We start from the raw sequence: 285,475 nt of genomic DNA on the forward strand, positions 1-285,475 counted from the left end.
GGCAAGAATGTATCTATCCCTGGTAGTTTTTTGTTTGTTTTTTGTTGTTGTTTTTTTGGGTGTGTTTGTTTGTTTCTCTGTAGCTTTGGAAACTGTCGTGGAACTAGCTCTTGTAGACCAGGCTGGCCTTGAACTCACAGAGATCCGCCTGTCTCTGCCTCCCCAGTGCTGGGATTAAAGGCACGCGCCACCACTACCCAGTTTATCTGTGGTAGTCCTAAGAATTCCGTGAGGCAATACTCCCTGGATTCTTCCCATGTAGACATATGATGAATGCCTCACAGAGTCCCACAGATCCTCAGCGTGGACAGCACCGACAGTTAATAAGAGTTCTAATAAGATAAAGACAGCTCTCAGAGCACCACCCCTCCCCCCGATCCTTCAGGCTCACAGGGTTCTTGGCTGAGAAGACAGGAGATTGACTCCTGGCCTGGGGTAAATTCTTTGAGTGTTCAATGTTTATTTACTTGAGTTCCCATCCATGCTTCTCATCACTCAACCCAAGAGCCTTTGGAAATTTTAGGAGCTTTACCCGCACAGACCCTCAATGTCTCTTGCCTTGAGTCCCAATGCAGACTGCCACGTCCAGGGACATTAGGGACAAGAGAGTGTGGTGTCTATTTCGCAGGTCAAACCTCAGAAAAGTGAGAAGCCCAGGGTTGGTCCTTTCACTGGGCAGGGACCAGGACAACTGCGTGAGATCGCTGATGTTGTCATCAATTTAAACTTTTAAAACACTGTTTATATTTGCAGATGATTACAGTAACAGAAAGAGTCCCTTTGCCCTTCTGCCAGCTTCCCTGGGGTTAACACTTATGTAACCTCAGTACAGGGAGACAGGTGAGGAGTGACAGACACAGATGTCCTGTACACAGACTCTGCAGACAGAGAGGACTTCAGGGGGCTCCCAGGATCCTTTGGTGGCCTTTGAGGCTGCTTCACACTGGTTCTTCATCCATTGCTTATTCCTCCTAGGGAACTGGCCTTGCCTCCCTCCACGGATGCAGAAGGGACGGAAGTACCCTAGGACCTTTTCCAGGAAGGGCCTAAACGTCTCATTCTGTTCTCATATCACAACACTGCCTTTTCTAGGGGTGATAGGAATAGGCAGACCAGAATCCCAGGGGGCTCACAGAGACGAGGAATGGCAAATTCCACAACTACTCTGACTTCTTGTGTCGAACAACAGAGATGAGCAAAGAAACCTCTGGGCTCAGAGCCTCCATTTCCTCACCCACAGATTAGGCACCATGATAAACAATAAGGTGCAAGTCGGAGCCAAAGAAGATACTGGGCATGAAGTGTTGACAACAGCGGATGCCCAGCAGACACCGTCACAGGCGGTAACAGTGTTGTCTTTCTGATGCCCAGCAGACACCGTCACAGGCGGTAACAGTGTTGTCTTTCTGATGCCCAGCAGACACCGTCACAGGCAATAACAGTGTTGTATTTCTTTTGCAGAGTTCTCCTCCCTGGTGGCTGAAAGCTAAGTGGCGCTGACTGCCCAGGTCTCCCGCCCCTCCACCCCCAACGCCCCATCTCAGCCCTTCTTGCGGCCCTCCTGAGTTTCTGTTCGGTTTGTTTATGTTATTTTTTACTCCCCCGATCCTCTATGGCCCTTGAATGAACACCATTCTTCTGGAAAATGCTGGAGAAACAATAAAGGCTGTTACCAATCGGACATCACCTGTAGGGAGGACCCAGGCCTGGTAGGGTGTTGGTTTGGCAAGTTTTCCGAAGGCGGTGGGTAGTCTAGAAAAGGTGTGAGAGACGGAATGGGTGTGTCCTGATATTTCCTCCCTGTTTGATACTGAGTGTTCACACGGGCCACCTCCTTCAATCCTTGCACCTGTCCCACAGCAGGGGGGAGCAGGGGGGTAATGGAACGTCCATCTTAAAGACAAAGAAACTGCATTTTAAAGGGGGGAAGTGAAGCATTTGAGCCCACACGCAATTACTGTATGTACCTGGATGGTCACCTTCAGGAAGAGCTGGATCGAAGGACTCTAATGATGCTCTATGAATAGCTTTGGGCACTGCTGTGGTGCAAACCTGGTGAGGGCAGTTAAGGAAAGAAGAGTTTACTTTGGTACACTCTGAGGGTGCCATCTGTCACAGGGAAGTCAAGGAGACAGGAAGAAGTGGTCGCGGGCCACATTGATCTCGTCATATGTACAAGTCAGGAAGGAGAGAGATAAATGCTGGTACCCAGGGGCTTTCTCCTTATTCACCATTAGGTGATGCTGCCCACATTCAAGGTGGATCTTCCTACTTCAGGCTAATCTACAAACTTCCTAATGGATACACCCATAGATTTATTTCCTAGAACAGTGGTTCTCAACCTTCCTATTGCTGCGACCCTTGAATACAGCTCCTCATGTTGTGGTGACCCCAACCATGAAATTATCTTTGTTGCTACTTCATAACTGCAGTTTTTGCTACTGTCACAGATCATAATGTAAATATCTGGTTTTTTCTGATGGTCTTAGTGACCCCTGCTAAAGGGTCGTTCAGCCCCCAATGGGTTTGTGACCCCAGGTTGAGAATTGCTGTCCTAGATGACTCTAGATTCCACCAAGTTGACAAGATGAGCCGTCACAAGTCTCCACAAAAGTGAGCCCTTCGTCACTTATCTCTAAGAACTGCCTCCCTTCCTGCTAAAGTAGCGTTGGGGTCAGGCCCTCCTACAACAGGCAGACCTCCCCAGAGACTCACGCGCACAGCAAGGCCAGCAGAAATGGGCTCCCCCTTCCTGTCACCCACCCTAAAGACCCAGACCCAGCTGCTCTGTTAGTCTAACTAATGTTTCAGGAGCATGCGCTTGCAGAGACTTTTTGCAGGAGGCCATCTGCAGCAGCCCTGCAAGGTGTCTACTGCCACAATAGCCCTGGAGACTTAAGATCCAGGGGCGTTCAGTGTTTTCTTAAGGTCACACAGCACACGAGCAATAGAACCAGGACCCCATGCTCCAAGACACCCCCAAATCCTGCGCCCCTCGACAAATACGTCCCAAAAGCCAGAAGGGTTCAGAAATGAGGTTCAGCTACTCAGGTCATTCTTGTTAGAGAGGAGGTAAGGACCCCTTTAGGAATCTGAAGCTAGGGTAGAAAGAAGCTTAACCAGCAGATGCAGAAACACAGCAGCCCTCAATAATGGTAGGCGGCCCTGAGAGAGGTTCCTTTAAGTGTCCTGTGTCTTTCTCTACGCTTTGTGGGATGGGACTGAGCAGGCTGCAGAGCAGCATCCAGGCAGAGCAAACAGAACAAGACCTGGAAGGAGACCCAGCACCATCCTGTGCAGATGTGCCATGGTCCAGTCCTGCCCCAGTACAGATGTGCCCAGGCCCAGTCCTACCTCAATGACCAGCAAGTAAACCAGAGGCAGAGTGAATAGGAGTGCCACAGAGCGCATGGCAGTACCAGACAGTGGGGTGTGGACCAGGGAGTGTGAGCAACAGGCACACGTGGGGATAACTGGGGCAACGTTCGGTCCAGGGCGGACCCAGGTTTCCATGATGTTCTCAGAGTTCTCTACCTTGAACACTGAGGTAGAAGTAAGGATGAAGACAAGGAGTCACCCTGTGCTAGACCACAAGGAATGCAGGGAACTCCCCACAAGGACGTTGTCACCCCAAAGCTGTGCCCCCAGGCATTGCTGCAACTTTAGGTTAACATTTTCATCTGCTGGCAACTTTGCCCTGTGGAGGTGGGCTGGCTGCTCCCAGGCTCTGAGAGGCACTGGTAGGACGCTGGCAGTCCCTGGACCACTGCAGTGGCCTGGCTTGTCCCCTGCCTTTCCTCTCCTTCCCCTACAGCTGCACACTTAGAGTAGAAGGCATTTTCCATAATAAAGCTTTGGTCACAGTGTTCATCTGGATGCCGAGGGATTGCTCCGACTGTTGAAGAAACTGCAGCTTCTGGTCTCTGGGTGGCCCAGCCTCCCCTGTACCTCCCTCTGTCATCAGGGGCTCTACCTGACACTTCAGTTAGTCTAGATGGTTCCCTCATTGGACCCCTTTGCTCCTGCTGATACCCACTCCCCAACCACCCGTCCTGGCTCAAAACAACCACCCTGACTGCTGCTCCAGCCAGAGTCAGAATATAGACCTCCCCCCTCCGGTGAAATGGGGGTAAGAGAGTGTGTCCTCTCCCTTCCTGACAGAGGCCATGCAATGCCTGTGGGCTCCCCAGTAGAGCCCAAGACTAAGCCTGTTCGGATGCTGAGAGTCGCTCACTGGGGTATGGGGGTGCCTCGAGGGCTCCCTGGCCTCTGTGACTGCGTCAACCAGAAGAGGCCAAGGGCTTGCCTAATGTAACTATCCAGATTACATGCACACAGTTTTAAAGGTAGAGAGCCTACCAGGGAGCTGGCCTCTTGTTGTCTCTCCTCCCATGGGGCCTCATCCTCAGAGATCTACTGACTCAGCAAGGAAAGGGGACTGGAGATGGAGCCTTGCACTTGGCACTGTCCTTTGTAGAGACTGTAACTGGGCTCTGAGGTTACCCAGTCACCCAGCTAGGACCCCTCTGTCACCACCATTTGCACTGTCTCTGCATCCGCCCCACCCCCACCCCCGGCCAGATGGACAGGACCTAATTTCCTTTTCCTATGATCAGGGGAGCCTCCTAGTCCCCTCCACCCACTTCCATCAAGACTGAGCTGGGAGCAGGTAGGAGGCTACTGGGCTGGGAGGAGTCACCAAGCCAAGTGGCTTTTGCAGAATCACACTACACATGGATAGTAAGGAGTGACTCAGGCACCTGGCACACAGTGGCCCAGGACAGGAGGCAGTTGGTGGGGACAGAGAAGTGAGGGTGGTCAGGAAGAAGAGCGGAGGTGGACAAGAAGGGCTGGCCGAGGTAGCCGAGGCTCCCCAGCACCGTGGGCTTGGAGATGCGACTGCAGCTGCACTGTTGAGGGTGGAGAGGTTGACTTCCAAACCTGCCTCTTCCTCCACACACCGACCATGCCTCAAGAGGCTTTGTGTTGCCATCCATCATGATCTGTGTGCCACATCCCTCCAGAGTTCCTGTGGAAATCTAATCAGCAGCTCAGTAGATTAAGAGATGGAGCCCTGGGAGCCCTCCCTTATAAATAGGTTCAAAGGACAGAGTCTAGGGGAGATGGTTGTTGACAAAATACTCAGTGTGCAAGCATGAGGCCCTGAGTTTGATTCCCAGCACCTATATAAAAATGTCAGGTGTCGCGGCCCCCCTCGTCCAGCAAGGATGACGCGACCACCGGAGCTCTTCTCACTGCAGTTTTATTTCAGGACCTTTTGACAATTGTAAAATATCTCTCTCTCTCCTCCTCCTCTCTCTCTTTTCCTCTCTCTCCCCGGGCAAACCTCTCCCAGCCCTTAAGTAGGCCTGGGCTTCCAATCCTGGATTGCCAGGTGGGCACTGCTCATAGGTCCACACATATGCAAGCAGCTGACAATTATTGCATGATAATAGCATAAGTCAAGCTTTAGCCATAGGAGTTGATTATCACAGAGAGCACTCGCTTTCGGGATCGCGGAGGGCGGGAGCCAGCACCATCAGGTGCGACTCCACGCAGCTCTCTACATTGCTATCAGGTGTGACTCCACGCAGCTCTCTACATTGCTATCAGGTGTGACTCCACGCAGCTCTCTACATTGCTATCAGGTGTGACTCCACGCAGCTCTCTACATTGCTATCAGGTGTGACTCCACACGGCTCTCTACAGTCAGGTGTGATCCTACTGCACGTACTGGCTTTGTGGGAGCCTAGCCTGTTTGGATGCTCACCTTCCTAGATCTGGATGGAGGGGGGAGGACCTTGGACTTCACACAGGGCAGGGAACCCTGACTGCTCTTTGGACTGGAGAGGGAGGGGGAGGGGGAGGGAAAAGGGAGGTGGGGAGGAGGCAGAAATTTTTAATAAAAAAAGAAAGAAAACAGATTTTCAGATCAAAAAAAAAAAAGTCAGGTGTGCTGTCATACCAGCAACCCCAGCGCTGGAGAGGCGGGTACAGGAGGATCTCTGCAGCTGGTTCAATGGCTGTCCAGAAGTCAAATGAGCTCCCCCTTCAGAGAGAGGCTATCTCAAAAAAATAAGAAAGAAAAGGGCTGGAGTGATGCTGCTCTGTGCTTAAGAGCTTAAGAGCACTGGTTGCTCTTCCAGAGGACCTGGGCTGGATTCGAACACATAAACTGTGCCACTCAGTCACCTGTAACCCCAGTTGCAGGGGATCTGATGTCTTCTTCTGACCTCTGAAGGCACCAGACAAGCAAGTAGTGCACAGATATACATGAGGGCAAAACACCCAAACACATAACATAAAAATAATAAGGTAGAAAGCAATAAGAAGACACAGAGAATCAACATCTGGCCTCCCCCAGCATACATATACACACATACAGATGTGCCTACACACATACATGCACACAGGAGCCCATTAACATAACACAACATAGCAGAACATGGTTGGCATGATGGCTCAGTGGGTAAAGGCACTTGCTGTCAAGCCTGACAACCTGAGTCTAATCCCCAGGACCCGCATGGTGAAAGGAGAGAACTGAGTCCCAAAAGTTGCCCTCTGACCTCCACATGTGCACCATGCCACATGCAAATACACTTGCACACACCTGAATAGGTAAATGTAAAATCAAACTTAAGAGATGTCCAGGAGCCTGTCTGTCCCTTCTCCACATGGAAGGGACCTCGTGCATGGAGCAGAGGCCTCAGCCGACTCCCAGTCGACCAGAATCTTGACCTTGGATTTTCAGCCATGAGGACAGTGAGCAGCCCATCTCTGCCATGCCCAAGCTGCCAAGTGTAGAGTGTTTGCCGAAGCAGCTGAGATGGACCAAGACGTCACCTCGCAAGCCATGCTGCAGGCGCCCAAGGGCGAGTCTATTTTTCACATGAGTAAGGGAAGATTCCAGGAAGTTGGGTAACTTCCCCAAACCACACAGCTAATACAACTGAAAATAGCAAGGCTTTTTTCTGTCATTCAACCACTGAATAGAAAAACACGACAGAGGAGAACCCAGATGGACACAGTCTTTGCAAGGCTGCCCTGGGAGCACACAGCCACAGCGAGGTGGGTGTGGACTCACAGGGATGAGGGGAGCTTAGGGGACACTTTGAAAGGCAAAAGTGAGAAGAATCACATAGATCTTCTGAAACAGTAACCATCGGCCACTGTGATTGCAGATGAGGACAATGTCAGGTAGAGGGTGAAGACAGCTATAGACAGATGTCCTTTGAAAGGTCAAAGGACAACTTCAAGCTGTTGGTTCTCTTTCCACCATGTGGTGGTTTCTGGGAATTGAACTCAGGTCATCCAGCTGGAGCAGCCCGTCCTTCTACCCACTGAGGCACTTCACCAGCTGGTAGAGATGACCGCCACAGCCCTTCAAATTTGGAGAAAAGCCTGGCACTCTGCCCACTTGCATGTCTATGCACTGCCTGGCAGAGGCCAGTTTGGGAACCTGCTGGACCACGAACAGCATCAGAAAGTATAATATGTGAAGCATACATACACTGTGTCTGTTGGCTTTACATTGCATAACAGAGAATCCGAGAGAAATCGGCTTAATGCCACATCCCTCCAGAGTTCCGGTGAGATCTAATCAGCAGCTCAGTAGATTAAGAGATAGGGTCCTGGGAGCCCTGCCTTATAAACAGGCTGGGGACAGAGTCTGGGGAGGGGGTTGTTGATAAAGTACTCAGTGTGTAAGTGTGTGGACCTGAGTTTGATCGCTGGCACCTATATATAAAAAAGACTAGTTTTGACTCATGGTTTTAGAGAATCTAGTGGTGTTTCCGTGGCTTCATTGCTTTGTGCCCAAAGTGCCTGGCAGGGGAGGAGTATTTGAGGAGGCTGCTCACCCAAGCAGGCAGTGGATGCTGAAGATGAGGTGTGCCTTCAAGGGCACAGCGTCAATAGTGCATGTCCTCCAACTGGGCCCCACCTTGTCAGGGTCTGTTGAGCTAGAAGCCCATCAAGGAGGAAGTTCCTGCCCTCACACTGCAACCATGTCTCAATAGTGCCACCACCTGGAGACCAAGAACTCGACACGGGAGCCTTGGATGATGCTTTACATCCAAACCGTGACATTGCACAATTCCTTTTCTATGAAGTGTCAGATTACAACAGACAGACTGCAGGCCAACGAGGGAAGAGAAGGGAAAGTGGCGACTTGGAGCAGAGTGCTTTGTGGGGGCACATGAAGCTTCGAAACTAGAGAGACGCTTAGGTCACACGTGAGTATGAATACACTAGACGCCACTTGCATATGGTTAGCTGACTGTCACCTGACTTCACCTCGGCCATCAGCCTCTTATGTTTGGTGGTTAGGTCCCCAGACAGTGAGACTCATTTGTCACTGGTGCCCAAGCACCAAAGACGCTCACTACTGCCAAGGAAGTATCTAGTTGGTCTTTTTTGAGAAAACAACTCTTAGAACAAAGACATCACTCACAGACCAGCAAGGATAGCGTGTTAAACCTTTCTCATAATTTTGGACAGAGGTGTGGTCTGCAAGCGTGCTTTGTGTAATTCCGCAAGAACCTAATCAGAACTAGTGATAAAGTTTATAGGCTGTAACCCTTAATCAGGCTTGAGAAGCCCTGTCCACCCTGGGTTGCTGACCTGGAAGCCTGGCTGTCTCTCAAGGTTGTGAGCGTCCTATCAGGAGAGGCGTGCACTCATGGAGATGTGGACACTCGTTGAAGGGACTTAGCCCCAGGTGAGCTGTCACAAGAGCCCGCTCCTCCTGGCCCCATGATGCTGTATCTGAGCTGGCTTGGAGACCTTAAACCTCCAGTTCACCTCCTGCTGACTGCCGCGTCTACTGATCCATTGGGTACTCATCACACAACACAGCATCACATGGAGGGACCCAAAGAAGACACTTCATGCTAAGGAGACAGTGCCCAGGCCCTCCTTGGGATTTTTCCCTTCCTGGCTTGACACAGTGAGGACAGCACCAGCCAGGAAAGGCTCTGGTGTTCTGATGTCATCAAAGTAAGAGGACAGAGTCTGTGTATGATGCCCTTCCTGGGCTCTCTCTGTCAGGGCAGCTGGTTCCATGTGTGCTTGTCCTCTGTCCCTGGGCCCTGTGGTGGCTTCACTGCCAACTAGTGCTTCCAATGGCATCTGGTAAGCTTCCCCAGTGAGGGGACCCCACAGGGCCAGGCTCAGGTGGAAGAAAGATAACTCCTAGACCGCTGCATCCTGAGAAGGGAAGAAATAGCATAGGTGCATGGCGTGACCTTCAGAAGGTCACAGGTTCATTAACGGGAAGTGTGCATCTATGAGTTTAATGTTTTCTTCCCCTGCAGTTATGAGAATCAAAGACAGTTTATAGGTGGCAATGCTGTTCTCGTCTACTATCTATTACAGCTTCCAGCTTATTATAATTTCAATTTTCTTTTTTTATTTATTTTTGTTTTGTTTGAGACGAAGTCTAGCTACATGGTCCAGGTTGACCTGGAACTTGAGAGCTTCCCGTTTCTGCTCCCAACTGCTGGAACATGACTGTGTACCCCATACCCAGGTCCCCCACCCCCACCACTGACACATCCTGCTCCCTCCTGTCTTTCTATAAGAACTCTGCTTTGATACAGGGCAGCGGTGTGCCCTGGGGGTAGGGGAGACTACACTCCTGAGTAGACACAGTTTTATCCATGAGAGCAAACAAGTCCTTAGTGGAGTGCAAAAGGCTTTTTGGACTTGGCCTTCCTCCTGCCCCACCCCACCCGACCGCAAGGATGCAGCCTCAGGACCCAGAAGTGAAGCTGCCCTTCTCACTGTGAGGGACTGAAGGTATGGCTACCATAGTTATGTTAGAAAGATTTTAGATCTCTGGTGTCTTCTGGAAGCTGCTGACCTTGATGGTTAGTGAAACAGAGGGCGCAGATTCTGGTTAAGTGGCTGTGGTTAACACCGGAAGCAAACTCGAGTCTAGCCAATACCACAACAATTAAAGAGAATGTACAAGGACTGGAGAGATGACCCTGCTGGTAAAATGCTTGCCACACAAGCGCGATGCTCTGAGGTCAGGGGCCAGGACCCACATCCAAAGCCAAATGTGGTGTCTTACGTCTGCAGTCCTGATGCTGGGAGAGGCAGAGGCAGGGGAACCCGGAGAGCTAAACTAGCAGGTAATCTAGGTTCAAGAGATACTCTGTCTCAAAAATAAATAGAAAGGTATGCTGGATAGTGTTGTGTCAACTTGATACAAACTAATTCATTATAGGAGGAGAAGAAGAAACCAAAGCCACAATTTAGGAAATGCCTCCATAAGACTGACTTGTAGGCAAGCCTGTGGGAGGCATTTTCTTAACTAGTGATTGATTGTGGGTGGTGCCATCCCTAGGCAGGTGTTCCTGGGTTCTGTAAGCAGGAGTCCTCCATGGCCTCGGCTTCAGTTTCTGCCTCCAGGTTCAGTTTCTGCCTTGACTTCCCTGTATGCTAGACTACAAGCTGTAAGATGAAATAAACCCTTTCCTCCCCTGCTCGCTTTTGGTAATGGTATTTGTCATGGCAACCAGAGCCCTGACTAAGACAAAGCGGGTAGTGGGATGGTTCAGGGGTTAAGAGCACTGGATGCTCTTGCAGAGCACCGGATTCAGTCCCAGTGTCTACATAGAAGCTCACAAACATCTGAAACTCCAGCCCCAGAGTATACAATTGGCTCTTCTGACCTTCATGGGCACTGCAAGCACGTGGTACACTTATGTACTCCCAGGCAAAAAAAAAAGTCCATATATGTAAAATAAAAATTAAAGATCTTTAGTAAGATGGATAACAATTGAGGAAGATACATGATGTCAACCTCTGATCTCCACAGGTGCATACCTAGCTACCTACACACACACACACACACAGAGAGAGAGAGAGAGAGAGAGAGAGAGAGAGAGAGAGAGAGAGAGAGAGAGAGAGTAATGGGCTAAACAATGTTCCCCAAACCGGCATGTCCCCCAGAACAGGACTGTGACCACAACAGGAACAAGACTAAGTAAATTGCAGGTGGCATCCAGGTAAGGGCTTTGGGGTGAAGGCATCTGGATCAGGGTGGGCCCTGAATCCAACCTCCTAACAAAGAGTCAAAAATGCAAGCCACATGGGAGAGGGCTATGTGCATACGGAGTCAGAGTCAAAGGGACCCAACCATGAGCCAAGGACGGCCAGCAGTCACAAGAAGCTGGCAGAGGAAAGCCGAGGCTCCCTGGGAGCCTTCTAAAGGAACATGGTCCCAATGTCTTGATATCAGACATCTAAATTCCAGAACCTGGAACTTCAATTTCTATCATTTAAGGGACCACATTTATGGTCATCTGTCAGAAAAACCCTGAGAAACTGACAGCTAAGGGGAAAGGTGCTGTGCAAGCCACAGCATCCTCACTGGATGTGGAAGGATGAAGAGTTCTTTGGCTACAAAGAGGAACCTTCCAGACAGACTGGTGGCAGTAACAGTCACATTCTCCTTGCTCCTTAGTGGAGGACTTTCTGTCCCCTCTGTCCCAATCCCAGAGGGAGATAGAGGTGACACAGCAGAGGCAGAGATGGTACTCCCTCACCTCCCATCCTGAAGACCCAAGCCTGCTGTCCAAAGGCTCTTGATCTCTAGCTGTGAAGCCCTCTCAGGCCAACAAAGATCCAGGGCGCGCCGTGGAGGAGACGCCTGCAGCAGGTACTGGGCAGGGACCTGGATCAGAATGCTTTAGCTTCCTCCCAGCTCTCTCCGGGTCCCAGTGCCTGCTCCTGAGCAAATGCCACCAGCATGGAGGTGGACTGGAGAGTCCCCTTCTGCCTCCTTCCTCTCTCCAGCTTATTGGCCCACTCCCTAGGGAGTGCTATGGTGTAACGGGAGCTAAGGGTGCAAAGGAACCCCTTACAAGAAACATGAGTCCTTGCTGAGGGTGAACTTAGGGAGACAGGTCAAGATAATGTTGACCTCAGGACTCACCCCATTGCCCAAGCTAAAGGGGTCTGGTCCATGAGGTTGGGTGCATCTCAGCCCAGATGTGCACTTAGGTCCAGCGTCCTTGCAGGAAAGCAGCTAGCTCTTTGCAGCTGCTACCAGACAGGAGGGACCCAGCAGCCGACATACTAGCATGGCATCAGTTCTGATTCTGCAGGCTCTTGACAGTCATGCTGGGAAACAGAGAATATTCTATCACATTCTGTATTCAGCGCAACACCCGTCGTGCTGATTTGGCCGCTCTCCAGCAAGAAGCCCACTCCCCTCTCTTATTGCTCTGGCTTCTCCAGGTCTCAAGCCACTTGTCACTCTCTCTGCTAAGGCTCACATCTGTGCCTCACTCTCAAGGAATGAGCAGAGGGCGATCAGCTTGGTAGATCGCTGTGATGAAAGTTGTCTGGTGAGCTGCTGCTGGGTGAGAATTGGCTATGCCCCTGCAGCTTTGCAGAATCCCACACTGGAGCAGGGGTCAGCTGGAGAAGGGCTGTTGCCCAATTGTCACCCAATCGTCACAAGCCTCGACTTTGTCAACCAGACTAGAGAGATCATTGTCATGGTGTGGGGCCAGTCTTAGAGGGATCCTTTCAGAATGTAGGTCTACAGAGACACCCAGTTCTACTAAATGACTTCCTTTGGTACTTTATTTCAGCTTAAAAGACATTGCCTATGGGTCATGAGATTCTTGCAAAGGAAGCTCCCTGTCTTTGGAGAGGAGAGAGCATTCAGGTTATCAATTTACCCGTTCGCTTATTCATTATTTTAAAAACAGAGCCCTCTAGAGTCATGGTCACAGCTGGCACCAGTCTGGAGTCAACTGTGTTACTGTGACAAGTGGTTTCTGTGCAGTTAGACATGCATCTCTCCAGGGTAGGCCCTGTGATCGCTTCCTTCCTACAGAGAAGGAGAAGGAGGCTCTCCAAGTGCTGCCCAGTCTGGAGCTGAGAGAGTCAGGCTTGGGGGCAGTTCTGAACACTAACGTCTGTCCTCTGGTTTGTGTGTCAGCTGACAAGTGTCTCAGAACCTCCTCGTACTCTGTCAAATGGCTGTGCCTATCTATAGCAGGAACTCAAATGAGGCCAAGATGTCACCCCGTTTGGCACCTGCTCATTAGCTTTGCAGGAGCCCAAATGTTTTATTTCTACCAAGTCAGATCTTAGGAGTTTTTAAACCTCCTAACAAGGCAGATGGGTACGTGAAGGGTAAGAGAATGGGAGAGCCAGAGCCATCCCTTTGGGGCACTTCACTCAGAAGGTGTAAGCTGGGAGGTTTGAAGGGCCTCTGTCTCACTAGTTCCTTGTACAGAACGGGGCAGATGTTATCGTAGGATCTCATAGATGAAGAGCTCTGGAATTTTCTGGAGGCTCCAGTCATCCCCCTACCTCACTCAACTCCAGGCCAGAGGGGGTAAAGGCCCTGGAGCAGCACAGGCACAGTCGAGTCTGCTGGTCCCAGGAAGCTGAAAGCCGACAAGGCCAGACGGAGTGAAACACTGAGATGTGTACCACAAGACACCTGCAGAGAGGACAGAGGACAGTCTGTGGAGGAAGGTGGTTCTCTCCTCCCACCATATGGATTCCAGAGATCAAACCCAATATCACCAGGCTTGGCAGCAACTGCCTTTACCTTCCCAGCCATCTCGCCGGACCTAAAAATGTCTAAGGATGGCACTGGCCACTGAGTGGAAACGGGACAGAAGAAGTCAACAGCAGAGCTAAAGAAAGTTTGAGAGAATGGGGAACGGGGGTTTGTGCTGTTTTTAGGGTACAGAAGAACAGGCTAAGATAGCGTCCAAGTAGTTGTAGGCAATGGGCAATGGCCAGTCTGGGCAGGGTGGTGGGTCCTCCATTCCCAAGGCATTATGGGAGGTGAGGGTATCACAAAGGTAGATAGGGGAAAGCACTAAAGAGCAGCTTACCTTGTTCTTGTGGAGTTTGGTCTCTGTCAAACCAAGCCGTCTGTGCTATTTGAACCCTCTGAACACAGCGACACAAGCTTTATGTATAGAGCACAGAAAGAGCGCAAGCTCTGGGGTGTGCTCTAAGCCATGAGCCTCCAGGGAGAACCAATTGAGTTATCCACCCATCACCAGCCTCCTAGTGCCTCATCCACCCAGGAAAGTACAAGACACACTGAAGATAGACCGTTCTGGAAGAGCACCTCTTGGCGTTCACAGATGAGCTGCCAAAGGGCCGTTAAAAGAGGCCTTGAGTGACTCTGGAGCGGTGATTTGCTCAACTTTGAATAAAAGAATCCCTGAAGTCCATGAAAAGTCAAGAGCGCTTGGCACCTGCCTGTGGCTGGCATTTTCCCCAGCGACTGTCGCCCCCTGCTGACCAAATCAGCACATGGCAGCCTGCCTGGCCGGAACAGCACACAGTTCTGGGCTCTTCCACTCTGCATTCAGACACAGGGGAGGTGAGTCAGTCCCGCAGTTTCTGCCCTTTATTGAGATGTCCACAAGCCAAGCATTGCAGCAGCAGAGACACAAACAAGCAGGCCCGCTCGAGTGGCAGGCACACAAACCTCAAAGGTCATGGCCACAGGAAGTTTCACGCCAGGTGTGGAGCCTTGCCTTACAGCCAATTGTAAAGCGGGGCATGGCCGCAGCCTCATGTAACACCCCAGGGGACTCACCACGTCCCAGGCTGTGTGTCCGTGCTAGTGCTTACGAGCTTCCCTGTTGTATGTATTGTCGTGGGAGCAGGTAGGATAACAACTGAGCTGCCAAGACTTGAGGGGCAAGCAGAGAGAAATCAAAGCCGGGCAGTCTGGTCCCAAGACCTTGGATTTCCATTTTAAGCCCTAAGTCTGTGGTTCCTGTTTATGGAAGAGCTTGACCCCAAGGGGGATATTTGGCCATATCTAGGGACCTTTTGCTGCTGTCTGCAGAGAGTGATGATTGGATAGCTAGTGGGCCAGAGATGCTGGGGAAAGAAAAAAAAAATCTCACAAAGTGCATGGTAGCTCCCCATGCCAAACAAAAATTGTCCATATTAAAATGTCAGCTGTGCCCAGGAGAAGCCCCGATCTACACCCACAAGACACACAGAGTCCTGGCGCTCTCTGCTCAGCACTACCCTAGACATGCATGCATCAGAGTAAAAGAGAAGTCATTCTTGCCAGGGCCCAGTCTAAATTGTACAAGGTACCCCTCCATACGCATCCCCTCCCCACAAGGGTCTGTCTGGTACCCAACAATTTTGCTACTGCATTATGTATTCGATGGGGCTCCAGTGTCATCCAGACTGAGGGAGGACCCGGGGCTGTTCACAGTGTGTTGATGGAGGAGCCTGGACTGTGCAGCGGGCCTGATCAGCCCATGCCTTTTGCACAGAGTGTGGCAGCTGTCACCGACTGGCTTTATGCTGCAGCTCATGCATGTTGCTGTCTAGGCTGTCAGGAGTTCAGTGACACCAGAATGATCCGAAGGTCCCTGGGAACAAAGTGCCAGCGGCTGCCTCTATGATCCACTCTCAAGAAGGGCCCTCCATGCAAAGCCCCCACTTCAGCAGCAGCAGCCGGCCTTGGAAGCAGCACTGTTAACCCTTCCTGTTTAGCAGAGAATACTCAGCTCCAGCTTAGAGCTCAGTCAGGGGAGAGGGAGGAACCAGGACCAAACTACCCCCGTGGGAGTGATTGCTGTACCCTCCCCAGTGGCAACATTACCTGGGTGAGAACTGGTGCCTACAGATGGGGGCTTGTTAGCTAGGGCTGTGGCTCAGTGGTGGAGCCCTTTTAGTGGGCACGAAGTCCTGGATTCAAATCCCAGTATCACAAACAATAAAGAAATAAAATAAACAACCAGTGCTCATCAAATTACCAGAAGGGTAAATCCTATGAGATCTGTCTCCTTAAAAACACCCACTGAAACCAGGTGGTGGTGGCACACACCTTTGGTCCCAGCACTCAGGAGGCAGAGGCAGGGGCATCTCTGTGAGGTCTAGGCCAGGCTGGTCTACAGAGTGAGTTCCAGGGCAGGCTCCAAAGATACAGAGAAACTCTGTCTCAACCCCCCCCCAAAAAAAAAAACCCTACTGAGTATCTCACCATGCTGGAGACTGTCCTAGGGGCAAGAGCCCAAACATATTTTGTCTTTTTTCAGGATGCTGGCCTTCAAGTGCAGAATTCTATAAAGCCCCATGGCATCTCCTTCCCACCGTGGCCAGTGCCAGGAAGACAGTACAGTAAAGAGGGAGAGAGGCAGCCAGATGGGAGGAGAGCCTTTCAAGTGGATGCCTAGGTATAGACCCCTAGGGACATGCCACTGGGACAGCAATCTGAAGGTCGCTGAGGGACAGAGTCCTACAACCGTGCTAGGAATATTAAGCACAAAGACCCTGAGGTAGGAATGTTCTCGAGGCATTGGAGGAACAGTACAATGCCCAAACAAAAATAAAGCAACCCTGGCACTGCCTAAGAGTGGGAGCTCAAATAGAAATATACATTGAAATCACCCTGTGGTCACATGGGTCACAGCATGGGGGCACCTGCTGGTCCTCCCCCAAATCCCCCCCTTACCCAACACTGATTCCAAATAGCTATGGATTATCTCCTTAATTGCCTGCCTCCCAGCTGGGCTAAGTGGCTGGGCCCCACTCCCTACTCTGTGCTTCATAAGTATTCTCTAAATATCTGTAGGATGAATTCCTCAAAGAAGGTGCTACATGACTTTTCCAGGAGACATGCCTCTCCACCAGACAGGACAGACAGACCAGGAAACAACCCTACCCACAGCCAGCACGACAAACCAATGAGTTTATAGGAGTTTCATACGGGAGCCTGGATAGCTCTCCAAGAGTTCCTCATGGCACAGGCACCTTTCCAGAGAGACAGATCTTCCCCTTTTAAGTATTAGCCATCACGACGGGACCCAGCAAAAATGAGAAAGCAGTGGGGTGCAGAGCCACGATGGGGTGGGTGGGTGGATGCACGCCTCTCCCACCACTACCACCACAAAGACTTGTGTGTTGAGAGCCTAGTGATGGAAACTAAGGCTTTTAGGAACTAAGGCTTTTAGGGGAAGTGACTAGATGACCCAAGCTCTGACTTCATCAGGGATCTATCCATTGGTGGGTACCTTATGTGATGGGCCACTGGGTGGTGAGTGGGTCCTGGAAAATGGAATAGTTGAAAGAGAGCATGTCTTTGGGGTGCATCGTTGGAGCACTTTCTCCCTCTCTCAACATGAGGGGCTATATGCTTATATGCTACCCTGGTTATGATGTTCAACAAAACAACCAGGCTAAACCTTTCCTGGCGTAAATTGTTTCTCTCTGGTGTTTTGTCCTAGCAACAAAAGCCCAATACACGGACACTTGCTTGTTTCTTGGTTTCTATCTACTTCTGAGGTCTGGAGGTGAGGTGACTTGCCCAGTCATACCCTACCTCTTGGTGACAAAGCAAGAGAGGCTCCCAGGAAAACCAGATGGCGTTTACCAATCCTCCCCTCATGAGGGGCAACATCGGGATGGCATCCTTTTATCCACAACAGAGGAAGCAAGCAGACTGAGAAGTACAAATCCGCTCAGTAAAGTTGGCAATTTCTCCCATCCGTTCAAATCGCGCCTGATTTAGATTTTATATTTTAATTTAGTTTAGCTGATACATTATAACAAATCTGTATTTACATATGTATACATTGTATGCCTTTCCATCGGGGCAAATGTCTCTATCCAAACATTTATCATTTCTTTGTGAACATTCCTCCTCCTGTCCGGCTTCTGGAAGGTGAAAGGCAACGGTGCTGTCCGCAGTCGCCCCGTTTAAAGCACGGCGGGCCTTCCTCTCTTACCCTCACTGTAACTTCTTTCTCAACATTCCGCATCCTGCCCTTCCCGCTATTTCGGGTTTTAAGGCGCATAACACACTTGGGCTTCAAAGATGACATTTTGTTTCTGGACATAAGACAGGGGCTAGATCTGTGGATGCTCCGTTGAACCTGGGGTCGGAGGTAGGAATCATCAAGCCCGGGCTCTCGAGACTGCGGCTTCCTCCACTGCTCAGGCGCCGCTAATGCCCCGCCCCACGTGGGAGAACCCATTCCCAGGAAGACAGGGGTAAAAGAGAACCTGAACTCTTCGTGATGGTTCAAGCCATGCTCTGGCCAATCAGAAAGCTTCACTAATACCCGCCTCCAGCTGCATCCTCGGAGGCGTGCAGCGGTGATTGACATCATCTGAAGCCATTGGCCAAGCTTAGAGCAGTTAAAGGCAGAAACCTCTGCCGGCACCGTCCGGCGAAGGAAGACGGCTTTCTCCACCTCCTTCTTCTATTGGGTCTCTGAAGCCGCCGAGCGTTTAACAGCAACCAATCGGAGGACCACATGGAGGGAGGAGGCGGATTGGTATTGGTTGCCAGGAGCCTGTTGGCGCGACTATTGGGACCAGAGGGGCTAGTCGTTTGTGTCCCAACTCTACGGCAGGGGCCTGGACTGGAAGGCTGGGTTCCGCTCCACCCTGCCCCGCTAGCACGTCTGCAGGCTGCCTGGGATCTTGAGGCCCAATGTCCACCCAACCCTAGCGCCCGTGCCTCCAACCATCGCGGTCTCAGGCCCTGGGATCAGCTGCCCCTAATCCAAACCCCTTTTCACCCCCAACTCCATCCCTGCTAGTGCCTGGTTACCATGGTGAAGCTAGCAGCCAAATGCATCCTGGCAGGTGAGTAGTAAATACCTCGAACGTGTGTTCCTGGGGGCCTGAGCCGTCCTGACTCGGGCAGTTTTGGTTCACGATTGCCAATGTCTGTCTCCCATAGGAATGCCTGCAGTGACCAACAGACAGATTTCAGAAAGCGCGCGCGAGGGGGGGTATTATTCCCTTTCCCCTCCGACACACTTGTAGCTGTTGTGTTCCCTGTCTCCCTCTCATTTTGAGGCCACTATCACCAAGTAGACTTATAGTACAAACACAGACTGTACTCCAAAGCTAGGCGTCAGTGACGCTGGCCCCACAAAGTTCCCGTCATTTACGCTGACCCCTCCCCCCATAACCAGGAAGACGGGGGTCGGGTGGAGTGAAGTGGGTTACAGTGTTGCCCAGCTGAGAGTATGTGGACTTGGAGTTTCCCCAGAAGTAAGGAAAGTAAGAATCTTGTTATTATTGACCGGCATGGAAATAGCCTGCGCGTTGCCTCGAGGAGGATGAGTATTAACTAGATCCGTGCAGAGTGAGCCGGTTCGTGGTACCCACCCCTGTGGGTTTGCCTCGGGTCAGTTCGAACATTGAGAAAACCATTTGCTTCTCTTGTAGACTGGTTAACAGCAACCGCATAGGCACCTGTATTTCATTCACTATCACAGCACAGCAGGGTAGTTTCCGTGTGGTCCTGATATGACCACTGAGTGGTGTTAGGGTTACTGGGGTGAACCCCTAGTGAAGGTCATACACAGAATTCCCAGATCCGCCTGACTCCAGATCTCTGTTCTTGGGTTGGTCGGGTTGGCTACTTTTCTTGTTTTGACAATAAACTTGACAGGCAGCATCTTAAAGGATGAAGGGCTTATTGGGGCTCACGGTTCCAGGGGACAGCCCATCATGGTGGGGGAAGACACAGTGGCAAGGGCCAGTGGCTGGCTGGTCGCATTGCGTCCAGTCAGGAAGCAGAGTCGTGAGCACTGCTGCTCAGTACACTGTCTGCTTTTTCTCCAGTCGGGGGCTCCAGCGTGTAAAATGGTGCCACCTACCTTTAGGGGTGGCCTCCCCCTTAATTAACCTGACACACCCAGCCCATGATTATTCTCCGTAATCAAGAAGTTAACATGGGGGTGGGGGAGTGTCTTTGGATCTTTATCCTACAGACTGAGAGTAGGGCATAGTTCCCTTGATGACTTTCCTAATTTGAAAATAAAAAGGGTCACACAGAAAGATGAGTGACAGCCCTGACTCAGGCCCTTTGCAGCAGAAGGAACCCTGACTCTCCAGAGCACCTCTAGTTCTCAGAGAGCCAGAGGAGGCAGTGTTGTGTAATAAAAGGATGTTGGTCAGTCCTCTCCCCAGCTCTTTGCCTTGGACAGTGTTCAGCTTCTGCACGGGTAAGTTGGGGACATCTTCGTTTTTCTAAAGTTAACTTTCTTTTTTTAAGTGGGGGCGGCTCAGCCTGCTGTTCTTTGCTCATTTCTCTTTAGCTGGTGAGCTCTCAAAAACCAAGAAGCTCTTGTCATAAGCCACTCTCCTGAGATTTGCTATGTGCTGACCCCATGTCACACTCTTGGTGCAAGTCTCTTGCGAGTCCTCACAGCCACCAGCAAACCCTCAGTCATCCTCATGTAAGATAAGGCAGGCAAGACCCGTACTATGAAGATGCTTGCCCTGGGTCCAGACCCAGGCACTGTGCCCAGCCAAAGTCAGCAATGGCTCCTGGCCTCTACTCCAACCTGGTCCCCAGTCTACAGCTTCTGTGGCTTGAGACGGCGGGAGATAAAATGGCACAGTGGCCATGCACCTGTGTCTCATCTGTTTAACAAACAGCACTGTGTACCAGACAGGGGACACACACTGCTCATTAACGCTGTAGCAATTCTATGAAGTAGGTACCGTTCGTCGTTAGCCTATTTTACAGATGTAACAAAGGGGGCACAGAGAGCATAACTACCTGACCTGATATCACACAGTTAGTGTGGAGCTGGGGTCTGGCCCCACATCTTTGCGCCTTTGGTGATGAACCTCTTGGGATGTGGGACAATAGTCATGCTTCCCTGGAGTGTAGCCCTGGCATCCGCTCCATTGCTACAAATCTGATAGGTTAACCACCCTGGTAAAGACAGCAGAGGGACAGATGACCTCAGAGGCCACACAAGAAGCCAATTGAGATCTGCCTAGAAAGGACAGGATTTTGGACTTGGATTGGAGAGGGGACTGGAACATGTCCAGGGAACAAAAGGACAAGCATTGTACGTACGTCCAGATTTCCTATAAGGGACCATTGGAGATGGTTGGATGGGCAGCTAGAAGTTGACTGAAGAGAGCTGTGGATGCCTGCAGTGGGTGAAGGCAGGGACTCGGGGCTGCTCTGTTCTGTGACCCTGATGGGCTTGGGATGCAGTTGGCGGCAAGGAGAGTCAGGGAACGGTAATGGCAGAATCAGCTCTGGACATGTGAAGACCGCCAGCCACCAGAAGCTCTGCGACACCCAGCGGTGGTGCAGAGTTCGAAGGACCCCGCAGAGCTAGGTTCAGGCCTCTGGGGAGGGACACTGCCTGGCTGGCACTGTTCCGTCAACCCTAGGGCAACACCACCACATGCCACATTGTCACCAGGACCTGTTTCCCCTGGCAGGGGACTCAGCTCAGCTTCAGAGTCAGGTGCCCCCAGCCCATTTCTGTGTTTTGAGACCTCGCAGCAGGTTCAAGCCAAATGTGGGGCCTGTGTCCTGGTGACCATCACGTAGGTGGCAAAGCAGCATATCTGAGGCAAGGACACTGGGGTAGTCAGGTGCGGGGATCATCGTCTCCAGGGCTGAGCAGAGAAAAGCTCAAAGAGGGAGCTCCCAGTCCTACAGATGATGTGTGAGCTCCTGGGATGGCTGTAGGTGGTGGGGGTAGGCTTGAGAGACAGCCCAGAATAGAAGAACCAGGAAGAAGACAGTGGGATGCAGGAGGTAGTGGGACAAGGAGGCTGGATACGTGGTGGTGTGGTGAGCAGGAAGACTAGCGTAGACGGAGAGGTCACTCAGGTCTGTGGTGAGATGTGGGCTTGGCTGTGGGCAAGCAAAATGCAGAAGACAGTGGAAGCCCCACAATGGCCATGGCTTCAGGGAACCCTGCACCCTGCAGCCACATGGGCTCACAGGCTCTCGAGGTTTCTCGTGTTCCTTCCCTCGGATGCCCTGCTTCTCAGCTGCGTTGTCTGCCTTTTCACTTGTCATCCTGTTGCTCTGAGAATGTGTTTATCAGCTCCCCCACCTCCCCATGCTCGGATCCCTCCTAGCCCACACAGGAACTTCGCTGCCAGCCCTGGTGACTGGCAGTCAGCAGAAAGACTCACGAAATCAACCAAAACCAATCTGTGGGGGAATTTCCCAGGGAGAAAGAGCCAATTTCCTCCCAGGTTTAGAAACAGAATGGGAGTCAGGCTAGTGACTGACTACCTTCTGGGCTATCAACGAGGCATGGGGAAGATTGCTAGGCTATCTGCCCTGGGGTAGGTGGGACCCACAGACCCTGAGAGGCCATGGTGCAAAGAGCCTCGAGGTGGCATTTGGGATGCTCAGCTAGACCAGCCTAGTAAAGCAAGGCAGCATAAAAACCCTAGAGGGGTACCTCGCTTCTACGAGCTGTTTTCACCCGTGACTTCAGTAGGGGGTGCAACACAGGAGGGAAGGCATGAGAGGGAAGGACTACCCGTAGCAGGAAATCAAGTCCTGAACAGCTCACTCGGCCCTAGCAGAAGTCTCTACCTCGAGACACCAGTTGTCATGTAGTTGTCTCACGAGAGAAAATGACAGATGGGAGGAGTCAAAGGGGACCTGTGTCCGGAGCTGCAGGCTGGAGAAGGCAGACAGAGGAAGCCACTGTGAAAGGGACTGAAGCCAGAGATTGTCCCAAATGCTGGGATGGGTGCTGGTGATGTCCCTGAGGGTCAGGGACATGAGCACGCAGAAAACAGGTGCCCGGTAACACCTGGGCAATGGGAATGATAACCCTGCACGTGTAAAACAGCCAGATCAGCAGGGGTCAAGGCTACAGGTGGAAGAGTGGAGGGGGCAAGGCACCCTGAGCCATCCCTATGACAGCACCGGAAGAACTCGCTATGAAACCGCTCCCGTCGTGCAAAAGACTCAGACCTAGGCCTGAAAACTGACATGGAACCTTTATGATGTGTGAGTTCCTGGAGCTGCTTGAACAAAGACTGAGAAGGGCTCAGCCCAGCTGGGCCAGGTGGCTATAGGATATGACTGCGGATGCGGGGTGGCGGTGGCAGGGGATGCTCCTAAGTCCATGGCTCAGCATTCACCTAGCACAATGAAATGAAGTACATCACTTGAAAATGGGTTTTTGCTGGGTGATGATGGTGCACGCCTTTAATGTCAGTACTTGGGAGGCAGAGACAGGCAGATCTCACTGAGTTCGAGGCCAGCCTGGCTTACAAAGTGAGTTCCAGGGCAGCCAGGACTACACAGAGAAAACCTGTCTTGGAAAAAAAAAATTAGTTTTCACCAAGTCATGATGGAGGAGGCAACAGAGACAGCTGACCTAAGATTGTGGGAGCACATGGACTCTGGACCAACAGTTAGGGAGCCTGCATGGGGCCGACCTAGACCCTTTGCATGCGTGTGACAGTTGTGTAGCTTGGTCTGTTTGTCAGGCTCCTAGAAGGGAGATCAGGGCCTGTCCCTGGCGCTTAGCAGGATTTTAGGAACCTGTCCTCCATGCTGGATCACCTTGTGGGAGGAGCTCGGTCCTACCTCACCGTGATGTGTCATGCTGTGCTCAAGCCCATGGGAGGCCTGCTCCTTTCTGAGTGGAGACAGAGGAGAAGTTGGTAGATAGGGAGGGGGTAGATGAGAGTGGGGGGGAGGAAGGAGGGGAAACTGATCAGTATATAAAATAAAAGAAGAAATGTTAATAAAAAATGAGCAGAAGAAAATGAGTTTTCGCAGAGTGAAGGCAACCTCTGGACATCTTTACCGTCAGCGTAGATGAGAACGCAGGCAGTGGCTCAGCCAGGTGAGGTCACGAGTTGGCTTCTCATTCCTTTTTGCTGGCCAGACTCTAGAGCAAATTGGAGTTTGAAAGTGACAGGTTTTCCCATGGGGTGTGCTTTGGTGGAAGAGTGTCACTTCTGTTGCCAGGGCTCAGGAGCCCTCCTTAAACCCTGTTACCTGCTAGGTCATTCTGGTTGACAGGGCTGTGAGGTGTACAGAGATGTAGTATGGCCTTGGTAAGCTCTCAAGATGGGTCTCCTGGACCAGTTACCCCGCTGGCTACCTCCCTGCTTATCGCAAGAGCTGCAGATACACGCTCTGAAAACTCAGCGAAGTTTCTGGTTTCGTGTCAAGCCCTCTGGAGTAGGAGGAGGCTCTCGTGCCTGATGGGACCCGAGTGATATCTGTCCCTCTGCTCTGGCTTCAGGAGATCCAGCCGTAGGCAAGACAGCCCTGGTGCAGATGTTCCGCAGCGACGGGACCCATTTCCAGAAGAACTACACTCTGGTAAGCTGGGGCTGGAGAGTCCCCACCTGGTCACAATGTAAAGAAACATGACCGTTAGCCGTGAGAGAATGACTTAGCAAAATCCCCAAGCAATGTCCTCAGAGGCCTAAGAAAAGACGGGGAAATGGTGACATGGAGATCCAGTTTCCACCGGCCACCAGTAAAGGACTGTGTCCTGAGGGGACTGGCCAGGATGCCACAGTTGCCAGGAGCAGTAGAGGTCTGGGAGTGGAAGGTTGTTAGGGCCTCTGACTTCTGCTTGGCTGGGATTCTCTGCAGGGAGGTGGGGTCTTGCCTTGTTCTGGGCCACCCCACTGTCGGGCCCTCTAATGCCCATGATCTTGTTGTCCCCTGCAGACGACAGGTGTGGATTTGGTGGTGAAGACAGTGCCAGTTCTTGACACAAATGACAGTGTGGTGAGTGGTGGCCTGAAGCCAGGGTGCTTGGGGCTGCTTCTGTGGGCCAGGGGGCCCTCCCTGCAAGGGACATGGAGCAATGACACAGGGCATCTTTGAAGGAGGGCCTGAGGAGGGAGAGGAGGACTGGGATGTAGGCCTTACCAAAAGAACTTGGTATCTTTTGTCTGAGTTCTTAACAGGATCCCTACAGAGACCCCACAACTCTTGAGGGTGAATGGCACAATGCCATGTTTGTGTAGCTGCTCCCAGAGAGAGGGTATGTAGCACTCACTGGGTCCTTAAGGAGAACCTTGAGCAAATGAAAGACACGGGCATCCCTGATACCACAAGGAAGCCTGAGACTGGAGCCACTGTACAGGGCAGGCCATGGAGCAGACAGCACTGCCTGCCGGGGGTTCAGAGCCAGGCAGAGGGGACTGCACCAGGAGGGAGCTCAGGGAGCTCCGGGGACTCGGCTGGCTCAAGCAGCTGCATTGTGGACAGTCTCTGCCTGGGCTGGGAAGGCTGGGTGCCTTGTGTCCAGAGTACACGTTCACCATCGCAGAGCGGTGACAGGCTGCCCTACTTTACGCACCGTCCCCAGGCTTCCTCCGTGACCTCCTTTATCAAGAATCCTTATGTGATCTGAGAATCCATTTGGTTAACGGAGTACAGAGTGGCCTTCTGGACACCGGCACACTTGTCAGCCTGCTTAGTGTTCTGGGCCGCCAGGTGGGCAGTCAGGCTGCTCCTGCGATGTTTGTGCTTGGGGTTGGGAAAGGTGAGCCAGGTCACGATGCCAGGTGGGTGGAAGCTATGCCTCTGCCCTTCAGGCACTCTGGACTGTGCTCGCTGTCTCTCTGGGACTCGGAGGAGGCAGAGCATGTGTAAAAGCCCCCATGCGCATGGCATGTTTGCTCTGTCTGCTGTTGAGCCACGTCCACAGAGAGCTGGTGGGAAACCTTGACTTGACTCTTGCCGTGTCCCCTTCTGAGATGCACTTTTCTGGTCTCAGGAACTCTTCATTTTTGACTCTGCCGGCAAGGAGCTGTTCTCTGAAATGCTGGATAAATTGGCAAGTAGTGTGTTGTTTCTTCCTGCCCACCTCCACCACCCCCTTCTCCCCAACCCTTCCTCCAGTGGCACTCCCCAAAGGGATACTCTGGGCCTTCCGAAGTAGCCAGGCAGGATCCTCTGAGGGCATCCCTCCCAGCTGGGGCTTTGGGCCCTGACAAGTAGGTGCTCCTGCTTGCTCAATATGGCCACGCACTGCTCTGGAATGTGCCAGAAACTAATCTGTCTCTCCAGCCTGCTATTTCTGAACAGTCCCTTCTGGGGGGTCTTACAGCCCTCCCTGACCTCCCACTACAGTACCACCGATTCCTTCCCCTCTAGGGACGCCTACATCCAGAAAAGAGGCTCTGCCCCACACACACACCAAGAAGGGTTATCCCATTGGCCTTGTTCTGCCAAGCTCTCCAGAACATAGGACTCTGCAGGCCCACAAGGTCAGAGCAGGGCCTAATTGTATAGGGAGGTGGTACCAGAGCCTGTGCACCAGAGGGAGAGCCCACAGTCAGGCAGGGGTATCTCGTGACCCCATCGTGGGCTGGCAGCAGGATATTTTAAGGACTTCTAGGCTGACAGTTCATGTGGAACCCCGGCTCTTCACTGGGTGACAGAGCCCCCTCCAGGTGTTAGTGTAGGGTGATTAGGGCTGATGGCAACACCCTGGGAGAAGCCAGAAGTGGTCCCAAGTTTTCACTAGTCCCCAAGTGAAAAGACCACCGTTATGAAGATGTGGGCAGACACATCCAGGGACTAGACTGTGAGGGAACCAGCATCACCCTTCGCGGCCCGCAGTGTGGGAGAACACCATAGCCTTGTAGTGGCGGCTCTCATAGAACTATGATATGTGAGCTAGTAGAACCGTAGTGGACAAGAGTGGGCTTCTGGGTGGAAAACAGCCCTGTCCCCCTCTCCTGGCCACCCCTTGAGCCTGTCATCCAAGGCCAGTTATCATCCCTCTGAGCTGTTTTCTTCAGCTGCAAAGACTCTCCCAGACAGCCCTACCCTGGGCAGTGCAGTGATGCACTTGTGGCCCCGGTGAGAGGTGCCTGGCAGTCACTGCTCCCCCAGGTTCCAGCTCGCCTCTCCCACATGAGTGCCACTGAGCCTGGCCTCCATTCGTTCTCTGCTGAACGGTGGCTGTCTGTGAGTGTGACAGTTTCCCAGCTCACAGCCCTCTCTCATCCACCTCCCTGAATGCCGGGTTTCCCCGCACCCGAGCGTCCCTGTTACACCCCTGAAGTGCTCTTCTCCTGTCCCCCGCTTAGTGGGAGAGCCCCAACGTCCTGTGTCTCGTCTACGATGTGACCAATGAGCAGTCCTTCAACAGCTGCACCAAGTGGCTGGAGAAGGTGCGGGCCCAGACTCCGGGTACCTTCCTCCCAGGTAGGAACTGTGGATAGCCCCCTGCCCAGCAGTGCCTCTGTCCTTCAGTTCAAGGGCTTCAGGTCACTGCACACGACACTGTGGGAGTAGGACTGGGGCCTGAATCTCTAAATCTTTGACCTCAATGTCCTTCACTGTGCCCTTGCTCTGCCTCCCTAAGCCTGGGGTGGGGAGACAGTGCCACCCACCAGGAAGTGTTGTGAGAGTCTGGATAATAAGAAGGAAGGGTGCTGCATTCTGAATTGATGTTTCCAGAACGCGAACTCCGGGGAGGAATCTCTCATTTTGCCCAGGACGCAGGGCACAAGTTACATTCCAGCTCTGTTGTCACTTCTGCATGCCTTAAATCAGTTTCTTTCTCATCCCTGTGTGAGATCAACAAATTCTCCTCATTAGAGGCCGGGGAAAGCAGCCTCCAGAGACGGGCTGAGAAATTAGCGCAGCTGAGGCAGCTGGGAACGGAGCTCAATTACCTGAGTCCCTGACTCCGAGCCCAGGCCCAAGATTAGCATTAATGACCATGTCTGATGTTGGTTCCATGTGCTGGGAATTGTCACAAATGCTCTTCTAAACTTGGTCCAGGCCTGCCTGGCGCTTACAGCCCCAAGGAGATGAGAAACGTAGATATAGTTGAAGCCACGAGAGAACTCTGAGCTGCTTGTGCACAGCAAAGCCAACCTGTCCTCTGTGGCCCTTGGGGACATCCCTGCTGGTACATGCCACCTCAAGTGGTCAGCTCTGTCACCTGATGTGTCACACGCCCCTCTCTGCAGCTGGCCTCCCATCCTGTCCCTTCAAAACACAATATTGTGGTTATTCCTTTTGAGCAGGTGTTTTAGTGGGGACTAAGACAGACCTGGCTGGCCGACGAACAGTAGATACTACGCAGGCCCAGGCATGGGCACTGGGTCAAGGCCTGGAATTCTTTGAAACGTCTGTGGTGAGTACCCCCACCCTCTGAGCCACTAATCTGGGGGAGCTCTGTGCTGGCGATTTGTTCATGACCCCAGGTGCGTGTAGTGGTTCTGCTCCCAGATACAAATCTAAATCTTGCATTCCACCCAAAATGCTGCCATTCCACCCAGAATAGTCAGTGTGTATCGTGAGAGTCTTCTGCGTGGCACCAGGAAGCAGGGCAGACAGCCCACCCTAGGCAAGGCTGTGTGCATTTCAGAAAGACTTTGGAATGGAAGGTGTTCCATCTCCCTGACCTTTGAACTGTGTGAGAGCTGCTGAAGGACACAGCGCTGTTGGCTCTCGGTTTCAGTGCAGCCTTCCTGATAACTCTGTGAGGCAGGAGTTGGCCTGCCCCCAGTTCAGCACTGCAGTGAAAATTGACTAGCCCAGACCAACGTGACCAGGGTATACCCAACCCCCAGACCCCCAGATTCCCATTCTACAGGAACATCTAGCGTCTTCTCTGATGCGAGAGCCCTCCTGCAGTGAGAGATGGTTCCCTGGCATCATCAGGGCTGTCCAGCACAGTGGCATACCTTTTTACGTTTGGAACGTTAAAAGTTATGGCTTCCGGACACATGATTCTGGCCACACCACATACCTGTTCTGAGCCTCCCACCACAGGCATGCAGATGGCCCGGACACCAGTGTCTCGTCAGAAGCCACAGCCGTCCCTCAGGAGCATCATTGAAGAGTCCTGTTAGACCTGCAGTGGCTCCGTTGTGTGAGGCCTAACTTTGAGGTCTCTAGGCCCAATGCTTTTACTTTCCAAAGAAGTCAGTGGAGGAGTGCATACCCTGGTGTCACCTCCTCCAGCCACAGGCTCTGTCACACCTGCAGAACAGCCTGTGCCTCTAGTGTCCCCCACTGGCACACTTGCCCAGCCAAAGCGTAGCCTTCAGGGCATGTGTTGGAGCTGAACAGGCTCTGCACGCCCCCCCGCCCCAGGAATGGGATGTCCACCGTGGGCCTCAGGCTCCTCACCTGTAAAATGGGGATAGAACCTGCCCTTTGCTGATTGTCACATGCCGGAATGTAAGACACTCAACACAATGTTCAGTCTAACTGAGTAGATACTCAGCGTGCTTGCTAGCTTTTTAAAACAGAAATGATTCCTTAAAATGGTGTTTTTGCTATTACTCCTTACGAAACCCTAGAGCCAGTGGCTGGTACAGAGATGGATGTTACCCCTGCCTTGAGTCCAGTTATCACAATCCCAGATTAATGACGTTCAAATGAGAGCTCGCACTGCACAGGTCTCCCTGGCTATGCCGTGTCATGCACCTTTAAGTGAGCAGTGAGCTGCATACCCACAACTCCCCGTTCCCTCCCCCTCTTCCTTCATCAGTCACCATCTCCTCCCCCAACACCCATATTTCCCAGAAATTAAAACCTGTCCGAACACATCAGTCACCCAAGGCTACTGGTCAGCTCTGTGCAGGTGTCAGAAGGATGCGTATAAATCCTGCTTGAAGAGGCTGCGCTTGAGCACTCGGTATTAACTGTGCGAGTTAACTAGTCCCCCTGAGTTGCTGCTAACCGGAGCGCCACTGGCTGGTCGGTTAAGAAAGCTGTAATTAAAAAGGGAACATAACCCAATGTGGTTTGAGATGCTGCCAAGCCCATCTCCTCGCTTCTCCCGAAGTGCAGCAGCCTCGAGGAGGAACTTCCATGGCCCTTTGGCTCTTAAACACCCCTCCATGTCTGGCATTTCAGGCCCCCCAAAAAAGAACTTCTTTGAACAAAGATTAAAGAATTTTCTAGACCGAAATCAAACCGGTTGTTTATCGCTGAGGCGAGATTATGCATAGAATGCAAGGGCAAGGCCAAGTTCACGGCTCTATTGGGGGGAGCACCCTCCCAGGCAGCTGAGGGCCTGCCTGCCATTTGATTGTGTAAATTACCTTTTGTGTTCTGGAGGTGCCCAACAAAGGCAGCTGCTCCTGTCTCTGTTGCTCAGTTAGCAGACAGACCAGAGAGGTTGTGTTTCTCTCCCCGTTGCACAGCTAAGGAAGAATAGCACTAAGACCAGGACGCAGCCCTGTCCAGGGAGACGTGAGCGCTTCAGGTCTTCCAGGAGTATGCACCCTTCACCTCCTCACGGTACCGGCTTGTGGGCTCTTGGTGACAATTCTAAGTAAACCAAGGGCTAGTGTGGGCCTACCCCAGATGTCATCGCTCAACAGCCTGCTCTGTCAGTGTCCAAAGTGAGCAGGATGATAATCAGTCATTGGCTAACAGGGCTTCTGTTGCTGGCAGCCCCCTTAATGCATTTGGAAAATAGTTCAATTTCCATCTACTTCCAAGCACTCCATGGTGTCTGCCGAGGCTCCTGGGCATTGAATTCCTTAAGTTTTATGATGGGTTCTCCTGGCTTGTGCTATGGAGAGCTTCTGACTTCGGCTAGAAGCCCTCCCTTAAGATTTCCTAGCTCCCCCCTTCCCTCCACTCAGCGCTTAAGGACACTTTGGGGGTGTTATTCAGTGACATTGACTGCCTGGGACATGATGGCCACACAGGCAGAGGTGAGGCTGGCTCGACTCTCATGCCTGGGGGTTGGGGGCCTTAGCAGGTGCTCGCTGGGCTCCCAGCACACTCTTGGCATTGAGCCCTGTTTTTTCTCGGCCAGCAGCTCCTGATTGCACTTGCTTCTCCCTCGCTGTGGGGTCCAGGCAGCTCTCTCCCCAGGACTGGTACGGTTCTCTCCAGCCTGAGATCAGGACACACTGTCCAGCTGGGCCACTCCACCCTCTCGTTTCATCACTCCTCTGTAAAGTGCAGACACGCCAGCTTCTGTGATATTCCTCCCATTCCATCAGGGACACTTCAGGGCCTCATATTACGCTCTGCTGTGCCTTTGACAGCCACGGAAAAGCTTTCCAACAAGCCCTTGTACGCTCTTGGCTGCATCTCCTGTCTGCAGTGTGGTGGGTTCTCTCTGCCACTTTGTTTTTAAAAATACCTAGATGGTGTGGCGGTGTGTACCTGTAATTCTACCGCTCAGGAGACTGAAGTGGGAAGATAAAGTATTTAAGGCCAGCATGGACTACATAGCAAGACCCTATCTTAAACTGATGATAATGCCGATGGTGATGCTGGTGGTGGTGATGGTGGTGATGATGGTGATGATGATCATGGTGATGGTGATGATTATAGTGATGATAGTGATGATGATGGTGGTGATGATGCTAGTGGTGGTGATGGTGGTGATGATGATGATGATGATGATGATGGTGGTGATGATAGTGATGATAATGGTGACGATGGTGGTGATGATAGTGATGGTGGTGGTGATTGTGATGGTAGTAGTGATGATGATGATGATGGTGATGATGATGGTGGTGGTGGTGGTGGTGATGATGGTGGTGATGATAGTAATGGTGGTGATGGTGGTGATGATAGTAATGATGGTGACGGTGGTGATGGTGGTGATGATGGTGATGGTGGTGGTGATTGTGATGGTAGTAGTGATGATGATGATGGTGGTGGTGATGATGGTGGTGATGTTGGTGATGATAGTGATGATGGTGACATTGGTGGTGATGATAGTGATGGTGGTGGAGATTGTGATGGTAGTAGTGATGATGATGGTGATGATGGTGGTGATGATGATGGTGGTGGTAGGTGATGAGGGATGTAACTCAGGAAAGTGCTTATCTAGTGCATGGCACTCTGAATTAGCACTGTTGAACACCCTATAATCCCAAAACTCCAGAGGTAGAAACAGGGAGATCAGAAATACAAATTCAGCCTTAGCTATAGTGAGTTTGAGGCCAGCCAAAGTTACAGGAGACTTTATCTCACAAAACATATAAAACTTATCTGAGAGACAGGTTCCTGTGTTGGGTCCCCTGGTGTTGCAATGTTAGGCCCAGTTTAAAAAACAAAAAAACAAAACAAAACAAAAAGACACCAACTTGGAAGACAGGAAAGACAAAAGCAAGCAAGCAAACAAACAAACAGGCACCCACATTGCAGGTGGTTGGTGGCCATGGTGTCTGGACAGTGCCCTTCCTTCTGATGGCCCCTCTGACCTCCCCTTGGAGGGCCTGTCACTGTAACCTAAGGCAAGCGCCTTCGTTTCTCCACTCCTCTGGAGAATAGACATGTCTTCTGGTCACCTTTAGTCACAAAAAGCGAGCATTCATTTCCCACTTAGTCAACACTACCCAGGGCTCAGGGGTGAGGAAAAGTGCTGACCCTCCAGCCTAGAGCCATCTCTGCGCCTTCCGTGGTGTCAGAGCTGCCCTCCCCATCCCCGGGGGAGGAGCCGTGTGTTCTTGTTGGGATCTGGCACCATCCCAAAAGTCCCAGCGTATTCCTTAAAAATAAACCTGATCCCATTCGGACACACGTCCCCATCACGTCCTCTTTCTCCCCGATGGCCCTACTGGTCCCTGGAGTAGAAGGTTCCTGTTGCAGCCTGGTATCTCGGGGAGGGGTTTGTGTGTGCTGTGCCTCTCCTGGCTGGGCTGTGCCCTGTGGCCTTTGTATTCCTCCTCTTCCCACCTGGAGCGGCTGTGGGCAGACTCTCTTCCAGAGCACATCTGTCTGCTGTTTTGCCTTGGCCTTTGAACCTCTGTCAGAGCTAAGTAAGTGGATTCACCTTCTTGTCCTCCACACAGAACGTAGTGGCCACAAGGATGGCTCTATAGATAGACCTCAGCCCCAACCCTGGCTCCACGGCTCACGTGCCACGCAGCTGTCACTGTGTTCCTTTTAGCTTTGTTTCCCCATAAATCTTCACTGTGACGACAGCTGTCCTCGACACCAGGTGTCGGGAGCCTGAAGGGAGAGATACCTCGAGTAGGGGCCAGCTTCCCCAGACTAAACTCACACTCCTCTCAATTCTTACAGAAGGAGATGGACAATTATGAGGCCCCATTCCACTGTCTGGCCAAGCAGTTCCACCAGCTGTACCGGGAGAAGGTGGACATGTTCCATACCCTGGTGTGAGGGTAGAGTGGACTGTCCCACAGGAATGGCTGGGCTGCGCTGCTGTGAGCCCAGCAAACCTTCATCTCTCCAGAACATAGAAGATGGACTTGCCTGGTACAGCTTTCAATAAAATGAGGAAAATGAATAGCGGCTGCTTCTGTTCTTAGTTGGGGCTACGCCTTTAACCACTGCTGCACTGGCCAGTGATAGGGCATCCCTGGCCCGTTTCTGCCCTCCGTGTATAGGGCCTCCCTGCTCTGCAGGTCCCCTATAAGCCGTCAGTAGAGAAGGCAAACCCTAGGCTGGTTTGGCAGGACCTGTGAGCTACCGTAGCACCAGGACACAGAAGCACCCGACTGGAGGATCTCCAGGTACCACGCCTCCTTGGGAGGACTACTGTTCCAAGGAAAGCAGTGACCCCTCCTCATGCCCACTGCTCAGCTTGGAGTTCAGCCACCTCTCCCAGTTATGCTGCTGGGAACCGAGTACACAGACACCTGAGAGCTGGCCACTTCCTGTAATGGCCACCTCTCCACTCAGAAGCTGGGCAGCTGTGCCTCCCTCTGCATTGTGCTGGACCACTTTCCACGCCGTTAGTGTCCACATTCATTCTTCTGAAATACCACTTCACCCTTTCACTCCCCGATGAAGGCCTGTCCACACAGGGCTATGGCTACAGTCTGACCCCTGAGGCCTCCTAGAATTGTCACTCTTTCTTGGGGACTCCCACTTCCTCAGTGACCCCCTGGCCCACAGGACTTTGTTACCCCCTGTCTCCAGATCTCTACATTTTGGGAGAGCATCATATCAACTAGGGGCGTACAGCCCCTGCTGTGTCCTTGTGGAAATGGCCATGATGGAATAGCTCTGGTTACGGCTGGTGACCCACCACGTCTTTCCAGGGCTAAGTGCATTACATGTAGCCACCAATTCTGTCCTTACAGCATGGAGTCTGTTAATGACAAGCTGGAAGGAGAAAACTAAGCTCAGCCAAGGGGCAGCAGAGCCAGAAAGCTCAACTCCAGAGCCAGCAGCTCCCCCACTCCCCTCCTCCCTCCCCCTGGGCTTGGCAGGAACTTTGGAGGCCACACTGCCTGCAGAGGGTGAAGGTCAGGCTGCTTGCCAAGGTCACAGGAAGGAGAGAGAACTGTGTGCAGGGCATCCAGGCACAGAGCAGCAGCCAGCACCAAACCCTCACATCTCCATTCCTCATGTCCTGACTCCTTAGCGTTCACCAGCTATGACCACTACAGGCTGGCAACTAACTGTGTCTCTTCAAAACACCACCACTGAGGGTCGACTGTAGGCCAGGCACATGTCTAGACACTAGCAATCCAGGCTATGGCCGGTCCTCAGTGTACAACCAAAAAAAGAACAGGAAGCATTTTCCATCATCCTAAAACTGGTTCGTGGGGCCCCTGGATCTATCCCTGAGATCCTGTGCCACAGAAACCATGTCCTAAAGGTCACTTGTCTCAGTGGCTGCCCTCAGCCACCTCTGACCCCTCTGCTCCCTGCTCTACCCTTCCGTGAGATCAAGGTGACTAAAGTAGAATTAATGATGCCACCTCTCTCCATCCTCGGAACCTAGTGAGGGAAGTCCCCAGAGAGTGCTGCAGCTAAAGGCACTGCCAGTAAGAGGTACTGGCACTGGGCTCCCCAGCTGGAGGCCAGAGAGGCTGCAGAGCTGGTGCCAACTGAAGGCTAGGTGCTGGTGCCCTTGCAGGAGCCCAAGAAGTGTCCCTGCAGTTGGTTTGCCTCTCTGGGGACCCATGGGGAGGCATCTGCTTCCAAGAGCACCAGGGACTTGCAGAGAGCCCTGATGGAGACATTTGGAAAGAGGCTATGTGTAAGCCAGGTGGCCCTGAGAAAAAGCTGTGTCCTGCCTGGAAAGGGGCAGGGGGACTGTTCAGCTGACAGCTGGAAGGGGCATGGCTGCCTCCCACCACTGAAGGGCACAGATGCATCAAATCCACAGAGAATACAGCAGACAAAACCAAACTGAGAGGGGACCTTGGGGAGTGTGCCACTCCTTCCATGGCACCCCAGAGAGAGAAAGAAAGAGTGCACGTTTCCTTCCCCTTCCTGGGAAGAGATTTGAACAGACTCACAAGCTTCAAATTGGCTGATCTAAGGCATAATGAGTGAGCGTGCCTGACCACGCGGAGGAGCCTTGGCGAACGCAGCAGGAAGGGAGAGCAGGCTGGCTTTAATGGACAGAGAAGGCTCGGAGCTTGGGTATTGAGCCCATGGGGCTAGATTCCCTGGCAAACTGGTTCTACCGGTAAATAAGACCTTTTCAGACAGTACAGATGGAAACATGAAAAACTAGAAATATGGAAACTATGGTAGCTGGAAATTAGGGGAGTGGGCCAGGCTAGATGGGACCCTAAGGAGAGGAGCTTTAGAACTGAGGTCAATCTGCACAAGCCTATCTTGGGGTACAGTCATGGGCAGTGGAGGATGGAAGCTGCAAAGGCTCTGAAGCCTTCCAGTGGGGAAGTACCCCGGGCCAGTGAAGACTAGTCTAGGGGTGCTGAGGAAGTGAGGGGGGCGGGTTGGCAGGGGCTTGTGGTGAGAGGAATACAGGACCAGCTCTAGAGTAACAAGAGTCAGCGAGAAGAAACAGTGTGGCAAGTCTACCTTCCCGGTGCCTGGCAAGTGGTTTATCCCCTTTGAAGACTCGTTCTCTGTGGAAAGACATTCACACTGTAACTGTGGGCATAGGGTGTATTTAGGGGCATGGGGGGGCAGACGTCCTTGTCCGCCTTATTTTGGGATGGGGTCTCTCACTGAACCTGGAGCTCACAGATTAAGCCAGACTGCCCAGCCAGCAAGCTTGGATACCCGCCTGTCTCACTTGTCTCACCTCCCCCCGCCCCAGCAGCACTGTGGTCACAGATGTGTGCATCCATACCTGGTCTTTACGTCAGTTCTGGGATATGAACTCAGGTCCTCATACTTGCACAGTAAGCATTTTGCTGAGTGGACTGTCCCCCAGCTCCAGGAATTGTGTCCTGAGCATGTGTGAGCACCTACTGCATACCAGCCCGTTCCAGTGAGTGACGCCTGTGCTCAGGGCTTATGTTCCGGTGGGATGGGAGAGGGGTTGGATGAAGTAGGTTGACAGTACCTGCTGTCAGAGCCCAGGAGAGCAAGGGAGAACAGAGGCCATGCAGAGCCAGGGTGAGGGTTGTAATATGAAATGTGCAGGTCAGAGAAGACCTCACCGTCAAGGTGACATTGAAGCTGTATTTAAAAGTGGATAAAGCCACTGGCATCCTTGAAACATAAGTCCTGGGCCACCCACAGAGATGGAGCCTTCCTGCTGCAGTGGTCAGGACAGGGACTCAGTCAGGTGAGCCGGAGCCGTGTGCATGGGCACAGTTTCTGCCCTACAGTCGCCAGCAGGCCGTAGAGTCAGGGCTTCTAACTTCTGAGGGATGCATGGAGTACCCAGCTGGAGTTTCCTAAGACAGCCCCAGGAACACGCAACAGCCCAGGGACTGAGGAGAGGATTCTGCCTATGGCCCTCCTGTTCTATGGCACATGGCCTGAGGCTCCATGAAGCTGGCCAGCAACAATGCCCTTGGCTACCCCTTATGTTATTGTTGAGACAAGATTTCATGTAGCCCAAGCTGGCCTCGAACTTGCTATGTAGTTGAAGATGACTCTGAATTTGATTCTTCTGCGTTGACTTCCAGGGTGCTGGGATTACAGATGTATGCCAATATGTCCAGTCTATTAGGTCAAACTCAAGGCTGTGTACATGCTAAGTAAGCACTCAACCAGCTGGGCTAAATTCCAAGACTTTCAGCTATTTCTTTTCCTCCACAGAGAGGGCTTGGGAGGTCATACAAGTGGGAGTCATGTCTTGGAGCCAATGTTCAAAAGCATAAAACTTTTTCCCTGTATAAAAATCCTTGACACAGTGAAGTAACCCAGACATAGAAAGACAATTATCACATGTACTCACTCATAGGTGGTTTTTAAACATAAAGCAAAGAAAGCCAGCATACAAACCACAATCCCAGAGAACTTAGACAACAATGAGGACACTAAGAGAGACTCACATAGATCTAATCTACATGGGAAGTAGAAAGTAGAAAAAGACAAAATCTCCTGAGTAAATTGGGAGCATGGGGACCTTGGGGGAGGCTTGAAGGGGGGAGAGGAGAGGCAGGGAGGGGAGCAGAGAAAAATGTAGAGCTCAATAAAAATCAATTTAAAAAAATCGTTGACACTCCCACCACCCCCAGAAACTGTCCTGCTCCTTTCAGGTGGAGACTCCCAAGACCCGGGTCTCAGTATGACCCCCCCCCCATTCCGTGCTGGGGAGCAACCTGGGTTCTGTGGCTTGGGTGAGGTACCTAGTTTACATGGTCTTCTGCAAGGAGGTCAGTACTTCCTGGCCCCACTATGGACATCAGCACAGACTGAGCTGTTTCCAGGATGAGACATGCTGAACGAGCGGAATCACATCTGTGGGGGGATTTCCACCCATAGTATGGAGAGAAGCCTTCAGCTCGCACATGTCCCCATGTCCCCATGTTTTGTCTCTGAGTAGACACTTTCACATGGTGGGGGATCAGGAACAACCAAGACTGGTCTTGAAGGAGCTCGAAGTCTGGAGGGCAGAAAATCGCTGATACTAGACACACTGCAGCACGGGCAAAGGCCCTAGGGTGTGAGACCAGGGCCTGCCTGTAGCGTGGACTTTGGGGGAGGATAAAACAGGAACACGGAGCTCGTTTTGTCCAAAACAGAAACCTTGGATCTTTCTGGAATTAGGCTTCAACAGAAATGACTCACCTGGACATGCCTTGGAACACCAGCCCAGGAGAGCAGACAGAGGCGCTTGGAGGTAAGATGGGAGGTGTCACTACAGAGCTAGCAGGTGAGGCGGAGCAGGGTGCCCTGTAGGGCTGGCAGAGGAGATAGGACAGTCTCCCTGTCTCCAGCATCACCAGAACAGAGGGAGTACATGTGGATCTAACACAGAACTGCCACCCCTGCCCGCACACATCCTTTTTCTTCAGAACACCGATTGATTTCTTTTCTTAAGCATGTTACCCTCTATTTACTTTAGAGACAGAGAAAACAGAGGGAGAGTGACTTCTTCAGATTCTAAGTTGTTAGTGACGGAGGTGGGATTAAGCGCTCTGCCTGCCGCCCTCGGTGGATTTCATGATATTTATGTATAACGCTGCTCCTTCCCTCTGCCACCCCGCAGGTAAACAGAGTTGATAGATATGAGGGTGACAGAGGCAGAGAGCTTGCCTCCATCCTAAAAGGCGACAGGAGTGCGGAGACTCATTAGAAGAAAATATTGAACAGGCAATTTTCACCTCCCGCCTGTGATTGGAGAGCAAAGCCCGTTCTCACCAAAGCCATTACTCAAGTGGCTGCGGGTGACGGTGTGGGGAGATTGGAGAGGAACTTGGGGCCAGAGACCAGGACAGCACAGCCTGTGGAAGTCTGCTCTGCCGGGACTCTGTCCTTGTGGTAGAAGCCACTGAGGATTGATGAACAAACAAAGCATCCACTTTTCCTACAGAGAGGTTAGGATTGTGTCTGGGTGTCCTTAGACAAGGTACTTACCCTCTCTGATCCTTAGCTTCCCCGTCGATCAAACAAGAGTATCATCAGCTTCACCAATGTTTGTGAGTTTATTTGGATATATACAGCCTCCATTTAGATAGTACAATCTTAGAGGAAACGCTAAAATTTTCAGTGATAATTTATTGCTTGTTTATAAGCATGAATGCACATGTAACTAGAAAAAGGAGAAAAGAAGCCAGCTGTGACAGTGTATTCTGTAATCCTAGGACTCAGGAGGCTGAGACAGGAGAACTGCTGTAAGTTTGAAGCCAGCCTGAGCTACATAGGGACTACCAGGCCATAGCAAGACTCTGTAAGAAGTAAAAAGAGAGACAGAAGCTACTGAAGGTATAGATGAAAAAAACTGGAAGCTCTTCAAACCCCACCACTCAGAGACAGACACACACAGGCCAGCGGTTGTGTAAAATGTACAGATCTGGAACCGCAGCAATTTAAAAAGAAGCGGTGTCACTGCTATGTGTGCTTTGGGAACTTGGCTCTTTTCACTAAGCAGTATCTTTCATTTGTTTTCTTCTCTGTGTAGCCCAGGTTGGCCTTGCATTTAAGGTCTTTTTGCCTCAACCTCCCAAATTCTAGGACTACAGATCTGTGGTACCATACCCAGTTGACTTAAGAGTATCTCATAGGCATAATTTCAGGTCAGAAGATGGAAGTTGAAAGATGGCTCCGTCAGTAGAGTGCTTACAAGCATGAGGACCTGAGTTCAGACCCCCAGCACCCATGTAAACAGCCAGGAGCAATTGTGCACCCAGAAACAAGAGAATGCAGAGTGGTAGAGACAGATGGATCCCTGAGGCTCATTGTCCAACCAATGAGTTCACTGGCCAATCAGTTGTGTTCTAATCAATGAACAAGAGACCCTGTCCCAAATCTAAGGTGGAGAATCAACTACTGAGAAAGGTACCTGAAAGCAACCTGTGGCGCACATGCATGTATGCACACATACACGGATTTCATGTTTGCTCTCTCACTTGATCACTCACTTGCTAGATAGATGGATAGATAGATAAACATTAGATAGATAAATAGACAGATAGACAATAGATAGAGAGTTAGAGAGATAGATGATAGATGGATGGATAGATAGATAGATAGACATAGATAAACAGACAGATGATAGATAGATAAATAGATAGATAGATAATAGATAGATAGATAGATAGATAGATAGATAGATAGATAGATAGAAGATAGATGATAGATAGATAGATAGATAGATAGATAGATAGATAGATAGATGATCGATAGATAGACAGAAGATAGATATATGGATAGACAGACAGACAGACAGACAATGGATAAACAATAGATAGATAGATAGATAGATAGATAGATAGATAGATAGATAGATAGAAGATAGATAGATAGACAGAAGATAGATAGATCGATAGACAGACAGATAGACAGATAGAAGATAGATAGATAGACAGACAATAGATAGATGATAGATAGATAGATAGATAGATAGATAGATAGATAGATAGATAGATAGATAGATAGATGGATTTCTCCAGTACTAAGATTTGAACCCAGGGCCTGGTACACACTAGAAGGCACTATACTCCTGAGAGTTATGTCCCCTGGCCCTTTTGCAGTCATACACACACACATACACACACACACACACACACGTTTACACACACAGCAAGAGGACACGCTGAGTGGGCACTCCTAGTCCTCGCCTGCAGCTCTGGACTACCTTGCTCCTCTTGTTACAAGGTTTCAGCGGAATACCAACCCTGCCAGCACATGGTCATTAACATCGCCAGTGAAGTCAGCCGTGATTCCTTGAGTGCATCTGCCCAAAGTCCGCATTCCCTGTGACCTCCAAGGTTCCCTTCAACTTTGCTCTTAACTTGACCTTTTCCAGTAATCCTCCACTTACATCACTAGATTGCCGCTTTTACAACGCACACAGGCAATGTCCATACATTGCCCATAGCAGCAAGACCCCTGTCCGGTGATGTCTACAGGACGGATTCCTAGAAGGGGACTTTCCAGGTCAAAGCCTGCCTGCTTTTTAAGCTCTTAATAGCACGTGACAAGCTGTCCTCCAGGGGACCAGCACTGATTCACACTCCCAGCAGCAGGGAGCAGCACCCTGGACAGCGTGCACTTGTTAATGACAATCGAAGGGAAGGAAGGAACAGGCAGAGAAAGAGGGGCCTGGGCTGAGTAGCCCAGGGAGTCCCCAGACAGAAGCCAACCTGACCAGGCAGCAGCGTGCAGGGACAGCCCCGGGGCACAGCCCCCTGGCAACAGTGACTGATGAAATCCTAATGCGAAGGTTCAGCGGAGAATGAGGACGAAGCCTGAGTGGAGGAGACTCTCCGCTCCGTTCCAATTAGCTCCTTCTCCAGAACGGAGAACAGTCGGCCACAGATGCCATGGTCGAAACCCGAACTGCCACAGCCCTGCCCTGGTTGCTACCCAGTTCCCTTGCACTGCCCCACAGCCTAGAAGGTGGTTCTGAGAGCTGAGGGAGCTGACCACAGAGAACCCCAGAGCCCAGGCCAGGTCTCTCTGATCTGAAACACAATGAAGGGCAGAGAAATGTCAGGTGCCCACTAGGGACATACCTGCCTTTCCTCACTGCCTCTGCATGCCTGTCTGCCATTGCTGCCACCTTCTCCTAGCCTTCCTCCTCCTTTTTCCTTTCCTCCTGCCCCTCCTCCTTTTCTCTCCAGCTTTAAAAACCAAACTCTATTTCAAGCATGAAGGAAGATATATTTGAGGCCTTGCTTCACACACAGAAAATGGAGAGCGGGTTGTCTCTGGTGCTGCAGTTCAAGGGTAGAAAACTTGCCTAGTGTGTGCAAGACCCAGGGCTCCACCCCCAGCACTGCAACGAGTGCACAAAGAAGCATGAGTTAAAAAGCATGCAGTGCCCAGATCATGGGAACTTCATACTGGTACAAAAGGAAGGTTCCAAGCCTACAATGCTGGCACATGCCTATAATCCCAGCACGTATGCTGCTAGCCTGGGCTACGTACTGAGACCCAGGTTTTTTTTTTTTTAATAAAAGGGAGGGGGTGTTATGCAGAGGCCAAGTTTCATGAACAAGGATCCAGTTAAACAAAAGCTGGCTGGATATTCACATCCCAGATCTCAATTTTAAAACAGTAACCCTTTGAGGTTAGAGAGATTAGGACTGATAAGCAAGAGGGTTGTCTGCCTGGCTCCTTGCACCCACCCTGTGGGTGTTTTACACCCAGCTTCATAGAATAAAGCATGTGCCAGGTAGATACCTCACCAAAGGGATCTCAGTTACTTCCTGACCCAAGGCCCCCAGATCACCTGCCTCACAATGAAGCGGTCCCTACAGAATGCTCAGCCCCAGTGGCAGGGCCACTTTAGCATGGTTGCTCTTATTCTCTTATAAGTAACACAAGGGGCTATCTCTGAAGCCCCCACCTTTACCCAGAGCAAGGGGGCCCAGAGCCCTGCAAATGATCTAGGGGAAGAGTAGTCCGCACAGTCCCAGAAGGCTGGACCAGACTCGGGGCTTGGAGTCTGGAGTTGAGTCAGTCCCTGCCAATATTGGCAAAATTGGCCAAGCTCCCTCAGAGCCCTTAGAATTTAACAGCCTCTGATTCTTCATGAATATAGGCAGATAGGCAGAGTCCGATAAACTGCCTGTGGGGGTCCAGCACTGGGGTCTATCTACATGGGCTTCTGGGCACACAGGATAAGCATAACTATATATATATATATAGATATAGATAGATAGATAGATAGATAGATAGATAGATATCCAGTGGTAGAAATGTCTAGAAAGAAAATGCCAGACTCTTAGAGGGGCCCCAGATCTCTTGTGTGGGTTCTTCAAGAGACATTCCCCTTGGAAACTCCCAGCCCAGGTTTTTCTAAGGAAAGGTACAGGAGAAGGTTTTGTTGGGCTCAGACAGAGGGAATAATGCATTCAAAGGTCCTGGGCTAGAGAAGAGCTTACCCTTATGAAAAGCCGGTGTCCCTGGTGAAGACAGAAGAGAAATCTCATCTCCAGCGTGGGCTTCTGCATAACTGCAGCGGGAGCCACAGAGGAGCTGGAGCTGGAGCACACAATGGGGTGTTCTGGCTGCAACTGGGGGAGGGGGCTGATACTTTGCAGCCCTGCCCACATCTCACAGCAGATACCTTCACTTTCCACTCATCTTTCAGACATCCAATGGGGCTGTCGCCTTTCAGATCAGCAGCCACTCCGTCTACAGTGGTCAGCCATTGCGGCCTGCAGTCTGCTGCCACACAGAGCTCTAGAACCAACATTCCCCCACCCTGGGTTGCAGGGATGTGCCACAGCATGCCCGATCAGACCTCGCCGCCTAGCCAGCTGAACCCAACCAGGATGGCAGACAAGGACGGTGGAGCCCAGTGGAGGCGGAAGAGGAGAAGGTGGAGCCGGCGGACCCTCCTGACCCTGTTCACATAGTGCTCACTTACAAGACTATCTGATCAGGCGGAGCAGGCAGCACAGGGCACTGGGGCAGAAACGGCAGCACCTGGCCAGCCACGTGCTGCCTCCAGGGCCTGCAAGGGAGTCAGAGGCCCAGCTGACTGCCCGCTGAAGCTGTTGACCCTGACCAGGCTGCAGGGATGCCAGCTCCTGGCCCAGACCTTCCCCCCCCAAAAAAAAACTGAGGTGGAGTGAAGGAGGCAAGTGGGAACAGGGTATGGAGAGGTGTGAAGAGAACCAGGTGTGTACCCTCCTTAGTGAGAAGCACTCCTGGGTGGAGGTAGGAACAGAACTTCTGAAAGCCAGACAGGGTTTCCAACATGAATTAGGTGATCCCTACACCCTGATGACCCCTTAAATGATCACCCAAGCCTTCTTAACTGGTCATAGTGACCCTGTCCCTACAGTTCAGACATCAACTGCTCTACTTAAAGTCTTTCAAAGCCTCTTGTGACCTTGACTTAGTGGCCTAAACACCAACCATGGCCTTTTCCCATCCTGTCTACACACACACACACACATACACACATACACACATACGCGCGCACACACACACGCACACACAATGTTTTGGTTTCAAAGACCATTTGCTGTCATTTTCTTCAATACCTTATGTTAATTTCTTCATGCCTCAGTTTCCCTGCCTAGTTAATATACAGTCGGCAGTGTGTCCTGGGAGGTGACCTCAGAGCAGTGTGGCAGTGCGAGATGGAGAAGGGAAGCAGTGAGTCTGAGCCACCAGAGGACACCAGAATGAGTCACCAAGGGGCAAGGGGTCAGCAGAATTTGTCACCAAACTCTGACAGTCCACTACAAGAGAACTGGGGAAGCACGAGCCCCTCCCCCACCAACACTCTAGACTGGGCCTTGCCGGTGGGTGGGATGTAACAATTTTCATCTCCCCTTACATAGACAAGAGAAGAAAGGTGCAGGAAGGGCTGTATGGAGACACTAGGCTGTGCACCAGGCTGACCTGCTCCCTGATCCACCAGGGAAAGACTACATTTCCCAACATCCTTGCGATATGTTAGGGATGTGTGACCAGCCATGGCCAATGGGCTAGGAGAGGAAGTTAGGAACAGCACATCCTGTCCAACCCATAGGCCCCTCCCCACAGTTTTCCACACTTTCTCTTCAGTGGCCAGCAGGGTCAGCAAATGTTTTCTTTAAGCTTTCTAAAGCACACAGTCTCTGTCACAGACAGCCAACTTGGCTGCGCCATGATAAAGCAGTTGCTGACAAAATGGAATGGAATGATGTGACTGTGTCTCAGTAAAACTTTATTTACAAAAAAATAATCACAGGTTACAAACTTCCATCATAGAAGCTGTCAGAACCAAGGGTGGGAGGAACCCGGGGGCCACACGGCTTCTTTGAGTGATACTCACCAGCCTCAACCTAGCGAGCTTCCCCTCACTTGTGCTCTGAGAAAATCCTGTTCAGCCCCTCCCAAGCAGGGGTAGTAACTGGTAAGGAAGGCTTCACAGAGGAGGTGGCATTCACATTCAACCTCAACAAATGCATCACCGTGCTGGTGGGGAAGATGAGGAAGGGCATCCTAAGGGAAGACAGAAGTGTGTGCTCCAGCTGGCAGGGAAATAGGGTGTCGGGTTTGCCCTTCATAGGGAACATAAAAAGTGGCCCCCAGGAAATGGAAACTAGAAACTAAATGCTGAATGACAGAGCAAGGGAGAAGGGTGGGACACAGTGGGCTGGTGCTTCTAATACCTGGTATTCCCCTCCATTTCTGGACCTCCAGCCAGGTGTCAACCTGGTGCCCCTGCTTAAACCCCACCCTTCCTTCAGGAATGAAGAAAACTCCTGCTTGCTCTGTGATGCAGAGACCATAGGCCTTTCAGCCAGAGTGCAAGCTTTGAGATGACGGTCTCGAATTCAGATCCTGGCTCTGTCAATAAGAGAAGCCAGTGAACAAATCAGTGACTATACACAAACCTAATGAACTGGGTTTGGACATCTCCCCTTCTAGACTCTAGTTGACAATGGTTCTCAAAATGAGAAGTGACTTCTGGGCAAAGCTCAAGGCCAGGGTCACTACCAGGAAGATGGTTTAACCAAGGGTGTGCCTAGGAAACCTTTTGTCAAGACCTCACCAAGACTCAAGGCAGCGCCTTCTAGACGCTTCCAAAGAGACAGAGAACTGTCTAAGCATGTATTAAAGGCCCCTTCTGTTAGACAATAGAACTGTCCCTTGTCTACCCAGGAACTCTTCCCCGGTGGCGTGAACATGCCTACACCTGACTTAGATGACAAGATAAAGACAGACCTGGGGGAAGAGATGTGTGCATTTCACGTGCGGGACTGATGGCAGTGTGTGAGGGCAACCACAAGAAACTCCACAGCCTGCCAGGCTTCAGAACAGGGGTTCCTTCCCTTGCAGTCTTGGGGTTCAGAAGTCAGGTTTGTGTGAACTCAGGATCGTTTCTCCTGAGTCTCTCTCCCTGACTTGCAGCGGCGTCCTCTTCCTACATCTTTGCATGACCTCCCTCCATGCAGACCTATGTCCTAGTCTTCTCTGTGTGTTTCTGTGCCTACACACGTGCATGCACGAGCTAACACGTGACGGTCAGAGGACAGCCTTGAGTGTCAGTTTTCGGCTTCTACTTGATTTGAAAGCCACATTGGAACCAGGCCTCCACTCTTATCCTGTCAGCTGTATCCCCCACCTAACTCTTCTCTAGGACACTAGCCCCCACACCCACCCAAAAAAAACTAGTCATATTAGCTGTGGGTCCTTCCATCTGCTCTCATGGGGGGTCTGTGACTTCCCATGCCTCCGTTTCCAGCGTATTCTCTGCAGGATTTTCGCTTCTCTGTCTTCATTCTCCATAAGGCTGCGGCTGTCTTTTCTAGCACTTTTCTTCCTTCCCTGGTGATCCACCCCCAGGAGAGCCTTCATTAATTTCTCTCCTTCCCTTGTTGCCCGTTCCTTGGCCCCTAGTTCATCACATCCATCAGCTCCCAGCACCTGTTTTAGCTTCTCCCTCCTTCTCATCCCCTCCCAGGAGGGTGGCATCCCTTCCTCAAACTGGGCTGTGATCGTTGTCCCCTTGACTCTGAGCCGCAGCACCAGAGGGCGGAGGCTCCCAGAGGGCTAGGTTCAGATCATTTTATTTTTACAACGTCCTTGGGCTGATCAGCGTGTTTGTGAGTTTGTACGGGGTAGGGTTATGTGCTGGGTGGGAAGGGACCAAGACTGCAAATAGCACTTGAAATTAATTTAGGTCAGTTTCTGTGTGGTGTCCCCCAAGGGTGCTGGTGTGGGAAAGCCTGTCGTCTGGGGCTCAGCTCTGTAGAGGCAGTTGCTGTTGCCCTTGGGTAAGATGCTCACAGAAGACTAGGCGGAAGCATTGGGCAGGAGAAATGGACCAACAACTCTTCCGGTGCCAGGGGTAGGGACTCCCTTATCCTGACCCATGGGTCTGAGGACCCTGATGCACAGCTGATAGGTGGAAAAGACAATCTCATTCCTTATAAAATTCAAGACTCTCATCTTGTACCCAGCTCTGCTCTGTGTTCTTAGATAAACTGCTTGACTTCTTTGGTCCTCTGTAGTCCTTGTTTTAAAAAGGGAGGAGGGGCACGATTGCCCAAAGAGAGAAGGGTCAAAGGCATCTGTAAAAGAGAAAGGAACAGCTGCGCTAATCTCTTCCAACTTCCTAGTGTTAGGAATTCCCATCTCATAGCAGAGGAAATGGAGGCTTAAATGTCACAAGGGTTAAATGAACCTTGGGATATGAACAGAGCCCAACAGCTATAGCCCAGCACTGTACCGGAAGGTGGGGGAGAGTCCCAGATGCTGTCTAGCTCAGGACCGACCTGGGGCTGTATACAACAACAAAGAGCAGCAAGCACCACTATTACTCAGCTGAAGGTGCTGAGAACAGTCTTTGTGCCAGGCTCAGAGCTTGAAGGAGCAGAAAGAACAGAGCAGATGTGGCACCCGTGTCTGTGGAACATGGGACACGAAGAAACAAACCAGAGAAAACACAAGGACGAACTGGACAGAGTGAAGAAAACAGGCCTGCCGCCTGCTGGGGAGAATGAAACCAGGGAACCCAGTTTAAATCCTGGGGGTCCAGGAGACAGGAAAATGCATCTCTGGAAGGATGGCTTCTCTGTGGCACCCATGGAGGAAAACAGACACCGCCCGGGAAAAGGCAAGATAAGAGTGTTTGGGCTCCATGTAGAAGACAGAGCTTACACAAAGGCCCTGGGGCAGGAAAACACATGGGCTCATTTCAGAGAGCGGAAGAGAGAGTGCTAAAGGCCCAGGGCTAAGATGGTCTGATCTAGGCCACCCAGGGTACCAAGCATGTAAACCCCAAAGTGTTTTTACAAAGAAAGGGTTGTGATGTGATTTTTGTGTTGAACCACATCCTTGCAGTTGCTGTCAAGAGGCGGATGTGAACAGGAGGAGACCCCAGAAGAGTGTCTCGGCTAAGGATGACGGCAACCAAAATGGAGACAACACTGGCTTCCCCCATTTTCATGGCCTTCTAACTTGTCTGGTCCTGAGAGACCTTGCCCATTTAACTGGGTGAAGGGTGTCCTCCAGAAACAGAAGGGCATTGTGCAAGACTCAAACAGTGAGGGTTGGCTCTGTTTGAGGTTCCTGCCTCACTTATTGCTCATCACGTGACCCTTAGGGGAGGTGAGGACATGGGTCAAGCGGTCGCTCGGACACAGAATGGACTGCAAGAGTTCGCTGTCTTTGGACTTTTCTCCTTGTGTCCTCAAGGAATCATCAACCTCAAGTTTCATGAATTCTTGGTTTCTGTTTGTTTTATGATACAGGGTTGCATGTAGCCCAGGCTGGCCTTAGCCCACAGTGTAGGGTGTAGTGATCACTCTTTAGTCTAAGGTGGGTGAGCAGGGAGTCCAGCTCCTTCTGCGTCCACCTTCCAAGCACTGGGCTTACAATCACATGCCCCTTGCCTAGCTTTGTGTTCGTGTGTGCATGTATATGTGTAGAAGCCATGGACTGACATTAGGGGTATTTCTCAATCACTCTCCACTTTATTCTTTGAGACGAGATCTCTCACTGAACTGGTAACTCACTCTTCTGGTGATCAAACTGGCCAGTGAGCTCCAGAACCCTGCCTGTCTCTATCCCTCACAGTGTTGGGGTGACAGACACAATGCTGCCACATCTGACTTTTTTGCATGGGTGCTGGGGACCTGAGCTTCGGTTCTCAAGCTTACATGGCAAGAACTTTTAAGGCTGAGCTGCCCCCCAGCTCCAGTGCCCAGATTCTTAATCATGAGCTCTAGGGAGTGAATGAAGCTCCTCATGTTTGCAAGGCAAAACACTTTACCAACTAAGGCATCTCCCCAAGTCTGGCCTTTTAACCAAGAGAGAGAACAGCACCAGCCACCCTCTAGGAAATGAGAGACCTGTGACCACAAGGCTGGAGGGAGACTCTCTGGCACACAGTAGACATGTTCTAGTTCTAATTCCTGTGATCCCTGATCAAAAGTGGCTTAGAAGGAAAAGGATTTGACTTAGCTCACAGTGCCAGGTTGCAGTCAACCCTAATAGGAAACCAAGGCAGTGACTTGCTGTGGGACAATGGTCTGTACCCTGTCCGTTGTATTTTAATAAAATGCTGATTAGCCAGTAGCCAGGCAGAAAGTATAGGCGGGGCAACCAGGCAGGAAGTAGAGGTGAGGAAATGAGAACAGGAGAATTCTGGGAAGAGGAAAGACTCAGTCTGCAGTCGTCACCCAGATGCAGAGGATGCAAAATGTGACTGCCTCACCAAAAAAAGTACCAAGCCACGTGGCTAACACAAACAAGAATAAGGAGTTAATGTAAGATGTAAGAATTAATTAATAAGAAGCCTGAGCTACTAGGCCAATCAGTTTATGATTAATGTAGACCTCTGTGTTCTGGGACTAAATGGCTGTGGGACCTGGTGGGACAGAAACATCAGTCAACAGTGACTCTAAACAGTTGCTTCACATCCACAGTCAAGAGCATAGAGAAACAGATGCACACAGGTTTGCTTGCTTGTGCTCAGCCTGACTTCTCTACTCTTATACAGTCCAGAACCCAAGCCTAGGGAATGGTGCTACCCACAGTGAACTGGATCTCACCACACTGATTTAAGGCAGTCTTCCTCAGACATGCCCATAGACCAGCCCAACATGGACAGTCCCTCACTATCTTCCCAGGTGATTCTGGGTTATGTCATGTTGACATTAAAGCTAACTATCACAAGGTGGTTGGTGACTTCAGTGTCTTGCTTGTCTTTGAGGAAGGGGACTCCAAAGAAGTAATCAGTTAGCACACAGTATTTATATGAATAAAATCAGAGGGGACTTCCCATGCTAGCACAATGCCCACTATCTCACAGTTGGAAGAGGTGACAGGTTTGATAGACACATGCTGCACTCTGTTTTGGTTTCCAGGAGAGGAGACAGAAAGTAAGAGATTCTCGGGATGAGAAGGATCTAGCCCTGTCTGATACGGCTATTGTCCAGTGCCCAACATCAAGGCCCTTAAGAATATGGCTAGCAATGGGACCTAGGAGAGGTTCCCATCTCCTTCCAGTTTCACTCCACCTCCTGCTTTAGCCAACCAACAGCGGGTGCATCCTGAACCCTCTAAAAATATGAGAGGAGAAAGACTGTATGCCAACCTGTGCCATGGGTGTCCAGGCTGCATAACTCTTAACATGATCAAACAGCCCTTATTATAGTGTGATCCCCTGGAATCAGATGATGCTCTGAGGTGCCCTGAGATGTAGGGTGGTGTGCCCTGGTGGGTTGGGAAGTGGTCAAAGCATATCAAGGCCTCTGGATGGCCTGGTTCTGACTCCCTAAGCAGAGGTGATTAGATCCGAGAGACACATCATACCTCCTGATCCAAGCATAGCCAGGACCCTGGCTACTGTTGTGAGATGGAGAGACATAGGTCAGAAGCTTGGACTTGGGGGGAGTGTTCTGGTCTCATGGAGGCCCACATGGGAGGCACAGCTGCATGGAGGATGGAACCACAGGGAGACCCCAACACCTTGACTCAGAAGACAGACCCGAGCAGGCTTTCAGGGCTCAAGGAAGCGCTGGGAGGAGGTGACAGAGTTTAAGACATGAGCTTTTGTTTCCACTGTTTCTCTGCCTTTCATCTCAGGTGCCTCGAGTCCTGCTTGAGAATAGAGTATAAATAAATGATCAAACAATATGACAGTGCTCATTCCCTGCCAGCTGGCGACCTTGAAAGGGTCTTCAGAATGCCTTTGTTCTCTTCTGGCTCTTGTCACTCTTGTTCCACTCAACAACACAGTCTGGGCCAGCTCAGCACACAGGCAGGAGCCCTGCCTCTACCCTCAAACAGCTTCACAGTCCAATGGCACAGTGGGCACCAAGCAGAGCCCCAGCATGCCAGCATCCCAAGTCTGGAGGCCACAGGAGGCCACTGTGATTCCGGGGCTCTCAACCTGAGTGATGTAGGAGCCATAGACTGAGCTGGATGTCCTTTGTCCGCTCAGATCTTACAGGCTCTGCATGCATTAGCCCAAGTGTGTGGGATCATGCGGTAGAGTCAGGGGGTCTTCCAGTCACTGGAACATACAAAGGATGCTGGAGGTGCCGATCTGTGTGATACAGTCAGGGAAGTCTGCAGTTTGGAATTTGGCGTTGTTAATATATGACTAGCGTTCACGTGGCTATCCCAATTGTCTCCAAGGGTCCTGGCATGACCTAGGAAGGGGATGAAGACCTCACAGGTGTGGTCTTCCCACAGAGCAAGAGCAAAGCCGTATCAACATGAGGGTGCAGCCCCTGTGTAGATCACACAGTCCTGAGGCATCCGATCGTTCTGTGTCTGCCTGCAATGACCCAGGAGAAATGCCTGGGCTGTTCTTGAAGGGCAGGTACCAAGCAGAGTCCAAGCCCCTTCTGTATTTTCCCAGCTACATCTCTGCTTCAATTTCTTGGTCCTGAAAACAAGCACATGCCTCCTCTCAGAGCACTGAGACCAATGAGTTATGACAATAGATGCCACCATGACTTTCACTTAAGGCCTAGGTGCCACTAACCAGCCCAGCCTGCACCACTGCTTTGTGACTGGCTCACACTAGTGTTGAGCATGCTCTGACTGAACTTAAGTATCTGTCAGGTAAGAATGGGAGCCTTTTTGTGGATAGCACAGGTCTCCCAGCCTCAGGCTACCCTTCCTGGATGCCACAGGACTTTCCCCTAGAGGACAGGCATTGAAGACAAAGGGCCACCTGCTGCTGCATGAGACCTGTTCTCAGCGTCTGTCATAGCACACCACATGCAGGGAACATAGGAGTCTCATTGCAGAGAACGAATGCCCAGGTAGGGCATTAGATCATGAGCCAGGGGTGGCCATAGGGGCTGGCTAGGGCAGGGTATTTACAAGAAGATGCTGTTGAGGGTGCAGAATGAGAGACTGGGGTATAGCATAGGGCAGAGGTACCCAGCTACTTATGTGGGATGTCCTTCTGTCCTTCCGTATGCTGTGAATATGTGTTGTGTTTATTGGTTGATAAAGTTGTTTCAGTCAATGGCTTAGCAGAGTAAAGCCAGGCAGGAAATCTGAAGAGAGAGAGAGAGACGGGGGCAGAGAACGTGGAGTCAAGGAGATCCCATGTTTCTGCCAAAGGAGAAAGAGGACCAAACATTACCAGCATGCCAGGAGCTTCATGGTAAAATAAAAACTATTAGAAATGGATTAATTTGTAGTTAGAACTAGTCAGTAAGAGGCCTAAGCTACTGGCCAAACAACTGTAACTCAGCATGGCTAGTCGGGAACTGGTGGGTGGACAGAAAGCCACCAACTTCCTACAATCTACCTTCCCGGGCCGGGTGATAGTCCTGTTACTGCTCCCTCTTTTAAGGAAGCAAATTTGTTCTCTTTCTGCTCCAGACTTGAGGTCCAAGAAGACAGAGACCCTTGTAAGTGGGGTTTAGATCATGTACCTCAGAGCAGGCGTGTCCCCTCAAATAACAGTGTTGAGAGACTGGATCCAAAGAGGGAAAGTGTTTCCTGTGAGATTGCCATTTAAGAATGTGAAGTGATCAGGGTGGATCTGGTGGTGTGGCTCAATGGCAGGCCCCTCGTGTAGCACACTCCAGGCCCTTGGTTCCACCCCCAACACCACCAAACCAAACCAAACAGGTTTTGTGTGTATGTGACTCTACCCCCACCTCTATGTGGGGAGATAGCAAAGGACCTAATGGGAAAGGTCCTGTGATTGGTCGCCCTAAGCAGGTGATCTGTCATCTTGGGAAGCACTGTCGGGGACCCCATGACGCCCCATATTAAAGCCTCTGCTGCCACTGGCACCCCTCCTCTTTTGGACCATGTAGACGGCGGCAGGATCAGGACCCCTCCCTGAGAGACAGGAAAAGCTTCACTCTGCCCTTTGGAGGAAGCATCAGCTCTTTTCTGAGCATCTACTTTGTGCCCAGCCCTTGCCAATTTTGCTCCAGGGAACCCTGAGATAACAAGTCCATTACCCAGCGCTCCTCAGTGGGGATTAAACAAGGGGGCACTGCTGGAATCTAGCCTCGGCCTGTCCTGAAGCTGGAATACCCTCACTTCCAGATGCCACAGAGTAGGCTGAGCTCTCATTCATCCTGCCCTTCCAAGAGGGCTGGGCTCATCTCCAGGACGCACCTCTCAGCATCTTCTGTGATCATCATTCACTGAGCCTCCTGCCCATGAGTCTCCAGTTTCATCGTTAGCTCACTGAGCAGTGGCAGCATTCCCAACCTCATTCAGGAATCTCCATCTTTTGCCTGACACTAGGGACAGCCCAGAGGTGGGGGTGGGGCCAGGTGACCCAAGTGCCTTCCAGTTAGCACTTTTTTCTTGGCCACCCACAGGCAGGGCTTTTGGTCCAGTGGGCTCCTTCCACCCTGGTGCAACTTTGCTGAGTCCTGAATCTGTGTTCACAAACCATAGCAGAGGTGTAACAGAAGCCTGGGACACACACACGGCTTATGAGGGTCGGACAGCATGGGTGTGATAAGGACACTATAAGCTGAGATGTGCTGGCGGCAAGGGACCTGCTGCGAAGAGCAACAAACCTAGTTACTTCCATGGCACCAAGAGAGGACTCATGAGTAGAACTGAGCCACTGGGTCCCAGCTGAGAAAGGCGCGGTGTGACTACCCTCCCTTGATGGTTAAAGGCATTGAGGGTTAGTGTGGGGCCTGTTGAAACGTCCATTTTAGAGGCTGTTGTTAAATGAGATCATGATGATATTGGTAGTCACAGTCCTGATCACTCCTGTAAAGGTCCCTAAGCTTTATCTCAGTCCATTCCTGTCACGCCTCCCCAGTGAAACACCATTGTCTCTTCTACTGGACAGAGGAACACCAGAGGCCCAGGGGGCGAGGTGACGCTCCCATGGTCACACAACTAGTGGGTAATGAATGCCAGCTGCAACATTTTAGAGTTCCTTCCAAGCTCCAGCTGGGATGTGGGCCACTCGGGTACACGGGTAGGGTACGGCCCACAGAGGCCCTGAGAGCTCAACTTCTCCCCACTCCCTCTCACGTGAGCCACATGGAGCAAGCTCAGGGATCCAACAGGTTTCCACCCTAGAGTGAGCCAGGGCCAGCAGCCCAGCCACCTGCAGCTAGAGGCCAGAGTCCCTCACACCTTCAACCACAGGCAAAATATGGTGAGAAACACCTGATGTGTTAGAAATAATTACTTGACTGTTCAAATTAAGAAAAAAATGTTAACCTTGTAACCAATACCCCTAGACCCCTCCATGAATCAAGAAAAGCCCTGCTGTCCTCTGTCCCCATGGGTGGTCTGAATTTTCCCTTTTACCTATGGGTTCTGGGCATCAAACACAGGTCATTAGGCTTGGCAGTAAGTTCTTTTGCCCACTGATCCATCTTTCTGGCCCTCAGTCCCTTTTCTTTCCAATGAAAATGTTCACCTGATAGCTCGTTGACAAATACGTTATTTGGTAACTGAAAAGCAAAGCCTATTAGTGTCACCATACACCGTGGGACATCCACTCTTGATACCTGGGTGTGCATGTTGACAGTCCCCTCAGGCGTTCCAAGCTGACCAAGATGTCCAGGGGCTTGCTGAGAAGCTGCAAACTCCCAGATAGAGAGCTGGAAAATCAATAGGAACCTGGGCCTCCTAGCTATGAACTCTTGGGTAAACCCTGGCCCTCTCCGGGTCCCAATTTTCTCATTTCGAAGCTCGTCTATGCCTCCAGGAGTCTGGCCACTCTGGACTGAGGGCACTCAGTGAGTCTCAGACCCAGATCTATGAGCTGAGGGCAAGGCTCATATGCTCAGTGCTTGAGTTGCCTCCTGAGTCCACACAGCTTCAGACTGAGGGCAGCCCAAGCCTCCAATGCAGAACCATCATATCCCATCTTGTAGTGCAGGAAGCTGAGATGCCAAGGGATGAGCCCATCCCCTATTCCCCTCTCAACCTGGCTCTGGGCTGAGCGGTTCCCTGGCCTTGCCTCCTTCCCTTTAAGTTGTAGAGGGAGGAGCAAAGGCTACTACTTCCCCACTGTGGTTGGTACCCATGAGGGCCACCATTGTTATCCCCATGTCGCAGGAGGACAGAGACACAGACTCATTGTATAAGCCCAGTGGTCTGACTAGTGTTTATGTGGTTCCTGTCCACTGCATAGGTCCCCACCTTCTGCACATAACAGATAGCAGTTATGTAGAAGACAGGAACATGGCAGGGCCAGGAGTGCCCAAGACAGGTCCCAGTCACAGAGTGGGTAGTAGAAGGCTGGAGGAACAGAGACAGGAAGAGGAGGGGGATGTCTCCAGAAACTCTATACACTGTGGGGAGTAGGGGTGGGGAACAGGGTGTGGATCAACCGAGGGACACAAATTTGGGGTGCTCATTCTACCCCCTAGGAAGGGACTGTGGGGTCAACAAGGCAGGAGGTGGTACCTGTGGCAAAAAGCTGCCTGGGACAGGTGAATGATGGTGCCCCCTGCAGACCCAACAACCTCCACCCTTGAGGGTCCTGTGGTAACCAAATCTGGACTCCTGACCTCTGTGTCCTTCTCTCAATGGCCCTGAGTTTTATAAGGCTAAAGATCCCACAGTCAAGGGATTTATGGGTGCCGAGTAAGGTGGGTTCTTCATTTTTGTGTTCATGAGACACCTAACAGCCAAGGGAACTCATCACAAATGACGTGGAATGGTTTGACTGAGCAGAGCAAGGGGTTGGCTCTGTCTGTACCAGCACATAGTAGGTATTCAGAGGATTTATAGGATAAACATAGCGCTAAAGTCAGGGCCTCTGCAGGCGAGTGAGGTTCAGGACCTCAAGAGGGGCTTTTTCCAGCCCATATCACTCCAGATCTTGTTCACCAGGGACGTTTATCAGACCTACCATGCTCCAGGCACTTTCCCCCTTAACTATCTTCTCAAAGGCACACAGTGGTTCTGTGAGGTGTGGCAGGGTAAGAATCAGCCATACACTCCAGGAGAAAATACAGAGCTGGAATTTTGACTAAAATTTAATTAACTCCAGAATCCTCTTTCTTAGTCATTCCTTTACTGATTCTCAAAACTCCAATCTTGTGATCTTGCGTCTTTAGTTTAACCATCTGTTGTTCAATATTTGAGGTCTGTGTTATGGTATTTCATCAGACATTTACACTGTAGTATGAATGTATATTTTGATGAGAGCATCTGGGTTATGCATATGTTAATCAAATGTCCACATTAATATTATTACTGCGTTAATGTCATCACTCGAGCGTCTACTACTTGTCAAGACCATTATGAGCCCTTTAAAATCATTAAACCATTTCGCCTTCATAACCCTCTGGGACAGTGAAAATGACATTTCAACACCCCCCCCGGCCTTCCCCTGCCCTCTTGCCCTTATATGAAGCTTCCCTCTTGCCTTTCCATGAAGGCATGCCCTACAGACCCGGCTGTCCCAGGAGGCGGAAACTCTGTGACCTTGAACGTCCCTGCTGAGCAAATAGTCACCAGGTAAGAGGGATGCTGCTTCGCCAGATAAAGTACCTGAGTGATTTCCTGAGTCACTCAGAGCCTACGGAGGTGGCCCTGGGGTGGAGGGATCCCTAGCAGATGCAAGGAGACAGTTTCCATATCCCACAGGGAAACAAACAAACAAAAGAACTCAGGTTTCCAGTGTCCTAACAAGCATCGCTAAAGGATATCAGGAGACACCCAGACAAAGGAGCAAGACTGACCTGTAGATCCCGGGGTTCAAGTTCAGAACAATGAGGAAACGGGATGCTGGATGGACCATCACTAGCCAAGTCAGATGAAAAAGGCCAGCTCTTCACTCTCCCACTAAGACCAACCCAGAATCTCACTTCTAGGCATCTGATCCCAGTTGCTTGGGAGGCTGAGGTGGGAGGATCACAAGTTAAAGGCCAGCTTGGGAAACATAGTGAGACCTTGTCTCAGAATAAAAAGCAAAAAGATGCCTGGGAATGGGTGAGCACTTGCTTAACCTGAGTCAATACGATTCTAGATTCAGTCACCGGTCGCAAAACGAAGAGAGAAGTTCCCGGACCACCCTGTGTGGTAGGGTGCTCCCAGCCTCATTGACAATCAGGAAGAACAGCTGTACCCTGAACACAAGCAGCGAGGAAATAGTCACGTGGGATTTTAACCAGAATGCCCTAGATTTGAGGCCCACTGAATTGTTCTCTGCCACAGACCACTCTTTGGGTTTTAAGCCTCTGTGTGTCTCCACATCCCACAGCCTCTCCTTGTCCCGGACCCTGTAGTTCTCCACGCCAATTTCATCAGTGCGACACAGTAAGACATTTTGAGGGAGGGAGGGAAAGGCATGTTCCCATAACTTTTATTAGACGCCATTGTCTCTTCTATTATTAGTTGTTAATCTCTTATGTGCCCAACACATAAACTGAGCTTTATTACAGATTTGCATGCATAAGGAAGCCACAGAATCTAAGGTTCCGGATGACAGGTGCTTTCAAGCTTCTGTTGTCACTCACAGAAAGAGCCACCTCTGCCCCCAATGCCCTCCCTTCCATTTTCTGTCCCCACACAAAAATGATCCAGAGAGGTGGACAAGTGACCTTTAGAATTCTGGCATCTAGCTCAGACCTAATACATCCAATGAAGGAATGAAGGAAGGAGCCAGGCCAAATGGCTCTAATACTGATCACTTCTGACCTTTTACCTAAGACTTAAACCAAAAACAAACGAACAAACAAACAAAAACAAAGCAACAAAACATATTTTCTTTTCTTTTTAAAGGCATTGTCTCATGTAGCTCAGGCTATCCCTTAAGTCCCTCTGCAAAGATGGTCATGAACTTCTTGTTGTCCTACCTCAGTCTCTTGAGTGCTGGGATCACAGGCAGGCACTATCATGCTTGGTTGATGGAGTGTTGGGGGTTGAACCCAAGACTTCATGCATGCTAGGCATGTGCTCTATCAACCGAGCTGCATTGCCGGCACCCCAAAGACAAGTTCTTACATCTAAATTATTGACTTTTCACTAAGTCTTTAGCCAATCTACCAGCTTATCCAAACAGTGCACCCAGCCTCCAGCTCCTCTGTCCCCTGACCCAGGTAACCCAGGCCAAAGAGAGGGACGGTCACTCAGGAATCAGTCTAGTAGCCTTTGGGTCCCAAACAACTCAGGCTGCATAGCCACACTCCCCAAATGCCATCTGCCCCTGTGCTACTTATAAAACACCTTTCTGTCCCTCCACCTCCCACAGCACCCTCAGGGCCCCCCAACACCCCAAGACTCCTCCTGAGCCCGAAGCAGGGGCTCTTGTCCATTTCTTTCTCCTCCTCTCATTCTGAACTGTGTCCCCAAAGCTTGCCCAACACTGTCAACAAGTAGGAGAAAAGCAGCTGACAAAGAGGCCAAAGATGCTCGATCACACACAGCCTGTCCTTCCCGGGTGGTTGCTGGAACACACTGTATTTCATTGATTCGCCTTTGAGTCCATTGAATGTTCTGACCTCATCTTTCTTTATTCCAACATGCAGGTTCGGAGCCAATTCTTCCTTAAGTGAACTCAATAACTGCTTCTGCCCAAGCCTCACTCATCCTCAGTGACCATTCCAAGTGGCAGGCTAAGCGCATTGCCACCTTTCCAGGTTTGCGGCACTTGGGGCAGCCTTCCTGCAAGGCATCTTCATAGCTTGTATGTAGAGGATCTATCCGTGCAACCATTGAGCTCAACACCAGCAGAATCAAACTTATGATAGCTACAGAGTATCAGGAACTGTGTCACATGTTAAGCACACAGAGTTTGAGGCAAGCGGTTGACCAGGCCAGTGACCTTGACAATCCGCCTCCTGATGTTTCTCTGAAGCCTGGCTACAGGTCACTGCAGCCCCGAGGTCAGCGTCTCTCTTCACAGTCGTGTCTCCACCAGCTCTCAGAACTTGCTGACCCTCCTGCCATCACTGCCTGCGGGGCGGGAGTTTTAAAGCGGCATACATCAATTGGAAAAGTGGATTATCCCCAGTTAGTGACTAATAATAAGATAATAATGCTATAACCGCCCTCAAAAGTGCGTAGGAGCTGAAGAAAATGTGGCAAGAGCCGAAAAATTGAATTAAGTTATGCAAAAAAAGAAAGGAAAACCAAAAGCGTGTGGTCTTGCGAAGAGGCAAAGAGCAGTTAATTTAGTGTCGGAATTAAATTACTCCCTGTTGTAGATGAATTTAGCATGGCAAAATGAAGAGGAATGTATTTAAACAATCCTGAGCTTATAAATCCAATCAATCGTCAGCATCTTACTAAGATGTCTTGGTTCACATTTTTAACCTGTGACATCTTCCCACGGTTCTCAGCGTGGCCGGGGCTGTGTAACACTCCTCAGCACTCTATGCAGCTCTGCCCCACAAACTCACTGCTTCCTGCTTCCAAGTCTGCACCTGGGATTCACACACACACCTGAGCATCGCCCCAGGCCCCCACACTGCCTCCTCATCCTCTCTCCAATCTCTGCTAGACGGCCTTCTCACCTTCCCCTCCTTCTACTTCATACATGATGCAGTCCACTTGCCGGCTACTGTGGCAGATTATAAGAGGTGAGATCATTTACAAAGGATAGAGGTCTTGTTTAGGGTTGGGCTGCTTGGAAGCCAATATCCCACATGGGAGGCATCAGAAAAGCCAATCAGTGCAGGAGTGGCAGAAGAAACAAGGGCCAGACTCTCAAGAGAGCTTCCCCACTCCTGTGAGAAAAACATTGTCTCATACCTTCCGATGCCTTCCTCTGGGCTCCACCTTTTTTTTTTTTTTTTTTTTTTTTTTTTTTTTTTTTTTGCATGTTGTTTCCAGCCTATGGACATCAGGGAGTCCGTTCCCACTCCAGCATCCGGCTCTCATCCCAGCACCACCCTGCAATCAGAGATGACCCAGGACAGGCAGTGCTGCAGTTCCAGGCTCGGGGATAGGATGGGGTGGTGGTGAGTGGTGGTGGTGAGGGCTGAGGCACCAGAAAGCTGTGCCATTCACTCACCATGGCCCAGAGCGGGAACCAGACCCCATAGGCCTAGCTCTTCTCATCTGTGAAATTGCCCTCAGGGGCCGATTTTGAGGATCTGATAAATGACTGGAAGTAAGACAAGTTCAACAAAGCCTAGAAATATTGCAGTCCTATGTATGTGTGTGTGTGTGTGTGTGTGTGTGCCACACCCTATTTGTGAAGGTCAGAAGAAGTGTGGAGGAATCAGCTCTTTCCTTCCACCGTGTGGGCTCCAGGGAGATTGAACTCAGGTTCACAGGCTCGACACCAAGCATCTTTAGAGCTGCCGAGTCATTTCACTGGCCCCTGTGTGCACATGTCAACTTTTTTGTTTGCTTTTGTGACAGGGCCTCATGTAGCCCAGGCTGGCCTCCTGTGTAGCCAAGGATGACCTTGAACTCTTAATCCTCCGGCCTCCACCCAGAGCTAAGATTGCAGGTGTGTTTTACCACACGTGGTTTACACGCTGCTAGGGATTGAACCTGGAGCTTTGTGCATAGTAGGCGAGCACTCTATCAACTGAGCTACATCTCCAGCCCTAAAGCTTTTTAAATATGGGCTATCTCTGGCTGCACTAAGATAGGGAAGGCACAATAGACCCCTGCTAACTCACCACCAAGTCCCCAGGATGATATTCATCTGGACTTTCACCCATTTTTTTTTTGTCACTCAGGTGATCTAGAAGCAGATTTCAAGTATCATAATCACATCTTTTTGTTTGTTTTGTTTTTGTTGTTTTTTAAGACAGGGTTTCTCTGTGGTTTTGGAGCCTGTCCTAGAACTAGCTCTTGTAGACCAGGCTGGTCTCAAACTCACAGAGATCCACCTGCCTCTGCCTCCCCAAGTTTTGGAATCAAAGGTGTGCGCCAGCACCGCCTGGCCATAATTGTATCTTTATACATTCTGCTAAGTTTCCCTAAAATAAAGAGAGGGATTTTGTCTGTCGGCTTAGTTCGCTTTGGATTTTGGGAGAAGAATCTCATTTAGCCCAAGCTAGCCTAGAACTTGAGATCCTCCTGCCTCAGCCTCATCAGTACTGGGATCACAGGTGTGTACAACCATGCCCAACTGGGGGCTCTTTTTAAAACATAACCACAATACTCACACCAAAAATAAATAAATAAATAAAAATAAGGAACACAGTACCATCATCATAACCTGAACCTGACCTATGTCTGCCTGAGTCATCTCTGTATCTAAGGACCTTAGGGACAGGTTAGCCCATGTGGGGAGTTCGAAGCTCCGGAGCGACATGCTTCCAGCTCTTAACACCTCAGACGTCTCTGTTTTGTAGGCTGGTCCACCCTGTGCCCATTTACCCACTGGCTACTTTGGGCTGCTGTTTCATACCGTGGCACTCAACTTGTGGGTCGCGACCCTTTGGGGTCATATATTGGATAATTACAACTCATCAGATATTTGTGATTCCTAACAGTAGCAAAATTACAGTTATGAAGTGGCAATGAAATAATTTTATGCTTGGGGGTTCCCACAACATGAGGAGCTGTATTAATGGGTTGCAGCATTAGGAAGGGTGAGAAGTACTGACTGAACAGCTACAGCTCTGGGGTGGAGGATGAGAGAAACTGAGGAGAGGACCAAGCAGCAAGAACATTCCAAACACCTTTGCTCCCTGACGGAAAGCTTGATCCATCTTAGACACCAGGAGACCGTGAGAACTCAGACACAGCTGAATATGATCACTGCAGGTTTGTGTCAAAGAAGGAATAACCAGGTGCATCTAGACCCCACGGAAAATAAATATCCATGGGCGGCGTGGCGTGCTGGCCGCCAGGACAAATGAAGTCCTGTTGTATCCAGCCTGAGGGGTGTGAAGAGGAAGCGGCCCACAGAGCAGGACAGAGACAGCCCAGAGCTAGAGCTGAGTGCTCAGGAGCCTCAGACACACAGCAGAGCCACTGCTCCGATCCAGTGGGAAAGGAGACATTGTTTATTAATGATGCCTGTGCAAGCCGCTGTCTTTTGGAAGCGAGTTAAACCTCATGTTACATTATACACGCAAGCCCCAAGAGGACTGGAGAGTTAACAGCCAAAAACATTTTTAAAAAAGCAATAGATATCTTGAAAGAAAATGTAGGAGATGGCAAAAAAATATAGTCTCGGGTATCAAAAAAAGTCATGTTTTAAAAGAAAGACACAGGGCTGGGGAGCTGACTCAGTAGGTAAGAGCGCTTACTGTGCAAGCATGAGAACCGGAGTTAAATTCCCAGCTCCCACATAAGAGCCAGCTGTGGCCATGCATGTTCCTAATCCCAGAGGTGGCAGTCAGAGCTAGGAGGATCCCTGGAGCTGAATGACCACCCAGCCTAGCCCAAAATGTCGAGTTTCTGACTCAGTGCAGAACCTGTCTCATGTCAGTAAGATGGAAAGCTATAGAGCAGGTGCCCCCACGCCCTCCTCTGCCCCTCGTCACCGCCCCCAATAAATTATTTTCAAAGTAAAAAGATTTCATTACACAAGCATTATTTTTATGACAACAGATGTCACCTGTAAAGTCAGTACAAAAACAAGCACTTTGCGCCTAAAACTATTTACAACTCAGTTGTCACACAGAAAGTTAATGCCTAGGCGTGTAAAAAGCAGCTACGCGCTCACGGCGGACAAGGAGGGTTAAAGCTGGGCATAGACAAGGCTAGGCGGGACGTGGCACGTGGCTAAGTGGCCAGCCAACCTATTAAAGATGAACAAGTTTTTACCAGAAATTGGAATTTTAGGGATTCTCACGTGGTCTGCCTCACTCAGGAGAAATCCTAAATGATGGTAACACCTGCTGCTGGAGAGGCTGAAGGAGAACAGGTGGCCCTGAAATTGCTGGAGAGAGCAGGGAGGTGTTACAAGGTTTTCTAGCGAGCAGTCTGACAACATGGTCTAACATGAGAATATGTATGTATGTATGTGTGTGTGTGACCTTCCATTGAGTAACCCCACTACTGGAACTGTATTCGGTAGGGATGAAAGCTCTCGTTGGAGAAAACGTGTACAAGAATATTTAGAGCAGCTGGAGATAAAGCGAATGGCTGTTGGTGAGAAAAGATTCAATGGAGAAGTCAGAGCACTCATCCCTGGGAAAGGCGAAGTACTGCCATCTTAAGACCGGGCCTGAGTGTGCTGAGGGCCTGGAGAGGGGTCCCCTGGAGAGGGGCCCCCTGGTGTGGCTGTGTGAATGTGGGGAGAGAGATGAAGCCCCATTGACAAGTGTGGGTCTGTGAGGTTGGCTCCACGGCTGCCGCTCTGAAGTGCGCTTTGTGACTGTGCACGCGTAGAAACACAAAGTCGCCAGAAGGGACATGAAAGAGACATGAGAGAGATGTGACTGCAGGGAGGAGGTGATGAGCAGGAAGAGAGGGCAGCAGAGGGTGGAGAGGGACACGCCTGCAGGCTTGAGCCAGTTGGTGGACCAAGGGGGCTGTGAAAGGTTCCTGACACAGAGGAAGCGGGGTGTGCCTGACCTCTGTTGGGGGCTGGCTTCTGAGAAGAGCAGGTTGGGCGTGATGGCATGAGATCAGAATCTACAGCTACGTCTAAAGAGCTGTGGGGAGGAGGGGAACACTGCAGCCTCTGTCCTCCCTGGAGCACCCTCTCAATATCACAGTTCTGGAGCTTTCTGTAATTAACCCCTACTGAACCAGACAGTAGTACCTTTCTATTGCCCCGATGAAGAAAGTGGCACTCTTGGATGGAGAAGTACTTTCCCACAAGCCTTTGGGGCTCAGTCCCAAAGTAGTTCCATCCACTACCCGCCCCATCAAGGTTGACAGAATGCCCTTAGAATAGGGCCAGCCTTGGCTAAGCACCAGAGCCCAGCCCAGGGAGGAAGGCATGGGCTTAGTTCACAGGGCAGAAGAGGAAGGGCAGGTGACTCACACAGCCTCTCCGCACTCTGGAACCCTGTGTAGCGGTCAACACTTCCAGACAGGCGGAGAACAATATGCAGACTAGAGATCTAACATTTTCTGGTTATTTGGCTTGGTATCTTACTTCCCCTGAGCCTCAATCCCCTCCCATCCCAAAGTTTTCATAGCAGGAGATAAGAACATACCCAGGATGCAATAGGTGATTCCCAAATATGGAGTCCCACAGCAGGAGAAACTCCAGGCTGGAATCTCCACACCACCACCCCTAAGCAAGATTTCTCTTTGTAACTCTGACTGTCCTGGAACTCTCTCTGTAGACCAAGCTGGCCTCAAACTCACAAAGATCCACCTGCCTCTACTTCTTCCTGAGTGCTGCAATTAAAGGCACCACCTGGCTCAGGGCTGGAATCTTAACTCTCTCATCCTAGCTGTGTGACCTAGGGCACACTGCCTAACATCTCTGTGCTTTGACCTGTGCGTCTGCAAAGTGAACAACATGACAGAACTTCCCAGAATGGTTTGGTGGTGAAGTTTAAAGATGCTCACGCATTGCGAAGGGTGCAGTCCTGGCGCACAGGCCGTGCTCAGCAAGTGATCTGCTAAGAACTGTCAACAGGCTCTGTCTGGAAGAGGGTTTGCTGTGACCTGCCTTTCTGCTCCTCCTCCTGCCCTGCCTTTTGAAAACCAGTGCTGTCTCTATGGAGGTCTGCTCTGCTGAAGTCCTGAAAGACTCCAAGACCAGGGGTGAGGATGTGTCTCCGGCAGAGTGCTTGCCCAGTGTACATAAAGCTCTGGGTTTTACTCCCAGCACCTCCAAAAATTGGGTGTGGTGGTGCATGCCTATAATCCCAGTCCTTGGGAGATGAAGGCAGGAGAATTAGAATTATAAATTCAATGTTAAGAGGCTGGAGAGATGGCTCAGTGTTTAAGAGCACTGGCTGCTCTTCCAGAGGAACTGGGTTCAATTCCTAGCACCCACATGGCAGCTCACAACTGTCTGTAACTCCAATCCCAAGAGCTCTAAACCCTCTTCAGGACTTTACACACATGGGGTGCACAGACAGACATACATACAGACAGAACACCTATACATATAAAATAAATTCTGAGTGTGTGTGTGTGTGTGTGTGTGTGAACGTTATCCTTGGCTGTATAGCAACTTTGAGGCTAGCCTAGGCTACATGAGATCCTGTTTTAAAAAACTACAAAGATCATAAGATGATACCAGATGATACCAGAAACAAGGACTCGGTATCTAGGAGCCTGAGCTGGGTCACCTAGGATGCAAGGAGAAGAGAAAGTGGTAGAACGAGCCTAGGTGTGTCCCAAGCGCCCCTTGGTCTGAGACCTGGGGTCACAGCAGAGGGAGTTGTTTGCAGGAAGCGACATTCTGACAGGCCATTCATTGACCTTGACCTGGGGGATATAAGAACCTGCACTAGGCCATGAGGTACTCCAAAGCCCTCAGGGACCTCGGTCACACGTCTAAAAAGCTGTGTCAGCCGCGTACATGAGATTAACCCTCCGCATGAGCCAGCACACAGCAGGGAGAAGCCGTGAATGCCTCCCCTATGATCCGCATTCATTATTCTCTCTTCACGGTATCCAAATGACCCAAAACAGCCGAAGGGGAGAAAGGTTTGTTTGCTCACAGTTTCAGTTCATCAAGGAGGAAAGATGTGACCACTGAACCTCTCCATCCTGGTCGTAAGAGGTGAAGCAACGGCTTGTTCACATGCCAAGGATCAGGAAGTAGGGAAAGAAGGAGGTCGGTCCCCGCCTTGTCTTTCCTGGCTTCCCTCTCATTCTATCCAAGCCCTCAGCCCGTGGGATGCAGCTGCCCACATTCACGGTGGGCCCCTCCCCCCTCAGGCGCTCGCAGTCATGCTCACAGGTTTGCCTCGACCTCGCCGATTCTAACTCTGACCAAGCTGACAGTGAAGACTGACTCTCACAGAGCCTGTGTCTAGGCCTCCCATGGCTGAGGAGCGCACAAGCAGCAGGGATTCGGGAAGCGCTCAACCCTAGAGATGCAGCCTGATGCAGATCTATATCTCTGTGTGATATCAGTACCTCGGTCCCTGGTGCCCACGCCCGCGGAAGGATCTCTGCCTCACTCAGAACCCTCTGAGCCTCATCAGCCCCACATGTGAAGTAGGCCCTTTAAGCCTGCAGAGTCGGGAAAGCTGGCTTCCGAGAGGCAGAACAAGGCTGTACATTTTCCATTCGTTTGGAAGTGGGGTAAAGGACACCTCTTCCAGGAAGCCTTCCCCACTGTGCCCCGAGGACCTCAGTCTTGTTCCTCCTTAGGCTTCTTTGAGCTTGGCACACAGTAGATACCAGGCTGCATCCACAGCCTCTCTTGCCTGTTCTCCCCTCCTCCTACCCCCAGTCCCTCCTGGCACATTGGGGAAATAAAATGATCTGTAGCTCCCACCCACTCGCCACGCTCACAGCTGCTGGGTGTGTGGTCGACTGCTTAACATCCGCCTCTGGGAAGGTCTGTCCAGGAGGCAGACACCCACTGCCTTGTGTACGGATGTGCTCCACCAACTTTGTTTTTTTTTTTTTCGTCCCGTTATCACTTCACCTCAGGTCCCTTTGCCTAAAAATCCTTCTGGTAGGGGCCCCTTCGGCTTCCTACAGCATCATCTGGCTTGTGGTTACCAGTTCCTCAAAATCCTTTCTGGATAGAGCCCCGAGTGGAGTTTCACACCCTCTGAGAGGATGCGGGGCCAGGCCTCCCTCCTCTTTCCCTCACCCACATCCTGTCTCCCACATTATGCCGAGTGACGCTTGACTGTGCGCCTCCTGAGCAGGGACCACATCTTTCCCACTTTTGCGTTTTATTCAAAGCGCACACTGCCAATGGGAGCTTAACATGAAGCTAATATTTATTCAGGGCTTACCACGGGAGGACTGTGAGTGCGTTTGCGCTATATTTTATTTAATTATCAGAACAAGTACCTCCAGGCAGGCGTTGCTGCCTCACTTTTCAGGCAGGGTGAGAAGTTGTCACCTTCCTGGGCTCTCATTGCTAGCAGACATCAAGACCGGGAGCTGATTCTTAGGGACCTCTCCCCAGCCCATGTGATATCCAGCCCTGCCTCCCCAGAAGTCACCATCTTCATGATTTGAGATTCATTGGCAAGGTCATCTCTTCCTTGCCCCTAGCAAAGCCCCACACTGCTTCGATACTGCTGAAGCCTTCCTGATAGTTCCAGAGACACCTTCCTCAAGCAGACCTACCGGCCCCGCCTCTGTCCTGGTGGGTTTCCCAACCAGTCATCATCGCTTCCTTCTCCCATGATGTTCAAGCCTCCATTTCCCTCCCTATAGACCCTTGGGCTTTACCACTGATTCCGTGTGTGTTTATTGAGCACCTACTGTGTACCAGACACTTTATAAAAGGCAGAGATCCTAACAGTCGCACAGCTCAGCTCTGAAGCGAACACCAGAACTAAGGAAATAAACACTTGTGGGAAGTGAGGGGCTTCAAAGGGCTGAAGTCGAGTGGGGATGAGGAGCCAGTGGGATCAGCCTTTGCTGTGTGGTTGTTCTCTGTACCTGTAGGAACTAGGGAAAAAGCCAACTCCTGAAGATGAAACTCCCTGGCAGAGGATGCTGATGCAAGGCTCTGAGGTTGGCATGGGATCTAGAAACCTCCAGAAGGAAGGATAAAGAATTCAATCTGTGAGGTGGGCGACTGGTCAGTAGATCATTCAGGACCAGCCCTGTCTTCCCCCCCCCACAACCCTGTCTGCTCACCCAGATTCATCTCCTGTGGGGGTCAGTTTTCTCTTTCCCCTATGTGGATCCTGGGGATCAAACTCAGGTGGTCAAGTGTGGCGGCAGCTGCCTTTTCATACTTAGCGGCCACTCTCCTATGCAGCGTCTTCTTTGCTCACCATGGCTCCTCCTTCTCCCTCATGCTTCCGCTCAGACAGTCCTTCACTCTCCCTGCCATGCTCTGCCCTTTTGATTTGAAATTTTCTCCTCTGTAACCATGCTATTAATTTTCTTTCATGATTTTCATGGGTGGCTCAGCTCGTGGGGAATCCCACACCCGCCCTCGGGCTGTGATTCATAGCTCTGGCTGGGGGTGGCATTCCCCGGGAGAGAAGCAACTTCCCTACAGAGATTCTTGTCATGGACACCTCCATAGAGCTCGGCTTCCTGCTGTCCGCCGACTCAGAACAAATCACACCCCCAGTGTATAAGCTCAGTAGCCCATTGCCCCAGCGCCCCAAGGCTTGCTGGGGAGAACTCCCTCTCTCCAGGCATCTCCTTCTCCCAGGCCTTGAATAACTGCTCTACTTGGGCCTTCCCACCTCAGAAGCCCCACGAATGACACCTTTCCCAGCTACCCCCAACACACCCCAGTAACCAAAGCCAGGCCCTTCATCTCTTGACTTCTGAATGCCTCATACTCCCTGCTCAGTGGCCACAACCCACTGCAGGCATCCAAAAAGTTGTCACCCAGCAACTCTATACTCTGGCAAGTTCTAGGTGCTGGGGCTTTTGCAACAGATAAGAGACAGGATTTGACACCCAAAGAAGAAAGGTGGGGTGGGGGGCAGATACCTCAGATCATTAGTAAGAATGTGTCAGGCTGCAAAACCTCATGGCAGTGGAGACAAAACAGGTCTCTTTATCAGTGGCCACTTGTGTATGTGAGTGGCCATATCTTCCTGGAGGTGAGAGTGAGCAATACCAAGCCCTGAACTGCACATTCAGGAGGAAATGGCAAGAACAAAGGATGGGGTGGCACGATTCCCGTACTCACAGATGAGGCTGAGCCCAGAAAGGTTAAATCCCTGCATGGGGCCACACAGCAAACAGCAGAGCTGGATTCCAGGCCAGATGCAGTTGGTTCCACAACCTCTTGTGCCCCACCTCCCAGCTTCTTCCTGAGCAAGAACAATAAATCCAGTGGCTACCTGTAACCAAGGGCACCTCACTTTCTACTGGTTTGTCCTCTGTGATGTCTGCTCATATTGCCTTGCTTGAAGATTCCCCCTCCCCCCCTTGACCACTTACAACCTTTTCTTCTGGCCTTCTGGTCACCAAGAAGCCTTCTGAGCCCTGTTAAGATAAAACTAAATGCTTGCTCCCCTGGGCTTGCAATGTCTTTTGTTTATTCACTCATCAAACCCTTATTGCAGACCTAACATGTGCCAGGCAATCTTGGTCATCAGTCTGAAATTCCAGATACAAAATTAAGTGCCACAAGAATATGCCCACAGTAGGAAAACACAGCATGTTATGTCAGACTCTGATGACTGTCCCGAGCGAACATACTGTTCTGGATTACCAGGCCACTTGTCAAGTTCTTTGATTTGATCTTTATCTCCGCGTTATCCCTAGCCCCTCAGCATATTGTGTAACCCAGAGACAGCACACACTGGATTTTTACATCAGCAAAAGAATTCCCTTTTAGTGTATACCTACTATGTGCTAGACTGTGTTCTATGGGTTGGAAATATAGCATGAACACAGTGGATAAAAATCTCTGCCTTCGTGAGATTTGCGTTCTGCTGGGAATAGAATGGAATCAAATGAATGATTTGCATCCCTAATTAATTAATTAGCATGCAGAGAAGAGAGAAAATGAGAGCGTGGAGTGGAGAGGTCTCAGAACATGGCAACCAGCTCTGTGACGGAGGCAGAGGTCTCATCTTTCCACTCCCCACACCTGCATGTATACCTGCTCCTTCCTCATGCTCGCCCACCTCAGTGTGGGTCCCTGTGCTCACCTGACCCTCCCCCCAGATGCTCCTGACCACCACACTCCCGTCCAGAGTCCCCTATGCTGGCCCAGGCTGCCTCATCACCAGCATGGGGACCAACCACATTAGCCTTCCTGTCCCTTGCCCCAGGCTTGATTGGTGCCTTTATTTCTTCTGCTCTGACCTCTTCTCCAAGTCCCATTATTGTGTCAGCATCAGCCATACATTGTTGTTGTTCTGTTTCCTTGTAACTGTCCAGTCATCCCTTCTCACACATCCAAAGCATTTCCCCAGCCTGGAATCTTCTCTCTTCTCAGTTCCCCACACACTCCCTTCTTGGCCTAACTACTTCTGACCCTGTTCTCTCTCTCTCTCTCTCTCTCTCTCTCTCTCTCTCTCTCTCTCTCTCTCTCTCTGTGTGTGTGTGTGTGCCTGTCTGTCTCTCTCTGTCTATGCTCATATCTAACTCTAGCTGGCTTCAAAATCACCATGATCCTCCTGCCTCTGCCTCCCGAGTGCTGGGATCACAAGCATGTGCTGCCGTGCCTGACCCCTTCCTTTACCTTTGCAGAGACTGCCCCACTTGCCCTGAGTCAGCACAGTCGCTGACCCACAGTAGATGCTTGAGTTCAGATAAAACAACAAATAAGCCGAGCAGCGGTGGCACACGCCTTTAATCCCAGCACTCGGGAGGCAGAGGCAGGCGGATCCTGTGAGTTCGTGGCCAGCCTGCTCTATGAGACAGTTTCAGGAGAGGCTCCAGAGCTACAGAGAAACCCTGTCTCAAAAAAAAAAAAAACGAATGAATCAGCTTTGAACTTGTTAGTGGCAGTCAGTCATTTCAAAGTGTCCGAGTCTCTGCTGACCCACTTACTTGACATATGACCTTGGGCTTGGGATGTGACCTTGCCTATGTGCCTTGGTCACATAGTTGAGAATTACTTGACCTGAGTGTGGTATCAGCGTGAACACACTGGGCACCCAGAAGTTTCTCTGTAAACTGCAGCTGAGAAGCAGACACTCCTGATTCAAGGCCCTTCCTCAGAGCGCTCAGAAATGGACTAGACTCCAGGGTCTGTTGTGCCCTGAGTCTGAAAAAACGATACTAGATACTTGCATCCTTGGGCGGTTCTATTTCCTCACCTGTAAATTGGAGTGAGGTGATGCCCCTTCCTAGGAGGTTTGTGGGATTCAGCATGGGTCAGTATCCAATAAATGTCAGCCTTTGTCATAGCTGTTAGCATATAACTCTGGTGACCACAGCATAAGCTTGCGCCCCCAGTTCTTGATCAATGAAAACACAAGTTTCCAGGGAGATTAAGTAACTGTCCAAGGTCAAACAGCGAGGAAACAGCAGCCTTGCACTTCAAGGCCAGGTCTGCTGCGCCCAAATCCCATGTTGTTTCCACTCCATCAAAGAGGCAGCTCAAAATAGGCCCGTGGCATTTCAGCTAATTTCCTCTAAGCCCTTCCCAAGTAACAAACTGCAGGCACACAAAGCTGCTCCCTAGACATCCACTCAGCGGCCACTAAGTGCAGGTGCCTGGTGCGTCCCAAGCAGCAAATAGGGCCCAAGCAGGGCCAGCTCTCCCAGGTGGCCTTTCCTGGCCTAGAGAAGGACCCTATGGCATATAACTCATTTGTAAAGACGGGGAGGCTGTGAGACAAGAAGGATGCAGAAGATGAAGACAGAGTGCTTTGGGTGTAAAATGGGGCAGGGAAATGAGAGGCCTCTCATTTCTCTTTCCGCCTCTCTTCTGCCATAGGAAGTCCACACTGTAGCTGCTTGGGCATCCTTCACCAAGTGTCTGCTATGGATCTAGAACTTCCTTGGATTCTGAAGCCTTAACTGTGACCCACGACTCGAGAGCTTATGAAGCCATGAGAGATCACAGCACAGTTAAGTTTGATCAGTGTGACCAAAGTCATAGCGGTATGGCAAGTAGCAAAAAGCAGAGAATAGCTGGGACACTTCTGAAAAGAGTGGATGGGTACCAAGATACCCATTTTCCAGACACCAAAACTACATCCTTAGGAAGCCAACTTGGACAGAATATGACAAATGCCCAAGTCCTAGTGAAGCTGTGTACCCAGACCCATTCTGGCTGAAGCAGTCTCTGCTATCTCCATGCTGGCTGTGAAGATTGCTTCCCTTCCCCCTCTCTACCCCTGTTGTTTTCCTGGTGACAATCTGGCCAGAAGATGAATCAAGTGCTGTGAATGTTACAACCACTGTCAGCAGTTCTGAGGTTAGCAGTCTGCAGACAAACAGGCTTCAGAGCTTCTGCTGTGGGTACCTTTTGAGCAGGAACTCAGGGGTTGGTTATGAAGAGGGCAATGGATGAGTGTTTTGTCCCCCCCATGCATGGGCAGGTCAAAGGCAGTCAAGGTGACAGGCACCAATGAAGGGAAACTTCTCAAACACATATAAGGACACCCAAGCATCTCTCCCCAGCTGCTCTCCTCAAAAGACGTAGGTGATCTCAGGAGCCTTGACACCTGTGTTTCACATTTTTCTTAAGGATAACATACCAGTGGGGCTGGAGGATGGCTCAGCCATTAAAGGTTAGGCTCACAATCAGGAAGTATAAGGATAGCAGCCCAAGAAAAACATCCACACAAGCCACGACTAAACTGCCCCTGGGATGAGCAGACCATCCCTCCCTCTTTCCCACTGCTAATCTTACCCTCCTAGAACAGGAAACCAAGCCGAGAACCCTTCCCCTGCAAGCCAGCTTCAGCTTTCACTAAAACCCTTAGTACAGTTTCAGAGCTCTGAGTCCTGTTCTCCAGATGCCAAGACCCTTGCCCCGAACCAGAAAGGCAGCTATCAGTCCTCAGAAGGGTCCTTCTGGTCTAAAAGGGAGCAGAAACTGGGAGAAAAGGAAGTTTTATGCAGGGCAGCAAAGCAGACAGTTTCTACCTGTGACTTGGAAAGTGCAAGGAAGAAGGCAGTGGGCTTCACACCTCAAGAAACTATTTCAACTTCAACCCTCTCCTGTGTACACCCCTAATTTCTGGATCACTGATAAATTATCGAGCAAATCCTCTCAATACGAAATGGGGAGGGGTGGCATTAGCAAATTGTGAAATCAAAGCGTCTCTCTACGCCCTTCAACTGACTCATTCGAGAAACAGCTTTCTCTAGCCCCTCCCCCAAAGGAAAGACACACCCTCGAGCCTGCCTTATATGTTCTCCTTTTACTTAGTCACAAAACTGGCTAGAGAAAACATGTCATCCTCAGCTGGGAGCATTGCTGAAGTGTTTCAATTTCCAGGGTTGCATTAAAAGTTGCACACACAGTCTGGTGGAGAGGTGGCCCAGGAATTAACCCAAGCTCACAGTTCTGGTGAGCAAGAGGAGGCTTCTGTCTTTCCCTGTTCATAGCAGAAATGATTTTAAAACATCTCTTCAATCTCATTTATGAATGGCGGGCGGGGGGGGGGACTTGGAAGATCCACACTCACCTACTTCTCCTGAAAACATTTTTATCCTTGGGAAGAGAATCATAGCCCGAGCCCCAGTTACCAGTCACCCTTCCCTCGTTCTTTCACATAAATAATCTTTCCAAAATGTCTACTTGTAGAAGTAAGATGTAGAATTTCACGGAAAACTACAGAGTAACAGATAGAGCTATGCACACCCCCGTTAGCCAGAAAGACACAGAGATCAAGAAGGGAATGAGGAAAGAGATATATCTATCCAACCAATAAAATAAAACAACCTCCCCTCCCCTTCCCAAAAAGCACTGTGCAACCCATGATTGGAGGGAAAAAAGAACATAGAGATTATGTTTGTAATTACCCATCTAGGTTCTATGTCCATCTCTTCCAGGCGGAAAAGCAGCTGATTGAAGTTTTGTGGCAGTCTGACTGGGAGGGCTGTATTTGAAGCTCTGGGCACGTAGAGATGGAACGAGAAGGAAGCTGATCTGGAAGAAACACCGAGGGGGGGGAGGGAAGAGGAGAGAAAGGGAGAGAGAGCAAGAGAGAGGAGAGAGGAGAGAGAGAGAGAGAGAGAGAGAGAGAGAGAGAGAGAGAGAGAGAGAGAGAGATCGCCAGCTACGCCTTCCTCTCAGCTCCAGGAGGCCCCGGCCAGCGCTCATTCCGGAACTGTGGAACAGGAGTCGGGGGGAGGCCAGGCAGCCCTGCGCTCAGCCCTGGCCTGGCCCATCCCTGGAGGACAGAGGCCCCTTGGCCGAGGCCCCACTCCTGGCGGGCTACAGAGCTCGGGGAGCGCACAGAGTGGGGAGCTGTCCAGTTCAGCACCACGGCGACGCAGTAGGTGGGCGCTCCTGCTCTGAGAGCTGTCCAGTCCAGCACCGCGGCGATGCTGTAGGTGAGAGCGCCCGGTCGCGGGGAGCTGTCCAGTTCAGCACCACGGAGATGCAGTAGGTGGGAGCGCCCGACCGGGGAGAGCTGTCCGTTTCAGCAGCTCGGCGATGCTGTAGCTAGGAGCGCCTGGCCCGGGGCTGCGCGGCGGCGAGCGGGGGAGGCGGGCGGGCCTGCCTGCTGCAAGACGCCGGCTCGCGCGCCCCATCGCTCGCTCACTCGCTGGCTTCCAAGGAGCTTTGCGGATCGGGGGAGGGAACCCCGCCTCGATTCTCCGGGAGAAACCCCCTCCCTCCCCCACTTCGCCGACACTACCCCCGCCGCCAACAACAATAACCGCGGCTGCTCGTCCTGCCGCCGCCGCCGCGCCCGCCAGCCCTGCTGCCGCCGCCGCCTCCGCCGCCGCTGCCGCCGGGGCACAACCATGGGAGGCGAGACCCCTGCACCGGTGCAGCTGAGCTCGAGGGCTTGCAGAAGACTGGGCAGTCTCCTCTGAAACGGAGGCACCCCGAGAACCCCCTCCCTCCCCAAGGAAGAGAACTGGCGAAGCCACGGATTTTCATGGCGCAGGCCGCAGAGCCGCGAACGAAGACCGAAGGTTGCTTCCCGGCTCTCCCAGTCTCTAACTGTCTTGGTCCGGACCATGAGAGATGGTGTTGAGAATTCGACTGTTTCCTGGCGCGCTGTGGAAGCCATCTCCAAATTAGGGATCACATATGGAAACTGGAGACCAGAATTTTAGGAAAAGAGATTAAGGCATCTCACTTGGGGGGGTGGGGGGTGTCTTTTTATTTATTTTCCTTTTTTTAAAAAAATCGCTGCAACTGGAACAGTTTTTTGATCTCAAAAGGCAAGCCTCTCTTCCCGTGTGATCTTTATAATTTACACACTTTTCCGTGAGCTTTCTTATCTCCCTTTTTTTATATCTCTCCATATTCTCTATTCACACATATATCCATTATATTAGTAGTGGAATTACCATTCGCACCCTCACACACACGCTCCTGAGAACCAGAAGTCGGTTGGGTGTTTATATAATGAAGAATTATGGGGCTGTTTGATCGAGGTGTTCAAATGCTTTTAACCACCGTTGGTGCTTTCGCTGCCTTCAGCTTGATGACCATCGCTGTGGGAACCGACTATTGGCTGTACTCCAGAGGGGTTTGCAAGACCAAAAGTGTCAGTGAGAATGAAACCAGCAAAAAGAACGAGGAAGTTATGACCCATTCCGGATTATGGAGAACCTGCTGCCTCGAAGGTATTTGATTTCTTACCTCCTCCCCCTTTCCGCGCCGCCCCTCCCCTCCCCACTCCCCCTCCCCACCCGACTCCAAATAAGTCCCCTCCACGTTCCACCATTTTCCCACTTCACTCCCTCCGCCGCTGCCGCTGCAGATCAAGGTTGGCTGGGTTAGTTTCAGAGGAAAGAAAATCAATAAGCAAAACCCACACTATCTACTCTTTGGCTTCCCCCCCATCCTCCCAAACCTCCTCGTTGGAATGATCTATGCAACCGTGAAAACAAGAGATTGTCTGTAGAGTCAGATGTGCTCCGGCTGCTTTGGAGTCATTAAGGTTTGCCTTTGGGTCTAGCTTTGCCACCTATGAGGAGGGAAAACAATTCCTTCCCCGTGTGCCGCTCGGCTTTTTGCGATTAAGGATTTGGGAAAGGCTCTTCCTCTTCCCCTCACTCCTCAAAAGTTACAGACCCATCACCAACTGCAAATCTTTTTTATTTTTTTTTTTTGAAAAGAAATTAGTTGTTTCTAAGAATCCTGATTTGGTAGGTTCTAATTATTCCAGGAGCTCAAGCCGAGTTCAAGAGCATTTCGTAATGTCTATGAGTCCCACGTATCATTCGAGGTGGCTGGCTCTGTGTGTGTATGTGTGTGTTTAACATTTACGAAGTCTATAAATGCATGCGTCTCTCCCAGGAAACAAGCCCAAGTTCTAATAAACAGCGGTCACTTGCGGGTTAGGCTGAGCGCCGATTTGCTTCCACAGAGTGACATGTCTGTCATCCGAAAGCAAGTCGAGTCAGCACTGTGCAGGCAGGAGGCGAGGGCATGGAGAGGTTGAGAGGGAATGGGAAAGCGTGGGGTGGGGGTGCCAGCTGTTGGCCTTGATCTTGCAGAGTCATTGGGGCATGTGTGCTGCATGTGCCATGGACCAAGGGGCTCCCGTGGTGTAAAGGCTGGGAGTCTCGGGCATGAGGGAGGAGGCATGTGCTTCTGGGACACATTAATAAACACAAGAGGAGGGAGGGAAACTCTGCAGGTCATACAAGCTGAATTTAGCCACAGACTTTAATATGAAGGAGTGCATTTGCATAGCTATATCTGTCTGTGTGCACAAGCCACCTATAGGAAGACAAGCAGAGAGACACATATGCCCCTGTGTGGAAGGAGGCTCGCGTGTGTGTTCCACTGATGTGGATCAAGACTGGAGGCCCTTGGAGGCAGCGTCGGGAAGTGAGCACTGCAGGGTTGTTTGTTAAGCTCAACGTGGGATGGTGCTGCAGGGAGTTGGGGCCAGCAAATGGGGGAGAGGGTAAAACTAACGCGGTCCTGGGGACCTAAGCCATACTGAGCCAAACACCAGCCTGAGAATGAGCTCACATCACATGCCCCCTCCCAGTGTTCTTGGTGCAAACGGTTGAGTGATGGCTGAACATGTTTTGAATAGCTAAGTGACTTCATTGAGCGATGGTCTGTTTGACGCATACTGCATTTGGTACCCTTTCTTAGTCCAAGCCCTGCCTTTAACATTCTGCAGAGACGCTCTCTGCCGAACACTCCATGCTCGTCCCCAGCCAGAGAGTCAATATCAGGAAATTAATAGGGACCATTTTACACACACGCATTCCGCCTCTCTTAAAAAATGAAAAGCCTTTCACAGCGCCAGTCATTTGCAGTGGAAAGGCAGCTTCCATGTAATTAAACATTTATGGCAAGCTTTGATGCCGAAAGAGAAAGAAAGCGAAGTGAATGAGGACTGCTTTGGGGACACGATCCTGGCAGTTGTTTGCATTCCTTGGATTTTGGTTAGAGGGATAAGAGATCTGCAGCCAAGAAAAATTAGAGAACAATCTGTGTCTTTATTTTAGGGCAAGTGTAATCAGATATTGGTGACTTGGTATAAATATACTTTTTTAATCAGGGGTTTATTGACGGATCCTTAATACTATGATCTGTTAAACATCTTATAATTCACAGTAGACATGCAGACTTGCGGCGGCTTTGGGTCACTTGTGCATCAGAAGGCTTAAGTATTTTCATTAGAAGCCCATCTGTTCGGTGTCCGCAGCTATGCACCCCTCTTTAGCTTTCTCTCCCAACTGCATTCTCTTCCTCCTCAATTGACTATAAAGGGTTAGAATTGCAACACTCCCCTAGAGTTGTGTGATGCGCACAGGAACTGTGGGTTTGGCACTGTCCCCAGCGGCCTCCCCGGGTGCCCAGACCAGGCACTTGCCTCCAGGCAGTGATGGGAGGGCTGGGTTAATAGAACCTTTTTCCCACGTGGAGTCAAGACACACGTCTTTGGAAGAGCTAGGGAGTTTTGGGGCCTTGTCTGGCCTGGCTTTCTCTTTCTGGAGTTTTTTTCCTAGGACTTTGCAGACCTAGAACTACCTCAGGAAGCCAGAGCTTGGCCACTCAGGAAGTGGATGGAGGTGCTGATTTTCAAACTGCATGTACTTTCAAAAACTGAGGTTCTCAGGTTCCTGTGAATTGGCGTGCATGGCTCGTATGGTATTGACAAGTTTGTGCCTCTGAGTGGTCAGAACTGAGTCAGCTTCAATGAGGAGTGGGCCGTCAGCACTTCTGTTTCTTCAAATCAGGACCCAGGGTAGGAAAGTAGACTCTTCAAAAAGGTTTCCCCGTCCCATCTTGAACTGTGCTGTGTGCCCACATGGGAGACCTGGCAAACAGGTTTTCCGTTCCTCCCCGAGAGGCTGCCGATAACCGCAGCTGCTAAGCGGGTCTGGTTTCCTCTCATCTCTTTCGCTTTCTACTTTCCATTAGGAGTTTTGTATGTGGTCTCCTGGGCTGGTTATTTTCTTTTACCTCTTCATGAAAAGAATTGGGAAATAGTTCCTTGCCTCTGTGGCTGCTTTTGAAATTAATGAGTCTGCGGAGGGATGAGAAGGGACATGGCCACCTGTTAGGGCACACTCTGGGGAAGGAGGGAGATCAAGGAAACACCTCAGGCCTTATTTTCCCCTCAGCAGATAACTGAAAACTCTCTCTGTGTGAACTTGAACTCTCTGGCAGGTGGGTGTCCTTACCGGGATTCAAGTCTGTGGTGGGAAAGAGAGCGGGCTGTGTGTGATATTGGCATATACAGAGTGCTGGGTGCAAGCCTTCAAATTGTTCAGAAAGCTTTCTTAGGAGTCCTGGAGTGGGGAACTAAACTGACTCTTTCAGGGGAAAAAAACTTAGTCGAATCTGCAAAAGGTCATAAGAATGGTTTACTCCAAGTACAGCATCTCTGGACCACAGTGGTTTACCTCTTGGAGAATCAGTCTCAGCTGTAACCCCAGAGGAAGCATCATCTCCAGGGACAAGAGACTCACCATGTTGGTCCTTTCTAGCTCCTGTCTCCGTTTTGTCCCCACTCCAGTCTCCCCCAGAGGACTTCCATCCCTGCAAAGGAGGAGCCAGGAGCTGGTGCAGAAACCACCCCCACCCCAGTCCCTCTTTTCTTGTCCCTTACCTCACTGCAAGGAACAACAAAATTATTGCCCTCTGTCCAAATTGGTGCCTTCCTCCTGCTGAACCTCCCAGCTCCTGTAGCATCAGTAGTGCCCCCATCTGCTTGTGCATGGCACCTCTGCTGTCTCTTTAGCACCTTCACTCTCTTGGAATGACTAGCACCTCCACTGTCCCTAACTGTTTTTTCTAAGTTCAGAACCGCATAGTCCTCGGCTGGCCTTAAAGGTGGCAAAATGTTCCAGGCCTCTCAGCATGCACTCCTGTTTCTACAGAGGGAAAGAATAGAGCTTTTGGTGTAAGGGAGGCCACCTGCCTTTCCGGACACTCTTGTCTTTAACTGAGCCTTCTTGGTGTGTGTACATTGCTCCCTATTAATGTATTATTTCTGGGATAACCTGACTTTCTCTAGCTCCTAGAGTCTAGGAACTTTGCCCCCAGTGGGTGCACAAGAATCTTTATCAGCATCTTGATTCAGAGATTCCTAATATGATTAAAATGAATGCAAGCATTATTAGAATAGAGAGAGTGCAAGAGAGATCAGAATGATTTGGTTTTTCTTCCTGGAATTCTTTTTAAAAAAATAATAATGAGTCATGAGTCTATTATAAAATAAAAGAAGCCAAAGGACTCTGTTACGGGGCTGTGCAGTTTCTAATTGGCCAAAGTGAGGGCCAAGGGAAGTCAAGGGAAGGGGGAGATCGCCCACACAATGTCTACAGGAAAGGGAAAGGGAGCAGCAGGTTTTCTTCCATTTCCATGATCGCAATCCAAGTGTCTCTTGGCAATTTCAAGTGCAAGGACCTCTGGGCAGACCATGGCATGACAATATACTGTCCCTACCCAGCACCTTCAGAGTCTTCTGTTCTTTGGGGAAAACTCCCATGTAGTTCATCTAAAGGCCCTGCAACAACACCACCACCCACTGCACCAAAGGCCTTGCTAGAGAGGAGCCCCAGTGGTTTAGCATCCTTAGCACTAGCCAAGCCTGACTCTGTTGGCTGCACGTCACAGCTCCCTGCCCCCATGCTCTCTGACTTGCTTCTGCTTCCCAGGTGAGTGGGAGAAGGGGACCATGTACCAGGGTCACATGGCAGAAAGTGGCTGAGCCAGAACTTGCATTCAGGCCCCTGTGACCCGTAGGACTCTCCTCTTTTCTATGCTTCATACACTTGTGAGACCCACGTAAAGCTCTGGGCACAGCACTTTGGCTACGGTGCATGGTCACTGCCTGTAACACGCTCTATTTTATCTGCATCAGATGGAGACTCGTTGAGCCAGCACGAGTAGTCAGGAGGCCTAAGGTCTGACAATTTAACTCTCTGCCAATGTGCTACCCTGCCCCTTTCAGGAGGACATAACTGTAATCCACCCCCTCTTTCTTAAAGGCTAGACTGAGCCTAGGGGGTTGCAGTGACCAATTCCCAACAGAGGACTCCAAGCCTGATCAACCGGGAATCTTCTTTGGGACCTTTCACTTCGGGGGTGTCCTTGGCATGGCCATTCCGTGGGTTTATGGCAAGCTGCAGGAAATATCCAACTCTACAGTCCCTGTATGTCACAGGGTTTTCAGAGGGTGCTTGGTGTTAGGAGAAATGTTTGTAACCCTGTGGAATAGGTTCACTTTATGGATTCATTTCAACCTAATGAGCTGTGGCATTTGGGTTCATCAAGCCCATCCCAATCTCTCTTTACTTTCCTACAAAAGCAGGACGTATCGTTACCCCCATTGCAAGAAAGGTTGGGGGTTAGGGCTTCAGTGACTCCGTGGGGTAAGGAAGGGAAGAACACGCCATCTGGGAGGACAGCTGTCCCCCTTGTCCTCAACCATCTTGTTTGAAATTTCAGTCAACAATTTCTATTTCCTCCTAAACCTAACTCCCTCCCGTACTTGTTTCATCTGGTAGTTCATTCTGACTGAGTACATACTGCTGTCCCATCCGCTGTGGCACCTTTTCTTGCAATCGTATCTCTTTCCTGCCACTAGACCACCAGCTTCAGGAGGGCAGAAGTGTTCATCTTGTCTGCTCACCGTACCCCAGTGATAGCGACAGTGCGGAATGTCAACCTATCCTTGTCGGTGAATAAATAAATAACCAGCACCAGCTATAAGGGAAGGGGGCACAGAGCAGCAGCTCCTCCCGATCACTCAGGGGTGGGTCTCTGAGTGAGCAGCAAAGGGAGAATGTCCTTTTTGGCACTCCAAGATAAATAATGAGCAAAGACAGGGAGTGCATGAAAGGAGGGGGGAGGGGAGGTGGGGCTGCCACGAAAGGGAGGGCAGCAAAGACCTGTGCTTAAAGTGGGACTTGGGAAGAAACAAGGACCCGAGGAGGGAGCAGAGCATGGGCACCCTGGAGAAAGACTCCGTTGCCACTTCCCCGCCATCTATAGAGCCTGTCATGGAACGCTGTGGCAAGAGCTGCGGCATCAGGGAGAACTTGGGAATGTCGACCCAGGCTGCTGAGAAGTTTCCAGTGTTATCAGAATATCAGGGCATGGGGTGGTGAGCTCAGTGAGCTCAGAATTCAGGAGGCTGAGGCAGGAGGATTGTCACAAGTTTGAGATAAGCCTGGGCTACGTAGCGAGTTCCAGGATGACCTCAACCACAGTGTGAGACCCTGTCTCTAAACAAAATAATGCTTTTAAAATTTAAAAAAGCCAATGGCTCCTTTTTATCTTCAATAATTCTTTTGACTGAACCCCATATTTGAATAAAACTTGCATTTTAAATACCCAGGTTACTTAGCAACCACACACAGGGCAATCCCGTCACTGGTTCATACTTTGATGACCCTTTATGAAATCCCAACTCCAAGGCCAGGAATCTGGGGACCTCCTAGGGAGTGATATCGTTAAAATTCACTTAAATCAGGATCCTTAGAGTCTAATTCAACAACTCCAGTCTGTGTGTGTGTATTGGTTGAACCTGAATTAGTGGCTCTAAAGGGTGGCACACAGGCTGAGTTTAGGAGACTTGGATCTTCAATATGTTCAATTGAGGGTCTGTGGTGTTTATAAAATAGAATCAGGGATCTGAAAATTTGGGTCAGTAAGGTGCTTGCTATGGACGCAACCTCCAGTCCCACACTAAAAATTGGGTATGTGCTAGAGAGATGGCTTGGTTAGTAAAGTGCTTGTCATTCAAGCATGAAGGCATGAGTTCGAATTCCCAGAGCCCATGTAAAGCTGGGTACAGCAGCATATCTGTAATCCCAAGGCTCCTACAGTGAAGTAGAAAGTGGAGAATCCCTGGAAGCTCCAAGGCCAGTTAGACTGAGCTACACAACATCAAACGGTGAGAGAGATCCTGCCTCAAACAAGGTGGAAAGCAAAGATTGACATTGAGGATGTCCTCTGACTTCCAAACCTGCGCCAAGGCATGCATATCACACACACACACATACACACACACACACACACACACACAAGTCAGGCACAGTGGTGAGTACTTGGTATCCCTGCACAAGGGCTATAGAGATGGGTGGATCCTGGGAATTCGCTGACTAGTCAGTATAGCCACTCAACAAGCTCCAGGCCACTGAGAGATCCTGCACCCCCCCCCAAAAAAATTAGTTGAGTGTTACCTGAAGAACAATACCTAAACTTGACCCCTGATGTCCACATATATGTGTACACACACGATACACCCATACATACAAGTTGAAGAGAGAGGAAGAGAGAGAGAGAACCTTTCTAATTTCTGTGACCTTGACACTTAAAATATGTGCCTCAGAATCAGAGGAAGCAAGCTACCTTGCTGGTCAAAAGAATGGAAGACAGTGTGCTGTGACCTCTAAGAGGCCTCTGCGCCCATTAGCTAGTGTCCAGACCCTGACTCAGGGCAACATAAGAACGTGGTCTGACCAATGAGTTTCCTGGCAAGAATGGACATGGGATGCTCTCAATCGCTGTCCTCCATGCCACCCCGGCCAGGTTCGGCTGAATCTCAAGATAGAGCAGAGAGGCCAGTCTGGTAGAGAAGTGAGCAGGTGAACAGACAATGGTGTGATGTATAAATACTTGGGGATTCTGGGAGCATGGAGATGGGCCAGAAAGCTCCCAGGGAAGACAGAGCTTTGACACTTGAGTGAGCAGCTAGACAGAAGGGGATATTCCTGACATGGGGGATAGTGGGCAGAAGAACATGTGTACCCAAGGGGACACTGATGATCTGGTATTCCTGGAAGTCAGGGTGGGACAAAGCTTGAAGGCACATAGATGTGAGCCCATAGGGACAGAAACAGGTCACAGAGCAGGATTTATTAGGATAGGGTGTGAGCCAGGAGGGTCCCACGGGCCTCCCACCTGCTCTGGACCCTGGATCTTGGAGGCCCACTGGGTGGTATGAGGAGTCAGCACAAACTAGAGGTTCACTGGGAGGCGCAAGGCCTAGAGAGAGGGTGACTGCTGTACAAGGGTGACTGGCACTAAGGTAGTAACAGGGACAGAGTGAAGGGGTGAAGGGAAGACACAAAGTTCAGCACACAGTGGGGGATGCTTCCATCCAGACCCCAAGAAAATAAGCTTGATTCTGTTCCCTTTCTGTTGGCATCACAAAACTCGATGACCAGAAGCGACTTGAGGAAGAAGGGGGTTAGTTTTTACTCCAGGAGGATAGACGTGGCATGACAACAGGATCCGAAAGCTGGATGATCACAACGTATCCACACTCGGGAAACAGAGAAAGTGAGCAAGAAGTAAGATGACCCTCAAAGATGCCCTCCCCCTCCCAGTGAGGTACTTCTCCATCAAGGCTATACCTCCAAAAGATTCCATGACCACCCCCAAACAGTGCCACCAACTCCAACTGGGGACCAAGTATTCAAACACTTGAGCCTATGAGGGGCATTTCATATTCAAACCACCACAGACAGTAAGCAGAGACAGGGCCCGCCTTCCACCCCTCTCCCCAAAGCCTGGCCCATTGCCTAGCCCAGAGCTCATGCTTAGGACATAAAGGCTCAAAGGATCCCTTAAGGAGTTCATCCTAAAAGGGGAGACCCACCAGTGACCAATGTAACACACCAAGGAATAGGGAGGATTCTAGGAGCCTGGAGATGATGCAGGGGGCTGCCCTCCTTCCCCTTAGGTTTTCAAATCAGCCTCTCAACCAGCCGTTCCTTTCAGACTTGAATGGAACCAAATTCTCAGAAAGCACATGGACGGAAGCAGGGTGTTTCCCTAGCACCCTCATGTCGGAGGTCCCTGGCATGAGTCCTGGCTACCACTTTGCCATATGGCTCAGAGAAGGTGATAAGTCACAGCCTCGGGGTACTGGGCACCTTGGCGAGGGGTGGAAATTCATGGCGGCTACTGTCTAGCAGAAAGGCACTAGCCTAGCAGCCTGCATTTGCCTCTAAGGAGCCTCCGCCCCTTCCCTCGTCCACACTTGTTCTCCCTGAACCTCCTTGTCCTTGGGTAGGCTTCCAGCTGCTAACAAGAATGCCCAGGTTTGGAGAGAAGTTCCTGGGAGCAGGCTGTCATAACCTCATTCCTCAGAGTCAGCTTTTTCCTCTGCATCCCCCTACACCTTTAACACCCAGTGCCAGCTTTTCCCTGTTCTTGCCCCTCCCCCAGCAAAGCCGGAGCCGCCTCAGCCCTCTCCTTAGCCCAGTCCCTCTACACAGTGTTCCTTGTTTTCTGATTAGTCACTTACTCTCTGCTGCTTCCTTTCCCAAGTTTGGTCTCATCTTGGTCAGATAAAGAGCAAACCTTACCCTCTACTGTATCCCAATAGTGGCATGCATGGGGATGGTAAAGAGAATAATAGCATTGTGTGTGCATGCATAGTCTTGCATATACATCTGCCTCTATTACAGAATAGCAATCATTGTGTGGGGGTGGGTAAGCTGTTCCTCATCTACCTTTTTTATGATAGTTCCTCGCTGGCCTGAAGCTTGTGAATTAGGCTGAACTAACTGGCTAGAGATTCCAGCGATCATCTCTGTCTGAGTTCCCAGCACTTCCCAGCGAGTAACACATAGCACACAGTCAGGCCTTTAATGTGGGCTCTGAAAGTCAAACTCAGGTCCCGATGCTTGCAGTAAGCTCTTTTACCAACAAAGCCTCCCTACCCACAACCGTTAACATTTCTTGAGTGCTTCTTTTCTCATGTTGTTGGTGTTTCCCAGATGTTAGCTCTCATCCAACTTCACAGAGCTGAAGAGATGAACCACGATCCCCATCACCCCCATCCAGAGGAGCTCAGGAAGGTTAAGAACTTGCTGAGGTCACACTGGGCAAGAGTTGGGATTCCAACCCATGCCCGTCTGACCCCAACACCTCATCGGGGTCACAATTTTCTCTGGGCCTCCTTCCTAAGCCTTTCTTTGAGATGCTCTGGGTGTTGATGGTTGTACTCCCACACAAGATGGGAGACATCTTCTGCAATGCGAGGCTTAGCTTAGATTAATGCCCATTACCCAGGGCAGTGTGGAGAAGCCGGAGAAGTCACTCATCAGATTCTCCCATGATTCTCAAAACAGAAGATACTGCTCAACACCAGGCCATTCTTATCATGGTTGAGGACAGAGTAATAATTTCCCGTCCCTTGTCTTCTGTTTACTTCCCAGCTTTTTGTCACCTCCCTCTTTGGCCAACCTGGGCTCTGTGTTCCACTTTATTTTCCCATGCATGCCCCAGCACAATACCTGCCATCCATAGTCTCATTTCCTGAAGCAGAGTCTCAGGAACCCAAGGCTAGCCTTGAACTCTCTGTGTGGCTGAGGTTGGCCCCTGGTCCTCATGTCTCAGCCTCCTGTGTGATGATGCTGGAAGACAAATCCCTGCGACACAGCACTGAAGAGGCGACTCAGTGGTTGGGAGCATCTGGTGCTCTTGCAGAGGACCCTACTTTGGCTCCAAGCACCCATGCCAGGCAGCTCACGCCACCTCTAACACCAGATCCAGGGAATCCGACACACTCTCTGGCATCCAGTGGCACCTGCACTCACACGCACACCGCCATATACATTTACACACATACACACAATCAAAAATCAAAGCTAGAAGAAAACTACCAGACAATGCAACTTAAGGGAGTATTTATTTGGGCTCACCGTCCACTGTGGCAGGGAAGGCACAACAGAAGGAAGGAATCACAGGCCTGATGATCTCGTCACATCTGCACTCAGGAAACAGAGAGGGGTGAATGCTGGTGATCAACTGGCTTTCTCCTTCTCATCCTGTCAGGGAACCCCGCTATCTTAGTAAGGGTTCCTATGGCTGTGAAGAGACGCTGTGACCAAGGCAAAGCTTATAAAAGAAAACATTTATTGGGGTGGCTCGCTTACCGTTTCAGCTATCTAGTTCATTATCATCATGATGGGACATGGTGGCATGCAGGCAGACCTGGTGCTGGGATCCACAGGCAACAGGAAGTGAACTGGGGAGTATCTTGAGCATAGGAAACCTCAAAGCCCACCCCCACAGTGACACACTTTCCTCCAGCAAGGCCATACCCACTCCAACAAAGCCACACCTCCTAACAGTGCCACTCCCTAGAAGCTTATAGGGGCCAATTACATTTAAACTCCCACATCAGTTCATGGGATGATGCCACCCACATTTAAGGCGGGTCTTCCAACCTCACCCTAATCTAATAATCCCTTGTGGGTACTGCCAGAGGCTTGTCTGCTATGTGATTCTAGATCCTATCAAATTGACAGCAGCAAGCTTACACCCCAGGTCTGGCATACCTGTTCTCTTCTACGTAACTATCTTCTGTTCTTCTTTCATCTTTAGACCATGGACATCTCATGCATTTACAAAAGTACTTTTTGGGGTTTTTTTGTTTGTTTGTTTGTTTTGGTTTTTTTTTTTTTTTGACAGGATTTCTCTGTGTCAGTCCTGGCTGCCCTGGAACTCACTCTGTAGACCAGGCTGACCTCAAACTCACAGAGATCCGCCTGCCTCTGCCTCTCGAGTGCTGGAATTAAAGGCATGAGCCACCATCGCCTGGCACAAAAGAACTTTCTAAATTATCCTTGTGCCCCAGAACAAGGTGTGAGGGAAAGAAAATGTGAAGGGGACCTCCAGAGTTAGAGCAGGGGTTCTCAGCCTTCCTAATGCTGCGACCTTTTAATACAGTTCCTCACGATGTAGTGACCCCTACACATAAAATTATTTTTATTGTTGTTTCATAGCTAATTTTACTACCGCTATGAATCATAATGTAAATGTCTGAGATGCAGGACATGCGACCCCGATGAAAGGGTCGAGACCCACGGTCGAGACAGCCGTTGTGGACAGCCGCTGGAAGACTAAGATGTAGGATGATGGTTGGGAAAGGCGAGTAAGAGGTGTGATATCAGACAGAGCCCTCATTCCAACGGACATGCTTGCTTAGGGGCTACACCTAGAGGAATGCAAGGACAACTGAATCTGGTTTAAAAATGACCAGTAGGTCATATTTTGCATTGAAGACCGAGATAAGCGTTTGTCTTGGATTTCCCCAACTCCATCACCTTCGAAGTTTATATTCTGGTCCAGTCAGGCCTGGTGTTCCTGCATCTCTAGCTTCCAACAGCTTGGGTTCGAATCCAGCCTTGTGCACTTACCAACCATGTGGCTTTGGACAAGGAATCAAATCTCGCTAGCTCCATCCCTCCCACAGACGTCGTAAGAAATGATGGCACCCGCCTTGTGTGTCTGACCTTCTCCGAATCTGCTACTTGCCCCACCCTTATCCAATGAGGGCACCAAGTAGCATGGATTAAGCACCTACCAGGCATCAGGTACCTCCACAACCACCAGTGTGCCTGACAACTGTCACCCTAGCACTGGGAAGAGATCTGTTAGAGATCGTATGGGGCCTCAAGGTTCCACACATTGACAGCTGTTCCATGAATAGCCATGGTGTTGGCTTCCCTTGGCGGGCAGATATTTGTGGCCCTGGTCCTCATCCTTGCCTGGTCACAACAGTGGGACCCAGGCACAGATGTCTCTGGTGAGGCATGTGCTGTGCGTGCCTTGTCCCAGATCCCAGAGCTCCCCAAGATCCCAAGTGGCCACTTTGATTGTGAGTGGCCCTTACCTGGGTCCTGTGAGCATCTGAGTTTGCAGACTCCAAAGTGTAGGTGCAGACCCATCCTTCAGGGGCTAGAAACACAATCAGTACTGCACAAGGGAGGCAGGGTAGAGCAGCACCCGAGGCAGGAGGAGGGCAGCCACAGAACCACTCCTAGAAACAAATGCACAAGCAGCCTGCTTCTCTGAATGCCACTGCTGGGAGCCAGGCGCATGACTGATTCTGCCTACCAGTTCCAGGCATCTCCTACGAGCTAGTAGTTCCAAAGAGAGAGATCTGTGTCCATGACACCTCCATGGCTACGTTTTTTAAAGGGTATCACTGTCCACCCTTGACCCAAAGTCAAGAAGTACTTCCCTGCTGAGCTTGCACTCCAAGGTGAGCTTCATTCATAACAAAATACCAGTTGCTAGGGAGACGGTGTTACATGCTGCGGATGGATTTCTGGTAGATCAGAGGGTGCCCCATTTCCAGTTTGTATCTCTAAAGTCCTTCTAGACCAGGGGGGACCTTTAAGAGTTCTCTTGTTAGGAAAAAAAAAATCAAACAACAATCGCTCAGAAGTGTGGATAAGGAATTTGGGGGCTGGATCGATGACTCAGTAAGGAAAGTGCTTGCTTTGCAATCATAGGACCTGAGTTCAGATCCCCCATTCCAGTGGAAAAGCCAGCTGTAACAGCACCTGTGTATAATCCTAGCACTAGGGATGCGGGGAGGTGGAAAAAGGCAGGTCCTGGGGCGCTTGCTGGTCAGTGAGTCTACACAAAATGACCAGCCCAGCTGGGCTCAGTGAGATCGCTATGTCAAAAAAAACAAAGAGCAGAGAGAAAGACACCCAATGTGGACCTGTGGTGCAAAGGAGAACACACTCAAGTACATGCACACACACCACGTACACACACACACTGCACATGTGCATAAGAATCAATTAGGCAAAAATAAATGGATAAACTTTTTAAAGATGTGTGGTTCGATCTAGGAGAATAGTCTGATTTAATCCACTCTGAGTTGTCTTGATTGATAACCGTATCAGACTCCGTGTTCTGTCAATGACGGAGTCCAGCCAAAGCCTGGGGAGAAGAGACTGCCTCCTGTTTCCTACTCTCTGCCTGCTTTACGTCTTGCATTGTTTTCCAGCATATTCTGCATGTATTTCCACAGCACACATTGCTCCTGTCCTAGCCAGGGTCATCTTCTGTTACTCAGTGCCATTACCCCTGTAACAGAAGGCGGCACCCATGTAGTCTTTAAGACAGTGTGTTCTGGGAATTGAGTGAATATCTGTGGTGACAAACTTGTCTCATCTCCGAAGGAGACCAGGGCCTAGTGGAAGCTGTGGGAAGGTGCCAAAGTTGTTATCATGAACCCAGCACACACAAGGGTCTGAGAAGAAAACATATCTATATCAGGGGTTGAGGCAGGGAGTCTTCTAGGAAGAATTCTCTACATTGGGTTCTGCAGTATGAAGAGGAGTTTGCTGAGTAGAACAGGGAAAAGGTTCAAAGCAGAGCAAGGAAATAAAATCCCTCACAGCTGATCTCAGAAGGGTGAGACCAAGGAGAGAGCAGAGTGAGGTCTAGATATTCCCACAATCCCCAGGGATCCTGCTGGGATGTTGATGTTCGTCCCAGATCCTGGTGGATGCTGACAAGCTGTGTTTCCAGCCTGCAGGTGCTGCTTGTCTGTGGGATCACACTATCAGAATCAAGGTGCAGAGCCCAGCCAACAGGCTCTGTGAAAGGGACACGAGGTGGGAAGACTTTCCCCGGGAGCTAGCTGGTGAATGGGTGCCAGGCCCTGTCCTGAGGAGTGCACTGGTCACCTTCCATGAGTTACCCAGTACTCCGTGATGCAGGTGGTCCCGCGGGAAGCAGGCTGTGTGCTCGATTCCTGCTGCAGCTGTGACAAATACTGAGAGCATGGGGTCTTCAAACAACACATGTTTCTTCTCTTACAGTTCCACAGACTGGAAGTCTGAGGGTGTTTCACCGTTAGGGCCAACTTCCCAGTAGAAATGAGTTCCTTTCGAAGCTCTCGGGTATCTGGGGTTTCCAGAAGCACCCATAGTCTTTTCCTTATGATGCGTCCTTCAGGAGGGTCAGCCGCTTGTCCTCCCTTGGCTGTCACATGGTCTTGCATCTCTCTTGTTCTTCTTGGTGAACTCCAGGCTCATGTGATGTTCCACAAAGCCATCGCTTCCAAAGGTGTGACTCCCTGCAGCAGAGAAACCCAGCAGGATGGCCAGAGAGGGGCCCCACGTATCCCTGGCAATGCAGGACTTCCTGGTTTGTACGCTGGCAGGTCCTCTCTTCGGTGGTAGGGCTTTGTGGCAGGAGAAGGCTTCCATTGTCTGGGTGTTCTGTGACACTCGTGGTAACAAAGATGGTGGATGTACCCGAGTGGAGTCGGAGTGGGCAGTACTTGCCCCTCTCCAGCTAGCTGAGGGGCACCCTTGGATATTCAGTGCCCACCAGTTCAGGTGCAAGCAAAGATCCATATACCTTTTTGTGCTTGTTTTAAAACAGCCACCATTTCAACCAAGAGGTAAAGCTACAAACATTGGTTTTGCTTCTGCTTGGTCAGTGAGTAAGGGGCCAGCCAATGGGTTGGGTAAAGTCAAAGAGACAGGGCCTGATGTGTAACAGTCTTGCAAAAGAAAATTATAGTGGAAGACAGAAGATCTGGGCAGGGAGGAAAGACGGAGGAAGGAATTGACTTGAGTCTGTCTTCCCACCGAAGCAACAAAAGCAGGAAGCAGGCAGCTGCCCCACTGTCTGAGCCCTGGAATAGCAGAGCCTCTCCCAGGGCTGCGTTCAGAGGAGGACCCCGGCTCCAGTTCAGAAACTCTGTGCCCTGGCACCAGGCACACAGGTAGAGGCAGAGCAGGTGAGATGGCTGGTGTGTGATACAGAGCAGGACACAGAGACTGCCACCTGAGAAAGGGAGCCAGGGATGAGACCCAGGCTGGTGGGAGGCAGGCACACCATATGACAAGGTGTCATAGGGACATGTAGTCATAGGGACTTCCTAGTCATAGGGACATCTCCACTGGCAACCGTGGGATGATAGAGCCCACAATGGTTGGGGCCAGAAGAAACAACATGGTTCAAGGAAGGGTCTGCCCCTCTTGGGCAGTGGAGAGACCTCTGCTCCTCCAGACAGTCTGTTCAGGGACAGCCCTCGGAAACCCCACTGTTGGTGGAGTAGCTTATGGCCCTAGGATCCCAGCTTGAATGACACCCGGAGTCTTGAACAACAGCACCACGCATCACAATATCTTGTGGATATCCCCCTCATTCCTAAGGGCTTCCTGCCCTAGTTTTTTGCCCATGCTGGCAATCCAGTAGTTCCATCCCCAGGAAGAGGTGACTCTGAGCATTAGGTGGACCTGGCTATGGATCCTGACTGGCTCCAAGGCCTCAGGCTGGCCCCTCTAAACCACCTTCTCATCTGCCAGCAAAAGTAGAGATGACACTCAACCAGCAGCATACTAGAAGGCTCACATTCAAAAGTTCAAGGCTCACTACATGCAGAAGCTCCAAAGTTGGCGGGTGCTGCTCCCAGGCATGAGCTCTCAGCCATCCATCATTCAGAGACCGTGTGCATTATCCAGACACCGACCACTCTGCTATTTTCCAGACACTTATCTTTAAGTGATTAAAGTGATGCTCATGCTACAGCGTCATCCTGAGCCATGTCTACAGACGCACAGATTTAAGACTCTCATTATATTTTAACAACTGTTTCAAATACCCAGCTTAGGGCTAGAGAGACAGCTCAGTGAGTAAAGTGCTTGCCTCGCAAGCATGAAGACCTCAGTCTGAGCCCCAGAACTGATGTAAAACTCCGGGCATGGTGGCACACGCTTGTAATTCCAGCATTGAGAAGACGAATGAGAGGATCCTTGGGGCTCACAGACCAGATATCTTAGCCTTCCTAGAGGGCTCCAGGCCAACAACAGAGCCTGTTTCCAAAAGTAAAAGCAAGGTTAAAATAGTGCCTGAGGAATGATGAGAAGAGAGAGAGAGAGAGAGAGAGAGAGAGAGAGAGAGAGAGAGAGAGAGAGAGAGAGAGAGAGAATCTTAGCCCACTTTACAAAAACTATGCTCTGACAATAGGTCATTATTGAGTTTGAAAGAAGTGGATAGGAGGGCCCTCCATCCCCAGCACACCCCAACTTTTTGCATAGGTGAGCCAAGGAACAGGGAAAAAGAAAGTAGAAAGGTTAAAAGTCAACCCGTGGAAGTCTCTGGATCGCCAATAACCTTTCTGGGATATCGGGATGACTCGGTTCTTAGGACTGGGACTGTCTCCCATCAAGACCATGGTATAGGCAACAGTCTGGAAAGAGATGTGGTGACCTCCCTGATGTGTGCTGAGGACTTGTCATATTTCCTATGGAGAGTCAAGGGAGGCTGTTCCCCAAACTTCCACCAGAGAGAGGGATTAACCTCTTCCTCTCTGTCCGTGGTGAAGGACTTTCTCTCCCTCCCTCAGTCTGTCAAGCCTAGACATCACTTGCCTAGTATGAAAATAGTTGTTCTTCTGTATCTACGTGGGAATGGTTCCAGGACCTTCCCCAAGGCCCTCACTGGTACAAAAATCCAAAGAGGCTTAAGTTCTTAAGGAAATGGAGGAGAGGGGGAAGGGGAAGAAGAGGCATGTAGTCAACACACACATCCTGGTTCCTTAAACCATCTCTAGATGACCATTGTCTTCAAATACACTCAAATGATGTGTAAAAAGTCATTTCAAGATGTCATTTAGGAAGTGAGAACAAAGAAAATGTTTGAGTGAGCTCATTGTAGATGTAAGGTTTTATAATCTATGTGACCTGTGGTTAGTTGAATCTGTGGGCGTACAATCCACAAAGCCAGACAACTGACTGTTCTTGCTTCTGGAAGAAGCGTCCAGGTGTCTCAGAAGGGACAGTTCCTGGTCAGGGAGGAGAAGGGGGTAGCTGTGACACCGAGGTGACAGCCTCTTTGTAACACACAGTGGTAGAAGGATTCAGAGAAAACAAGAAGGGCTTTGAATAGCTTCCCCTGCGGGCCTAAAGATGGCATCTTGGTTTCCTTCCTTGATTCTGTGATAAAAAAAAAAAAAAAAGAAAAAGAAAAAGTACCTCGTTGAAACCAACTTGAGAGAAGAAGGGTTTATCCCAGCTCACAGTTCAAGGTTTAGCCCATTATGACAGGGAAGTCAAGGCAAGACCTGGGAGCTTCTGGGTATACCACACTCACCATCAAGAAACAGAGAGAAATGAATGTATGCATGATAGTGCCCTGCTTGCTCTCCGTTCTGCTCAACCTAGGGGATGGCCTGGCCACAACTAAGATGGGTCTCCCCACATCCAGTGACATGTGAGACCCATCTTTCAGGAAATTTTAGATTCTCAAGTCGACATTTCTGGCATGCTAGCAATGCAGGTTTTATATCTAAGAGAACATGGGCCATTGCTTTGGTCCCCTTTCTATGCTTCCTTCTGGCTGGACCACTTAGATTCACAAGCATCCCCTCCTGCGTCATCCATAAAGAAGACACTGAACTTGAAGTATTGAACTTCACCCCAAGAGGGCTTCTTCCGTAGATCAAGCACTGTCTTGTTAGACCCTAACCCGCTGGCAAGAGCCACTATGATTCCTTCCGCCACAGAACGTGTCCACACATTAGAAAGGCTATAAACTAATTACTGGGCATTAATGTGGGGCTAGGAAATAAATCAGAGTCCCTTGTCGATTTAGCAAGGAGAAGTCAGGAAGGGAAATGGGATACCTCTCAACCAGAGCCCAGAGCAAACGCCCACCCTTCAGAGAGACCCAAATGCCGCAAGCTCATGGGCTCCAGGCGCCCCCACTTTGAGATGACAGTCCAGGGGAAGTAAGTGCTCTCACGATGAGGCTGATGAGATTTTAATAGCTGGACAGATGGCTGGGAGGGGGGATAAAGAATCAGAAAAATGAGGGAAAACACTTGTATAGCTTTCCTTCAATTAAAAGCGAGACAAGAACCTACCATGCTGGGAAGATGCATCACCATCATCAGTACTGTCAAGTTGGGTGTCTTCTTCTGAATAACTGCGCAACTGAGCGTCAATTATAAACTAGGGCAGTCGTCACAAACCAATCAGAGGTTAGAAATGCCCACTGGCTTCCCATGTAATTGTTGTTATTTTGATATCATTTGTTTTTCAGTGGCCATCACTGTGCATGCAATCTAACTTACATAGGGTTCTTTCCCTGCCCATCTTCTCAAGGTCACCGGGCTCCAGCATCCCACCTGTGAGACACTAGCCTTTCCAAAGATCTAGATCAAGAAACCTGGGAAGAAGGAAAAAATGCAAAGAAAAGGAAAAGCTTCATATACATTTTAGTATATGTGTTTGTATGTGTATATATATGTATGTATATTTAGTATATATATTAGTATATATTGAAATTTTTATGTCATTTTATCCTCACCACAACCATGCAGACCCAGCTTTAAAATCTCATTTTGCAGATGGGGGAACTGAGTAGCCAAGAGACTAGATATAACCCCTTACTCAGCTCATAAGTAGAGGTGGTACTGGCTTTGGGGTATTCTCTGTCCACTTCCCGGCCTCCAGCATAGAGTCTGGACCCCATATCGTCCCCAGGTATGAGCCAAGCTGTAGGAACTGCCCCCTCTCTGTCGGGACAAGTGAATCGTCTCTGAGCATTCTTGACGTTTTTAAAAGGACATCCAATCCCACGGGAATTCTGCCTCCTCCCCTGCCTGTGTCACAGGTCCCGAATGCAATTATCAACCGCCCTCGATGGCTGAGCGAGGTAGAGACGAGCAGAGAGTAGAGAGAGGGTAGGGCCCATGTGCAGGCAGTTGCAGAAGCCTTCAGTGGAAGCAGGGATGAACCCTGTAGGAGATGGGGTGACAATATTCCCCACCTGCCCAAAGATTGTCTGGGTGCCAACGTGCAGGAGGGTCGAAGAGGCATGCCATTTCCTTCATTCCCTTCCCACCCTTCACTCGGACTTACAGCCCCTCCCCCATCATGCATAAAGGAAGCTCTTGACTTGGGGTGTTGAGCTTCACCCCAAATATATTTAACACAGACCCTGAGGATAATCAGAATTCCTTGTCTGTGTAGCAGTGAGCAGACTGTAGAGGGGGATGTAGAATACCTCCCAGGAATACCTGCCCTTCACAGATATCCATGTACTGCCAGTTCTTTGGCTTCAGATGCCCCTTGGGGATGACATGCCAGAGGAAGCAAGATCCCAGTGATCATCCTCTTACCGTGGGCTGGACTCCAGGAGCTAACACAAAAACCATGTTCCACTGGATTCGCACCCATGCTCTATGGTGTAATTCCCACAGATTGGATGGGAAAGCAACCCCCAAAGAAGTTGGGTGACATTAGCACAGTTCTCTTTCTCCCCGATGAGCCATCAGAGGGGCTGGGTATTAAACTCTGGGCCACAGATGGATTCCCAGCACAAAAGTCCATCAGTGTCAGAGTTTGATCTCAACCAAAAAGAAGCAGTGGGCAGAGCCAGGGTTGTGTCAGGAAGGGGCAGCCCGGAGTCTGTGGACATGATTCCTTACTGCCTGAAAGCGGAGGACCAACATTAACTTTGTGAGCACTGAAGGGGTGGACACTGGGCAGCTCTGTCTGTGAACAGCCTGGCACCACTTCAGAATGACTGTCGGCTCAGATGGAAACGTGATTGTACAGAGAAACACTCCTTGCTTCGGCTGCCGTTCTCTATGTCGTTTCTAGCAAGCAAGGTCTGTATGGTTTGTTGGGCCTTTGGGAGTATGCTGAATGTCCTCAGAGGCCACAGGGTTAAGACGGCCTCAAAGGAGAAGAAAGCTGGAGGACAAGAGAAAATGAAGGGGAGGAAAGTTGCAGCTAATATACCCAGAGAGAAGATAGATAAATATTTGAAAAGTAAAAACAAGGGGGCTGAGTGTGGCTCAATGGGTAAGGCGCTTACCTAACAAACATGAAGCCCTGGGTTCAATCCCCAGAGTCCCCCTAGAAACCAGACATGGTGAAATGAATCTGTAATCCTAGCACTTCAGCAGTGAAGGCAGGAGATCAGAAGTTTGGGGTCATCCTTGACTAGGTATTGTTGGAGTCCAGCCTGGAATACAAGGTATCTTGTCTCAAAAAATATAGTGAAATAAATAGGGAAACACATTTCTATTTTTTATTCTTATTATTTTCAAAGACTTCATTCATAAATAAAGGAGCTGGTGTAGGTGAAGAGGAGGCAAGGTGAGGATGAAGGTGATTCAGATGTGGTCATTGTGATGAAGGTGGTACCTCTGAGTGTGATGTGGTGATGAAGGTGGTACCTCTGAGTGTGATGTGGTGATGAAGGTGGTAGCTCTGAGTGTGATATGGTGATGAAGGTGGTACCTCTGAGTGTGATGATGGTGATGAAGGTGGTAGCTCTGAGTGTGATATGGTGATGAAGGTGGTACCTCTGAGTGTGATGTGATGATGAAGGTGGTACCTCTGAGTGTGATGATGGTGATGAAGGTGGTACCTCTGAGTGTGATGATGGTGATGAAGGTGGTACCTCCGAGTGTGATGATGATGATGACTGGGGCGAAGGCCAAGGAGAAGAAGGTGACAATGGCTTCTACAACTAGAACTACTGTCATCACAATAGTGAACATTCAAAATAATTCTTTGCCAGATCTAAAACTTCTCATCTGTGATCCCTTCATTTTTGAAGGAAAACTCTGGGTTTTCCCAAACATCATCAATTCCTAATCTTAATCCCAGGTGAGAAGGGATTTGGCAGCTACTCTGTCTCCATCACCTACATAGACAGTTAAAGAGGGAGGAATTTGTGAACAAGGTTTGAGGTACCACAAAGCTCCCTCAGTCTCCCTCCAACCAGTTCCACCACTCCATGCTTATCTGCATCCCTAAAAGTGATGATGCTTAGCAAACTGGTAGCTTTTCTAACTGTGGGCAAGTTAAAATCATTTGTGGCATGCATTTACCTCATGAAAAGGCCACAGAAAGCCATCTTCAGTCACCTCTTAGAGAGTCCTACTGACGCGGGGATGGGAGGAGAAGGTGCTTTGGGTTGGGCATTGGGTTCTTTCCATGAGTTCCTACAAAGAACCTGAGCCATTGAACTGCCGCCTGCCACACTTTACCATAGCAAATCACAGGTCATTTTTATTTAAAAATGCAAGTACTGATGGATAGGCAGCCAACAAAATGATTTCTTTAAAAATAACCTAATAATGGAATCTCGGTTGAAGGCATAGGCAGCTGCATGTTTCCTCTGGCCATAGCAGGTGCGGCTGTAATTGCCTGCGTTGCGTAGGGCTGGACTGCGAACTGTAATTGGGAACACTGGCATTGCAAGCGGCCTTGACATTTCAGCAGTGACCTGTCAGGCAAGCCCATGGTGGGAGCAGGGTTCGAGAAATGAGGGAATTGGGCCAGCTCTCTGGGAACACACCTGGGAGAGAGGAGGCCATGCCAACATGAGGCTGGGCCTTCCCTGTACTGTAGAGTCGGGAGTGGTGTGGCCTCGGGGAGAATACTGGTCCAGCTCCAGTTTCTGTGGGGAAACAGAGAGGAGGAACAGGTGTAATGAAGAGCCTGGGGGTGGAGCGAGGTTGGGGCTGTAGCGTGAGAGTTGGGAGTGGGGGGTGATGGCATTGCATGGGGAAGGATGGAGGCAAACTGGGTCATGTCTTTGTGGAAATGGCACGAGAAGTGGGTCAGAACGGTGGGGGAGAAGGCTTGAGAATTGGGCCGAGTCTTTGGATAGAAGGGGGAAGTGGGTCAAATGTGAATGCGTGTGGAAAGAGGGTAGGGAGAAGGTGATATTGAAAGTGGGTTGGTTCCCTCTGATCCAAAGGGAAGCAGGATGAGGAAGCAACTTGGATCTGCAGCCTGGGTAAAGGATGAAGCCAGGAGGTTCCGGTCACTTCTTCCCAACCCCATTGATGTGTTGGCTCCTCTCATGGACCGTTAGACTTAAGTAACCTTGCTCACTCTTACCCGGTATCACGAGGCTCGGTCACAGCAGAGCACCGTTTAGTCTTCGGCACTTAGCTAGCCAACCCACATTTGGATGTAAGGAAATAAAAATTCCAGACCTTTCCATGGCCTTATTTTGTCTAGGACATCAAGTCTGGGTACAGCCACTCTCCCCTTAGCCCAGTGTATCACCACGCTGGCGACCTACTCTCCTCCCTCAGACTATTGGCATCATTACCCGACTAGCAGCCTCAGAACGCACTGTGTCGATAAATCTGAGTCGTCCGTTCATTTTAGCAGCTTCCAAACTGGCTTTGTCCAAATCCGCACAGCCACAGAGCCGTCAGAACCACAATACTTAAAATGACACTTAAAAGAAACGGGCTTTTATTAATCAGCTCAACTCCTATTGGCTGCTCGGCTGAATAGAACGATTCTCCAAGCAGAAAGAGAACGTGCAATTCACAACTTGGCTGTGGCTCTCCACAGAGGTATTGTCAAGCTCACAGACCTGCATTGCAAGAAAATGGCAGCAGCGTGGGGAGGCTGGTGCCTGCGTGTGTTTTTCTGGCGGTTTCAGCTTCACTTGTAGAACATGTGGGTCAAGTGAGGTTCCTACAGAAACATACCCTCGTGTCCCTCACTCTCCTTGGGGATCCACGTATGGAGCTCTACTGAATCTAATGAGATCAGGGCAGATTGATTAAATCTGCTTCTTGGCTTCTAAGAACTGTCTTGATTGGTATGCATCATAGTGATGAATGGTGTCAACTTGTAATGGGCTTGCATGGTTATCTGGACCACCCTGACCCACCCCCAGCAAGATGCTCAGGATGGAACAGGGATAGGAAAACCATACCCTTTCCTGTGAACCTCAGAGAACGGGATGCCGGAAACTCCGTGCATCCTATCCTTTAGATGGTCTTTGGTGGTGTTCTGGATTTACAGGGGTGGATAGGGTGGTTACATAGACTTTCAGAGCAATCATTTGGCTCTAGCTGTTCTTGACTTGGAAAGATCTTGCAGATTCTGCAAGCCTCCTCCAGGAAGTGCAGAGAGAAAGGTACAACTGAAAAGGAATCGTTCCCTCTGAGATTCAAATCAAACCTATGTTTCTTCAGGGGAGTTATTTTGAGTCATTCATTATTTTCCCTCTGAAGCTGAGGCCGTTTGATACGGTGTGCCGGGAGCACCAAAGGAAAGGGGACAGCACTGAAGTCACTGGCTTTCCAGCTTCAGGTGGATTTGGTGCTGACAAAAGATCTCACACAAACACACACACACACACACAGGCACACGAGCGCGCGCTCACACACACACACACTCACACACACACACACATACTTCATATCAGTAGCAGCAGAGACAGCTCCATTCAGGGAAATGAGGTCCTTGCCATTTTTTTCCAGGGCATTGACTAAGATTTGTCCAGCAGATGTTCCCAGGCAGTGAGTGGGGTGCTGGAAATAGTACCGGATATGAAGGCAGAGAATCTGGGCTAGAAGCTTTCTGTCTTCGCCTTCTAAGTATTGTGACCTTGGCCAAAGCTCTTACTCTTTCAGCCTCCGTGTCTTCTTCTGTAAAAGAGAAGAGGAAGATGATGCCTGTCTCAGTAGCCACCCACAGCTTAGGAAGCCAGCCAGCCAGCCAGTGCAGGCCACGCCCCCTTGCCATCCATGCCCAATGTGAACGAGACACACTGAGGCCAGTGCTTCCCAAGGTGGTCCTAGCAATGCTGGGCTAAAGCAGGAGTCTGATAAGGCCTCAGAGGAGTAGCTTAGCCCACTCAGTGCCTAATGTCACTCATTTACTAAGCGAAATGATATTGCCATTTTAATGGGAGCCTCAGTGGCACTATCTGCCTAGGAGGAACAGTTGGCATGGTTGGTACCAGTTGGCATGTAACAGGTAACAGACACCACTCTCCTAACCAAAGGCCCTTAGTCCCAACCAGCACTGTCACTTCGGTCACCACTAAGTTCGGATTACCCACAGTGATAAGGAAGGATAGAGTGTGTGTGTTCATAGTTCCAGGAATGGCAAGACAATGTACCTGTGGGAACTCACATCAAGGAATAAGGAGAGATGTTAACTAAGTGCCTGCCGCACCAGCATCAGGACCTGAGTTCAGTGCCCAGAACCTTGGACCCAAGCATGGCAGCACACTTGTAATCCCAGCACTGGGGAGGCAGAGAGAGGCACATCTGAGGCTCAGCAGGCATCTAGCCGGGCATCCTTGGAAAGTTCTAGACAAGTGAGAGAGACTGTCTCAGAATTTTAAAAAGTGGATGGTGCCCGAGGGATAATGCTGAAATCGTCCTTTGGCCTCCACACACATGTCCACAACATGCACACACACACACCTTACATAGGACAGCATGTAGCCCACGGGCAGCCTTCTTAAGAGAGAGTCTATAGGAGCCTGCTCTTTGAAGGCTGAGATGAGAATCCTTCATGATCTCAGGTGTCTCCCGAGCCAGGAGAACACCAACTTCTGGGGCACAAACCTTCCCCTCTGTCCCTCTGACAGTGAGTGACAGGACTGTCCAGCCCTCACTGGCACCGAGTGAGGAGCTTTTGCAGTCCATAGGAAGAGTGGGGATTACATCAGCACTACTCTTAGGGCTAGGGAGAGTAGTCAACGCAGCCTCTCTTCTTTTTCTCATTCGCGATCTCAAACATCTGCCTGTGGAAACAATTGGGGTCAGGAGCATCGAGCTCCGAAAGCAAGGGAACTGGATATAGGCAGGAGTGAGTCACAGCTTGAGGGAGCTGAGAGCTGGGTCCTTTGGAGCCCACACACAGCTCGGATGGGCCAGGTTTTTCTGGCAGGTAACACTGAAATTCAGTCCTTCCCAGTAGGCTTCATGGTGTCTGATGAGATGAAACTCCTGAACCCATCCTCCATACAGTGAGATGCTCCATCCTGGAGTCATGTGACCCCATAGGAGGGCGTTTACACCAATCCCTTGACCCTAAATAAATCCCTGATCATAGCCTATGTGCTGAGTGGTGGAAGATAAGAATCATGATTGCTATCTTTTGATCGATTGACCCCCCCAATAAGTCACCTGACCACCCTCTCTCTAACCCTGAGAATAAAAGGCCCCAGAACATGCTTAGGAGTCATACACTGTCATAAATGACTAATTTGGGTCTTGTCACTTTGACCCTCAAGGCAGCCCTTGGCAGCAGGTTCAAGACAGGGTTTCACTATAAAATAGCTCTGGCTGTCCTGGAACTTGCTCTGTAGACCAGGTTGGCCTTGAACACAGGGATCCACCTGCTTCTGCCTCCCGAGTGCCTGGATAAAAGGTGTGCACCACCACCGCTCAGCTCAAGACTGATCTTATAATAAAGAAACTAGACTCAGAGAGATCAAGCCACTTAGCCAAAGCCACACAGCGAAGTGGCAGAGAGCAGGGACTAAGGTGTGGGTCATCACTCACTCTGGCCCCCATCGCCCTCCTCCCTGTAGCGTAGAACAGAAGCCAGGATCTCTGCCTCAGGAAGCATCCTGCCTGGGTTCCACCCTGTTCTTGTGGTGGTCTATATCAGGTCTCAGTTTTCCTGTCGACAAATGAGGCTTTAAAACAATTCTCCTCGTGAGCATGGTTTTGGGAGCAAATGAATCCCGCCACTGTGAAGTAGGAGCTGAGTGAGGTACAGTAATTTTCCCATGGTCACTTCTCAGAGATGGCCACTCTTCCCCATGCCCAGAAGCCAGTCTGGACCTGAGGTCACCACGTGGTACCATCAGCCAGGATCAAGGTCATCCCACAGGGGAAAGCTACAGTGCAAGGGTCTAGGTCCAAGCACAGTCACTCCCAGGTCAGAGAATGGACAGCTATCTTGGGCCCATCCATAATTACATACGACAGTGAGATGCACAAGGGCTAGGTGACTGGGTGGCCTTGTCCTTCCTCACTCAAGGATGCTTTCCTAATTCCTGAAGTCAATTCTCCAAGAGGCCCTGGCCTTTGACTTCTCGAAGTGACTAGTGGGTCTTTCTGTAAACTGTAGAGGAATTAGTAGGGAGGGTGCAACCTCTGGTGAGCAAGGCGGAACCACTCCTCCCCACCCAGTGGTCACTTTCGGCTTGCTCCTGCAGCAGGAGGGTGGTGGCTCTCCTTTGCTCTTGAAGTCAACCTCTCGTGATGCAAGTGGCCCTACCCTTGGCTTCTCTCTGCATGTAACTCCCATCCACCTTTCCACCAGGAGGGTCCCTCATTGGACCTACCCATTGCCCAGCATTGAGGAATTTGTAGTTGTGATCAATGAGTATATTCTGTGAGATGTTCTTTCTGTGGGCAGGCTTCTGTCAACATAAAGGTTTGAAGGACAGTTCTGACATTATTAAAGTTCAGAGGGTTCGATTTCCAGTCTTTTCCATCTTCTCCTAATCCTTGCTACCTACTCGGCTATATCAATCACCTCCTTCCCTTTTGCCGAACCCCTCCATACTCTCTCCCTACCTTGTTGTCTCAGCTGTCTGGGAGACTCTGTAGTTTATCCCATACACATTTTTAATATCCTACCACAGAAGTCCTGTGTTTAGGATTTAAAACCAAACACTAGTGTTGGGAGCAGTGAGACCCCAGATCCTGAATTTCTTGTAATCCCCTGATCTGAGTGCCTACAGCTGCTCTGAGCACGAGACCTTCAGGAGTTCCTGATGGCAGGAGAGTGGTTTCTGGTGGGTTTGGCTGGGGCGTGGCTATCTCTATATAATCTGCCCCTGAACACAATAAAGGGGGCATTCTTGGGGAATTCAAGGATGACCCGTTTGCTGTCTCTCTGTCTGTGTGTGGTTGTGTATTTTAACTTCCTGCCCCTTGCCCGAAGCTCGCGAACTGGGTGCCAGCGCACAGAGTGCAGACACGGGGGTGCGGTGCACGGCACACTAGCTATCATCCTGAGCCTATGAAGTGAAGCTCCCAGCCCTTGAATTTGTTTCGTAACCTTCAGTGAGCACACATTAGCAAGATCCCAATGGAAGACTGGGGTTTAGCAAGTGTGGATGAGGCATCACTATGGGAGCCCCCATACCTAGAAGGAAGTCCTTGCCAGGCATTCTGGCACACGCCTTTAACCTCAGCATTCAGGAGACAGAAGCAGGTAGATCTCTGTGAGTTCAAGGCCAGCCTGGTCTACAGAGTGATTTCCAGACGAGGCTGGGCTGAACAGCAGGACCCTGTCCCAGGAGAGGAGGAGGGAAGGAAAGAAGGAAAGATGGAGGGAGGGAGGGAGGGAGGGAGGGAGGGAGGGAGGGAGGAGGGAGAGAGAGAGAGAGAGAATTATATGACTGATACTGCAGAGACTAGAGTATGACTAACCATGCAAGCTGAGGCCTGCTCTCTCTTGCCCTGAGTCTGAGGAAGTGATTCACTCCAAGAACGTGCCACGTCTCTGTCACTTGTCACTTGTGACTGCCTTTCATTCCCCCTTTGATGCCTTTTGTTGAGATTGTCACTGACATGTCCCTGTCCACCTTCAGTCCCGTTTCTAACCTCTCAGCCCCATGTGCCCACTGTTTCTCTCTTCTCTTCAAAAAGGCAGAGCACTTTGTCCTGGAAAGTCTGGAAGAAACCGGGATCCCGCTTTGATAGCAGACCATCTGGGTCTTTGACAGGCCTGTGAAATTGACGGAACCCTATCTTAGAGACAGAGGAGGCCAGGCTCCCTGCAGACACTAGGGCCAGGCATGCAACTCAGAACTCAGCCACGCCCCTGTGTCCTGGGAAGCCGCCAGCTCTAGCCTTTGGACAAGAGGAAGGTTTTGAGCACCCTTCAAACTGCCTGTGGGTGAGCCGGTGCTCTGGAGAAGACCACACTCAGGGTTGGGGAGATGGCTCAGTGGGTCAAGTGCTTGTTGCTCAGGCATGAAGATGTTTTCACTCCACACCCCACGTGAAAGGCAAGCATGACAGAATGGTCCTGTAAGCCCACTTCTGGTGGTAGTATGGAGACAGACTGATCTTGGGGACTTGCTGGTTAGACAGTCTAGCAGAAATGGCTGCTTCCAGATTGGGTGAGAGACCCCCGTCTCTAAAACTAAGGTGGAAGGGACCAGTGAAATGGGTCAGGGGCTAAAGACACCACCAAGCCTGACAAACTAAATGATCCCCAGGACCCACATGACAGAAGGTGGAAACAGACTCCTGAAAGTCCATGCACACTGTCACACACACACACACATGCATGCACACACACATGCACATATACACACACACACACATGCATGCACACACACATGCACATACACACACACACACACAATGTAAGGCAATGTAAAATTTAAAAAGAAATGGAGATCAACAGAGGAGGAACAGGAGGAATAGGAGAGCAATAATGTGGCCTCCACCCCTACAGCACCCTAACCCCACAAATGATGAGAGAACACAGACTTGCCTGAAGACGTTGGAAAGATGGGTTTGGGCCTCACTCTGCTGCACCGTGAACGTCTAAGTCTGTAATCACCCGTCAGTCACAGCCTTCATCAAGCAGGTGCCACGTGGAAGCCATAGACCTGGCAAAAGGCTATGAATTATTTAAACCAATCAGCTGTCAATAAGGGGAACTGTTCTGGGGTCACATCCAAGGGGAACGCAGAGTGGCATTTTTCAGCCTACTCAGAGACTGTCAGATTAATTTTTACTTATTTATTTCTGACCTTACAGAAAACATATTACCACAAGGTCAAAAAATTTCTCTCCATATATAATTTTAGAACTTCAGAAATAGGGAGACAGAAACGAGTTGAGTAAAGAGCATGGATGTGGGCCGGGCTGTAATCCTGGCTGTGCTGCCTGCCCTGCGGGCAGACAGATTAAGCATTAGAGTTGAGAGTTTACCGGGGTCCCCCTGGAGAAGCAGGCATGGGGAGCTACTCTGAGGGGGCATTCGGGCAACAAAGCCTCTCTCTGCTGTTACCAAGACAGTCATTTTCTATGCATGTGTTTCTCCCTCTCCCTCCCTCCCTCTCCTCTCACCATCCCTCCCTCTCTCCTTCCCTCCCTTCTTTTCTCTTTTCTCTTCTCCTCTCCTCCTCCTCCTCTTCTTCTTCTTCTTCTTCCTCTCTCTCTCTCTCTCTCTCTCTCTCTCTCTCTCTCTCTCTCTCTCTCTCTCTCTCTCTCTCTCTCTATCTCCACAGTCTCACTATATAGCCCAGGTCAGCCTGAAATTTTCTATGTCGCCCAGGTTGGCCTCAAACTTCCAGTAATTCTCCTGCTTCTGCCTCTGAGCGCTAGGATTCCAGGCATGCAACACCAAACCCAGTTTGGAAATCATCGTTTTCCTAATAGCCTGGCAATGTTGCCAGTCTATAAAGACAATAGCTTTTTGTTTTGTTTGTTTTTCAAGACAGGGTTTCTCTGTATAACAACCTGGACTGTCCTAAAACTGCTCTGTAGAACAGGCTGGATTCAAACTCACAGAGATCTGCCTGCCTCTGCCTGCTGAGTGCTGGGATTAAAGGTGTGCACCACCATATAAAGCTCCCCAAAGTAGCCAGCTCAGAAGATGCTATGGTGATGTCGATCCTTATATTCTGCTGTATTAGTTACTGACATGGTCATTTGTTTAGTCAGAAGTAGAACTGTCAAGCCTTGGGTTTTGAAAGACTACTGGCCTTGCTGGTACAGATCTGTAATCCCAACTACTCAGGAGGCTGAAGCAGGAAGATCACCCATTCAAGGACTGTCTGGGCAGCTTAGTGAGACCATGCCTCAAAACAAAGAACGGGGTTTGGTTTTGGTTTTGAAGGCACAGATGGCTGTAGAGATGGCTCAGTGAGTAAGAATACTTTGGGCACAAGTGTGAGGACCTGAGCTCATATCCCCAGAACCAGGTATGACTGGCCATGTGTACCTGTGACCCGAACATTGTGGGGGTTGGAGATTGGAATACTGATGGGGCTTACTGACCACTAGCCTGATGGAAAATTGGTGAGCTTTAGGTTCAGTGAGAGACCCTGTCTCGAGGGAATAAGGAAAAGAGCAATAGAGGAGGACGGCCAACATTCCCATCTGGCCTCCACACATGTGCACACCTTCAACATGCACAAACACACACACACAAGATTCAGTGGTAGGGTGCCTAGGACATGTGTGACTCTAGTTTTAATTCCAACTACACTCCAGTAGCCCCAGAAAAGATGCACTGGGCTAGGGGAACAGGGCAGAAGCAGAGCACTAACAAGACCCTGAATGCTATCCTTATCATACCAAAAACAACAAGGTAGACTATGCCTGGTCTACCTGGGGCATACATACACACAGAGAGACATGCAGCTATATCAGTGAAGTGGGTACTCCTGTCTGGCTTCTCCTTAATTCTCTTTCCGTGGTTGCTGCCCAGGCATCATCCCAGGTTGGCCACAGGACCTGGTGCACAATGAATGGTTAATAAATTTCTGCTGTGAGTGGTCTGAGTGAATGAAGGCTGGAAAGAGGTGCTTACAGCTAGATAAACATTCTGTCGAAGCTCAGTCAGGGAGACTTGATCCCTACTCCAAATTGTAGTCTAAATAAGGTAAGAAAGCAATCTCATGAGCACACATGGCACACGTAGTACACCCTACACACACACACACACACACACACACACACACACATTCCAGAGCACAAAACCACTGGGCAGCCAAACATTAAATCAGGTGGTTAGGGATCTTTTTTGTTTTGGTGTGTGTGTGTGCGTGTGTGTGTGTGTGTTTGAGACAGAGCCTCATTATGTACTCTTGGTTGTCCTGAAACTTGCTATATAGACTAGGCTGGCCTCAAACTCAGATCCACCTGCCTCTGCCTCCCAAGTGCTGGGGTTAAAGGTGTGCACCACCACAGCTTGGCATGGTTAGGGTTCTTGAGTGCAAACTCAAAGAGAATTTTCTGGCATAGTCTAGACCTCGACCACATCTTTAAGGGGGAGAGGGGAGAATAGTGTTTAATTTTATGTGCTAACTTAACTGAGCTGAGGGATACCCACATCAATGAAACAACCGCACCTGTGTGTGTGTGGGTGTATGTGTATATGTGTGCGGGTTTATGTGAATATGTGTGTGGTGTGTATAACTGTGTATGTAGTGTATGTGTGTGTGTGTTTCTAGAAGAGACTGGTATTTGATTCATTGGACTCAGGTTTATCAATGTGAGTGACACCATCCACCAATCAAAGATAGACCAAATAAGAAGAAAAATATATGGGGTGGAGCTGTTCCCTTGCCCTCTTGGGTGGAGTGGGCATACCCACTATTCTGGTTTCACTCTATTTCTGGAACAAAGACTTTGACCAAAAGCAGCTAAAGGCAAGGAAAGGTTTATCTGGCTTATATTCCCAGACCATGGTCTAGCGTCATGAAAAGTAAGGGAAGCATGGAGGAACACTGCTTGCTGAATCACTCGCTCCCTCAAGGACTGCATGCTCAGCTAGCTTTTTTCTTCTTTAAGATTGACTTTAAGATTTATATTTTATGTACTTAAGGGTTTTGCCTGTATGTAGCTGTGTACTACATGTGTGCCTGGCACCCACAGAGCTAGAGAAGACATCAGATCCTCTGGAACTGTAGTTACAGATAGTTGTTAGCCTATCTGCATGTGGGTGCTGGGAACTGAACTTGGATCCTCCACAAAAGCAACAAGCGCTTTTAACCACTGAGCCATCTGTCCAGCCCTCAGTTATCATTCTTTAACAGCCCAGAATCACATGCGCAGGATGGGACATGCCACAGTGAGCTGGCACTCCTCCATCAATTAACAATCAAGACACACCCCACAGACGTGCTCACAAGCCAGTCATAAACTGAGGCTTTTCCGAGATGACAGAGCTGTGTTGAGATGACAGAGCTAACCAGGCCATTCACCTTCTCCTTGGACACTGGTACTTTGGTCTTTGGACTCAGAACAAAGCTTACGCCACTAGTTTGCCTCTAAACTCTGACCCAGCTGTACCCTTGACATTTCTGATTCTGCCATGCCAACTGTGCCCATGCAAATGAATAGATGAAGATTTTTCAATCTATCCATCTCTCCCCCTCTTTCTCTCTCTCTCTCTCTCTCTCTCTCTCTCTCTCTCTCTCACACACACACACACACACACACGCTTTCCCTCCCTCCCTCGTCCTGCCCTCTCTCCATCCCATTGATTCTGTTTCCCTTAAGAACCCTAATACAACCGAGTGAGTGTGCAAAAGGATGAAGGGTCCTTACATCTCCTGGGAGCTGGCACTTGTCCTGGGAATCCACCCGCTGAGCATGCCCAAGATCAGGCAGCAATCAGAGAGTGTGGTACTAGGTGGGGGCAGGGAGAGGGGCCTATAGCTACAGAAGTAGTGGGCCTGGTGCCCTCCCCCTCTGAGCTGGGGCAATAGTATGACCTGCCTCAGAAACTGTGGGGAGATCTGAGGAGTCCACGTGGGCTAAAGGCTCAGAACAGCATGTGTGTGAGGTGAGGGCAAGGCAAGCTTTCTGTTTGATGGTGGTTAATATCCTGAAGGAGTTTGAGTTGAGAAGTAACAGCATGGATGAACTGTTTCAGGAAGCCAAGTCTAGCAGAGCAAAAAACCAAGATAATTACCAGATATTTAGGCCAGAAGAGAACTGATTAGCATAGCTCTGTGAGGCACACTCAGCAACACCCAGTGACCTGATTTCTCAAAGGAGAAACACAAACCCTTCTGCTTCACAGGCAAGGAGAAGGCAGTGGCCTCCCCTGGCTATCTGTCTAAGGGCTTCTTCCCAGGAAAGAAGCAGCCCCCACGGTTGGGCTGGGGCATGCTTTATTACAATTCGGGAACCAGGAGAGTGCCTCAGGCCAGTGTGCTCTTGTTTTCTTTTGTTTTTATTTAAGAGGCAGGATATCTCTGGATTGCCCAGGCTTGCTCCAAACTCCCAAGCTCACACCATCTTCCTTCCTCAGTCTCCCAAGTAGCTGAGACAGGAAGTAGGTACCACCACGTCCAGCAAACGCTCTCCTTTTCTGAAGACAAATCCATCAGGCAACCACCAACTGAGTCTTCATGCTAATCATCAAGTTGGCCTAGGGCGGGGGTTACAAAGGCATGGGCATGTGCCATCACCATCCAAAGTGGTCAGGTCAGTCATGGAAGCTGCTCAAAGTAATAAAGTGATCAGGAGACAAGATGACACTCTAGAAAGGGACTGGATGGAGGCACCGAAGAAGGGGCAGGAGATCTAGAGCCTACAAAGACTTGGAAGGATCTCTCAAAGACAAGAGTGAGTCTTGAGTGTGATTGATTTCATGTTGGATCTGGGCCTGGGATGGGAAGGTGGTTCCATGGGAAGAAGCCCAGCGGTGCCCAGAGGGTTTGGAGCCATGGACACCAGGTCCATCAGGAGAACAGAGTGTGATGGAAGAGAGGCAGGACATAGAAGGGAAGCGGATAAAACGATGCCCTTGAGAGTCAGGCTTCAAGTGTGGTTTCCTCTGAGGGCAAGGAAGAGTCTCCACCTGCACACATTAGGGGCATTTGGGGAAAGAGTTACCAACTCTGTGATAAAGTACATACGACATAGAATTTGCCACCTCAATCATTTTTTGAGTTTTGGAAATAGCCAGTGTTGAGATTCATTCAATGGTGTTATATACGGTCAGTGGTGAGAGACGCAGTCAGTGGTGAGAGACGCGGTCAGTGGTGAGAGACACAGTCAGTGGTGAGAGATACGGTCGGTGGTGAGAGACGCAGTCAGTGGTGAGAGACGCGGTCAATGGTGAGAGACACAGTCAGTGGTGAGCGATACGGTCAGTGGTGAGAGACACGGTCAGTGGTGAGAGACGCAGTCAGTGGTGAGAGACACGGTCAGTGGTGAGAGACACGGTCAGTGGTGAGAGACACCGTTAGTGGTGAGAGACACAGTCGGTGGTAACAGACGCGGTCAGTGGTGTTAAACACAACCAATACTATCAGACATGGTTATATGAAATCATCTCTACCATCCACCTCTGGAAGGCTTGCTACCTTGTAAAACGGAAACTCTGTGCCCATTAAACAGCAGTTCACATTCTTCTCTTCTCCAGTCTTTGACCACCACATTCTATTTTACATCTCTCAAGTTTGGACTAATCTAGGGATCTCATATACTACACAGTATTTATTTTGAATTATGCTAATTGTGCTCCAGGTTCTGAACCTTGGTGTCATTCCACTGCCTCGTAATGGTACCTGTGAAAGAATTTTCTGTTTTCAGGCTGATTAATATTCCATAGGAATATTAATCCTATATGCATATGTAGTGCATATGGTATATGTACTACATATACCACCAAGGGAGGTATGGGCTGCTTTGGGTCTTTAGCTATAAACAAGGAGGTGAAGCTAGCTTTTGCCCCTTCATTTCTTCTGGCTACATACCCAGAAGTGCAATGGCTGAGTTGTATGGTCATTCTATTCTTAACTTCTGAAGGGGCACCCATACCATTTCCACACTGGTTGCACCATTTAATTAAACCTTATACACAGTGTACGGGGTTCCAGTTTCTCCACCTCCACCAACACTCCTTCTTTACTCAGGTTCTTAAAAGCAGCCACAACAATGGGTGAGTTGTCTTCTCGCTGTGAATTAGACTTTTAGCTCCTGGGGTTAGAGACATCAAGCATCTGCCTGTGTGTATTTGGCCACTCATCCTGAGATGTTAATTTTAGTCCTTGGTTCATTTCTGAACTGAAAAGTGTGTGTGTGTGTGTGTGTGTGTGTGTATATATATATATATGTGTGTGTGTGTGTGTATGTTTGCGTGTGTGTACATGTGTGTATGTATATATGCACATGCATGTCTGTATGTGTGTTAATATACATGTACATGTGCAATTATGTGTGTGCATATGCATATGTATACATGTATGTGTGCGTATGCACGTGTGTACATGTGTGTACACATATGTGCAAGTGTATGTATGCATTTATGTGTGTGAATGTGCATATGTATATACGAATATGTGTGTGCACATGTGTGTATGTGTATATGTATAAATACACATGGATGCTTGTATGTGCGTGCATGTATGTATATGTGTGCCTATGTGTAAGTGTAAAACTATGTGTGTTCCTTCACATGTGTGTGCATATACATGTGTATGTATGTATGTGTGTGCATATAAGTGGCTGGGCATATAAAAATGTATGTGTATGTACATGTGTGCATATTCATATGTGTGTGCATTTGTGTATGTATATACAAGCATGTACATTTATGCACATGTGTGTGCATAGATGAGCATGTATGTGTAGATGTGGGGGGTGTACATGTGTGTCTGTGTATGCATGTGTGTGCATGTGTGTGTGAGTTTACTCGTGGAATTTAAAAAGGAAGTGTCATGAGATGACCTACAGTGAAAACAAGCTAGTGTGTGACAGTGAGGGAGTGCTTGTCTAACAGGCTCAAGGCCCTGGGTTTGTTCCTCAGCACTGGAAACACTGACAGCAGCTCTCATTTGTGGAACATACAGCTACCACATGAGCTCTGTGTGCACTGGCTCATCAATCATCCAAACCCGTGAGTCCTCACTTAGAGATGAGGACATGGGCATCTAAGGCAGTTAGGCCACCCACCCAGGACTCTGCATAGGAGTGGGCTGACTTCAACCTAGGCAGAGTCTACACGCTAATCATGGGCTCTGCTGTGCTAGCAAATTCCTTGTGGCTGACCAGAAGGATAGATATTGGGAGGGAAGCAGAGGACTTGGGGAAGAGTAAGGAGTTATGGGAAATAAACCCAACTAGCCAATCACATGCCCCTGCTACCTGCCATCCCCACTTCCTTCCACATCCTGATATCCTCCTGGAAGGGTCTTCTGCCCCCACCAGCTCCCAGGTGCCGACCTAACCTTCTGAGGGTCCTGACTCCCAGGAATCCTGCCTCTTTCATCAGAGCTAAGTGTCAATCAGAAACTCTCTGTTTCGAGGTCTGTTCTCTCTACACTTCTGCTTTAAACACGTGCCCCCCCCTCAACTGAAATTCCTGCCTTGACATTTTCCTTTCTTGCTCTGTAAACATTAGGAGCGGGTGCCTATAAGAGATGGCCCCCTTTATTCTACTCCAGTCTAGCAAACGTAATCGAATTAGGCGAGGCCTTTGGTGAGCACACTCCAGCTGCCTCTCCCCTCCTCCTCTGCCAGCCCTCCCAGCTCAGGTCTGTCAGGAGGCTTCACAGAGAGTCAGAAAGCCAGCCTGGAACAGAAGTTAAATCCTGGTCGGTCCACAACCCAGTGGGAGACCTGGATGGGCTGATCTCTCCAACGCTGTGCCCAGCAGGGAGAGGGCATTTGACATCCACAACGCCAGAATTAACATTGCATTCTGATGTCATTTTGGTGACATTAACCCTGTCCAGGGTCTGGCACCCAGAGAAATACCAAGTAGGGGGATCAATAAACACTTTTCAATGAATGAATGCTGGAATGGATGAATGAATGCTTGGGTGGATGGATGAACACCCACATCTCTGTTTCTTATGCGTGTGCAACCCTGACCCTCCTTGGCCCCTCCTCCCTTACTCTCCCCATCTCACCCTGCCAGCTATGGTGCATGAGGCCATTGGAATGAGGCCTGAATAACATCAAGTTCCCGATTTTTCCAGCCACCCTCAAGCCATGCCTCTTAAGAGGAGGATGGGGAATTTTAAGAAGCTTTTAGCCAGGTGGGGCAGAAGCGAGCTGAGACACCTGGGAACAAATGAGCGAGGGAGCTGACGTTCCTTAATGAACTCAGGTGTGGCCCTATGGGCAGAACGTGTGCTTGTTCCTGGCACTAACCGCCTGGTTCCTTCTGAACCTCTTCAGGGCATTGGTGCCCTTGGTTAGAAGCCGGGCCATGTGACTGAGCCCTGTGTCCTGAATTCCCTTGTCTTCCAGCCCCCTACAGATGGGAGCCGGCTTAGGACTACCTTGTTCTTGCCCAGGACACAGCAGGTCCCCATGACGCGGCCCTGCTCAACTCTCAACAGTACCAGGCAGTGATCTGAGGCACCCGGGGACACTGAGGACTGGGAGCCGTGAGAGCTCTTTGGATGTCTGCTTCCTACAGCTTGCAGGAGAGGGCCCCTCGAGACACATTAATAAAGATTAAAGGTCTCTCTCGTCCCTGTGATCTTCGCTGTGTCAAAGGGAAAGAGTTACTTTTCTAGCCTTCTCTCTGCCGTTTATTAATATTACAGAGTTTGCTCTAAAAAGGAAAAGCTTCGGGTACCCGGAGAAGACAGCGTTGGGACTGCTGTCACCTCGGCAGCATCCTATCCGCTCATTCTGAACTCCTGCACAGCAGTCACCAGAGATGCGCTACCCCAGAGTGGGGGGGGGGGCAGGGACAGGGGGTGGAGCTTTTCTCTAAGTCCCCCTTGGTATACATCAAAGGCCATTCAGCTTAGGAGTCCTGGAGTCATCTTGGTTCACGGAGTAGCGTGGTCTAATTGTCAGCCTGGTCGGGGCAAGGCACCTGCCCGTCCACACTGTATCCACTGAAAAGGCTGTCCATGGCAGTTGTTGGATCGGGCACGTGACGTGATGGGTAGGACTCCGCTCTCACAGGGCTTTTGCTCCCAGTGAAATGAGGGGTGGGTAATAAGTTCTGGAGATAGGAATCTGGGGTCCTTGTGTGCCCCAGCTTTTCTCTTTTTTTCCCTTTCAACTGTAATTGTTCTAGCAATGCATTATGAGTTCTCAGGCCCTGCTCAGCCACTCTCATTCGCTTCCCTAGACAACGCAGGACCCTGGGGACACAGAGCTGAGTACATCAAGGTCCAGTAAAACAGAAATGCATAACCGATGCCCGAGGGAGCATCAGAAAGCCTAGGACTTATCTGGGTTTGAATTCAGGCTCTCTAAGCATGGGAACTGTCTGTAAAGGACTCAGCCCAGTGCCCAGGACACAGACATGCAGTCACCTTCTTCATTCTGCTGACTGGGGCAATTGCTGGGTACCAGGGTGCCAGGCCAGAGGGTGCCCAGGAGGGAAGGCATCCTGCAGGAGGAGAAAGAGAAGAAGGAGGAGGAGGAGGAGGAGGAGGAGGAGGAGGAGGAGGAGGAGGAGGAGGAGGAGGAGGAGGAGGAGGAGGACATCAGTCTGGCGAGGTTGATTTGGGTGAGGCAGGTTTGAGCCAGGGAAGGAAACGGGAGTTGGGGCAGGGAGTAACGCAATGAGAGAATGAACATGTTAATGTGGCCCAGCCTCACAAAGAACTCCATTATCCCCATTCTCCAGGAGAAGAAGCTGAGGCTTGAACAAATTAAGGATCTTGCCAAGATCCCAAAAGATCAGGGTGGAAACAGCTTGGATCCATTCAGTGTGTGCCCAGGCTCATCAGGCTGCCTGATCTTTAACCTCAGAGGTCCTGTCATGTGACAGGCTCTGAACCAGGTCCTCTCACAGGAACTGTAGGCTTCAGGTGTCTCATGTGCTGGCAAGCAGTAGAGTCAGCTACAAATCTCTGCCGTCTGCCTGGGAAGTCAGTCCATGACACAGCATGCTTATGATAAGACACTAGAGATGAACAGGGATGTCCTCAACAGCATTTGTTCACAGGGCTGGCACTGTACACCACAGACCCCAGAAGCCCACAGTGCCTCCTTCTGAAACCTTTGAAGGTTTAGCAATCAGCCCCATTAACAGGTAGGACACCAGTCCCGAGGATGACTGATGTGTTCCGAACCACTCTGCTTAGATGCGGCAGAGGTGGGCAGACAGTTCTACCCCTCCGCCTCTCTGCCAACAGAGTAAGTAATAGGCCTCCGTCTCAAATACGTTCTCAGGAACCCAGTGTTAGCCTGCAGGAGGGATAAGAGAGTGGCATCAAGGTCATTAAAGCCTCCAGGACCCACAGGCACCCACCCTGGCCCATGCCCTTTCCTGCCCTGAGGGAGGCACACAGAAGACATGATTGCTGGGAAGACACCCTCTTCCAAGCACCAGGGAGCTGATGTCACAGCACCAAGCACAGCGATACAGGAATGTGTAGCCTGCAAACATCCCCAAGCACCAGAGGCAGCAGCCACCGCATGTCTGTCCATCAGGGACTCACAGGGTGCCATGCCCTGCACTAGGCACCTAGAACCCATCTCATCCAATCCCCTGAGGGCCCTGTGCTCATATCACTTTTGTTTCCTAGATGGGGAAACTGAGGCCAGACAAACAGTTCTAAGAAACTGAACCGGGCTAGAGAGTTGTTCACCAGTTAAGAGCATGCACTCACTGGTCCTTTGGGGGACTCAAGTTCGGGTCCCAGCACCCACACCGTGTTTCACAACCACCCGTATCTCCAGCTCCAGCTCCAGAGGACCCAGCACCCTCTTCTGGCCTCCCTAGTCTCACACACACACACACACACACACACACACACACACACACACATTGTCCTCTCTCACCTAGGCAAAGAGGGACCCAGGCTGGCAGAGAAAGGAGGCCACTGAGCTGAAAGTAGCAACATCTTTGCTTGTGTAGGGACACGGACGGCTCCATGTGCTCAATTCCACTTGAATCACGTTGGCAGGAGTTCCAGGAGCAGCATGGAGTTTCCTTGTGATTTTCCAAGACAGAAAGTGAGAATGGGCTGGAAGAAAACCAGCCATGGGAAGCATGGTAAAGAAAGGTGACAGATGCCGCTGCGTGCCGCACATCCGAGAGACGTGCTACCCACAGAAGCCTGGTCCCTGGGCGGCGGCTGGAGATGGTCCTCTGCGTGAGGCACATCCAAGAGACGTGCTACCCACAGAAGCCTGGTCATGGGGCGGCGGTTGGAGATGATCCTCAGGCAGGGGTGCAGGGACTTCCTGTTTGATTTGGAAGGGACTTCACCAAATATTTGCCAAGTAACCCTTGCGTTGTGCCAAGTCTTACCAGAAGCACTGGGAATAGGGGATGACTCAGGCGGTCCCTGCCCTGCAGGAGCTCACAGCCTAGTGAGGGACAATGGCATATAAACATGCAAATCCATGCAAAAAAGCTCGCTGGGGCTGGGCTGTGGGTGGAGAGGTTGACCTAGGAGGCTGGAGTTTGTACAGGGTCCGAGAGCAGGGGCATGATGGGAGTGTCTCCTTCCTGTTTCCCAGAAGAGGCTGGACAGTCAGACCAAACTGGGAGGTACCAGGCCACTGTCATCCCTGCAGCTCCACTGGCAGTGAGCCAAGATGACTGAGTCAGGCACTTCTGGGGGCTGCTTACTCAGGCAGTCTGCGGCAAGAGGAGCTGGGCTGGCAGGGGCTCCTCTGGGGGACAGCTGGGAAGGTACATGGACAGACAAGGTGCCCCATCTGCTCCTGGGCCCTAGCAGTTGGTACCAGTTGGCATTTGAGCCCAAATCTTTCTTATACCCAAGGCAAAGTCCTCTGTACAAAAGCCTCTCCCGGAGAAAAGACAGCAGGATGGCTTGGGGGCCACACCCTAGGGCCTTTGCTGAGTCCTCAGTGGTAGAGAGCTCCTGTCTGGTGACCTTAATCTTGCATTGGAGGCCCATGGACAGGCCCACTAGGACACAACAGCATGCCTAGACCAATCTTTAGATTCCCAAAGCCTTGAGCGTCTTGCCACTGTATAGTAGGATGCGTATCCCCTTTCAATTGATCACCCATCCAGGGAGCTGGATTTATACAGGGATGAAAGGGATCCTATCGGGCCCACTCTCTCTCCTTTCCACCAAGTTAGAATTCAGGTTGACTCCCTGCAGAGCCCTTCCCCCCAAGTCTGCTGTTCCCTGCCTTTCCCATGTGGGGTTCCAATGTCTCCTGTAAACTACACCGAAAGAACAGGCTCAGTCTAGAAGCATGCCACCGTTCCCTCTCTATACACACCCAGCACAGCAGACTCCAAGCGGGCAGCAAGGGTCCTGCTCTGGTCCCTGTGAGTTCCTGGCAATTGAGCAGGGTCTGGAGAGGGACATGATGAAGGAAGAAAGGGAAGGAGGAATTTAAAAAAAAAAAAAAAAAAAAAAAAGACCTGTGTGCCAGGCGGGCTGGCATCTGAGTCCTAGCCCAATGTCCAGATGCCAGGAGCTGGCCTGCACATCGTCAGTTCAACCTCTGACCTTGATCTTTGTCTCCTGAAAACTGGGAGCAATGGCAGTCAGTGGTGATCATTTTAGGACCCTGGTTAGAAGCCTATGAGAATCCTCTACGTCCTCCATCTCTGAGGCCCCAGAGTTGTCTCCAAGTCTGTGGAGTGTACGTGGCATTCCCCGCCCCTTCTGTTACACTAAGACGCAATCTGCCCTGACCTCGGATTTAGGGTTCCGTCTTCCTCCACGTAGTTTTTCCTTCCCACCTCATGCTCAACTTCACCCTCCAATGTTTGCTCACCCCCGTAGCTTTTCGAGGTCTTGCTCGTAATCCGTGTCCTCCAGCTTCTCACAAACCCCTCCACTGCACTAATGCAAAGCCTTGTGCTAGAGGCGCAAGCGTGGGCCTGCCCAGGGGCTTCTAATGCAGGGGAGAGACAACCAGGGTGGGGGAGGGGCTCTGCCTCTGAAAAATCAGCAGAGCGGTGGGGCTGAGCCGCAGGGATGCTCCCCATGACACCTTGTATAGCAGTGCACACTCACACATTTGCGCGTGACAAGTCTCTAAGACTGCCCCCCCAGACTCACAGTCCCTACGTATTCTGGGGTGCACAGTCCTCTCAGGTCAGCAGACACTTGAAGCAGAGAACCAAGACTCAGATGTTACCACTCGCTGGCTTCCCAGAGGCCCAGAGTTCTAGGAACTCACCCCTTATTCCAGAGAAGCTTCTCTCTGATGGTCCTGACGGAGGAAACACAAACCTCAGGATTCTCCTCCTCATCACAGGACTGTCCACATTCATCAGGAAAACTTACTGCTCTCCATTATTCTAAGTTTTAAAAATTATAATCACAGAGTGTGACCCTTAAATGGAATCTTGGGGTAACCCTGGAGCCATGAGACATTTTCAAACCGAAGCAACTCCAGACCCCATAACCTCCAGCCCAGGTTCCGTGGCTCCCTCACAGCCCTTCTCCCAGACAGAGACTTCCAGAGCCGAGACCCTCCTCCTCCCTACTGAACCCACAAGCAGCCCGTGCCTTTCTTGCTAGTGGCTTTTTTTCTTTTGAGGTTCCTGTGTTTGCTGTCTACTGCTGACCACAGCCAGGTCACCCTTGGCTATTTTGTACCATTGGTCTTCCATGACCATTGACCTCCCCTGAAAAAGATTTAAAACATATTTTAAAAAGCAAAGGAATCAGCATTAGTCCCCAGCCACGGAGCCACCAGCATTTTACACAAAACCACCACAGCATATGACATAAAGCAAAAGAAGTGGCCTGAGAAGACCTGCTCTCACCACTGGAGGACTGTGATACCGATCCTCCAATCTCATGGGGCCCATCTCTGCTCCCAACACCAGGATACAACAGTAAACAGAGCAAACAAAAGCCCAGGCTCTCATGAAAGTCCCCATTCTCAAAGAGAGGAGATAGCCAACCAGCCCATAGAGGCCAGTGGAGAGAAGAACTGGATGGGGTTGGGGCCAACTGGGGAGGTCCTGGGGGCTTTCATGAGAAGAACTCCAAAAGAAAGAGAAGGGAAGAACACTCCTGTGTGCAGAGGATGAACTACGTAAATGAATGTAGTTTGCTGAAGGAAGTACAAAGACATCACTGTCCCTAAAGGCAAGGTGGTCATGGGAAGGGACAGGTTGGGGCCAGGATAGAAAGACTTGGCTGTTTCTGAGCATAGTGGGAGCCATGGGCGGAGGGGGGGGGGGGAAATGTCATGGACAAGACATTCATGATTGGCTGGTGGGAGGACAGGAGGTCATGTGACCACAGCGGGAGCAGAGAAATCAACTAGGGGCCATCACAGCGTCCCAGGCACGAGAGGAGCTGGTTTAGATTAGGAGGGGAAGGAAATGTAGGATACAGGCTGTGTGCTGAAAACAGAGAATGGGATCACTTATGGTTTCCATGTGGGTCACAAGAAAAGAACAGAAGCCAAAGGTTTGTTTAAGTTTGGAGTCCTACTTAGTCCAAAACACCTGCAAACTTAGCCAAGTCCTAGTCTCTCCCTTCATGGATTTCCCTGCTTACCTGCTGGGGAACTGACTTCCTGACTCTCTTAAGTTCCTGGTTTTAAAAGGTTTGAGAGCTTTGAGTAATCTTGTAGGCACAGTTAACTTACCAGCTCCTCTGGGGTCCTTCTGTTTTCTGACCACTGTGGGCCTAGGTCTGGGTTGAATCTATACAACTATAACCTGCCATGTGACTAGCTCCCACAGGGCACAGCATGAGCTTGAGAACCACTGTGTAGACCCCTAGGCGCTGGCTCATTTCTTCAGGAGTCCAGGGAAGCTTCAACAGAAAGGTGATTCTTGGCCCAGGTTTCTTTCAGCCAACCAAGACCTCTGCAAGAGGAGTTGGTGGTTCCAGAACCTGAGCTGCTGTGTCCCAAACCCAGCAAACTGAGCTTATGTGGCCCAAACATATGGCAGGCCTCTGAGTGGCTCAGCTCTGCAAAGATCTGTGTAGTAAGGCCGTCAGATCTGTAGACAACATGATGCTCACCTAGAATGTCAACACTCAGGAGGTGGAAGCAGGATGTTGAGGAGATCAAGGGTATTATCAGCTACACAGTGATCTCAAGGCCAGTCAGGGCTACATAAGATAAAACACAGGGAGCTAGAGAAAACCAATCAAAGAATAATTAGAAAACAATTTCTTTTTAAAAATTTTTATTGATTTGTATTGAGTTCTACATTTTTCTCTGCTCCCCTCCCCTTCCCTTCAACCCTCTCCTAAGGTCCCCATGCTCCCTATCTACTCAGAAGATCTTGTCTTTTTCTACTTCCCATGTAGATTAGATCCATGTAAGTCTCTCTTAGGGTCCTCATTGTTGTCTAGGTTCTCTGGGATTGTAATTTGTAGGCTGGTTTTCTTTGCTTTATGTTTAAAAACTACCTATGAGTGAGTACATGTGATAATTGTCTTTCTGTGTATGGGTTACCTTACCCAAAATTATGTTTTCTAGCTCCATCCATTTGCCTGCAAAATTCAAGCTGTTGTTATTTTTTTCTGCTGTGTAGTACTCCATTGTGTAAATGTACCATATTTTCCTTATCCATTCTTCGGTCGAGAGGCATTTAGGTTGTTTCCAGGTTCTGGATAGGACAAACAATGCTGCTAGAACATAGTTGAGCACATGTTCTTGTGGTGATTGAGCAGCCTTTGGATATATACCCAAAAGTGGTATTACTGGGAAGGTTGTTTCCTAATTTTCCGAGAAATTGCCACACTAACATCCAAAGGGACTGTACCAGCTTGCATTCCCACCAGCAATGCAGAAGTGTTCCCTTTTCCCCACAACCTCTTCAGCATAAGTTGTCATCTGTGTTTATGATCTTGGCCATTCTTACAGGTGTAAGATGAAATCTTAGAGTTGTTTTCATTTGCTTTTCTCTGATGACTAAAGATGTTGAACATTTCCTTAAATGTCTTTTAGCCATTTTAGATTCCTCTGTTGAGAGTTCTCTGTTTAGGTCTGTACTCCATTTTTTTTTTATTGGATTATGTGTTCTTTTGATGACCAATTTCTTGAGTTCTTTGTATATTTGGGGGATCAGACCTCTGTCTAATGTGGGGTTAGTGAAGATCTTTTCCCATTCTGTTTGTTGTTTTGTCTTGTTGACCATGTCCTTTGCTTTATAGAAACTTTTCAGTTTCAGGAGGTCCCATTTCTTAATTGTTTCTCTCAGTGTCTGTGCTACTGGGGTTCTATTTAGGAAATGGTCTCCTGTGCCAATGCGTTCAAGTGTATTTCCCATTTTCTCTTCTATAAGGTTCAGTGTGGCTGGCTTTATGTTGAGTTCTTTGATCCATTTGGACTTGAGTTTTGTGCATGGTGATAGATATGGGTCTATTTTCATTCTTCTACATGTTGATATCCAGTTATGCCAGCACAATTTGTTAAATATGCTTTCTTTTTTCCATTTGATATTTTTTAGAAAGCAATTTCTTACTTAATAAAAAAATTAGCCCCAAATGATGGTTCCCATTTCCGAGTCTCCGCCACTAAACTTATCCATTCCTCAGCCCTACCCAGCTTCTGCCCCCATCCCCATCACAGCTCTCCCAGGGACGAGGATCTGGGTTCCCTTCTGCCCTGCCTCCCTGCTCCCTCAATGCCTTTCTTTGAGTCTCTGCAATGAAGACTTAGACTCTAGGGTGGCAAGAGCTCAGCCAGGACAGAGTGCAGCCAGCTGGGTCTCTCCATAGATGAGCCAAATGCCAAGTGCTCTTCCTCTCCTGTAACAATATGGCCCAGCTTGGAAAGAAATCAATATGTGAACATTCTAGATGACCCTGGGGTATTTGTATCAATAACGATCACCAGAGTCATCGTGGAGCTGCCTTGGTGGGACACTTGGACCAGCCTGAGGTTCTGACGGCATTTCATCCTGGATGGTACCATCTAGATTTTGGCTTCTGATTCCTCAAAGTCCCCTAGAATCCCCCAAGAACATGTCACGGCAAGGGGTGTCATTGTAGAGTTCTCAGAAGCAGGGGTTGAAAACTTCAAGAACAAAGGGCTATTCGTGGGCTAAAGCATGCCAGGTTTCTTAGCATGAACAGATTAAAGTGAGGACACAGACACAAGCCCAGGGAGGACTTGACTAGCTCATTTGAAGAAAGGGGAAGTTTTGCAATCACACCCCTGGTCCCTGCTAGCTTCTCTTGGAGATTCATTCCTTCTGCGAATCCAACCTGAGTATCTGCTGTGCTTTGGGATGGGAGGAGCTCACTCACACTCAGGTAGGGGAGGGTAACCAAAGGAATACAATACATAAACTGCAGAGCCTGTTCCTAGAAGCCATGAACACGATGTGCGGTGCCCCATTCAATGAAGTTGCGGGTGCAATGTTCAAAATATATGGCACATGTGTTTATATGCATATATAGAGTTTCAAGACAGAAACAAACCAAGCACAGGGTTCTAGACACAAGGTCCATGTAATCGCCCAGCTCACAAAGCTGCTTGAAGCCAGCCTTGTAACCCACATAGAGACAAATGCACAGGAAGAAAATAAATATAAAATGTGGGCTTTCTGGGTCTAGAGAGATGGCTCAACAGTTAAGAGAGCTTGCCGAGGACTGGGTTCAGTTCCCAGAACCCACATCTGGAGACTCACAATTGCCTGTAAGTCCTGCTCCAGGATCCACTGCCCTGTTCTGGCCTCCGTAGTCTTCAGGCACACACACACACACACACACACACACACCAAACGCTTTATTTAATGGGCTCCTTTTTCCAGGGAAATGCAGTTAGCTATTATACAGGGTAAATGAGGAAGGTCTTAGTAACACTGAATAAATTCATCTGAACGAGAGAAAGGAAGAAATATCATCTGGGCCGGGCGGTGGTGGCGCACGCCTTTAATCCCAGCACTTGGGAGGCAGAGGCAGGTGGATCTCTGTGAGTTCGAGACCAGCCTGGTCTACAAGAGCTAGTTCCAGGACAGGCTCCAAAACCACAGAGAAACCCTGTCTCGAAAAAAAACAAACAAAAAAAAAAAATTATATATATATATATATATATATATATATATATATATATATATAATCTGGCAAATCACAAATCAATGATACATAGTAAGGAAAGATGCCTGAGGAGAGGAACCAGCAGGCACAAAGGTACTGAGGTAGTGTTTCAGACCAGCACGGAGGCCACTGTGTCTAGAACAAAGCCAGCAATGCAGGGATGAGACTACAGGGGTAGCAGTGTCAAGGAACAGTCGTGTGAGAAGGATGTTAGCTTTGACTCCACACAAGGTGACAGCCACTTCCACGTGTGTCTAGCCCATTCCCTGCAGGCTGAATGCTGCTAAGGATGGCTATAAAAGACACTCAACACCAAACTGTGAACTTACTCAAAATATTATGAAATTGGTCTTTTTGTAACCCAGTCACACCATTCTCAAGCATGAACTTTGCAGATGACAACATTGTGTCACAATGTCAAAATGCTGGACACCCCTGCTAAAGGAACTTCCAGAAAAGTGGCCCTACCTGACTCACGTTTTAGCATTGCTCTATCACGTCATGGATTAAGAACTGAATGAAGGAGTGTAGGGTAGAAGGGATGATGGGAAGAGGATAAATTCAGACAAAATGACAAGTCAGGCCACTGCCACCATCCAGGCAGGACTCGGGGGGCAGCCATCATAGTGGTACTGGCTGGGGACACCTTCAGGGCAGATGGCTGCTACTGCTGACTACTGGGAATCTGGGCGTGAACTGGGGAGGGAAACAGAGATCCAAGTCTTTCGACCTGATCTGCAGAGAGGAATGGAAATATGGGTTTTCTAGGAAGCAGAGGGTGGGAGTAGGGTGGCCATCTGAGATTCCCTAAGAGAGGTGTCAGGTTGGAAGGAAGGGGAGGTCCCCCAAGTATTGCTGAAGTGAGGAGTGTGAGACAAGCCTCTGGGGGGGCTCTGTAGGACTGGAAGAAAGTCTGAACGGCTTTCCTTTTTTTAATTTTTAAAATTACATTACTTTATTATTTTGTGTGTGTGTGTGCATGCATAAATGCCCCAGTGTACAAGTGTGTGTGTGTGTGTGTGTGTGTGTGTAGCATTGTGTGTGTCTGCACATGTGGGCATGCCTTGGCACATGTATAGAAGCTGGTTCTCTCCTTCCATTGGGTGGGCCCCAGAGTTCAAACTTGGGTCATCAGGCTTGGTGGTAGACACCCTGACTCTCTAAGCCTTCTCTCTGGACCCTTGAATCATTTTTCTTAGTGACTCTTCTAGTTACATGGACCCTGAAGATGGAAAGGACACAATATGGAAAATAGTGTTATGATTAGGATGGGGGAGTTGTAGAAAAGGGAAAGTTTGGGAACAAAACTTGTTGGATGAGATGCAGTGGGTACCAGAGAGAAAAAGGAAACCATGATCTTCTATTTCCATCTTCAGTGACTTCCATAGTGCTGTTCACTGACACATCAAAAGAAAAGTCAAGCTGTTAGGTCCAGCAAGGGCAGATGGAGGAGTGTGAACCAGGAGATCCTGAGAGAATGGGAGAGGCGAGAAGTGGGAAGCAGCCTGTGGTTCAAGGCAGAGAGACACACACCTCCTCCATGTGTGCTTGTCAGGGTGTTCTGAATAAGGAGGTGAAATCTGAGTGGTCTCAGGACAAACAGATTTCTCAGGAGGAACATGGTGAAGGACAGCCATTTATATCATGTTCTGAGAGCAGCCTTTGCCTAGTGCGGGCCACGCCACCCAACTCTGAGTGACTCCTTCCGCCTGGAAAGATGACCAGCCCCAAGGCTGACTTTCTCAGTTGCTCAACTTGGAAATTTTCTTTTTCATTTTGTGATAGGCTTGTTGGACACTTGCCATAAATAGGCGGGTGTCTTATAAAGGCCTGGACTTCTGCCGAGCGAGGGCTTGCAGAATTTCTCAGGCTGAGAGCGGGGATGCTGGTAGGAGAGCTGGATGAAGTTGTCATGCGGTGAAGCCGACATGCGCCTTCTCTGTGGCCTAATGAAAGGTGTGTGCCACAAAGACTGCTCTCCCGGCTCTTGCCTCGTCCGACGAGGATCTTATGTTTATCTCAGAGCCATCCGCTCACTTAGTGGTTCTCAATCTCCACTGTGTGCCTCAGTTCTGAGGACAGAGCAGGAAGCCACAGTGGGTCCAGTTTAGTGCACGCATGCACATGCACACACACACACACACACACACACAGAGAGAGAGAGAGAGAGAGAGAGAGAGAGAGAGAGAGAGAGAGGTACATTCACACACATGCAACTACATCAGGTAAATGAAACACAAAGAGAGTTGGGAAGATGTGCAGCTGGAGGGTTAGCTATACCAGAAGAAGGATGGTAACTAAGTCACAGATGTGCAAGAAAAGAGTGGTCAAAATTGAGGGAACCATGTATGCAAAGGTTCTGAGGCAGGAGAACAAGCAGAGATCAGTAAGGACCAACCAGGAAGGCAAAATGATTGGAAAGAAACCTGGAGTGGATGCCATCCAATCTGCATTGTAAGCATTCTTTTTGGCTCTGGTGCCAATAATGGGATGGAAATAAGCAAGAGGGATTAAAAGTGGGTCTTTGTGGAAGTCGCTACCACCCTCCAGATGAGAGATAAAGGTGGCTTCACTAAGATGATGACAGGAAGCAGAAGGCTTTGAAAACTGAATCAATACTCCCAAACACAGCCACGTACATGTGAGATCCAGAGGACCGAACATCAAGGCGCACAAGAATCAGTCCACTGACCCATCACTGGCAGCGTGGTTCACCCACTAGGAACAGAAGCCTTCCACAGCTGCTCAGAGCCAACTGAAACCTGATGGGGATTTGAGAGAACCCCTGCCTGCCCCTGGCAGCAGACCAGTGCACCCAGCCTGTGCGAAACTCTAAAACCAGAAGCCCCATCCCTCAAGCACACTCATGCCTCTCCTCCTTTGTTCTTTATTATATGAGAGAACTCAACGTGTCAGACATGGCAGGACAGCCAGGGCTGCAGCCAGGAATAGGGGTGAGGGGAAAGGCGGCAGCAAAGCGGGTGATTTGGGACTGCATGGCCTGACTGAGCCTCCGGGCGCCTGTGGGAGATAAGAAAATGGCTGTGTTCCAGGTTTTCACAGAAAACAAGCAAATATCTACCCAACTTTCCAGATTGAAATAGGCTTCTTTAATTTAATAAAATGCACACATGTGTGCGCACGCACACACACACTACTGATTTACTGATTGCAAACCCATTTGTCTCCAGATGATTGCTAAGACATGGCTGCAGCTCTGCTGATGGCAGAGGCTCATGTTCTTACCTCACTCAGATTCAACTCATTGTGCAGGCTTCTCATGAGCCTGACGTCTCCCTCTGTCATCAGAAAGTTGAATTCCAATGTATGTTGTCTTGAGCATGCTGCGGCCAATGTCCTTATTTCAGATTTGAGTTAGGAAACATACTTGCAAGGAAAAGTTGCGTACACTGGCTGCAGTCAATCATACCTGGTAAATAGAGATTCTCAACTTTAGAAAATGGGTAAATCTGGGATCAGGAAAAGATAACTCATTGGGTAAAGTACTTGGTTGTGCAGAGATGTGTTTGTATCTCTAGCTGAAATCATGGCATTTGTGCCTGTGACCTCAGCATTGTGGTGCGGCGACAGGAGGGTTCTTGCAGCTTGCTGCCCAGCCAGTCTAGCCAAGTTGGTGCACTCCAGGTTCAGCAAGGTCCATTTCCGAAAACAGCGAAATCGAGAGTGGTCGGGAAGATGGCCGATGCCAACCGCTAGTTCACACACACACACAAACTCACTCATCTGCATGCACACGTGTACACATATTCTATAAACAGACACACATCTCACACACACGCGAATAGAGACAGCAGACAGTGAAAAGAAGGTGACTATGTGACCATGGCAAAACCTCTCCCAGATGTGACAGTCGTTTCAGGTAAAATCAAGCCAAGTGAAATTGTCTCTTTTTGAGACAGAGTTTCACTATGGAGGCCAGGCTGGCCTCAGGTGCATGAAAGCCCTGCCTCTCTGCCTTCTAGATGCCTGGATCGCAAGCAACTCACTGTGGCCAGCTTTTTGGATGGCCTTTTCTTTCCTGAGAAGCCCGATGTGTAACTTTAAATAATATCTTTGAGATTATAAAGGAATTATATCATTCCCCCTTTCCCTGTCCTCTCACCAAAACCTCCCATGTGGCCCCCTGGCTCTCTTTCAAACTGTGGCCTCTTTTTCTTCAGTTGTTTCTATATACATAAGCAAGTGCTGCTTTATGTGTGTGTGTTTTCAGGGCTGACCGTTGGTACTGGATAACTGGTTGTGCTCTTCCCTGGGGAAGACGGTTTCTTCTTCTCTCGGGATTCCTTAGCTGCCTGTCATTCTTTGTCTGGGCTTGAGGCCTCAAGAGCTCTGTCCTGTCCACGCCCTATCATGGTCCTCATTCAGCTCATGGGTAGGCAGTCGTGTTGGTGAAACTTCACGGGTGCAGCATCACTAGAGTACACGGTCTTCCAGCAAACTCCCTGTGCCTCTGGCTCTTACGATCTTCCCTCCCCTTCTTCTGCAGTGGGGTCTGAGGTGCAGGAGTTATGTGGTAGATGCATCAGCCCAACATGTAACTTTACCCACTAGAGTTTATATCGTCCCCACTGGGCCGGCTGGGTTTATGTCAACTTGACACAAGCTAGAGTTACCGGAGAAGAGGGAGCCTCAGCTGAGAAAATGTTCCATAAGATCAGGCCGTACAAAGACTGTGAGGTATTTTCTTAGTTAGTGACAGATATGGGAGGGCCCGGTTCTTTGTGGGGTGGTGCTCTCCCTGGGCTGGTGGTCCTGAGTGAGGTGTGTGTGTGTGTGTGTGTGTGTGTGTGTGTGTGTGTGTGTTGAAAAGCCATGGGGAGGGAGTCAGTAAATAGCACCCCATGGCTTCTGCATCAGCGCCTGCCTCCAGGTTATTGCCCTGTTTGACTTCCTGCCCTGACTTCCTTCGATAACGAACAGCGCTGTGGAAGTGTAAGTCAAATAAACCCTTTCTTCCCAATTTGCTTGTTGATCATAGTGTTTCTTTGCAGTAATAGAAATCCTAAGACCCTAATCCTAACCCACTTTCCTTTATTTCTGCCTCAAACTTTGAATTTTTTTAGCCTAGTGTTGCTAAAATATTAGGAAACACTGAGAGAGAAATTATACTCACAAGAGCTGCCTCTATGCAGGACGTTCTGTATTGAAATGTATTCTGGGCTTTTTTAAGTGGGGACACGGTGTTGCTCTTATGCTTCTCTCCACATTTGTCTGTGGAGATAGAAATTTTGTGACCTTAGAAAGAGCAAGGGTGAGAAAGGAACCCCACCCATAGCTTTCCTTACGAGCTTCGTGCTCCGCTGGAGACATGGTGTCTCCACAGAATAGCTTAAAACTCACAAAGGGTCATTCTTAAATCAAAGCCTTATCCCCATCACCACCACTAAGAGACAGAACAGAGTCCCCTCTACCCCTAGCCAATACAGACACTTTGAAGACAAATATAATAAACACATGTAACAATAGTGCAGGGCTCATGTTCCCATAGAAACTTTTACTAGAAGATTCTCAGGTGTTTTGTAAACAATGGTAAATTAGACTCCTAACATCCCCCAAGGAGGCCAAGAAATGCAGAAACACTGGCGCATGCTCACCTCTGGGCTCCCTTACAGCTGTTTAGAAACCAAACAGCACACAGGACCTGGGACCTTAGACCACAAGGGAAGCCCTCAGGATTCTAAGAAGCAACAGAGAACTGGATGTGGGGCAGGCTTCTGTCTTGACATGTGGATGCGATAGGAAGGGAGAAGAGAAGGATTTTTTTTCTGTCATCAGTCGTCACTGCTCCCCAGGGCTCAATCTATCCACGGCATGGCATAGCTCCACCAGGCTCGTTGTCATCCTAGAGATAACCCCATTTCCAAGCAACTTTGCCTTAAGGAATGTAGCCAAGTTTTTACACACATACACACACACACACACACACACACACCATGCAAGAGAGAGAGAGAGAGAGAGAGTGTTTCCAGGCACTGCTAAGATTATGAGGTGGTAACTCAGTTTATCTTTGCAACAACTCTTTTGGGAACCAAAACTATTATTGTAATCGATAGTATCATTATCACCATCATCACCATCATTATAATTTTACAAGTGAGGAGAGGGGCAATAGAAGGTTTGAGAAATGTTTTCAGGACAGATATGATGGCACAGACCTTTAATCCCAGCACCCAGAAGACAGAAATAGGCAGATCTCTGTGAGTTCAAGGCCAGCCTGGTCTACTTAGTGAGTTCCAAGTCAGTTAAGACTACATAGTGAGATTCTGCCAGAAAGATGGGGCACGGGAAGGAGGAAGAAGAAGGAGAGACAGACAGACAGACAGACAGACAGACAGACAGACAGACAGAAATGTGCCCAGAGTCACCCGGCTACCTCTTAGGGTTGACATTACAGGGCAGGGCAATGAACTTGAACACTTGCAAGCTGGCCACAAAAGTTATTCCATCTGCTTCCCAGGAGCTGTGCACCTGGGGCCAGCACCTAAGGCTGCTTCAGAACCTTGGACAGCGTCCTCTGGGCCATGCTTAGGCAACCCAGGGGTTCTGGAAGACCCGGAGCTTCCATCTGGCTGGGCCCAGGAGCAGGCAGGGGTCAACTGGACGTATTTGTTCCTTCTTCCCTTACTAGGATCGAGATTTTGTGGGCAAGAACTAACTGTAGTGCTTCCAGGCCAAGAGACCAGGTCAACTCCAGCCTGGGACCCGTAGGTTCCACTTTTCTTGTTCTCAGGCGAGCACTTCAGGTGCCTTGGGCCTCAAAGCTAATGGATTCCAAACTTGACTTCAGTTTCTCCATTGCATGTGAGCCTGCCACTCCCTTTTAATCACCTTCCCCCAGATTCTCTTCCATGTCAATCAGGCCTTTGCCAAGGAGCCACTATGTGCCTTTCTGACTGTCCTGTAAGAGAGGTACTGTGTGGTCTGGGGATCTTGGGCGAGGTTCTTAAGTTTTTTAACACCTCATTCTTTTAGTCTGTGCAATGGATGGAAACTGAATGGTGACATTATCCTGAGGCTTAAATAAGACCATGTGATTAGAGACCATGTTTTACTGAGGAGGAAAATAGGGTGCAGGGCTGACCCGGTACATGCATGAATACACACACACACACACACTACCCTGGATGCTTCCCACCCAGTTCCCAAACAGCAAAAGTAACTGTACAGGCCACTGGCCTCCTGCTGGTGTTTGTTTCTCCTCTAGTCTCGACCTTCCTCTCTGATTGACATTCTTTGATTGTGACTCCCTGTGATTTTTATTGTTTATGTCATAAAAGATCACTGTGTGTGATGGATGGCAAGACACAGATCATTAGAATCCAGGAAGCCGAGCTGAGTGAGCTTTGTCTATTTCGTTTGTTGCTGTGTCCCCCAAAGACTAGGACAGCATAAAGTGTGAGCTAAGGGCTCATGAAATAGTTGTTGTGATGTTTAAAAGATTGGTAGGCAGACAGATGATTGATAGCTGATAGAAAGATAAAGGATGGGTAGATGATAACCGTCGAGGGAAGAAAGGGTGGGAGGTGAGAAGGAGGGAAGAAGCAGACGAAGGAAGGAGGATGGAAGAGGGGGAGGGAAGGAAGATCAGGGAGGAAAAAAAGAAGGAAGAAAGTAAGGATGGGTGAATGAAGAATGAAGGAAGAGAAAGAGGAAAGCATGGAGAGCTACAGGAAGACAAGAAGGACGGGAGGGAAGGAGAGAGGGAGGGAGGGAGGGAGGGAGGGAGGGAGGGAGGGAGGGAGGGAGGGAGGGAGGGAGGGAGGGAAGAGAGGAAAGACGGGAGGGAGGGAAAGAGAATAGGAGAATAGAGAGGAGAAAGACCGCTCTTGTCAACTCTCCTATCTCCCAGGTGGCTGTTCAAAGCTCAGGAGACATCTGTTCTCACTTATGTCTGTCTCTTACTGGTGTTCAGAGGGGCCCTGTGTTGAGAGAACTGCACAGCTTGACTCTAGTAATGGCTGCCACCACACTGCTAGTTATCCGGGATCACAGGAGCCCCTGCCAGACCGTCAGGCCGAAGATATCTTGGTGACCATCCTCCTGGAAGTGTGGACTGCCTTTTCCCTTCTGTCTGAGTACAGAAGACAGAGAAGGGTAGGATCACAGCCCTAAAGAGCAAGCCGACATTTGCCAGTTCAGTGCAAACCACAATCATAAGATTAGTCCCTGTAAAGCCACACCCCTTCTAGCTCTGGAACCCAGCCTGCCACAAACTGACAGGAGGTTCCCCTGGGAAGTCTGGATCCTTCCCTGGGCCACAGAAGAGGCTCCAACACTGCTAGTCAATCGTGACAAATTATTAGACAATATAAATGTGCTGGGTGGGAATGGGGGAGACATGTTCGAATCCCCATCCCTGGCAGAGCAGCAAGTTCCCCAACCCTCACCAGCCAAGTGCAGACTTGCGCATTTCAACCACCCAACCCAGGCCTTTGATTTTAGGGACAGATACCTGGAGAAGGCAGGCACTCCTGTCTCCCCCGGGCCCCCTGGGTGTGTCAGCCTTGGACTCAAGACTTTAACACCCTCCCCGCTTGGACTGAGCTTCCCTTCCAGTTTCTGGAGGGAATCCAGTCTGGGCTCTTCTTTGTCTCAGCAGGTGTGGTACAAACAGCAATCGCAGCCAGGCGGGGAGCGATTGTATTTCTCCCTCTTCAGGAGTTTTTCCAGTCTCATCTTCTTATGAGAATCTTGCCTTGGAAGCCTCCCTGGGAATAAGCAGGCGTTTTCTGAATGCCTCTAAAGATTAAGCCAATGAAATAAAAATTCATTTCTGAGACATAAACTAAATGGCCGGGCTTTTCCGTGGAGATGCTGGCGCTGTGGCAGAGGCGCAGCGGCCGAGGCGCAGCGGCCCTCTGGTTGACAGGAATTTGCCGCAGCGAGCCAGGCAGTCCCAAAGCCGGGCGATAGACAAGACATCATCAAATACCGCATCTGAATTCTGTTCGTATTATAAGAATGAAAAGGGTAATGTAATTCAATTGCCTGGAGAATCGCCTCACACTGAGACATAAACAGAGCTGGCCAGAGGCAAAATTGCTTAGCAAATGAAGACAGGGCCCCTGGTTTGCTTCGTTCAGGCTCTCAACGAGGCCCTTTTCTTGGAGTCTGGTGTGAATTTAAGTTTTGTTTTAAATTATGTGTGTGTGTGTGTGTGTGTGTGTGTGTGTGTGTGTGTGTCTGTATGCTATTGTGTGCATGTGGGAGCAGGAGCCTTTGGAGGCTCGAGGCATCAGACCCCTTAAAATTGGAGTCAAAGGTGGTTGCTATGAACCACCCAACGTGGAAACTGGAAATTGAACTTGGATCTGCCACCAAAGCAGTAGGCAGTCTTAATCGCCCCTAAGCTATCTCTACAGCCTCTGGTATGGATTTAAATTGGCATGCTACCCTTCTCAAAGGAGGGTGCTTTTTAAACACATACCAAGTTTGATACTGAAGGCATTAAAAACTTACATATAGAGTTGGTAAGATGGCTCCATCAACAAGGTTCTCTCCCACAAACATGAGGCCCTGAATTTGATCTCAAGGACCAACATAACAAGTTTGGGCGTGGTGGTGTGTGCTTGTAATCCCAGAGCTGGGGAGACAGAGACAGGCAGGTACCTTGTGCTTGATGGCCAGTCAGATCAGCTTCCTTAGCAAGTTCAAGGCCAGTAAGAGATCTTGTCTCACAAATAGGTGGACAACAAAACCCAACATCAACTCCTGGCCTCTGCATCCATGTGCACACACATGCACATACACCCACATGAATTGTCATACATACACATAAGTTTTTAAAAGAAAAACGCACATGTATCAAACACCTACCATGAACCAGCACCTCTTCATAAATATAGTCAGTCAAATAATACAGTTTTCATTCTTTCAAAAAGCACTTATTGTCTACTATGGGGATGTACAATTGTAATTCTTGCACTTGGAAATAAGTAAATAAGCCTTGGGAAATATCTACAAGAAAGATAAGAAAGATATTGCAGGGCGGCAGACTAGCAGCAAGCGCAAAGGTCCTAGGAACTTGATATGTTTTGAGAAGAATGAAGGAAAAAGGAAAAAGATGTAGGAGGGAAATGGAGATATGCACAAAGCAAAAGAGGGGAGGCTCATGGACTGGGTGGGTTGCCATGCTGGAAATAAAACTAAACATCCGAGGAAGCTTGGGAGGCCCCAAGCAAACAAGCCATGCTTCTCTGTTCAGCATTCAGACACATTGGTACTGCTACCTGTGTAGGTGTAACTCTGTGGGGTGTGTTTATGAACCTACCCTGAAGATGGGGAAACTGAGGCAAAGAAAGGAGACACGACTACCGAGGGTAATGGAGCCCCACAAGCTACCTGCTGCAGAGCACTGGCTGTCTCGGATATCACAGGCTAGTGTGTCTCCACATAATGAGAAACCCTGCTCTGCATCTAGGAAACAGCTGGAGGGAGGGTTTCCAGAGGTGGGGATCTCTTGGTCCTTCCATTGGGAGTGGTCTAAGAGGGAAGAGCCAGTCCTCGGTAGCTCTTCCATGGGTTCCATGGTGTTCTCTCTTCTCTCACACAACCTGCGCCTGTTCTCAGATCAGCCAGCGAGGAAGCTGCCCCTGGCATTCTGTCCAACATGCGATAGCAGGTGCAGCTGTGTGTTCAGGTCCCTGTGTGGGCCCGGGTTGTGGCCCCCAGCATTTTGAGTTCCTAGAGTTCCTCCTTCCTCTTGGGTTTGCTCCATCTGTTTACCTGAGAGATGAAACTGGAGCCTGGAGATTGAAGCTCACATGGTTGATGCCTATTTAAACCGCCTATGGACATAAACTCAGGGGTACCACAGGGTACCACAGAGGGTCCATGCAGGGACTGCACCTCTCTCAAGAGTGCTGCAAGGGGCTTCCTAGACAGAGTGGAAGTCATCTGAGGTGACCTTAGGCTACCCATCTCTCCCCGAGGAGCTAACAAAACCCCATTGTGGACTTTAGCCTTGTCTATTTGTGCTGGAAGTGCCCCAGGTATGGGGAGATGTTGACCAGGCTGGAGGAAAAAAAAAACCACTAGCTCCAATCCCACATGATGGATGAGAGATGTTCCCAGCCCTCCTTCATCATCTCCAGCCTTAGGGGGAAGAGGTCCCTAGAAGCCAATATAGAAAGGGCAAGGATGGAAACAGGGTAGAGAATAAGAAAGAGGACTAGGTGGAGGAGGGTATGGTCACCGAGACATGAATGGAAATAGGAATTCACCCCTTAAGGAAGAGGCAAAATCGCGGGCTGCTAAGAGACGCTACAGGATCAGGACAACAGGTTGTAGTAGGAGCTGCGGGCCTCTTCCCACAGCCCGGCTCATGGCTGCCTGGCTAGCTTATGCCCCAAAATAATGACACACAAACTGTATTCTTTTAAACACTGCCTGGCCCATTTCTATTCATGTGTGTAGCACCCCAAGGTGCGCTTACCGGGAAGATTCTAGCCTACGTCCATCCTGGGTTGGAGCTTCATCGCATCTGCTCTGGAGAAGAGAGCATGGCATCTGTCTCTCAGAGGAGCTGCCCTGCATCTGAGCTCACTTCCTCTTCCTCCCAGCATTCTATTCTGTCTACTCCACCCACCTAAGGGATGGCCTATCAAATGGGCCAAGGCAGTTTGTTTATTGACAAATGACCTTCCTCCATCAACAGGTCCTTCACTGTTGTCCGGCTCACCCACCTAACCTGCCTACCTCATCAGTGCATACTCAGTTGCAGGAGCTGGTGACCCTTCCCACCTCAGTAGGCTTGTCCTGCTTCACTCTGTGGCCCACCTGATCAAAGTATCCTGCAGCGGCCACAGTAGCCTCTTCTCTACTGTGAACTCTGCCCTTAGATGCTTTTCTGTACAGTACATCAGGTTGGCCATGCAAACTTGATGTTAAGGAGGTTTGAATGAGGATGGCACTATAGGCTTGTTGATTTGAATGTTTGGTTCCCAGTTTGGGGAAGGATTAGGAGGTGTGGCCTTGCTGGAGGAGGTGTGTCACTGGGTAAAGTTTCAAAGGCCCAGTCTTCTCTCTCTCTCTCTCTCTCTCTCTCTCTCTCTCTCTCTCTCTCTCTCTCTCTCTCTCTCTCCTTCCAACTTTTGGAAAAGATGTGAGCTCTCAGCTACTGCTCCAGCACCATGTCTGTTTGCATCCATGCTCCCCACCATGGTAGTCATGGACTCACCCTCTGAAACTGTAAGCCAGCCCCCAATTTAATGCTTTCTTCTATAAACTGCCTTGGTCATGGTGTCTCTTCAAAGAAATAGAACAGTGACTAAGACAGATGTCATCATTCCCATTTTGTGCATGAGATGACCAGAGAAGGGAAGTGACTAGCCCACTGTCACACAGCTCTATAATCACAAGGTCTGTGGACCAAATTTGGAAACTCTTGACCTGGAAATAGAAACTCAGTCTCTTGACCTTAGGAGCTTCCCTATCTACTCTACCCACACTGAGCTGCCGGGGGGCTGGCACGTTTTTCTCAGCCACTTTTTACATCTTCAACAACACCCAGTTGGTGCTTAGTAAATATTGATGGAAATGACTCAGGGGTGAATAAATGGAAAACTGCATTAGGAGGAACTGGAGTCTATAAATATGCTCGTGGGCACCACATTGCCAGGGCTGATGCTGACAATCCCGGGGAGCCGAGCATTCATTCAACAAACTTTTTAAATGCTTATTGAAAAATCTGCCACATGCCAAGCAGGGGGTGAGGGGCTGGAGGTGCATGAGGAGCAGTGCCTTGCTGTCCCCTGACCTCGAGGAGTTACAGAAAAGGAAGACTGAAAGCCAACAGTAGCAAGATTGATTATAAAGAAAGAGACAGCAAGAAATTATCAAAAAGTGACCAGGGCTGGGGGCAGAGCCCAAAAGTGCCAGCACTGCTCAGCAAGTGCCAAGGCCTGGAATCCACCTCCAGTACCAAAGGAGGAAGGAGAGGAGGAAGATGAGGAAGAGGTGGTGAGGAGGAGGGAGAGAAAGGGAATGGATGAGAGGAGGAAGAGGAGGAAACAGCAGGAAGAAGGTGAAGGAGGAGGAAGAAAAGGCAGAGGAAGGGATTGGAGGGGATGAAGGCACAATATGGACTTTGAGAGAAAAGGTATGATTGGACAGTAAGGTCCAGGGACGTGTGTGTGTGTGTGTGTGTGTGTGTCTGTGTGTCTGTGTGTGTGTCAGTGTGTGTGTCTGTGTGTGTCTGTGTGTGTCTGTGTATGTGTCTGTGTGTGTCTGTGTCTGTGTGTGTCTGTGTGTGTCTGTGTGTGTGTCTGTGTGTGTGTGTCTGTGTGTGTGTCAGTATGTGTGTGTCTGTGTGTGTGTCTGTGTCTATGTGTCTGTGTGTGTGTCAGTGTGTGTGTGTCTGTGTGTCTGTGTCTGTGTGTCTGTGCCTGTGTGTCTGTGTGCCTGTGTGTGTGTCTGTGTGTCTGTGTCTGTGTGACTGTGTGTCTGTGTGTCTGTGTCTGTGTGTCTGTGTGTCTGTGTATCTGTGTCTGTGTGTCTGTGTGTGTGTCAGTGTGTGTCTGTGAGTGTGCATGAGTACACACTTACACTCTCCACAGCATGTGTGCAAAGGTCAAAGACAAATTCTGTGAGCAAACTCCTTCCGCGTTTACATGGGTTCCAGGGATCGAACTCAGGTCACCAGGCTATGAGACAGGTGCCTTTACCCACAAAGCCATCTTGCTGATCCTCAGAGACAGTCTTCAAGTAAAAAAATATCTTAGGTTGAGTAGAAGTCACTGAGGCATAAAGTTGGGGGAAAGCATTTGGGGCAAAAGGACTGTCATATGTTATGTTGAAGCCTTAAGATGAACAAAGGCTTGGCACCTTCAAATGGCTACCGGAAAAACAGTGTGACCAGAGAAGAGTGAGGAGATGGGAAGAAGTAAAAGAGGGGTTAGGGCCCAACAAACACAGAGCATTGTTGTGTTTGGGGTCCAAGCCTAATTCAGGGGGAGGCCTTTGAAAAATAGGAGGCAGGGAGATGAGCCACTTTGGTCTCTTCCTGTTGAGTGGACAATAAGAAGACGTGGCAGATGCTGGAGGAGGCAGAGCCTCCTGATTCCAGCCTTCTCAAGTCTCCCAGATGGAGCCACTGAGATCTCTCCTGCAAGCAAGCTATTGAACAGGCAGTGGCATCGTCCCCCAGGGACGAAAGACTGTGTGGATGTGTGGTGGGTATGATCGTAATCTGCCACCCACCTTTACTGGTAATATGATTTGAGGCAGCTCACCCACCCTCATCAGGAACATAAATACAGAAGAGCCCTCCCAGAGAGGTGGTTATCAAACAGGCTGTGCACAGAGCTGAAACACTCCCAAGCAAGCCGCTCTCCCTCAGCCACCTCCAGATACAGACTGACCTCCCTCTGCCTCCTGATTTCTGACCTCTATGGCGTCAGGAAACACTTTCAAGAAAAAGAACTTGGTTGGGGAGATGACTCACTTGGTAAAGTGCTTACCACGCAAGCATAAGAATCTGAGTTCTAACCCTAGCACCCACACACAGAAAGGTACAACGCTGGGAAGATGGGGACGGGAGAATCCCTGGAGCTCGCTGGTCAGTCAGTCAAGGTGAGGTGACCCTACCTCAAAAAAATAACATGAAGAACAATAAGGAAGACATTCAACATTGACCTTTGGCCTTTACATGCATGGGTACACCTATACATGCATGCCTCCAGGATACATGTGCACGAACATACATGTGCACACAAACACACCCACATGCACACACGAAATAAACTCCTCTCACGTTCTGTGTGCCAAGGGAAAAGTGTGCATAGCCCCCACCACCTACCAGTCTTATGCCACAAATGCCCTGTGCCACCTACTAGAGGCTCTAGTCACTTTAGCGGTATCTCAATTGCCAGTCCCTGGGCACCTTTGGGCACAGAGCCAAATCAGTGGGTCGCTATTGTTTTCTTGAGACACTGAAAACACAAGTCAATTACTTAGCCCTAATAAGAGCTTCTTATCACGTGATAGAAGCCACTGAGCCTGAGATGAGCTCAACCTTAAGGCCACCCAGGCTGCCTCCCGAGACAGGTGCTCCAACAGCCAGGAGGTGCCACATGAGCCCTGGCACCAGAGTCTCACACAGCAGATGTTACCACCTTCAGCGCTGGCCAGATCAAGACAGTCACACCCTGGACATTAATCCCTGGATCCTTTCCAGGCAGCAGGGACTGGCTATGTGCTCTGCTGTTAATGACATGGGTCCTCTAGAGGGGTTGTGAAAGGGTCTTAAATTCCAGGCCCAACTTCTCCCCACACCTATTCAAGACCTGAGATTTTTCCAGTCTTTCATCGTTGGGAATGCCTACCCTTGTCACTTAGACTTGCTGTTACAACGGAAACCCAGAAAATGAAATGTCTTACTCAAGGAACTAAAACACATCAGCAGGAGTCAATTGAATACAAATGTACTCGGAGCTTGGGGTCTCATTAAGTACACGCTAAGTTCCACAAGAGTCAGAGAGTCAGCACAGCCATAAATGACTGGTCTCCGTTCAAATTCTGTATGCCAGCTGTGACCCGCACCCCAACACCTCATGTTCAAAGGTGGGGTGCCCAGTTTGTACTACAGGGAACTGAGGTGTGCTGATGTCTGGCTCCTCCATGTACCAAACGCTTCGAGTCACCTCTCCTCCTCTGCTCAGACTGGGTAAGCTGGTGCCGGAGGAGACTGGCTGGTCTGCAGATGGTAGAGGGCTTCTCTGGGGCAGCTGAGTTAATAGAGAAACAGAAGAGTTAATGGAAAAAAGGAGGTGTGAACCTGGCAGAGGTGTCTCTGGAGCTGGGAGGAAAGTGCTCGGAGAGGACAATGGAGGGCACAGTGGTACCCCAGCATGTGAGCTGTGAGGAAGGGAGGGTTGGGGGACAGTGTGGGTTCAGAGCAGATCAAGAAGCCAGCTTGTAAGTTCAGGTCTTTCTATCTAAAAGTCATGAAACCGCCACTGGGACACTGAGACAGGAGGAGCATTGGGAGTGAAGGGGTCAGATTTTATCTTGACCATCCTAGAGAGGATCCTGGGAGCAGGAGGGTCCCAGCTGACAGTTTAGCTACTGTGGCAGTGTGAGAAGGTGGCAGCAGAGACCAAGGAGGTAGTCCCTGGGATAAAGAGGGAAAATGTAAGGGTGTGTGGGGTCTGGTGGGCTGGACATGGGAAAGAAGGAAAGTGAGCATCAAGAGAGACTCTCCCAGTCCTGACTGACACTGGGATGAGGAGGCAGACGCCAGGAGAGGACTTTGGGGGGGTGAGGAAGAGTATGGAAGTCAACATTGTCATCTTGTCTAGGATCACCTAGGAGAGAATCCTCAGGGCATGCCTGCGAGGGGAGCTCTAGATGACATTAACTGACGTGGGAAGCCCCCCCTTAACTGTGCGTGTGTCCTTCCATGGGCTGGACTGAATCAGAAGAAGGAAGCTGAGCATCCGGTCATCACTGTACTACTCCCCCACAGCAGATGCAGCACAACAAACTTGCCCGCTCTTATGGACTGTGCTCTCAGACTGTGAGCCAAAATGAACTCAGCCTTCCTTAAGTTGCCTTGGTTGGACTATGCAGTCATAGCACTGAGAAAAGTAATTGATACATGGTGGTATGTGCCTTTAACAGCACCCAGGAACTTTTAACAGCACCCGGGAGGCAGAGGCAGACAGGTCTCTGTGAACTGGAGACCAACCTGGTCTACACAGGAAGTTTCAATATAGCCAGGGCTACACAGTGAGACCCTGTCTCAAAGAGAAAAACTTAAAAGTGAATTCAGAGGGGAACGTGGTCACTCAATATGGATACCAGTCCAGGTTTAGGATGCCCAAGAGACCTCTGCGACCGTCAGACAAAGAGCTATGGGGTGGAGTTGGAGAAGGCGGGGATATGGCTATGAATAAGAGGGTCAGCCATTGGTACGACCATGATGAAGCTGGGGAACCGCCTCAGCCCAGTGAGGTTTGTGAGGAGCATGTCCCATCAAAGGGAGAGAGCGCAATTCACTTAGACACCCTCTCACCATTGGCTGTCTGAGTTACTTCTGTCTTTTGACATTATAAAACAGCTCAACAGCTCTTAAGGTCCAAATGAGGAGCAGAAGGAGGGAGAACAAGAGCAAAAAATCAGGACCACGAGGGATGCACCCACCCACTGTGACAGTGGAACTGATTTATTAGGAGCCCACCAAGGCCAGCTGGTCTGGGACTGAATAAGCATGGGTTGATTCCGGACTCTCTGAGCATGGCGGTCAACGAAGACTGATGAGAAGCCAAGGACAATGGCACTAGGTTTCAATCCTAATACATGAACTGGCTTTGTGGGAGCTTAGCCTGTTTAGAAGCTCACCTTCCTGGACGTAGATAGAAGACCTTCGTCTTCCCGCAGGGCAGAGAATTTGGACTGCTCTTCAGTATCGAGAGGGAGGGGGAATGGTGTGGGGGGAGGAGAAGAGGAGTGGGGATAGGGGGAGGGGAGTGGGGGGAGGGGGCAATATTTGGGAGGAGGGGAGGGAAATGGGAAACGGGGAGCAGGTGGAAATTTTAATTAAAAAAGAATAAAAAATAAAAAAAAAAAAAAAAAAAAAAAAAAAAAAAAAAAAAAAAAAATAAAAAGTACCCCACAAAAAAAAAAAAAAAAAAAAAAAAAAAAAAAAAAAATAAAACAGCTCAACAATGAGCATCTTTGTTCCGTTTATAGCCTTTTCCGTATTCTAGGTTAATTTTCTAAGGAGTCTACATCACTAACATGGTTAGCAATGAATATCTGCTAGGAGCTTGAATACATCATGTTCATTCTTCTGAAAATGGAATAGAAATTCTTTCTAGATTGCCCATTATCCATGGTGGCCCGTGTAGCTGCTGTCTTCTGCTGTCTGACTGATTTATGAAGTCTTCCCTAACTGGCCACAGGAACCTCCTTCCTCGGAATTCTAATGGTTATTGCTGGAGACACTCATTCTGACCTTGTCCTACAGAAGCCTGATGATGTCTTAGGATACACACACACATACACACACACACACACACACACACACACAAGGATATTTGCCTTCTCATAAGGACACGGAACTGGGAACAAGTTTTGTGCTTTGTGTTTCATGTGTGTGCATGGATGTAGAAGCCAGGTATCTTTCCTCAAGCAATGACCCTCTTGCTTTAAAGACGGTCTCTCCTTGGCCTGGAACTCACAACACAGGTAGGCTAGCTGGTCAACATGGCCAAAGTTCCATTTGTTTCTCTCTCCCCAGTCCTAGGATTACAAAAGTGTACCACATGCCCAGCTTTGTTTTAGTCTATTTGTGTGTGTGCGCACGCGTGCATGTGTAAATGGTATATATGTGTGTATACATGTTTTGCACGTGTCTGAGCACACATGTGTTTGGATGCATGAGGACATGTAAAGGCCCAAAGTTAATGCCTCATTCATCTTCAGTTGCTCTTCCCCCTTATTCATTGAGGAAGAGTCTGTCAATCAAACCCAGAGCTTGCTAATACAGCTACTCTCGATAGCCAGCTTTCTCTGAAGACTCCCCTATCTCCTCCACCTTCCAAAGTGAGAATTACAGGCAGGCTGCCACACCTACTTAGCATTTTACTTGGGTTCTGGGGATCTGAACTAGGTTCTCACACTTGGGAGGCAGATGTATTAACCACTAAGCCATTGTCCCAGTCTACCATCTGGCTTTTTTTTTAAATGTGTATGGGTAATATTTTATGTGTTTGTCTGGTGACCCCAGAGGCTGAAAAAGGGTTTCAGATCCCCTAGAACTGAAGTTAGAGACCTGTGAGTCACCATGTGGGTGCTGGGAATCGAATCTTAGTCCTTTGGAAGAGCAGCCAGTGCTCTTAACCACTGATCCATCTCTCCATTCCCCTGGATTTTTTTATGTGGCTTCTGGGGATTTAACTCAGATCCTTCTTCATGCAAGGCAAGCATTTTACCAATGAAGCCATCTCCCCAGCCCCTTCCCTGGATTTCTGGAATCCCCTTCAGAGATCATTAAAACCCTGACAAGGTTTATGTGTACTGACTACTTGGAGTAGTTAAGCAAGAGGCTTGGAAGCATTAGTATTCTGAGACCTCTGCTATAAACCTAGATCTGCCTGGGAGCTTCAGACCCAAAGGGTTTCATGCCTTGTTCTTCATAGATATCGGGGTGAGGACAACAACCAAGTTCCTATCCCCTGCCCCACGCCCTGCATCTCAGTACAGACACATTTAGTTCTTATTCACTTTAAGTCCAAGCAGGGAACTCTGCCATCATTGATCCAGACACACGTGTCATTTAGGCCTGTGGCTCCACTGCCTTCGGCACACAGCTTCAGAAATTGCTACAACCCTCTTTCTCAAGCCAGAGGGGAAAGAGATGGCTTGCCACACTGGAGTGGCCCTTAGGGGCCAGGCCTGGAGGTGGCACGCAATTCCATATCCCACTAGCCAGCATCCAGTTCTGTAGGCATCACTGTAAGGGACTATGGGGAACAGTCAGGCTGGACATGAGGCTAGAAGGGAAGCAGGTTTGGGTAATCCACAGTAAGGGAAGGAGTTTGAGTGATCCAGTCTCTCTCTCTCTTTCTCTCAAGCCAAAGATAAGATGTTGGATGAGTAGCCTGATGGTGCTTAGCCTGTGTAATCCATAGCTGGGACTCGATCCCTGGCTCATCTAAGCCGGAGTCTTTGTTCTGCCTGCTGTACACATTGCTAGCTGGTGACCCTCATCAGCCTTGCCCTGATTTAAATTGCCCGGCTGTTGATTAATTCCATGTTTAAGCCATCTTCAGACTCGGTGAGCATGTCAGGTGCTCCCCCGCTGAGCCCCGGCTGTGGTTTACAGGTGTGTCCTCCATTCCTGGGGAGCTCGCCTTCGAGTCCATCAGCCCATTGACATGCCCTTGCACTACACCGGCACATGTTCCTGTTCTAAAGCCTATGCCTTATGAACTTGACGTATTCGGATGTTATGGCTTTTATCTGGAGTAAATTAAAGCTCTTAAAATGTCAGAATGTTTTCAATTCATTTGACATTCTCACCATAGGTCAAACTGCCTCTGAAACAGATGTGTCTAAACGGCTGTCTACCCTTATCGCTCAGAAAGGTGTTTCAGGAAGTTTGGGAGGCACGGGTGTGTACCGATCTGAGACCTGTCAACATCAGTCATTCTGGCTGAATCTATTCCCTTATAAACATTTGACATCCCTTCCCTATGCTACAGATTGGTGAACTGGAATCTCCAAGGGATCTTGGGGAGTCGTTACCAGTTTCTATTGCTTTGTAAGCACAGACCCTGGAATACTTTTATTGCATCATCTTATTTATTTATTTTCCGTGCAGTTTGAGGTTGTTGGCCAGAGGACAGCTCACAGTAGTCATTCTCTTTCCGCCACGTGGTTCCCAGGAACTGAACTGAAGTCATCCGGCTTGGCAGCAGGCTCTTTACCAGCCCAGCCATCTCACCTGGTTCAACCCTGAGACCTTTCAGTTGGGGAAAGCAATGGCTTTTGGTAATCATGGTGGCAGTCACCCCTGATGGAAGTTGAAGGTGCCAATGCATAAACCAAGTTTCCCAACCTTACGAAGCATGTTTCACTGGGGGCAAAGAACGAATATACAAGCAGACAAATAATGTATCTCGTGACGTGTGCTCTGATAGAAAAGGGAGACGTGAGCATGCATAGAGGTGACACAGGGAGTTGCTGGGTCCTTGGGTGTCAGGGACCGTCACTGTGAGGATGAGCAAAGACTAGAAGATGGAGCAAATGGACGGTAAGTAGGAGGAAGGCTTCCAGGAGAGATTTAAACCGAGAGTGTGCTTGGCACTTTGAAGAACAGAAAACACGACTAAGGGAGTGAGGGAAAGGACAGGCTGGAACTGAGGACCGGCTAGATTAGGGTCTCCAGCTTCCAAGAAGGAGGTTGGCTCCTATCAGGAGACCTGAAGGATGAGGATAACTTGAGAAGAGTGAAAAGCAGTGGGTCCTTGAAGATGTGGAGGATATGAGGGAGAGGATGAAGGGGCTGAGGAAGCTGAGCCAGAGAGGTGGGAGGAGTCCAAAGAGGAAGTCAGCGGGACATGTGATGTCACCAGTTATTCAGATAAGGACAAGGAACTGGTCATTGGATGGGGGCAAGCAGGAGTCTCTAGTATTTGCAACTGAGCCACAAATACCAGAGATGAAAGCCCAAGGAGACAGAGCTTGGGAAAGATGCACGGAGGATGGGAGGAGAGAAAAGTACCCTGCCTCTCTCATCCTCAGGCCTAGCATAGGCTGATGGGCAGATGAGACCTGGGAACCTCCAACCAGTGAAGACATGGAAACTGGACTTCACCATAAGTGCCAGCCCCCCAAAGCTCCCAATTGTCACTTCAGGGCTAGTCTATGTCTCATAGAGGTCGCCTAGGGCAACTGACACAAAACGAATTTCTACTTTTAAAAGAATCTCGAAAAATAGGTCACCCTGCTTCTGTCGGAACAGCGTCTGAATCATTCCAGCAACGAGTGTCTCTCCCGCGGGTTTCTAATTGCAGAAGCTCCATAGCCCACCTCTGCACACGACTGCACAGTGCAGCGTGTTCTGCAAGGGAGAGCTGCCTTCCGCTACTCTGCTTCCTCGTTTTTTAAAAAGAGAAAAGCACTCACAGGAAATGGATCCAATTGATTCCAATTCCTGAGTGCATCTGAGCCATGACTCTTTTCCATCTTAGACCCTGGAATAGAAACCGGTGTGGTTGCGCTCATGTCCACACTGAAGCTCCCACTGTTCTGGGTCTCTCCTAAAATGCAGGGAGCTAGAAGTAGAAAAACACTCCACCAGCTGGATTCCCTGTAAAGAAGTGGGTCACTCACAGAACAGGCCAGCTAGAGCCTGTCGGTCTGTTTTCCTCATTGTCGTCAAGGCTGGCAGAGGACCCAGTACAGAGTTTGGGGGCTGTACACTCACAAGGACAATACCCACAGGATCAGAAAGAGTCACTCTGGATGTTCTCAAAAGGGAGCAAGGAAGCTGCTTTTCCAGACACTTTGATCACATGACCGCTCCTACTCACTATAGGCCAAGGTTCTGTTATCTGGCTAGTCAGGAGGAGTGTGTGGAACCCAGATGGGTCAGCTTCCCGCTGAGGGATATGGCTACCCTAACACATCCTATCTCGTGCTCTGACACCAACACTGTGGGCTGGGTCCTGCCATGCTCTGCTCCACCCCACACTGCTCGGTAGGAAGTGCAAGTGCCCCCTAGGAGCAGAGAGAACAGTGCCAACTCTTTCATGCTAACCCAGCATCCACCCTGCACCTCCCAGGCAGGAAGCAGCTCAGGCACCTGTCCACCGCTACACCCACCTGCCTGAGGTTCTCACCACTTCACCACACTTGATCCATCATTCTTCTTCCTGACACCCCTGTCCCGATGTTCACAGTGAGACCCTGGCAGCTTCACTCTGAGCCCTGAAAAGCCTCCTGGAGCTCCTGGAGCTTTGTGTTTGTGCACAGCTCTCTTATGCCATGAGAAGAGCCATCCTGACTTTGGCCTGCCCTACCCACCATTTCCTACACCCAAACTGATGCCATACTGAACCACCTAGAAGCTTGTCTCCCACTGTAAACAAAACTTTCTATCTTGTGAATAGTCACCATTGTCCTGCTATGCATGCAGACGTCTCAAGGTGTTCTCTTTGGTTCCTTCCTTCCCTTCTCTCATCACACCCAGACCTCCCACAGGTAATATTGGCTCTACCTTCAGAACACAATTCCAAACTGCCATTCTTCAACTGGTTCATGGCTCCCACAATGGCCCAGCCCTTCTTGCCTTCCCATTGGGTTGTAGAGATAGCTACAACTGGTCTACCTCCTACTCTGGCCCTCTTCCAGACAATTCTTAATATCTTACTAGGGCCAACAGATACATGCAATCTGACAGGAGCTTATCTATCTCATCCTGTCAAACCCTATCCTCTGTCCCCAGACTTTACTGCCACCTCCTGGCCCTCATAGACAAGAATTTATCTCCTACCTAAAAATGCTCACTTTTGCTGATCCCCTCCAGGATGTTCTTTCCAAGATTACTGTACCACTGATTCAGAATGTTTCAATCCTCTGAGTTGGCCCCCAAACCCTCTCCATGCCCCCAGGGCCTCCATTCACATGATATTTCCTATGATCTCTTCCCCGTTGGAATGTAAGCTTCAGTCACCATCTGCTCTGAAGCCAGGGACCTTCTCCATCACTCATTATGTCCAGGCAAACCTTGGAGTTTAGGTGCCATAAGCTGTAGGAACTTAGTACATGTGATAACTAGATAAAGGGTGCCCATCTGGTTTGTGTGCTCCATGTGCCCTGACCTCCTTACCTATCTAACTCCTTCATGTTCTCAGTTCTACCAGTCATCAGCTTATACATACACAGCATACACACACATCCGTGTATAAGGCACAAGTTGTCTCTCTACCTCCCACATTGATGCCTAGCACTTACTACTATCCTTGCTGTGACACTAAGTTACTGCAATGGTCCCTCCCCTACGTTCTAAGCAGCTATCTCCAGCCCAGCAATAGCATCAGGCAACTGCTATATGGATGGATAGTTGCATGGGTAGATGAATGGAGGGATGGATGGATGGATAGATGGATGGATGGAGAAAGACCAATGCTATATGAATGAGTAGATAGGCAGACAAGAGAGTGTATGGACAAATGTATTGAAAGATGGACAAATGGATGGATAGACAGATGGATGGACGGATGGATATATGGATGAATGGACTGGTGACAGATAGATGGTGAATGAATGAACAGATAATGAACAGATGGACAGACAGAGAGATGGATGGATTAATATATACTTTGCTAAGGCCCAAGGCTTTAGTTATCTCTTAGCTGTTAAAATTAGACCTGGGTTACTTCATTCTCTCAATCAATCCCATATCTGGGAATAGGTCCAAGGAGAAGACAACGTACTAGCTCCTGTCCATTCCCTGCAAGCACAGCCCTCAAGGTGACAGGCTAGCACTGCTCCAAACAACTGTGAAACCATAGCCTTCCTCTGCAACGTGTTTCCAATCCATTACTATTTGTTTTGATAGTTGTCGGATTTTTTATTTACACCAAGTTCCTCTGGGGTCTGGCTTACTGGATTCTTTCACTTTCTCACCTAGATAGAAAAATGACTTACCTGTAAATCGTTTTTATTGAAGGTGCATCATAAAGCCAATCTGCCTTCACCTCCTCATGCTCCCCTGGAATTGAAGGATTCTGGCTTTTTGTCGATGCCTTTACCTCTCCTCTTGGTGAGGATCTGGAGGCCTCAGAGTTCTGCCTAAGACAGTGCTTCTCAACCTCCCTGATGCTGTGTCCCTTTAATTCAGCTCCTCATGTTGTGGTGACTCCAACCATAAAATTACTTTTGTTGCTACTTCATAATTGTAATTTGCTACTGTTGTGAATTGTAATGTAAACATCTCTGTTTTCCAGTGGTTTTAGGCAAACCCTGTGACAGGGTCATTCAACTCCCCAAATCAGTTGCGATCCACAGGTTGAGAATTGCTGGCCCAGGAGGATTCCCAAGACCCATACCCTCCTACCAGTCCACACAGATTTCAATGGCACTCTTGACTGTTTCATCCCTGAAGTACATGCTAAGCTGAGGGCATTTAGTTTCCGGCACCCCCATACAACTTAAATTGCAGATAATTTCCCCTACCTGCATCTTCTGTTTAATTTCTGGCAGATGCCCATGGACAAAACCCAAAAGTTTCACTAAAAAAGCAAAATAGAAATAAGAGAAGACTTTGAGGGGCTAAGGAGATAGTTTAGTCAATAAAGCATGAGCCCCACAACCTATGTTTAAAAAAAAAAAAAAGCCAAGCCAGGCGGTAGTGGCACACCTTTAATCCCAACACTCAGGAGGCAGAGGCAGGCGTATTCCTGTGAGTTCAAGGACGGCCTGATCTAGAGTAAGTTCCAGGACAGGCTCTAAAGCTACAGCAAAACCCTGTCTCTAAAATCCAAGAAAAAAAATCCGGGGATGGAAAGACAGAGGCGGGTCGAGGCGGGGTGGGAGGTTACTGGGGTTTCCAGTCAGTGAGAGACCCTGTCTCAGGAGAAAGGTAGATGGCACCCAAATACCAACATTCAAGCTTGTCCTGTGGCCTTCACCCACATGCGCACACACATGGGTGTGTAACCACATACACACACACACACACACACACACGAGGTAACTTCAGTTGTTCCTAGAGAGAGTGAGTGCCCTGTACACAGCTGGTGCTCCATCAGAAAGGTTGCTGCTGAGCCGAGGCATCTTGAGGAAAGAAACACAAGAAAAACATCTTCCTCGGCCCCCTACCCCTAGCATCCATGTGAACTGGAGTGTTGACCAAGGACAACAGGAAATTACCGCTTTATTTTGTCTCTGTACATGCCAGTCACTATGCTCCTTTCTCCAATTCATATTTACTTTTATAAAAAGCACGCCTTATTCTTCAACTATATAAGCAAAACACACCATTGCATTAAAAAAAAAAAAACTATCGTGAATGCAGAACAGCACCAAGAAAATAATCACAGTAACTCGACATCTTCATCTGGAAGCAGGAAAGCAGGAAAAAGGCAGAAGATTCTCTGACATTTTTTGGCAGATGCGGGCTCACATCTTAAGACTCAGATCATGTTGAACATGTAACTTTATGTTTTCTTTTTTCTCAGCATCATGTCAAAAATTTTCCAAGCCCTTAATCTGGAATAGGATGGCAGGAAAAACTTAATCCTATTTTGGTAGCCTTAAAATCCATTTTAGAGCCACATGGTGGTGGCATACACCTTTAATCCCAGCACGCGGGAGGCAGAAGCAGGCAGATATCTGAGTTCAAGGCCAGTGTGATCTACAGAGTGAATTCCAGGACATCCAGGGCTACACAGAGAAATCCTGTCTTTAAAAACAAAACAAAATTAAATTAAATCCATCATAAAAGCAAAAGAGTCAAAGACGTTACCAGATGCCAACAGTCCAGTTACACCCAAGCACTCCAACTCGTGACCAGGCAGATCCCATATACTGCCCTCTGATTGTCTCCTTGACAACTTGCCAATAGGCAGGAACAGGTAAGCCTAGGAAGGGAACTCCTAGCCCGGCTAGGTCTCCTGCCCACTGAGTGTGGGGTTAGAGCAGGCCCCTTCCTAGAGGTAGACCACTCTTTTCTGTACCACTGTCTGCATTGCCATGAGCAGGCCTTACTCTTAAAATCCAAAGTAAGCTTTATGTATTATGCTGTTGCTCTCCCCAACTCCTTGAGTGTGCATACACATATAAACACAAGTCCCCATGTAAGCCAATTTCCCACCTTCAGACATACCAGCAGCACCAACAGGGGCAGGTAAGGGGCTGGCTCTCTCTCTCTCTCTCTCTCTCTCTCTCTCTCTCTCTCTCCCTCTCCCTCTCCCTCTCCCTCTCCCTCTCCCTCTCCCTCTTCCTCTTCCCCTCCCCCCCTCCCCCTCTCCCTCTTTCTCTCTTTGTTTTTCAAGACAGGGTTTCTCTGTGTAGTTCTGGAGCCTGTCCTGGAACTCACTCTGTAGACCAGGCTGGCCTCAAACTCACAGAGATTTGACTGTCTCTGTCTCCCGTGTGCTGGGATTAAATGCATGTGCCACCACAGTCCGGCTTACAGGGCTCTCTCTTGACCTCTGATTGCCCTGTCTGGCTCTAGGCCCATTGGTCTCCAGCCTGACGCCTTCAGGCAGCATTGCTCAGCAGAAAGGAGGTGCACTGAAGTAAAAAAAAAAACACTGGGCTGTGACGTCAGCTGTGTCACTTCCTCTCTGTGTGGCCCTGGCCAAGCTTTGTAACCTCTCTGAACCTCAATTCCCTTGTTTGTAGGATGAGGATGAGGGTGGCCTGCTTGTGGGGTGATGCCAGGGTCAACATTGTCAGCTTATGCCAAATACACACGGATCACCATGAGTTCATGAACCGCTCGGGGCCTTTGGTTTACTCTGAAGCCATCTTTCCTCCTCCTCCTCCTCCTCCTCCTCCTCCTCCTCCTCCTCCTCCTCCTCCTCCTCCTCCTCCTTCTTCTGGCCAAGACCAAGGCCAAGTTCTCCTCAGCTGTAGCTACAGACTCTTCGTCAGATGACTTTACTGCTTGGCTAAAGTGATGACTTTTAATGCTGGACTCAGAGTCTTTGCTGGACAGGGCTGCTAAACCAGATTTCGAAAGCAAATCACTAAATAGACAAGACCCAAACATGACTGAGCTCCTGTGAAGGGCGCTCCCCTGCTCATCTGAGGCCTGGCTTGCCTCTGAAAGCACAAAGACCTTCCATAAATAGTGTCTTCACTGAGACAGAGCAAAAACGCACCAATGAAATCCTACAGTTCCGTCCCGAACCCATATTTCAGCCAGTAAAAAGCTAAGAGGGCTTGGGGGGAAGGGAGAAAGAGGATGGAGATGGGAGAGGACACAGGTGTAGAAGAGTCTATGGGGGGGTGGAGGGAGGGAAAGCAAGGAAGGAAGGGGGAGGGCAGGAAGAGGAGGAACGAGGGAATGGAAGGGGTGGGGAGGGAAGGAGAGAGGTAAAGAGAGAGAGGAAAGGAGGGGAGAGGAAAGATAGGTAGAAGGGGAAAGAGAGAAAAGGAGAAGGTGGCTAGAAGAAAAGAGAGAGAGAGGAGTGAGCGAGTTAGTCAGCAATGAATTAGGTCACTGGTGTCCGGCTTGCCCGGCCAGAGCTCCGGAGCGTGGGTTCAGCAGGAGCATCTCTTTCGAGGCCGCTGTGCTGTGTACCAGCATCAGCAGCAGGGCTGGCGGCTGGAGCCCCTTGTTAGTCTGCAGCTGACACTAAGTGGCCAGAGGCTGTGCCTGTCTCTAGCCCAGCGAAAGTAGCCAGCTGGGCTGCTGTTTCCGCGCCTGTACCTTTAAATTCCCAGGCAGCATCTCCTGCTGCTGGGAGCACTCTTCTCTCTTTTTTTTTTCCAAGAAAATGACTAGAGATAGAAAACCCATAGTCAAATTACTGTCGGAAGGTTTTACTAAAAAAAAAAAAAAAAAAAAAAAAAAAAAAAAAAAAAAAAAAATTATCTGCGGTTAAAGATAAACATGGTTTCTCTGAATCTGAGCTCTCTCATCAAATCAGACAAAACCTAGCACAGTTCCTTTTTTAAGATTCAGAAGAGCGTCTGCCACCGGTGATCACCAGGGTGTGATGTGTTACCCTGTGCAGTTTGGAGACGCCCACGGCAGTGCTGAAGCTCATTCATTCCTTAGGACAGTGCTCACAGAATCAGAGTGTGTGAAGTCTGTCTAGACCCTAGACTTCGGTGGAGGGCAAGAGTCAGAGCCCACCCCAGAGCCCACTGCCCCTCCAGCAGGCAGAGAGGCAGGCACAAGAGCAGCCTCAAAGCAGAACAGGGTCTCCAAATGATGGAGCCCGGGAAGGGTGTGCCGCCTTCTCCTCATTTCAAATGCAGCCCAGAATAGAGTGGCGCTTGCCCAACGTCACACAGCAATGAGTGGGAGAGTCAGAATGAGTTCTTAGATTCCACATCTAGGGAACTTTGTATCAAGAATGAATTTGAGGGGCTGGAAAGGTGATATAGCGGTTAAGAGTTACACTCCCCAGCATTTATGGACGTGGTGGCTCACACTCGCAGGCTGGTGATTTCCGGGCCAGTAAGAGACCCTTTCTTAAAGAAAAATGGTGGTAGTGCCGGAGGAATGACCCACAAGGCTGTAGTCTGAATTCCACACACGTCTACATTCACATTTGCACACACATGAACACACATGTGTACACACAATAATGGACATGCGCTTGAATTTTGAAATCCACCATTGACCAGTGCCTGGGGAGGTACCAAGCCTAGAGGCACTATGTGGTTTCTTGTTGTACATTCTAGGGACCTAACAGGGAACCCACGGGTCATCCAATCCAATGCTACTTCCCTAGTACCATGGTCTCTGGATCTGTCTCTAAATGGCTTCTCAGCCACCTTGAAGATAGCCAATAGACTATTATATCCGTAGCCCCAGCAGCAGGTTTGGAGCAGGACTGGGCAAGATGGAGCGATGGCTGGGTACCCAGTGTAAACAGGGGAGGGGAGGCGGTTTCGAGTGGCCTTCCCTTCGGGCTCTGTTCTCAGCCTCTGACTGGGTGGCTGAAGGCAAGAAGTCAGACTCACCTGTGGAGGGGAGGCTTGTCCATCTTCCCCTGGTTTGCTATGAGGCCTGGAAGACTCGGGGCCCTGAAACACACATGTTTAAGAAGGCACGTAAGCCTTCAGATGTCACTTGGCACCATCTCACACAGACTCACCACGTGTCCAGCCACCACACCATTTGCGGTGACTCCCAGGTCGCCTAGAATTTCAGGTTCTAGTTGTGTTCTAGTTGTGTGTCATCACTGAAAATATGCCGCTCCCAAGGACATCTACAAATAACATGTATACAAACACACACACACACACACACACACACACAAGGCTGAACTTTTCTGGTTCTGAGATTCATTAACCCAGTGGATTTCCAGTGCTGACCCTTAACCCCTGAAGCTCAGAATTGAGAAGCTCCCAAGCTGAGGTCAATAAGCCTCAAAATTAAAGAAAACAAACCTGAGCAGGAAGATCCTCACAGGACACTGAGATAGCCCTGCACTGGAGGCCCAAGGAGATCAAGCAGCTTGCCAAGGCTATAGAGATTTCCAGGCAGAACCTCGATTTCCTCAGCCGACAGAGAAATCTAATGGGGGTCACCAAGAGGACCCATGAGATGCCTGCTGGGGCAGTGCACAGTGACTATCCTGCTAACTCCTCTATAGAGGAATCTAACTCAACTTAGGGGAATGCCACTAGCGGTCTCCTCCTGTCAGAACCATCTCCAACGCTGTTTCAAAGAAAGGGCTTCCCAGACTGGGCAAGGAAAATGGCTTTAGGCTCAGTGTCAGAGAAGGCTGACAGAGAGACCAAACATGTCCTCCCCCACCACAGAATTTCAGAGTCAAATCAGCCCTACGACTGGATGTAGTTTGACTTCCATGCCTATCTATAAACCTTGCGTGCTCACAAGCACGGCTGAACCACCTTCCTCTTAGCTTTCCAAGGCCATCAGCTCTTGGAAACTTGTCAGGCATGATCCAGTCTTTACCTCCCGAGTCAGAAACTCCAAGGTGAGTCCAGCGGTCCAGCTTCTCAAGCCCTTGAGGAGCTCCCCACTGAGAACTGCCTATTCCACGCGTCCTGCCACACCACGCACACACCCGATGTGTGCTAGGACACAGACACTGTTGGCTGAACTAGCCAGCTGCTTCTAAATCCACTCCACCACTGGTTAGCTGAGCAGCCTGGGTCAGGACACTTAGCCTTCCCGTGCTTTAGAGTCTTCCTCTGCCAAGGGAAACAGGAACCCTGTGGACTTTACAGTTGTGCTTGGAGGGCCTACAGGGTTGAACAGAGCGAGCCCTAGACAGCGAGCACTCAGTAAGTGTCATCTGCTCTCTAATTGTTGTTGTGGCTGGCAAATCCACAAGCCACCTTGAGCAGTGTCTGACATGGTGGAGCTCCAGGTGTCTCTTTAATTCAAATTTAATTTCCAGTCAAGAAATCCTTCCTAAGCGTCTACCGTTGGCTAGCACTGTTAGTTCCCTGTCACCCAGATGAATCAAACACTCTCTGGGGAGACACACGCAGCCCACTTGTGGGGGCACCGACTGAGGGCCTGTGTCCCACAACCTTGGTACCTTCGTGTGCCACACAGGAAGGTGCTACTCTAGTGATACACTTGCTCACGTCTCTCTCTCTCTTTCTCTCTCTCTCTCTCTCTCTCTCTCTCTCTCTCTCTCTCTCTCACACACACACACACACACACACACACACACACACACCCTATTTAATCTTGGACCGTATTATGAAGCCTTGGTGGATGCTTGAGTGGAAATTCATTCTGTTCTCTCAACTTTTTGATGTGTTTCAATCAATAATTAAAGATGACTATCAGTCATTCAGAGGGGCGCCACATCAAATTTCAAACAGGTTATCTTTGGCCTCAGCTTGCTCCTATCGTAAAGAAGTAGAAGCGTCCTAAAGACAAAATACAAACCAGAATAGAGAGGAGTGGCTGGCAGGCAGAGCCAGCAGTTAGGAGAGGCTGCCTAGCTGGCGGTCATAGCCACTCCAGCTATCTAGATGCAGGGAAGGACTGTAAAGAGGGGGTCTATCACTCATCCAGAGCCCTGATGGTCTCAGGACACAGATAGGGGCTTTAGCCAGTGAGACACAACCCAGCCATGTCATGTGCATATGTCCAATACCTTTCTCCTGTGTGGACACGCATTGCCACCTTACAAATGAGCAAAAGGAGGTGTGCAGGACTGGACCTCTCAACGCTCTGATAGGGAAGAAGTACAGGCTTATGAGGCCTCATCCTTCCCCGAGGTTCCGTATGCAATTACTGTAGATAGGGGAGGGAGAAAAGGAGAAGGAGGGAGGAAAAGGAGAAAAGTCATGAAAACAGAAGGGGATCTAGTTGAGGACAGGGGAAAGATAACACGAGTAAGAGGGAAACGAGAGAATAATAAGGTTGAAGGGGACTATGATCAAAATACATCATGTACATGTATGAAGATATCAGTGAAATCCATTATTATGTGTATTTAAAATGAGTTCATAGTAAGAAACATTTTTTAAAGGAGGTACAGAGAGGTTAAGTAATTCACTCAAGGCCACACAGCCAACGAGCATCCTCCTGATCTGGGGAGCCTTACTTCTATATCTATGCTCCCAAACACTTAACTCCATTATGACTGGGGCTGAAGTGACTTTCTATACAGCAACTTTATTTGAAAGAAAAAGGAAGACACGCTGGAGTCCTTTTTTTTTTTCTCTCAAAATGCATCCAGTGAAGGGATTCTGTCCCTGCTGCAAGATCCACTCTAGTGTATGGCTTTGCTGTCACTTGTCTGAGAGTTATTCAGTTCCGGCCTAGAGGACAAGCTGTCCTAAGTTCCTGTGGCAGTCAAGGAAAGCTTCACAGAGCCACCCCACTGCAGACTGGAAAGAGCTAGGTTGAGAGCACAGTTACAGGCTCCGCTTGCCAGCTCAGCCTACATCCCAGGGAGTCACAAAAGCAGCCCGGTCTCTGATTTGTCCTCTGACCCTGCAGCCTGGGGACTGTGGCTGAGCATATCCTGATGTCTCTATCTGAAGAAAATCTTTTAAAAACCCGCATAGGCAAAAACCGCAAAGGAGCCACTCAATCCCATGCCAACATGCCACTGTGATACTAGAGTGTGTCTTCGTGTTCACACAAACCATTGACCCCAAGTGACAGCATTTAATTGATAAGCATGTCTGGCTGCCATGCAAGTGGCATGTACATCCAGTCGGCACTCAGATTGAAATCTCCTTCGGAAAACTAAAGTTAGAATCAGAGAGACGGCTCATTCGGTAAAGTCCTACAGGCTTAGCACGGACGGAGCTCAGTCCCCAGAACCCACGTGAAAAGAGGGACATCATGGTGAATGCTCAAAATTCCAGTGCTGGGGTGGGGGGCAGAGACAGACAGGTCACTGGGGCACACTTGCCAGCCAGCTTAGCCTATTTGATGAGCTCTAGGCAGTGAGAGGTCCTACGTCAAAAAACAGTGGATGGTGCCTGAGAAACAACAGCGGATGTCTTCCTCCGGCTCCAACACGCAGGTGCACACATGTGTATGCACACCCTCACATACAGATCATGTGTACACATACACACTGAGAGAGAACACAAACTTCCCTCAAAGTCCGTGTCACTGAGAAGTCAGGTTCAGTGGGCAAGGGTGTGTACTGCGCCCAGCACCCACACTGCGTGGCACACACCACCTTTGACACCTGCTCCAGGGGATCCAATGCCCTCTTCTGGCTTCCACTAGCATGCACATTCCCACCAACAGACACACATACATACTTAAATACAATTTAAAAAAATAATTTTTTCCTAAAGAAAAGAAAAATCAAGACTCGAAATACAACATGAGCTGAGGCTTCAAGTCACAACCACAAAAGAAGCGTCCTGGGGTAAGAAGTACACACCTGCCTTTCTACCGGAGCATGTGCCTGATTACAGACACGATGGGCCATCATCTGTGAAGGGCACATGACTTTATGGTGACCTCCATAGTGAGGGTCTTGGATAAAAACACAGGTCCAGAAACAACTCCAACAGCGAGTCCACATCGGCTGGGCTAATTCCAAAGCCACTCCGGGCCAGCAGTATTCCCCACTGAGTCCAGTCGGGGCCTCACATTTGGGCTCTGGCAGGGTTGGGACTCTGGATCTCCATGGTAATTTCATTTATATGTTACAGTCATGTAAGAGCTGGAAGTACAAACATGAGAAATTCGCACCTCGCCTGAGCTCTACATTTTCAGCATCAAAAATTTTAAGAATCTGTCAGCCTTCAGGGCCATGAGAATTTATCTTCACTTTACACACACCACCATGACTCCAGATTGAGAATCTAAGTCAGAGGAATGAGATGAAATTGGGGTCCCAGCACAGTGGCGTGTAGGCCCCCTCTGCCACCTACACACCTGGTGATTTGGGGTAATCCCTTCTTCATTTTGATCCTTGTTTGCCTCATCTGAATAGGAGAGACAACCAGGCCCCACACATTGACTGTGGACTTCAGAAGATCTTTTAGGGAGTGGAGAGAGGGCTAGATAGTTAAGACCCAAGTTCGATTCCCAGCACCCATATGGTGGCTCACAACCATCTGTAACTCCAGTTCCAGGGAATCTGAACCATTTTCTGGTCTTTACAGGCACTGTATGCACATGATGCCCATATGTATGTGCATGTAAAACACTCATACATGTACAATAAAATCAAATAAAATTTTTAAGGAAATAAGTTCTAGAAAGGGACAGGAAGGTTTTGGGTATCACTGTATTCCATTCTCACCCCTTTCTCTAATGTTATCCATCTGCACGCCCCTGTGATCTCTCCTGCCTCTCAAGGGCAGGGCACAGCCTCATTGGATAAGGAGCTCTTTCCTGAGTCTGTTTTTTTTTTTTTTCTCTCTCTCTCTCTGATATGTTGGAACTGGGACTGGAGAAGCCTGTGCATGGCCAGCAGGAAAGGGAGGGTTAGGGGGCCCTCAGTACCTTCAGCGGCCACCTGTCTCTCTGCGAAGGGGGGAACCAGCCTTTGGTAAGGAGACAGCAGGAGGTCCTGGCAGCGGCTTGGGGCAGCCTCTGCAGCCAGGCTGTGGCACAGGAGCAGCTGTCTCCAAAGGCCCCCACAGGCACACTTGGCCACCTGCCTCTGGGCTTCACCCAGTTCCGGTCCAGCTGAAGACATGGCCATATGGCAGATGCTCCTTGTTGGGGAAGAAGGGGAGGCAGGTCTCATCATGACTCCGGGGGCAAAGTCACAGGGGAGAGGCTGGCAGCATCCAGGACCCAGAGTCCTGGAATCTAGTCAAGAGTCACTTGTGTCACCAGCAAACGGCCCACAAGTCATTTGCTGTCCCTCCCTGCCTGGCCTCCACCTCCGCCTCCGCCTCCAATGACATGTGGCCACACAAAGTCAGATAGTCACTCACTGCCTGCTTATAGCTAACTCTGGCCAGGTGGACCTTGAGATTGATAGTGGCCATTACCAGCTCCTAGAATGTGGAGGGTGCGCGACAGAAATGATCTCCATGAATCTTCCCCGAACTCCTCAAAAGCGGAAGTGATCGCCCCACTCTGCAGACGAGCACACAGACTCAGAGAATCAGAGTGCAGAGGTGATGGTGTCCATATTCAGTCTGGATGTTGTGCCACCCCATGGCTAGCTACCCCATCATGCCAGGATGACTTTCAAAGTTCCAGTGGGCTAAGGAAACCAAGGTCTTGATGAACGCTTACTGGCTACAGGGAGCAGGGGTTTTCTGTGATTTCTTCCTTTTGGCTTCTAAGCAAAACCACGAAGTAGGTATTGATACATCCTTTCTGGATGAGGAAACTCAATCTCAAAAAGCCTTGGAAACAGGTTCAGTGGGAACTAGCTGGCTCGGGACAAAGCCAAGGTTCTTACCACTACCAATGTTCATACCAAAGGGGTGATCCTGTTCCTATGAATCCACAGACTGAAAGACCTCAGACTCCTGTTCAGACTGAATGCTCCGACTATATCCATCTCTACAAATAAACAGACTGCAGTGAGCTCCTGTCTCCTCCTGCTTTATATTCCTCTCTCTGCCCAGCCATATCACTCCTCTCTCCACCTCCCCAGTGCTGGAATTAAAGGCGTGTGATCCCAAATGCTGGGATCAAAGGTGTGAGCTCTGCTTCTCTTTTAGACTGATTCAATCTCATGTAGTCCAGGCTGGCCTTGAACTCACAGAGATCTGTCTGCCTCTGTCCCAAGTGCTGGGATTAAAGGTGTGTGTCACCACTGCCTGACTTCTATGACTAACCAGGAGCTTATCTCCTTACTCTGATCTTCAGGCAAGCTTTATTTGTTAGATTACAAACAAACTATCACTACAAAAGTGTATCAAATATACCAGGACCCTGAAAAGGTAGGGAGGTGATGGAGAAATGACAAGCTTCCTGGCCCCATGTGCTCTGTTTACCAAGTTCTTAGGAACCCCTGAGGTTCCTAGTACCACATGGATTAAGGATTCTGTTAATACCAGAATTGGTTACAACCTAGTTACGCATCACTGGGAGTCTCTGGCTTCTTCTTCTATGGCTGTATCCCACTGGTCTGTGTATCCTTGTTGAAGAAAGGAGTGGCCTCTGCTGCCCTCTTTATGTTCTCCTCATCACCTGACATCCTTGGTGCCTCACACAGTACCTGACACATAAAAGAAAGGGAATGTGCTAGAAGACATGAATAAGAATTCAGTGGGGAGCGTGCCTTGAAGGATCACAGATGTCAACAAGAAAGCACAAAAGGCAAAAATGTGTTCTGACCCCTGCTAGCAAAACTCTCACCAAATTAAGTGGAGATGGTAGAATCTAGTACATGGCCAGCCTCAAAGTGATGCTGCAGCCTTCCTGAGATAATCTCAGCTGAGAAAGGTAGATATGGAACGTAGTCTTACCTAAAACCAGCAGCCAGAAAAAGGCACCTGCCATGCAGGGTAGAGGACTTCCATTGAAACTCCACATTGAACAGACCCAAGAGCAGCCAACATGAATACGGCTCTCCCGTGGGCCAGATACCTTTGATGTGTGTGTGTCTGTCAATCTCCCCTGACCTCCACTCCATTATAGAAGAGCCCCTTTCGTACCTCTTCACGCTTGCTGAGACAGTCGAGGCAACAAGAGGTTACATCAATCAGGGACACTGTCACTCCAGGGAAACCAAACTTGGATGTCTTTTATTTTTCTGAGTCCTGACCTTGAAAAAAAAAAAATGAAGTGTGGATGCTCCACCTATAGCGTCTGAAGTTGTGTGGGTGCTCCACCTACAGCGTCTGAAGTTGTGTGTGGGTACTCCACCTACAGCATATGAAATTGGGTGGGTGTTCCACCTAGAGCGTCTGAAGTTGTGTGGGTGCTCCACCTACAGCATATGAAGTTGGGTGGGTGCTCCACCTACAGCGTCTGAAGTTGGGTGGGTGCTCCACCTACAGAGTCTGAAGTTGGGTGGGTGCTCCACCTACAGAGTCTGAAGTTGGGTGGAACAAACAAAAGAATGTTTATAAACAGTTCCATAGCATAAAATTCAACCCTGCAGCACCTCAGGGTAATCTTTGTTTCTTTACTTGACTTTTTTTTCTAATCCCCTCCATCCCCTCCATCCTTTCTCCCCATTCCCTTCTCCCACCTCCCTCCAACATCCCCCCCATCCACTCCTCTGTTTCTGGTTCAGAAGGGGGCAGGCCTCCCATGGGTATCAGCAAAGCATGGCATATCAACTTGCAGTAAGACTAAGCACCTCCCTTGTATTTAGGCTTGGGAAGGCCACCCGTTATGAAAAATATGTTCCCAAGAGCCAGCCAATGTATTAGGGACAGCCTAATTGTTAGAAGTCCCACAAATAAACCAAGCTACACAACTATCACATATATAGAGAGGGCTTAGATCGTCCCATGCAGGCTTCCTGGTTGTTGGTTCAGATTCTGTGAGTTCCTATGAGCCAAGTTAGTTCTCTCTCTCTCTCTCTCTCTCTCTCTCTCTCTCTCTCTCCCTCCCTCCCTCCCTCTCTCTCTCTCTCTGTGTGTGTGTGTGTGTGTGTGTGTGTGTGTGTGTGTGTGTGTGTGATGGTATGATGTCATTGACCCCCTCTCCGGCATTCTACAGTGACAGACCCAAAGAGGGTAGGTAACAAGGAGGGCCCAAGGGGAGAATACATGGTTCTCCCTAAGAAGGAGAAATCAAAGAGATCTCTTGGGTGGACTGGGGTCAGGTAGGCATGGGAACTTGAGGGACTGCACTGAGGGAGAGGGAGGGGTGGTACTAAAAGAAATTACTGGAAAGGAGGTTTTTCGGGGTCAGGTAGGAGCAAAGGAAACTCCCATGAATGTATAAGGATGGCCCCAACTAAGACACCTGGCAACAGTAAATACGTAGCCTGAACTAGCCATCCCTTGAGATGAGTGGCCACCCCAATTGTCATCAGAGAGCCTTTATCCAGTAACTGATGGAAACAGATGCAGACATTAGCTGAGCTCGAGGAATCCTGATGAAGTGAGGGACTCCTTGTTTTAACTAATGATCATGACATTTTTTTCTTTGGAACACAAAAAGGCTAAGACAGAAAGAATGTCCAAATTAACTTCGGTGCTCCACCAGTATTTCCTGAGTCTGCTATGAGCCCAGCACTGCACGGACATGGAGGCTGTGACAGTCCCTCCCTAAGGAGCGGGTGTGGATAACAGCAAATACATCAGCAAAAAAATGGTCCTCAGCGAATAATGAGTGTCTAGGAGAAAACGAGTCTATAATCCCAGCACTCCAGAGGCTGAGGCAGGAAGATTGCCATGAGTTCAAGGTCAGCCTGTGCTACTTAGTGAATTCTAGACCAGCCTGGGCAATAGAGTGATACTTTGTCTCAACAATAGAAATAGGAAGAGAAGGAAGGGGGAGATATAATGATAAGCCCAAATTAGGGAGCATAGGAAGACAGGGGATATTTTCAGTGTGAGTCTTCATTTGATCAACTAATTTAAATAAAAATACCAAGAGCGGATATAATCCTACTGATGGCCAGAATTGTTTTTACAATTGTCTGTATGTTCTGAGTGTGCGCTCCTACATGAGATGAGTGTGCACATGGAGAGGACAAGTTGTAAGAGTCTGTTCTCTCATTCCAACATGCGGGTCTTTGCAGCAGGTAACGTTAGCTGCTGAACCATCTCATCAGTCAACCATACAATGCTTGATCAGAGATCTGAATGAAGAGATGGAGACAACTGTGTGGGTACAGGGCAGGGGAGTTGGTGCAAGTGCGTGGGCATAAGGCAAGTGTCAATACCCCGTGGCTGAAGTCTATTTGGTATTTTAAGGGAAGAGCCAGCATGGATGGAGCAGAATGCATGAGGGTTGGGGATCGAGTATGTCAGCCATTGCAGACTGAAATAAACACATCCTTGGAGACACAGTGTTGTTAGATACCCAAGGTGTCTATACCAGACAGCAATTCATAAATTAGCTCACAGGTCTTCTCTACATGAGTCTAGGAACCTCTGTAAACCTCATGCATACACTTTTCTTCCTGGCCAATCAGATATAGTTTTACAGGCCACAGTGGGCCTAGCTTGTGAGTGCATTCATCCAAGTCACTCATACCCCAGATATCTACAAAGCACCTGGTCAAGAGATGGGGCTGCACTGTGAACAGAACTCATGTGGCCCCTAATCCAAAGGCAGGCATTCCCCTAGACCTAGAAGAAGATGGGAAATAAACTGAGTCAACATGCCGGTGTCATGCCCTTATCCATTTAGCACTAATAAAGAGGTGGGACAAGGACAAGGGAAGCTGGAGAAGAAGGTAGCTCGGCCTCCAGATCACTTCTTCCAGCTCAGGCTGTGACTCGGGGCAGCCAGCATCATCTCGCAGCTGGCCATAGACAAATGGGTCACTGTAAAGCCCCAGCTGCATTCAGTCAATGGGGTGACCTCTTCCACCCACTAGCTACACAAAATCCAGCAGTTGCCACCACTTGCTGCTTCCCCAGCCCTGCTTTAGCTCTTTGAATGGGCTAACAATGACTGAAAGGGAAGCAGGAGAGAGTGGCCTGGCTGCCTCTGTCTAATGACTGACAGCAGCTCTCCAGGGGTGTGAGCTACAGTGGAGGGGCTGGACAAGGCAACAGGGGGACAGGACATTGCAGTGCAGCCAAAGAAGTTTCATCCAGAGGGGAAATGGGGATGCTGTGGGAGAGTGGGGCTAACCAGTCTTTGGGATGATGGGAATGTGATCTTTGAGGAAGCCTCCCTGGAGGAAAGCATGTAACAGATGAACGTGAAGGCACCAGTGGAGACATCTAGAGGGTGAGCAGAAAGGCATGGGAGGAAGGTCTCATGAGAAGTGCAAGGGACAGTCCACAGATAGAAGAGAAAGGGGTGGACTCTGGGGCTCAGAGCAGCTTGTGACTTTGGAAGAACAAAGCAGGGGCCCATCGTATAATAGTTACTCTAACTCTGAAGAGCAAAGTGGTGTTCAGATTGTGATGGGCACTGGGGGCTTTGCCAAAATGACGTGGAGGAATCCAGGTGGCATCTAGGGGAGGGCAGTAGCTCAGAGATCCCCTTTTGTAATTCATGAATCCAGGTGTCTTTTTGGGGGCAGTAGCTCAGAGATCCCCTTTTGTAATTCATGCACATCCATACACAGAGTCTACGATGGAATGAGTTTTTGGAGGCACTGTGCTTCTCATTCCCATGTTAGCGTTTACAATGCAGTTAGCACAGTTATGCCCCAAGAAAGTCCACTGTAAGAACACATTTAACCTCATCATCTAAATGTGGGATCCCTTTGATTCCCCTGCTGGCCTCCCCAAGGCTGGCATCAGCAAAGTGCTCTTTGGAAACCTCAGTGTTGCGGGAGAAGGGGGTGCATCTAACTGGTGAGATGCCTGCATCTGGCAAGCCACAGGGAAAGGCATCTTCACCCAGACTTGAGACAAAAAATTACTTTAGTCTGTGTTCCCTTGTTTGTTCACTGATTTAAACTATAAGATACCTACTGTGTGGTAGCGTAGCCCAGCAGGTGGCAAAGGTGGTTTGTTTGGAAAATGAGGGTTGAAGAGGACCAGGAAGACATCTTTGCCTGTGTGTGTTCTTGTCATAGAGAATACGGTTACTCTAGTCATCAGCCAGTCGCTGACCTCTTGGCAGGGATGAGGAAAGAAGGGTCACTGTGAGTCAGGCCTCTACCCTCCAAAAGGTTATGGGGCTCAGGAGACTCTTGGCAGTATGTGAAATATCAGGTGAGTCCTGGGGAGGGCCCTGTGAAAGTGAGAGTTCTTCCTGCAAACAGTGGAATCCCATCCCAGTGTGGTTATAACTGCTACCACTTATTATGCGCTTACTGTGTGCCGGGCACTTTATATAACAACGGTATAGTAATCGCTAACTCTTGAGATCCTACTACACACAACCACTCTTCTCAGTTGCTTCCACCTGCAAAGTACTGACTCATAGCCTCCCAACAACCCGGGAGGTACTTACATTCATCTGATTTCCACAGCTGGGACAAAAATAGACTGTTAAAAAGGAGGAAAGGATTGGTTCGTTGCTTTAGAGGCTTTACTCCATGGTTGCTTGGATACATTATTCCTTGGTCCAGGGTGAGGCAGAACATCATTTATAGCATTCTGTGGAGCAGAAGTGGTTCACGTCATGATGACCAAGAAGCAAAGAGAGAGAAATGAAGAGTCGTGGCCCAATGTCTTCTAGACAGGGATACAGATTTCAGGCAGGTTTTCACTTCAATATCTCCTTTAAGGGACACCCTCAATGACCTCACTTCCTCCTACTATACCCCATTTCCTAAAGGTCCAATCACTTTAGGCTATAGCCAAGTCTTTGACACATGGGGTGTGAAGCATATTTAAGATATGTACCACATGCCAGACATGGTGATGTGTGCCTGTAAGCCCTAAATTCAGGAAGCATCACCAAAGAGATTAAGCCAAACATCTCATTCCCAAGATAAGAAAAACAAGTCACTGAAAGATGACATTTCTTGCACATGGCCATAGCTAGCAAACCGCAGGGTTCATTTCTGGCCCCAGATAGCCTGATTCTCCCAGCTATTACTGTTTTAAATGCTGTATTCTTTGACCATTAAAAATATCCTGCTAGTACTTGAACTTGGATTGCTTCAGTCTGGACCTACAGCGCTAATGATGTCACCCTGGGACCTCCAATATTATATATGTACTTTAGTTTTCACAGCTTGTTGGCATGGGTGCAGAAAACAATGCTGATTTGTAGAGAGCTGCCTGAAGATGCCTGAATTCAGGGGTTCTCACCCCTAAGTTCATTCTCCCAGATGTGTAATCTCTTGGTACCTAAGCTGCTGTCAATTTTACAAGCTCAAATTAGAGTAGAAGTTGACAGATTTCCCAGTTGCATCCTAGGCAAATGTCCATAGGACCTCTATCAGAGGCGGTGGGTACTGACCGTGGTGCTGAAATTCCATCCTGCCTCTTTTGGCTAATGGAGAAGTCCAAAGGATCCCCGAAGAGGGACAATCTTGGCTGGAGCAGAAAGAAGGGAATCTTGAGAATGCATGGATAACAGTAAGCATTTTTCTAATCCATATTCATCAGCTGGAGTAATATCAGTGCATATCTGAGGAGTGTCAGTCCTAGTCAGAGTCACAGATGTATTTGTTGACCTTGTTTCCAGAGCTTTGACCTTCAGCATCCCTGGACTCAGGGCCAAGCGAACTTAAACACAGTTCTTCTGTTCAAAGATGAACTCTGAGGAGTCTTTACCTGACCTAGGGTCACAGTCTTGAGTCTCAAGTGGGTCAAGTTCATGTGCATTGTTCTGTGATCACATGCCGCAGCCCAAAGCTAGAGCTGCGGATTTCCAAGTACAGAATGGGCCAGGACCCTCCCTCCCTATGGGCGGGATGACCAAACAGCAGTGTCCTTGATCTAGAATTGGCACAGGGCACCATCCCATCCCCCATAATCCCTTGACAGCAATGCAGATCCCCACACACAAGACCCTTAAGTCACTCCTAATTGAAGGGCTTGCCAAGCCTTCTGTGCATTGTGGATCTAATTAAGTTCCAACATAGTATCAAATTAAATTCTTTTATTAAACATTTATCTTCAGATTCCAAAGTATCACAACACCACATTGTTTTAAGTGACAGAAAAGTAAACAGTCTTTACCGCCAGCAAAGTGCAGGCCAGAGGCAGTGGTGGGACACCCCTTCCTGGAGAACATCCTTCCTCAGAAAAGGTGGCAGAGGCCCAGGTGGTGCCTCCCTGAGGACCTGCGTCTATCACACGCACGCATGCAATGACTAATACAACAAGCAGCTCAGCTTCCCTGGGCTCTTTGGATCAGCAGCATACTTCCTCAGCAGTGTGTTTTGTGTCTCAGAAACCCCTTTCTTCTGCAAGGTCAGTCCTGTTCCTGTCTGTACAAGGGCTGCTTCAGGAACCAAAACTCTTTAAGTCCTCCCTTTTCTCACTGCCCCACAGAGAGTGAAGCCTGCAGAGCTGAGAATCTCCCTTTCTTATCTTAGCTCCATCCCTAGCCTGAAGCCTGATTTGGAGAGGATGGCTGATGTGCATTTAACCGATTTGTGACTCAACAATGAGAGAGAAAGCCTTGCCCTCTGCTTCTGTCTCTTTCTCTTCCCCCAAGAATGGCCAGGTCCTGGGGGGCTAGTTCCTACCAGAGAGACTCATAAAAGACCCATCTTTTCATGGTATAAACAGCTATGGGAGCAAAGGGGGTGCATAACATTGAAGACATCATGAGCTCTCTGGAGGAAAACAGTCTTCCACCAAGATAATCAGTCTGGATTTTTTTAATTGGCTAGAAACCCTGTGACTTACACTCCTGTCATTTTTTTTCTAGATTCAGCAGGGTCCACCATCTTGGCATAGAAACTATTATTTGCATCTGCTCAGAGATCAACTTGCATGTATATTCCCATCTTTAACCCACACAAGAAACCATAAAGCAAATCATATTAATATCCTGCTTTACAATAAGGAATGAAAGCTTCTGAGGGTAAGCTCCTTGCCCATGGCTCTACACCCTGGTGTTACCCATAGTGTGGGTCCTGAGTCTACCAGCCCTGGTGTTTCCAATAGAGTGGGTCCTGAGTTTATCAGCCCTGGTGTTACCCATAGCATGGGTCCTGAGTCTACCAGTCCTGGTGTTTCCCATAGCGTGTGTCCTGAGTCTACCAGCCCTGGTGTTTCCCACAGAGTGGGTCCTGAGTCTACCATCCCTGGTGTTTCCCATAGCATGGGTTCTGAGTCTATCGGCAGCGAAAATTTGTCAACCTCATCACTTGGAGAGTAGATGCATTCAAAATCTGAGGGACTGATGTGACCCTCACATCAGGTTCTATATGAAGTACTGGTCCAGACCTGGGGGGAGGGGCTGGCGAAGGATTAAAAACATTAAAAACTCCCAACCCGTGGAGGAGGGACAGAGTATGGAGTCCAATCCCCGTCCTTGATGTAGTTGCATTAGGGTAACAGCGCGTGAACTCTAAAATAACAAGACAAGGCAGCAACCCAAAGCGTCCCAAGGCGGCCTAGGGATTAATCACTAGATCAGTAATCTTGAAGGTAAAGGCAGAGATAAAAGGAAGAATGCAATCCCAGGCTGTAAGGCTTCTCAAGGGCTTCTCAGAATCAGGCTCATGGATGGAGAAAACACAGATTCCCAGCCACCGTGAAACCTTTCCAATTCCCTAAGAGGCAGGCAGCCAACTTCTGCTTAAATTCCTTTAGCGATGGGTAACTCACCTCCTAGGGAGGCCACTCCAGAGACCCTAACACTTACCCACATACTGACCTAACATCTCCTTGCCCCATGGCCAGGCTAAGAGGAGCCAATGGAGGGAAAAAAATGGGTGTTCGTTTCACTTCTTAAAGTCTGTGCCCTGGGCTCCTCAACTGGTTACAGTCCTGCCCTGTGCATGCTACCTGTGACCCCCAACTCTGCCCCCACAGAAGGAAAACAACTGTTTCAGATGGAAAAGAGGAGAGAGTTTCCCTTGTTTGGGAAAGAGAGCATTAGGGACGAAGGGACGGAAAGCTCTGGGCCTGGCTAAATGTAGCACTGTGCAGGAAGCCACGTGAAGTCTGGAGGTTGTGAGCGGGTGGGTGTCCTTGGCTTGAGAGCATTGGTTGACATCATTCCTGGGAAGAACATGTCTGCTTCACCAGATAGGAAACCAACAGCAGAATCCAGCTTGGAGAGCCAATGAGTTTTGTTGGGGTTACCAGAGTATGGGTGAGGGGTTACTTATAGGAGCATAAATGACCTAAAGACAGCTGCATCCCTCTGGAAATGAGCACAGTGCACAGCTTCCAGGCAGCTCACCAGGTGGGAGAGGATCTGAGCCTCTTTTAGGCAGCTGGGCTGGTCTCTGCTGTTTCCAGACAGCTCAGTTTGTCTGAGAGTGTCTCTTAGCAGTCCTTGCTGCTTATATAACACTTTAGGAAAGCAGTCCAATGAATCTGATCAGTTTCAGGGACTTCCTGAAGTCTTTGGGTTGTCTTATTCCTGCGTTTAAGGAGCTTTCCTATGGGCTGGAATGGTTCACTTGCCTTTAGAATGGCCTGTGTCAGATGGGCATCCCCAACTTTGGGGCCTCGCTGTATAAGCTGTTTCCCCCATAAACACCAGTAGTGTACACAGCGTCTGGCCATGGCCCAGCTCTCTGATAAATATGCTGAGCCATGGAGATGAACTAAAGGGAGTCTGTGGTCAGCAGCTTCAGGTAGACTAAGCAGAGGGAGGCATCTTGTATTTTCTCTATCCATGGAGAAATCTAGAGTCATTATTCTAAATCTTGCTTCCCAAATCCATTCCCAATTCAAGCAACAGCACATCACCCCTGGTCACTGTTCAGGTCATGTTAACTCAGAGATTCCCAATTAGGCCAAAATTCATACGTAATAATTCATTAGGTCCTAAATAATCCAACCTCTGCTATTCCCTCTCAGTTAGGATACAACACACACACACGGGGGGGGGGGGGACACGACTCAGCCAAAATGGTGGCACCTGGAATCCCAGTACTCATGAGCCTGAGGCAGGTAGTTTATGAGTTTAAGGCGGGCCTGAGCTATGTAGTAACACACTGTCTCAAAAACAATTCTTTTTGAGAACCACCTGAAATGTTGAATTAAAAGATGGACGGCCTACCGAAGAGTAATAGTTCTAAAAGACAAGGGGCATGTCAAGAAGTTGGTAGAACATTTGTCATAAGAGGTGATGTAACCTGCTGTTAACTCTGTGGTCTGAAGTGTTTCGCTGTCGAGCTGGATTCCTTAGTAGACCAAATCACCTGTCACTGAAGTGTTCTGAGATAGAGCTTCATGCTTTAAAGTGGAAATGTTGTTAAAATGAAAAAAAGAAAGAGGCAGGACAGGGAGGTGACCGAGACTCTGGCTCTCCTGTGAGGTCACAGCTGCCAAACCCACAGCAGCATCTACCTACTAACATCCTGCTCTCAGGACTCTGGAAATGACAGCGTCATCTGAACAGGCCTGTGTGCACAGGTCCTGTGACAGCCTGCAGAACACTCTAGGCACCTGACAATGTGACCTCTGGCCTCCCCATGACCACCATGAGCTTGTTGAGGAGAAGGGCTCCATGTGTCCATCCTGCCACTGTGGAGTTTCTGCAAGCTGAGAAGCTCTGGTGGAGCCCTTGCAATGCCGGGTTTTGTGCAGTTCCCACGGGTGTGCCGGTCTCAAAGTTCAGGAGGCGAAGGCCCAGAGAGGGTCCACTGTGCAGCCTGAAGACTAAGCACCAATGATCCCTGCCCTCCCATGGCAGACGCTGAATTGAATGGAACTGTATTTGGAGAGAAGCGGCCTGATGTCCTTTCATGCCTGTGACAAATACGAGTGGCCTCATCGGGGTGCTTTCGTCTATCTCCTACCCTGTGTGAATTCCCTAGACCTCCTCAGGAATGGGACCTGGGGTTGTCTAGGGTTCAGTTGCCCATAATGTGGGCTCATTCCATCTCTCAGAGACCAGTTCGGAGTCAGCTCCACCCTCAGTGTATGAGGCTGTGATTAGAGATCTCAAAGTTCTGGTTCTTGAACCCTCCAAGTTCTCAGTCCTGCTGAGATCAGGCTCCTACCAACTCATGTATCATAGAAAGAAAAGCCACCAGCTGACCTCCCCTCCTTGTACACAGGAGCCCCACCCCTGCCCATCCCCCAGCATGGGCTCTATCATCTCCAGGAGCCTCTTGTAGGATCTCCAAACCTCTTCCCTGGAGTCTGCTGCCTTCTTCCCTTGTTGGAGGTCATATCCACAACAGTCTTATGCCCCCTGCTAACTTCCTTGGTCCAAAGCTGGCTTACTTGGTCCATATCCAGCCATCCCTCCTACTTCTTTCCAGCACTCATGATAGCAGCTAGCTATCATGTTACTAGATGACAGTAAAATTGATCCAAAACAAAAGTTGACAGGGACACTGGGACCTTACTTGATTCACCCAACAGTCAGTTGCTCAGTAAGTATTTAATGAGTACCTACTGCATACCCTGAGAATCCAGCTGATTTTCTTCTGTAAAACGTATTTTTAAATGTGTTTAATATTAAATTTCATAAAAGACTACTTTAACCAGTAACAAAAATGAAGAGACAGCCTGGGAACTGGGAATAAATATTTGCAAAGTATCTATCAGATAAAGAATTCATATATAACCCAGTAACAAGAAAATTTTGTTTTTTTTTTTTAATTTTTTTAAAATTGCTAATTTTAAAATGAGCAATGGGCTTCTGTAGACATTTCTGAAAAGAGACTATACAAGCGGCCAATAGGTCCATGCCAAGTGTTCAATTTCACTAACTACCAAAGAAATGCAAATAGAAAACACCGGAAGGCCGCACCTCATGCTTGTAAAGATGACTGCTAGCAGGAGGGCCAAAGGTAACAGGAGTTGGCTAGGGTGAGGAGAAAAGTGACCCCACATGTACTCTGTGTGTGTGTGTGTGTGTGTGTGTGTGTGTGTGTGTGTAGCAGTGTTGGGGGGGGGGCAGTGCATGTGCCTCTATGTGTGCATGCATGTGGAGGTCAGAGGTCAAAGCAAGGTGACTTCCTTAACAGTTCCCCACCTTAGTTTAGTTTATTTTGGTTTTGTTTTATTTTTATTTACAGAGATAAGGTCTCACTATATAAACTTAGCTGTCCTGGAACTAGCTCTATAGACCAGGCTGGCCTCTAACTCACAGAGATCCGCCTGCCTCTGCCTCCCGAGTGCTGGGATTAAGGATGTGCACCACCACACCTGATTCTCCAACCTTAGTTTTCAGATGGGTTCTCTCACTGAGCTCAGAGGTCACCAGCTGGCTCTACTGGCAAACTCCAGGGATGTGCCTGTGTCTGTCCCTACACCTGGATTTCACACTGGTCCTGGGGATCCAAACTCAGGTCCTCGCTCTTGTACCATAGGCGTTTTACCAGCTAAGCCCCTAATTTTTCTGTTTTTGTTGTTTGTTCCTGGTAAGAAGCAATGGTACAAAAGCTATGTTTCATTACGGTGTTTCCACATGCACAGTGGACTGTACTCACACCCTCCCCCATTACCTTCTTCTCACTCCTCCATCTTCCCACTTGTCTCCTTCCTTTTCCATCCATGTAGGCTTACCTCTTTCACGCTTTTTTTTTCCATTAGATTCCGCATATGAGATAAAATCCATGATATCTTTCACCCTGTATCCAGCTTATTTCAGTCAACCTGATGATCTCCGGGGCCATTCATCCCGAAAAACACATCATTTCATTCCTTTTTATACCCAAATAAAGTTCCAGCATCCATATGTACCACCTTTTACATTTCATACCGCACTTACCCGTCATCCGCTGATGGGCATCTAGGCTGAACCCGGAGTCTGGTTATTGTGAATGGTACAATTACAGGCACGAGTATATGGGTTGTATGGGTTGTACGTGCAGCCTAGCTTATTGGTGTCAATCTCTTGTTTGTGGAATTCACCTGCCTTCACAGGTATGACACCTAGAACTCATCCACGTTCATTGCTCCCTAGCAACCCATCCTGCTCCTGAACTACAAGATGACAGGAAAGGTAGTCCCTTCCTGGCTTGCCTCAGTGACAAGCAGTGCTGCTAGAAATACTGCATGAGTCTTCCTGTAGCTTCACACAGGGGCTTCCCCCACACCACACTTCTGGAAGAATCGCTGAGTGTGACATGAACACACAGTTCAGTTCTCTCAAATAGACTTCTCACGAGGGAAGCACAGAAACATCTCTCACCTCAGGGATCTAGTATTTGGTATGATGTTCATTTGTTTAGGAGGATGGAGATGTGTCCTGTGCTGTCTTCCCACTTGTTCATGTAGGCACATTCGGATTCATGAATTCTTCATGTTTGATAAACTTTTTCCCAGGAGAAACCTTTTTTAAATTTTTTAGATTTATTTATTTTTATTTTATGTGTAAAAATGGTGTGTGGGGGTGTATGTGTGCGCACATGTGCGTGCACCCTGGGAATGCCTATTGCCCTCAGCGTTCAGAAGAAAGTATAAAATTTCCTGAGACTGGAGTTATAGGTAGTTGTAAGCCCCCATGTGGGTGCTAGAAATTAAACCCAGCTTCTCTACAAGAGAAGCCAGTGCTCTCCAGCCCCAGAGACAACATTTTTCAGGAAAAAAAAAAGGCACATGTTGTGTTAAATGAACCCAGCAGTGATGAAATGTACACATGAGCATCTTAGAATCAAGGAAAATGTGGTATCTTCGGGGAAGTCTAGAAGGCAGTCTGCTCTTGAGATTACAGATTTGACTCGTTTTCGGATAACACCAAGACAGAACAAGATCAAAGCATGCGCAAAATATCCCACAGCCTCATCCGTCAGGCCCAAATGTGTCCACCAGGGTCCTTGCAGTGTGGGCATCACCTGGGAACTTAACAGAAACACAGTCCTCTGGCCCCTCCCTATCCATCTTAGGGGACTTTGAGGAATTTCTAAGCCTATGTAATCTAATCACTACTCAGGAGCACAGAGAAGAAAACAGTCTTTTCAGCTGAGGACAATGGAAAGGTGTCAAAGAAGACTAGGCTTAGGCTTGGAGACACGTGTCTATATGTCAGCACTCAGAAGGCTAGGGAGGGAGTTTAATAAGTTCAAGGCTAGCCTGGGCTATGTATCAACAATGTCTCAAGAAAGGGGAGGAGAAAAGAAGAAAGAAGAGAAGGAGGACAAAAAAAAGGATGAAGAAATAGAGGTAAAGAAGGGGGTGGAGGAGGAGGAGAAAGTGGAGGAGAAGGAGAAAAAGAAGAAGGTGGTGAAGACGAGACCAGCAAAGAAGACAAAAGGAGGAAAAGAAGAGCCGGGAGCGGTGGTGAACGTCTTTAATTCCTTAATGACCGCACTCTCCAGAGTCAGAGGCAGGCAGGTCTCTGTGATCCCTGTAGGCCAGCCTGGTCTACAAAGCGAGTTCCAGGTCAGTCAGAAACTGTGACACAAAGAAACCCTGTCTCAAAAAACAAAAGGAGGAGGAGGCAACATTTCTTGGATACTTAGGAACTACCAGGGACCCTCACTTCTGTTATCTCATCAAATCTTTTGTTTGTTTTATTTTGTTTTGTTTTTCGAGACAGAGATTCTCTGTGTAACAGCTCTAGCTGTTCTGGAACTAGCTCGTGTAGATCTGGCTGGCCTTGAACTCACAGAGATCCACCTGCCTCTGCCTCCTGAGTGCTGGGATTAAAGGTATGCGCCACCACTATAAGTCTTAAGAGTTGGCCCTCGGATCTACACAATGACTAATGCCCCTTCCTTACACAAAGGAGACTGAGGTAGAGAGTGGTCACACAACCTCTCAGATTCACACAGCAGACCCCTGACAGAGCCAGGCTTAAAGGTCAGATCATTCTGAGGACTCCGACCTCTTCCCACACATCTCAGGGAAAGCACTAAAGGAGTTGTTATGGAAATAAAAACCAAGACCAGATACAACAGGACGGTGTGCGAGCCATCGTTCCCATGGCAGTCAGTCTGAGAGCTGCAAAAAGTCGAACCTGCAGAGCATACAGAAAGAACAAACACCAGGAAAACGGGGAGGCGGAGCAGGCCAGAGTGACCCTACCCGAAAGAGCCCGGCACCTTGCTGCAGCCAGCATTCGGAAGTACCCACTGGATGGATGGATGGATGGATGGATGGATGGATGGATGGATGGATGGATGGATGGATGAATGAACAACTGAATGAGCAGGCTCACATGCTACCACATGAGTTATCACTACAGATTATCACATACCAGCTGGTACCCAGGCTGTCCTGAAGAAGTACCAGTCATGCATATCTCCCATCTCATGAGGTCTCCCCGAAATCCCACTGCCAGGGAGGTCCCTGCCGGGGGGGGGGAAGTCAGGAGGAGAGGTTGGAAAGCAGAGAGCGAACAGTTCCCACCAAACCCTGCATTTACTTCACTTTAAAAAAATTACTTGGCCAGCCTCCCCCTGGTTCCTCCTGTTCTCCCCTGCCCCTCCCTTCTCTGCTCCTTCAGCCACTCATGCATATGTGAAAATAAAGCCACACCAGCCGCCCCTAATGACCGGCTTCACCAGATGCTTATTGTACCTCCAGAAACAAGGCAGCGGTTGGTGTTTTTATGGAGCTGCTGAAACTGCCATTTATCCCACTTAACACCTGCAAGCCTGAATTCCAGGGTGCCCACGGAGTTCCTGAGGGCAGAGTCCTGGCAGCCCCAGGCTCCAGCCCGGCACCCTACTTCCTCCACTTGGCCAGAAGCCACAGGGCTTTAAGGCTGGGGACGTTCGCTCTATGGAGATGCCTGGCTGCTGAACCCCTTGGCGGAGTTATCCTGCAGAGCTGCGAGCCCAAGTTCCTCCCCACACCTTCCCCCAAGTGCAGTGTGGAGGAACTGAAGTGGAGATGTCTTCTCCCTGGTGGGAACTGGCCTCTGTCCCTTGTCCAGCCAGCTCCTACCCTCATCACTCTCTGCTAGTCCTCTAAAGCTATCCCATCTTCTTTACGGCATTCACCCCTCTATTTGTCCTACGTTTGCAAAAGGCTCTGGGGAAAGGAGAGCTGGGAGAGGGAACTAGACTGTAGCATTTGGGAGATTCTTGGTGTAACTCCTGCATCATAGTGCATTTTAAGCTCTTGAGAGTTATGGAGAGATACTACCAAACACCCACCTTGAGCCTGGTCAAGTGGATTCTGACAAACCACTGCCTTCAGACCCTTCTCCGGTCCTGCGACCCTCTCCCCTCCCCCCACCGCATTCCAGCACTGATCACTCTTCCACCACAAGCTTTCTGTCTCACACCATCGACTTCAAGGCCCTAAGAATAAAACTGCATTTCTTTTACCCCTGCATCCTCAGGCAGTTACAAAGAACATAGTTTACAGTTTGTACTCCAATCTTAGTTGAAGGGTTGTGCTCCCATCAGGCCTTGCACACTCATCTAACTTGGTACATGAGACACCAACCTCTACACACTCTGTATTTTCTGCCTTTCCCCTGCACTGGGAGCCCACAGAGGCCAGAGTTCAGGTGAAGTCTACCTCAGTCATGCCGGCACCAACCAGTTGGCCAGCCCTAAAGGATGAAGCCAACTTGAAGGAATGTCATGGCCAGGTCAAGAGAGTAGGTTCTTTGAACACCTGATCCATGTGAGGCCACTGACCCCCCCAAACAGGAGCAGATGGGGTGAACTGGAGGCCTGCATCAGGAAAGCCAGGACATACCATTCCCTGTCATGATGTATCCATTTAAATTTCCTGTGTGAATAACACCCATGTAGGTGAAGTGCTTTTGGTACCCACCCCCAGGAAGCCTATGTGCCACTACTGGTACAGAAGCTAGGGATCCTGGGTAGCCCAGGCTCTGTCCCTGGACTCTCACGGCCTCATCATCTGGCCTCAGAACCACCAGATTTGAGCACACCATGGCCTCTGCCTCCCTGGGCCTGGTCACTCCTGGCTTGCTAGTGCAGGCTTTTATTCCCTAAGCTGACTCCGCCCCCAACTCCCCAGCCTCCACACTCTAGATCTCTGTGTAGGCAGAACTCCTCAGGTTCTCATCCTTGTTCTCTTTGAGTCCCTAAGATACCACTCCTCTGGCCCTTGTTGATATTAACTATCCGCAGGCCATGCCCCAGCCTCCTCCCTAACTCCCCAGCCTCTGAGACTCACTCACATAACTCCCCACCTCTCTCTCTAGCTCCCCTCACTCCCTCACTCACTCTAACCTGCTGTCTTCCCCTCCTGGGCCATCTTGTAATGTTCTAGGAGATCCCGAATCCATTGGACAGTCCCTCCAGGGACTGGCCCTAACCACCTCACTTCCAAGAACCTGAACTCAGTCTGTAAGAATGTTTGCTTTCCTAGTGGCTGAATGTTGAAATCCTACTGTGCTTCTGTGCCAACAATTTTCAATAACTGAAGGGGATGGACAGAGGGACCTCTAGGATAGGGCAGGCAGAGAGGAGGGAGGGCTGGGTGACACCATTTTTCCTCCCTTTCCTCCCAAAGATGGGCCAGAGGCTGCCTTAAATTCACAAGACCTCAGTTCTGCAGGCTCCGAAGCCCCTCCAGTCCCTAGTGCCCCATGCAAGTGTCTTGCAGTGCTCCCCTCCCCACACACCCCTGCTCCCCATGGTTCTAGTGCCATCATCCAGCCTGAAGCCTGGCCTCCTGGTACTGTGGCTCCTGGGGCTAGTTTCACAGAACCATAGATAAGGAAGGAAGCCACACTGACTGTGACCAAGCTCTCTTCTTCCAACGAGGAGGCCAGGAAGCATCTGCCGAGGCCTCTCGTGTCAAAGCATGGCTAGACAGGGCCATCATTTAGTCTGCAGCAGCCTCATCAACCAAAGATCACACCAATAATTTCTAAAAACCAACCGATTATTTGGGGCCCATTAGCATAATTTGATGTATCGTCTGTGCATCGACTTTTCACGGGGTAGGCAGTTTCCTGACACACACTTGGCATGTGGGGAAACTAAAAAGGATGCAATTGTCTTGTCTCAAATTCCTTTGTACAATCTTTCCTGTTGCCAAGTACCTTCAGGGGCGCCCCCTCCTCCCCCTGAGACACCTTGACCTTGGCATTACTAGTCACCCCAGCTCTCCACACTCTGCCTGTTGCACCCCACTCTCTGACCACCGTGCCTCACCTTCTAGATCCTTCCCCTGAACCCAACAAGTACTTTACCCAACCCCCATCTACATAAGGCTTCCTAGATCCTAATGAAATCACATACACATGCACACACGTGTGAGAGATGCAGGGTTAGGTTTTCAGTATCTAGCTTTCCCCAAGGCTGCCTAGTACCTCTGTGAGCTCAGCTCCATAAACACGCACACACACTGAACTCATCTCAAAAAAAATTCCTGGTCAAAGCAGCTCCCCCAACTGTATTCTACCTGCACCCTAAATGGTGCCAGAGATCAAAGAACCTCAAAAGCAACTTTTAAGCCAGTGCTCATAGGCCAAGTCACACACATGCACAGCAGCCTGGTTCATCCTTCTCCCAGCTCCTAAGGAAAACAGTCCTTCCCCAAATCTCCAAGTCTTTCCCCTCCTGTTTTCCAGCAGATCCTGCTGTCATTGGCATCGGGAAATTAGAAGGAACCAGAAGAGGGTAGATCCAGGCTGCGGCCTTCAGTGCTGTCCCGCGTCACAGTATACTGAACCTCCCCCACACACCTTACTTTTGTGTCCTGGGCCTTGTCCTGTCCAAGTCTTCCTTCATCTCTTTCCTCTCTCCTAGAGCATTCTCTAGTGCCCCCATGCAAGCCTTAACACACATACACACACACACACGCACACACACACACAGAGCAGAGTAGCCAGCCAGAGGCAAACACTGTAGCATATGCAGGAGGAAGTCGGAAGGGTTCACTGAGGGCTCAGGAAGCAAGCAAGACAAGCAAGTGCAAAGGTCCTGGGGTAGTAAGGGACACAGCAGGTGAGAAAGCAGAGGTGTACCAAGAGGGAGAAAGTAGGTGGGGGGTGGGGTCAGAGATCGAGGGCAGACCCTGGCGTGTTGAAGATGTATAGCTTTTCTTGTGAGGCTGGGGTGGTGCACAGATTGGAAAGGCATGAGGTCATTTGCATTTTCAAAGTTTGGGAAAGGGAAGGCACAAAATGTAGACGTGGGGCAACTGCAGTGACCCCACAAGTGAGGGCTTGCCTGGTGGAAATGGGGAGAAAGACACCAAAGCATGCACACGGGCAGTGAGGAGAGGTGGAGGTGATGACCCTGCTCTCCCTGGAAAGGGGGCGCCATGGAGAGGCTCTCACTGCTCCTGTTGCTCCTTCTAGAGGCCCAGGCAGGAAGGAGGCAGTGGAGTGCAAGTCTGAGCTTCCAGCTCTCTGGAGCTCCCCCTGGGACACGGGTGGGCAGTGGACATGCAGAAGTGGGCCTTGAAGGAGAGGACTGGCTGTTCACACCCCACAGCCTCCACTCATCCTTCGGACACTTCTCCCATGCCTGGCACTGTGCTAGGAGCCACCAGGTCTAGTGGGGACGTGGCACACGAGGAAGTGTAGGGCCCTGGCATGGGACACCAGGAGGTTCCACCTCCAGCCCTGGGCTCCAGACTCAACTCTGTCCCCATGTTGTTGGAGCCTTGGCCTCAGGGACTCTGAGCCTCCTGTGCATAGTCCTCATACAGTCGCCTGTCACGGAGCTGCACTGATGAAATATTTGTCAGATCAAATGGGAAGAAAATGAAAGTGCTTTGAAAAGTGCTTCAGAAGGCCTGGGGTTTGTTACTGAATAGGAAAGAGCAACTAAGCAGCTGCCGCTTCCTGCTGGAGAAAGGAGAGAAAGCGTGAGCCTGGATACTGGGAATAAGGTATCAGGGTGGCACAGACCTCTTGTTAGCACCCTCAAATGCAGGAAGGTTAAGAGGAGACAACAGACTGAGGCTGAAGAAAAGATAAAAATCCCTAGAAGATTATAGATCCATTTTGACACTACAAAGCAAGGTTAAGTGGAAGGAAAATCCAGTGTGTTCTACATGTGTGTATGTGTGTGTGAGTGTCCATGCATGTCTGTGCATACAAATGTCTGTGTGTGCACTGTGTTCTACATGTGTGTATGTGTGTGAGAGTGTCCATGCATGTCTGTGCATACAAATGTCTGTGTGTGCACTGTGTTCTACATGTGTGTATATGTGTGTGAGTGTCCATGCATGTCTGAGCATACAAATGTCTGTGTGTGCACATATCTATGTAGGTATGTGTATGCGTGTGCACATGTTTGCATGGGTGTGCATGCATGTGTGCATGTGTCCGTGTGCATATGATTGAATGTGTGTCTTGTGTGCATGTGTGTGTACATGCATACGTGTGTGTGCATGCATGTGCATACATGTATGTGTGTGTATGTGTGTATGTAATCTTCAGACTCTATAAGCAAGCAAATTGCTAAGTTGGGCATGGTGGTTCATACTATCTCAGCATTAGAGAGACTGAGGCAGGAGGATTGCCATGAGCTAACGGCCAACCTGGACTAAAGAGTGACTTCCGAGCGAGCCTAAGATACACAAAGTGTTGCCTTAGAAATAAATAAATAATAGAAAATAAACTGTAAACGTTTTAAATTGCTGAGTTACTGGGGGCTGTATTTATTAGGTGAATCTAGCAACTGTCACAGAAAGGCAGTAGCTGATGGTGGTTCCAGTCCATTGCTCCCACCTCAGTCACCAAACTAAATATTCAGGACACATGCATGTGTGCTCAGACAAACTGGGTGAAGAGAGCCGAGCTGGACCAGGCAGCCTGAACCGGAACTATCCTTTCTGCGGGGACTAGTACCAGTCTTGCCTCCACTGCTGCTGGGGACACAGTGCTGGGAAATGCACAGCGCATGCCAGAGGCAAAGCTGCCACTCTGATGATGGCGAGCTGAATCCACCGTCAGTCTGTCCGCAGGCCCTTTCCTCCCATGACTCCTTCACTCTCTGGGGGAACACTGCTGATGGTCTGCTGGGGCCCTGGGCTGGCACTTGCCCCGGATCAGTTCTCACCAAACAAAAGAGACCAAGGCCAAAGTCTGAGTCCTTGCACCCCACTTCAGACTGCTGTTTTAGCACTGGGGTGCTTGAGCTTCAGTTTCTCTGTCTGTGAAACGGGGTGACACCACCACTCTCATGGGCCTCTTGTCGCTATGGTGAGCTGTAGTTCACAAACTAAAATCTAGCATGGTGGCTCGGGCCTATGGTCCAGCACTTGGAAGGCTAAGACAGGAGGATCATGGTGAATGTGAAGTCAGTCTAGGCTACACAGAGAAACCTTGAGTCCCAAAAGGAATGTGGTAGAGGGCCAGCCCTTCAACTCAGAACTGCCAGGACTCTGAGACTGGGAAGGGGACTATCCTGCAGCTCAGATGGGACCCACCTCTTGGCCTCTTCTAAGAGGTGGTCTGTTGAGTCAGTCTGGGGTCCGCCTTCTTGGGAAATAATCCACAGCTTGCAAAGAACTGGGTGACTCCTTGACAAGCACCATCACCCACCACCCTGAGCTGCTGAGCCCATTCCCCACTCCCAAGCACAGTCCTTCTGCCCAGAATCAAACCTGGGCTCCAGCTGAAGTGAGGAGCCAGGACAGGGAGTCGGGGACAGGAGGTGGGGACAGAAGGCAGGGTTTGATGTTGGAGCCTCAGCTCTGTGCTCAGGCTGCAGAGCGTGCCTTCATCTACCAGGCAAAGGTGCCAGGGGTGACCCTCGGACGACCACAGCGTCCAGAAAGGGCAGGCGGGTCCTGAGCCACATGAACCACGCACTTATTCGCTCCTTCTGCATTACCTTGCAGGGAACTTCAAAGGTCTGTGCAAGCAAATCGACCACTTTCCAGAAGACGCAGACTACGAGGCGGACACCGCAGAGTACTTCCTCCGTGAGTGCCACCGCGTTTTAACCTCCCTAGCTGAGGGCTCCCTCCAATTGTCCGCTCTGAGAATCCAAAATCAGGCAAACTCAGAACCCCGGTTACAGCAGAGGGTAGGAGACTGCTGTCACCCTCAGATCCTGAAACCTCCCTCCTCCGGGAAGTCACCCTCTTCATCATGCTGAGGGGCATGGGGGGGCCTTGTCTGCTGGGTAACATCCCCCAATTTTGCAGAGAAAGGACATTCTCTTCCAACACTGGGAATGGCACAGACAGGGATTCAGGGAACATTTCTCAAATATTACAAAACCAGCAGGCAGTGACAGGACACTTGTACTAGAGAGACGGAGAGAGAAAATTTATCCTCTCCCCCCCACACCGCAGCCACAAGTCCAATCAAAGTTAAACCCAGTGTAGCCACTGTGATCTTAAATCCCCCTGAGACATATTATCAAGAGAAAGCATTTTTGAAGCCCCGAGGAAATTTCTCAGTCATCCCCAGAAACCAACACAGACCTTGTTAGCTATCAAAAGGGATTTCCCAGAGAGGAGCTGAGGGTCCTTGAGGTCTGGGACAGCCAGGCTGAAGGCTCTCAGGCTGCAGGATGAAAGGTTTACTCACGGAGTCCAGGAGGTCCCTGCCTCTGCTCCAGGGTGCCTCTCCTCTTCCCCCCCTCCCGGACAGCATCCCAGTTTAGACCACCAGGGATCCTGTTGAAGAAAAGGCAATGCAGGAGACACTTCCTACGGCTCTCTCGGTAATTACTACTTGCGTCAGAGCAACAGCATGCAGGTCTCCGGGGGGTCCAGTTTCCCTGAAAAGCCTATGGGAAGCAGCACTGGCGAGGCAGCCAGGAAAAGAGCAGGACACTATAGATTATTTATGGTTTACTTATTTACTTATTGGTTTTCTGAGGTGGGGTTGCTCTATGTAGACCTGGCTGTCCTGGAACTCGCTCTGTAGACCATACTGGCCTCGAACTCAGAGATCTGTCTGCCTCTGCCTCCTGAGTATTGCGATTAAAGGTGTGTGCCACCATGCCTGGGCAGTTTTTTAAGGGGATCAAGGGCAAGGAAAATATGAGTGTCATCATTTCCTTTTCTGAATTGCCTTGAGATTTGTTCTTAAGTAGAATTCCCTTGGGGCCATCTGGTTGTCATTACCTGTGACTGTATCTGGAGTCAGACAACACAATAAACATGGATTGGGTGCCTGCTATGTACTGGGGTCTGTGCTGAGCAGTAAGGAAGCCTGAGTGGACAGGTGAGGCAGTCTCTGGTGCCAGTAATAGCAGGCTTGAGGGGGAGGGCCCTTGGAGACAGCTGATTCCAGGATAGTCTGATAGAAACAAGACCTGGATACAGAAGTGGGAGGATGGGGATTGGGCCCTATACTCACCTGGGCCCAGAGTCTCACCTGGACAAGCACAGTGAGGGCAAAACACTTCATCAGCCAGACAGAAAGCACCTTAAGGCGGTCTCACTCAGTATTGTACCCAGAATATGATAGTTGCTCAATAAACGGCTCTCATGGATTACAGGATTCCTTGTGGACACCCTCTGCCATGCTGTGTCTCTGGTTCCTTAGGGCAAAGAGAGAAGTGTGCCAGGGCACTGGCTCATCTTGTCTCTGCACTGAGGCTGGGATCTGTGTCAGCGACATGGGTCCCGAGTTCTGACAAGTTCACTGAACAAGGCAGGGGTTCTAGCATGTGTATAACAAATTAACAGGCATTTTCTGCAAAGGATGAGCTAGGAAATGTTCTCAGCTGTTCAAGCCGCAGTGGCGCCATCCTAGCCACAGATACTGGAAGCCTTTGAACAAATGCCTCTTTTCTTAAAGCCAGGGTCTCGTGTATCCCAGGCTAACCTTAAAGTTACCATAGAGCCAACGATGACCTTACAGTTACCATAGAGCCAAGGATGACCTTAAACTTCCAATTCCCTTTCTTTCCCCTCCCGAGTGCTGGGATTACAGGCAAGAGCCACTATGCCTGATTTTTATTGAATGTCACTTGTGAAGGAAAAATTGACACAGGATTCTTAGTGGCACTTCCCATGAAGGTCCATTCCCAAAAGGTTGCAGCAGCCTGCCTAGGGTGTGCTGGCCCTGAGCTGATGGGGTAGTCTGAGAGAGACAGCTTGGTTTGGGAAAGGTCAGAGTCACTGCTTCTGTCGTTCTGTGGAGCCGGAAGAAATGGAAAGCAGGGATGACTTCTCTAGAAGCGGCCTTGCCCTTATACATCTTTTCTGGTTCAAAAGCCCCTCTTGGGCCCCTCTCACCCCAACTGCATCCCCATCTCATGCTTTATCACCCCACACTGCAATTTTGCTGGTTCGCACCCAATATCTTGGCAAGACAGAAGCTTCCTAGTCTCTGCCCCATGCATGTCTTCACCCCCATCCAGTACAGCACCTGACAGGGAGACGGGGTCTGGTGACGTGCTTTCCTGACAGACCAAAGAAGTGACCGGATAGGTGAATGGGTATGGAGGAAGGACGTCGTGGTGAAATATCACCAGGGATAAAGCAAGCAGTGGGGCCTTCCAGAAGAATTGCTGAGGGCCAGCTTAGGTGGGTGGGGCTTACCTGGAGGTAGGTAGAGCCTGAGTCAGTCCAGAGCCCAGGTTAGTTAAACCCACCACCTTAGTTCACACGGCTATGCCTCTCCCTTGAGAAGCTGGGAGAGAGAAAGAATTAGCCCTGAGGGCTAGCTACCTAGGGAAAGACTAGGAACCTAAAGTGTATGTCTTATACAGAAGTAGAAGGCAGCCTGGGGAGTCGAGGGAGCCTGCTCTCCCTGGAATGTTCTCCACAAAGGTGTTCCCAAGTGTTTCCTAAAGATGTTACCAAAGTGTAAATTTTGGTTCTAAAAGGATCATTCATCCACTGTGACATATTTACTAAGCGCCCACTGTGTGCCAGATTGCGAGTAGGTACTATTGTCAGTATTCAGGGTGTGCCTGACTACGGGGCCTTTGGGAAGGCTGTGCCCTAGTGGAGGCAAGAAGGAATGAGCAAGAGCCCTGCCTGAGATGGCCTCAGAAAACGGAATGTGATGGGGAAAGATATGAGAAGGGTGTCACCTAGATGAGGAACCAAGACATCCTTTCTCAGTGAGGAAAGGGAAAACATTGAGAGGATTTCTCAGGAGGAGACAACCTAGTGAAGGGAACCACTAAGCAAAGGCTTTGGAGCAAGAACAGCGCCCAACTTTGGTCAACAAACAAGGTCAGCCTAGCTAGAGTCCCACCTGCAGCCTAAGATAGCGGAGACACAGAAGGGTCCCAGCCTTGTGGATCTGGGGAGAGGGTAAGTGTCCTTCTGAGTGAGATGGGGCCTGGTCTGGAAAGGGCAGCTGGCCATCATGGGCAGGGGACTAAAGGCAGTAATGGAGACAGCGAGGCCAGTTCCAGCTTTGAGAGGCAGACACGGTGCAGACCAGAGAGAGGTGAAACAAGGTGAAGCCAACGAAGCTGGGGCAGCCAGAGACTGGGGTGGCTAAAGGCCAGGCAGCTGGTAGATGGCTCGACTCTGAGCCCCAAGTAGAGAACTCTGAACCGGACAGAGTGAAAGGCAGGGAAAGGGTTCAACCAATGGAGACACCAGAGACGTCCCCATGAAGGCAGCTCTGCCATTAGACCTCTGGACTTGAGGGGACAGTGGCCATGCAGGGTGGGCTCCAGAGAGGTAGTGAGTGTCCCAGTGGTTACAAGATCACAAGCAGCCTGCCTGTCTTATTGTTCCTGTTGCTGTGGTAAAATACCTAACAGGAGCACCACAAGGGAGAAAGGGCTTATGCTGGCTCACGGTTCAAGAAGACAGCCCATCGTGGCAGGAGAGTCAGGCAGCAGGAACTTGAAGCCGCTGGCCCTGTCACATCCATAGCAGAGAGTGAGAGTGACGAGCGCAGGTTGCCACTCAGCTCCCCTTCTCCACTTACACAATTCAGGATCCCAGCCAGGGAATGGTGCCACCGGTGGGCAGGTCTTTGCACCTCAATAAAATCAAGATGACCCAGACAGGCATACCCAGAGGCTCACCTCCATCAAGTCGCCAACACTGACCATGATACCACTCGGGCAGGGTCAGACCTGTGCCAGCTCCGGCTCCTCGCACCCACCCAGTCCAGGGCCACCTGAAGCACTCTTCTCGAATGAGGCAAGCTCTGAAGATATACAAGTGTGAGCGGAGTAGAGTTTGAGCCTAGCCAGACAAGTTCTAGGTTGCGGGAGCCACCAAGGGTGCTTACCTGGGCTCCTTAGGGGCTGAGAGCATATCCGTGCTCAAGAGAGGTGAGGGCCAAGCTGTTCAAGGCCTGATCTGGCACCCAGTTCAAGTACCAGCTCAGCACTAACCTAGCCAGCACCTTCGCCTCTCTGACCAAAGTCACCTGGCTATAAAAATAGGATATCGCCTACCAAATAGCATCAAAGTGAGGGTCAGGGGCTACATTGAAACATCCATTTCTCTGTCCCCACCCAGGCCTCCTCATTTTGTTTCTGACTTCAGGTTTGAAATATAATTTGAACAGAGATCATGCATATTTTTCTAAAACGAAAAACAACAAACAAACAAACGAAACTCTATAAAGATCCAGGAGTGGTGGTACACGTCTGTAATCCCAGCCCTCAGGAGGTGAAGGAAGGAAAATCAGGTGTTCAAGGCCAGCCTAGCTCTGGCTCCACCTCCTCCCTTAAGGAAAGAAAAGAAAAAAAGAAAAGAAAGCTATGAGCTTCTTCCATCCAGGCATTCAGTCAGCACACTTCACAGAGCCTCGCCGTGTCCAGGCACTGTGCTAAGGGCTGGGATGCCAGAGAGAACACTGCAGAGCAAACCCTGGCCCTGACGAAAGGAGACGCTGAGGAGAGAAGCAAGCATACGATCCCTGAGGGCATGAGGACTACAGCACCGTGGAGCCAGAGCCAGAGTGTGGGGGAGGTGGGTGTTTCCATACAGTATGACCAGGGAAGGCTTCTCAGAGGACCTAGCCTTCAGGTGGGTACGATGCCCCCTCGCCACCAAGTGCCGTGCCCAGGCTGTTCAGGTTTCACTAAAATGATAGAGGTATGAGGAAAGGGGCAGAGCCAGCAAAGAGGGATTTCCTCAGCATCTCTGCCCAATCCACAGAGGGGCAGCTGAGCCCATTTTCAGTGTTCTGAACTCACTCCAAAGAAAAGAGATATGAGCAGAAGTGGGGGTGGAGTGTGGCTCTGCCTTTCCCTTTTGTCTCTGGCCTTTAAGCTCTTCCAAAGCCCAAGACCATGGTAAGATGAACCATGACAGGGTGAACTTAGCCATGCCAAACCTGTGCCTCCTTCTTCCTGGGGCCTTAAGCCTCCAAAGCTGTCACCCTAGAGACAAGTGATCTTCCTCCTTCCCTTCCAAGTGTGAACGCCTCATAGCCTTCCAATCCTCCAGCAGCTGCCTCTTTCCTGTAGGCTAGACCCTCCTCCAGGTGCTAAGGATGTGAAAGCTGACAGCCGCGGAGGCCTGGCCTCAGGTGCCTAAGATTTGCAGTCAACGAAATTAGCAAATTCGTCGAAAAGCATGTTAGACTGCAGTGCGGTGTGGTGCTGCGACACAGGGAGTCAAGCCCTGCTGCCAGGGTCAGGGTAGGGCTGACAGCACTCGTGGGGAGTGTGAGCAATAATCTGAAGAACAAAACAGAGCGAGCAAAGCAGAAGGAGCCAGCGTGCCACCTCTGCCCTCCTTGCTCACCCAGGGTGACTTGGGACAGAGGAGGAGTACAGGGGGTTCTAAAAGAGGGTGACTGGACAGGAGTCTAAAGTTCAGTTCCTGGTCAGCAGGAGAAACAGGGTGCACCTGCTCACAGGCCAATATCCAACCTTCCTGAGGGCCTAGTGCAAGGAAGGGTCTCCATGAGGGGAGAGATGGATGGATAGATGCATGCATGGTCTTCATCTCTGGCCCACCATTAATCCTGGGTCAGAGTCCAGGGCCTCAGTAATGTGGGACCCCTCACCCCACTCCTCGTTCCCAATACCTTTGCTAAGTGTGATGGTCTGGGACTCACCTCGCCTACCGCTGTCCCCACTAGAGATGAAAGGTCACACTGTTCTACCCAGCACTGTCCTGTGGATGTGCCTGTCCTGGTGACCCCTGCCTCTTTTTTAGTCTGAGTAAGGAAAAGGAGGTGTTGGCTAGTGGCCACCACCTCCCTGTGAATGCCAGCATATGTCTCTGCTAGGGTCTACATCTGTGCTGTGCTCTGTGTCTGGCACCTCTGTATCCACATATCTAAGTGTCTGTCTGTCTGTCTGTCTGTCTGTATGTATGTATGTATGTACATATGTAGGTAGGTATGTATGCATGTATCTGCGTATCTTTCTGTGTCGGGGCAGATCTCTGTGTGCTAGGGGACACCTGCTATGTCCATAAGATGGAAATTTGTGGTTTTAGTCTCCCCCATGTGGCTTGGAGTGAGGGAAAAAGAATCAGTGCAATAAGTCCCTGTCCACAATCACATATTAAGCACCTACTGTATGTCAGACACTGAAATCTATAATATTGTAGACTTTCATAGCACGGGACCAACAGGTAGGATCAGGTTCCCTACTCAACAGCCTCTGGAGCTAGAACTTGAGGGGAAGGGCCTGAATTAATATGCTAGATCTCACACATACACAAACACACACACACACACACACACACAAGAGAGACAGACAGACAGACAGACAGACAGACAGACAGACATGCCTGCACATACTTTCTCATACACAGCAGAGCTGGGTACCTCACACACACGGACCACAAGAAGGGGGTGAAGGAACAGGAGCTGAGGAATCCAGACACAGCTACCTACCACCTCTGCTCAACATACAGAGTCACACCTGAGTTATGGGCCCCTCACCTCAGCTCAGAGCAACTGAAGCAGCAGGCCCTCTTCGAGGATAGTCATCCACTAGGTAGGAAGGATACCAACAGGGAGGATAAAGTAACACACTGAGCTGGGCCATCAGGAGAGAGAAGAGAAGAGTCACATGGGCATGGCTGCGGAGGTTCAGCCTCTTCAGCTGCCTCCCTGGCCTCGTCTTCCATGTTCTCTCTCAAGGTTGTGCTGAGGATGGAGTGAGCCTGGCTTAAGACATCGCTTCCGAGCAGCAGGAGCACAGGAAGCACTCAGAAGGCATTAGCCATTGTGGTTGTTTAGTGTGGTGGTGTGTGTGATGACCGCGGTGTGCCGAGAACAAAGAGGAGGGGCTGGGATAGGAACAGAGCTTCCCTTCTTCCCTTTCCAGTGGGTTCCTCAAGCCAAAAGCAGCCTATGAGAAGAGACCTAGGGGAGCTGGATCTAGAGCCATTGCAGACAGACAGACAGACAGACACACACACACACACACCGCTGGAGGTGGGGTGCACCTCTGGCCCAACAGCAGCCACTGCAGGCATCTCTGACACTGGCAGCCTCGGAGACAGCATCAGTTTTACCCTGAGGGAGGACACTACCCACCTTATGTGTGAGGATTCGAAACAGAGAACATGGTCGGATGCTTAGACTCAAGGCCTGCCTGACTCCTGAGTGTGCTGGGCTCAGCCAGGGGAGGAGAAGCCAGCTGGAAGGCGGCAGGCCATGAGAGCCCAGCCTGGGATAAGGGGTAAGTGACGCTGCTCTTCTCTAGTGTGGGAACAGGCTCCAATCCTATTTGGTCTTTGTTTTGTTTTTCCATTTTCCTCTTTGTTCTATGGCACTGGGAATCAAACCCAAAGCCTTACGTGCACTAGGCAAGCTCTCTACCTCTGAGCTACTACCCCGGTCCTGGTCTTGGTTTCAGTTAAGATTCTTCTCCTTGTTGGAATGTGAAGAACTTGGGGACCCCAAGAGGGAGAGCTACATATAGTGTCCTCCCACCCCATCCAGCTCACAGACACTCTCCGCTCAGGCCCGGGGACTGCTTGTCTGTAATGAGGGCAGAGATGAAACTAGGGTCCAGGCCACACAAGGTCACCTCCCACCTTGGAGGATGTCCCCGCCCTTTCTTCCTTCTGTCCCTACCTCCACTTACCCTACCAGGCTATTCAAGGGTTTCCTAGGACGCTGAGCTTGCAGTAAACAGGAAAATGAGGTGCCAAGGTCTAAGTTGGGGAATTGGAACAAAAGGGCCTAAATTCCAGATGGCTGTATGTAGGGTTTTTTTTTTAACTTCTATTCTTTTTATTATTTGGGGCTCTTTGCTCTTTTGGTCTTTTGTTCTTCAAGGGGCCCGCCACCCAGCTCCCAAATAAATCACACAGAAGCTTATACTTTCTTGTAAATACCCTGCCTTAGTGTGGCTTGTTTCTTGCCAGCTTTTCTTTTTTTAATTAATTAATTAATTTTTTAAAGCAATCTTTTCTCATTTTACATACCAATCCTAGTTCCCACTCCCTCCCCTCCTCCTGCTCTCTCCACCTTCCCCCCACCCCACCCTCCATCCACTCCTCAGAGAGTGTAAATGTAAGGCTTCCCATGGGGAGTCAACAAAATCTAGCACATCACTTTACAGCAGGACCAAGGCCCTCCCCACTATATCTAGGCTGACCAAGGTATCCCTTCAAAGAGAATGGGCTCCAAAAAGCCAGTTCAAGCAGCAGGGATAAATCCTGGTCCCACTCCCAGTGACCCAGACTGCCCCAACCATACAACTGTCACCCGCATTCTGAGGGCCTAGTTTGGCCCTGCGCTGGTTCCCCCACTGTCAGTCTGGAGTCGGTGAGCTCCCATTAGCTCAGGTAAGCTGTTTCAGTGGGTATCCCCATCATGGTCTTGACCCCTTTGTTCATATTACCGCTTCTCCCTCTCTTTCACTGGACTTTGGGAGCTCAGCCAGTGCTTTGATGTGAATCTCTGCATCTGCTTCCATCAGTTGCTGGACAAAGATTCTGTGATGAGGCTGGAGAAATGGCTCAGAGGTTAAGAGCACTGACTGCCCTTCCAGAGGTCCTGAGTTCAATTCCCAACAACCACATGGTGGCTCACAGCCATCTATAATGAGATTTGGTGCCCTCTTCTGGCATACAGGCATACATGGAAGAAATGTTGTATATAAAATAAATAAATAAATCTTTTTAAAAAAAAGATTCTGTTATGATAATTAAGGTAGTCATCAATCTGACTACAGGGGAAGGCCAGTTCAGGTACCCTCTCCACTATTGTTTAGGGTCTTAGCTGGGATCATCCTTGTGGATTCCTGGGAATTTCCCTAGTGCCAGGTTTCTCGCTAGCCCCATAATGGCTCCCTCTATCAAGATGTCTCTTTTCTTGCTCTTCCTCTCTGTCCTTCCCCCATCTCAACCATCCTATTCCCTCATGTTATCCTTCCCACTCTTCTTCTCCCCTCCCTGCTCCTGCCACTCTCCCTTCTACCTCACACACCCTGAGTGAGGTAACCCAGACCCAGAAAGACAAACATGATAAGTACTCACTCATAAGTGGATACTAGATGTAAAGCAAATAACAACCAACCTACAGTCCACGACCCCAGAGAAGCGAGGTAACAAGGAGAACCTTAAGAGAAACATACAAGCCCCCCCCCACCCCCCGGGAAGGGGAATAGACAAGACCTCCTGAGAAACTTGCCAGCTTTTCTTAGATTATCCCAACTACCTTTTTCCTCTGGGCTTTTTCCTTTTCTTACTTCTGTATATCTGACTTTCACTCTTACTTCGTGGCTGGCTGGGTGACTGGGTGGCCCCTGATTTCCTTCCTCTCCTTGTTCTTTTGCTCCTTCTTTTTTGTTTGTTTTGTTTTTTGTTTTTTGAGACAAGGTTTCTCTGTAGCCTTTTGGAGCCTGTCCTAAACTAGCTCTTTTTGTTGTTGTTGTTGTTGTTGTTATATTATTTTTTGTTATATTATTTTTTTGTTTATTTATTTATTTATTATAGATTTTTGCCTCCTCCCCACCACCGCCTCCCATTTCCCCCTCTCCCCCAATCAACTCCCCCTCCCTCAGCAGCCCGAAGAGCAGTCAGGGTTCCCTGTCTTGTGGGAAGTCCAAGGATCTCCCACCTCCTTCCAGGTCTAGTAAGGTGAGCATCCAAACAGCCTAGGCTCCCACAAAGCCAGTACGTGCAGTAGGATCAAAACCCAGTGCCATTGTTTTTGACTTCTCAGCAGCCCTCATTGTCCGCTATGTTCAGCGAGTACGGTTTTATTCCATGCCTTTTTTTAGACCCAGTCCCACTGGCCTTGGTGAGTTCCCGATAGACCATCCCCATTGTCTCAGTGTGTGGGTGCACCCCTCGCAGTCCTGAGTTCCTTGCTCATGCTCTCTCTCCTTCTGCTCCTCATTTGGGCCTTGGGATTTCAGTCCAGTGCTCCAATGTGGGTCTCTGTCTCTGTCTCCTTTCCTCACCTGATGAAGATTAATATCCAGGAGGATAACTATGTGTTTTTCTTTGGGTTCACCTTCTTATTTAGCTTCTCTAGGATCATGAATTATAGGCTCAATGTCCTTTATTTATGGCTAGAAACCCATTATGAGTGAGTACATCCCATGTTCCTCTTTTTGGGTGTGGCTTACCTCACTCAGGATAGTATTTTCTATTTCCGTCCATTTGCATGCAAAATTCAAGAAGTCATTGTTTTTTACTGCTGAGTAGTACTCTAATATGTATATATTCCATACTTTCTGCATCCATTCTTCCATTGAAGGGTATCTAGGTTGTTTCCAGGTTCTGGCTATTACAAACAATGCTGCTATGAACATAATTGAGCATATACTTTAGCTCTTGTAGACCAGGCTGGCCTCAAACTCACAGAGATCCACCTACCTCTGCCTCCCAAGAGCTAGGATGAAAGGTGTGCACAACCTCCCAGCCTCTTGCTCCTTCTTCTCGTCCAGATTTCCCATTCTATTCATTCTCTCTGCCTGCCAGCCCCACCTATCCCTTCCCCTGTCTCGCTATGGGGTGTTTATTAGACCGTCAGGTGTTTTAGATAGGCAAAGAATCACAGCTTCACAGAGTTAAACAAATGCAGCATAAACAAAAGCAACACACCTTAAAATAATAGTCTACAAGAGTTGTGCTCTGTGGCCTTAAGTAAGTCCTCAATCTCTCTGAACCTCCAGTGAATAAGGAGTGCTTAGGTCACACTCCCCAGCCACCACAGGGAACACATGAGGGAGTCCCTGAGTTGAGGTTTGCCCCCTACAAGTTTTGGAGGGAAAGAACGTCCTCAAAGCTCTTGAATTCAGGCCTCCAGGAGGGCCACCAGCCCCGTGCCTCCATTTCACAGATATGGGGGAAACTGAGACCCGGAAAAAGAGATGCTGTTCAGGACCTTTCTGGGACCAGGATCCAGGCTCAATCTCCACCACGCATCCCTTGCCCAAGCCTTCAGCAGGGACTAAGGGACAGGGACCTTCCACCAGAAGTCAGAGCAGTCAGGGAGTTGTCAAGTCCTACAGCAAGGAAGTCTGTCCAGCGCCTGGTTAGTAGCCAAACAGTGCAGGGCAGCACCAGCATTCCTGCCCTTGCCCAGGTCAGTTCCACTCCGCCCTCACGCTCATTTCAGTCCTCCTTGGTTTAGTGGCTGCTGAATCACAGCCTGCACTTAATGAACACCCATCTCAGGAACCTAAATCCCAAGAGAGAGCCAGCAGCATCCTGCAGCCTGTCGCCAAAACTGACAGCCCAAGTTCAATGCCTGGGAACCACATGAAAGGAGACTCCCATGACTTGTTTTCTGACCTCTACTCATATACAATACACACAGGCTCTCACCACCCCTACACGATAGATGATAGATAGATAGATAGATAGATAGATAGATAGATAGATAGATAGATAAATAGATGGGTGAATGGATGGATAGAAAGAAGATAGACAGATAATATAGATCTTTTATTATTTTTAAAGCCTAAGAGAAACAATAGCCACACCCACTCTGTTGTCATAACAGCCACATCTCCTGACCCAGTGGGGACATGCCCTGAACATTTTGCCCAGGCTCCTCCCCACAGAAGTTGAGAAGCTGGCTGTACTCCTTCCTGATCTCTACATATAGAGCTGGGGAAACTGAGACACAGGGCCAGGCATCATGGCCATCAGAGATGCTCATACAGCTCTCTCCCAACACAGCCAATGCTGCCCCCAAGTAGCCTCAGCACATCTTCCATGAGGCATCACAGAGAACAAATGGGTGCTGAGCACTCAACTGGGTCCCCAACCTGACAGTAGCCTGATTCATCTTCACAGCCACCCTGAGGGTAGCTATGGCTGCTTCCCCATCATATAGATGGGAAAGCCAGGCAGAGACCACACAGTCAGTGAGGCAGCCTGCGCCTGCACCTGAGCACGCTCTCTCTCTCTCCCTCCCTCTCTCTCTCTCTCCCCTCCTTTCCGCCCTTCCTCTCTCCCTGCCAATCTCTCTGCACCTCTTTCCAACACACAAGTACACGCACACACCTTCTATTTCACATTTAGTTTCATTTTTGTTCCAATTGGCTGGTTTGCTACACCAATCAATTGGAACCAACAGGGGGTTCAGGCAGGATACAAGAGTCTAAAATGTTCTTCCAGTCTAGCATATCTAACACCCAATCCCATTAAAATGGATCAAGTCCCAGTGGGCTAACATTCACAGAGTTCAACACTGTGCAGAAACTGGGGAGTTACCCTCAGTGTGCTAACCATGGTGACTACTGGTGTACAAGTCAAGCCAATGGTTAAGATGGCAATTTGGCCTTGAGGAAGGATCCCAGGGACACAGGATAGTCACAACGAGGGGGGCCTGATGGGTCCCCTAGTGCAGTGCCCGCAGAGTGCAGACCTGAGGCCAGAAAAAAGAAAGACAAACAGAAGAGCCAGCAGCAGGCCGGATCTTCTAACGCCACTCCCCCACCCCACTCCCGGTCACCAAGTGCCACCCGCCCACTCTGCCAGATGGAGAAAAGAAACAGCATGGCCTCTGTGTGCTGCTGTCCACCGGATGAGCCCACCCCGAAGAGCAATTTCACAGTGTGATGGCCATAGGAGTTGGTTCCCTGAGGCCCAAGATCACAAACATGATTTACCAAGAGAATCTGGCAAAGAGGACCAACAGAGAATGTTGACTCAGTGTCCCTATTCCCCAACCATCCACCCCAACTTACCCCCTACTCCCACCTTTGGCAGAGGCAAGAGGCGACTTCCTAAGCATGGTTCTTCCCCAGTGCTTAGGATATTTGTCACTTCTGCCACCAACACAGAAAATAGGAATTGAGCTTGATTATGGCAGTGTGCCTATAATCCCAGCACCCGGAAGACTGAGGCCAGCCTGGACTATACAACTCATTCTGGCCAGGCTAAGCTACAAAGACCCTGTCGAAAGCCAGGAGAGAGGGAAGGCAAGGAAACAGAACCATCAAGTGTCCCATACACAAACACTTCACTTGCAAAAGCCCCTTCATTTCTTCTGGTCACTGCAGCTTGTGAGAAAACCTGTTTGGATTTTCATCTTCTCTGGGCAGTCACCACATGCTGGGGACCCCAATCCTCAGGCTTTAGGGCTAAGGGCAGGGAGACCTCATCTGTGTCTATGGAGCCCACATAAACAACCTAATACGCACATCTCCTGGGAGGCAGCTGCCTGGTCCACAATACACGGATATAGTCCTGGAAAACCTCAGACCAGGGATGTCTGAACCTGGAGTTCTCCCTCTTCCCTCTCCTCCTTCCCTCCTCCTCCTTCTTCCTTCCTCCCCTCCTCCTCCCCTCCTCACCCTCTGGCCTGGCCTGTCTCTACAAAGTTTGTTCTCTCCTTGCCTCCACTTGTATTTTTCCAGCCAGCCCACAAGTCTGAACCCACAGTAAAGCATTGTCTTCTCCCCCACTTCACCACTTCTAGCCACTTCCCAAGAGTCTCTCAGTCTTGCCCCCCTCTGCCCAGATCCAGGAGTGTGCCCACACTGGAGCACGTCCCACTGCCATGGCCAGCAGCCTTCCTCTAGGCTCTAAGTCACTCTTGACTTTGCTTCTCCAGCCCTCCCTATTAGTTTCCCAGTGCGTCCCCATGCCCTGAAAACTAAGGCACACTCCTTACCCTGACCTACAATGCCCCCACTCTCAGTACTCAGAGCCCGGCACACACATACCCCACGGGGCTTTTCAGTCAGAACACTTCATCCTGGCTTTGTTGCTGTCGATGACATGTATGTCCCTCACCAGGACATAGTTCCATAAAGATGGGGCAAGGCTTGTTTTCATACACCCAGGAACCGGGCACAGGGTGGCACTCCCACCAGGCAAGAGCAAAGAACCCTCCATCTCAGACAGCCATCCCTGCCTCAGTGAAGTGTGCACTGTCAATCAGAAGGACCCAGCCACAGCCACCAGACAGAATCCCACTAAGGCCAGCTTCCAGGGGCTGGTGTGAGCATTTAAAAGGCAGACCCTGTCAGCCACATTCAGAGGGACTAGTTTGGTCCTATGCTTGTTCCTTCCAAGTCCAGCTGGAGTTGGTGAGCTTCCATTGGCTCAAGTAGACTGTTTCAGTGGATGAACCCTTCATGGTCTTGAACTCTTTACTCACACCTTTGCGAGGAGGGTGTGTGAAGGGAATGGGAGGAGGGGATGGAGTGGGAATTTGGATTGGTATTTTTTTTTAAGTATAATAAAATTTTTTTAAAAAGGCAGAACCTGGAAGGCACAAAAATTCTCACAGCAGAAGAGGAGAGCTGGTTATCTGATTGTCTTGAGTCCCTTTGCATTAGGGCAGTCTCCTTTGATGAACACAGGCATGCTGCGGGCAGAAAGAGCCACATCCTCGGAGAGGGTGAACAGAGTCCTCCCACTGTATCCATAGGGAAAAGGTAGAATCATCTATGTAACAGTCCACAGTGCAGATAGATCCAGAGTCCAGTTCCTCCCACCTCCCAGCTCCCTCCTAAACTTCTGGGAGAACCCTGGTCCTGTTCTAGATTAGAAGCCCTGCTCACTGGGCAGTGGTGAGCCACTCCTTTAATCCCAGCACTCGGAAGGCAGAGGCAGGGGAATCTCTGTGAGCTCAAAGTCAGCCTGGTCTACAGAATGAGTTTCAGGGCAGCCAGGACAGTCATACAGAGAAACCCTATCTTGGGGAGGGAAGGAAGGAAGGAAGGAAGGAAGGAAGGAAGGAAGGAAGGAAGGAAGGAAGGAAGGAAGGAAGGAAGGAAGGAAGGAAGGAAGGAAGGAAGGAAAGAAGGCTGCTCACTAGCTAGGTAGCTTTAAACAAGTTGCCCCATCTTTCTGAATTCAAGTTTTCTCCTCTCTAAATTACAGCAACATTGTAAAGTGTGTTAAGACCCAGCACAAAGGAGCATCTCGCTTCTTCAGGCTGTCAGGGAGCACTCACCATCCCTATGTGCTTGTACTGATGGGAATTAAGGAAGCTATGAACTATGAATGTGTGCATATGTGCGTGTATGTCTGTCTGTCTCTATGTTTGTGCACATGAGGGCTTGGGTTGGGGTCCATTTAAAAACAGAATGTATTTTCTAAGAATTAGTTTACAAGAGAACACATCTACCAAAGGCCTGGGGGAGGAAAGCAGCCCTCCGACAGGGTGCTGAGACTTCAGAGTAAGCCTCTGGCCCAACCTCCATCTGGGACCTGCCTGGATATAGAACTCTGCATGCCATCAGGTCCTCTGCTCCCACCATAAAACTGTCTACTCACCAAAGAGCAGTAGTGAGCATCTAGACTCTACCATAGGTAAGGGGTGGGGTTACAAGGAACTCCCTAAAATTCTGTTTAAAAGTCCAGATCTGTCCCTTTAATATCATCAGTACTGCAGAAGCAGGCAGATCTCTGGGAATTTGAAGACAGCCTGGGCTACACAGTGATTTCCAAGGCTCTGTCTCAAAAAAAAAAAAAAAGAAAAGAAAAAAGAAAGTAAGGAGGGAGGGAAGGAGGGAGGGAGGGAGGGAGGGAGGGAGGGAGGGAGGGAGGGAGGGAGGGAGGGGAAAGAGAGAAAGAACAGGAAGAGGAGCTGTTCCCTAGCTAGCGTGGCAATGCATACCTATAATCCCTGTACTTGAGATGAGAGGATCCCTGGTTCAAGGCCAGCCATAGTAAGAACTTGTCAAGAAAGAAAGACAGACAGAAAGAGAGAGGGGGGAAGGGAGGGAGAAAGAGAGATTGAGAGAGGGGGGGATTTTCTCTCACAGATCTCAGCCTTTGGCCACACAAAAGGACAAGGATAAAGACATACCTGGCATCTTCATCCCCAAACTATATCATAACCAGTCCCTGGGCTTGGCTCAAAGGACCCATGACTTACAAGCCCCAACTTGACTAGAAGCCACTGAGGGAGCCATAGAGGCACCAGGGCCTGGTGATAGAGCTCTCTCGTCCTAGCACTCAGAAAACTGAGGCAGACAGATCCTAACTTCAGTGGGCTACAGAGTGAGTTCAAGGACAACCCGGACAATTTAGACCCTGTCTAGAAAGGTAAAAGGAGAGCTGAGGATGTGGATCAGTGGTAGAGTACTTTCTTAGGATGTGGGGGGCCTTGGGTTTAATCTACAGCACCCAGGGAGAGGTAGCCACAGAGGCAACCATAACATCTAAGCAGGCCCCCGACCTTCAGTTCCATCCCCTGCCTGGTCACAGCTCCAGGAACCCAGCATCAACTGGGTCATGATGTCACTTGCTATGCAATTGGTTCTGGATAAGGAGTATGGTTTTACAGGGACCCGACTGGCATTCCTTAAATGCTGACCCCCCACAAAGAGACACACCCAGCCGCACTCCCCTGTGTGTCCATGCCCTCTCGCTGCCCTGTGGCTACCCTCCCCTCTATCGCCTTTCTAAGTGTCCTTAGAAAGTCTAAGCATCTAAGGCCTTCCTTGCTCCCTCATCCCAAGGCCCTGAGTATCTCTTTTCCACTATCTCTTTGCAATGAGCCTGCCTGCTACCCTTTCTGAACCACTTCGTTCACTCCACGGGTACGTACTGGGGGTCTCCTGTGTCTCTGAAAAGAGCAAATGAAGAAGGAAGCTATAAAAAGAGACGTAGACAGCCCTTTGGGCTCTATGACTTATAATGAAAATCTACATACAAGCAAGCACTGACTATGACATATGTGGACGTATTTTATAAATCCAGTACCCAAAGTGACTCATTTAGCCTTCACAATGCTCCTTGGAGACAGACCATCCCTGTCTTACTGAGGTGTGGACACCTCAAAGATGGCAAACTTAGATAGCTAAAAATGCTACAGCCAGATTCCAGTCCAAGCCCTGTGACTCCATCTGCCTCCTAATAGCCTCAAATACCTCCAAGCACCAAGGAGGAGGGAACTAATGGTTTTTATAGAAAGAAGCCAGGGAAGGTGATACCAAGGAGGAGACTTTGAACTGGGTTTTTGAGAGATGAGTAGAAGTTTGCTGAGAGAAAGAGAGCAGGAAAGACATGCTAGTAAGGAAGCTAAGTATGGCATGAGATGATACATCCCAGGAGGCCAACTTGCCAGGGCAAGAAAACATGGAGGCCAAAAGACAGGATGCTGGACCCGGTGAAGGCCAAGTGACACAAGGCCCTGTGAATCTGGCAGGGTTCTGGAGTCTGGTCCTAAAGTCATGGAGAGCTCTCAGGGGACTTTGAGCTGAGCAGGGACCCTCCTTCCTTCCCTTCCTCATGCTGCCAAGCAACCTGGACACCAGGGCTACATTCGTGAAGCCCTGCACCCTGTGTGCTGGTCCCTCCACCCAGCTTCCCTGCATCCTTCCATCTCCATCCCTTCCCTCTCACTGAGCCTCTGTGCTCTGTGTTCTGCAGGGGCCGTCAGGGCCTCGAGTATCTTCCCGATCCTGAGTGTGATCCTGCTCTTCATGGGTGGCCTCTGCATCGCAGCAAGCGAGTTTTACAAGACACGCCACAACATCATCCTGAGCGCTGGCATCTTCTTCGTGTCTGCAGGTAAGTCAGGGACATGCACCGAGAGGATGGGGGTGTGGTATCTCCTGCTCGGGCTACAGGCTGTGTCCCAGGGGAAGGAGCTAGGACTCCAGTGCACAGACCCCCATTCCTGTGCCCAATGCCCTATCTTCCTCTGACCGCTTGAGGAAAAGGCTGACACCCTGGTAACTTTCAGGGCATCAGGCCCACCCCTTTTGCCCTCTGACCTCCCAGAACAAGCAAACAGAACAAGGCAGAGGAAGAAGTACCAAGGGACCCACCCTTTCCCATTCTATCCTGCATGATGCCCAGCTGCACAATGGAAGCCAAGGATGACTGCCCTACACCATCCCAGCCAGTGGAGCAGGCAGGCCCCACAGTCAGATAGCTTAGCTGTTCCATGATGTTCCATGACACCTATCACAAGGGCTTCAGATGTCCAAAGAACAACAAGAACTGTATCATACACTATTTAATAGATCTGCCTGCCCCCTAAGAGCACTGACCTTGTCCCGGGTCATTCTCTTTCAAGAACATTCACCTGTGTTCCTTCATCGAGTCCTCTCCGGGGTCTTGCAGGAGTAAGGCCTTGCCTTATCCTCAGTTTGGAAAACTCAGACTGTGGCCACTGTGCCTAAAGACTTCAGCACCCCCTTACCATTCCAGCTGCAGACTGAGCACGGTGTTTAACATCCCCCCATACCCTATGTCCCCATCTGCAGCCTGTTTGTGGAGCACTGGATAGGGAACACCGTTGTGAGTACTCAGCTAACTGTATCAATTGCTGCCACTACCTCATGCTTCATAAGATCCCTCTGCCTGCCCATATTTGCCAACACTGGCCCCTCCCCTCCGGGCTTTATGAACAGTCAGCATGATGAGATACTGAGGCAGGGCCAGCAAGATGGCTCAGTGGGGAAAAAAGCACTCCACCAAGACTTATAACATGAGTTTCATTCCTGGGACTCAACACAACCGTAGGAGAGAAACAACTCCCAAAAGGTATCTGACCTCCACACCCAGGTCATGGTCCACTCATACCCAAATAAAGAAAGAAAGAAAGTTTAAAACTTGAAATCGTAATAGGGAGCTTCCAGGTCTACCCTCCTCAGGTTCATCTATTCATAGAAATGAAAGATCAAGCCCTGCCCGTGCTTCTCATCCCCTTCTTCCCCCGCAGGTCTGAGTAACATCATCGGGATCATCGTGTATATATCAGCCAATGCTGGAGACCCCTCCAAGAGTGACTCCAAAAAGAACAGCTACTCCTACGGCTGGTCCTTCTACTTCGGGGCCCTGTCCTTCATCATTGCCGAGATGGTCGGGGTGCTGGCCGTGCACATGTTTATCGACCGCCACAAACAGCTGCGGGCCACGGCCCGCGCCACCGACTACCTCCAGGCCTCCGCCATCACCCGCATCCCCAGCTACCGCTACCGCTACCAGCGCCGCAGCCGCTCCAGCTCGCGCTCCACCGAGCCCTCTCACTCCAGGGACGCCTCGCCCGTGGGCGTGAAGGGCTTCAACACCCTGCCGTCCACGGAGATCTCCATGTATACCCTCAGTAGGGACCCCCTGAAGGCTGCCACCACGCCCACCGCCACCTACAACTCGGACAGGGATAACAGCTTTCTCCAGGTCCACAACTGTATCCAGAAAGACAGCAAGGACTCTCTCCACGCCAACACAGCCAACCGCCGGACCACGCCCGTATGAAGACCGTGGAACCGGGGGGGGACCTGGGAGGCTTGGCCCACGGGCGGGGGAGGGACCGCAGCAGCCACGAGGAAACTTTCCACACGCAAAAAAGCAAACAAACAAACAAGCAAACAAACAAAAAACAAAAAACAACAAAAAAAGAGAAAAACATAGCAAGTAAATTTTAAAAAAAAGAACAAAATACAAGAGGAACAAAATCAAAACCACAGGCTATGCGGGAAAAATATAACCGAGGGAAGACAAACTTTAAACAAAGCAAGAGGGATAAAATTAAAATAGAAAATAAATCTAAAAGAAAATGCATGATTTCCCATGTACCATTATTTTAACATTTAATAAAAACCAATTTAAATGAAAAAATAAAAGGGAACCAAGATAATGTAAAGAAAAAAAGACAAAAAAACAAAAAAAAATGAAGAAAGCAAGAGAGTATTTATTAGGGTTTATGTTGCCTTTGTTTTTGTTTCTGTTTTGTTTTAACTGCAGGGAGAATTTAAAAATAAAACCACATTCTTTTCCCTTTAACCCCAGAGGGCCCTGCCTCCCTGGGAGAGTAAGGATAGAGACTCAGGGCCCCCAGGGCCAGGGGAGCAATGGTCACTGCCAAGCCCCTGGATCCCTGGCTGGGCCCTGGGATGCTGGGGAAGTTCAATGGCTCTGCAGCCAGCTCTACTCAGCATCAATGGGGCAGTTGCAGGCCTCCAGGTGACCCAAGCCCTTGGTCCGCCCCTGTCCGTTAGGTGCCTGGAGGTGGTGCACTTGGGGCCACCCAGCCCCAGGTTCCCAGTCCTTAATGGTCCTTAACCCACTGTGATGACTTCCTAGGCCTTGGGGAAAGGGAAGGAGAAGGGATGACTGCTGGCAGCTCACAGAGAAGCCAGATCCCTGGGATCCTCAGGGGGAGCTTTTGGGGGATCAGTAACCTGAGCTCCTGTCCTTGGAGGCAGGAGACACCCACCCCCAGGGGATATAGAGCAGCCGTCCCTCCTCACCCCTCACCTCAGGGCCACTAGATGACCCTGGGGCGATGGTGGACCCCCACACTCACAGGCCCCCAGCCCCCTGGAAAGGGGGCTCTTTGACCCTTTGGGGGTCTGTGGACTCACTGATGCCCCTCTGGGGACTCAGTGAGTCCAACAACGACATTGCAAAAAGGTTTCTTTTTACAAAAGAAAAAGGAAAACAAGTGGTGATTTTTTTTAATAAAAAAACCACAGACTATAAATAAATGTAAATATATAATAAGTGAATTTACTTGCAAGAAAAATCAAGTAGTATTTTTTTCTTTTAATTCTTTTCCAGCTATAAACTGTGAAAACAAAAATCGGGGTGGGGTGGGGGACTTAAAATTTAGCAGGGAACTTGTAAAGTCAAAACAGAAAACAAATATAGAAATCCATTAAAACAAACAAGTAAAACCCATTGGGAGAGATGTGAGCTGGGCACAGAGCCAGAGAGAAGGGAGAAAGGGCCTACCATCTTCCTGGGGACTGCAGAAGAGGTCTCTTCTTGCCTGCAGGGAGGTGCTGCTGACTGAGAGGGGAGGCACCCCTGCCCCCATCCCACCCACAGTCACACCCACAACCCGTCCCCTAGGCTCAGCGCTACAGCAACCACTCGTGTTCACACGCAACGACAACCCTTCCCATCCAACACACAGCCGGGGGTGTGGCTTGAGGCAGCTGACCTATGCCCTCCAAAGCCATGGAAACCAGCCCAACAACTCCATCACTGGCCTTTGTGCTCCTGTGTGCCCCCCACTGTACCTTGCATACACGTGAACACACTCGAACGCATGAACACACCACATTCTCGTACCTGGAAGGGCTCCCATCTGTATTCTAGACTTCATTGCTGTGTGGCCTCTCTGGGCCTTGGTGTCTCACTGTCAATTCATGGACAGACTGGCTTTAACTCCAAAGGTCCATTCTTAATTTGCATGTGACTTTTAAGATCTGCCACCAGCCCAATCCAGTGAGAAATGGCCAGGAGCAATCAATGCAGTTCTGATGACATTGAGAGCATTCCTAAATCTCTCTCTCTCTCTCTCTCTCTCTCTCTCTCTCACACACACACACACACACACACACACACACACACCATGTGCCTCCTCACTGTGTTCCCCAACCCCCAACCCCACATCCAGTGTCAAAGCAAAAATTCGTGTATGTTATGTGAGCAACTATCCTGCCATGAAGACAGGGAGACACACTGTCCCCAAAGCTCATTTACCTTCCCTTTTTGAATGCTATAACCCCAGTCATAGTGAGTGGGGAGGCTTCTTTGAAAGACGGGTCCCCTGCTGTCTTTGGGGTCAGTGGAAAAGCAGGTCTTCTGGGGTAAAAGATCTCCCTGTGTGGAAATTGCTTGCAGAACACTCTCCCAGGCAAATGTCAGCTTGCACCCCAGAGTGAATTGGGGGAGCACTCAGGTTTCCCCTTCTCCTTCCCCAAAGAGGCAAGGACCAGAACAGACAACGAGAACAGGCTAACCATTTCCTAGTAGCCTTGGGGAGAGGCTACCACCTACCCTGAGTGTGAGCTCTGCTCCTCTCGCATCAACTAGACTCCCGCTTGGCTTTGCTATGCTGGCAGTGGTCTGCTCTGAGTGTTCTCTGCTGAAACTCTCTGGAATTGGAAGGCATGCTGAGGAAGGCTTCTATGGCTTCCTGTCTTGTGTCTGGAAAAGGAATATTGTCCTCCCAGGTCCGCACAAGGCAGATTATCTGCTAGTCCAGCCCAGAAGTTCAGGGAAAGCCTTTGGCCCCATGGCTCAGTACTGCAGGCTAGTTAATATGCAGGGAGGTCAGAACACCTTCCAAACTGGGCAAAAATAGCACCTTATCCTTCCTTGCTCAGCCCTGCCCAAGACCCAGCTGATTCCAGACCACCCCAGATCAAGGCCTAGAGACACAGGAAAGGGCCATACACGTTTGCTCCTCTCTGCGGAGGAACTGTGGTCCCAGCTCCCTGAGCTCTGGCCAAGTATTTGAGCAGCAATCGAACTTCTTCCCAGGCAGTGAGACCTGGGGTCAGGCCACCCAAGGACTTGTGGGTGAGAGGTAATATCAGCATGACTGACCAAGAAAGGGCTAGAGGGCCTGGAGGGAAGGGGCAATGCTTCCTATGATAACTGACAGCTCATACCCAGCTCTGGTCAATTCAAGAAACCAATTTCCATTTTATTTTCTTGGTGGGTCCTTTTTTTTTTCCAGACTGTTAACAGAAAAAAATTTTAAAAAGAAGAAACCTAAAAACAAAACGACAAAAAAACAAAATCCTGGTACATGAAATAAAGATTTTTTTTTATAGCTTGGTCCTCACTTCCATGAATTCCTTTCATTGCTTTCCCAACTCCTGGCATCCCATTTAAAGCAGTTCTCAGTGTTGCTATGAACTCTCAGAGTTGAGCGGGGGTAGACACAGGCGACATGCAGTAAAGCGTCCCAACTTCCAAAGTCAGGAATCCCTCTCATCAGCATTCCTTCGTGACAATTACATGCCTCCTGTGACAGGGAGCTTGCCCCCTCAAAAGGTGGCGGAGGCCAGTGCCAAGCAGCTCTCTGGCAAGTCCCTGCTGTCACTGTCTGTCCTTTCCCTTCACGCTCCAGCAACTCTGGTCCCTCCTCACATGACTGCGCCCCCATTTTTGAAAGCAGAGCTTATACCATCCTTGAGCTCTCTCCCCTCTCAACAAGCCAGCCCCCCACTCACTAGCCCACTGCCCCCTTCCTTGTCTGTGCAATAGACAGACAGGACGCTGGGCTCTGAAGGCTTCCTACAGGCTAGAATCTTCAGAGGGCACCAGGAGCTGCCACAAGAATGGGGAGGGTCTTGTAGGAGACTCTCACTTGACAAAATGGAAGAGATAAGAGGGTTTGATCTTGACCTTGGAGAGAGGCCCCAAAGGGCAGCTGGCGAAGGCCAAAGCCAGCATTTAGCCCTGGCTGGTTCACTCACGGAAGGAGGGCCTTTAACACCTCTACACGTGAATAGAATCTGTTTCATTGGGAACACCTCTAACATCAAAATCTGTGATGCCAGACAGGTTTAGAGGAAAGCAAGGGTGTCATATCAAATCAAGACTTAGAAAGCAAACCAAAAAACACTCATCTGGTGCACATCTGAAGTTTGGGGGCATTCTTTAACCATATCCCTTTTGCCCACTGCTGGGGACCAAACGCATTACCCCATGCATGCCAGCAAGCACTCTAGCAACTAAGCCACCTCCCGACCTGACCACCAGTTTGACCCACCTGCCCGTCACCTTTCTGAATCTGTTGCCCTTGACCTAGAGGGTAGATGGCTGTGCTGCGGAAAACAGAGCCGAGCTGGTTTATAGTGAAGTCATTAGCTTGCCGGCTGGAGCTCCAGCTACCTCACTCGCTGACAGCCATTATCACCACAGACACATGAACACTCCTTTGTTAAAACGGGTGGCATTTGCTGGCCTGTTTTATTAGTATTATTGGAAGGAGGCACACACACACCATAACAGTTTTTACATGGTTCTGGAAATTCAAACTCGGGTCTTCATGTTTGCACGGCCAGTGTTTCACCCACTGAGCCATCTCTCAAGCCCTACCTGGTTATTTTAATGTTTACCTTTAGAAAGCTAAGACAAAGCAGGGAAAGGGGAAAGAAGTCACTGTAAACAAGCCACAGTCTGTCACCCAGCTCTGGGGACTATTGGGTTCCAGAGACCACCAGGAGGAGGAGGCCTTTGTGAAGCAAACTGTGGTCTAATGTTAGAGGAGGGAGCTGAGCCAGCATCCCGCTCCCGGGACTGGTGAGGAAAAGGATGAAGTAAAAGCCACACCAACCCAAGAAGAGCAAGGTCCCACACTCAGAAGCCCAGAAAGGTTCATGGGAGGATCCACCATTCAGAATGGCCTGCTCAATTTAGCCCATAGGGGACATACTGTCAAGACCCACCCCCATAAATTCCAGGCTCTTTGGGGTTCACCCTGAATGAGATGGGACCCCAAGGCAAGCTCACCGAAGGCGGCTCAGGGTTTATAAGCCAAATGCCAACAGCTACAAATCAAACTGAGAACCTGGTAACATGTCCTCTCCTGTCCTGACCATACATCTTCGTGGTAAGGCTCACTGGGAGAAGTCTTACCCTGCCAGGTCCTGTACATCAATAGCAGCCAACGTAGTCCTGACCACGGCTTCTCCACCCCCAGCCTTCCTCTCCCTCCAGCTTCCATCTCCACTCAACAGAAGCAGGATACCTCTCACTGCGGGACACACTCACAACCTCCTCAGAACAGCCACTTCTGAAAGCTCACCTTTTGGAGCACAGATGGAAGCCGGTTCTACAGGATCTTTCAGTCAGCAATTCAGAGAGCTAGACTCCAAAGAGGATCCTATAACATGGTGGGGCCTCAGGGCAAGAGCATCTCCTTGGCCAGAAGTTTGTCCTCTTCTGCTCTAGACAGGGCTAATGCAAAGACCCTGAGGGCCAGCCAAGGCCCCAGAAGAGCCCCTGACTAGCTAGTGGTAGCTGAGCCTATGTTTTCTTGTTTGTTTGTTTGCTTGCTTGTTTTGTAAGACAGATTTTCCTGTTTTGTAAGACAGATTCTCCTGCAGCCCAGGCTGGCCTTGAACACTCTATGTTACCAAGGATCACCTTGAACTTTTGATATTTCTGCCTACCTCCCAAGTATACCACCACCATGTTTGTGTGGTTTGCGAGCTGGTGCAGGGGCTTCATGTATGCTAATCAGGAGCTCTACTGATGCAAACTACATCCCCAGCCTCCCTATGCTTTTGAACAGAGATCCCAACACTACAAACCCCGCCTCAGGACTCTGGCTCCAGTAGGTCCAGTCAAGAGCTATAGAAATTTCTGGGAAGCCCTGTCTCTTGTTGATGAAGTCCCCAATTGGAGGCCAGAGATAGAAAGTCATATTCTAGCAAACTAGCTTTTAGCAGTCAAGGGTCCCAGCTTCTTGTCTCCTCAACCTACCCACTATTTCATGGAATAGAAGTCTGAAGGACACCTCCCTCCTCCTTCATCTCCACACCAGACTGGTTCCTTTGCTGCACCCTTCCAGCTACCAGCCAGCATCTCTCAGTGCATCCATACAGTAGGGCAGAGTGTGCTGTCTCAAAGAGTGTCAAGGCCAGCCTAACAAGGAGCATCCATTTGGACCAGCTTCCAAGTGACAGGTAAAAAGCTGGCTGGTGCCCAGCCCCCTCCCTCCTGCTCCACTAGCACTGAGGTTCTGCATCTCCTGGCCAGCATGCAGACTTCTCTCTGCCAGTCACAGACAGGATTTGGCCCTGCCTACCACTGGCAGTCATGGATGCAAATCCAGTCCTCAGGTATTCAGCATATTGACGCAGCTCCTGCAGTCCAAACATGTGTGTCTCCTTCCCCCTCAGAAGGCGCCACACCCCCTTGGCAGCTTAATGTGGGCCCCCATGGAAATGTTCACACCATAAACAAAGGCCAGGGAGTAGAGTTTTTTTAGTGAAGAACCAATTGCTAAACATTTACCTGAATATCACTGCCAAAACCCATAGGGGCATGTTTGCATATGGGCTCAGGTGTGTATACCTTAGAGACACAACTATACCCCAAAGCATGTGTTCATGTGTGTGCATCCATGCATAAACTGTGCATGTACATCCTACACACACACACACACTTCTGGAATGTGACGCATTCATAGAAGCATGTTTGAAGTCTGCAAGACTTGATCTCGCTCCCATAGGAGCAGAAACTTGCTGTGGCAAGGGGAGGAGGGGAGACTGGCATGAGATAGAGGGTGTGCCTGGCCCCTACTCATGATTCCCTGTGCTCCTCATCTCTGTGGCCCAGGTCACCTATACACTGATGGGGGGGGGGGGGACAAGCATGGAGACCTCACTATGTCACAGAGGTCAGGATCACAAGACAGACAGACACACACACACACACACACACACACACACACTATGCATCAAGGATACATGTCTGTATGTGTAGTGCTCCTAGAATCTGTCAGGACAGAGATGCACAGCATGAAGGTAGATGGCTGGAACCTGTCTCTTAGTTTCTCCTCTCTCTCTCTCTGTCTCTGTCTGTCTCTATCTGTCTGTGTGTGTGTGTGTGTGTGTGTGTGTGTGTGTCATTCCTCCTCTTTCTCAGCCTCCCTCTCCTGTGTTACCCAGTATTACCCAGAGGGACAGAAGAGATTCAGTAACACACATCGAAAGAGAATTTATTAGACCAGCTTACACGGCACAGTCTACGCAGTTCAGCAATGACTATCTTCACACTGGAGAGGCTGAGGAGCCAGTAAAAGACCAGTTCACGAGGCTTGTTGCCTCAGTAGTCCCAAGCTGATGACGAAGACTTGGAGAATTCCTGGAGAGCTCCTGGTCTTCAGTCTACACTGGGCTGGGTGTTAGGACACGCCTTTAATCCCAGCGCTCCAGGGGCAGTGGCAGGTGGAGCTCTGTGGCTTCAAGGTCAGCCTGGTCTACAGAGAGAGTTCTGGTTCCAGTCAGAGCTATACAATGAGACTCTGTCTAAAAACAAAATGAAACCCACTTCTCATTCAGCCCATAATAGAAGTGGGAGGAAGCTGGTTCTGGTCTCAGCAAACAGATGTAGAGCAGTGGTGGAGGCAGCTGTGACACCATAAAGAAATTCAAACTCACAGCAAAATGCAAAGGCTGTTTCCCTCCTGTATCTGGGCTGCTGCATTTAGGGTGGGTCTCTCTACTCAAATAACCCTATGGTGAAAACCCCTCAGAGATGGACTGGCAGCGGATTTCTTAGTTGATTCCAGATGCAATCAAGTGGACAACCAAGATCAGCTATCCTGCCCCCCACACTGGAGTCTCCAGTGACTAGCACTGGAGTTGAGAGATGGGCATGAGGGTGATACACACAGCAGTACTGGGCAGCCGGAAGTGGTGATCAGAAGGGAGTGAACAGGGTAGGACTTGAATTAAACCATAGTTTCTCTCTCACCCAAAGGCATTCAGCAGCTCCCTGGTGCCCTAGCAGTGCAGCCTTCAAAGCTCCCTCCACCCCCGTTGTTCTACCTCTTGTTTTTCACGTCGGTGTTGCAGATCAAACCCAGAGCCTCATACATGCTAGACAAGCAGTACGTCCTCAGCCCATGTTTGGTTTGTGCTGGTTTTGTGTTTAATACAACAGGATCTTCCTATGTAGCATAGACTGACTTTGAACCTGCTTTGCTTTCCCACATGCTGAAATTGCAATCATGTGACCCCATGTCCAGCCCTGTTGCCTGTTTTGTCTTAGTAAACTGGGATTTATTGGGAAGCTAGAACAGGCCAAGCATTGTCAAACTATCTATTGGCATAGTTCCGGGAAGTGGACATTAGTGCCCCCTCTACAGAGACAAAAACTGAGGCTAAAGGGGCTGGAGAGATGGCTCAGTGGTTAAGAGCATTGACTGTTCTTCCAGAGGACCTGAGTTCTATTCCCAGCAACCACATGGTGGCTCACAACCATCTGTAATGAGATCTGGTGCCCTCTTCTGGCATGCAGGCATACATGGAGGAAGAATGTTGTATACATAATAAAAAAATAAAATCTTTAAAAAAAAAACAAAAAAAAAACCTGAGGCTAAAGAGGCCCAGGGACAGGATGGTTAAAGGTGATTCTAGAGCCTTTGTCAAAGTTCAGACCCAGCTGCTCCATATTCAAACATGGTGGCACACATCTGCAATCCCAGCACTCAGGAAGCCGAAGCAGGGGGATTAAGAGTATGCTGCTGCCTGGTCTGGCTCCACGAGAGTGAGAAAAAGAACCCCTCTTTGGATGGGAGGAGCCGCCTGAATGTGAGACACAGAGAGAGTGAGCAGCCGCTTCGAAGGGTCATAGCCACAGCGCCACAGGCAGAGCAGTCAGTGGGGTTGGGGGGAAACTGTGGTATGCTCTAAACCTCTGGCCACCCACTGAGAGTTGAAGGAAGACAATTCAGAGGAAAGCAGAGTGTGGGCGGCATGGAGGGCTCAAGGCAGAAGAGGGCATGGGCAGTAAGAGTGATAGCTGTGCAAGCATTAGGACCTGAAACCTCAGCACCCACACAAAAGCCTGGGTGAAAGGGCAAGAGAAGTGGCTCAACTGCTAAGGGCACTGCTCTCACAGAGGCCCAGAGTTCCATCCCCAGTACCCACATCAGGTGACTCACAAGCATCTCTAAGTCCAGCTCCAGGACATCAGGCTTTCTCTGTTCTCCACAAGCACCACACTCCTATGCACAAACCCATGTGTAGATAACTAAACAGCTACATGTGGCCTCCCATGCACCTATAAGCCCTATCACTGGGAGGGGTGTCGAGACAAGAGGATCGTTTGAGGTTTGTGGGTGGCCAGTCTAGCGCCAGGTTTGGTGAGAGATCCTGTCTCCAGGAAATGAAGCAGAGAGCAAAAGAGCGGGACACCCAACGCCCTCCTCCAGCCTCCATGCATGCACATGAGAGTGTGCACCATCCCTCATGCACACATGCACATGCACCATATACATATACCACATACACATATTCATGCACAATAAGTAAATAATAGAGCTAAACTTAGAAGAGCCATTGCTCGGGCTGAAAAGATGGCTCAGTGGTTAAGAGCACTGGCTGTTCTTCCAGAGGTCCTGAGTTCAATTCCAAGCACCCAGATGGTGGCTCAGAGAGCCACTGCTCACACCACAACAAAGAAAAACACCACGCAGCTTCTAGGCAAACTCACCAAGCCATAGGCAGAGCCAGATGATGAGAGAGAGGGGCAGACACACTCACATCCCACCCTGCAGCTCACAGTTTCATTTAAAGTATTTCCTTGTGATTTACAATCGTCCATCTTCAATTCAACCTCTGCTCGCTTCACTCTGCTGTGGGTAGAACAGCTCACAGCAAAAGACACATAAATCATAAGGTAGAAAACAAGCTGTACAGAAGGAGAAAAGAAGCAACATGACAAAGGGTACACGCTTCCTATTATGAAAGGCGAGCAGGGAAGAAGCACCATGACTCTGTAGCATTCGCTGTCAAAGTTAACATTTCAGAGGTTTGGTTGAGCTTTCTGGTAAAGAGAGAAAACACAGAAAATAACATACACACACACACACACAAAACTGTTTATATAAAAGTTTCAGCTTGTCAAGAGGAAACTATTCACAGTAACAAAAACCAAAACAAAGGAAGCCAAAGAGGGCCCCAGACCGCCATTAGGGTGGACACCTCAGAGTCTTTGCATCTCAGAGAACTGAGTCCTTGAGAAGCAACAATTTCTTTTGTTGTTGTTGTTGTTGTTTTGTTTTGTTTTGTTTGAGACAGGGTTTCTCTGTGGTTTTGGAGCCTGTCCTGGAACTAGCTCTTGTAGACCAGGCTGGTCTCGAACTCACAGAGATCCACCTGCCTCTGCCTCCCAAGTGCTGGGATTAAAGGCATGCGCCACCACCGCCCGGCAAGAAGCAGCAATTTCTTGGCTTTTGAAAATGCAGAAAAGAGTGGGAAGTGGAGAAGAAAGGTCTCTCTGTGATCTAACACGCAAACACATAGAGAGTGAGGAAGAGAGAGAGAGGAAGAGAGCGCGCACACCCTGTGTGATGTCCTCACAGGACAGCCTCTCTGAGCCTTCCTTTCCCGTGGTTTAACAATCCTCATAGAACATTAGGAGCTGAGATGCTTAGAGGGGACACCAAAGGGGAAAGAAAGTTGCCAGTTCAGTGCTTGGCACTGGGAATATGGCTCAGTATGTAGAGACCTTACCCAGGGTGCACGAGGTCCTGGACTGTATAAACAGGACATGATACCACACATCTGTGATACCAATAACCAGATGTTCAAGTTTATCTTCAGATATGTTGAGGGTTGGGCTATATAAGACCCTATGGGAGGAGAAGGAGGGAGGGTGAGCAGGAGGGAGGGAAGGAGGATAGCACAAGATTGCTGCACTGCCCCCTGTGCCAGGCAGAGATTTAACCACAGCAAGTGTTTGTCCTGATAGCAATGTTACACAATAGCTCTTAATATTGCTCCCATTTTTAAAATGGAGTTCAGAGAGGTTAGGCTACATGTCCAGGTCATACAGCAAGAGAGTGGTGGCTCTGTAATAATAAACCAGGCAGGTCACTGTCTCTGGAGCTTACATCTTCACAGGACACCAGCCTTCATGGGCCACAGGAGACCACACTTCTCCAGGAGTGGTTTCCTTGCCCCTTCGCTTGCCTTCATCTCTCAAATCATGCCCACTCATCTCTGCCTGACCTCAGCCCACAGCCCCTCCCTGCCTGGAGCCCAACTCCTGTGCTCCTGGCTAGCCCCTCTCCTGCCTCAATTATCTCCTCTGGGGCTCATGAAGGCCAACAAATCTTCCACGGGAGAGTCCTTTAGAACCAATGACTTCTGCTAAAGGGACCAGCAAATGGGTTGGCAGGGGTGACAGTCAGAGATGGCCATGAAGGATGGCGCGGTCTCTAACCATTGGCCCTAGCTCAGTGCATGGCAAAGTCACTAATCTTAAGAATTAAATAAAGGCAAAATGAATTAGTTGGGCTGAACTGTATTGAGTCTAATCAAACAATGTTTAATTGCAGGATGGATGAATGGATGGATAGATGGATAGATAGATAGATGATAGATAGATAGATAGATAGATAGATAGATAGATAGATAGATAGATAGACAGAACATGAGAGACTGTGAGAGAAACAGATGGACACACAGATGTCTGGGGGCATATTTGGTGTGGCCACACTTGGTATGGAATTTGGTGACTGCAGGTACAGAGGCAAGCCTGCCTGAGACATTTGGGAACCAGGGCTTGTGACTGGGAGATGTACTCACAGCCCTTCTGGAGAAAGGCAGCGAGGGTGCTTCCTGTTGTATGCTCAGTCAGAAGCTGAGGGACAAGATGGCTTAACAGCAGGATGGCTCCCCAGCCAGCTGTGCTCAGGGAGACACTGACAGATTACAGAGTGTCTTCGCACTAATAGCACTGCGGCATCCTCCTCCCGCCGCTTCAGCCAGCTCCAACCCCTGTGGATCAATACCAAGAGCCGGTGGACGCAGAAGGGAGGGACCTAGGGATCAGCTCCTTGCCTGGAACTGGTGTTCCTTGGGACCAGAGCTCTGTCCCATTTGCCTTGTGGTGTCATCACAGTGCCCAGCAAGGACATCCTCTCCAAAAGTTCACTGGATGAAAGAGCCAACCTCCTGACTGATGCAGAGACCTCACAGGGTTGTCTGCATGGCACCTGTCTCTCTGGCCTCAGGTCCACAACTCTCTAGCCCAGGAGGACCTTGCACACACCACACACACACACACACACACACACACACATGTGCTGCTGGTTTAAATCACCATTTTGACTTAATTCCATCTCTTTTACTTATCCTTGGCCTTCTACTTCCCAATCTCTTCCTCATCCCATTCCTAACCATCCAGTAACATGGGCTTCTTTGTGTTGAGGCAGGTAACTGAGACAGAGCAGCGAAGCCTCGCCCTCTGAGCTCCTGCCTGACTAATTCCTCATGAACATCCCTTAAGGGGCTGTGCTCCCCTACTCTGGTAGATGGCGAGTTAGGGCTCAGAGATGTTAAACAATTTACTCAGAGTCCCCCAGTGTCAGAGATGGCTTGAAGCCAACAGTTCCGCCTTCGGTTGCAGAGTGCTGCGGTTACAGGTTACACCTCCACACTCAGCTTTATGTGCTGCAGGGGATGGCCATTTGCACATTAGACAAGCATGTTACCAACCGGGCTACAGCCCGCCCATATCATCTTCTCAGCCTCAGATCTTTCCAGAAAGGACTTAACGGGTCTTCTATGCTTCCATACCCAAGGTAAGCAAAGGGACCAGCTCAAGGTCACTGGACCCCAGGGACTGCCTAGATCAGGGTTTTTCTTCCACACTGGTATCCTCTTCTGCCACCAGATGGGCCCACAAGCTGTATTGCTCATGGATAAAACCTAGGACTCACTGGAGACCAGAGAACCATTGAGCAAGTACTGGGCCACATCCCCTGTGTGTCAGAAAGACAGGAGAACATTGAGAAAGCAATTTTATCAAAAAGAGAGGTAAGAATCAAGTGAAATAAAACACGTTACATTGTGGTTGTGGCACCACACAACATGTGATATTGTGTGTGCATGTGTGTTTGGATGTGTGTTGCGTGTGTGTGTGTGTGTGTGTGTATGTGGTGCCTGGGGAGCTCGGGAAGTCTGTAGAAAACAGTCCTTCTATATCCCAAGTTCCCCTATCCTGTCCCCCAGCCCCCAGTCCCCATCGCCATGCATAGTACAGGAGAAGGGCCACAGGTTTCTGCACGGCCCTGACCTACACAGAAGTCTGGAGGGGGAAATGACCTGCTAAGACTTCCCATCATGCTTTAAGGCAGTCCTCCTGGCTCCTGAGCTCAGAGCTCCAGAATGTAGCCCCCGAACTACCACTGTTCCAAGTGTCCCTGTTAGACCCACAACACACCCAGCTGTCCTGGAAACTCCACAGAGGCCTCATCTCTGTCTCGTCCCCACTCAGTATCACCAGGCCCCATCAGCATCCATTCCCACATCTCTACCCTGTCAGCCACCAGTGCCAGCCTACTATCGAATGCACGCATATGGATCTCCAAACATCCACAGCCCACCCTTACCCCCACCCCACCTCGCTCCTAGGCACACTCCAACCAGAATTTTACAATAACACTCTCTAAAAAGCCAAGGTGGAAATCCTCCAGGCTCTTCCCCAAGGCCTGTCTGGACTCAACACACTGCACTCCTGTTACCTCCTGCTCTTCTCCCAGGAAAACTGCTAGAGGAAAACACAAGGAAGGGTCCTAGTGTGTGGGAAGGGGGACAGGGTGGACACACCCAGGGACACGAACACACACACACACCAGAAAAATAAAACCAAAGAAGAAAAAAGGAACAGGTAGATAGGTAAATGGCAGAGCCCTTACCTAACATTTTTCCATCTCTTAGGCTTCATCCCCAACATCTATCTATCATCTATCTATCATCTATCTATTTATCTATCTATCTATCTATCTATGCATCTATCATCTATCTATCATCTATCTGTCTATCTATCTTCTCTCTATTATCTATCATCTATCTATCTGTCTATCTATCCCTCTCACTGTTCCAACTCCGCCAGTGAGAGCTTTGCAACCTTGGACAACTTCCAGCATCAGACCCTCTGCTGGCCAATCTATAAACAGGAGGTGGGATCAGCATCTGCTTGCTGGCCCTCAGATGGGTGATGGACACGCTCTGACAGATCTTTCCTGAGCGCGCGCACGCACACACACACTTTCCTCTCCGCCACCCTCAGGCACCTTTCTTCATCTGAGGGCTTGTGAACTCACCTCGCCATTTCTCTGTAGGGTCTCCTCCTGCTCAGGGACTTAGACCAGCTTGTGAGAAGTTTGTCCCAAACTGTACTGTCAGCTACTTGCCCTTTGTCCAGGAAGCTACAGAGCACTGGACTCTGTTTAGACTACTGTATTCCTACTGCTTATAGTATGGAGCAGGCCCTGAAAGAATGCTGGTTGCATGAATGCTTGAATGCATGAATGAATGAGTGAGAGAGTGAGTGAGTGAGTGAGTTAGTGAGTGAATGATTCATTCATTCATTTCTGGTCATTTCGCCACTGGCACCCTTCAGGGACCAAATTCCGGTGAGTCACCGGTGCCCTATAAATGCCACATGGAGAACAGAATGACCTCCTCTTCGCAGTCTCTTCCACCAGCTGCAACCCAGAGGCTACATCCCAGCCAGCGCACCCAAAGAGCCTTCCAGGCTGGCAGCGGCTGCACCTACACACCACACTGCAGCTCAGAGAGGCTGAGCACCTGGCAGGGAGCCCAAACCTTCCCACCCTGCCGCAGAGGTCCTCCAAAGCCCTTGACCATGAACTGGATTCAGAGTGGGGACAGTCCTTGTCCCATGTCCTGAGGCATACATGGGCAGAGGTGTGATCTACCAGCCTGATTCATCTGCTGAAGACCATGTGCCCTCCACTCTGAGCTATCCTGTCACCTCTCTGGGCCTCAGTTTCCTCCTCAAAGAGCAGTCAGTGAAAAGAGCCGTGTCTAATAGACTCGGACTACATGGCAGATGGGACCAGCTAAGCAGGCAAGCTGATAAAGCAAGAGGCCCTGTATCGATGCTAATGCTATTGCTCATACTGAGATTATTTATATGTGTTAACACAGCAGTCATAAACAGCCAGTGACTCACTTTGAAAGGGGATCTGATGCGCTGAATTGCAGCCCTGGAGCTGGCTGTTTCCCTGACTTGAGCAGCAGCACCATCCAGTGGCCACAGTGCAGAATACAAGGACCTTCTGATGGTCAGTGCTGAGGAAGCGGATGGGGAGGAGGCTACCGAGGTTCCATTGGAACAAATACAAAGAAAAGCCAGTCTGACACCACAGAGATGGTTTTTATCTGTATATAAGCAAGTGTCATGGAGTTTGAAACAATATTGAAGCCATTTCTCTACCTAGTTTAGGGAGAAATCAGCACCCTAGGGGCAGCCCAACCACATGCTCAGGTCTTGCCAGACCCTGCAGAAAGTGCTGTTCATTCTCCACCTAAGAAGATTTGAACTTGTCTCTGGCACTTGAACACTGTGTGACCTTGAATACCACGATACTTGGCTCTTGATTTTTGTTGTTTTGTTTGTTTTCTTTTTGAGACAGGGTCTCATTTAACCCAGGCTGGCCTTGAACTCAGTATGCAAATATCTTGAGCTTCTGATCCCCCTGCCTCCATGCCCACCCCCAAGTGCTGGAATTACAAGTGGGCATCACTGCACTTGGCCTCCAGCTCTTACTTCAAGCCCCAGTGCAGAGGGACTTGACGGGAGCATGACACGTGCGAGGTCGAGACAGGAGGAGCAATTCAAGCTCAAAGCTGGTATGAACTACATAGTGAGAGCCTATCTGAATACACAAACCAGAGAGCCCCACAGTTTCACTTTCCTTGTGCACAGAGCCTTGCTTCTTCCCATCTCTCCCAGCACAGCTTTTGACCTTGGCACCTCCTACAAGAAGGAGCCCTTGGCCTCTGCACCCAGAGCCCTACTCACAGCCAAGCTCAGAGGATCAAACATGCTTTCAAAGGCCCAAGCCTAACAAAAGGCCATGTGTGCCCAAAGAGGGACCAGGCAGGCAGGCAGATGTGCAGATGGGACCCTTTCAAGGCCTCTGTTAAACAGATGGTGCCAAGTCTGCTAGAGAAGGTGGATCCTTTCCAACTGTCATAGTGACCCTCAAATGCCTACTGTCCATAGGCCACTTTCTCAGTATTTGGCCCTTGTCCTACCCGACCATCAGAATCCCAAGACCTAGTGGCATAGGAAGACACCAGTTCAAGGAGAAGAAATGACAAACCAGAGGTCACGCTGCAAGTGACTGACACGCACAAGCCTCAAGTCCAGTCCCCCAGACCGCACCAGCCTGTGTACAGAAGGTTGTGCAGCCACAAGCAAGCCACCGGCCTCAGCTCTCCATGCAGAGATCTGTGCCATCTCTGACTTTGTGTCCTTGGTCCCTCTCCTTGAGCCATAGAGAGGAGGGTGTTCAGCCACATCTGCAGGTTTTGTGGAGCAGCAGCTGTAGCTTTTCTCCCTTGAGGAGCTTTTCCTGACTGCCCTGGCTGAGTTACCGTCTCTCTCACGGCACCCACAGCACAGCACTGCAATTTATCTACTAATCCCCCAGAGGGCCCCCGGAGAGCGTGCAGGGATATGAGAAAGACTGGGCCTGGAGTGGATGGGGGGGGTGGGGACTGCAGCAAATTTGTAAGCCCCAGGCTGAGGAGACAAGTCCTCTTCGGATGTCAGGAAGAGCAGAGAAGTCTGGCCAGGTCTTAAGGGAATCCCTATCGGGCATGGTGGCACACACTTTTTAATCCCAGAACTAATGAGGCAGAGGCACGTGGATCTCTGTGAGACAAGGCCAATTGGTCTTGGGTTGACAGGGGTCCCTCCCTGAGAGTGAGTTCCAAGACATCCAGGGCTATGGAGAGACCCTGTCTCCAAAACAGGGTGTGGTGTGTGTGTGTGTGTGTGTGTGTGTGAGAGAGAGAGAGAGAGAGAGAGAGAGAGAGAGAGAGAGAGAGAGAGAGAGAGAGAGAGAAGGAGGGAGGGAGGGAGAGAGAGAGAGAAGGAGGGAGGGAGGGAGGGAGGGAGGGAGGGAGGGAGGGAGGGAAAGAGGGAGGGAGGGAGGGAGGGAAAGAGGGAGGGAGAGAGAAAGAGAGAGAGACCCTACTGGCTTTCTGATTCAGAATTACATAATTTAAATGCAAATTCAACATATATTTCATAGCTGGGAACATGGCTTGGCAGTAGAGCACTTGCCTCCCATGCATGAGACCCTGGGTTCAATCTCCTGTACCACAAAATAAACAAAAACTTTGAAGACATATTTCATGAAATGCCTTGTGAGTATTACATCCCAGCATAACCACGTCTCCTTCATAGACTCTGGGCTGCTGGGGGCTTGAACTAAGATGCCAGCCACAGGTGACCAGTAACTGCTTTTAGAATCCAGCCCCGGGCAAAGCTCTGCTCGGGCTCCTGTCAGCCCATCAACCTAAACTCAGTGCTTGCCAGGCACCATCTTGAGTAGTCACCATCCTCTGACGTGATTCTCCACCCCTGCCTGAGCAAGGAGAACTGTGATTTCGTGTGTTCTACAGACAAGGTTCTGAGGACCTTGCCATCTGCCCAAGGTCATATATCTACGGGGAAACATGGGTCAAAGTCAGTCTGATGCATCAGGCATCCACCTGTACTGCCTGAGAAGTCCCCTAAACAAGGCCTTGTAGTCACCTGGCCCCAATGAAAAGGTTCTGCACACACCGGTCAGGACAGTGGGAACCAGGTTCCACAGCAGACATAAGACCAGCACGGTGCTCCTCAAAGCAGGGCTGCACTCAGGGAGGGACCCCTCTCAACCCAACCCAACCCAAATAAAGCCAACAACGGTTTGCCTTTGGCCTCAGGACCCTGAACCCTGTTTCCAACAGCAAAAAATATGAAGTGGAGGAAGGAGCATGGGGAGGCCTGGTTATTGCCATCCCACTGAAACAAACTCTCTGTAAACTAGCTAAATGGTTCTAAAAGAAAAGGGGTTCTATTTTGTCCCCTGTCGTCAGGGCTGCACATCCTGATATATCTTGGGCATAGCAGAGAAGTGGATGGCTCAGCACTTGGAGAGATGCCCACAAGGCAGGAAGTGGGAAGGATGGCTCAACAGGTGTCTCTCTATTCTGAGCACGGTCCTGTGATGGGTGAGTGTACATCCAGCTGAAATAAAAAATAACTTTCAATACCCATCACTGGCGCAAATAGCCGACGGCCTCCCTTTCTTCTGAGGACAAGGAGTGTGCTCCAAGGCTCGAACCCTTTCGGCTCGGCTACTTGGGTAGTTTTGCTGGGGCATTCAGGACCCCCCCCCCTTGAAACTGAGGTGGGCTGGTGAGCTGGAAGCTTCCCCTAGCATGGATGCATCCTCTCAGAGAAAGGCTAAACACAGCAGCTCTCTGGAGTGTCTGCCTGGGCACTGTGTCCTCAACCCTGAGGTTCATCATCTGGAAGGACAGTGTACTTTGCCTCAGAGGGACAGAAGTGTGCTGGGGGAGGAGGGGTCAGAGTTGCTCAACTGAAGTCCTTGGGGCCCAATTTTCTTTAAAGATTTAAATTCATTCTTGGGGGTAGGGGGGTGTGCACGCACGAACAGTATACATGTGGAGGTTAGAGGACAACTTGTCAGGAGTCAGATCTCTTCTTCTACCATGTGGATTCTGGGGATCAAACTCCGGGCATCAGGCTTGGCAGCAATCACCTTAACCAACTGAGCCTTATAGTCAGTCCTAGAGGGCTCAGCTCGTCGGATAGTAAACATTTTCCAGTGGGCTGACCGCACCACAGGGGAATGCTCAGTGAGCACCATGCAGAACTCCGTAAGCCTTGGGTCTTGTCTTCAGCAAACTATATAAACATTCGCACTGGGCTTTGACAAGGATGCTAACCACTGTCCACTTCACCTCAGGGTGGCAGCCAAATGCTTGCCCAGCCTTGTGAAGAATGCCGAGCTTCAGAATCTGGGAACTTTTAACACTGCAGAGGAGTAACAGCCGCATTCCTAGCATGCCTGGCGTCTGTCCCTGCTGGACTCTGACTAGCTGGCCTTGAGCAAGGACGTCCTCTCTGAGTCTCAGTTTATTCTTTGAAAAATGGCCCTGTGGTTTTAAGACATGAAGAGGAGGTGCAGGGTGGCTCACTGGAAGTGGGACTGCCCACATCAACAGTCCCACAGCACATTGGTGACTCTGTCGTAGAGCCTGGTGTCTGTCTGCATATGAGACAAGCATAGAAGGCTGGCACATAAACAGAACATCTGTTGGCCAGCCGAGACACTCACCCCGTCAAGAACCATGGAAGTGCTAGGAGGTTCCCCAGACTCACAAGCCTGTTGGGGTAGCGGGGTCAGATTGAGCGCTAGCTTAGCCTAGGAAATGGTTGTCTACAGACCAGCATGTGCCCTCAAACCCTGCAGAGGCATAGCCCTGCCCAGAAAACAGTGATGCTGGAGCCATCGAAGCCCACATCCTATATAATGGCACTGGCTCCATGACTGTCCCCTCCTATAGTCCTGCTGCTGGGGTCACCTCCATTCACACTGTGTTACTTTTCTCATTGCTGTAATGAAATACCTAACAAAGGCAACTTAAGGAAGGAAGGGTTTGGGTTTGGTCCACAGTTACTGGTCACAGGCCACCGTGGGGTGCGGAGGGTCATGGTGGCAGGAGTCTGAGAGATAAATGGTGACATTCAGCTCATTTTCTCCTTTGTATTGACACTAGGCCTCCAGCCCAACGGAGGCGCCATGCACAGTAGAGTGGTGTCTTCCCATCTCAGTTACCCTAATCTAGTAACTCCCCACAGACACACCCAGAGCACCCTGAGACCCTAGATCCTGTCAAATTGATGACCAGCAGGAACCATAATACACAATTTCTCTAGAGAAGATACGAGCTACCTGTTCATCTGCCAGCTACCCCAAATCTAACCCACAGCACCAGAGACCCCAGCCAGACCCTACCAGTCAGCCTTCCCAAGACCCCAGAGACCCCAGGTCAGACTCTACCAGTCAGCCTTCCCAAGACCCCAGATACCCCAGGCCAGAGCCTACCAGTCAGGGTTCCCCAGATCCCAACCCACAGGAATTGAAAGACCAGGATGGGCTTGCTGATGTTTTGTGGTTAGATTTTGGAATGGTTTGTTGCACGTGTAACTGTTTCCATTTTATGACCAAAATCCTCAAAGAAACAATGAAAAGAAGGGCTTATCTGGGGTCTGATTAGGAGGTGTGATGGAACAGCCCCATCCTCATGTGAAGACAGGAGGGTGGATCAGTGTCTATCCACATGATGGCAGACCAGGAGGCAGAGCGAGCCAGCCAGAGATAGGGGAGGATATGATCTTCAAAGGTCCACCCTCTGTGACCAACATCTCCCAATCAGATTCCACCTCCTAAAGGTTCACCAGTTGAAGAAAGCATCCAAGATATGAGTCTCTGGAAGATGGTTCCGGTTTACACACTCACACACAACACATAGCAGAGTGTAGGGTGACCACGTGTCATGAGAATATCTTCCATGGGAAGACATACACAAAGATCCATCCTCTTCTTATAATGCCTCAATAACAGAGTATAAACCATCAAGCCCCCACCATGAGGACCCACTAAGTGTAGTGAGCTTCCTTACAGAGCATGGCAATCAGGCTACTAACAGAAGCATGGGCAACCCCAAAGTGGCCACACCCCATCAACAGGGAGGACAACTTCCCTATAGCTGCACAGACAGGGCCCACTCCATCTAGCATCTATATCATCTAGCATCACCCAAGTACATGGAGCCACATGCAGCTAGGACAGAGTCACCTACTGTCCAGGTATAAGAGAGAGTAGCTGGACTCTCAGGTGAAGAAGGTCCACCGACCTCCTCCTCCACAGCTAATGGGCAGGATATCAGGGGTCCCTTGCAAGTAGTCACAGCTGCTCTGACACTCAGCAAACAGCACTCTCCATACTATACCCCACCACTGACATCTTTTTTCCAAGTCAGTTATTCATAGGGATCCCTTTCTCTCCTCAACACGTTCTAATTTGGGTGATAAATTACATGGTCACCTGTCATCAGGCTAAGACATTCCCCTCACAACCCAGAATGATAGAATACAAGACACACCTTGAACACAGAGTCCAAGACATCGATGCTCTCCGGTCTGCCTATGTGGTGAGTCCACATGGGGAGCCTGGGCTCCCTCATAGATCACTCCTGTAGGTACTGGCAACTTCAGAGCTGGAAAATGTATCACCCAGTCTCCACCATGCAACCTCAGATGTCTTTCAGCATTCTGCTATTCCAAAAATGAGCTCTGATTCCTTGAACCCTGGGTGTGAGGCAGGAGGGGGCAAAAGGGAGGAGGGTGATGAGAAAGAGCAATGATATGAAATGAATATGATCAATGCATATGTAGATCATATGCATTGTAGAAATGTCATAATAGAAACCACAACATGCACCCATAAAGTTTAAATAAAAATTTCAAAGCAAGAGCCAGGCATGACTGCTCACATCTGTCATCTCCAGACTCTGAAGTCTGAGGCAAGAAGATTACAAGTTCAAAGCCAGCCTGGACTGTAGATGGAAGTTTGGGTCCTGTCTGATCCCACAGCCATTCAGTCCCAAATAAATACACAGAGGCTTATATTAATTATAAACTGTTTTGCCTATTTCTCAGGCTTATTACTAACTAGCTCTTACAACTTATATCAACCCATAATTCTTCTCTATGTTTAGCCATGTGGCTTGGTACCTTTTCTCAGTAAAGCATCCTTATCGTGCCTCCTCTGCCTCTGGCTTACAACTGCGTCTCTGCCTTTCCTCTTCCCAGAATTCTCCTAGTCTGGTCACCACACCTATACTTCCTGCCTGGCAACTAGTCAATCAGAGTTTTATTAAACCAGTATGAGTGACAAAACTTTACAGTGTACAAGAGCATTACCTCACAGCCCTCAACTATAGGAGTTGACTCAGTCTCTAAAAAAAGGTCTTCTTCCACTCACCACCACACATGCATGACCAACAGAACACTCCCACATAAACCTAGAGTCCTCTTCCCTTTGAATTGTAGTACCTGAGCCCAGCCCATAGGAAAACAGTGGAATTGCTGCAGACACTCACAGTAAAGTGTCTGTATGTGAGAGGGAGAGACAGAAGACACAGACAAGAGAACAATGCCACCCAGGGATGGCCTCCTCTACCAAACCACTTGGTAGGGGAGCTTTAGAGTCCATAAAACTGCCATCTAAGATGGGCATGGTGGCAAATGCTTTTAATTCCAGCACTTGGGAGGCAAAGGCAGGTGGATCTCTGTGAGTTTGAGGCCAGCCTGGTCTACAGAATGAGTTCCAAGACAGCCAAGGCTACACAGAGAAACACTATCTCAAAAAACCAAAACAAAAAACAAACAAAAAAACTGCCATCTAATCCCACCTCTGCTCTGTGAGCCATCTACCCAAATACCCAGAGCCTCCTTCCGCTAACACTAATAGGAAATTTGCCCATCTTATAGAACTGTCATTTAAAAAAGCATCACTCTTTGTAGAAAGCACGTAGCACCTCGCCTGATACAGTCAGCACTCAGTAAACAGTGTATCTCTTCTGAAGGCACTGTAGGTTCTCACTAGAGCACGCACTTATCTTATCTAGATAGATGTTTTATAAGAACAGGGCAGTGTGGCACAGGATAGGGCCTCTTGCTCCCAGATGTGACTTGTGGGGACCTATAGGAGAGCATTTATGAGACCTTAAAGCCCGCCTCCATGGCGACATATTTTCTCCAACAAGACCACACCTCTTAATAGTGCCACTACCTTTGGGGATCATTTTCTTTCAAAACACCACATAATACAAAAGTCAAAAAGACAAGACCCATGGAGATGAGAGTGTCGAGAGATGGTACCCACCTTGCTTGCCTGTGTTCAGCTCTTGGTCAAATGTGTCCATGCTCCACTTGCATGTCTGGTACCTACAAAAACCAGAAAGAGCATTGGATCCCTAGAACTAGTGTTACAGATGGTTATGAGTCACCATGCAGACACTAGGAACCAAGCCAGGGCTCCAACTGCTGAGCCATCTCATCAGCCCCAAATGTCCCTTCTTAGGAGACACCTTTCCTTCTACCTCAGGCTCCCTCTCACACCAAGCAGAACACCCCAAGGGGATGGAGCACACACCTCTCAGTTGCTGGAAGAAACCCTGATGGAGTAGGTGGAGGTCTCTCGCCAGCCATGTGAACTTGGGTTAATGCCCCTCTCTAAACTTCTTTTGGCCATGAATAAAGTTTATATTAAAATACTGTAATCAATGCTGGATGTGGTGGCACATGCCTTTGAAGCCAGCACTGGGGAGGCCGAGGCAGGTGGATCTCTCTGAGTAGGAGGCAATATTGGTCTACATAGCAAATTCTGGGCTAGCCAGAGATACATGGAGACTCTGCCTAAAATAAATAAATAAATACTGTAATCTTGAGAATTGAAATGTGGGGCTTTGTCACATAAATCACTGTGCTAACCTCAATCATTATGAGTCATACTCAATTATCCAAGGAGACTCTGTGCCTTTCCAAACTAGAGACTGTGAAAATTTTTAGAGAAAAAGGCTCCAGTTCCCAATTCACACTTTCTGACAAGAATGTAAACTTTGAGCAGGGTAATGGTGACGCATGTCTTTACTCCCAGCACTCAGAAAGCAGAGGCACTCAGATCTCTGAATTCCATGCCAGCCTGTTCTACAAAGTGAGTTCCAGGACAGCACAGAGAAACTGTCTAAAAAAAAATGATAATAATGCAAACTTCACTTTGAGACTGGGTCTCATATAGTCCAATTTGGCCTTGAACTTCAGGCTGAAAATTACTTGATCTTGGGCTTTTTTTGGTTTTGGTTTTGGTTTTTTAGGTTTTTTTTTTCCCTGAGACCTTGGTCATCTGGTCCTCCTACTTCCCCAGATGCTGAGATTACAGGTATGTGCCTATGTGCCTGGCTTACATAGAACTGGGGATTGAACCCAGGACCTTGAGCATGCCAAGCAAGCTCTCTACCAACAGAACCACACCCCCAGCGAAGAACATGGGGGCTTAATTTGTTTTGTTTGTCTTACTTCCTGTCTCTAAAAGCAGTTCTAAAGGTCTTGGGTCTACAAAGCACTTCTTGGGTACACTGTAGAACAGCGCCACTGCACAAGAGGGACACAGAACTGCAGCCGCAGAGTCTGGAGGGGGAGGCAGGGCCACTTGTAAGAGAACATGCTCCAGGGTAAGCTGAGGAGGCAAGAACCTCCACATCCTCCTTCTGGAGAGCAGAACATCTGGGCCAGAATATACATGTCTCCTTATATCTTAGGACACATTTCAATTTTCTATTGATTTGGGGGCTTGCTATGGAGTCCAGGCAGGCATCAGATTTGCAGCAATCCTGCCTCAGGTTCTCAGGTGCAGGGAGTTCAAGGTCAGCCCGGGGAATTTAGTGAGACCCCGTTTCAAATTTTTTCAAAAGGTTTTATTGAGATGCATCAGTCTTCAAAGCAAGTGCCTTTTCTCAGAACCCTCTCCAGCTTCACCAGCTCCTCTCTGGCATCATGATCCTCCTGCCTCAATTTTAGTAGAGGGGTCCCAGGATATGCTACCACTCCTGGCCAGGAACCACCTCTTAAAGACAGAGACACATGACAGGCCCAAGGCAGTGACAGTGACCCTTCAGGGCAGAAAGAACAGCAAGTGTAGAGCCTGCTGAGAGGGAAATGAGAGCAGGCCATGGTGGCCAGAGCAGAGTGGGGATAGAACAGCAGACAACCAAGTGAGAAGGCAGCCAGAATGTCAGGCCACGGGAAGCTGGTCTACTTTATGGTACGCTTCCCCAGGAAGGTGCTAGCTGTGTGGGAAAACCTTTGACCATGTTGAGGAGCAACCCACTGGCGGGCGGGGAATGAACAGATCAAGCTGTGGGGGAGATGGTACTATGAGGGGAGTTAGCACAGAAGATATGGCTGAAATTAGAATAGACAGGCCAGCCATGAACGGTGGGAAAACGAAAGGACCCAGCAGGATTCACCAAATCCCGGGAGTAAAAATTAGGAAAACAGGAAGAGAAACTCATTGATAATTTAAGAAAATGGGTCCCCTCCCCAACATGCTCATCTTCAGCACATTTAGAGGAGTAAAAATTAGGAAAACAGGAAGAGAAACTCATTGGTAATTTAAGAAAATGGGTCCCCTCCCCAACATGCTCATCTTCAGCACATTTAGAGGACAAGTCACCTGTTCAAGTTCATCCAAGTAGCGTCCACGGTATGACTAGAAAGTGGAACGGACTTCAGACAACTATTTATTTTGTCTTATTAGCTACTATTTCCACTTTACATAAAAGGAAAACAGGCCCTAAGATGCGAAGACTGTACAGCTCTAGACAAGGATGAACCTGGACACATGTGTCTAAGAACAGATGTGGTCTCTAATAAAGGAGATCTGTTGGGAAGCTAAAAGGAAACCTAGACAGCTAGGCAGACGGACCGGCTTTAACTAAAAGTTCATTCTTTGTGTCTCTTCCCAGGTTTCGTAATTGCCTAGCACTCTACTGGTGCACAGGGCAGAAGCCAAGAGGTCGCACTGAATCGCACCTTCTGAATCGTAATTATCAATTAAAACGCAGACTCCTGGGCTGCAGTTTGGATAGTCCCAGCTCGAATATCAATTTACGAAAGTGGGAAAACCTAAATCTGCTTTTGTTTTACTTTTAATTAGCGACCAGAAATCTCCATTGAATAATGAGGTTTGAGGTCTGAGCCCTGGCGGCCACCCGGAAGTTCTGGGAGCCTGGACCACGCCGGTCACTTGCCGCCCCTCACCCGGCGTTGGTGCCACAGGAAAACAGCACAGGTAACGCGCGGGGCCGCCCTCCTGGTCAAGTCCAACACGACCAACAACCAGACCGGAGCCGGCGGGAGCCGCGAGGTATTGTGGGAGGCAAAAGGGCGAGGCGACCGCGAAGCATTGTGGGACACCGCGGGGCTGACTCCTGCTCCCTGCCCCAGCTTCCTCTCGCACCGCGCGCGGCCACGTTTCAGTTCTGAGTCGTTCTGGGCGTCCCCAGATGAGGCTGACGTAATCACCCGCACTCCGTGTCGGGCACCTCAGAGGATGACAAGGAAATTAAGCGAAGAACCCTGACACACTTCCGGTTGTGTCTTCGCTTTACGGCTCGACGTTTTTCCGCTAAGAAGGAAGTGGTGGAGGCGTTTACGACCGCACTAGTCGCGCTTTACGGCGCCGGCCCCTGCGCGCGCCACTTGCCTCCTGTCTTGGTTCCTCCGAGTCCCGAAGATCTCGGAGTCTCTTCCCGTGCCATCTGTCGCCATCCGGGCCCGCGGAGCCCATTGCAGGTGAGCGCCTTGTTTCGTAGAGCCCCGCGGACCTCGCGGGCCAGCCTGGCCTAGGCCTGGCTCTGGGGGGCCTCCCGGAAGAGCCTGCCTTTACGTCCTCTCCTGCCGTCGCTGCCCCTCCGCTGGGCGGGGCGGGAACCGGTCTGTGGTGGTCCCGGGCGCGACCCCGTTACTGCAGGACAGCGGACGCCGTGTGTGGTTCTCTCAGCCGGATTTCCTTTTCCGCTCCGACATGGGCGACTGAGAGGAGTAGGCTCACAACCCGGTCTGAATCGTAACCTGGAGTTAGCTCATGGCTCCGTCTGTGATGTCCATGGTGATTCGCACCGTGCTGTGGCCAATACAACTGTCGCCTCGTTCTAGTTTTTCCGTTCCAATTACTTTGTGGTTCACATGTGCAGAAGCCAGAGGACTCCAAGCCCCTGCCCAGGAGACAGGCGTCCAGGGAGACGATGCATGACAAGCCTTAAACTGTCTTGAACTTGTGACAACTAAAATTTCCAGTTGATTTTGAGACAGTATTGTGGGTATGGCTTAGAGCATCCAACTGTCAGGCAGTCACCTGAAGACAGCATAGCCTAAAGAGGGCCGGGCTGACGCAGAAAACCCTGGAAACTTGTTTGGAGATGACGGGCAGATGGACTACTTAAGTAAGAGCCATCTTTGTTTCTCCAAGTGGCGGTATAAGGGAGCACAGGACTGACACATGCTGGGGGCTCTTATTTCATGTCAACAGTTAGCCGCCTCCCTTCCCCATGTCCTCTTCCTACAGCTTAGCATAAGCTCACATATGGGAATGACACCCCCAAGTTTATTCCTTGTTACTGTCACCTAAATATCTTGCGCTTCCCTGAAGCAGAGCAAGGGGAAGAGATTACTAACCTCTCTGGACATTGTTAGACGGTTCTTTTTCTTTCCTCCCCCAAGATAGGGTTTCTCTGTGTAGCCCTGGCTGTCCTGGAACTCACAGAGATCTACCTGCCTCTGCCTCCCGAGTGCTAGGGTTAAAGGCGTGCGCCACCACTGCCTGGCTATGTCAGACAGTTCTTGTGGGTGATCCATGTATGGTTTTTTGGTTTGGTTTGGGTTTTGGTGGGAAGTGAATTATATAGCTATTGGTTTTTTTCTAAAATGACCTGTTGCATTCTACAGACTGAGATTCCAAAGCTACACCTCTTGGGTTCCAATTTTTAATCATCCAGCATTACAGCATTTATTTCACTGTACCTTTCTATTTTTACCTGGAAAGTGGGGACAGAGCTGGCTCGGCCCCACGGGGTGGTTAGAAGGGTTTAATGAGCTGGCATGCTGTAAGAAGCGAGAATAGTGCCCTGGTGCCTGTGTTCACATTTGACCCTTCGCCACTTTTGCAGCCGTCCCACAGGCCCTTCCCCTGCTGGTTTTGCTCTGAAGTTTATGGTGAACTCCATCACCTAGCAGTGCTCTTGACTGTACACACACGGTACAGGGTTAGGAAAGTCAGATTCTGGGATCTACTCAAGGTGCTCGGGATTCGGTGGTTTTAGTCCTTTGTTTTTTAAATTCTGGGGGTTTTTTTTTTTTGTGTGTGTGTGTGTGTGTGTGTGTGTGTGTGTGTGTGTGTGATGAGTGCGGGCACATGCATACCTTGGTGTTCAGCTGGGGGTCAGAGGAGCACATTTGGGAGGGAAGGAGTCAGCTCTCTCCTTCCTCTTTGACTCCACCTTTACCTTCTCTGCTGGTCAGTGTATTTGTGTGTCTAACTAGTAACTGTGTGGCATGGTCACTAATGCAATGACAATGGTCCTATGATACAGACTGTCCTTTACTTTAGAGTCTGGGCTTAGAGAAGTTGGGTGCTTTGGTAAAGGTATGTTTGAGGGAACTTTTACCATATATCATGAATCTGAGACACCTTTATCTTACGTTATACTGAGAAAAAAGATGTGACATCCCATCAAGTATAAGGCACAGCGTCATTTCAATGATATTCGCCAAAAAGAGCATGTTCAGGAATTAATGAGACATAAAATGTCGCTGGTGTAGGGAATGTTCTGAGTTTTAAGTGTTCGTAGGTCAGTTTACAAGAAAACCCTGTCCCCACTGCTCCAGAGCCAGGACTCTGCTTCCTGTGTACCTCTGTGACGCAGCTCCAGTGGGAGGTGGGGTGTGTGGGACTTGGTGGCCTTTCTTCGTAAAGCTGCTCATGGTGCTTGTTTTTTAAAGTTCTAGAAGATGGCGAAATTCATGACTCCTGTGATCCAGGACAACCCCTCGGGTTGGGGTCCCTGTGCCGTTCCTGAGCAGTTTCGGGATATGCCCTACCAGCCGTTCAGCAAAGGAGATCGGCTGGGGAAGGTATTGGGTCCCTTCAGCTGGGGCAGCTGCTCCAGAGCTCCCCATCTCCTTTTTACTCTCTTTGTGGCTGTGCTTCCTTCGGGGACACCAGCTAAGGAAGGCCTTGACTCCAGAGTGAGTCTGAGGCGGTGCTGGTGCCTTTTTCCCTCGGTCTCCCTTACTATCTGGGGTTTGTGGCTCAGCAGAAGCCTGCTCACCTGACCTGTTCTCTTCTTTTTCTTTATTGCACAGGTTGCCGACTGGACAGGGGCCACATACCAGGACAAGAGGTACACAAGTAAGTATTCTTCAGTGGGCTACCCACATCTAGGCCTTGGGAAGATTGTTGCTTTGTTCAGTAAAAGCTTTTTAGAAAGGCAAAGAAATGCTAATGGTGATGGTAGTTATTGGGGATATATTCTGGAGTATGTGCACTAACCATGGTTTTGGGAATAGTCCCAGAAGGTAAACTGTTAATTATTGTGGGGTGACAGCCAGACTCCTCTAAAAATATGTTAAGTGTGCTGCCATTTGCATTCTATTGCTTGGGACTTCCTGAAACCATCAATTGGTGGACTCTAGGCTTTGGGCCCTGGTTTTAAGGTTTTGGTAAAGGAACGAGCTTTTCAGTGGGCCAGTTAGATGGTTGGGAGTGGCAGCCTGGAATACTAAGTTAAGGTGGATGAGGTCAGAAAGAAAATATATCATGGTCAATGGCAGTATCCATGGCTCTGGGTGATAGAAATGGCACAGCTCAGATTCTTACATGACCAGGCAGAGGTGAACTGCGTTAGTTTGAGATCTTGGACTCTCTTGGTAAGTTCTTTAGACTCAAGCTCTTAAAACTTAAATGTGTGTATGAATCACCTGGGATCGTGTTTAAATACAGGTTCTCATCTGTCAGGTCTGGGCAGGACCCGTGAGTCTGCACACCTCACACGCACCTGACCAGTGCTACGGGTCCCAAAACCACACTTCTGAGAGCAGGCTCAGGACTGTCATGCACATGAGCAGTCTGTAGGGAGCACTAAGCACACACTGTTACCTTTACCTGCAGACAAGTACTCCTCTCAGTTTGGTGGAGGAAGTCAGTATGCATATTTCCATGAGGAGGACGAGACAAGCTTCCAGCTGGTGGACACGGCACGCACACAGAAGACTGCCTACCAACGGAACCGGATGCGATTTGCACAGGTAGGCCACAGGCCTGAGCACCTTGGATCTCTTACTGTGTGAGAATTTCTGCTGCTCAGCAACCATCTTGGGAATACCAATGAGACAAGAAAGGCTTGCAGGCCTCTGGCCAAGCCCAAGTGGCAGTATAGTGAGCAATTGTATCAGGATGAGTTGTTCAAGGATATGTTAAAGGAATAGATTTCTGTTCACAGTGGGTCAGACATCACACAGCCATCCATGCTGGGAACCTATTTCCTCGCTTAATTGCAGCATGCAGGCTTTGTTAATTAGATGGTTTGGTTGGGTGCTACATAAAGATACAAATTTAGCAACTGCAGGAAAACGAGTAAACCCACATTGCTGGAAATGAGTTCAAGCTAATGCAAGTGCCTCTCCCCTTAATGCAAATACTGTAGATGCTATAGAGACGTGAAACATGGGACTTCACACACCAAACTTGCTCTCAAGATATTAATAAGCTATGACTCTAAGAGGTTAATATAGGTCTCTTCCTGCTCCCCAGCGGAACCTCCGCAGAGACAAAGACCGCCGGAACATGGTACAGTTCAATCTACAGACACTGCCTAAGAGTGCCAAGCAGAAAGAGAGGTGAGCATCCCTTCCTACCAGGATAAAGCTGTGTTCCCAAATGGGCTGTATTCAAAAATCACAGAGCCAGGGCAGGGATTGGCTGTCTTTCACTATTAGAAAAGAAACCAAAACCTCTTAGCCTGTTGCTGTCCAAGGCTGGGTCATGGCAGGCAGGCGAGAGGTGACTGAGGTAGACATTTATGCTAAAACAATCAACAGGTAGAATTGAAGTGACTCTGGCCTCTGTAGGTTCTGGGTGCCTAGTTCCAGGCAGCACCGTGTACGCTGTGTCCTGTGGGTTCTTGGGGCTGAGCACAGCAGTCACCACACCCTAGCCAGGATTGCCAGTAACTAGGCTGAATGCGCCCCTACAGTTGCTGGGGGAGGGGGGGTGTACTGTGCCCCTGCTCTCATCCCCAGTGTGCACCAACACAGTCTCTTCATCTCTAAGCCACCATTTCCTAGCAGCCAGGAAGGACACAGTGATTCAGCCAGAAGAAGCTATTGAAAGCATGGCATTCTGTCTGTCTGTCTTTTCAGAGAACGAATTCGCTTGCAGAAAAAATTCCAGAAGCAATTTGGAGTGCGGCAGAAGTGGGACCAGAAGTCACAGGTAGTGTGTCTGTACCAGAATTCTGTTGGGACTTGGGTGGGTTTCTTTTTCTTCTTATCCTTTGAAACAGGAGTCATGCAGTGCAGTTGTGAGGTCCCTGGTGTACTCAGTTTCTGCAGGCAGCTTTAGACCTGCATCACTCTTACAAAGAGTCTTTGTGCCCTTAGGCATGTCCTGTCCTCCCCAGTCCCCACCAGCACTGCTTTTTGCTCTTTTCTCTGATCTGTGTATTTCATGTAAATGGAATCAAAATCTGTGCCTTTTATTTAGTGTGGCATTTTTAACATCTGTCCCCTGTTGTACAGTCTTTTCATTTTTCCTTTGCATCTGTTAAGGATTCCAGGCACCCTCAAAGAGACCAAGATTTGTGGATGTTGACTTCCTCTTGCATAAAATGTTGTAGCGATGCATGTATCTTATGTGCATCCCCTCGTGGATTTTAACTCACCTCTGAGTTATTTGTACCAGTTGAAATCTTTTAATCTCAAGTGATCCTCCTGCCTCAACTGACCAGTAGTTGGGACTTTAAGCATGCTGAGCCTGTGGAATGTTTTCAGTTCACACATGACTCTGGGATGTAGAACCCATGGGTATAAAACTTACAGATATGGAGAACTGACTGTACCTACTCCTTATTGCCACGTAGCGTTTCTTTGTGTGGATTGCCACATTTCTGTCAGCTACTCACTGTTCCACTTTGGCACCATTAGGAATAACGTTACCACCTTTGTAGAAGCTGAGGAGACATGAGCAACAGTGGAGGCCGGGCTAGGAATGTAGCCCAGCAGTGAAGTGGCTGCCTTGCATTCACAAAAATTTGGGTTCAGTCCCCGGTGTTGCAAGGGGAGAAATGATGTTAAAATTGTGGAAGTTACACTTTGTGGATTTGGTGCTTGTATCAGAAATATGTAGTTGATACCCTGAGAGGGCCATGTTGAGTCCTGATCCTTTCAGTGAGCTTCCACACTCACAGATACCATCTTAAACAAACAGCCAGGACTACACATGCCTTTAATCCCAGCACTCAGGAGGCAGAGGCAAGCAGATCTCTGAATTCGAGGCCAGCCTGATCTACAGAGTGAGTTCCAGGACAGCTAAGACTACACAGAGAAACCCTGCCTCTCAAAACAACGACAACAAACCCCCCCCCCAAAAAAAAAAAACAAAAAAGAACCCAGCCAGGACCATAATAATTAAATAAAAGCCTTTCCACCGGGCAGTGATGATGCACACCTTTAATTCCAGCACTCCAGGTGGATTTCTATGAGTTCAAGGCCAGCCTGATCTACAGAGCTAGTTCCAAGACATCCAGAGCTGTTACACAGAGAAACCCTGCCTCAGTCGATCAATGCCCCTCCTGTGTTGACCTCTCTTGCTTCCTTGTGTTGGGTATGAATGTCTTTCCCTTTGTTTTCTCTCCAGAAACCCCGAGACTCTTCGGTTGAGGTTCGCAGTGACTGGGAGGTGAAAGAGGAGATGGACTTCCCTCAGCTGATGAAGATGCGCTACTTGGAAGTGTCCGAGCCTCAAGACATGTGAGTAGCTTCTTCACTGTCGCCCCCCACACTCACGCATGTGGGCCAGCTGGAATTGATGTCTCCTTAAGCCCTAGCAACTCCAAAGCAGATCTACATAAGACTAGTGGGTGTGTTTTTGAAAAATCAAGGCCCACAAAAACATGCATGAAGTTTATTAAAAGTCCCAGTTTCTCTCGACTCTTGGTATCTGCACAGGTCAGTCTCTAAGCTCTTTGGGCAGAAGAAGCATGACAGATATCCAGGAGACTCCATTTTGTCAGGGGCATGGAGCTAAGGCGGTGGGGAGCCAGAGCTTCAGGCAGGAGGTCCACCCAGAGTAGGGTAGCTAGGAAAGGTGTGTTTCCCTGTGGGAGCTAGAGGGACGGGAAGCAGCTGCCATTGAAGATCTGCCTCCTTTCCAAGAGTACTTCCATCTCTTTCATACATGGTAGACTTGTGGGTGAAGTTTCTTTCTAAGACAGGGCACTCATGAGTAACTGAATCTTAACACAAACTTGCCATCCTCCTGCCTCTGCCTCCCTAATGCTGAGATTACAGGTGTGCACGACTGCCCTGCAGATAGGATTTCTGATTCCACAACATAAAAAAAATGGGGAAGATCTCCAATTTTCCCTCTTCCCTCAGAGAGTGCTGTGGCGCGCTGGAGTACTATGACAAAGCCTTTGACCGCATCACCACACGGAGTGAGAAGCCTCTGCGGAGCATCAAGCGCATCTTCCACACCGTCACCACCACAGACGACCCTGTCATCCGGAAGGTGTGCACCCTCTGCCCACTTTTAGGAATGTTGCTGAGACCCCAGTAAAAACAGGCTGTGAGATATGCAGGTATCCCTCGGTAGTCACAGAACATGATTCAGGACCACCCCGTGGATAACAAAACTCATGGCTGCTTCAAAATGAATGATGTGTCGTAGCTGTCTGTCCTGGCAGTCTTCCTTCTCAAACCCTTAAGACACTGGCTACTACTGTATAAGCAGGTGTCACACCGTTGTTCGGGAACCTACAGAGAGAGGTGCACATATTGATAGGCACAATCCCCATCCCCACCCCGAACATGGTGGGTTAACTGGTGAAGACCTTACAAACATAACTGACTATATGTTCACAGTCCGGCCCTTAGACAAGGCATTCTGGAGCTGACTTAGAATTTGATGGGAGTGGAGGCTTGTTGCTGGGTAGACTTAACTGTGTTGAGCAGAGGCGTGCTCTGACCCCAGCTCTGCCAGGCACTCTATTACACTGGCGCCTTAACTTTCTCACTGGAAGCTGGTAGTGAGCAGAGCATGGTTTGTGCTCCCACTATGGCCCACCACAGTGCCTGAGCAGCCATGCCAGCCAGTTTGCTGCAGCCTTCTTGGGTGACTAGGGAGTCTTTTCCCTTCCTTGTGACCTCAGCGTCCTCACTTCACTCTCTGTCTCTCTCTCTCCTTCCTTGCAGCTGGCAAAAACGCAGGGCAATGTGTTTGCCACTGACGCCATCCTGGCCACACTGATGAGCTGCACCCGCTCTGTGTACTCTTGGGACATTGTTGTGCAGAGAGTTGGGTCTAAACTCTTCTTTGACAAGAGGGACAACTCTGATTTCGGTAAGCAGCCTGTCTGGAGAGCATCTTAGAGGCATGGGTATTATTGGTCCCTTATAATTGCTTAGTCCTGAGGATGGGTCGTGTGTCAGTCCTTCCCATGTTCCTGGAGTCCAGGGAAGAGACCACTTCAGCTCAGTGCTCCGTGGGCTTGGACTGAGTCCTCACACAGCCGCTGTGACTCTTCACCTGCATAGAACTTTCCTGGCTCTTTTTTTTTTTTTTTGCTTCTGCATTTATATGCTATAAAGAAAATATGTATGTAAGCATGTATTTTGTGACATACACACACCATTAATGAATCACTCTCAAACTGACAATATGAAAACAAAGCCATCTGATTCTGTTTGAGTCTTGATCCTCATTTGTTAAAATGCCAACAGACACATCTCTTGAGGAATCCAGAAAGAATGAGAAGGAATGGCTTTCTTACCGCTGTGACTGGTGGTGTTAGGTCAGGTGGAAGGTTATCCAAGAGCCACCCTCCCTTCCTGCACATGCCACACATACACTGGGGAGGGAGAGACCCCTGTCAGCAGAACACAGTTCTTTGGAGATGGGCTCCTGTGATCCAGGTCTCTAAATCTCCCCATGCTATTTTGCACACTGCCAGTAACTTAGCTGCGTGAACAGGTGACCATCCATGCTTGGGATTTTACAGACCTCCTGACTGTGAGTGAGACAGCCAATGAACCCCCTCAAGATGAAGGCAATTCCTTCAACTCACCCCGCAACCTGGCCATGGAGGCCACCTACATCAACCACAACTTCTCCCAGCAATGCCTGAGAATGGTGAGCACACAGGAGCCAGTGGCACCAGCTTGCTAATTTAGGTGGTTTAGGAGGCTGCTACTGAGCCTTTCTACTTTGCAGTAAGCTGGTGTGAGGGTGACCAGGCATGGCCTCTCCTGGTAGCAGAGCACCCAAGCCACTAACCGGTCTATGTGCTTATGCATATTTTCTCTATATAAAATTACAATATTAATAATGCTTGTCTCACACAGATGAGCTGTGGAAATGCCTTTGACTGAAATGCCATTTTTTGCCTTGAGAGTGTGATATTGAGCCAGTTGGCCACCTTTTACTGTGATGAAGGAGGAAGTAGGAAGGGCATTACTGTCCTGTTAGCCGTCTGCCTGTGATGAAGAAGGAGGGGGCGGGGGAGCACACTCAGTGGGATGTGCTGGGCTTAGTCCTTAGTATAAGTGGAGCCCGGACCCTCAAGGACATAAGGCAGTGCTGGGTCTGCTGACTTGAAATCAACACCGTCTCCTGAAAGCTTTGTCACTTCTGCAGGGGAGAGAAAGATACAATTTCCCCAACCCAAACCCATTTGTGGAGGACGACATGGATAAGAATGAGATCGCCTCCGTTGCTTACCGGTATGTCAGCTCTGATGGGGGTATGGCCACATTGGAGCACAGACCTGGCCTGTGCTATCTGGGGTGGTCCGTCCAAAGCAGCAGATCTTAAAAGAGAACGAATCTTGCTTTCCTTGCAGTTACCGCAGGTGGAAGCTTGGAGAGGACATTGACCTTATCGTCCGCTGTGAACACGATGGCGTCATGACTGGAGCCAATGGGGAAGTGTCCTTCATCAACATCAAGACGCTCAATGAGTGGGACTCCAGGGTGAGGCACCATCACAGCTGTTCCCTGTTTGTAGTGGGGTTGGCTAGAGTAAGCTGACCATGCTTTAAGTGTTCACAGAGCCATTGGAGGGGTGGGGGGCACAGGGATATCTTGAGTTTCTTTTTTTATTTTTTTTTTATTTATTTTTTTTTATTTATTTTTTTTTTTTTGGTTTTTCGAGACAGGGTTTCTCTGTGGTTTTGTGGTTTTGGAGCCTGTCCTGGAACTAGCTCTTGTAGACCAGGCTGGTCTCGAACTCACAGAGATCCGCCTGCCTCTGCCTCCCAAGTGCTGGGATTAAAGGCGTGCGCCACCACCGTCCAGCGATCTTGAGTTTCTTTATCCCCATTAAGTCCTACCAACAGAGAGGACAGTCTAAGAAGGTTTCTGCTTCTCACACCTTCTGTCTTCGGGTACTTTTGTCTGTTCATTCTGGCCACCCATCGGCTCCTGCTCTCTTTACATCTTGACCTTGTCTTGGGAAGCCCAGTCACTCTCTCTGAACTCTCTCTATACTCAGCCTCACTGCCACCCTATGACCCCTTTGTCCAGCTCTGTCCCTGCTTACCTCAAAAGACAGCAGTTCTCAACCTGTGCCTCATGACACCTTGGGGGGGGGGGGGTCATATATCAGGTTCCTGCATAACAATTCATGATAGTAGTGAAGTAGTAATTTTGTGGTTGGGGTCATCACAGCACGAGGAACTGTATTTAAGGGTCACAGCGTTAGGACGGTTGAGAACCTCTGCTCTAAGAGCTGGAGCTGGACAAAACGTTAGTGCACACACTCTTTCCTCTCTGCATTGTCCAACAGGACAGTCGGGTCGGGCGTCATTCTTTCCCCCTGCCTTTATGTGTGGCGCTCTGTTGAGTGAAAGGCAGGGCTGTTGCGTCTGTACAGGATAAAGAATACTGGTAAGGACAACTCTGGGGTCGAGCCAGCCTGTGATGATTAGCTGCCATCAAAATGTGACTCAGAGCCATTCTCCTAGACTTCTCCTGTGGCATCTGTCTTTCCTCGTGTTTGTACTGTTCTGAAACATCCCTGCACCGCTCACAAGTGACACTGACCCCAGTAGAGCCTTAGGGTAAATCCCCCATGTCCAAACACATGGGAAGAACCTCACCTACAACTGGAGTTTGTGGGCAGACATCCAGCAGGTTGTAGTTTCATTCTCTGTTCAGGGGTCATTGGTGGCAGTGACTGTGTCCCTAGAACTGAGTGTTCCAGAAGAATGTGTGCCTGAAGCTCACTCTGGGTGTTCAGAAGTCAGGTCCTTGTAGTATAGAGCTGAGGTTCCTTGTCAGCACTCAGATACTCCTTCCCCCAGAGTCCATTATCTTACTCCATTTGGGAATCTGCTAAGGTGCTCTTTGTTCCCCAGGGCTCTTCAGTGTCATGGAGCTCTCTCAGGGCTGTAGCAATGTTTCCAAGTTTTTGTTTGTTTTTTTAAAGATTTATATATTTTGTATAGTGCTATGCATGCATGTATACCTGCAGGCCTGAAGAGGGCGCCAGATCTCATTACAGAAGGTTGTGAGCCACCATGTGGTTGCTGGTAATAGAACTCAGAACATCTATAGCAGGCAGTGCTCTTAATGCTGAGCCATCTCTACAGCTCACGTTTTCAAGTTTCAAGGGAAACATAGAATCTGTCAGATACTAATCTTGGAATGGACCAAGAAAGTTTAATGGGAATCTCCCTGCCCTATGACCTTGGACTGCCCCACTCCCCACATCTGGATATCTTCGCATATTAAGCATCAGGTACTGGGCTCCTGCCCTGAGCCCCACCAGAGGCTCTCCTACTTACTTGCCCCTCAGATCCCACCCTCCCTTCTCTGCATGTTCACCGTGACAGGGTGAAGCCCCTTGTCACTGTGGTTTACCATGTCTTTCATCACCCTCTGGTTGAGTGGCTACACACAAAGATGCTGTGTCTTTCTCTCTTGAATAATAATCAGTCTACCTCTGACTCAGGTTTATTCTTTGCTCCCTAGTGGGTCCCTGTCTTCCACAGGGAGGCCCTGGGGCCTGGTGTGGGGGTCCCCCCTCACCCAATAACCAATTTTTCTTCTGCAGCATTGTAATGGCGTTGACTGGCGGCAGAAGTTGGACTCTCAGCGCGGAGCTGTCATCGCCACTGAGCTGAAGAACAACAGTTACAAGTTGGCCCGCTGGACCTGCTGTGCTCTGCTGGCCGGATCTGAGTACTTGAAGCTCGGGTGAGACTCTTGTGCCGTTGCTGGGGCAAAGGCTGCTCATTGGGAAAAGCAACAGGCCTGGCATTAACATGGGACTGACACTTTACCCCAGGCATTGCCATCTTTGTTCTGCCCGGTGTGAGCACCCATCCTCCTCTCCCACAGGTATGTGTCCCGGTACCATGTAAAAGACTCCTCACGCCATGTCATCCTGGGCACCCAGCAGTTTAAGCCCAATGAGTTTGCCAGCCAGATCAACCTGAGCGTAGAAAACGCCTGGGGCATACTACGCTGCGTCATTGACATCTGCATGAAGCTAGAGGAGGGCAAATACCTCATCCTCAAGGACCCCAACAAGCAGGTCATCCGAGTCTACAGCTTGCCTGATGGCACCTTCAGCTCCGAGGAGGACGAAGAGGATGAAGAAGAGGAAGAAGAGGAGGAAGAAGGTGGGCAGAGCAGGCCTTTGAAGCCTGGGTGATCTGAGGGTTGGTGAGGGAGCCAAGCTAGTGCCAATTTCACCTTGGCAGCACATTGAGAGCTTCCTGGTACTTCATGTGGGTTGGCACTCCCAGTCACCAAAGGATATTTGGGAGAGCATCTGGAGGAGGCCCTGGGCAGCTGTGGAGAGGCAGGCCGTGGGTCAGTTACATGACTGCAAAGCCTCACTGGTGGCTACAGAACATTGCTCGACCCTAGAATGGTCAGGAGGGCTCAGCAAAAAGGAGGCCTTCAACACTCAGGTTCCTCAGAGGTCCATCCAGCAGGAAGGGCACTGCATCACATGGTGGGGCTCACTTCTCTTAACGGTTTTTTCTTTCAGAGGAAGAAACTTAAATGAGTCGTCTTGGTGCCCGTGTGTGTTCCACCCAGCTGGGCAGCGTGTCTGTGGTTCCTGCTCTCTGAGGCAGATAGAATAAAGAATAAGTGTTTGGTTTCTTTCCTTTGTCCTCTGTTTCCATTGTTATCTGTAGGTCTTCCTTCTCCCAGCAGCCCCTGGGAGAGGGAGACCAGGACCAGCAGTTTCTGGAGCTTCCTGGCTTCCGTTAGTTTGCATCAGTGCTGGAAGATGAAGGCCTCATTTTGTTTCAGGACCCCATGGCATGCCCCTTTCATGGAGGGAGAGCCCCTCTAGCCTTAGCATGACCCAGCTAGTGCCTTCAAAGCTTACTGTCTCCAAGAGCAGGGTGGGGTGGGGTGGTGACCCAACCCTTCTTGAAGAAGACAGCTTCAAAGTCTGCTTGGTGACAATACTAATGGTTTACAAGGTTGGCTTGGGCTGGAGAAAGAGTCTCAAATCAGCCTGCACAAAGCCATGTGTCACATAAGAACTGCATGGTGAGTGCTGTTAGTTAGGATCACTTTAGTAATTGTCCCCAAGCTTTCCATGAATGCCTCACCTGCCCCTTAGAACTGGAATGTGGGTGGAAGCAGAGCTATATAGACAAGTTCGGGGTTGGGATTGCCTTCCTGGAGATGAAGGCTACATCAACATAATTGAACCTCAAGAATCTAGCAGAGGATGTTGGGCTTTATCATTCGGAGCATTGGGAAGCAGAGCAGAAAGCTTGGAGTTTCCCGAAGTTTTGCTGTAGCCCAGGGAAGTCTCTCATTTGCACCATCCCTGGCGACAAGTTTTTAATGGGTGCAAAGAAAGTGTGGTATTATGTGCCTGGCCTGAGCCACCAGCTAGAGTCCCTGTGTGTTCGTCAGAAGCTCCCCTCACTGTGCCCTGGTCGTGGGAACTAATTCTCTATGACCTCAGTCTGGCTTGGGGGTAGGTCTTGGCCAGCATCATTTCTATCACCAAACCAACCTTCCGGTTCTAGTTTCCTCCGGTGCCCACCCATCCTCTCCAGAGCAGCTATGAAACTGCACGATCTGCCTTATTTTTGGTGAGGTGCCTTGTCTAGCGAGGACAGCTCTAGACTAAAGCGCCTGTGGACTGAGATCTTCACAGTGACTAGCATACAAAGCTTTTCTTGCTGTGGTGCAGGCTGTAAAGAAAACAGATGCATTCCTGGGTGTACTTTCACCAGGACAATCACAAAGGTGTCAATTTCTAAGGGCAAATGAAAACTTCCAAGTGGGCAGAGTTCCCAAGGCCTCGAGAAGCACTGTAGCTTTGGAGCCTGTCCTGGCACTTGTAGACCAGGATGGCCTCGAACTCACAAGCACTGCCCTCTTAATATGAAGCAGCTCCTGCCATGCAAGTTACTGAGTGCGTCACAGTGGGAAACTAGGTCTCTGTTCTTCATGCAGTCACACAGTATCCTAACCGGGTAAGTAACTCACCCCGAGGAGGCTGGCCTGAATATTCCAGTGCTTTTCCTCTCATTCTCGTTCTGTGCACTGGGTTTCAATTTGAAGCTTGGGGGCTGGAGAGATGGCTCAGCAGTTAAGAGCATTGCCTGCTCTTCCAAAGGTCCTGAGTTCAATTCCCAGCAACCACATGGTGGCTCACAACCATCTGTAATGAGGTCTGGTTCCCTCTTCTGGCCTTAAGGCATACACGCAGAAAGAATATTGTATACATAATAAATAAATAAACATTCTTTAAAAATTGAGGCTTGGGTTTCAGGATTTTGAAGCAGGATCTCACAATCAAGCAATCCCCTACCTCAGTCTCATGACATTTATGCTTACAAGAGTGAGCCACCATGCTGTCTCAAAATCCACTTAGCTATTGTCTTACACAAACGTCACTTTTAAACGTGTATTGATAAGCCAGTTACAAGGTTCTGGGAATTGCTTCCCTTGCCCACCTCCGACAACTGGATAATCAATTCTGTGTGGCAAACAATTGGTCATCTGAGTTGGTCCCATTGCTCTTACCAGTCCCACAAAACTGACTAGCCAATTAGTTTTAGTCTTCGGCTACAGTAATCTAGGGATATAAATGCCAAGATTTTCTCCAAAAATCAACTCTGAGATGTCGATTAGTACAGATCAAAAGAAGGGGCCGGGTGTCCCTCCGGGTTCCTCTACCCTCAGGAGCAGCGCACACTGCACGTGCCCGCACTCCGGCCCGGACCACCCCACCGGTCCCGGCGTGCCGCGCGTGGCGCACGTGACCCCGCCCCCTGCCATTGGTCAGGAGGGGGAGGGGCGTGGCCGCCTCGGCGCGAGCCAGCCGGAGCTTCCCTCCGCTGCAGCCTTTGGAGCATCGCTGGGCCACCCGGCAGCTGCATGAGGCTCGGGAGCGCAGCCTGGGTACCGCGCACGCGCCAGAAGGAGCGCGGAGTCGCAGAGGCTGCGGCAGGTGTGCCGGGGCATCCTTTCGTGATCTAGGGGGCTGGGGCGGGGCCTTAGAGGCCACACCTCCTTCAGGTTGTTCCCCTCCCGAGGGTGGAGGGTAGATGTGCCTCTGAAGGGTCCTACCTGGGGAGACATCCCTAAAATGTAGGGCATATCCAGAATGCGTGGAAATTGGGGAAACTGCCTCTCCTCTAGGGTGGAAGCTACCATGACAATAAGGGAGTCTGGCGCCCTGGGAAAGAAGACTATGGAGATGAGCTGTGGGAGTTCAGGATTCTTATGGGCCCTTGATTCCATCTGGAGGGAATGGGGGCGTGTTAGATGAGCCCCCTAGGTACCAGGGCTCAGTCCTGGCTCCTACCCAGGTCCCTGGGAGGCTCAGGCACGCCCCGGGTTTCTGGTTCCTGCTGCCAGCCACAAGGTGCAAGGCCTCCCCTCTGCTGTGCTGCAGGATGGGTCCCTCGGGTTTGCTGCTGGCCCTAGGCCTGCACCTGGCTGTGTGCTCCCGTCCACACCGGGACTACTGCGTGCTGGGCGCGGGTCCTGCGGGCCTGCAGATGGCCGCCCTCCTGCAGCGGGCCGGCAGGGACTACGAGGTGTTCGAACGCGAGTCCGCGCCCGGCAGCTTCTTCACGCGCTATCCGCGCCACCGCAAACTCATCAGCATCAACAAGCGGTACACGGGCAAGGCCAACGCCGAGTTCAACCTCCGCCACGACTGGAACTCGTTGCTCAGCGACGACCCACACCTGCTCTTCAGACACTACTCGCAGGCTTACTTCCCAGATGCCAGCGACATGGTGCACTACCTGGGTGACTTCGCGAAGCGCCTGGGGCTCCACGTGCTATACAACACAAACATCACCCACGTGACTCTGGACAAGGATCCACAAGCCTGGAACGGCCATTACTTCATTCTGACCGACCAAAATGGCCAGGCTTACCGGTGCAGGTAAGGACCCTATTGCCGGAACTGGACCTTGCCCAGAATTGGCCTTGAAATCTGAAAGAGTGGGAGAAAGGGGCACCACTTACTCCCACTGGGGCTCAGTGCTGAGGTTTGGTACAGCCAGCACTTTTTAAAGTATGTCCTTAAAAAGCTGTAGCTGAGTATGTTTGGAAAATTCTAGCAATTTATCCTCTAGTATTTGTCAGGCTTTATCACCTTCTCTATGATCCTCTGATGCTGGGTACTGCACATGTTGCATAGCTTGTACCCACAAACCCTTGCAGACAGGTCCAGCCTTTTGCCAGTGCAACACTACGTTGTCATTCAGGATTCAAGCTCAAAAACCATGCATTCAAGTTACAAAATGCACACCATACACAAATCTCATGATGTTTTAAATAAACTTGCCAGTTATGTTGGGCCGCATTCATAGCTGGTGTGGACCCCATGTGGCCTAGAAACCATGGGTTGGACACATCTGATAGTTTCCTAAAATAAGTATCCCCAAAACCCATGGTGAGGAAAAAAGGGTGAAGTGTCCAGCCAGCGTTAGACACTGGCCAGAAGGATCTCAGAACAGAACGAGAGCAGAAGCCCAGCAAGCATGGCTTCCAGACACCGATATTGTCTTGCTTTGGCCTGGGAGGCATTATGTGGGCACCTCAAACTTATTCAATCCTCACAAGGGACCTAGAGCAAATGTTCCCTAAAACCCATTCGGCAGGTGCAGATCTGGGGCTCTCGTGACCTTGGTCACCCCATTGTGTCACTAACATGGTGGGGCTACCTTTGGGTTGAGATTTTGACCCCTAAGCCTGTGTTCTTTCTGCTACTCCAGGCTCCCGTCCTGGCTATCAGCTTCACTCTGGCTCCAGACAAGTGTCTAAACTACTGTTCATCTGTTCCTGAAGCCCAGAGAAGGGGGGGACACAGAGGGTACAGGGGGTGTCCTGATTAGGACTCTTGATTTTTAGGTAGCCTTGCTAGAGTAAAAGGGAGTAAGGAGCAGAGAAACCAAGGGTCAGAAAACAAGAACCTGTCCCTTCAGAGGATGAGCTCTGCATGGAAACTACTACCCTGCAGCCAGCAAAATCCAGATACCCAGCTGCCACCACTCCACTATAATCCCCAGCAGTGTAAAGGGCAGAACCGGGCATGGTGGCACACATGCCTGTATCCCTAACATTTGAGAGACTGAGACAGGACGATTGCCAGATCCCAGGCTAGCCCAGGCTACACATCAAGCCCCCATCTCAACAGCAGGACTTTGGAATCAGGCCCTTCTGTGCTCAGACTGTGAAAAGTTCTGGCTGCCCTGACCCATGGACACTATGTCTCCTCACCTGTGAAATGGACTGGGACCCCAGCCAAGGAGTGTATGAGATCCAGGAGTAGATATAGATAAGATGATAGGATAACTAGATGTGTGGGCCTGGCCTGCAAGTCTTAATGCCAGGCTGGAGTGGTTGCCGGAGGGGGCGGGGGGGGTAGTAACCTCACTGCTGTGTTCACAGAGGAAATGTTTTTGGTTTCTCATAATATCAATGAGCAAACTTAATCCCGGGTATGGAAAGCAATGAAGAACTGTGGCTAGCCTGGGGAGAGGCACACTAGGATGGGTCAGTATACGGAGTAAGCGGGTAAACAGATGAGTGGACATGTCTTTGGGAGCCTGGAATCAGGATGAGGCCAGGAAAGCGACACTGTGACTGCACAGCTGAGGAACTGCATCATCTTTTCTTGTCCCCCACCTGCAGCGTCCTGCTGGTAGCCACTGGTTTGTCGGTCCCCAAACTGGTTGACTTCCCTGGCTCGGAACATGTGGAAGGTTACGAGTCCGTATCCGTGGACCCGAAAGACTTTGTGGGTCAGAATGTGCTGATCCTGGGCCGTGGGAACTCAGCCTTCGAGACAGCAGAGAACATCTTGGGTGTCACAAACTTTGTCCACATGCTGAGCCGCTCCCGGGTTCGGCTCTCCTGGGCCACCCACTATGTTGGAGATGTCAGGTACGCTACATTCCTGCTTGTGTGTTCCACGCTGGTAGATCCTGTACCAGTCTGTGTCTCTGTACTGTAAGAAAATGCCTGAGACAGGGTTCGTGATTTCAGACGCTCCATCCAGCTGTATGCTCTTCTCTAAGCGCTCACCACCAGCGTCTACCCCACAGCAGATGGTGTCACAGCAGCAGGGACACATGCCAGAGAGGAAGGTTGCAGAACAAGACGGGAAGCCAGAACAAGCGGGAAGTCTGGCTCCCTTCCTCTGTAGCAGCCCTCTACCTGGACCTAGCAGGGAATTTCAACAGAACTGTCTTAATCTCTCCAAAGGCTTTACCCCAGTGAGCTGCCTCTAGGTTCTACCTCTTAAGGATCTACCACCAGGGCCTAGGAATATAGCTCAGTTGGTAGGGAGCTCAGTTCCCATGGACTAAATCCCTGGGTTCAGGCCCAAGGTTCACATAACCAAGGTGTGGTAACACACACCTGTAGTCTAAACTCAGTACTTAGGAGGTGGAGGTTGGAGATGAGAGTTCAAGGTCATCATTGGCTACTTAAGTGAATTTGAGGCCAGCTTGGGCTACATAGGATCTTATATTTACCAAAAAGAACAAAAGGAGAAGAGAAGAGAAAAGTTCACTGCCTCCCAGCGTTACCTCTATGGGAATTGAGCTTCCCTTGGGTTCAGTCCCTAGAAAGCCCCAAACAAGGGAGCTTCCCCATCTTCAGCTGCACTAGACAACCTTCCTGAGCCTTCTTTCCTCTCTTGCCTGCTCATGGGGCCCCAGAGCCATCAACAATGGCCTGCTGGACACCTACCAGCTGAAGTCACTAGACGGACTCCTGGAGTCGGACCTGGAGTACCTGGGCCTCGTGAAGGACAGCAAGGGCAAGTTCCACATCACCCTCAAGTTCTTCCTGGAAGGGAACAACAGCAGCCAGAGTGTGGACTCCGTTCCCCTCCCCGAGGATGACAATGACAACTTTGCCATGCGGGTGGCCTATGACCGTGTCATCCGCTGCCTGGGCTGGAAGTTTGACTTCTCCATTTTCAACCAGTGAGTCCAAGTGGGGCGGAGGTAGGGAACCCCGGCCAACACCTTCAGACCTCCCTGGGGACTCTAGGCTTCAGGAGGGCATTGCAAGAGTGGAGGAGGATGCAAGGGCCTTATCCACAGAAACTGTTGTTTCTAACAACCCTCTCCACTGGCAGGTCCCTCAGACTCTCCTCAGGGACTGAATTCAGCAAGAAGTACCCACTGATCAGAGCTAGCTATGAGTCCAAAGGAAGCCGGGGTCTCTTTATCCTTGGGACCGCCAGCCATTCTGTGGACTACCGGAAATCTGCTGGTGGCTTCATCCATGGATTCCGATACACAGGTGAGCCTGGCTGAAGGACCACTATCCCAGGGCTCCCAACTTCCAAACGCATCAAAAGGATGTTTTTGTGGACTGGGGCTATGTCTAGGAAAAGTGTAACAGTAGAATCTCTAACGGTAGCCTGTGACATACTTCTCCTGTGCACTTTGAACTTAAGTGTGTTCACAGGGATGGGTGGTCTCACCCGTGCCGCTTTCACAAGGTTAAAAAGGCAGTACCCCAGCATATGTAGCCGTGAAGCAGCTCATACAACATGCAAGAACACCTCTGTCTGATGTGGGGTTAGTGAAGATCTTTTCCATTCTGTAGGCTGTCGTTTTGTCTTGTTGACCGTGTCCTTTGCTTTACAGAAGCTTTTCAGTTTCAGGATATCCCATTTATTAATTGTTTCTCTCAGTGTCTGTGCTGCTGGAGTTATATTTAGGAAGTGTTCTCCAGTGCCAATGCATTCAAGTGTATTTCCCACTTTCTCTTCTTTTTTTTTTTTTTTGATTTTTTTTAATTGATATTTATTGAGCTTTACATTTTTCTCTGCTCCCCTCCCTGCCTCTCCCTTCCCCCAAGGTCCCCATGCTTCCAATTTACTCAGAAGATCTTGTCTTTTTTTACTTTCTACTTCCCATGTAGATTAGATCTAAGTAAGTCTCTCTTAGTGTCCTCATTGTTGTCTAAATTCTCTAGGATTGTGGTTTGTAGGCTGGCTTTCTTTGCTTTATGTTTAAAAACCATCTATGAGTGAGTACATGTGATAATTGTCTTTCTGTGTTTGGGTTACCTCACTCAAAATAAAGTTTTCTAGCTCCATCCATTTGCCTTCAAAATTCAAGCTGTTGTTATTTTTTTCTGCTGTGTAGTACTCCATTGTGTAAATGTACCACATTTTCCTTATCCATTCTTTGGTCAAAGGGCATTTAAGTTGTTTCCAGGTTCTGGCTATAACAAACAAAGCTGTTATGAACATAGTTGAGCACATGTTCTTGTAGCACAGTTGAACATCCTTTGGATATCTACCCAAAAGTGGTATTACTGGGTCTTGAAGAAGGTTGTTTCCTAATTTTCTGAGAAATCGCCACACTGACATTCAAAGGGGTTATACCAGCTTACATTCCCACCAACAACGCAGAAGTGTTCCCTTTTCCCCACAACCTCTTCAGCATAAGTTGATCTTGGCCATTCTTACAGGTGTAAGATGGAAGCTCAGAGTTGTTTTGATTTGCATTTCTCTGATGACTAAGGATGTTGAACATTTCCTTAAGTGTCTTTCAGCCATTTTAGATTCCTCTGTTGAGAATTCTCTGTTTAGGTCTGTACTCCTTTTTTTTTATTATTGGATTATGTGTTCTTTTGGTGATCAATTTCTTGAGTTCTTTGTATATTTTGGGGATCAGACCTCTGTCTGATGTGGGGTTAGTAAAGATCTTTTCCCATTCTGTAGGCTGTTGTTTTGTCTTGTTGACCATGTCCTTTGCTTTACAGAAGCTTTTCAGTTTCAGGAGGTCACATTTATTAATTGTTTCTCTCAGTGTCTGTGCTGCTGGGGTTATATTTAGGAAGTGGTTCCCTGTGCCAGTGTGCCCAAGTGTACTTCCCACTTTCTCTTCTATAAGGTTCAGTGTGGCTGGCTTTATATTGAGGTCTTTGATCCATTTGGACTTGAGTTTTATGCATGGTGATAGATATGGGTCTATTTTCATTATTCTACATGTTGATATCCAGTTATGCCAGCACCACTTGTTAAATATGCTTTCTTTTTTCCGTTTGATATTTTTTGCTTCTTTGTCAAAAATCAGGTGTTCGAAAATATGTGGATTGATAGCTGGGTCTTCTATTCGGTTCCATCGATCCTCCTGTCTGTTCTTATGCCAATACCAGGCTGTTTTCAGTACTGTAGCTCTGTAGTAGAGTTTGTAAGTCAGGGATTTTGATGCCTCCAGAAGTTCTTTTATTGCCCAGGATTGTTTTGGCTATTCTGGGTTTTCTGCTTTTCCATATGAAGTTGAGTACCGTTCTTTCGAGATCTTTGAAGGATTTTGCTGGGATTTTGCTGGGCATTGCATTGAATATGTAGATTGCTTTTGGTAAGATTGCCTGGTTTCTGATTTTAAAGAACGTCCTTTCCTGCCCTTTTCTCCCCTCCATGGAGGAAGCAGTGGACCGAAGCAGCTGAGTGAGCCATTTAGCTGTTACCCACATTTTTTGGGGTCAGGTGCCACCAGCTTGGTATGGATTTTGCTTACAGTGCTTACTTTGCATTCAGAGGATGGAGGATCGAGCCTTAGAACCCTTCTTACCAGGACTCCAATAGAATGCTTTCACTCAGGGGCCTGAATGTTGCTCTGTGTATCCTCCCCTCCCAGCCCAGGGTCCACAGTGCTGAGACCAGAGAAAGAAAAACGACCTGTAAGAAGTAATGGTAATGAAGCGTTTCTGTTAGGATCAGGGCATGGTAGCCTAGGCTAGCCTCAAACTCCCAATCCTCCTGCCTCAGCTCCCCGGTTCTGCGATTAGAGATGTGCACTACCACGCCTGGTTTGTGTTTTGTTTTCTTCATGAAGACAATAAGACAGATGATGTGGAGATCAGTGAAGGGGCCACTGCAAAGATCTTCATTCAAAGAATTGTGTGCTTATTGTAGAAATGTTTTAAAACACAAAATAGCACAGAAAGGGGCTCTCTAATCACTTACTGGGGGGCACACATGTGCCACAGCATGTGTGTCAAGATCAGAGGACAGCCTATGGGAGTCGGTGTTCTCCTGCCATGCAGGACCTGGGGATTGAAGTCAGGCTTGACAGCAGGTGTCTCTACCTGCCAAGCCATCTCACCAGCCCAGTGGTTCTCTTTGTAACATAAAAAGAGGTAGTAGCAAACCCAGCATAGACTCATGGGTCCTCATGGCCTTCCTCATGGGGAGACTTGCGCCCTGCCTCTAGGTTAGAGTGGGCACTGTAGGGACAACTGAGCTGCCTCAGTCCCTGGCTCTCCTGGCAGGTCGCAGTGGTAAACACATTAGCTCATCTGAGCAACCCTGGAGGTCAGCTGTCACCCCTGGTCTGCAGCAGAAAGATATCAGTGGGAGATCCTACTTGCCTCTCACATCTCCCCAGGTGGTGCTAAACCTAACATAGACTCTTAGTCCGTGGAGTGGGTACCACGTTGCCTGGCTACTTCTGCATGGGCCACATCCAGATCCCAAGGTCCTCGAGTCCGCTTCCTCCTGTTTTCATTTAGCTTGATGACTTGTGTCACCCCAGGCCTAGGATTTATTCTTGCTTACCCTTTCCAGCTAGCAGGGAACACTGCACGGTAAGTCCAAGGCAAGCCTGGGCAGCCTAGACCCTGTCTCACAGTAAAAAGGAGATAAGAAGGTGGCTTAGTGACAGAGCAGTTGTCTAACACGTACACGGCTCCAGGTGTCTTCCACAGTACCAAAAACAATGAGGAAAATCTCGCCATTTTCTGAGTCTTGTTCTTTCATGATCTCTCTTCCACCTCCTGGGAAGTCCCATGACTCAGCATGCTGCTGCCTGCTCTGCACAGGTCTCGCCTTCCCCAGGTGCCAAGCATGTTCTCCATCCCAGGCTCCTCTAGCTTCAGCTCCTACACCTTGCAAACTGGGCTTGACCACCATCTCCTCCAAGGGGTCAGAGGCCTAAACAGAGGCCCACCATGGCTCCTTTCTCATGAACACCTGGTTTGCGCCACATCCTCATTGCACTGGGTGTTTTATTAACTTTGAAAGAACAAGCGTCTGTGTTGGGCCGTCCCACGGCAGGGTAAAACAGCCCCAGCTGTAAAGAAAACCACCTTGCTGGTGGCTTGGGCAGCAGTTGCTTTCTATGAAAGATCTCAGAACGAGACAGGGACAGGTAGATGTGGGCTGAAAAAGATGAAGCGGCCAGGGCTCTAGCTAGAAATGGGGGATGGACAAGCTCTGTGTCTGGGTTGGATGCTCCCATTGTAAAGGACTGCAGTTGGCAGAGAAATTTCCCTGTGCAGATGGCCTCAGGCAAGAGTGGGCCACTCAGACCCAAATCCACCCCCACCCATACTTTGCGCAATACCCAGGAGATGGAATGGAGCAGGGCCCCTGATTGTGTGTGACAATGAAGAAAGAACCTTTGTCATCTGGCCTTTTACACACAGCTCTCACTGCCATGGTTTCCCAGGCCTGAACCTCCCTCCAGTGAGCCAAGATAAAATCTTGGCCCTTCCTCCCTCTGGCCATTTCAGTGCGTGCTGTCCACCGGCTCCTGGAACATCGGCACCATGGCATCGACTGGCCGTCCACAGAGCACCCCATCACACAGCTGACCAGTTCCATCATCCGGCGTGTAAATGAGGCTTCTGGACTGTACCAGATGTTCAGTGTGCTGGCTGACATCATCCTGTTGAAGGAGTGAGTAACCCTTCCCACTCCATCTCCCCGCACCCTGCTTTACCCATATGCCCCACCCCTTGCTTCTGGTGCTATTCTGTGTGCTGAGTGGCCCAGTTGTTTCTTGTGCAAGGGAGGCCTTCAGAGGCTAAATCTATCCTGGCAGGGAAATCAGGGAGGTAAATACCACAAGGTCTGTTATGGATTTCTTACTGTGTGGTTTGGGGAGGTAGTTAAGCTCTGTGCTTTCTTGCCTTATCTGCAAAATGAGCGTAGTTCCTTTGCAGCACTGAAGGATGAAGAGTCCCCTCAGGCACGGGCCAGGTTGGCCCTTTTAGATCAAGTGATTACTGGCAAATCACAGGACACACAGAGCCTGAGGACCCATACAGGCTGTGTGAGGAGAGGGCAAGGGAGGACTTAGAGAAGACTGGCAGGTGAGACATGGAGGAAGACCCCTGAGTCAGAGGACATGCCCTGATCCAAAGCCCTGGCCACTCAACGTGAAGTTGAGGAGCACAGGAAGTCCAGGAGCTCAGCACACCGCCTTGCTTCCTCCTCAGCGTCCCATCCATGAGTCCACAGCTATCTAGATCAGGGTGCTCCTGGCAGGACCCAGTGCTCAGTCAGTATCCCAGGCCTGTCACCCACTCTGGTCCAGCAGACTCCCAACACAGCCAGTCTGCCCTCACTGCAGCCACTAGCCATCCTTTAAAAGGACAGTCACACTGTTATCCTTGAGTCCCAACTCCCCACAGCCCCCCTTCTCCACCTACTTAAACACATGATCACCCCACACCTCCTTTACTCGTGCCCCGTGACCCCCGGCCCCATTACTCTCGTCTCTACCTACAGTGGCAAGCTTCTCCCCACTCTCCCTCATCTAGAACTTCACCAAGTGTACCAGAAGGCACAGCTGCCACCGTGATATTATAGGGTGGGAGATTCCTGCTTGGTCCACACCACTGCACCTGCGGAGAGCTCTATGTCCCCACCCACACCCAGTGAGCCTGCACCCCTCCCCGGTCCTGAGTTCCCCTGGAATTCCACCCACAGGAACGCTACAGCATTTGAGTACCTGGAAGAGTTTCCCATGCAGATGCTGGCCCAGCTGGAGTCGCTCACAGGGAGGACAGCACGCCATGGGCTCTTCATCATCAACATGGAATATGGCAAAAATTTCTCTGGGCCTGAGAAGGATGTCTTCTATTACGACCGGTCTGTAGCACATATAGAAGATGCCTGGCGCTCTAACTTCCTGCACCCTGTCATCTACTATTACAGACACCTCCCCACTGGTAAGCTGGCCTCTACCCTTCCTGAGCTCAGCCTCCTCAGGGGGAGCCCTTCTTGGACTATCTCTGTCTAAACAGCAGTCACCACAAGGCCATGCATTGCTTCTGCAGCTGACAGAGGGAACCCCAGGGGACCTACATAAGCCATGCATGATCTCTAGGCATCATGTAGTGACAGGGGTGCTGCCATGTGGTGTCTCAAAGTGGGGGGAGGTTCTGCAGCTGAGTATTAAGAAGAAAGGATGAGGGTGGGTAAGATGACTAGGTGGTAGAGGCACTTACCATGGAAGACTAGAGACCTGAGTTCAATCCCTGGAACCCACCTAACGGTGGGAGAAGAGAATCGACTCTACAAAACTGTCCTCCGCCCTCCCCACAGGCTCTGTGGCATGTGTGCCCATACAAACAGCAAAAACAACAGTAATAATAAACCAGGCCAGCACAGTACAGAAATGCCACGCCCAACTCCCAGTTCTGTCCTCACTGCCATTTTACTTAACCTCCTGAGTCTTGTTCTGTAAGATGGGCTCATGATGATTGCTTCATACGGGATTGTGCCAGCAGTGTTAAGGCACAGCCTGGGTGCCGTGACTTTCAGTTCAGAACATGAAGGGCGTCAGGTGGAAGAGGATGCTCCAGTGCCTGTCACCCCAGCACTGGGGAGGCTAGGCAGGTTTGCCACAAACTCAATGCCAGCCTAGGCTGTACAGTGAGTTCTTGTCTCAGAACTGAGTGTAGTGAGGCACCCCTCTGTAATGCCAGCATTCGGGAAATAGAGGCAGGAGGTCAGCCGGGGCTATTTGAGACTCTGTCTCAGAAGAAGGAAAAGGTGGCCCAGGTGGAGATTGTTCCCAACGGCAAAGGCAGTTTCAACAGGTGGAAGGCAGCGGGTGGGGAGTGCAGATTCGGGGCGGCCCGAACCCTGGCCAGCTAGGATTGGTCACCTCTTAGGGTCTAATTTCCAGGGATGGTCAGGTGTTGGTTTAGCAGCCTATGGGCTGGGCCCACATGGGGCAGGGTCCACAGCTGTGGGAAGTGAGCCTAGATGAGCCCCATGCAGCCAATGTTTCCTGTACTGCACACAGAAACCACAGGCAGCAGGTCTGGTTCCTCTTCCTCCTGCTGTGTGACGGTGGCTGGTGGCCAAGCTGACCACAGCCTGACAGAAGCACCCTAGGAAGGCCACCATGAGAGCAGGGGGAGGTGCAGGAATGAAGGGCCTGGCCCTGATGCCTCCCTCCCACAGAGCAAGATATGCGGTTCCGGCCTGCACAGTGGCCCCTGCCTCGGCCCGTGGCCATCCATCACATAGTGGAGGACTTCCTGACTGACTGGACAGCCCCAGTGGGGCACATCCTCCCACTGAGGCGCTTCCTGGAAAACTGTCTGGACACAGATCTGCGAAGCTTCTATGCAGGTAAGCAAGTGCCCAAGAGGGCTGAGGGTGGGGTGAACACCTTAGTGCTAGTGTGCTAGTGTGTTCGTGTGCTAGTGTGCGTGGGTTTGGGCTCCAGCACAGGAGCAGGGAAGGGAGGAAAGGAGAAGAAGTCAAGAGCTAGAGGCTATCAAAATTGATTGTACAATCTTGAAAAAGATGGAGATGAGGGGCTGGAGAGATGGCTCAGAGGGTAAGAGCATTGCCTGCTCTTCCAAAGGTCCTGAGTTCAATTCCCAGCAACCACATGGTGGCTCACAACCATCTGTAATGAGGTCTGGTGCCCTCTTTTGGCCTGCAGGCATACACACAGACAGAATATTATATACATAATAAATAAATAAAATTAAAAAAAAAAGATGGCGATGAAACTAATGGAGATAAAATATTCTTGAAATAAGAAGCTCAGTATAAGGAGCTGGTGGTGCACTAGACAGAGGTGAAGAGAGAATTAGTGAACTGGAAGGCAGATCTGATAGCTAAATGCAAAGAGGGGCCTGAGGCAAGAACTCAAATGATCTAGAGGAGAAAGTGCTAGAAACAAGCCAATCTTTGTCCTTTTAAACCTCTGGATGTTCCAAATCCAGTGCTTTTTCCATTATGAAAAGAACACGTCAGACACCTATCAAATGTGCGACACTATTCATACAAAGTCAAGTTAGAGACTGACTCCACCCTAGTCAAACAGCAAGCATTCTGCCTTGTCCTGACTCTGCTTTGAAGTGATGATTTGGGAGCTGATCTGCTGCTGAGTGGCATCCTGTCCCTGATCATCTAAGCATCTTCCTCTCTTGATTAGCCCGTAGAGCTGAGCTGAGCACCTGTGCACGTCTAACAGTTACACACTTCCTCCAACAAACCCACATCTCCTAATAGTGCTACTCCGTATGAGCTTGTAGGAGCCAATTACACTCAAACTACCACAGCAGCTTAGATTGAAGGGCTGGAAAGGACTGTGCAGGGCCCCTGATGAACACTTCCCCTAGGTCCCCAGCATTGCCCACTTCTCTCTGTCTTCTCCCCTACCTGACCTGATACCTTCTTTTGCCTTTGTATAGAATCCTGTTTCCTGTTCACCCTCACACGCCAGAAGCTGCCCCCCTTTTGCCAGCAGGGGTACCTAAAGATGCAGGGGCTTTCAAGCACCAAGAGCCTTTGGCAACATGGTGTGGAAAGCAGGCTTCTGCAGGACTACACAGCCGTGGAGGACAGCAGCAGTCGACTTGGTGACCACCCCTCGACTCCGGGGTCTCTCACTCAGACCCTTGACAGCAACAAGGAAGAGCTCTGAATATCCTCTCCCGGCCTATGGAGGTAGTGCCTCCTCGGGGGCCCTTTCCCCAGGCTCTCTCCTACCTCTCAGACTGCTCAGAACCATCACAGAGATAACAGACGACAAGACAGCCTATGGAGTGCCGAAGGTTGGGACATAGTCACACAGTAGTGTCCCATCCTGTGCTGGTCCCTGGGTGCTAATGCACAGTTAAGAGGAGGGTACCTTCTTTCAAAGAGGAGCTGCCTTCACAGCCTGCTTGTGTCCAACTTAGAGCATCACTAAGCACCACCCTGGTCTGGTGTGTCTGCTGCTAGGACCAAGCTCTTTTCCCCTCTGGTTCACTCTGCAGATGGACTTGGGTCTGCCTGGGGAATGGCTCACAGCTGAAACCCCCTCATTTCCATAGCAGGCATGTTATCAGGAAAACTTGAGGGCTTCAGCTGTGGGGTAGACAGTTGAGATCTCTGCTTCCCAGTATAGCTATGGACCTCAACTCAGAAGCATCAAGCATCTCCTAGGGTCCTCATCCAGGAGGGCCTACCCCCATGGCGCTCTTTCTTTCCACATTGACTCACCCTCCCCCGCACTGGCTCTCCGTGGAACTCCAGTCAGGGTGGGGACAGTAAACACCTACAAGGCCATCTGCCCAGCTAACTTCTCAGGAGCAGGGCACCTCAGAACTGCCCTGTCCCCAAGATCACACTCCTAGGGATCAGTGGCCTCTGTGTCCCTCTCCCACATTGCTGTCTGGCATCCTGAGCCCTGTCTTCCTTGAGACCTGCCTGGGCAGGTTTGCGGTGTTGCTGCGCCTGCTGCCTTAGGCGTGGAAATGTTGACACTTGCCGGCTTCTGGCTGCCTTGATGTTCCTCTCCTCTTTCTTGCCTTTCCTCACCAGAGTCCACATTCAGCCAACAGATTAGTCTCACTGATGAATAAGCCATGAGGAAAACATGACCCACAAGGGCAGCCTGGTAATCACGTGATTTCCCATAGCCCCAGAACGCAGGTACTGTTTCTCACCAGCCCTCTCATTCTCCATGGAGGCCCCTCAGATGCTCAGGGACCTGTCAACCCAAAGCCCCTTCCTGAGAACGTCCTCTTCTCCAAAGAAGAGTCTTGTCTGGGTCCAAGCCCTCTTGGTCACCTGACCCGTCTGAAGCCATCTTCCTCCCCAGTGCTTACCAGGTTCTAACAGGGCAATCCAACAACTTTATGTCACCAGGAGGAACTGTGTCCCCTGTACCTACTTGGGGTAGTTTGCACAGGGCCAGACCTCCCTAGCCCAGGATGTCAGAGTCACACAGGTTGATTGGCAAGTCAGACTGGGACCCTGCCATCCCACCCTCGCTCACAAGGTATTTTTAAGTGAGTCGTTGACTTACTGCTATCCCATGACATCGAATCCTGTTCCTCATATCTTACCCTCTACTCACTGAGGCTGACTGAGCCACTTGTTCGGTGCCTTAGCAAGTAGCTGGCTGACACCCTTGTATATGACATCTGCTGCTTCCTGTCATCTGCCAGATCGTTGATTCTGTCACAGTATCAGGCAGCCTTGTTTGTTTTTAACACGAAGGATTCTGTTCTTGCTCAGTTGGCTAGAGATGATTTCTGCTTCCCCACCCCCACCCCCCGAGAGAGTTTCACCATGTCCTACCTGGCCTGCACTTGGATTCATGGTCATTCTCCCGCCTCAGCCTTCTAAGAGTTGGGATTACAAGCTCAAACCACATAAGCTTTTTTAAGGTTTATTCTTAATTATGTGTACTTGTATGTGTCTGTTTGTGGGTATGTGTACATGAGTGCAGGTGCCCAGAGGTCAGAAGAGGATGTCAGAGCCCCTTAATGCTGGAGTTACAGGAGGCTATGAGCAAGCCTATGTGGAGGCTAAGAACTGAGCTCAGGTCCTCTAAAGAGCAGTAAGTGCTGAGCCAGTTCCTCCTGCCCCAGAACTATTTCAAAGAAAAGATTAAAAATAAAGCCAACTGAATGGGGTACACACCAATATTCCAGCAATAGGGTGGCCAAGGCAGGAAAATGGAGGTTCAAGGCCAGCCTGGGCAACTGAACAAGATCCCGTCTCAAAAAAGAAATTTTTTTTTTTTTTTTTTTTTTTTTTTGGTTTTTCGAGACAGGGTTTCTCTGTGGTTTTGGAGCCTGTCCTGGAACTAGCTCTGTAGACCAGGCTGGTCTCGAACTCACAGAGATCCACCTGCCTCTGCCTCCCAAGTGCTGGGATTAAAGGCGTGCGCCACCACCGCCCGGCAAAAAAGAAATTTTAAAAAGGCAGAAATAAACTAGGTACAGTGTTACATGCCTTAATCTCAGCACTCCTAAGGCATAGGCTTGTGAGTGAGTTCAAGGCCAGCCTGGTTGACACAGCAAGTTCCAAGCCAATAGAGCTATAGTATGAAATCTTGTCCCAAAAGTAAATAAATAATTTTGAAAAGTATGAGCAAAAATAGTTATGGTGAAGGGACTGATTGAAACGCGTGAGAAATACTAAGCAACTTTTCATGATCATCTCTTCTGTGTGTAGATAGAGAAGGGCTGGTGAGTTTGTGCCTCCACACGTGACACTGCCTGAACTGTGGCCCCAGGTGAGCTGGGGCAGCAGCCGGGGCTGCTGATAGCTGTGAAGATAGGAACCACAGGATGTCAGCAGTGGCTCTGCTGGGACCGGGGACGGGTTCTTTTTTCCTCTTTTGATCAAATTTGTGTTTATTTTTCAAATGTAATTCTATGCTACTGAAGTAAAAATACATTTATTTTTAAACCATTTCTGCTCTTGAATTTTGGGATTGCTGGGAAAGAGTGGACATGGGAGCCCTTGCAAGAGACTGTGCTCTGCTTTGATGGTCCAGACGGTGACCGTCACTAGAGGGAAGGAGCACTGTGCAGCAGGATGTAAGCATGCTCAGGGCAGAGTATGGGGGACACACCTGTTCCCTAGCACCTGGGAGATGAGAGGTAGAGACAGGAGGATCAGAAGTTCACAGTCACCCTAGGATACACAAGATCCTGTCTTTAAGAAAAAAAGAAACAACACCATATCTTTAATCCCAGCCCTCAGGAGGCATAGGCAGAAGCAGGTAAGTTCAAGACCAGCCTGGTCTACATAGCGAGTTCCAGAACAACAAGCCACATAGTGAGATCCTGTCTCTAAGGAAATAAAAAGGCTGCCCAGGCTAAAGGAAGTGAGTAGTTAGACCATGCACTCACTTCTCACACGGAGTCTCTAAACTGACGACTGAGCATACATGGCCACGTGGCCATCCTTGGAAACATCTTCTCCCAAATGACGGGAAATCAGAGACAAAGTTCCTCCTCTGGGAGAGACCCCCCAGGACTGATTTCCAATGCCTTGGATACCCCAAATTCTATATGACAAAAGTGGAGGTGTCCCTGAAGTCTGCCCGGAAACCAGTGGGCTAAAAGCCCTGGAGATGTGGATCAGTTGCCTATAATGCGCAAAGCCCTGGGTTCACGGTCATCCAGTATGGTGGCACACAGCAGAAATTCCAGTTCTTTCTGGGGGCAGAAACAGGAGGATCAGAAAGTCAAGGTCATACTCAGCTATAGTGAGTTTCAGGTTAACCTAGGATATATTAGATGATTTAATAAAAACTCACATATGCTAGATATAATGTTAAAATCCTGCAATCCACATGTAGGAGTTGGTTGAAGGAAGGAGAATCCGTAGTTCAAGGCCAACCTCAGCCACACGTGAGTTTGAAGTCCCCCATGAACTTATGTAAGACCTACCTTAAACCACACACACAAGAAATTGAGACCTGCCTGCAAGCACAGGTGACCTTAAGCATGGACCCTACCCTAGGCAAACCAGGTAAGTGTAATACCTGCATTAGTAAGTTCAAGTCACCAATAGTGCTTTGGGGTCACATTAAGAAATCAAAGCACGAGTGTCATTTAATCAAGAGTGAGTCGATTTGAACTCTCTGCTTCAGGCTCCCTGGGACTTATGTCCTGTCTGTCTGTTGTTTGAGTCTGGATCGGTGCCTGCCTGAAAGCTGTCTTGTGAATCTGGCCCTCATCTTTCTGAGTATATCTGAGTGTGTGTCTTTAAGGAAGGGCTTTGCCCTCTCCTTTACTGAACAGCACAGAAGCTGTTTGATGGGGTAAGGAATGGGACATTTTATAGAAATCTTGAACAGTTTTTTATTTATTTATTTATTTGTTTGTTTGTTTGTTTATTATGTATACAATATTCTGTCTGTATGTCTGCAGGCCAGAAGAGGGCACCAGATCTCATTACAGATGGTTGTGAGCCACCATGTGGTAGCTGGGAATTGAACTCAGAGCAGTCAACGCTCTTAACCGCTGAGCCATCTCTCCAGCCCCGCCCCCCTTGAACAGAGTTTTATAAGGGATTAAGTCACTGGCTCCAACTGAGACCGACTGACCCAGACAGCAAACACCACTACAAACACTACTGTTTATCAAGCAATATCCATTCGATGCAATCAACATTTATGAGTATTTTTATAAGATTGCTGATCTTCCCAGGAAATGATTATAGTAACACACCTGCACTACTCTTGGATCAGGGGCATGAAAAAGTACTTAGTTAAGATTACAGCTATGCATTGGTTTAGGTTGTAAAGGTGGATTACATGGGAAATCTGAGGCAAGTAATATTGACTGTTATATCATTCTCTTGAGGGCGGGTTAAGCAGACAGGCTGAGTACACAGAAGGACAGCGTTCTTAAGTCTTAAGTGACCTCTAAGTGTGAGATCTAGCAAAAGTTCCAGTTTCTTAGACATTTTCAGCACAATGCATTGGCACAGCCACAGCTCCACCTCAACAGGGCCTGATGAGAGACCCTGAGCCGAAACCACGCAGGCAAGCTGCTCCAGATTCGATTCCTGACCACAGACATTCCGGGACGGTGTCTGCAGCTTAGCAGTTACATGGATGGACGTTGTTACACAGCGTCTAATGACTCATATACATGCTTTACACCAACTCCATCCTCACCACGACCGCATGAGGAGAGATGACCGCTGAGTGAGGCTGAAACTTGAACTCAGCACGCTACAAGAGCAGCAGTGTTCTTAACTGCCGTCTTTTTAGCCCAAAATGTTTGGCTTTGACTCACAATGTGAGGATACAGTCAGTCATGGAGGAGAAGGCTTGGCCTCCAGAGTGTGAGGCTGCCAGTCCCATGCGTCCCCAGTTAGGAATCAGAGAGAACTAAGTGCTGCTTCTTGGCTCACTTCCTCTTTTTTATTCGGTTGAGGAGCCCGGCTCATGGGCACTGCTTCCCACATTCTGGGCAGGTCTTCCCTGTCCTTCAGAGACATGGCGTGTTTCATTGAGGACTAACTGTCATGGTTGCCTAGTCCTTCCATCCTCCACATGGGTATCCTTCAAGTGAACCCTGAGTGACAATTCTTTTTTCTTTTATTGGGGTACTGTGTTTTTGTGTGTGTCTGTTTCCTTTTATTTAATTTTTATTAACATGTCCTCACCAACTTCCATGGGCTTCATATTTTTTTTACATTTTATTTATTTATTGTGTGTGTCCACACTCGTGTGGGCTTGCACACCACAGCAGACATGTGGAGATCAGGACGGCTTTAGGGAGTCGGTTCTCCCCTCCTACTACCTAAGTCCCAGACATTGAACTCAGATCATCAAACTTAGCAGCAGACGCCTTCATCCACAGAGCCGTCTTGTCTTGCTAGCTCAAGAATTCTCAAACCTAGAAAGACATATGGTTCCCACGGGGTGGGGGTTGGGTGAAGTGAAGAGACAGTTGAGCGATACTAATTACATAGCTGGCGCCAAATGAACCCCCTCCTCCCCAAAGGCATGGTAGGTGATTCGGAGTGGTAAGGGAGACCCTTGTGCCCTCGGCTCCACAGCCAATTAGAACATCAACCACCCAGCCAAACTGGATTCTTCTCTCCAAAATAAGCCATTGACGGCATCTTTCCACTGCAAATGCTTATTTTTAAAATACAGGGGAAACGCTGACTGGATAAAGATCTCTGTCAGACTGCGGGCTTTAAAAAAGCATTTAATTCAAGCTGGCATCCCAGACGGAATGCAAATCTGCCACAGAGCAAAGCTGATGGGCAAGTAGGAGATGCTACAGCCCAAGTATCTAGTCCAAGTGCATCACACGACCGATCCATCAACCAGAAATAAAAAATAGCACGCAACAGATGTACTTCAGCAAGGAAGAAAGGAACAGCAGGCGAGCCTGTCTCGCTCCTTCCTCTGGTCTGCATAAATAAGTCTGCTTTGCTGGCTCTTCTGCAGAAGCCCCGTTACAAGATCTGTCTGTCACCTGCTTCTTCACTTCTCTCTGAGACGCTATCATTTCTAACCTAGTCTCTCAAGTTCTTTCAAATCATCAGTAAATAATTGAATGCAAAAAAAAAAAATCCTCAGCAAAAGATGATAATGAAATATCTGAGAATGTCCGGTGTGTGGCATCGTCATCTGGCCTTGCAGTTTGAAACAGAGCGACAACAAAATGCATGAGGTGATCCCTGCCAAAGCCTCACTGAGATTTGAACAGTGTGTTGGGAGACACACCCGGAAGCCTTGATCTAAGGCACCACCATAGATTAAAGATGGCCACCATGGGGGTATATCCATGTCCTCCTGTTGAATCATGGTAGGTAGGCCAAAGAAGAGAGGTAGAAATAGTGATGTTCCAACTATCAGGCAGAGCCTTGGGAGATTGGCAGCTCCCTGTCTAGGCACCCAAGGCTACCCTGGGAGGAAGCCCCATGGAGAGAGAGACGCACAGAAACAGGAGTGAGGCACCTGACCGAGCTGCCAGCCAGCTCCACAGCAGGCCTATGAGTGAGCTACATGGAAACAGGTTCTCTGGCTCACTTGACTATCCCTAGTGCAGCGTTTGGCAAACCTCTGTCTCCAAAAAATATTTACCTTACAGTTCATAACAGTAGCAAAATTACAGTTATGAAGTAGCAACAAACTAACTTTATGGTTGGGGGTCACTACGACATGAGGAACTGTATTAAAGGATCCCAGCAGTGGGAAGGTTGAGAACCACTGATCTAGTGGGTACCATGTGGAACAGAGAGTTCCTGCAATTACCAAGTACTACCCAAATTTCAGCCTCTCCATCTCTCTCTCCCCCATCTTGCCCCCCCGCCGTGTGTGTGTGTGTGTGTGTGTGTGTGTGTACGTGTCTCCTGTAATCTCAGCAACTGGAAGACTGAGCATAAAGATCACAAGTTCGAGGCTATCCTGGACTACAGAGCAAGACCCTTTCTCAAAAAGATTTATAAAATTAATGGTAAAAATAAGGGCTAGGGATGTGATTTAGTTCATAAGACTGCCGGCTTGAGGTGCAGGAGATCCCAGCCCCACATAAGCCAGGCTTGTTGAGACCAACAATTCAAAGTCACCCTCCACTATACAGCCTATCTGAAGCCAGCATGGGCCACCTGAGACTCTGCCTCAAAGTTAATACCTAAATAAAGATAAAAAGCCTCATTTCACTCTTGGTAGGTTCCCTGCCTTCCTTACTGTGGGATGGACACTGCTCACCACACCTTAAACTCCAGAATAGAAGCCAAATGACCTTATTGGCCAGCAGTTCCTTTAAACAGAATGTCAGTCATCTCTACAGAAAGGAAGCTGGTCCCTTGAGGAAAATAAAACAAACAAACAACAACAACAACAACAACAACAACAACCTCTTTTTTGAGACAGGGTTTTGCTATGTGCCACAGGCTGGTCTTATTTCAATCCTGCCTTTGCCTCCTGAGTGCTAGGCTGATGTATACTAACATGCCCGTCTGCCATGTTACCTCTTATTTTAGATAGTTAAAGATGCATAGAGCTGAACTGTTAGGCATAACCTTCGGGGATATCTGAGTTTGAGTTCCCATTCTGCCGCCGGGTTCTCCCAGCCTTCAGTTTCGCTCCTCTGTAAAATGTTATTGACAACAGCACCTCACTTCCTCTGAGATATGATGAGTTAAGCGGTGGCGGCACACATCTGTAATCTCCATACTCGGGGGACAGAGGCAGAAGGATCCTGTCCCAAACAAAACAAGAATTAAACCAGGTGATGTACCTGGACAGAAAGCCAGAGATGAGAACCACGGACTGCCCCTCGTTGTTCAAAGCTTGCCGAGATGGCCTGGGTCTCTTCCTAAGGCAGAGGGAGAGAAGAGCCCTGGGTGGAAGTGGTTCCCGTTCTCCAGCATGGCCCTCCTCTGCCCGCAGCTGCCTCCTGTTGAAGGACCAGCGAGGAGGAGCAAGCTCGGCAAGATTTGGCAAAGAGGAAGGAGCCTGCACCCTCTTCTCACAGCTGCAGGCTTGCCTTGCCCTGCAGAATCCCTGCAGCCACCGGCCCTGACCCCAGGAACACACCAGCAGCCTAAACCTGGAATGATACTGCTGCCCAGCCACCTCCGTCATGCACGGTACTGGGCAGGACATGGTGCAATAGCTGGAAACAGGACAATACGGGAGTCACAACTGGCATGAGACTGGCTTGGGATGTTCTGCAGTGGCGCTAGAAATATCAGAGGTTACCAACAACATGGAATCTGGGCCAGGAGAGACACTCATCTTTGATTCCTTCACTCTAGAGGCAAATGGATCTCTGTGAGTTCAAGACCAGTTTTGTCTACATAGAGAGTTCCAGGCCAGCAAAAACTACATAGTGAGACCTCTGTCTCAAAAAACAAAGTAAAAGACAAAAACCAAATGTCCTCTCTAGGGGTACCCCTGTGGGTGTGGCCTGCCACCCCATACTTTTGTTTTCTTATTTCATTTTCTGAAGGTACCTCCTTCATATTCTGACCATCTCCAATGTCCCAATCGCTGAACTGCAACTGTCCTGCAGCCCTGTCCTCCGCAGTCCAGCCCTGCAGGGTTTAAGGAGCCTGCGCACTGGACTGCCAGCTTTTCCAAGTGGAAACTGTGAGTACCACAGCGCCATCGTGTGGAAGTTTTGCTTAGGGCATGCTGCCAAGCACCCTCCCTGGCTTGGACTCAGATGACCTGTGCTAGTTGGCTGGCAATTCTCTGGGGGTTGGGAGAGGAGGCAGCACCCTAGAGCCAAGGCAGATTCTTCTGGGGGTGGAAAAGCCCCATTAAGATGCCACCCCCTGTTCACTGCATGTCCCAAGAAGCCTCTTGATTTCCATGTGCCTCCGTGTCTTCCTCTAAGATGAAGGCTGTGGCTTCAAATGTTCCTGCTTCAGAGAGTGAGTGGCAGGATGTGATGAGTCTGACAACATGCAAGAGTCTGACAACAATGCCAGCCATTTATACGGGAATAGTTCAGCGTATTTGCACATTTCAAACCCTTTGACCGAACCCGCAGTAAAAGAAGCATTTAAAGGCTGTTACCTGGCCAGGAGGTGGTGGCGCTCACCTTTAATCCTAGCACTCAGGAGGAAGAGGCAGGTGGATCTGGAGTTCAAGGCCAGCCTGGTCTGCAGAGTGAGTTCCAGGACAGCCAAGGCTACACAGAGAAATCCTGTCTAGAAAACAAAACAAGACATGACAAAAACAAAAAATCAAGGCTGTCGCCTCAGCATTCAGGAGGCTAAGTTCACAAGACCTGAGAAAAGTCTTTTTGGCCACACAGCAGTGTACACACACATACAAATGCTGCATAAAGCACCGATGCTGACACCTGGAATGTTCTGGCATTTTCAACTCTATTCTGTTTGTTGTTTTATTATGTATGAGACAAGGTCTCCTCGGGTAGCCCAGATTGGCCATGAACTTGATAGGACCCAACACTTTCTTCTGACCTCTGCAGGCATCAGGCAGACATGTGATGCCCATACAGTCATGCAGGCTAAACACTCATACATATAAATAAACAGTAAATCTAAAAAAACAGTTTTTAAACTGACCACAATGTTGTTTGAACCAATGCCCATAATTCATAACCTGAAAGCCATGGCTACCTGTCCTAACTCCCTTCCCTCTGCTTCAGGCTTGTACCCTGAATCTGACTGGAAGATGCACCAGTTCCAGGTACCTACCACTAAGTGCCTGAGGGGTAGTTGGCAACCTGCTGGGAGCTCAACCTGTGTCAAGGGTAGTCTACCTGCTGGAGGAAAGGGAACTAATGTCATGCCAGCACCCATATCTTGTCCTTCCCACAGGTTTTTCGAGACAAGTTTCTCTGTGTAGCCCTGGCTGTCCTGGAACTCGCTCTGTAGATCAAGCTGATCTCAAACTCAGAGGCCCACCTGCCTTTGCCTCCCAAGTGCTCGGATTAAAGGCATGGGCCACCACCTCCAGGCTCACAACCTCTCCTTGCAGAAGGCATATTGCTCTCATTTCTCAGATGAGAAGGCTGGGCCAACAGAGGTCAGGTGATTATAGAATAGGCATGAACAGGACTGGACCTGCTTTAGAATTCAGAATGCAAATCAAGCAAGGAAATTGGCTCTTAAGAAACGGCTCTGAAAATGCTGAATAGGATGGGTAGGTGGCTGGGGAAGAGAAAGTGCTAGAGACAGAGAAAAGCAGATATGGAAGTAGGTGGGGCAAGAACGCCCCTGCCAGATGGTGCCTGGCATTATCAGCAACAGCTGCAGCAAGGGAGGCTGACCTCAGGAGCCCGGGAGAGGGGGGAGTCTGGGTACCACCCCCCGCCATGGGTTGTCATCCCGAATGAGGACAGACATTAAGACAAGAGATCAGATCAGGTAGAACGGCCACTTATAGGGTCTGCCCATACCTGATCTAGTCTTCTACCTGTAGTGGGCAAAAGACTCTACGAAGTGGAAGGTTGGCATAGGAGCGGCTGCCTAGGGCAAGGAGTCTTGTTTCCCTCGGTCTACCTATCCTAGAGGCAAAGCCCTGCCCGGCACTGGGACTGCCAACTGGACAGAGGACAAATAATAACAGGATGTGGCCAAAATGAGCAGGATGAGAGCATGATACCGGCTTTGGAACGGCACAGTGGAGCCATGGAATGAGGCGAGGAAAATGGATTTGAAGTTAGAAGACTCAATTTGGGTCACTGCTGCATGTAGTGTGACGCCTGCACTATAGGACGGTTTGTGAGTCAGGCAAGGGGCTAGAGATTGAAACACACACATAGAGAAAGAGAGACACAAGAATGCCCATTTTGCCGGGCGATGGTGGCGCACGCCTTTAATCCCAGCACTCGGGAGGCAGAGGCAGGCGGATCTCTGTGAGTTCGAGACCAGCCTGATCTACAGAGCTAGTTCCAGGACAGGCTCCAAAACCACAGAGAAACCCTGTCTCGAAAAACCAAAAAAAAAAAAAAAAAAAAAAAAAAAAGAATGCCCATTTTATTGTGTTCCAGGGCAGCTTATATAGGGCTCTCCTTGACTAATGGCCATGCCCTAGCTCTTGAGATTTTTCAGCTGCAAGCCCACCAGAAACCACCCCCCTGCCATCAGGCACTCATGAGGGTCTCATGGCCAGAGCAGCTGCAAGCACAGGAAAACAAACTGTTTACTCTGGCAAACAAGGGGTCATAGAAAATTCAGGGTCTGAAGGTCTGTAGTCCCCAACAATCGCACCTCCTAGAGTCACTGGGGACTTCCTATGATGTCAGATCCTGAGGCAAGTAATGGAGACAGACCCTGATGTGTAAGGGGCACAGAGGTTCTTGCACACACAGATAATCACTGTGGGAACCGGGAATGTTAACTTGGGGTTGTCACTTCAAAGGGAGAGATGTATAGCCTCTTTTCCACCTAGAAGGCTGGAGTGGAGGTGGCTAATAGCCTGGTGACCTCTGTGCTACCTCTGTATGACCAAGACCACACCAGATCCCCCCCCAGACCCTTAACATGTCCCATGTAGTCAATCTAAGAACCTATTTTTATGGCAGAGATCACATGTACTTTACAAAGAGTTTGGATGTAGTCATGTCTTATGCTTTATTGTAAACGTGGAACTGAGTTCATTGTCACCAGGGAACTTTTTTTCCAAATTGTGTTATGCTTAAATTTGCCTAAAATAAACCACCTGGTGTCAGACTCTCAAAGTTTGAACCAACACCAGCTACTGAATCATGCTGAACTGGGTTCCATTCTTGCCTCACACAGATAGAAGGTCACTACTCTGTTGGCTGTAGTGTTTTTGGAGATATCCCAACACACACACACACACACACACACACTGCAGAGTGGGCTGAAATGGCGTGGCAGCCAATTTGCCCGCTTCTGCGTGGAAACATCACATAACTCTTCGACAGAAACCATTTGCTGAGCTGGGCAGTGGTGGTACACGCCTTTAATCCCAGCACTCGGGAGAAAAATCCTGTCTTTTTTTTTTTTTTCTTTTCCGAGACAGAGTTTCCCAGGGTTCCTCTGTACCTTTGGAGCCTGTCCTGGAACTAGCTCTTGTAGCCCAGGCTGGCCTCGAATTCACAGAGATCTGCCTGCCTCTGCCCCTGAGTGCTGGGATTAAAGTCGTGCGCCACCACTGCCCGGCAGAAAATCCTGTCTTTAAAAAAAACTGTTGAGATGTGCAGAAATTCTCAATTTTGTAAGCATCTACTGAATGGTAAGCATCTACTGGCCTCTCTAGGTCGGGTAACTACATATATGCAGATGAGAGATGACCACAAATTTCTCCTCTCAAAGAGCACAGACCTGGTGGAACAGACACTGTCATATGTTATGAAGAGTTACAAAGCAAGCACTAGAGAGAAGGAAGCAAAACTATTCAGAAAAGACATGATGGTAGGTGTTCTCACTACTGAAAGACAAAGTTCAAAGTAAGCAAAGCTGTGGAAGACAGTATGAGCAGCAGTGTGCTTCCAGAACCGTAAGGGGCTGGAATACTTAAGATCAGAGGAAACACTGAAGGGAGACCCCAGACTCAAACAGTATGTAAGAGCAACGAGCATCTATTATACCAGCATATGTGGGGCCGTTCACCTATACAAAATGGTGACGACCCAAGAGGAGCATGCAGGCTCCTTTTACGCACAGCTAAGGGGCATTTTAGGGACAGTGAGGTCACCTCATACATAATTGATTAAGCAAGCAGCAGTTACACTAGTATACTTTGAATTGACTGAGGTTTAGTCTTATCATTTTTGGACATACTTGCATAAGCTTGGGCAAGTCTGGACATGACTCAGAAGAGGGCTGCTGGATTTGGCCTTGAGACACTGTGAGGCTGGCTTAGGTCCGTGTTTGTTCTCTTCCTCATCCCAGAATGGAAGGGTATTGTGGATAAATAGCCCTTTGTTGGGAGAGACACCTGTTTTGCCCTTCTCAGAGAACTGAAACCTAAATTCAGTTGTGAGAGTGGGAGAGTTAACCCCTTCGATAATCGAGTTGTAATATGCAGAAATAAGGTACTTAGACCTCAGTTACTCATGCCAGTGGGCATGAAGGGAAAGCCCCAGGTCCAAGTTTCACCTTGGGTCTCAAAGGCAAGCCCACTTCCACGACAGTTCCAAAGAGAAAAGCTCGAAGGTTTAGAAACACCACCAGTGACTTGCTCATGACCATAAGACGTTATGCTGGGCAGATAAGGCCAAGGACCACAGAAGAAACTCTTGAATCCCACGGAGAGATATGTGTGCGTGCGAGAGAGAGAGAGAGAGAGAGAGAGAGAGAGAGAGAGAGAGAGAGAGAGAGAGAGAGAGAGAGTCGCAAGTATTCCTTATGTAGTCAAGGATGATTTTGAGTCTTCAGCTTCTGCCTCGAGGTTCTGGGATTGCACGTGTGTGCCATCACACCCGGTTTACGTGGTACTGAGAACTGAACCCAGATTTCGTGTGTGCTAGGCAAACACTCTACCAACTGAGCCTTTAAATACTATGCCTCCGCAGGAACACAGCTACCTCCCGCGGCACTAAGGAGCACACTACCCGCCAACCCTTACTTGAGCCCGATCCAGGGGTGGGCGGTGCCAAAAGGGCGCAAGGCCACCGAGATTTGTTCCAAAGCCTCTCTTTCCTCCCCGCCCTCACTCTCCCCCCCCCCACTCTCACTGGTCCAACCTTCTTCCGGTCCCTCCTCCAAGATCCCATTCCTTCCGGTCGCGCTCCCCACGCCCGTACCTTTTTCCGCCATCCTCATTGGTGGAAAACAACGAGCCGCCCCCAAGTTGCGGAGATCCGTCGTCCGGGTAGTCTTTCCCGGAAATGACGCTAGGCCCGCTCCTGAGGAAGTGACGACAGGAGTGCCCTTGACGGGCGGGCCGGCTGGGCTGTGCGTCCCTCTGCTCGGCTCGCTCGAGCTGCCGGGAGGTAGGAGCCCCACGGGGTGGGCTGGGCGGCGGTGGCGCGCTGCTGTGCATGCTGGCCACTAGCGGAGGGAGCACCCGAGAGGGGAGACCTGGTCTCGGCAACCGCACGTCCTGTGCTCTCGGTCTCTCCGTACCCACGTCCCCCTTCTCTTTGGTACCCCATGTCTGGTTCCTATGCTTCTTAGTTCCTCCTTCCGTAGTTGGGGTTCTTTGCCCAACCTTCGAGAGCTCCCTTTTCCCTCCTTAATTTCCCATGGAAACGCATTTTTTAAAAGAGCGATCGGTAGAGTAAAGATTTTCCAGACGGCCTTGTGTTCCAACTAACTGTCCTTTAAAAACTGGGTTGCTTTGGTCATGTCACTTAACCTACCAGAGACCTGGGTTGCCCTGAATGTGGACGGCGTTAAAACAGTTTCTTCAGAGTTGGTCTGGGAGAACCGGTGACGTAACGCACTTGAGCCTGGTTCTTGCTTCCATCAACCTTTTTAATTCCACCGCAGTCTTGATTTCTTTTTGGTTGTCCACCTGTTCTCTGCCTTTCTAACTTATGCCTGTTCTTTGGTTCTCATTCCTCACTCACCTAGATATCTTGTTGTTGTTGCTGTGTGGAGATTTTAGAAACAAGACTTTTAATATATAGCCTAACCTGACCTTGATTTATATCCTCCTGCCTCAGCCTCCCAAATGCAGACATGGCAAGTCCTGGCCCTCAGAAATCATATATTACATTATTTCCATGCATTTGGCTTCTAGCTCAGCGTGTCCCGACACCTCAGTACTCCGGAATGCCTTATTTTTCAAATGTGTTGCCTTCTGTTCTGTACCCCAGCTCTTCCTGCCTCTTTCCCTCACAGATGGCTCAGCGGCTTCTCCTGAGGAGGTTCCTGACCTCGATCATCCCCAGGACGCCCCCTCAGGGTGGGTGGGCTCCCCTCACCTCTAGAACCCAGCAGACCCCACAGCACAGTCATGGTGGTCTGCCAGGAACAGCCAGCCCAGCCCAGACGTTGCACACCACCCAAGTCTGCTCAACGACCTTTAATGTCCAGGACGGACCTGACTTTCAAGACAGAGTTGTCAACAGTGAGACTCCAGTCGTTGTGGATTTCCATGCACAGTGAGTACTGGGGGCAGTGACAGCCGGGGTCTCACTTGAACAAGGATTTTTTGAATGCCCACTGTGACTCAGCCATGCCCAATGCTTCTCTCACACAAACTCATTATAAAGACTTCGAGGCCCAGTACCTGCCCTTAAGAAGCATGCAGTGTGGTAGGAGACGGGCTGCCAGTCTTCGGAGCAGGGCAGGATGAGAGCTGCATTGTGCCTATCTCTTGTATCTCGCTGCCTGAAACGCTCAGTCTTCTTCGGTGTGGAATGACGTCATTTTGTTTTAACATCTCGCCCAGTAAAACTGTGGGAAGGGCTGGGCAAAACGTTATCAGTGCCCCCATACCCAAGTGTATATGGGGCAGGCAGGAGGTGTGTCTTCTCAGTACCATAGGAGTGTGTTTTAGAGATATAAATGTCTGCATTTTAGCCTGCTCTTCATTTCCAGGCCTTTAGACCTGGTTCAACCGAAAAAGCCAGCAGACCCCATAGAACAAAGCATCCCAGAAGAATCCAGTGTGTCTAATTAGAATCAGGAGGTTTTCTAGACACATCTCACAAGTTGTTTTCTGTCTGGTCCTTTCTCTGACTCACCAAGTTGCCTCGGGTAGGCCAGTGGGTGTCCTTGTCACCCGACAGAAGGCCTTACATACCGGCTTTTTAGATATTTAGATTTGTTCATTGATTGAAATTTCTGAGTGGAAGTTTGGGGGTAAGGATGACGGGTTGAGTTGGTCTCATCGTGTAGCCCAGGTCAGACCTGAGCCTCCCCTGCCTCCACCTCCTACATATATGAAATGGCTGGTGTGTGCCAGCTCATAGAAAGGGGTAAAGCAGGAGTTGACAGACAGGGATCTGTGGGAGGCAGTCATTCCGCCCTCCTGCTATGGTGGAGGGCTTCGGAAGAGGATGGTCAGTGAGCTAGCCCTTTTTTCCCCATAAGGTAGCTGATTGCATGATTGAGGTTTGTTCACTTAGTGCCAGGCACCTCTCTGGCACCACATACAGAGAGGCTAGCTGATAGCACAGCATCTGTCCTTGGGGAATTCCCACTCCCCAGCTAAGGAGGGACCACTCATGTCCATTGCAGTGTGACCCTCAGCAGGTGACACAGAATAAGAAACCAGAGAAACCTTGCCTTAAAAAAAGAAGAAAAAGAAAATATCCCAACACTCTGAGTTTGAGGCCAGCCTGGTCTACAAAGTGAGGTCCAGACCAACAAGGGCTACATAGCGAGACCCTGTCTCACACTACCACCCATCCCCCAAAGAAGGAAAGAAGGAAAAATACTTTAATTGATCCTGGCTCCACTTGTTCTGTCAAGACCGGCTTCACTGTGTAGTCCAGGCTAGCCTCAAATTCCTCTTCTCTTCCTGTCTTAGTTTTCATTGCTATGATAAAATGCCCCAACAAAAGAAACTTAGGGAGAAAAGGTTGTGACTGACAGCGCCAGTGCAGTCCACCATGGCAAAGAAGTCACAGTGGCAGGGGCTTGGGGCAGCTGCTCACACTGTGTCCATAATGAAGAAGCAGGGAGGTGAATATTTGTGCTTGGCTCCCCAGCTCTCCCCCTCCTTTGTAACATTATTTATTGGATGTGTGCATACTTGCATGCTGGAGCCATGGTGCACAAGTGGAGGTCAGGTCAGCCTCCTGGAGGTGGTTCATTACTACCGTGCAAGCTCCCAAGACAAACTGTGGTGTCGGGCCCAGCAGCAAGCACCCTCGCCCGCTGAGCTGTCTTGCACGCTCACTTTCTCCTTTTTCTATGATTCAGAATCCTAGCTCAAAGAACGGTGCCACCCACCCACAACTGCTGTGGGTCTTCCTACCTTGGTTTACCTCATCAAGATACTCTTCCACAGACATGCCCTGAGACCCTTCTCCCTAGTTCAGGAGTTACTGGACTGCACCTCCATGGCAGGCTCTGCTTCTTAGCACTGTATCATATGCAAGAATGCCACAGGCCTTCATTTCCTCAGAGCCTGCCTTCTGTGAAGGCTCTGCATATCGCCAAGGAGGCCCAAAGACTGGCCATCGTATATGCTCCCGGGTTTCACGCTCTTTAGCTCCTCTGTCAGAGTCCATGTGAGCCCCAGGGAGGGTCTGGGGAGACAGCTGGAGCAGCAAGCACGCTGAAGACTGACTGTGTCCCTTCTCACCTTCTGAGGTGGTGTGGCCCCTGTAAGATCCTAGGACCACGGTTAGAGAAGATGGTGGCCAAACAGCATGGGAAGGTGGTGATGGCCAAGGTGGACATTGACGACCACACAGACCTTGCCATCGAGTATGAGGTATGTATTGGCATGATTTGGCAGGAAGTGGCCTCAGGGAAGCAGAGGTAGGGAATCACCCAATAATCAGTAAGGGGCATGTCCGGTATTCTTCTAATGCTCTCAGGAGGAAGGTCTCAGGGCTTTGCACACAGGGCCCTGTTGATCCTCTGACACCCTTCAGAAACTGGTTACACATCCCGAAGCACTAGTCATTCCCTGTTGTTTATTTTTTGAGATAGGGTTTCATATAGCCCAAACTGTCCTCGAACTCCTGACGCTCCTGCTTCTGCCATTCAGCTGCTAGGATTATAGGACTGTGCCACCATGTCTGGCTACCTGCCTCATGTTCAGTCAGCTATTGCTTATGAGCCCTGACTGATGTGCCAGGCATTGGTGATTATGGCACAGGTAAGGGACTTCCTTGTCCCCAGATGTTTCTTGGCTTGCCAGGAGAAAACATAATGACATGCTCATTGCAGCCTATGAAAAGTCGTATGAGGAGAGAAACTGTGGGTTATTCTGGGAGGAAGTGGCCAGGACAGGGAAGAGTTCGCATTCCAGAGCCTCTGACCTGATGTGTAAGCAAAGGATACACTGAGGGAAGGAAAGAGCTGAGAGCAGTGAGCAAAGAGACCTGAAGGAGCCAGAAGTGAGGGCTTACCCCTACAATCCAGAGACAGAGGCAGGAGTTCGAGGCCAGTCTCGGTACAGAGTGAGCCTTGGTCTCAGTACAAAAACAACAAAAAGACAAGAAGGAATTGACTTGTTTGTGTGGGCATTCAGCTCCAGCACAGGTCCTGGTTTCAGGCGCTAGATGTGACTGGAGGAGCTGGAGAGGATGACTCAGTGGTTACAAGCACTGACTGCTCTTCCAGAGGACCCAGGTTCAATTCCCCGCACCCACATGGCAGCTCACACCTGTCTATAACTCCAGTTCCAGGTGATCTGATGACACCTTCACACCAATACACATAAAAATAAAGTTAGATATAGATGTAGCTGGCAGCAGACAACAGTGACCTTGGGACTGGAGAGATGACTCATCAGTTAAGAGCACTGACTCTTCTAGAGGGCCCGGGTTCAGTTCTCAGCACAGCACCCACGTGGCTGCTCACAGTTAGTCATAACAACAGCCCCAGAGGATATGACTCCCTCCTTCCTCTGGCATTGCATGTACAAGGTGCATTTGACATGTAGGCAGGCAGAATACCCATTCACATCAAATAGAAATAAAGGAAAAAATAAAACAAAAAACACACTGACCTCACCAAACAGCATTCAAGTATGTTGAAGGGGCTGGAGAGATGGCTTGGTGATTAAGAGCACTGGCTGCTCTTCCAGAGGACACAGGTTTAATTCCCAGCAACCACATGGCAGCTCACAACTGTCTGTGACTACGGTTCCAGGGGATCTGACACCCTCATGCAGACATGAATGCAGACAAAACACCAATGCACGTAAAATGAAATAATATTAAAGAAAAAAAAGAATGTTGAGGACCTGGAGAGATGGCTCGGTGGTTAAATACACTGGCTGCTCTTACAGAGGACATGGGTTCAATTCCCAGCATCCACATGGCAGCTCACAACTGTCTGTAACTCCAGTTCCTGGGATCTAACATCCTCTTCTGGCCTTTGTTGACAAAAGTCCCATACCCATTTTTAAATAAACAATATCAAAGTTCAAAACAAGTTTTCAAATATATCTTTTGGGGGGCGGTGGGGGTTCAAGACAGGGTCTCTGTGTAGCCATGACTGTCCTGAAACTCACTCTATAGATCAGGCTAGCTTTGAACTCAGATCCACCTGCCTCTGCCTCCCGAGTGCTGGGATTAAAGGTGTGTGCCACCACCACCTGGCAAAATACATCTTTTTAAAAATAGAATTTTTACTCTCTGAAGGCTCAGATGGCAAACGCATGAGGCTGTCCCTTAAGTCCCCAGCCACAGGACAGACTAAAGGCCGTGGCATGTTCCAGTAGCTCTGTTTACAGACGTGGACAGCCAGTGGAGTTTGGCCTGAAGGCCGCGGTCCGCTTACTGCTTTCAGGTAAGGGCTCCTGGTACAGAGGCCTTGGCAGTCACGGATAGCACTTTGGCTTTTGGAGTATTTCAGAGTTGACAGTTTTGGCTTGGGGACACTCAGTAAATATCTATAAATTTCCAAACACTGGTGGGCGTGGTACAAAGATGGGAAACAGGATGGAGACTTCTTTTGAAGCTCAGGTTGGCCTTGATGTCACCAAGTAAGAATGACCTTGCATTTCTGATCCTCTGTCCGTGTCCTGTGTTCCGTTCCCCCACCCCCAGTGCAGTGCTTCGCGGTGTGTGCTCACATCTGTCTGAGGACTGTCTTTTCCGAGGAGGTCACATGAGAGCACAACCTGAAAGCAGTGATGAGTGGAGTGTGTCAGCTCAGGAAACAGCCGCTGGCTGTCCGCTGGCCCTACCCAGGGAGGTGGCTATCCTGTGGAAGAGAGGCCCTTTGTGGCTGTGTGAGTGGAAGAGCGAGGGCTGGGAGGCCCAGCGGCTAGGAAAACAGCCCAGCCTGGTGCAGGGGGTCCTGGGAAAGCTATGCAGACAATGATTTCACGGAGTCGAGGTCACGCCTGGCCGCCTGGGGGCCAGCTCCGGTTCACAGGCATGTTTGGTCTGGCTCTCAGAGTGTTTTAAGAAAGGGGAAGCCAGGTATTGATATTTAATACTTAGAAGGATTTGTGCAGGCCAGGAATGGTGACAGAAGCCTGTAAGTCCAGGACAGCCTGGAATAGATACCAAGACCTTGTCTCCAAATCTCCAAAGAAAGTTCTTGGCTGAGCCAGGCAGTGGTAGCAATGCATATATATATAAAATGGATACAATATTCTGTTTGCATATATGCCTGCAGGCCAGAAGAGGACACCAGACCTCATTACCGATGGTTGTGAGCCACCATGTGGTTGCTGGGAATCGAACTTGGGTCCTTTGGAAAAACACACAGTGTTCTTAACCGCTGAGCCATCTCTCCAGCCCAGGTGGTGGCAATGCTTTTAATCCCAGCACTTGGGAGGCAGAGGTGGGTGGATCTCTGTGAGTTCGAGGCCAGCCTGGTCTACAAGAGCTAGTTCCACGACAGGCTCCAAAGCTACAGGGGAATCCTGTCTCAAAAAACCAAAAAAAAAGTTCTTGACTGGGTGTGGTGGCAGTGCACACCTTTTATCCCAGCACTCGGGAGGCAGAAGCAGGTAGATTTCTGTGAGTTCGGGGCCAGCCTGTTTACAGAGTGAGTTTCAGGACATCCAAAGATACACAGAGAAACCTGTCGAGACTGGAGGAAGTTGGGGGGGGGAGGCGCTGTGGGGGAGGGAGACGATGACTTCTTTTTCAGAATTCAGACACCCAGGCTCTGTTAACTTTGCTTACCTTCCCCACACCAGCTATAAAGTGCAGTTACCCATGCTCTGACCAGAGCCCATGGTGGGAAACGGGTGGGTAGTATGAGCATTGTCACCCATCCACCCCCTGAGCTGGACAGAGTGGGGTGGTTAGTCAAAGAAAGTCAGGCTGCCTGGGGCAGAGGAGAGGAAATTAATTGTGGGAAGACAGGGCCACTGATGACCGCTGATGATGCAAGACCATCCGGGAAACTTCATAGCCCAGGTCGCTCAAGGAAGTGGGTGGAGGGGGGGTTGCTGGTTTGTGAGCCCTCCCACCAATTGCTCGATCAGAGGGGGCCTTCAACCTTTGAGCCACCCCTGACTTTCCCTAGCTTACTCAGTGCACCCCCCAGGGCCCCTGCAGGTCCAAGTGCGAATGTGTGGGTCTTCTGGTAGAAACTCAAGACTGGAACCATACAGGGCAAAGGTCAGACTAAGACTTCCAGGCTACCTCCTGAGACCTCCAGATGCTACCATGTCAACTTCAGTGGCTTTGGCTGCACACATGCCAAGACCTGGGAACTAGTAAGACAGAAAGCAGATTTCCCACTAACAGAGGTCCCACAGGTAACAAGTTCCCAGCACTCCTGCACTCCAGCAAATCCCGGGGTGGTGTGAGTAAGGACAGCCTTTGGCAAGGCAGGAAGGTGAGGAGTCCTCTGGGACCCTCCTCCTCCTTCTGCCCACCATCCACATAGTACTCTGGTTACACAGAAGGCTATCTGGGCAGCATCCTCCTCTTGGCCTCCTTGCTTGGTCAAGTGCTGGGCTGGCGTCACTGAGGGCCCAGGAATCCCAACAGGATCATCTTGGCCATCGCATCCCTTCTCCCATGCCTGTTCTTTCCAAGAAGGAAGATTGCCTCCAAGTGATCCCCAAACCCCTGGGAAGCTTCCTACAAGTCCTCAAGCCCTCCCGACCCCCTCATGCTTCCTCCATACCCACTCTGATTACCACTGTCCCCGGGGGTGGGGTCTTGAGGCTTTTAGGGTTTCACTGACAACCCCCACTCCTATTCTGCATGGTCTCAGAGGGTTCAAGGCCTGCATTTGCCCATCTCTCCTGGCCATGGAGACCTTCCTAGTTCGGGGGGAGGGAGGGGAGGCAGTAGGGAAGGAATGGGCCATCTGCTGTCCCCTGAGGCATCTCTCTCAGCCTTATACTTGAACATATGATCCCAACATGCCGGCATCTCCTGTAACCTGACCATCTGACATATCCACTGTCACTACTTGAGTGACTTATCTAAAGTTTTAATTTTTTTTTTTTTTTTTTTTTTTTTTTTTGAGATGGGGCAGGTGGGATGAGGGTGGGGTGTTCCAGACTGGTCCCATCCTGAATCTGTGGTAGAGGATGGCCTTGAACTCCTCATCTTTCTGCCTCCACTTCCTGAGAACTGGGTTAGAGGCATACACCACTAATCCCAGTTTAAAGGTTTTCTACATGCTAAGCAAGCACTCTACGAACTGATCTATGTCTGTAGCCTGGTTTGGCTTTTTGTTTTTGTTTTTCCTTTTTAGCATATATACCCCAGTAGATGAATCATTAACTGTAGAAGGAAGTTTCTGTCCCACCCAGTCCTGCAGCTGTTCAGTCCCAAAGAAATGCACAGAGGCTTATATTAATTATAAACCATTTGACTTATTAGCTCAGACTTATTATTAACTAGCTCTTACAGCTTAACCCGTAATTCTTTTTTTAAAAAAATATTTATTTATTTATTTATTATGTATACAATATTCTGTCTGTGTGTATGCCTACAGGTCAGAAGAGGGCACCAGATCCCATTACAGATGGTTGTGAGCCACCATGTGGTTGCTGGGAGTTGAACTCGGGACCTTTGGAAGAGCAGGCAATGCTCTTAACCACTGAGCCATCTCTCCAGCACCTTAACCCGTAATTCTTGTCTGTGTTTTAGTCACGTGGCTTGGTACCTTTTCTCAGTAATGCATTCTCATCTTGCTTCCTCTGCATCTGGCTGGTGACTGCCTTTCCTCTTTTCAGAATTCTCGTAGTCTGGTCGCCCTGCCTATGCTTCCTGCCTGGCTACTGGCCAGTCAGCATTTTATTAAACTAAAACAAGTGACAAATCTTTACAGAGTACAAGAACATTATCCCACAGCAATTAACTGATTTAAAATATATGGAATTTTAATCATTTCTAATTACTTTGTTTGGAAATAAGTCCCTCTCAAACTTGAATATGACTGGGTTGTTGTTTGTTTGTTTGTTTTATCATTAACACGTGTGCATGGGTCCACATGCCATGACACATGTGGAGGTCAGAGGACAGCATGTGGGAATTGGTTTTCCCCATTATGTGGGTTTCAGTGATTGATTTCAGGTTGTCAGGCTTCGTGGCAAGTTCATTTACTCACCAAGTGACCTCACTGGTCCTCCTGGAATAGTCTTTTTTTTTACCCCCAAGACAGGGTTTCAGTAGCTATGTCCTGGAACTCGCTCTGTAGACGAGGCTGGCCTTGAACTCACAGAGATCCGCCTGCCTCTGCCTCCCAAGTGCTGGGATTAAAGGTGTGCGTCACCACCCTGTGGAATATTCTTTTTTTTCCTCTCCGTTTTTCATATCGTGTAATGCATGGTTTTGCTTGTGTGGGAGCCTGTGTGCACATGCATGTGCATCCATGCAGAGGCCCATGCTAGACGTTGGGAATCATCTACCTATCTATTGAAACAAGGTCTCTCAAACCTAAAGCTTGTAGCCACGTTGCTACCAGGATCCCGTCCCTGCCTTGTGAGTCTGAACTACAGCACACCTACCTAGCACTATGGACTCCTCAAAGAGCCGACTTGGACTGAGGGTATAGCTCAGTGGTAAAGCGTGTGCCTAGAGCGCCTATGCCGAAAGCCCTGGGTTTCTTCCTGAAGAGGGAAATAAACAGATTATGACCCAGAGTTTCAGGAAGGACTTAATTTCATCATTCCTCTTAATGGTTGCGTGTACACACAAATGTTTGTGTAGTGGGTGCTGTGCAGGCTTAAAGTTGCTGTTGGGTGTCTCTCTTGCTCGCTCTCCGCTTTATTCATGAGGCAGGGTCTCTCAATTGAGCACCGAGCTCACTGATCAGGTAATCACTCATCAGTTGAGCTAGCCCGCTTGTGGCAGATATTCTGCCTCAGAAACACTGGGAGTTTAGGTGGTCACCATACCCACCCAGCGTTTACATGGATGTTGGGGACACAAGCTCTAGTCTTCATCCTTACATGGCATCAGAGCCATTTCCCCAGCCCCGTATCTAAATGTTTTTAGGATAACATGCAGAAGTCCGTTCTCCTATCACGTGATTCCCATGGATTGAACTCAGGTCATCAAGTTTGGTGACAAGTGCCTTTGCCCACTGAGCCATCCTTCCCACCCTCTTTTGTTTGTTAAGAACTCTAAGTAGTCAAGACTTTTCTCACTTAAAGCATGAAGTCTTTGACTGCTTCTCTGAATTGCCTTTCCCCTGCTGGGGTCTGTGTTCTCTCTGGTTCTGATCTTTCACTCTCCAGCAGAAGCAAAGCCAAACAGACTGTTTCCTGTTTTGAATCCCCACTTGCCCTCTCTGAGTCCTCTTGGAATAGGTGCTTTGAACCTCAGTCTTCTCATCTCTAAAACAGTGGGATAAGGAGGGTTAGGATGTCGCTCTGTAACCGCTCTTGTATACAAGAAAACAAAGAAAATGGACTAACCTGGGGACAGCAGTCTGTGTGCAAGCTTGCATATGGAGCACCCAGGATCCCCCATGACACCTAAAAATGTCCTTCAGTTGGCCACAGAGGTCACTAGCTTCCTGTGGTATCTCTCGACTGTGCTAGCCTTTGATGGTTTCTTAGCTGTGTTGCTAGTGGGTGAGACGAGATGCTGCGGATCAGTGGGCAGAGGCCTCATGAGCATTCCCACAGACGGACGGACTCCTCCAGGCTAGGAGGCCCCGGGTGGCTTCTTGGACAGGACAGGCAGCGTGGTTGAGCATGTCCTTTCCTAGCCCTTGGTTCCTGTTGTCTGTCAAAAACTGAGGGGAAGCTAAGGTTGTCTGTGTTCCCATCACCTTTCTCTTTTTGGTGGAGGGTGGGGGTAGGGAGTCTTGGTTTTTTGAGACAGGGTTTCTCTGTGTGACAGTCCTGACTGTGCTGGAACTCTATGTAGACCAGGCTGGCCTTGAACTCACAAAGATCCACCTGCTTCTGCCTCCCAGGGATGGGATTAAAGGTGTGCATCACCACCGCCTGGCACCCATCACCTTCCTAAGACCACATACAGGGGCCTGAGCATTGACACTAATGGCCATGCTCTAAACACCAAGCCTCCTGATTACGGAGCAGCAAATGCCTTGGCCTCCTGTGACAGCCCAGATACCCAGCTAGAAACTGTAGCTGTGTGCATGCGTGTTTACAATGTGAGTTGCTCCGAGTTTTGAGAAAGCGCTTGATCAGTAGTGACTGTACCTCAATTGTCAGGGACACCAGCCTGACCTTCGTGTCCCAGCATGCACAGAGGCTTGCACACACAGCAGAACCTCAAGGAGGGAGACTCCATCCACTCCGACTGTCTCAGTGCGGGAGTGGAGAGGCCTGCTTAGAGTGCCAGGACAAAGGGAAGCTGTTTGTTTTGGGGGTTTTTTGGTGCTGGATGGAACTCAGGCCTCATGCCTAATGGACAAGTACTCTACCGCTGAGCCACACCCTCAACCCCAGACCACATCTTAAAAGTGGAGTATTTATTGTAAGGGGACGGAATGTCCACCAACAGAACGTTTCTGCCAAGTTGGAAGTTAAGTGGTTGAGCTTATCCTTTAATTGTGGACCCAGCCTTAGGGTGCTGCAGTTCATTCATCAGCCACTAGATGGTGCAGGAACACACCCAGTGGCACTTCCTGGAGCCTGTTTTGCTGCTCCCTGCCTTTTCCTGGAGACAGTGCAAGCCTGGTGGTGGGCTGTTAATGCCACCACCCATGCTAGAGTCTGACCAGGACAAGAGCCAGCAGAGAGGCTGAGACGGGGACACCCATGGTGCTGCCACATACCCTGGGTCCCCCACATCACCTCCAGGACCGTCTTTAAAGGGGCCAGAGGCGCTAAAAAGAGCAGGGACTGTGTTCTCCACGCTGTTTTTCCCGTTAGGAATGGCTGCAAGGCCTGTCACATAGCAAGTGAGGACTGTACCATAGGGCCAAGGTGACTTTCACTTCTCTTTGCCCCACTTTGGATATTATCTCAGTCTAGCCTGTAAGATGACTCACCCCACAGCCCCTCGGGCTATAGGAAGACCTGATGGGTTTCTGTCCATTGCTCTTATTACTTTGTAGTTAACTTGTATGTAAATTAAGCCTGGTTTATCTTACTCTGTTTATATAGGTTCTCAAATGCCAGCAAATACCAAGCATTGGGCAACACATGCCAGACACGCTGGCCTCGTCTATATTTCATGTAATCTATATGGGTCCCCAGAACTGTGGAAATGGGGCCTCGCAGACCAGGAATGCCCATTTCCCGCCTTTTGCCAGCCCTAATAAACCTCAGGTCACATATGGCTGTCTCCCTTCCACGTTATGCAGGAAGAGGCTGTGAATGTCTGGTCCCTGATACCATTAACGGTAGCCTACCACAGTGGACCTCGTGGGGCCAAGCTTCATGACACCCACTGTGTGCCATGTGCCCTGTGCTGTGTCTTAGAGTATGTCATTCTGCATTCCTATCGTCCTTAAAAGTGTCTCCATGTGCTGAGGAAAGCTGAGGCTTGAGGTAGTAAAGGGGTTACCAGGGTCAGCCAGCCCTGAAGCTTGCTTCCCTGATCACCACAGTGGGACTCTGATGTCTATCCCAAACATTCAAGGTAAACCATGGCTTGCCCAGTATACAGAGAAAGGTCACGAGGCTCAGAAAGCAGCCTGGCGTGTGCCGCACACCCTGGTTATTTTCATCTCGTCATTCCAGCCAAACCGTGGGGCCAGTGAGTCAGTCATGTGGTTCAAGGAGGAGGGCACTGCTGGGAGCTTGCAGTGGAAGAAGCTCCAATGGGTGGGCCTCTAGGCCCCGCACCCAGCAGAGACCCCATTTCCTTTGGCACCGTCTGTGATTTCAGTCTTCTCTGCAGCGGCTTGGGAAGGTGAGTGAGGCACATTGACCTCCAAGTGATTTGGCCTGTGGTTCTCTCACCCAGGTATCAGCTGTGCCTACAGTGCTGGCCATCAAGAATGGGGACGTGGTGGACAAATTTGTGGGCATCAAGGATGAGGACCAGCTGGAAGCCTTCCTGAAGAAGTTGATTGGCTGACAAGCAGGAAAGAGTCATGGCTGCCCTTGCTTGCTGGAGCCTGTTTGAGGGGGGAAGCCTAGTAGAACTCCCTGAGCTGTCATCCTTCCTGCCCCACCCCTGTCTTGTCCCCGTGGGTCCGGCCTTTGGCAGCAGACCTCCAAACTTAGAGGCCACCAGTGCTGCAGAGCTAGCTCTCAACCAGGGTGGCCAGCAGGGGAGCGGTGCTGCTGGCGTGGGGGTATCCTCTGCTCCTTCAAGGGCCTGTCTTTATTCCCCCCACATGCTAGGAGAGCCTGGGCCAGCCGGTAGCGAGACTGCGCCGGCTCAGTCCCCATCAGCAGTCCTCTGAACCACCAGCCCCCCTCTCCCGCCTCTGGCACTCTCTTCTGCCCCAGTTTGAAAACAGAAACCAGAAGCTGAACAAGCGAGAGTAATGTGTGATTCTCTCATTTTTCGTAGGTCTATAATAAAAAACTTTCTATGACCCTTCTACCTCTTGCTGTGAAGAACAGAGCCCACCCCACACCCTCTAGCTGTCCCCTCTCCTTTGTCCCCTCCCTGGGTTAACTGGACCTTGGTTCTGGTTCACTGAGCAGGAGGAGGAGCTGTGAAGAAGTCAGACCAATAAAACCAGGTTTGCACTGCCACCAGCTTCTGTCTGTGGGCGCCAAGCACTGGGGTGGGTGGGTGTTCCTGGGCCGCGGCCGTCCCTGAATCCTCTTAGATTGTCCACCCTGTATGACTTCTGTTCCTGTCCATTCTGCCGTCACACACATCCCCATGCCCTCTAAAGCCCAGAGGGTATTGTACTGTTTTCCATATGTGAATATGGCCCCAAGGAATGCAGGCTGGGACTTCTACCAAAAGTGGTTGTCTCAGAAACCTGGACTCTGAGCCACGTGTGATGGTGGCAGGCACACTTTTAATCCCAGCTCTGTGAGTTCAAGGCCAGCCTGGTCTACGTAGCAAGTTCCAGGACAGCCAGAGCTACACAGAGAAACCCTGCCTCAAAAAACCAAAAGAAGGCCAGGCGGTGGTGGCGCACGCCTTTAACCCGAGCACTCGGGAGGCAGAGGAAGGCGGATCTCTGTGAGTTCGAGACCAGCCTGGTCTACAAGAGCTAGTTCCAGGACAGGCTCCAAAACCACAGAGAAACCCTGTCTCGAAAAACAAAAAAAAAACAACAAACAAAAAATAAAAGACCTGAACTCTGACCTTTGACACCCTCAGACCTTCTGGGACCTTCTTCCTAGACTCGCTTCTGGACTCTGGCTGGATGGTACTTCTTCCCATGTATGCCCACAGGAAGTTCTAATCTTGGTACCAGACCCTCCACCCATCCTGTTCCCTCTCCAGTGCCCTTGGCCGTTAAGAATGCCAGGCTGCCCAACCAAGAAAACCAGCCTAACGCCTTTCTGGGGTTTTGCAGCCACTGTCACCGATGTCTGCTTTCTGCAAGTCTTGACCACTTGATGACAGAAAGTCCTAACACTCTGAACCGAGTTTGCGGTGCCCTTTGCTGTGTGCATTGTTCACAGTGGCACACATTCTGTCAGAGCTCACTGAGAACTGCAGACTGGCAAGAAGGCTACCATTGCTGAAGCAGAAGTGGGGTGGGTATACAAAAAACCTCAGCCCCCCCCCCCCCCGGGGCTCGGCGGTTAAGAGACTGCTCTTCCAGTGGTCCTGAGTTCAATTCCCAGCAACCACATGGTGGCTCACAACCATTTGTAATGAGATCTGGTGCCCTCTTTTGGCCTTCAGGGATACATATGGGCAGAACACTGTATACATAAGAACAAAATAATTATTTCTTGCCTGGCGGTGGTGGCACACGCCTTTAATCCAAAATAATTATTTCTTTAAAAAAAGCCAGGTGGTGGTGGCGCACGCCTTAAATCCCAGCACTAGGGAGGCAGAGGCAGGCGAATCTTGGTGAGTTTGAGGCCAGCCTGGTCTACAAGAGCCAGTTCCAGGACAGGCTCCAAAGCTACAGAGAAACCCTGTCTTGTAAAACTAGAAAAACCCTCAAGTCCAGAAGGAAACTGAGCTAGTGACTGCTCCACAAGGTAAATTGAATGATAACCATTTGTTGAGCATGTCCTGGGTACCAGGTGTGTCCAGTGTCTTCATTTATAACAGCCTCCAAGAAGTACATTAAGGTCAGAGGTTAGAGAGCATGGCCAAAGTCATGAAGCCCACCAGTGGCCAAACGTTTCTGTGTCTTCATGTGGCTGAGGGCCAGTCTCATGTGTATACCCAGCTAGTCTTGAACTTGCTAAGGGTGAGCTTGAACTCCTGATCCTCCTTCTTCCCCCTCTGGAGTTCTGGGGTTGCTGGCATACACCCCTAGTTTTATTTAGTGCTGAGGATTGAACCCAGGTCTTCATACATGAAGGCAAGGACTCTACCAACTGAGCTACCTCCCCAGCCCTCTGTCATCATATAGAATGTGTAGAATCGTATAGAATGTGGGCTTTTTTTTTTTTTTTTTTTTTTCAGAAGAACCCAGCAGAGTTGAGTAACTAAAGATATCAGGAGCCGGGTGGTGGTGGCGCACGCCTTTAATCCCAGCACTTGGGAGGCAGAGGCAGGCGGATGTCTGTGAGTTCGAGATCAGCCTGGTCTACAAGAGCTAGTTCCAGGACAGTCTCCAAAGCTATAGAGAAACCCTGTCTCGAAAAACAAAAGAAAGAAAAAGAAAAGGAAGGAAGGAAGGAAGGAAGGAAGGAAGGAAGGAAGGAAGGAAGGAAGGAAAGAAAGAAAGAAAGAAAGAAAGAAAGAAAGAAAGAAAGAAAGAAAGAAAGAAAGAAATCAGGTAAGGAAGGGGTGTGTCAGAACTTAGAGGCTGCCCTGCTATACCCCACTGCCACCCCTTAAAAGGTACCATTCACCAAGCACATTTTACACACATTACCTCATTTAATTCCACTCTGATGAGGCAAGGATTATTCCCATATTATAAGTGAAGGAACCGGTTCAGAGAAATTGACCTGCCCAATGTCACATCTAAAAAAAACAATGTTACCAGATAGGAACCCAGGTGGGAGTCTGACTTGTCCTAGATGGGTATGGAGAGCTGGCAGAGGGAGGGAGGGAAACCATGTTCCTCCTCCTTAAAAGGTGCTTCCACGGGCAAGGTGAGCCCAAGGCTAGGGACACAGTTGTCCCAGGTTGGCAACCTCTGCCAGTGAGGATATGCCCATGAGTCACGGGCTAAGAGCACAGAAAGTTTTGGGTGCTGATCTCACCGGAATGTTGCTGTCCCACAGTGGCTTTGGAACCCCATGGGGCATCGGGGCTATGGAACAAGGGTGGGCAGCCCAGCTGCAATGTGGCTTTCACTTCACTTACTAACTTGAAATAGGCTCTTTTTGGTTTTTTTTTTGTTTTGGTGGTTTTTTTTTTTTTTTTTTTTTTTTTTTTTTGAGATAGGGTTTCTCATTGTAATCTTGGCTGCCTGGAGCTTGCTAGCCTCAGACTCACAGACATCTGCCTGCCTCTGCCTCCCAAGTGCTGGGATTAAAGGTGTGAGCCACCACCACCCAGCTGAGATAGGGTCTTATTCTTTTTTTTTTTTTTTTTAATTATGTATACAATATTCTGTCTGTGTGTATGCCTGCAGGCCAGAAGAGGGCACCAGACCCCATTACAGAATGGTTGTGAGCCACCATGTGGTTGCTGGGAATTGAACTCAGGATCTTTGGAAGAGCAGGCAATGCTCTTAACCTCTGAGCCATCTCTCCAGCCCCGATAGGGTCTTATTCTATGGCCCAAACTGACCTGGAACTCAAGACCATTCTTCTGCCTCAGCCTCCTGAAAGCTGGAATTGTAAACACAGCACCATGCTTGACGTTACTAAAGGCCATTTATCACCAGGTAGGTAACCCGAGAGAGACAATGGACCACAGGTTCCCCTGCACTCTCCACCATCTTCGTGTGGGGCTGCCTGCCGGTATTCTCCTGCCGAGACTGGCCTGGAGGCAGGAAGCAGGTGTGGAAGCACCTTAGCTCCTACAGCCCTCAGCTAGACCCTACCAGCAGGCAAGAGCCTCCCTAGTCACAGGAGAGTAAGCCCAGAGGGACAGCAGTGGACGCTGGGACTGCATTCCACAGGGACGGCCAGCCACCAGGAGCCTTGGCATTTAGCACAGGCATCCAGGATGACTGGGGAGGTCACAGATTCCTTTCACTGCACTGCTGTCAATGAGATCCATGGCCTCACACATGCTAGGCACATCCTCCACCATTGAGTCATATGCCCAGTACGTGAGTGTCTTCTAATGGTTAGCACAGAAAGGATGCTGGCCATGCTAACTAGAAGCTTGCATTCCAAATACCCCAGAGAAGCCTGCATGTTATCTCTGAGCTGGTGTTGGGGCACATGGTTCCATCCAGCCTCCCTCTGAAGTGCATAGGGAAGGGTAGGCTAGACCTGAATCCTGGCTCCCTGACTTCTGCTAACCCTAAAGCATTGTTTTTACCCTTAACTGTAGGAGAGATGAGTGTGGAGGTCACTGTGTCTCCATGGAGGTGGCCTCCAGACCCAGAACCTGGAAAGCTGATAGGATGTTCACAGTCTCACCACAGCCGCTCACACCAGAAGTCTCTGCCTGGCCAGGGGAGCAAGGCCTGCTCACCCCATCCAATGGCTACCCAGCTTTCCCAGAAAGGGAAGGCAGTTCTGGCCAGGCTTCAGAAATTCCTGACCTGTGGGCCCTTAGCAGGCAGGGTCCAGAGAACAATGTCAGGACCATGTCCTCATTGGACAGGATGCCAGCAGCAAGCAGGACTTCCAGGCATTCTGCTGTGGTTCCTCACCAATGCCTGGAACACCAGCTACAAGCCTAATCCTGAGCCCCAGTCCCAGGAGCCAGGAGCTGAAGGCCAGAGTCTATGGGCACACAAGAAGCCTGAACTGATCGTTGTTCCAAGAAGTGTCACTTCCTGGCAGGTCACTCACTCCACAGTGCAGGAAGAATCAGGTCTGGGTTCAAATCCTTCCATTGTACCTAAAAGTTGCACGGGCTTACACAACTCAGTTTACCATTAGCTGATCAGAGACAGGCAGTGGTGGCGCATGCCTTTAATCCCAGCACCTGGGAGGCAGAGGCAGGTGGATCTCTGTGAGTTTGAGGCCAGCCTGGTCTACAGAGCAAGTTCCAGGACAGGCTCCAAAGCTATAGAGAAAGCCTGTCTCGAAAAACAAAAAACAAACAAACAAAAAACAAAGCAAACAAATAAAAAGCCCAAAACCCAAAAATATTAGCTGATAAGTTTTTGCCTCAGAGAAATGGGGGTAATGATGATCGCCCGCATTCCCTGATCAATATGGCCAGTATCATCTATCATCTTACCCAGTCCTCACAATAACCTTTAATTCAGGAACTATTGTCATTGCCATTTTACACATAAGGTAAACTGAGGCTCCCAGAGGGTAGCATGACTCAAGTGTCAGAGCTGGGATTAGAACTCACAGGTGTCAGGTTCCAAGTCTGTGTCTTACTGGCCACCCAGATTGCTTTCCCTCTGGGGCAGGTTTTCACCATGCTGTCCCCCAAATGCACCCCTGTAAATTGGGCCTCACAGCAGAGTTGATTGAGGTCCTGGGAAGGATTAGGGGGTGGAGTAGGTTTAAACACGCAACATTCAATAAGATTTCAAATGTTAGGGAGGGTTGAACAGAGAGGGCTCAGAGGTTAAGAGCACTGACTCCTCTTCCAGAGGACCCAGGTTCAGTTCCCAAACACCCACATGGCAGCTTACAACTCCAGTTCCAGGGGATCTGACACCTTCATAC

At 49.7% G+C, this 285,475-nt stretch overlaps 6 protein-coding genes and 1 long non-coding RNA gene across 9 annotated transcripts in view; 6 read left to right on the forward strand and 1 right to left on the reverse strand.

Annotated features, from left to right (window-relative positions):
* Nucleotides 1–1,699, forward strand: part of Pvalb (parvalbumin) — a 15,250-nt gene extending 13,551 nt beyond the window's left edge. Inside the window, exon 5 of the mRNA XM_057792625.1 lies at nt 1,462–1,699. Coding sequence (XP_057648608.1) covers nt 1,462–1,490 — 29 coding nt within the window. The 3' untranslated portion in view covers nt 1,491–1,699. The remainder of the gene's footprint in view (nt 1–1,461) is intronic.
* Nucleotides 1,700–18,240: 16,541 nt separating this feature from the next.
* Nucleotides 18,241–32,987, forward strand: Ift27 (intraflagellar transport 27). The gene is made up of 7 exons (XM_057791495.1): nt 18,241–18,615; nt 24,027–24,106; nt 24,464–24,523; nt 25,521–25,580; nt 26,842–26,959; nt 27,790–27,899; nt 32,774–32,987. The coding sequence occupies exons 1-7, from the start codon at nt 18,582–18,584 to the stop codon at nt 32,870–32,872; spliced, it is 561 nt and encodes a 186-aa protein (XP_057647478.1). The 5' UTR covers nt 18,241–18,581; the 3' UTR covers nt 32,873–32,987.
* LOC130888502 (uncharacterized) lies at nt 22,781–72,978 on the reverse strand. Its single transcript, XR_009058466.1, has 3 exons — nt 72,845–72,978; nt 25,101–25,568; nt 22,781–24,132 (listed from the first exon to the last, which is right to left on the reverse strand). It is a non-coding gene; the product is annotated as an uncharacterized LOC130888502 (long non-coding RNA).
* A 74-nt stretch (nt 72,979–73,052) lies between these two features.
* On the forward strand, nt 73,053–201,591 carry Cacng2 (calcium voltage-gated channel auxiliary subunit gamma 2). Its single transcript, XM_057791494.1, has 4 exons — nt 73,053–74,629; nt 178,620–178,703; nt 196,437–196,577; nt 197,737–201,591. Exons 1-4 carry the CDS (start codon nt 74,419–74,421, stop codon nt 198,270–198,272), a joined length of 972 nt encoding a protein of 323 aa, XP_057647477.1. The 5' UTR covers nt 73,053–74,418; the 3' UTR covers nt 198,273–201,591.
* Nucleotides 201,592–224,621: 23,030 nt separating this feature from the next.
* Nucleotides 224,622–237,357, forward strand: Eif3d (eukaryotic translation initiation factor 3 subunit D). Of its 2 annotated transcripts, none has more exons than XM_057791859.1 (15): nt 224,622–224,762; nt 226,968–227,099; nt 227,331–227,376; nt 228,136–228,272; nt 228,778–228,863; nt 229,386–229,458; nt 230,881–230,993; nt 231,621–231,753; nt 232,437–232,584; nt 233,243–233,373; nt 233,878–233,963; nt 234,083–234,212; nt 236,296–236,438; nt 236,583–236,866; nt 237,241–237,357. In XM_057791859.1, the coding sequence occupies exons 2-15, from the start codon at nt 226,977–226,979 to the stop codon at nt 237,252–237,254; spliced, it is 1,647 nt and encodes a 548-aa protein (XP_057647842.1). In that variant the 5' UTR covers nt 224,622–224,762; nt 226,968–226,976; the 3' UTR covers nt 237,255–237,357. The 2 variants fall into 2 exon arrangements, with proteins under 2 accessions (XP_057647842.1, XP_057647843.1); XM_057791860.1 differs by having other exon boundaries at nt 226,974–227,099.
* Nucleotides 237,358–239,603: 2,246 nt separating this feature from the next.
* Foxred2 (FAD dependent oxidoreductase domain containing 2) lies at nt 239,604–255,133 on the forward strand. Its single transcript, XM_057792631.1, has 9 exons — nt 239,604–239,679; nt 240,127–240,627; nt 242,382–242,633; nt 243,413–243,682; nt 243,838–244,004; nt 248,238–248,403; nt 249,439–249,680; nt 250,924–251,094; nt 252,171–255,133. The coding sequence occupies exons 2-9, from the start codon at nt 240,128–240,130 to the stop codon at nt 252,401–252,403; spliced, it is 2,001 nt and encodes a 666-aa protein (XP_057648614.1). The 5' UTR covers nt 239,604–239,679; nt 240,127; the 3' UTR covers nt 252,404–255,133.
* Nucleotides 255,134–266,527: 11,394 nt separating this feature from the next.
* On the forward strand, nt 266,528–280,321 carry Txn2 (thioredoxin 2). 2 transcript variants are annotated; one of them, XM_057792837.1, is made up of 4 exons: nt 266,528–266,621; nt 267,475–267,737; nt 269,899–270,022; nt 279,579–280,321. In XM_057792837.1, the coding sequence occupies exons 2-4, from the start codon at nt 267,475–267,477 to the stop codon at nt 279,690–279,692; spliced, it is 501 nt and encodes a 166-aa protein (XP_057648820.1). In that variant the 5' UTR covers nt 266,528–266,621; the 3' UTR covers nt 279,693–280,321. The 2 variants fall into 2 exon arrangements, with proteins under 2 accessions (XP_057648820.1, XP_057648819.1); XM_057792836.1 differs by lacking the exon at nt 266,528–266,621 and adding an exon at nt 266,820–266,903.
* The last annotated feature ends 5,154 nt before the right edge of the window (nt 280,322–285,475 follow it).

The sequence above is a fragment of the Chionomys nivalis genome, chromosome 17 (assembly GCF_950005125.1).
Source record: "Chionomys nivalis chromosome 17, mChiNiv1.1, whole genome shotgun sequence".
Taxonomy (NCBI): Eukaryota; Metazoa; Chordata; class Mammalia; order Rodentia; family Cricetidae; genus Chionomys; species Chionomys nivalis.

What these genes read in the sequence shown, in the direction of transcription:
- Ift27 (XM_057791495.1), top strand. Translation starts at nt 18,582, where the DNA reads ATGGTGAAGCTAGCAGCCAAATGCATCCTGGCAG. An exon ending in TCCAGAAGAACTACACTCTG is followed by an intron (nt 24,107 to 24,463) that starts GTAAGCTGGGGC and finishes TGTCCCCTGCAG; the next exon opens with ACGACAGGTGTGGATTTGGT. An exon ending in TCCGGGTACCTTCCTCCCAG is followed by an intron (nt 26,960 to 27,789) that starts GTAGGAACTGTG and finishes CCTTTTGAGCAG; the next exon opens with GTGTTTTAGTGGGGACTAAG.
- Foxred2 (XM_057792631.1), top strand. Translation starts at nt 240,128, where the DNA reads ATGGGTCCCTCGGGTTTGCTGCTGGCCCTAGGCCTGCACCTGGCTGTG. An exon ending in CACTATGTTGGAGATGTCAG is followed by an intron (nt 242,634 to 243,412) that starts GTACGCTACATT and finishes ATGGGGCCCCAG; the next exon opens with AGCCATCAACAATGGCCTGC. An exon ending in GACATCATCCTGTTGAAGGA is followed by an intron (nt 248,404 to 249,438) that starts GTGAGTAACCCT and finishes TTCCACCCACAG; the next exon opens with GAACGCTACAGCATTTGAGT.
- Txn2 (XM_057792836.1), top strand. Translation starts at nt 266,874, where the DNA reads ATGGAAACGCATTTTTTAAAAGAGCGATCG. An exon ending in ATTTTTTAAAAGAGCGATCG is followed by an intron (nt 266,904 to 267,474) that starts GTAGAGTAAAGA and finishes TTTCCCTCACAG; the next exon opens with ATGGCTCAGCGGCTTCTCCT. An exon ending in GTTGTGGATTTCCATGCACA is followed by an intron (nt 267,738 to 269,898) that starts GTGAGTACTGGG and finishes TCACCTTCTGAG; the next exon opens with GTGGTGTGGCCCCTGTAAGA.
- Cacng2 (XM_057791494.1), top strand. Translation starts at nt 74,419, where the DNA reads ATGGGGCTGTTTGATCGAGGTGTTCAAATGCTTTTAACCACCGTTGGT. An exon ending in CACCGCAGAGTACTTCCTCC is followed by an intron (nt 178,704 to 196,436) that starts GTGAGTGCCACC and finishes TGTGTTCTGCAG; the next exon opens with GGGCCGTCAGGGCCTCGAGT. An exon ending in CATCTTCTTCGTGTCTGCAG is followed by an intron (nt 196,578 to 197,736) that starts GTAAGTCAGGGA and finishes CTTCCCCCGCAG; the next exon opens with GTCTGAGTAACATCATCGGG.
- Eif3d (XM_057791859.1), top strand. Translation starts at nt 226,977, where the DNA reads ATGGCGAAATTCATGACTCCTGTGATCCAGGACAACCCCTCGGGTTGG. An exon ending in GTGTCCGAGCCTCAAGACAT is followed by an intron (nt 230,994 to 231,620) that starts GTGAGTAGCTTC and finishes CTCTTCCCTCAG; the next exon opens with AGAGTGCTGTGGCGCGCTGG. An exon ending in ATCGCCTCCGTTGCTTACCG is followed by an intron (nt 233,964 to 234,082) that starts GTATGTCAGCTC and finishes CTTTCCTTGCAG; the next exon opens with TTACCGCAGGTGGAAGCTTG.